General features: G+C 37.1%; 18 protein-coding genes, 4 long non-coding RNA genes and 4 pseudogenes across 40 annotated transcripts; 14 read left to right on the top strand and 12 right to left on the bottom strand.

Annotated features, from left to right (window-relative positions):
* The first annotated feature begins 7647 nt into the window (after window positions 1-7647).
* LOC147513423 (ABC transporter C family member 10-like) lies at window positions 7648-15687 on the top strand. Its single transcript, XM_086596471.1, has 12 exons — window positions 7648-7805; window positions 8206-10284; window positions 10768-11088; window positions 11170-11256; window positions 11713-12297; window positions 12389-12553; window positions 13146-13440; window positions 13698-13912; window positions 14010-14315; window positions 14684-14747; window positions 14823-15062; window positions 15240-15687. The coding sequence occupies exons 2-12, from the start codon at window positions 8236-8238 to the stop codon at window positions 15341-15343; spliced, it is 4431 nt and encodes a 1476-aa protein (XP_086452597.1). The 5' UTR covers window positions 7648-7805; window positions 8206-8235; the 3' UTR covers window positions 15344-15687.
* Window positions 15688-46730: 31043 nt separating this feature from the next.
* LOC147513422 (cell division cycle protein 48 homolog pseudogene) lies at window positions 46731-49206 on the bottom strand (annotated as a pseudogene).
* A 16482-nt stretch (window positions 49207-65688) lies between these two features.
* Window positions 65689-116710, top strand: LOC147513421 (uncharacterized). Of its 12 annotated transcripts, XR_015215454.1 has the most exons (7): window positions 109958-110296; window positions 110642-110706; window positions 111119-111233; window positions 111692-111810; window positions 112018-112081; window positions 112203-112375; window positions 112907-114103. It is a non-coding gene; the product is annotated as an uncharacterized LOC147513421 (long non-coding RNA). The 12 variants fall into 12 exon arrangements; XR_015215453.1 differs by having other exon boundaries at window positions 111692-111779; window positions 112018-112375; XR_015215452.1 differs by having other exon boundaries at window positions 111692-111786; window positions 112018-112375.
* LOC147513420 (tRNA dimethylallyltransferase) lies at window positions 112784-117056 on the bottom strand. Its single transcript, XM_086596466.1, has 2 exons — window positions 116587-117056; window positions 112784-116506 (listed from the first exon to the last, which is right to left on the bottom strand). Exons 1-2 carry the CDS (start codon window positions 117039-117041, stop codon window positions 116401-116403), a joined length of 561 nt encoding a protein of 186 aa, XP_086452592.1. The 5' UTR covers window positions 117042-117056; the 3' UTR covers window positions 112784-116400.
* A 10542-nt stretch (window positions 117057-127598) lies between these two features.
* Window positions 127599-129287, bottom strand: LOC147513419 (uncharacterized). Its single transcript, XM_086599540.1, has one exon. It carries the CDS (start codon window positions 128666-128668, stop codon window positions 127775-127777), a length of 894 nt encoding a protein of 297 aa, XP_086455666.1. The 5' UTR covers window positions 128669-129287; the 3' UTR covers window positions 127599-127774.
* A 1787-nt stretch (window positions 129288-131074) lies between these two features.
* Window positions 131075-135773, top strand: LOC147513418 (LIM domain protein). Its single transcript, XM_086596463.1, has 3 exons — window positions 131075-133367; window positions 133482-133673; window positions 134968-135773. Exons 1-3 carry the CDS (start codon window positions 131191-131193, stop codon window positions 135542-135544), a joined length of 2946 nt encoding a protein of 981 aa, XP_086452589.1. The 5' UTR covers window positions 131075-131190; the 3' UTR covers window positions 135545-135773.
* An 838-nt stretch (window positions 135774-136611) lies between these two features.
* On the top strand, window positions 136612-138773 carry LOC147513417 (CURVATURE THYLAKOID 1A-like protein). Its single transcript, XM_086596464.1, has 5 exons — window positions 136612-137052; window positions 137505-137599; window positions 137808-137915; window positions 138033-138104; window positions 138517-138773. The coding sequence occupies exons 1-5, from the start codon at window positions 136902-136904 to the stop codon at window positions 138580-138582; spliced, it is 492 nt and encodes a 163-aa protein (XP_086452590.1). The 5' UTR covers window positions 136612-136901; the 3' UTR covers window positions 138583-138773.
* A 2166-nt stretch (window positions 138774-140939) lies between these two features.
* LOC147513416 (Galactose mutarotase-like superfamily protein) lies at window positions 140940-144649 on the top strand. 2 transcript variants are annotated; one of them, XM_086596460.1, is made up of 8 exons: window positions 140940-141745; window positions 141944-142018; window positions 142716-142772; window positions 142855-143018; window positions 143230-143364; window positions 143444-143546; window positions 143735-143834; window positions 144191-144649. In XM_086596460.1, the coding sequence occupies exons 1-8, from the start codon at window positions 141635-141637 to the stop codon at window positions 144397-144399; spliced, it is 954 nt and encodes a 317-aa protein (XP_086452586.1). In that variant the 5' UTR covers window positions 140940-141634; the 3' UTR covers window positions 144400-144649. The 2 variants fall into 2 exon arrangements, with proteins under 2 accessions (XP_086452586.1, XP_086452587.1); XM_086596461.1 differs by having other exon boundaries at window positions 141111-141745; window positions 143248-143364.
* Window positions 144650-145402: 753 nt separating this feature from the next.
* Window positions 145403-148833, top strand: RRP41 (3'-5'-exoribonuclease family protein). 2 transcript variants are annotated; one of them, XM_086596458.1, is made up of 12 exons: window positions 145403-145555; window positions 145639-145685; window positions 145761-145821; window positions 145893-145931; window positions 146022-146089; window positions 146462-146540; window positions 146623-146659; window positions 147179-147295; window positions 147387-147472; window positions 147662-147751; window positions 147880-147948; window positions 148480-148833. In XM_086596458.1, exons 1-11 carry the CDS (start codon window positions 145502-145504, stop codon window positions 147925-147927), a joined length of 726 nt encoding a protein of 241 aa, XP_086452584.1. In that variant the 5' UTR covers window positions 145403-145501; the 3' UTR covers window positions 147928-147948; window positions 148480-148833. The 2 variants fall into 2 exon arrangements, with proteins under 2 accessions (XP_086452584.1, XP_086452585.1); XM_086596459.1 differs by having other exon boundaries at window positions 148428-148833.
* An 8308-nt stretch (window positions 148834-157141) lies between these two features.
* On the top strand, window positions 157142-158259 carry LOC147513414 (uncharacterized). The gene is made up of 3 exons (XR_015217382.1): window positions 157142-157847; window positions 157946-158046; window positions 158127-158259. It is a non-coding gene; the product is annotated as an uncharacterized LOC147513414 (long non-coding RNA).
* A 5751-nt stretch (window positions 158260-164010) lies between these two features.
* LOC147513413 (uncharacterized) lies at window positions 164011-165213 on the top strand. Its single transcript, XR_015215435.1, has 3 exons — window positions 164011-164095; window positions 164526-164894; window positions 164980-165213. It is a non-coding gene; the product is annotated as an uncharacterized LOC147513413 (long non-coding RNA).
* A 721-nt stretch (window positions 165214-165934) lies between these two features.
* On the bottom strand, window positions 165935-168226 carry LOC147513411 (putative NADH dehydrogenase [ubiquinone] 1 alpha subcomplex subunit 5, mitochondrial). Its single transcript, XM_086596456.1, has 2 exons — window positions 167724-168226; window positions 165935-166323 (listed from the first exon to the last, which is right to left on the bottom strand). The coding sequence occupies exons 1-2, from the start codon at window positions 168040-168042 to the stop codon at window positions 166136-166138; spliced, it is 507 nt and encodes a 168-aa protein (XP_086452582.1). The 5' UTR covers window positions 168043-168226; the 3' UTR covers window positions 165935-166135.
* LOC147513412 (uncharacterized) lies at window positions 166330-167715 on the top strand. Its single transcript, XR_015215436.1, has 2 exons — window positions 166330-167077; window positions 167220-167715. It is a non-coding gene; the product is annotated as an uncharacterized LOC147513412 (long non-coding RNA).
* An 8559-nt stretch (window positions 168227-176785) lies between the features above and the next one.
* LOC147513410 (WRKY transcription factor 22-like) lies at window positions 176786-178392 on the bottom strand. Its single transcript, XM_086596455.1, has 3 exons — window positions 177791-178392; window positions 177571-177684; window positions 176786-177472 (listed from the first exon to the last, which is right to left on the bottom strand). The coding sequence occupies exons 1-3, from the start codon at window positions 178201-178203 to the stop codon at window positions 176968-176970; spliced, it is 1032 nt and encodes a 343-aa protein (XP_086452581.1). The 5' UTR covers window positions 178204-178392; the 3' UTR covers window positions 176786-176967.
* Window positions 178393-212293: 33901 nt separating this feature from the next.
* Window positions 212294-214531, top strand: LOC147513409 (malate dehydrogenase, chloroplastic pseudogene; annotated as a pseudogene).
* Window positions 214532-222039: 7508 nt separating this feature from the next.
* On the top strand, window positions 222040-230294 carry LOC147513408 (uncharacterized protein At3g49140-like). 4 transcript variants are annotated; one of them, XM_086596449.1, is made up of 11 exons: window positions 222055-222599; window positions 222677-222779; window positions 223085-223152; window positions 223251-223400; window positions 223482-223607; window positions 224128-224478; window positions 225312-225464; window positions 226158-226253; window positions 228737-228919; window positions 229598-229929; window positions 230045-230294. In XM_086596449.1, exons 1-9 carry the CDS (start codon window positions 222246-222248, stop codon window positions 228839-228841), a joined length of 1506 nt encoding a protein of 501 aa, XP_086452575.1. In that variant the 5' UTR covers window positions 222055-222245; the 3' UTR covers window positions 228842-228919; window positions 229598-229929; window positions 230045-230294. The 4 variants fall into 4 exon arrangements, with proteins under 4 accessions (XP_086452576.1, XP_086452575.1, XP_086452577.1 ...); XM_086596450.1 differs by lacking the exon at window positions 229598-229929 and having other exon boundaries at window positions 222040-222599; XM_086596451.1 differs by lacking the exon at window positions 229598-229929 and having other exon boundaries at window positions 225312-225907.
* An 844-nt stretch (window positions 230295-231138) lies between these two features.
* Window positions 231139-233249, top strand: ABCG8 (ABC-2 type transporter family protein). Its single transcript, XM_086596453.1, is given in 2 exon segments — window positions 231139-232479; window positions 232481-233249. Coding segments are annotated over 2 exon segments (1812 nt in total). The 5' UTR covers window positions 231139-231312; the 3' UTR covers window positions 233126-233249.
* Window positions 233250-240154: 6905 nt separating this feature from the next.
* LOC147513406 (E4 SUMO-protein ligase PIAL2-like) lies at window positions 240155-249401 on the top strand. Its single transcript, XM_086596448.1, is given in 18 exon segments — window positions 240155-240469; window positions 240552-240624; window positions 240707-240772; window positions 240861-240926; window positions 241019-241101; window positions 241896-241947; window positions 242779-242847; window positions 243054-243121; window positions 243205-243253; window positions 243375-243459; window positions 243715-243816; window positions 244717-244768; window positions 245968-246019; window positions 246622-246738; window positions 246933-246957; window positions 246960-247495; window positions 247497-247775; window positions 248523-249401. Coding segments are annotated over 18 exon segments (2562 nt in total). The 5' UTR covers window positions 240155-240329; the 3' UTR covers window positions 249171-249401.
* A 966-nt stretch (window positions 249402-250367) lies between these two features.
* LOC147513405 (protein SGT1 homolog) lies at window positions 250368-255672 on the bottom strand. The gene is made up of 10 exons (XM_086596447.1): window positions 255407-255672; window positions 254825-254894; window positions 254505-254629; window positions 254194-254350; window positions 253966-254062; window positions 253783-253848; window positions 253394-253532; window positions 251206-251297; window positions 251010-251114; window positions 250368-250657 (listed from the first exon to the last, which is right to left on the bottom strand). Exons 1-10 carry the CDS (start codon window positions 255564-255566, stop codon window positions 250550-250552), a joined length of 1119 nt encoding a protein of 372 aa, XP_086452573.1. The 5' UTR covers window positions 255567-255672; the 3' UTR covers window positions 250368-250549.
* Window positions 255673-260718: 5046 nt separating this feature from the next.
* LOC147513404 (uncharacterized) lies at window positions 260719-262492 on the bottom strand. Its single transcript, XM_086598914.1, has 3 exons — window positions 261397-262492; window positions 261079-261302; window positions 260719-260808 (listed from the first exon to the last, which is right to left on the bottom strand). Exons 1-3 carry the CDS (start codon window positions 262490-262492, stop codon window positions 260719-260721), a joined length of 1410 nt encoding a protein of 469 aa, XP_086455040.1.
* Window positions 262493-265348: 2856 nt separating this feature from the next.
* On the bottom strand, window positions 265349-268695 carry LOC147513403 (protein IWS1 homolog 1 pseudogene; annotated as a pseudogene). Its single transcript, XR_015215433.1, has 2 exons — window positions 268013-268695; window positions 265349-267907 (listed from the first exon to the last, which is right to left on the bottom strand). The product of XR_015215433.1 is annotated as a protein IWS1 homolog 1 pseudogene (transcript).
* Window positions 268696-269243: 548 nt separating this feature from the next.
* Window positions 269244-274119, bottom strand: LOC147513402 (G-patch domain-containing protein 1-like). Its single transcript, XM_086596446.1, has 11 exons — window positions 273860-274119; window positions 273688-273772; window positions 273545-273621; window positions 273401-273443; window positions 273226-273319; window positions 273072-273138; window positions 272746-272857; window positions 271869-272053; window positions 270582-270809; window positions 270394-270510; window positions 269244-269645 (listed from the first exon to the last, which is right to left on the bottom strand). The coding sequence occupies exons 1-11, from the start codon at window positions 273935-273937 to the stop codon at window positions 269592-269594; spliced, it is 1140 nt and encodes a 379-aa protein (XP_086452572.1). The 5' UTR covers window positions 273938-274119; the 3' UTR covers window positions 269244-269591.
* A 1453-nt stretch (window positions 274120-275572) lies between these two features.
* LOC147513401 (G-type lectin S-receptor-like serine/threonine-protein kinase At5g24080) lies at window positions 275573-279145 on the top strand. Of its 2 annotated transcripts, none has more exons than XM_086596444.1 (5): window positions 275573-275869; window positions 276126-277477; window positions 277749-277929; window positions 278071-278533; window positions 278639-279145. In XM_086596444.1, exons 1-5 carry the CDS (start codon window positions 275628-275630, stop codon window positions 278999-279001), a joined length of 2601 nt encoding a protein of 866 aa, XP_086452570.1. In that variant the 5' UTR covers window positions 275573-275627; the 3' UTR covers window positions 279002-279145. The 2 variants fall into 2 exon arrangements, with proteins under 2 accessions (XP_086452570.1, XP_086452571.1); XM_086596445.1 differs by having other exon boundaries at window positions 275731-275869; window positions 276146-277477.
* Window positions 279146-280577: 1432 nt separating this feature from the next.
* Window positions 280578-281569, bottom strand: LOC147513400 (uncharacterized; the record flags this gene model as incomplete). The annotated part of the gene is made up of 2 exons (XM_086598913.1): window positions 280578-280932; window positions 281374-281569. Coding segments are annotated over 2 exons (285 nt in total), but the record flags the coding sequence as incomplete, so codon positions are not given.
* Window positions 281570-281704: 135 nt separating this feature from the next.
* On the bottom strand, window positions 281705-285049 carry LOC147513399 (uncharacterized). The gene is made up of 4 exons (XM_086598912.1): window positions 284989-285049; window positions 282750-282874; window positions 282322-282464; window positions 281705-281793 (listed from the first exon to the last, which is right to left on the bottom strand). Exons 1-4 carry the CDS (start codon window positions 285047-285049, stop codon window positions 281721-281723), a joined length of 402 nt encoding a protein of 133 aa, XP_086455038.1. The 3' UTR covers window positions 281705-281720.
* Window positions 285050-285452: 403 nt separating this feature from the next.
* On the bottom strand, window positions 285453-286384 carry LOC147513398 (endonuclease III homolog 1, chloroplastic pseudogene; annotated as a pseudogene).
* Between the last annotated feature and the right edge of the window lie 1974 nt (window positions 286385-288358).

Below are 288358 nucleotides of genomic sequence, written 5' to 3'. Positions count from 1 at the left end.
ATACTTACTTGGGTAAGATTCTCCACGTTAGCACTTAACTTTCATAATGTAAGAGTGTCTAAGGCTTATCTCTCTGTCATGTTTTCTTCTTATACCGGTCTCTGCTGATTTAAATCTTGTTGACCTTGACGTCCCCTTCAATTTAGTTATTTCTGTAGGTGCTGCGATTAATACATATGCCAATCTAGGAGTATTGGCTGTTGTTACCTGGCAAGTCTTGTTTGTAAGTTTGTATCCATACCAATGGTTTACATTGCCATATGCTTACAGGTAAATACTGTTCAATAGGAGCAAATTTAACATGCACTTTTCAGTTTTCACGACCCGTATCATAGACAGAAAACTGAGAGAATAATTAAACACTGGGTTTACTTTTACTATATGTTTATGGTTTTAATCATTCTACTTCTTTGGTTTGAGTTGTGGAAACAGGTCTGAAACTCTTCACTGCACATAATGTACTAAAAATTCTAGATGCCTGAAAATGAAAAATATGATTTGTAAAACCGTAAAGTATATCTTGGAGTTGTTATTATTTTTTTTTTGGTTGGAAAGTGAGGTTGTTATAGAGGTCCCCTACCCGGCCTTTTCATTAAGATAAGAATAATTATAGCTTGTTACAATCTCACATAAACTTTTTCTACTGTATCATTATATATTATTTTCTTTACATCCTCTAAAAATAAACTAGGTAACTAACTCTATATAGCTAGCTCTTGGTATATTACTTGCCAAACATCTGCAAGTTTGTTATTTTCTGTCCGTTGGATCATAAGATATACATAATTACCCTTTTCCATCTTCGAACTCCTACTTGCTCACTACCAAAGAGACTAATTGGACAAATGTATGGTACGGGAAAGGGAGAGTGTTATTTCTCCATTCTTGTTCTGGAATGGTTCAGTGTGTGTTTCGTTATCCTGCTTCTCTTTTTCTAAACGTTAAACTGTGTTTTTAATCTAACATAGATACTATTTTGCTTTTGCAAAATGATTGATGCGGATCAATGGCACAACTAACCCTATATTAGCCAACCATCTAGCTGACTCTATACCAGGAGCAATTGTTGTGCCCCCAAAAACTATGAAGCACACCAATCCAATATAACGGAAGCGAACAACCAATATCAAATGTAGTAGAAGCAGCAACCCACAAGTTTAGTGTATGAAATAAATTAAATAACTCCTAAACAAGTTGTAAACCATTCACCAATTCAAATAAACAACCAAGGGAAGAGAGGCAAATATTTATGTAGTTTAGTTTGCGCCTAATCCATATGATGTTTAAGAACACTTCTCAAATGTTCTAAGATCACATAATCTTAATGAACAGAATGAATGAATAAACAAAATAAAGGGAAAAGATGAATTGAATCTATGTTTTATTGATTTGCGATAACAGTTTACAACATCTCTCTCTTTGGCTATTTCTCTCTCCTTTTTGTAATGGTTTTTCAGATAATCAACTAATGAATCTTCTTTTGCTCTGTCAGTTTTTATATAGTATCCTGATTTAGCTTTGACCCGTCCAATCTCTGATACGTGTCCATTGTCTTCTTCCTCCTCTTTCCCGCTCAATCCCTGCAAATGTTTAAACATAACTCCGAAATATACCGAAACATGGACCCTTATGTCAATGCTTCAAATTTTGAAATATCATTTATAATATCTCTAGGCACAATATTTGCCCACTATATCGCTCTCTCTTGAAAATTTGAAATTTCACTCAACAATTTCAATTTTTCGAAAAGCGGTTATATCAATTTGGCCCAAAATATCAACCTGGTCCATATTATCAGACAAAAATTTAAAACCAACCGTTTAGCTTTTCCATAACTTCAAGCTTCTCTCATACGCTACATCTTTTCCAGAACGCGATTTTCTTTACTGCATTCTTGCCTTCAAATCCTTATAAAGAAATCTAACTCTTACAGGTATATTTGTAACCTCCTGCATTTTGTTAGTTTTGTCATACCATATCTTGCCATAACTCACACTAATATAACTCACATCCTTATAATTATCACTAGGGTTTTTTCAAGATTGTTAAAATTTGAATGCCGTAAGCTTGGGTATGTTCATATTTACACTACTGTAAACAACACTATAGAATGTTTGATACTGTTTAAAAGTGTATATCTTTACTCTTTTAAGATTTTTGACTTAGATATTCTTCATCGTACTGTTTTGCCTATTAGATATATCCATTGTCTATATCGATCGTATATTGAACTTTCCGATATAACAATATTTATATCGCGATTTCGATAATCTAATAATTGTATTACTGATAATACGATATATATATTAAATTGATTGTACTAAAAATACCTTTGTCCTCGCATCTTTGTTTATAGTCCTTCCAATGGCCAGTGAAGATATCCCTCTCGATGATAGCATTAGTAGTGAAGGAACCCCTTCTGACGATAGACTTAGGAGTCATAATCTCGCCTCTACTTCTTCGAGGCGCTATTGACCCCAGACTTCTTGGGATTTGTCTTATGTTATAGAAGGGATCCCTTGTCATCATTTTGAAACCACTGTCTCAGAATCTGAGCGCGAAACTGTTGAAGATACAAGTTAATGGAAACATGGACTTAGCCCTTTCTTCATCAAAAGACCCAATCTAATGTTAGTTTAGACTGCTTATCAAATTCCCACTTCCCTTTATCTACAACACTATGCTGGTACTCGACATTTTACCAAATGTCAAAGTGGCACGAGACGAGCGATCATTGTCACTGTTGGTCAACTCACCGTTGGATTGAGATTTCCTCTGACCAATCTCGATCGCGAAGTACTAACCATCTGAACATTTCTCCTAGTCAAGGAATGGGGAATTTCTTGAGGTTAATGTTTATCTGCAATTATTATAATAGCCACCTTTCCCCAAAAAAGCATGAAACCGATAGAATTAGATTATCCGATATCCTTAAGCATTATAAATTTAGTGAAAAACTTCCTGAATATTTTTACCTTAGAAAATACAACAAATCAACCATCAAGGGTATTATCCGTAAAAATCGTAAAAACGACAAGGAATGGACCAAGTATCCTATCATTGTTTTAGGTGGCTGGGAAAGTGCCGATCCTCCAGTAAAACCTCCTCTGAAATATCAAGTCTTCAATTCTTCAGGTATACCCTCCTTTTGACTTAACTTCGATATTTATATATATCGGAATCCCACTTTGACCCCAGCCTTTCTGTATATTTTCAGTACTCCTCCCTCATTTTGAAAAAGCTCGTGGGAACTCCGACAGAGTGCTTAAACTCTTAGAATGAATTGATGAAGAAATCGATATCAGAACTGGGGCTGATAAAGAAGGGAACCCTCGCCTTACTGTTTCTCTCCCCGACATCAAAAATTATCGAGCACCTCTTTATGTTCTTCAAATTTGGGCTCTTCACAAAATGGGTCAGTCGCTAATTCCCACTCAATCTCCTTCAACAAATCCTTTAAACGATCCTTCTTTTCTTATGTCCTCTTTCGCTTTGCATGAACTCCCTCCTAGTCTTCCCCAAAGTTTCTTCGATTACTTAGATAACAATCTTACCATGACTCCAAATCTTTTTCTTCAAATTAAAAAAAAAAAGTTCATGATTTTTATGAGTATCCGCTTTTACAAAATATATTTGACCAATATCGTTTACTGTATACAGATATAACCCCTCGATTGTCAGCGAACCCAAGTGTTAGTTGCCAATTTCCTGCTAAAGGAAAAGAGAAAGCTGCTGACACTACATCGGCCAAAGCTCCACAGGACAAGCATCCTGCTCCACCCTCAGACATTCGGACCTCTTCTTCCAAAGATAAGCATTCTGCTCCTCCTAAAGATACATCTCATACTTCCTCGCAAGATACCCATACTCAATCCAGTTCCAAGAAACGCATAAATTGGGGGGAGAGTGGGCTTGCTGAAGGACAAACACTCGAATCCATTCTTTCTGATACTCGTGAATTTTTCAAGTCTGTATTCCATCTATGTGATGGCAACAATATTCCTTTAACTGCTTCGCTCTTTGCTGATAATCCCCATGAAGATTTAGGCGTGTCCCTGTCTTCCAGCTGTGTTATTCCAAAGGATAAGCTTGCTATGCGCGATGTATCTCCTTCCCAACGCTTAATAAACTTCTGCGATACTATGGAAAAGGTATAAAGGGAGAAGATGAATTAAATCTATGTTTTATTGATTTGCGATAACAGTTTACAATATGTCTCTCTCTATTTCTCTCTCCTATTTGTAATGGTTTTTCTGATAATCAACTAATGAATCTTCTCTTGCTCTTCTAGTCTTTATATAGTATCTTGATTTAGCTTTGACCCATTCAATATCTGACACGTGTCCCTTGTCTTCTTCCTCCTCTTTCCCGCTCAATCCCTGCAAATGTTTAAACATAATTTCAAAATATATCGAAACATTGACTCTTATGTCAATGCTTCAAGTTTTGAAATATCACTTATAATATCTCTAGGCACGATATTTGCCCACTACAATCCACAAACAAATAGATAAATTTCCAATATAAAGAATATTCAAAAGTGTACAATAAGCTCTCACAGAAACTCGAACCTGCCCTATTCTTCTTCTCTTCTTCCTGTAGCCGTCAGAGAGAGTTATATTGTTGTTCTAGAGAGTAGTTTATTCTAGTGCAAAGTCAAACTACTATACACCATTGAATCCTGTGAGGAAGACGCCACTGCTGCCTTTCTGCACCACTGGAAGGGGTGAAATCTTTCCTTAAGAACAGTCTAATACGCGAATATGCTTGTCTTTGTACATTGCTCAATTGCAAACTTGGTTTTGCCAATATTCTTGTATATAAGTTGGATGTTTTCTTCCTTGCTTGATTTCTGCTGAACACAGATGTCTGTAATGCTGATAGAATCAACGTACACATTGTCCCTGTTGAGAAGTGCTCTGGCATCTGCAATGCTGAAACCTAGGATTATGGCTTTGATGAAACGTGCCCATCTTCTTAGATCACTTGTGTCCAAGGTATCAGGTTGTGTCCTCAGCTCGATCTTTCTCTCCTGAGTAAGTGAGATATTAGAACACTCAAACATAGGTACGGACGAAAACATCATTAAATTGAAATTTTAAAGATCAATTGGCAGGATTTCTACCTATGGATCCAAACCTAGGTCGATGCTTCTTTCAATGGTTAAAATAACACGTATGTGTTCCCATTCACTTAGCATGTAACGGTACCTATGCTTAGGAATACATAGAGCACAAGATATCACCTCTTCTTCTTGCACTTGGTTGGACATGCTTCTTTTTTGCAGTTAGATTCGCTGAAAGAGAATGAGACAGGGAAGTTGGTAGTGTTTCTGGCAAGTGTGAATGTGGCGTTTAATAATCCATCTAATAATAAATACATGTTGAATACGATATTATAAGTGTTATAGTTGTAGGAGTTGTAGAAGAAAACTCGTTTAGAAGGTTTTTATTCCTTATTCAGTTTGTAGTTTGAACACGATTTGCTAAAAAAAATCTGAAATTGAGCTTAGATTATTATTAATTTAACAAGTATTGATGTTTTTTTTTCCTAAAGTTTTGAAACTGTCATTCAAGATTGATAATTAACATGGTTTTTTTGGATTTTAATTATAATTATATAGGGGAGGCACATCTAATTTAATATAAGAGATAATTATATTATTTAAGTGATATTAGGGAGTTTTTTTTTTCTAAATTATTAATAAAAGATGACTTGTTCTAAATTCAGGGAGAAAAATAGATAATAATTATATAATTCAAGTTACATTAGAGGATTTTTCTAAATTATTAATAAAAGAAATTTTTAATTTTTGTGAGATTTCTACAACAACTCACACTTTTGAACCGAATTTGTGAACACACTGACGTGGCAAGCAGAGAGACCTTGATTTTCAGTACTTCTTTGACCAATACACACGCACTCCCTGCCTGATGAGTGCCACGTCAGTGTGTTCACAAATTCGGTTCAAAAGATTCGGTTGCTATAGAATTTTGGAAATGTTTATAAATTGAACCAATAAAGAGATTTCAATTTGACTACTCCTTAGAGATAGTGTAGAGATTCACGTGACAAGAGCCAAGAGAAATTGATTGTATTGTGTTGATTCTATGTGGCCTACTCCCAATAGACATCAAACCATCTTTTCCAGCGGCACAGAAACAAAAAACAAGGTAGAAAAGTTTTCAAAACAACGATTAAAAATTGATGATTTTGTCGTCAAATTCCGCACGTGTCTATAGTAATGGGGTCTCTTTTCTTGACGGATATAATTGGAGTCTTAATTTAATTGGGTCTTCGAATTCATATTGGGTACTTCACTCCTTTTGGTTGGTGCACTCATAAATCATGAATTCATGACTGGCAAAAATTTCACCACTCGATCACTCAATAAAGTGATGGGTTTGTTTTACTATCAAGAAAATAAAAAGTTATGTGTTTGTTTTTTTTTGCAAATATATAGACTTGAAGTTCAATATCTTGGAAAATCTCCAATCCATACTCTAGTAGAATTGAGTAATTGACAATGAGGATGCCTTCAAATTATTCGTTGAGTCTAACTGCCGTGTAGCACGTCGGATACTACCATAGTGGATGGCTGGATGCCTTCAGAATTAAGATGATAGTACACTCCAACAGCTGCCCATTTATTTATGGAGGACCATTTTGTGCTTTTGTGAATGACCACCTAAATGAATGACCACCTAAATAGCCATTCAAAAACAAAAGATCACTTTCTTTTAACCACTATGTTTCCCCACTAAAAGTGGTCTTCTCCAAATACACACAAAAAAACACGGTTAATCCAATTTGTTTTTTTTTTTGTCTATATTAGAAAAATTAGGAAGAGACCCTAATTTTCTAGTGGAGGAGAATTGGCTCATCTAGTCGGGGATAATACTCGTTAACCTTTTTTTTTTTTTTCCAACTATTTTGATAACAAAAGTGAACTAAATATTCTAACAATGCTTGCATTGGCTAAAATTTTTACCGTAAAATGAGAGAATAGACTAGTTTTATATGAAACAAGACAAGTTGATGCCCTATATAAATATGTCCATTGCTATTTGCTAAGAATAGGAATAAATAAGTTAACTCTTCTAATATGGAATGATAGTATGATACTCATACAATAAAGATTAGAGAATGAACGATCTTCTAACAATCACATATACAGTTTGTAGGATGCTGTATCCTAGACTCAGTATGTTTGGCTCATAAATTTTGTAAGTTGTATCCTAGACTCAGTATGTGTGGCTAATAAATTTTGTAAGTTCGTGTGGCCAGTGTGTGGGATATAGACTCATATATTTTCAAGAGATTTGTCCTAATTGTTGAGTTGTGCAAAACTGCATATCTTAATTAACGCCCGACATTGAAGTCAATGCGGTGTTAAGGGATCAGAATCGACCCAGGAGAGTTAAAACCGGAATGAGCAAGAGACAGAGAGAGGTTCTAATTTTCTAAATATATAAGTTAACCGTTCAACGCGGGTCTTTTTCATAGTTTTACTGAAAACACTCGGTGTACGTCGATTAAAATCAACGAAACTTGACCAAGTTATTTCACTTTGTATTTTTATATATTACGTGAGCCATGACGACTTCCAAATTCCATGCAGAACCACACACTAATAAATGTATTTCATTTATGATCGTTTCGGCAGCAGCAAAGAGAGTGAGGAAGAGTTTCATTTCAACTTTGCTTCTTCTTTCACAATATATATATTACCGATATTCAGAAACCGGTTTTCAGTGGCCGATATTCCTGTCAACTTAGCTGTTATTCAGTTTTCAGAACTTGAGGTACAAGATCAATCCCATTTGGCCATTCAGAGTTATTTTTGTATTATTATGTATTTTATATTCTATATTGAAAAAAATATATATTTATACATGTTTTTAGAATAGTTGATTATTGGCCTGAACCAAATTTAAAGGTGTTTGTTTAACTTAGAAGAAGAAAATTTATTTCCATTGTTTTGATATTCTATGAACTATTGCACTTGGGAGATTGGATTGTTGTTTAGATTTTTATAATGTGTGCAAATGGATGCAATAATTAGCAAATGAGTGCTTTCCCTGTTTTTGGCAAACAAAAATGTGTTAAACTCAGTTTATAGTGTAACATTTTTGACTTGTGGGGATCTAATTGTGCAGTTGAGCTAATATGAGTAGTTAAAAAGTCTTTTTCTTGTCAATGCAGAACTTGAAGGATTATTTAAAGGATAAAAACATGAAGGATGATCTCTGGGTTCTGTTTTGCGAGGAACCTAATTGTGTTGGGAAGGAATGTGGTTCAAGTTTTGTGTCAATTACCGATCCAAGTTCATGCATCAACCATGTCTCTGTCCTTTTCTTCAATATCGTGCTCTTATTCATATTCTTTTTCAGCCTACTTCGCAAGTCTTCGTCGAGAAAAATACAGATTCCTATACGTTTTAAGCGATTTTCCCATTTAGAGGGATTGTCTGCAGCCTTTAATGGCTGTTTAGGAGTGCTTTACTTAGGTTTAGGGATTTGGATGTTGCGAGAGCAGTTGAAACGATGGGGGACTGCTTTACCACTGCATTGGTGGCTAGTGGTATTGTTTCAAGGTGTTACATGGTTGTTTGTGAGTTTAACAGTGAGCCTCAAAGCAAGAAAACTCTCTAAACGCTTTCTGAGACCATGGTCGATACTAGCTTGCTTGTATGCTGGGATTCTGTGTGTTTTCTCTCTTATAAATGTCATTTCAAACAAAGAAGTATCCGTCAGGCTTGTTTTAGATGTTTTATCTCTTCCAGGTGCAGTTCTGTTGCTATTATGTGCTTTTAGGAATGAATATGAGGAAACTGGACAGACTATAAAGGGGAATGGTGTCTATACACGCTTGAATAGTGAGACTGACGGAAGTAGTATTACTGACTCTGATACGAACATATCTCCCTTTGCAAAAGCTGGATTTTTTAGTACAATGTCATTTTGGTGGTTGAACCCTTTGATGAAGATGGGTAAGGAGAAAACTCTTGAGGATGAAGATATTCCTCAGATGCGTGAAGTTGATTGTGCAAAGTCATGTTATTCATTATTTATGGAGCAACTGAACATACAAAGGCAGATTAGACCATCCACTCCACCTTCAATTTTGTGGACAATAATTGTCTACCAGTGGAAAGGAATTTTAATTTCTGGGTTCTTTGCACTGCTTAAAATACTGACTCTGTCTTGCGGTCCTCTCCTTCTTAATGCTTTTATTGAGGTTGCTGAAGGAAAACAAGCTTTTAAGCATGAGGGCTATGTTTTGGCTTTATGTCTATTCCTTGCTAAATGCTTAGAATCTTTATCACAGAGGCAGTGGTACTTCCGTAGTAGAATTGTTGGCCTCCAAGTAAGGTCTTTACTCTCGGCAGCCATATTCAAGAAGCAAATGAGACTCTCTAATGCTGCTAAGTTGAAGCATTCATCTGGGGAAATAATGAACTATGTCACAGTAGATGCTTATAGAATAGGTGAATTTCCCTACTGGTTCCACCAAACGTGGACAACAAGCCTCCAGTTGTGTATTGCATTAGGCATTCTTATTCATGCTGTTGGGCTTGCAACAATTGCAGCATTGGCTGTAATTGTTCTAACTGTTCTCTGCAATACTCCCCTGGCAAAACTACAACACAAGTTCCAGACTAAGCTCATGGAGGCACAAGACGAAAGACTGAAGGCTACAGCAGAGGCCCTTGTGAACATGAAGGTGTTGAAGCTGTATGCTTGGGAGACTCATTTCAAGAATGTTATAGAAAAGTTGAGGAAAGAGGAATACAAGTGGTTATCTGCAGTGCAGCTGCGTAAAGCATACAATGGGTTTCTCTTTTGGTCTTCGCCAGTACTGGTCTCAGCTGCTACTTTTGGAGCATGTTACTTCCTTGGAATTCCTCTTTACGCTAGTAATGTTTTCACATTTGTAGCAACTTTACGTCTTGTTCAGGATCCTATTAGATCCATACCCGACGTTATTGGAGTTGTTATTCAAGCAAAAGTAGCACTAGTCCGGATCATAAGGTTTCTCGAGGCACCAGAGCTGCAGAATGGAACTGTCAGACAGAAGCTCAATGTGAAGGAACTCAAAAATTCAGTCTTTATAAATTCTGCTGATTTTTCGTGGGAAGAAAATCATTTGAAGCCCACGCTAAGAAACGTAAACCTAGAGGTTAAACCTGGTGAAAAGGTGGCTATCTGTGGAGAGGTTGGCTCAGGCAAATCAACCCTTTTAGCTGCAATTCTTGGAGAAGTCTCAAATGCCAAGGGAAAGGTGTGTTCTTATTACATTTCATCTTTTTTCTCTCTCTCTCCATAGCTTAAATGAATTATAGTAGGGTTGTAAGAAGTCTCGTTTTAGTTTGTAATTCACAATGTCCCCTTAGTAAGTTAGTATGCAAGCATACCATCATAGGATGAATCTGAGTAGAAATTAATATATGTCATGATAATAGTACCAATATATATCCTGATAACAATACCAGAAATTTATATTCTGTTACTAGTGTGGATTGCCACAATTTTGGTTCTTGTCATTTTAAACTCTATAGTATTGTCAAACAATGAAAAAGTAACTTTACAAAGACAAAGACAATAACAAATCTTACATTACAAATCTTTAGTAACTTTGTCAAAGGTCGAGAAGCATGTCTACTTATATTCAGAATAAGTTGGGCACAGTGCTCAGATCCATTTTAAGTAAAAACCATAAACAAGTATAGATGATTGACATGGTGCCTTTTTCTTCATTTTACAGATTCAAGTATATGGGGAGATGGCTTATGTTTCTCAGACAGCATGGATTCAGACTGGAACAATTCAAGAAAATATACTATTCGGATCTAGCTTCAATAAAGAGAGGTACCAAGAAACTTTGGAGAAGTGTTCACTGGTGACAGACCTTGAGGTGCTACCATTCGGTGACCTCACTGAAATAGGCGAACGAGGAGTCAATCTCAGTGGTGGTCAAAAGCAGCGTATTCAACTCGCCCGAGCATTATACCAGGACGCAGATGTATATCTGTTGGATGATCCATTTAGCGCCGTTGATGCTCATACTGCAACAAGTTTATTTAATGTAAATTTTTTAATATAGTCCTCCTAAACTACACTATTGTGGATACTGATTTTTGGTGGAAGCTAACTTGTATTGTCACAGGAATATGTGATGGAAGCTCTGTCAGGGAAGACAGTCCTACTTGTCACTCACCAAGTTGACTTTCTCCCGACATTTGACTCAGTTTTGGTTAGTGTGCAAGCCACCTTTTACTACGTACTTAAATTTTTTTAAGACGATTTGTGTTGTAAATTTAGTTTATCTTACCTCCATTTAATTTTTTCGCTCATTGATCTATTGCATGTTGACACCAGCCAAGCTATCCCCAAGTCGGGTGAGAAGATACTAATATTTGTTCAAAGTTACCAACACATTTCAAAAACAAACATTCCTCATATCCTGTCAATGCCCACCTCCACACATTTTGGGCTTCGGAGCTCAATTTAATGTGACAGGGGTTAGGATATTGGCACATTGTACCGTAAGCATATAATTTTAACACTTAGCCTCTATCCTTTGATGGTTCTCAACCTTTCCTCTCTTATATGTCACCCTTTACATGAGAGATTTAGAAATTCAAGTAATCCGTACTTTTCCAGTTGTGGCTTCTTGGTAACTTAAACAATTATTATGTCATTTTTACAGTTGATGTCGGATGGAGAAATTCTACATGCTGCTCCTTATCATCAGTTATTGGCCACTAGTCAAGAATTTCAGGTCCTTGTGAATGCCCATAAAGAAACTGCTGGTTCTGAAAGGCTCGCCAACGTTGTATCTTCCCAGAGAACTGCAGCACCTACCAGGGAGATTAAGAAAGCACATAATGAGAAACAATTGGCAGCATCAGCAGATCAGTTGATTAAGTTAGAAGAGAGAGAATCAGGAGATGCTGGCTTAAAACCTTATTTACAGTATCTCAACCAGAACAAGGGATACTTATACTTCTCTTTTGCATGTCTCGGTCATTTTGTGTTTGTGGCTGGCCAAATATTACAGAACTCTTGGATGGCTGCGAAGGTTGAGGACCCTCACGTTAGCAAATTGCGACTGATCATAGTATACTTGATTATCGGATTCTTGTCCACATTGTTTTTGCTTCTTAGATCTATTTCTGCCGTTGCTCTTGGACTGCAGTCATCAAAGTCTTTATTCTCACAATTACTGAGCTCTCTTTTCCGTGCACCAATGTCTTTTTATGATTCAACGCCGTTGGGAAGGATACTTACTCGGGTAGGAGTCTCCAAGATAGAACTTAACATTTGTTATGTAAGGGTGTGTGAGGCACTGAGGCTTATCTCTGTTATTCTTTCTTCTTATACAGGTCTCTGCTGATTTAAGTATAGTCGACCTGGATGTCCCATTCAGTTTTATTCTTGCCGTAGGTGCCACCACTAATACATATGCCAATCTAGGAGTATTGGCTGTTGTTACTTGGCAAGTCTTGTTTGTTTCCATTCCAATGGTTGTCTTGGCAATATGCTTACAGGTAAATATTAAATCGATACAGAGATTTACTTTTGCGAAAGAGAAAGAGTGGCACCAAAATGAAATAGTTAAACATTCACTTTTCATGACCTTTGTCATGCATGAAACTGTAAGAAGCTGGTTGAACATGGGGTTGATCTTTACTCTATAGTATGCAAGTATGGTTTAAACCATCTTGCTTCTTTGGTTGAAGTTTTGGTTACAGGTCTGAAACTCTTCTTTGAACATAATGTATTGTACTGCACTTCATAGATGCCTGATTGTCCTGAAAAAGATGAGGACTAAAACTGAAATGTATATCTTGGAATGGTTTTACTCTCTCTATTGGATCATAGGGATTCGTTATCCCTCTGCCATCTTTGAACTCCTACAGTCCTACTCCCTACTTCCTCACTACCAACAGATTTGACAGATGTATGACGGGAAAAGGAGAAAGTTTTTCTCCATTATTCTTCTGAAATGTGTGAATTTCTTCTGGCAGATTGAATTTTATTTCCCTCTTGTTTTCTCTTGTTATGTTGTTGTTTTCACTCTAGTTTGTGTTATCCTGATTCTCTTTTCCTAAACTTGCAATTGTGTTTTTGAACACACAGCGATACTATTTTGCTTCGGCGAAGGAGTTGATGCGGATCAATGGCACAACTAAGTCCATGCTAGCCAACCATCTAGCTGAATCTATAGCAGGGGCAATCACAATCAGAGCTTTCCAGAAGGAAGACCGATTCTTTGCTCAGAATTTGGACCTCATCGACACAAATGCTAGTCCATTTTTCCACAACTTTGCAGCAAATGAGTGGTTGATTGAGCGTTTGGAGATCTTAAGTGCCACCGTTATTTCCTCCTCAGCACTTGCAATGGTTTTACTTCCCCCTGGAACTTTTAGCCCTGGTGAGCTAAAACTTTTCTTCTACTTTCGGCTGTTATTATCCCATCCTCGATGTTAACATACTAGATTTATTTATTTCATTTTATATTGATAATGGTCCGATGGATGAGATCTTTATCTATACTCTAGCTGTCCAATTTTTTATATATTTATTGTTGTTAGATTCATTGAATGGACTTGAACAGAAATTAGATTATGATGACCTTCTTAGTCATTGTCTGGCTAATGGGTGATTTTATTGCTAATTTTATGGTGGCAGGATTTATTGGAATGGCATTTTCATACGGTCTTTCATTGAATATGTCCCTGGTTTTCTCAATTCAAAATCAGTGCACACTAGCAAACTACATCATATCTGTCGAAAGGCTAAACCAGTACATGCACATTCCTAGCGAAGCCCCACTGGTTATTGATGAGAATCGCCCACCTCCCAACTGGCCCAGTGTTGGCAAAGTAGAAATTCAAGATTTGAAGGTAAACTTTTACGTGTATGCAACTTTGAATTTAAACGTGAATTTAGGCTTCATGGTTTATGAAGATCAATATACTAAGAAAAGTTTTCATCACACAGATCAAATACAGACCTGATACTCCACTTGTTCTACGGGGTGTCAGTTGCACAATTGAAGGTGGGCACAAGATCGGGATTGTCGGACGTACTGGCAGTGGGAAAACAACTCTTATCAGTGCCTTGTTTCGTTTGGTGGAGCCGGCAGGGGGGAAAATTGTCATAGATGGCCTTGACATTTCCACCATTGGGCTTCATGACCTTAGATCACGTTTCGGGATCATCCCTCAAGATCCTACTCTTTTCAATGGGACTGTGAGATATAATATGGACCCATTATGTCAACATACTGACCTGGGAATATGGGAGGTACTTCAGTTTCTGTTTGGCCTTTAGTATGAAGAGAGTTATACTACAACTTTGAAATGTGAATACCGTATATAACTCCTGAAAGCCCTTTTGTATCTCTATTGCACCACCAATTTGTCTTTTCCTAATGGTCCACATAGCATGGATGCAGTAAAACAGAGACATTTCAGATGATTTTAAAATCTAATTACAGTATACAATCTTAGATAACATTTAATTACCACAACAGTGCATATTTTATACTTAATTTTTCAGTTTTGATAGTTCATAGTTTGGATATAACTTTCGTAAGTGCAACCTCACTAGAAACTTTTTAGTACGTATAAGGAAAACTAGAGTAATTGGATTTTTTGTGTGCACTTCTGTAGGTACTTAGAAAATGCCAGTTGGAAGAGGCCGTGCAAGATAAGGAAGAGGGTCTGGATGCTCCCGGTAATAGTTTAAGCTTTTGGGATTCTTTTATTATGAGCGAGGAATGATTTAATAATAAGAAATTTGGTGTTGCAGTGGTAGAAGATGGATCGAACTGGAGCATGGGACAGCGGCAATTGTTTTGTTTGGGCCGTGCTCTGTTGAGGAGAAGTCGTATATTAGTGCTTGATGAAGCCACTGCATCAATTGACAATGCAACAGATACAATTCTCCAAAAAACCATAAGAACGGAATTTGCTGATTGCACTGTGATCACAGTGGCTCACAGAATACCCACTGTGATGGACTGCACAATGGTGCTTGCTATCAGTGATGGTGAGTTATATCTTTGACCCAATTAGTGAAGTAACTTCACCACACCAACCATGTCACAACTTGTCTTCATGAACCATCATGGAAGTATTAGTTGCTTGTGCTATTAGATTGGTTGTGGCCTGTGGATCATAACAGTTGGAATTGTTTCTAAAGATGGATGGTTTTATTTCTTTTCAGGGAAACTGGTGGAGTACGACGAACCGATGAAGTTGATGAATCGCGAGGGATCATTGTTTGGGCAGCTTGTCAAGGAATACTGGTCTCACAGTGAAGTTAGCTGACAGTTAACACCAATGTATATAAATGTGTTTCCAGAACGAACAAGATACGGGTTGAGAAGGGGGAATTAGCAAAGTTAGACAAGTATGGTCCTCACAAGAAAATAAGTAGTCTGAAAATATAACTTTGGATGCACTGAGAAAAGATTCAGGGAAAGGGCCAAAGGTTTTGATTCATGCCTTTGAGGCTGTACATATTTTTTGTATCGGAATTAGTATACTCCAATTGTATTTAGTATAGGAATTGAGATATTTTAGGGGTCTATTTTAGCCTGTTTTAGTGATATGATTAAAACGCCAACTACAATGAATACTTCAGATATGTTTGATGTTTCCTCTTTGCTGCTTGTCACTTTGCAGTTTATACTTCACAGTTGGTACCAACGTTCATAAAAGGTTCATACCATGGCCTTCCAGGTCACTAACGTTCACACAACTCGAATCATGGGTTTGGGATCGAGATTAAAATCTGATGAATGATTTTAAAATCTACTATTGTTGATCTGAATTTAAAATTACAATGATGGATTAAAAACTTTTTGCTTTTTGGGTTTAAAAATCAGCCAAGTAAAATAGACAATATCAACAAAAAAAGGGAATAAAGATTAGAGAATGTATGATCTTCTAACAATCACATATACAGTTTGTAGTATGTTTGGCTCATAAATTTTGTAAGTTCGTTTGTCACAACAATGAAACAAAAACGAATCGTGCAAAACTGCATATCTTAATTTGAAGTCAATGCGGTGTTAACTGTTAAGGGATCAGAATCGACCCAGGAGAGTTAAAACCGGAATGAGGCAAGAGACAGAGAGAGGTCTTTTTCATAGTTTTACTGAAAACACTTGGTGTACGTCGCTATAAAATCAACGAAACTTGACCAAGTTGTTTTCACCTTTTATTTATTATATTACGTGAGCCGTGACGACTTCCAAATTCCATGCAGAACCATACACTAATAAAATGTATTTCATTTATGATCGTTTCCGCAGCAGCAAAGAGAGTGAGGAAGAGTTTCATTTCAACTTTGCTTCTTCTTTCACTATATATATATTACAGATATTCAGAAGCCGGTTTTCAGTGGCCGATATTCCTGTCAACTTAGCTGTTATTCCAGTTTTCAGAACTTGAGGTACAAGATCAATCCCATTTGGCCATTCAGAGTTTATTTTTGTATTATTATGTATTTTATATTCTATATTGAAAAAAATATATATTTATACATGTTTTTAGAAAAGTTGATTATTGGCCTGAACCAAATTTATTTCCATTGTTTTGATATTCTATGAACTATTGCACTTGGGAGATTGGATTGTTGTTTAGATTTTTATAATGTGTGCAAAAGGATGCAATAATTAGCAAATGAGTGCTTTCCCTGTTTTTGGCAAATGAAAATGTGTTAAACTCAATTTATAGTGTATTAGTATGCATCTTTTTTGGCGTTCTTAAATGATGTATTAGATAAAAAAAAAAAAGTACTATTTGACTTGTGGGGATCTAATTGTGCAGTTGAACTAATACGAGTAGTTAAAAAGTATTTTTCTTGTCAATGCAGAACTTGAAGGATTATTTAAAGGATAAAAACATGAAGGACGATCTTTGGGTTCTGTTTTGCGAGGAACCTAATTGTGTTGGGAAGGAATGTGGTTCAAGTTTTGTGTCAATTACCGATCCAAGTTCAAGTTTTGATGTTTCCTCTTTGCTGCTTGTCACTTCACAGTTGGTACCAACGTTCATAAAAGGTTCATACCGTGATAAAAGGTTCATACCGTGGCCTTCCAGGTCACTAACGTTCACACAACTCGAATTCAAATAGAGCAATGAATCATGGGTTTGGGATCGAGATTTGGGATCGAGATTAAACGTTCACACAACTCGAATTCAAATAGAGAAATGAATCATGGGTTTGGGATAGAGATTAAAATCTGATGATGATTTTAAAATCTACTATTGTTGATCTGAATTTAAAATTACAATGATGGATTAAAAACTTTTTGCTTTTTAGAGTTTAAAAATCAGTCAAGTAAATTAGACAATATCAACAAAAAAAGGGAATCACAGTTTTTCACTTTTTCATACTTGGGATGATTGTTTTGGGCCAGCGAAATTTGATCGAGGCACTTATTGACCTGTTGTGTGTTTTGGGCTTGTGCTGATTGGACTTTGGACCTCTTTTATAGACTACCGGGCTTGGACTTTGCGTTTTAATTAAACAAGTGTAATTCTCACATGTTTACTTATTACTAGCCATTTGGCCCGGCCTATGGCCGGACTTGCTACATAGATAGCTAATGACTCAAAAACCTAAAATCCACTTGAATAAATAATATATATATATATTGATAGCTAATGATTCACTGTTTATAAATATATATATACTTTGTTTAATGGGTTTATGTTTTTCTAATTTTTTTTTGAAGTATTATTGTCCTAAATAACACAATGAAATGAAGAAAATAAAGGCCACATTTTGACATATACTTTATAGGGAATTGAAGAGATGAAGAAAACCTGGGAATTTGATTCCATAATAAGAACAAATTAAACCAAATAACAGGAGCTCTACTAATTGGAAATTGACCTCATGAGTCATGACAGAGACGTAAACCTTGGGCAACAAATCTTTAACAATTCTGATATATTTGGAAAACGTTATATAACCACCCAACAAAGTGATTGTCTTTAAAGCACAGATCTTAAGAGTTGTAAAAACGTATAATAATATATCTCTGAAGCAAAGTGATTCTCTTACCTTGAGGAAGAACTAACCATGGGGAAGAACTTTATTTGGTGGGTGGTGAGGTTGAAGATCGAATGACATTGATCGAATAGGCATTGAGAGAGTAGGTAAGGCTAAGTTCAAATTAAGCAGGTGGCACGTCCACATGACATGAAACAATAATCATACTGTTGGAATAGTTGTATTTTCTAGAAATTATAAGCTGCTCGAAAATTTTCATGGAAATTCATTTGGAAATAGAAGATTACATTTTGTTGGACAGGAGTTGCATACATCACTAAATGAAAATGAAAAACACAATCTAAGGAGGAACCTTGAATCCTGCCTGACATAAAAATATCCAAGTTCAAACTTAGTCGGGGTGCCATCCACATGACCTGAAACAGTAATTTATGTTAGAATAGCTATATTTGCCTTGGAAATGAGAAGTCGTCTGAAAATTTTACTTCAAATTCACTTGAAAATAAAAAAATTAAATAATGTTGGACAGGGGTTCCATACATTTCTAATGAGATGAAAAGCGCAATCTAAAGAGGAACCTTGAACCCCTTTATATCCTGAAATTATTAAAAAAAAAATGGGCATCATAATTTTGGTCATTGACCACTCCAAATCATCTATTGAGGCATTTAGCCACTTGGTAGGAAGATGAGATTGTCTACTGAAGTGTGCTAGGACTCTTTTCAATATGTCGTTTTCTATATATAAGCTTCATCTTATATTCATCAAGACTATCAATATAGATAAATCTCTCCACTGATATATTTATAGCTATCATATTTTATGATCTCAGGCAATACCATGTACTATTGATATAGGGAGTTGTAGTATATTCTTTTAAGATGCTAATAAATCAGTTTCACTTAAAGGATAAAAATGTCATTCTTACATCAATATGTTCATACCTTATGAGGCTGGAGAATCATATGGTAATGGGAATACTAATTAGGAACATCTAGTAGATGGCGCTCTAATTTATAATTACAAAGAACCTGATTATCAGCAATATTCAATACTCCCTCAATCCAATTAAACTAACCATTATCTGAGTATATCTCATCGTGGTTCCAGCTACACGGCTGCCATAGTTGTTTCCAGCTTTCTTTCTAAGGATTTAGGCATGGTTGAGAAGAGTAGCACTTGGTAGCGATCCATTATAAAAAAAACTGAATAAAACAATCAATCTAAATGCACTGTTATATACCCCATTTGAAGCCTCATAATATATTACAACACTAATTGCTTATTATGTAATTTTTTTACTTTTTGAAAGCCATGCTAATAATGTGGCCCATGAGTGTCAAAGAAATTAAACAATCTACTAAAACTTGAGTCCAAATACCAAAGTTTAACTATAAAAAAAAACACAATTAAAACCCCAAAAGCAAAGACCCAACTTTTAAATTGCATAGAAATAAAATTCTAAAAAGCTTCTAAGCAATAAGAACAATATGCTAAAACGTACAATACCTTCTATCTAATCAACTAATCCAACCAGAAGATTAACAATTATCTTTATCTAACACCCACATAGGCGAAGAACCAAATGAATTGTATGCGTCTTTCTTAATATTGTAGTCGTCCAAACTGCTGAAGGCTCAAGCTACATCACACCGTAGATGAGAGCTTTTGCGACCTTATATGTATTCCCTCCCGCTCTTCAATCATTTCTTGCACATTTTGAATGGTATAAGATCCATCCACTCTGCAATTAATCAATTTTTACCGAAGGCACCCTAATGAATATTTACATATGTCACTCCTCAAATTCAATGTCCGTCCTTCCGAAAATGTAAGTCTACTAAAGTCATATCATTCTCCGGCTCCACCTTGTCAAGTCGAGTTTTACGTTTGCCAATTGGGATCCCCACCATGCTTTCAATCGGGGAACTTGACATTCGGAACCATAAACCATCTTTTCACTTTAAGACTAAAAGTTCTATTTTTTTTCAAGAGTAACCGATATTATCATTGTATCTCCCAAACGAAAGACTGCATAAATTGTTGACCCTCCCTCAATGTTATAACTTGCAATCGTTCGACCATCATCAGTTCTTCTCCTAAGTAGAAAAGCTCTTGTTGGCCAACAGAGATACCCTCCTTGTTCTGTATCTTGCGTTTGATAGTAAGGACTGTGTCCCTCATATCCACATCAAGTGTTATTGGCTTCCCAGTCTGCAACATTATCTTTACATGTATTTTTGTTTGGAATCCTGAATCCAGAAAGACACTGATGATTGAGCCATTCTTTATGTCATAATCAACAACCTTTTGCTCATTCTGAAGCCAATCTCCCGCAAAAGACAAACTTGTCAGATTTACCATAGATATACCTTCCAGTTTTGAAAATTCAGTTCTCATGTTTTGGATTGTGTTAGACTTCTTCACCTCTCTCTATGCAGTTTTAACCACAATACCTTTAATAACCACGCCAGAAATCAAAATACAATAAAATCAATACTTTGCTTAAAAAGTCATCCACACAAAATTTATAGACTTGATCAAAGTTGAGGCTTGCGATCTGTAACCCCGAAAAGAGGAGTAGTTACTGAGCTACTCTTGTGAGGTATCTTAAAGATTCTGGTGTATCTTGTGATTCCCACTCCCAGCCTCATTAACGCCCTCTTTTATTTAAATTTACCCTGATCAACAACATTGATACGTTTTGCTAATAAATTCAGGAAGGACAACCCATAAACCAAAGAGAGATCCTCCATTCAAAAAATGGAAAGTTGAGCCAACTCAAGGTGTGGGCATTTGTCAGATTTTAATCTCTTGTAGAAAGTTGATATTATTGTCATGAAAGTAGATCTTCGATATATAGCTTAAATAGTTGATAATGATTGTTCCGACCCTCACAAATATGGCCCAATAAAAGCCCAATTCAATATAAAGCCCACGCTCAGAGTCCATGCTACAAAAAAACCCACGCTCAGAGTCCATGCTCAGAACTTATCTACAAAAAAGCCCAAGCTCAGAGTCCATGCTCAAAGCTTATCTACAAAAAGCCCACGCTCAAAGCCTACATACCTACACGTAAAATCAATATCAGTTGCGCACATGTTTTGCAAGTCAAACAACTTTCACCACTTCGTCCACATTCAAGATTCACTTTCATCAACTTCATATTGTATAACAGTTCTCCCGCCAGTTCTCTAACTTCATCCCATGATTGGACAGTTATTCCACAAGTTCTCCAACTTCATCCCATGATTGGACAATTCTCCGCCAGTTCTCCAACTTCATCCCAAGAGTGGACAGTTCTCCCAGTTCTCCAACTTCATCCCATGATTGGACAATTCTCCCGCTAGTTCTCCAACTTCATCTCACAAGTGGACAGTTCTCCCGCCAGTTCTCCAACTTCATCCCACGAGTGGAGAGTTCTCCCGCTAGTTCTCCAACTTCATCCCATGATTGGACAATTCTCCCGCCAGTTCTCCAACTTCATCCCACGAGTGGACAGTTCTCCTGCTAGTTCTCCAACTTCATCCCACGATTGGATAGTTCTCCCGCCAGTTCTCCAACTTTATCCCATGATTGGCCAGTTCTCCAACTTCATCCCACAATTGGAATATTGGAGAACTAGGAAGTAACTATCACCAATCCTACCTATAAAATCCAACCTTTGTCATTTTTCCAGAACTACGCATTGAGACTTGATCCCAAGCAATACATTTGGGTACGTAGGCAACTTCACTTTGAAGTCCAAATTCTCATCTTTCCCCAACAACCATCTCCTTCACCATCTCCCAAAAACATTACTTCCGACTCAACGGGTGTGTGTTTTGGCAAATCTTCTGAAAAACATATTTTGGCGTGCCTCGTGCTCCTACCCTCAACAAAAAAGTTGCGTCAATAGCTTCACAAAGAACAAACAACGGTGAAGGCTCTCCTCTTGCTGCTCAAGTTCAACACTTAACTTCTGCCGAATGAGAATTCCCTTTCCAAGTCCGATGGTTCTCAGCCATTTGCGACTGGGAGAGTGAGTATTCATATTGCAGATCCAACAACTTAAGTCGACCATCGTCTCCGAAAATTGAAGAAACAAATACATGTATAGTTGTCAGGAGAAGTAACTACAGAATCAAAGCACTTCCTCATGCACCAAAAAGAATCGTGCGATTAAAGGAAGCAAACAAAACTATAATATGAAGACGGATAGTTTCAAGTGTGATCGTGAGTGAGTTCAAAAGCTCTTTTGCTAACTTTAATGTCGACCACTCATGGAGGGGTAGACAACTCATCGAAGATATGAAGAAAAACAATGTTGGTATAGCCAATCCTAACCAAAATGCTATAAGAGATCGGCTCTCTCCTAGAAGAAATTATCTGTATGTATCACTTACCATGCTTTAGTAGTCCAACATCTTTGAAAGGTCCCTCTACAAGTCATGGTCCCAATCCTCGAGCTCATTGTCGACCAATGCATGTTTCACATTACATGGTCAGTTGACAATAATAGTTATGTAGATGGTGACTCACTTACAGAGGACCACAAAAAGAGTGATTGGATCCCAACCTTCCGTCCATATACTCCAAATGTTCACCCTAGGCGAAGAAAGAACCAATCTTCATAATTGGCTCGGTCTTTTCCATTGCCAATTTGCAATATCTAATTTTACCTACCTTAAAAAAAAAAAAAAAAAAACTTGCCGACCAAATGTTTCAGAGAATATTTTGTTGATTCAAATGATCGAAAAAAAAAAATCTATCAATTTTTTTCAATTTTGGCGCTCCAAGAATTTTATTTCGAAAAGCTCTTTCAATTTGGTCATCAAGCAAAAAGACTCAATTTGATGACTAGTACACTAGTTCAACAATTCCGATCTGTTTGCCATCAATTCATATTGACTAGCTCGCTCATCAAGATATAACTACAAGAAATTAGCATACAACAAGGACAGTAGTTGACCTCGTCATAGAACTCGCACAGTTGATAGTAGCCCAAACCTTAGGGCTCATCGACGTGGCTGATTTGTTCCATATGATGATGTCAATGGCGTTCTAATTGTAGCCTCACTGAAGAATAGATCGACATATAACAAGGAGTGGTTGACTTGTCATGGAACTTGCACAGTTGATAGTAGCCCAAACCTTAGGGCTCATCAACATGCTGATCTGTCCATATGATGGTCGATAACCCTTCTATTTGTTGCCTCACTGAAGAATGAATCGGCATATAACAAGGAGTGGTTGACTTGTCATGGGACTCGCACAGTTGATAGTAGCTCAAATCTTAGGGCTCATCAACATGCTGATCTGTCCATATGATGGTCGATAGCCCTTATATTTGTTGCCTCACTGAAGAATGGATCGGCATATAACAAGGAGTGGTTGACTTGTCATGGAACTTGCACAGTCGATAGTAGCCCAAACCTTAGGGCTCATCGACATGCTGATCCGTCCATATATATGATGATATCGATATTCTTTTGTTTATAGCCTAAATAAAGAATGGATCAGCCATACAACAAAAAGTGTTTTACCACTGCTAAAAAATGATGATACTTAAAATTCTTCTGCCTCAAAGTCATATTGATTCACTGCAAAAAATATTGCAATTTATAAGGAATGATGACATTCAAAAGTGGGACAGAGTCTCACATAGTCAAAATGAAAGACCATATATACATAGGGGCATCTTAAATATCATTTTATATTTATAATTTATCTATTATTCATACATGCATACATTTAAATTAGCATTCATATATAGCATTTCATTCAAAGTATTTTAATCATTGTACTATGGGGGCGGTGACACCCCAAAATTTTATTACGTTATCGTTACACTATGAGGGCTGCGACACCTCAAATTTCTTACGTTATCAGTACACTGTAGGGGCAGCGTCACCCCAACTTTCAATATATAATCGTTACAATCTGGGGGCTTCACTTCAAATTTCATTATCATTACAATATGGGGGCATCGACACTCCAAATTTCATTATGTTATTATTACACTATGGGGGCGGCGACACTCCAAATTTTATTTCGTTATCATTACACTTTGGGGCGACACCCCAAATTTCAATACATTATTATGGGGTGGCAACACCCCAAATTCCATAACGTTATCATTACACTATGGGGGCAGCGTCACCTCAACTTTCAATATATAATCGTTACAATCTGGGGGTCACCACAACTTTCATTATCATTACACTATGGAGGTGCGACACCCCAAATTTCATTACGTTATTACTACATTTTGGGGGCGACGACACCCCAAATTTTATTACATTATCATTACACTTTGGGGGCGGCAACACCCCAAATTTCAATACATTATTATGGGGGCAGCAACACCCCAAATTCCATAACGTTATCATTACACTTTGGGGAGGCGACACCCCAAATTTCATAATGAGAATCTATTCTGTTCGTGTTTCAGTAAACCAACAATCAAAAATCCAATTCCCTCAACTTGCTGATAAACCCAAGCTGCCGGTCAAATTCAGATCCATATTATCAGTTCAATTGCCAATCAATCACTACCATTTAATCAATTCAAAATAAAATAAAACTCTGTTTCGAAACCGATCATTGGTATCTTGCCAATCCAATGCAATTATATGCCGCTCAGTATTGTCAATACGATCTAAACTCGATCAGTTTATCAACAATTTGCCTCTCAACCTGATCCCGATTAAAAAAAAAAAACACACAGCCACGTCACGTCTTCACTATTTCAATCAATCTGTTCAAATTGAATTTGAATTCCAATTCTTTGTTTTCTACCTGATCACCTTTAGTTGGTTGCCTCTATATCTCTCGACCAAAGCGGCAGAGTCATAGAGAACTGAACTTTTCTTTTTGAGCCTTGCAATTTGTATAACTCATTTTTGCCGATCAATTAATTTTATGCCGATCCTGTTTCTCCCTTTCTTCATTGCGGAACTTTGTCTAGCAAAAAGACCAATCCTTCAATATATTTAGGCTACCAATTTTTGTATCATAAAACCCATTAGCAAAAAGCCCACTTCAAATGGGCAACCCCTCTGATTTTAACCGACCATTTCTAATATTACACCCCCTTAAATTATTTACAAAACTGTCATTAAATTTTACTCATCCAAAAAAGTTCAAAACCCACCTTTGCTCTTTAACCTGCCCAACATCTAAATTGCCGATCATTTAATCTAATATCTCAAATAGCCCTTGTCATTTCTACCAAATTACCCTTTTAAACAAATCACTACACATCAAAGACCATTAATACTGAGTAGTTGAGAATGCTCCCAGTGACCCACGTCAGCCCCCTTTTTTTCTCTCAGACTGACACATCAGATTTTACCTAAAAAAATAAATTCTACGCCCTTTTTTGGCGATTTCAATTGTTCGTAGCCCAAAATACATAAAAACCCAAAATAGATAAGTAGATAAAAACCTCTTTTTAAATCTTATCTCCATTCTTAAATCTTATCTCCGTTCTTAAACAAAAGGAAACCTGAAAAGTGAGAGCTAAGTAGTAACTAAGGAAATCCTAACTTACTGCAAGGATAGATTAAATCTGCAGACATTTGAATCTCTCTCTCTCTAGAATATATACTATTTAAATTTGGAGGATGCAGTCTAGGGGGATACTATTTATTCATGCTCAAGCTTCATAGTCTTCACGAGTAATCTAGACGGAAGAGCGACAACCCGAGTGAGTCCATGTCCTTGGGACCGAGAGAACCTGCATCAAGCAAGACATGCCAGTTGTTCTGCTGAGCCAATGCCATCCACTGGTAAGAATACTTAGCCCCGGGCCCCGGTAACCCCTGGATTGAAGGGGAACACAAAAGGCCCACTGCGGAATCCTTCTTCTTCCTCTTTTTAGTAACAATCGCTTTCTCAAATCTGTCGGCGAGTTTGTGGTTAGCCATTTGAAACAAGCCTTTGTTAGTTTTTGCACCCTTTTCTTTGGCACATTGAGCCATCCAATTTACCGACCGACTATCGTGATCAAACATGGTCAATGATATTATGGTAGTATGATTTAATTGATTTATAAATTAATATTATTTATTGAAGTATGAGTTAGGGTAATTGAAGACAGTTTCAATTCGAACCGTATTGATTGATGTATTGGCTCATCTTTGATTTTAGAGGGTATCGTATCATGTCTCAAGTTAGAGCGAGAGGAGTTTGATCACATGATGACGATGAGGAAGACATGGGTGGTAATGTCGTTGGAGATGCAACAGACGAAGAGTATTACTATGGAAGTGATGGCGAAGTGCTTTTTGATGACTATGAATCGGTATGCTTTTGATTTTGTCCTTGGAAACATATTGCATTTTCAGGCTTTTGAATTCTTGGTCCGGGTATTAGTAAATTGGTTTGATTGTGCATCTCATTTCGGTGTTTGAATCGCTGAGGGTTCTTTTGTCACAAAGTTTGGCGATTTTAGAAAAATCTCTAAAATAATTGGTTGGAAGTTTTGTTTCGTTGTTTTGTCTGATAATAATTAGAGCTTTTATTATTAAAATGTAAATCAGTTTGCTGCATTTGTAACAAAAGTTACCCCAAAATTAAAAACAACTTAAATACCCTAAAATACTAATCTTTTTTTTTAAAAAAGAAACAGTAAAAATAGCAATTAATTCGAGGATAAAATTAAGGGTAGAAGCATTAGATTGCATCAGTTATAATTTGTGCAAATTTGATCTTAGAATTTTGACCTTACGTTGTCTTAATTCTCTTTCTTATTTTCCAAGTCACATTAACAGGGATATGCACATCGGTGTCTGACACGGTGACCATTATGAAGTAAGATAGAGGGACACAACTAACAAAAACTAAAACTATCACTATTCATTAGTTATACAACTAATTCTTGGTCTCAATACCTTATAAAGTACCTCCTTACAGATAATGAACAATGAAAGTGGCATATCATGGAGTTGTAACTATATAAATAGATTATGCACGACACGGAATTTTTTGAGTGTATGAAGTGTCCATGTTAGTTAGCTTATTTTGCATCAGAAGTGGTCACTGCTATTACTTAACGATCTATTCTTTGTTATAGGCCGGAGTTGATCTTATTCCCCAAGGATGGAGTTGGAGGGGCCCAAACGTCCTGCAGGAAGGTTATGGAACTGCAGCCGTCCTTCCTGAGCAAGGAATATATCTAGCAGCATCTATATATCGACCTGTGCTCTAGGTTTTTTTTTAGTAGCATGTATATTTCTTTGGAATGGATACATGGGCATCTTTGTGTATAGGCTGTAATCATCGATAACAGCTGCTTAACCAACACAAGGAATTAATGCTGATTTTTGTGATGTTAATCCTCACAATAATTTAGTTCATTTGAGGGTTAAGCCTTTTTAACAACTTAATAAATATCTGATCATTTGTGAGGATTATCTTTATGGTGTAGAGATCATATTTACGAAAAATCAGCCTTTTGTTCCCTTTTTAGGTTCGTCAGTCAGTTCCGAGATGTACATTGAGATATAAAACGAGATGGTCATATAAATATAACATATATATTCTCATCTCCAACAAAAAAATTAATAGTGAACAAAATATTCACGAGTTTGTATTGTTGAATTGATACATCCTATGGCTATGCCGTTTGAAGGTCCAGTGACTTAATGGTTTATTTGCATCATGGATTTAAAAATATCTTTCACTTTACTTGGTTGTATACGATCAGTTTTGCCTTGCAGCTTGATTTTAGGCTGAAAATGTTGGGGTGAGCCATACATAAACCCAATTGAACCGTGACTAAAGGGACTAACTTTTTATATTTTTGGGTTTGCTTTTCTGATCTCTGATCTGGTGAAACATTTGCAGTTTACTGATAAAGTTGCAGCTTGGGTAAGCTCTATGCCTTTTGCAATCTATTGTTTGTTATGTGCATCCATGTGCAATGTAGCATGTCTCTTTGTGTGGATCACCAGACATCTGAAACTCAAGTTGTTTTTTGCTTACCACTTTTGATGATTTTAACAAACTATATCTGATGTGTTGATTTTAGTGTAAATTTTAAAACCATTTGCATTCTGAATTCTAATGTTTTTGCAGGAATGATGGGTTGCTTGCTTTTGTGGAAAATTTTCTTAAGGATCACTTCTTACCTACGATGTTTGTAGATTACCGGAAGGGCGTTCAGCAGGCTATCTCAAGCAAGCGACTATGTGTACCTGGTAATCTGGTATCATAAGTTAGCCGAGAAGGAAAACTGAACGTTTAAACCAGCTATATATCGAAGAAGGGTGGGGCAGAAGACTTTTTTTCTTAGATAGCTCTAAAAAATTTGAAATACTCTTACCATTTGGGATTAGTTTTATCACTTTTCAGCTAAAGAGATTTTATCTTTCTTGAGTCATACCGTGTAACATCCCCATCTTGCTTGGGTACCGTCTTTAAGTGAATAGAGCCAATGATCGAAGTCAAGAAGAAGCAAAAAGAAATTCTCCTACGTATCAATCCTACTGCATCCATTAATGTGTATGAAGGGCAAGTTAGGCACAATGCAATAATCACCTCATTACAGGACTTCACCAGTTTAGGCTGAAAAGGCCAACACTTTAGTCGTCATTGGTGACCAAATGCTAAGAGAAAAGAACAAACAAAACATTCAATTACATGGAAGACAAGAACTCATTATAACTGGTTGGAACCTCAAACTTCATCAACTAAAAGACCAAAAAGAAATTATTCTACAACAAGTACTTTGCCTTCTAGCACATTTAATGCACGTGTTCCAACTCGAGGAAGGATATAAGAAGACAACCTAGAGAGAGCCTCTTCAATATTCTCACAAACAAAAATGAGGACAACTCTCATTCTTTCTTGCTTACTATGGCATCTTCTCTTTATTGCAGCATTGCATCATCATAAACTAGCCTATGCAGCCGGAGGGGGCCAATGGACGCTTTTAGAACAACATTGGGATAGCAGCACTGCACATGCAGCTGCTAAACAACAACTGAGTGGTTATCTTTGATCGAACTGATTTTGGCTTGTCAAATATTTTGTTGCCCAATGGCAAGTGTCGAAATGATTCTAATGAAAAGGCAATTATCATATATCTACTTTAATTTATAACCAAATGGGATATCATATTGTGTCGTATCTGGTCTAATTGACCTTAAAGTTGGGAGCAACATTAGCCATCGCGGATTGTGTTTTCTTGGTTGTCAAGATTAATGTGATTATGTGAAAGAGATGGCTTCACTAATAAAAATAATAAGAACAGGAAGAAGAATGAAAAAGCATGTGGAATTGTGGTCGGTTTTGGTTTTCATATTTAAATCCAAGCAAATTTAAATATGAAAACAAACTAATTTGGTTGAACATGCCTTACTTTGAAGAGATGGGAATAAGTAGTCATAATGATACAGTCTCAAGTGGAGAATTCTAATGAAGAGTTGCGTGTGTTGAGCTGTCGGTTTTTGCAAAACCAGTTGCCATGGAGTTATAGAGAACAATATCTGGTTAGGGATTTTGATCATACAAGTTTTGGGAATAATCCATTATATTGTGGTGGAGGTGAGAGTGAAATTGTGGATGAGTTTGGTGAGGATAACAAGTTTGTTAAGGGTGTTTGCTTTCATTATAGATACTTGGATTTGTTTGAGTTCTCAAAGGGAGTTGCATTTGGATATTTAATTTATAACATAGTCAAGTCCTTTCAAACTAGAGTTGATGAAAGGAAGTCAACTTCATAAAAAAAAATGTTTATCGAAAAAAAATAAAAAATACTTTATATGACCCATTAAACTAGGGGATGAATATGTTGCATCTCCATTCATTTGGTAAGTTAAGGTAGTGCCAATGGTAATTTTGGAATTGGATTGTATAGTTTGTGCCAAATAGTTATTTGCCGAAGGGTGCATTGACAATCACCAAATATAATAATAGTATAGAGGCACAAACCTGTACATGAAATATTTTTAGTTGAAGTGTTAATAACAATTCACTTCTGGCATTAAGGACCTCCGACTTTATTCAATTAAATAAGGGTTAACTAGTATTACCCCCCCACTAGATGAGCCAATTAGGATTCCCCCTCTAGATGAGAAATTAGGGACTTAAATACACAAAAAAAAGTCAAAGTGGGTTGACCGAATTTTTTTGTGTGAGGGGAAATTTTTAAATGGGGGTTAATACTAGTTCACCCATTAAATAATCCTAATTAAACAATTAACTCTTTATGGACTTGATGAAACTTTGTGGAGAAATTTAGATATTGAACTAACGTCCACATCTGTGATGAAACAAAGATTAAGGTTTTCTAATACTTTGAGCTATGGAATGGAATAGGAATTACTGTGACTTGATTTGTAATGTTGTGATTGAATATAGAGTTGATAATCACACTAACATGCACACTTTTGTAGATGTGTCAGTAAATAATCATGGTTACCTTACTTTGTAATCCAACTAATTCATAGTAATTGTCTTCTGGTATGGGGACGATTACAAAGACATAGTCACAATATAGGAGATTACACTGCTTTTGTATTGAATGTTTCATTGTAAAAATGTCATTACATCATTGATTGTCGTCACAACACAAACAATTGTGTATTAACTTCTGTTTAGTTTGTTTAATGATTAAAATAGGATCTCGGTTCTTATTTATAACTATTATGATGCATTAGTATGTAGGAGTATCCGCATTACATAATTATCTTCTATTGAGTGGACCTTGGAAGAAGTCAATTTTAGATACAAGTGGTGGTTCGATATAGTTCTAAGATTGATATCCGGATTTACACTCACAAAACTTGGCAGGCAACTCATCCATACATCAATTGGGACTGGAAATCCAATTTATTTGCATATCAAACAGACTATAAAATGTGTTCCTGAAGATTGACCTCTCAAGAAATCGACTCTTTTGGCTATCGATCGGTCGGTCAACATTGTAGGAAAACACGATCCTTTCTTGGGTGGGGAGGACTTTGACAATGTCATAGTGGAGTATTTGGTGAGTGAGATCAAATGCATTCATGAGATTGATGCTACAATAGAATCGCCAAGTTAGCTGTCCAAATGCTTCGTCAAGCAGCTGAGAAAACTAAGGTAGGACTCTCATCTAGATTTGAAATTGACATTGATTTGTCTTTCGCTACTGCCGATGTATCAGCCAGAAAAGATATATGTACGCTTTACACTTACTAGATCAAGGTTTGAGAGCTTGCAATCCCCTTCAAAAAATATTAGAAAAACATAAACCTTTCAAACAAAGTATGCAATGAATTATTAGCTATCAATATACATATATTATTTATTCAAGTGGACTTTAAGTTTTTGAGTAATTAGCTATCTATGTAGCAAGTCCGGCCATAGGCCGGGCCAAATGGCTAGTAATTAACTTACCACTCAATTTGCCAATTTAAGAGTTTCTTATCCAATAACTTTTCGAACTATTAAAAAAGCTAAATAACCCCAAGTCCCAACTTATAAACAGCGGATCCACTCAATTCAATTCGAAATGACCGATCAATTAAATTTGGCCGATCCTCTTTGATATTAATCCTATCCCGATCGACTGCGCAAAGAATTTGAGTATGTTGGTCAATCCTTATATAGCCCGATCTATATAATGTCGATCCTTATGCCAATCAAACCTAAAATTCTTGCCGCTCCCGATGGTTAATCCTTTTCCATTTTAACTTCAATTACCTGCATAAAGTATTATTAAACTTTATATACAAATCAGCTTGAAACTTGGCTTTAATACAAGCTAGATTCCAAAGCTTTGAACTGCCGATCCCTTTGAACCGTTGTGCATTTAATTGCCGATGAATGAGTGCCGATACTTTGAATTGCCGCTTGAGTTGCCGCTCGCGATCCCATAAATGCCGCATTGCCGATCCCATAAATGCCAATCCAATTTTGCCGACCCTATTCAACAATAAAAGAACAAGAAAATCTATTCTAGCCTTTGAATTACCGCCGGAAATAATTGCCGCTGAATTTATTGCCAATCAAACCGATCAATCACTCAATCAAACTAAAATCGATACTTTGAATTGCCGCTCGATACTGTTTCCGATACTTGAACTGCCACATTTGAACTGCCGATCCATTTGCCATCCCTGAACTGCCGCATTTGAATTGCCGATCCCTTTGGACTGCCAATCCTTTTGCCGATCCATTAGAATTTCTCGTCGAATTCGCTTTCACCTTAGCACAATGTTACAAAGAGTCATCCTTAAATAGCTCCGGTTCACTTTCCTTGCTTTATAGATATAAAAGCATTCGCCTGATGCACCCAAACAAGAAAAGTCTTGGTTCGCCTGGTGCACCCAAACAAGAAAAGCCTTGGTTCTCTTCAAGCTAAATTCAAAGATGTTCAACTCTTGATAAAGAAGTATTGCATAGCTCTTGTGAGATCTCTATGGTAATTTCCCAACTGTCGATACTTTGAATTGCCGCTGGTGTGCTGATCCATTTTAATTGCCGCTGGGATCGAATTGCCGCTGGTTTCATAACAATCTATTTTTTTCATAACAGCCACTGGGATCGAATTGCCACTTGTTTCATAACAATCCATTAATTCAAATTGCCGTTGAATGAATTGTCGCTGCTTGATTTCCGCTGGCTATAGTAAATTGCCGCTGTGTTTTCTAACATATGAAGTATTGGCGCTATCCATAGACTGCGCAGGGAAATCAATTGGACTGGGATCAACTGATGGATAGTGTATTGGCCCTTTTTCTGCACCCTCAGTAACCGGTGGAGCTGATGGAATAGCATCTATTCCAGGAAGCTCTTGAATCATTGCGACAACAGAAGTTTTACTGTATGAGTTCTAGTGTTACTGGGACCAGGTTGAAGCACATCCCATCCACTGCTGCTACCCTTGAAAGGAGGTGCAGATCCTTCCGATGAACCCCAACCATTGTGTTTGGAGTTGTCATCTGCAGAGTTGATTGAATCATTTGTATTGCTTACTCCCGTAGTCATGTGTGCATCAGGAAGTGGTGGTCTAAGTTCCATGGCAGAATGAATTGAGGCACTAATAGCCATGGCTAATTCTATGTCTTCTGTGGCACTGGATGGTGCAGTTGCCGGAATAAGTGAAGCCACATTATTATGTGGGATGTGTGATCACTTTAAATCAGAAAATCAGAAACTTTGAGGAGATAACACTGCCAGAACTAAAAACTCTCAAAGTACTTGCTCGTTGTAGGAAGCGGAGGAAATGATTATCTATTGAATTATTTTCTGCCCTCTTTCAAAAATAAAAGCAGTGTCCAAGATTTTACTACAAATTTGACACTTACTTTGTCTACACAAATCCAGAAACTCTACTCTTTGGGAGCTCGAAAGTTTGTGTTGATATCAGTATACCCTCTTGGGTGCATTCCTTTTTGTGAAGACTACTTTCTCTGTCAGTCAAGGGTGCCTTGATCCCTTAAACCAAGCGGCTCTTCTATTCAACTCCCGTATCAAGTCCTTGGTAGATGATCTGAAACCAAATCTCCCTGGTTCCAATCTCGTTTACATTAACACTTATCAAATTATAATGGACATCATCAGGATCCCGCCACTAAAGGTTTCAATGAAACAACCAGTGGCTGTTGTGAGGTGATTCCAGTCAGAGAAGGTGGAAACGAGATATTGTGCAAAAGAAGCGGTTCTACTTGTAGTGATAGGTCTGGTCATGTGTTTTTTGATGGATTGCGTCTTACTGAGGCTGTGAACGATTTAATGGCAAAGAAGGCTTACTTCTGACCTACAGAGCGAAGTATATCCTTTTAATGTTGAACAACTAAGCAAGGCACCAAGCCGTAAGTTTAAATTGCAGAGAAAAAGGGTGTGTTTGTTATGACGGAAACACTAACACTATGGAAAGGAAAGGAAAATAAGTTGGCCCACCTTTTCTAATTTTCCATAGTTTTTAAGGTTAGTTTTACACATGGAAAGGAAATGGGCTTTTTTCCATAGTTGGAAACAAAATCGTGGAAATAGAAAATCTTTAAAATTTTTGGAAAGGAAAAAAAATGAAATAGATAGATAGGGACTTACTACTAATACAGGTTAGTTGACCCAACAATACAATTATTCATTTCCATAGCTTTTGCAAACAAACATGATTATTCCTTTGAGGTTTGTTTCCGGTTTTTACATTCCTTTCCCCAATTTACCAAACAAATACCATTTAAAATTATTTCCATTCCATTCCATTCCACAGTGGACCACCCATTTTATTTCCTTTCCTTTCCATGAGTTAAAATTTAACAAACACACCCTAAGTGTTGTAAACTGTGGTTGCGCCTATGCATTGTAATGGCAAGTAAAAGGTATTTTGAACCTGTCCTACCATTGGAGATGATTTGAATGAATCAACGAAATTTCTGACTTAAAAAATAAATAAATAAATAAATAAATAAATATATATAAATAAATAAATAAATATATATATATATATATATATATATATATATATATATATATATATATATATATACTTAATTATTTTGCCCATGTAACAAAAGAAGGCGATGTTCGACCCCCCCACAAATATGGCCCAATAAAACCTAATTCAATATAAAGCCCACGCTTAGAATCCATCTACAAAAACCCCCTTTGAGCCCATGCCGAACTTATCTAAAAAAAGCCCACTTCGATTGCCCATGCTCAAAGCTTATCTACAAAAAGCCCACGCCAAAGCCTACATACCTACACGTAAAATCAATATCGATTAAACATATTTTTTTAAAGTCAAACAACTTCCACTACTTACATTCCACATTCAAGATTCACTTCCATCAACTTCATATCTATCGTGTGACAGCGGTTCTCCGTTATTTATTCTCTAACTTCATCCCACGATTGGACAGTTCTCCTGCCAGTTCTCCAACTTCATCCCACGAGTGGATAGTTCTCCCGCCAGTTCTCCAACTTCATCCCATGATTGAACAATTCTCCCACCAGTTCTCCAACTTCATCCCACGAGTGGATAGTTCTCCCACCAGTTCTCCAACTTTATCCCACAATTGGACAGTTCTCCAGCCAGTTCTCCAACTTCATCCCATGATTGGCCAGTTCTCCCGCCAGTTCTCCAACTTCATCCCACGATTGGAATATTGGAGAACGAGGATGTAACTATCACCAATCCTACCTATAAAATCCAACTTTCGTCATTTTTCCAGAACTACGCATCGAGACTTGATCCCAAGCAATACATTTGATGCGTAGATAACTATTTATGTTGAAGTCCGTTCATCTTTCCCCAACAACCATCTCCTTCACTATCTCCAAAAACATTACTTCCGACCCTCAACTGGGTTTTGACAAATCTTGCTAAAACAATGATGTTGTTACTTACTTGATGTCTTTGCTTTTTCCCTTCTCCACCCATTGCCACCCCATCATCTTGGCTTAACAGCTACTGCGAGTCTACGTAAGTCTGTGTTTAATTAAGTCAGCGATGTCTTCAACACATACTGGAAAGGGCAGATTCTCAGTCTCACCGATACCATCTCCACCAGAGAAGTCAAGGCCTTCAGAATCTCCCTTTCGCAATTCTTCAAAGGGTCAGATAAGCGTGGAAGATGGTAATACTCCTTAAGTAAACATGAATAGGAATATGAATAGGGTTTACATGAACTGATGCATAAAAGCACGTGAGAATACTAACATCACAGTATCTCTTTTTGAAGTATGCCTGTATGTTAAATGTAAATGCACAAACCAAACTTTGGATGAAAGTTTAATCCAAGATATTATAGCACATTTACATATGATAACCATCATTTTACAATGATACAAATCAAACAATTCCAAAACGTCTAATTCATTAAAACCGCCTCCGCTAACAACATAATATTTGTTTCCCCAACCTAAAGTAGTAAAGAACTCACCGTCATCCACCCAAGCACCCTCAAAGCAACATCACGCAATAATCTCGGGCGGTAGTAACTGAGATCTTGATATACTTCAAGATATTTGGCTCATCAGCATATCTATGAAATCCATAGGACAATCAACAAAATCAGCACACCTCAAGTGGAATAGACTAATCAAATATAGCGCGAGGATAGATTAATTGCAAAGTTAGGCAGTTTCTTGTTTATTTTTTTCTTGCTAGGGGTGAGCCGAGGCTCTAGGTTTCCTAAGTTGTGTCTTGGGCCGCATTGGCACCGCCTCGGTCACACGCCTTTAAAAACAGCCTACAACTTTTTTACTAAAAAACTGCCATCTCAAATTGAGGTGGTCCCCTTGGTACCGCTGTTTGAACAAGCCCTAGACTATCACTCCCATGATAATTCTACTCAAACTTGAAAATTAGCAATTTAACTTCTAAATATCTTGAAGAAAGAGCAATCGAATAATCACTAAATAAGTAAATTAGGATCTCAATCTATATAAGTAACTCCCCCTTCGTTTTAATTTAAAGGTCATCCAATGAGCATTTGTAGTTTGCCAAGTCCACATGAATCCCACTTCTTCAAATTGGTAAGGTTATGTAATACTTTATTATGATCCTGCAATGTTGCTATCCGCAAAACAACAAAGGTTAATTTAGAAATGCATTCAAAGAGACGTTGACATAGGGTTAATGGATCAAAGCAAGGGAAACATACCCTTCTTGTAACGCCCGTATTTAAAATATGTATTTTTCTATTTATTAATTAATTAAATTATTTATTTAAAAATCGGCTGGATTGGATTTGAGATTTGTGGGTCTGGTTTCTGGGCCCGAGTCTGTGTTGGGCTTGGGTTTCAGACCGCAAGTATATAATCACATTGTTCTAGAGAATAGAGTCCGGGGAGAATAAAAATAATAAAAATGGAGGCGGCTGGTTTGCTCGAGCGTTGGAGCGCGACGTCTCAAACTATGATGAATTCGTGGAGCTTGGGATTAAGGTGAGTAGATTAGTTTTCTATTTCACGAAATATGTTAATTATTCTGGTATTAATATTCGTCCTGTCATTGGTAAAACTATCGTTATTAAAACTGATTAAAATCTGTTGAAACTCGGAAATTTGATTGGAACTGGTGGAAGCTTGAAACCAGCTGTCAATGGCGGCTAAAGCCCCTATACATTATGGATTGAACTGGTAGATAGTTGTGTTTATAGTTTGAAGTTTGGTGGGGTCTTCATTCTCTTCCGACAAGCGTTAATGGAAAAACCAAGAGATCGTTTTGGTATTTTGTTGATTGTTGTGTTGATTGTTTTTGTTAAATTGTGATTTGGATCGTGGGTGGTGCTGTTCAAGCTTGAAGGAGCGTCGAATGGGCGACTCAACGATTTAATAAAAGTTTCCATTCTTGGATCTTGAGGGTTTGGTTTTTGATTTGTGATTTTCGTTGTTTGAACTATTATTTGGTATTGTGAGTTGGGGGTTTGATGAATGGTGGTAGTGGGGTGATGGTGGACTGGAGATTGAGTGTTGTGTGAAGCTTTGAACATGTGTTAATGGCGGTCGAGATCTGAGTTTGGGGAGTGATCTCGACAGTCCATAAAAGTGCGTGGTGTGTTCATTAAAGGTTGTTGGTTTTCGATGAGGAATGAAACTGATGTGATGAGGAAGTGAGGGACGTGATTTGGTGGCTTTTGGAGTGAGGAAGATGAAAAATGAGAGATCCGGTGCTCAGGTCTCACCTAGTCTAACTTTAATTAATTTTTGGGCTTGGGCACGGGCTTTGCCTTTTGGTTTTGTTTTGGGCCGGTTTAGATTAAGTTTGTTGGGCCAAAAATGTAACGCCGGTATTTTTAAATTAATATATTTTTATTTAATTAATTATTTAATTATGTATTTTCAAAAATTGAATTTGGATTCTTTTCCGGGATACATTCCGGTTTTGGGCAGAGTACCATATTCGGCAGGTTTTTGCATATATATAAACATTTTAAATGAAAATAGGGTTCGCGGAAATAAAATAGCGAACTAGGAGGGATTAAATTGGGGTTTTAATACCGGGTGAGTAGTTAGTTTTTCTAATTCACCGGTATACAGAAATCGTTTACTGTTAGTCGGTAATGTTTTCACTAAATTTTACTTATCATTATTCGGTTATTGTTAATCGCCAGTATTTATGTTTGAACGTTTATTATTAACTGTTTTAGTTGATATGATTTTAGTCTTGTAAATGAGATCCAACTTGCGTCAGTGGGTACATCTTAGATTGTCTTTATACTCATCGAAAACCACGTGCATATTCCTTCTACACAAGTAGGTAAATTTGACATGCAAACCTGTATCAGCATCACATGTTGTTTATACATCCATATTGATGTCATTCTAATTGGGATCTCTAAGATTCTTTTTCACCTTGTGGCGTTGGTTGCCGCCTATGTAGATTGGTTTTGTTTTTTTCTGGATTGACATCATGCACTGCTTCGATGCATTTGATTTAAACAGTCTTTTTGGTCAGTGGTGTTGGATGCAAATAATTCTCTATCATGAGTTCGTTATAGGGAGACTTGAGTCGATATCTTTGTCGTGACTGTTCTATTGAGAAGTGATAGTAACGTTTGGTGCGGAGTTACTGAATTGGCCTTTATACCGTCGACATTGAAATTGGTGGTGGCTGTTGGTAGCTAGAAGATGATGAACAGTAATCCGAACTTGGATTTGGGCCGAAATGTTTTCAGTTCTTGGGCCCTAGCTTGTTTTGTTTGGGCCCGGATTCTATTATTTTGTTGGGCCGGTTTTGTTTTAAGTGGTTGGGCCATTTTTCTATATGTTTTGTTTTGGCCAGTTATTTTGGTTTGTTGGGCCGGTTTTAATTAAGTTTTTGGACTGTTTAGTTTAAAATTTTTGGACCGAACCACTTAACTGTTTTTCCGGTTTTAATATTAAATGGACCGTCCATTGGACTTAAAAACAGATCTAATTGGGTCGCCCGTAAAATAAATAAAGTGGGCGTTTAGGCGTTCGAACATTAAGGTTTGGGAATGGCCGTTGGGTTTAATTTTTAATGCATATCCGCGAGGCCTTGACCATACTATGAACCCGTGGTATTTGAAAATGAAACTGTCTTTTGAAAAATGGCGGTTTGACTTTTTGATGTAAGTTTGACTTTGACTTGGACGGTTTGACTTTGGACTAGGGCAGTTTGACTTTGACCTTTTACCATGGACGGTTGACTTTCACCTTTGACTTTGGCGATACGAACGGTTGCCTTTTGACGGTTTGACTTTGACCATCGACCGTTGACTTTGACTTTGGTTGACTTTGACCTTTGACAATGGGTCTGGTTGACCTTTGACTTTTGACGATAACAGGTTTGGCTTTGACCATGACATGTTGAGTTTGACCTTGACCATGAGGTGTTGACCTTTGACCGATTGATGTTGACTTTGACCGTTATTGCAATGAATGTTGATATTTTCAGATTTTTCATATGTTTGTTTATATGGATATATATAGTAATAAAAGGACAATTTGATATTGTATAACTTGGTTGGTAGAATTATCTAATTTAGATTTGGCGTGGATAGATTAGTGTGCAAAGATATTTTTTGCTTTTTTTTTGTATTTTTAATTGTCTTACGTTTTATGTGTATATTATATGGGCACATATAGTAATAAAATCTTATGGAAGCTTGTATATATTTGGTTGTCATTATCTAATAAAGATTTGACATTGATATTGTATTTCGACGCGTGGCGATATTGAGATGTTATGAGATATTATATCCTAATATCGTTATAATGGATGTGATACGTTGAAGCATTGTGACATGATATAATATGTTAGGATAGTTGTATTAATCAATATCTTGGGAAATGTATTTCACTCCATTATTTTATATTTGAGATCTTAATATAAGCATTTGGTGAATATCCACGGGAGTGTGGTGTAGTCAAAGTGCAATAAGATATTGTACGTGAAATTATGAAATATGGTTATGAGATATATTGAGATATTTTAGAGATTGTGGCTTAGTGCAATAAGGTAATTGACATGATATAGTAGAAATGTTTATGAGTCATGATATGTACCCACGAATAAATTATTTAAAATCCACAGACCCGACTTAATTAAACTAAATGATTTATTTAAACGGCGTTTCGGATTAAAATTTGAATGGCGCCGGTGGATTTTGCGTGTTGAATGGCTTGGCCCCTCTCGGGCAGCCGAATTTAACGATTATTCCGGAAAAATAGAGCGATGATGAATAAAATGCCGAAATATGCTTACATAGATTTGGCTTCCGTGTGAGGATTTACGGTGTGCGGCATCCCGGCTTAAGGTAGGTGATTCTGTGGCTCATTATTATGTGGATGTACATGTTTGGCGTTGGGTTGCGATTCATTGGGTATGAGGGAAAACTAGGTAATATAGATCTGACGTACTTCGGAAAGAAAGTATGAAATAATCTAATTATGGTAATATGTTGGTTAATGGCGATATCTTTATATAGATGATTGTATATGTTATTTATAGGTTATAGTTTAGTTAGAACCTAAAGCCTCGATATAATATGCCTTATTTATTATGAGTATAGTTTGTTGATTGTTGTTAGTGGGATTGTTTTTGTTAAATTCGATTTGGAGGAACTTTTTTAGTTATTGAACTTAAGGATGTTGTATTAGTCGATTTGAAAGTTAAAAACTCGATGGAGGAACTCTGAGGTATTGGATTTTGTATATATATGTATATTATATGTTGTATTTTACTATTATTTGGTATTGTGACATTTTATAATGATGAATGATTCATGTTTGCTTATCGGGTGTGTTCATTCAATGAACATAGTTGATAAGTTTTGAGAGATGTTTAGTGATGAAGAAGATGGTTCTTTGCTTGTGGTTTTCGCGTTAAAAGCATGGTGTGTTCGTGTAAAGGTTTTGTTTTCCCTTTGATGATATAGATTTTTCGGTTGAGATAATATTATTTGCATTTTTATTTGTAAATTGTTTTATAATAAGAAGATATTGTTTAAGTTAAAATTTTATTGGCTTTAAATTATATATTTTAAAATTTGTTTATGGGCTTTGGATGGAATCGTCACACCTTCGGAGATTTTGGTCGGGGGGACAAATAATGTTTTTAAATTAAATTCGGGGTGTGACAAAAAACTAACTAGTTTTCTTGGGCCAGTTTCATTTTAGTGGTTTGTGGGCCGAACCAATTAAGGTTTTGGGCCAGTTTAAGTTTCATTTTCTGTTAGCTTGGGTTGAACCCAATTAGTTTTCTTTGGGCCGGTTTCTAATTTATGTTGGCTTGTCCTTATGTCCCCAAATTGGGTCAGGTAGAATAAATGAGTTGGTTTTAAACTTCCGGGTTCTAAGGTTTGGGCTTGGCCAGTTGGGTCCGAACCATTACCATGGTCATGAGCCCATGAGCCATGCACCTTAACCTTAGCCGTGAACCATGGCTATGACCCTGAACCAGTCGAACATGGAAACGACAGTTTGACTTTGACAATGACAGTTTGACTTTGACCATGACGTGTTGACTTTAACTTTGACAATGACAGTTTGACTTTGACTTTGACCGTTGACCGTTGACTGTGGAATGTTGACTTTTTCCAGTTTTTCGCATATTTGATTTTATGGACTATTGTAATAATAAAATATTGTCGAACATTGTATAACCTTGTTTGTCATTATCTAATTAAGTTTTGATGTGAGTAGTGCAATATAATATTGACACGTAACTAGAGGGAAATTCTGATAATAAGAATTTGATATATATGTTTTTATGAGTATTAAATTATATATGGACTTAGATTTATGGACTTTAGTATTGGGATTTGATTGTGGACTGTGGACTGTTTAATTGTGCTACATTTTATGTTGTAAATTGTATGGACAAATCAAATGCTAAAATGCTGTGGAAGATTGTATAACTTTGGTTGTCATTATCTAATTAAGATTTGACGTTGATATTGTGACATTATATAATATGTTGGGATATATATATATATATATATATATTAAATGTAATAGTTTTTGAGACATAAATGTATAAGCGGCTCCATTATTTTATATGTGAGATGCTACTATGAGGTAGTATAGTACGATGTGTGGATATTTTTTTCCGGGATTGTGGTTTAGTGCAATAATATATTGTACGTGAAAGAATGAAAGTAGATTACGAGATATAATTAAGATATTTCTAAATATTGTGGCTTAGTGCAATAAGGTATTTGACCAGACGCATTGATATAGTGGAATGTTTATGAGTCATAAATGTATGACACTGAATAAATTACGTAACGAAAATCCTAGAACCTCGCTACCACAACTCATGTGATTTGCCCTGTGGGTGGTATGTGATATGATTGGCCCTTTTCCGTTTTGTTGAATCTGAATGGTGAATAATGAATGGCCTGAATCTGAATGGTAAGTAATGTGATTGGCCCTTCCGGGCGTTTTAGTGAATCTGAATGGCCGCCGGGCGAACCCGAATAGTGGCTTGATTATTCCGTTCGCAAATATTGGAGCGAGACGCGATATTTTATGCCGAATAGTGGCGGTACTTACATAATGGCTTCCGTGTGAGGGTTACGGTGTGCGGCATCCATTTCGAGGTAGTTACGCGCGAGTGGTACATTATGTAAGGGGAGGCATGTGGATGTACATGTTCGAGTTGGGAAGCGATTGTGGTAGCGGAAACTAGGTAAGACATAGATACGGACGTGAATTTTAGGGACACACAAAGAAAGCCTTAATTAATATAATTATGGTAATATGTTGGTTAATGATATATCTTTAGATAGATGATTGTATATGCTTGGCTAGTTATAGTTTAGTTAGAACCTAAGGCGCCTCGATGGAGGAACTACATGCCTTATTTATGATGCGTATAGTTTGTTGTGTGGTTAGTGGGAAGTTAAGGCGCCTCAGTGGAGGAACTACCTGCCTTAAAAATTGTACTTAAGGATGTTGTATTAGTCATTGAAAGTTAAGGTGCCTCGATGGAGGAACTAACTGTCGTATGGATTGTGTATATATATGTATAATTATATGTTGTATTTTAGAGCTACTTACACCAGCATTTTTATAATGCTGACCCGATTTGCATGTTTGCTTATCGGGTGTGTTCATTAAATGAACATAGTTGATAAGTCTTGACAAGTTAGTGTGAAAGAAGATTGGTTGCTACTCGTGGTTTGCGTTAGCGTCGCTTTTCAAGATAGGCTTTGTTTTCCTTTGAGGTGATATAGTTTTTCAGTTGAGACAAAGTTATTTGTATTTTCATTTGTTAATTTTTGTAATGAAGAGGACTTTTGTTTAAGTTAAAATTTTTATTGGTTTTTAATTATCCGCATATTTTAAACTGTTTATGGGTTTTTGGAAGTTGAGAGTGCGTCACACCTCGGAGATCGAAGAGTTGGGAACAAATAATGTTTTTCCGAATTCTGTCGAAATTCGGGGTGTAACACCTCTCTCTCTCCCTAGCAAGCTTGGCCTCGCCCTCTGGTGGTGGAGGAATGGGTTTCAATTGGCAGCATTTCTCGTTCTTTTAAGCAGCATAAGCCTTCAAAAAGTGGCGTATACCCTAGATTGATCGAGTAAGCATGGATGCATTCTTCTCATTTTCTTGATCCCAAGGTTACTGCAGAAATATTTCTGCAAATCAGATAAAACAACATTTTTTTTTTCTTTCAAGCCTAAAATGTAAAAGGGACCAAACGTAAGATCCATTTACTAATTCAACTTAACCTTTTGCCTCATCTCTTCCAGTTCTTAATCAGCACCATGTTGAGAGTTGAGATAAGAGGAATGGAGTACTGGGATGAATGATTTTCTTTATTCATGGAAAGTGGTACGATGGTTTATCTTCCCAATGTAAACACATATGATCAGCTAAAGAGGGAGCGTACCTATGGTTAATGAAAATGATATAGATTGATAATAAAGTTATATAAAATAAATTTTATTTTCTAGAATTATATATTGCACTTGTGGAAAGGTAGTGTTGAAAAGAAGTAACAACAGTAAGAATGTATTTGGATTATTATTTGTAAGGAGGGAAGGGGGAAGGAGCATACAAAATCGGGTAATTAAAGGGGGAAGGAGCATACAAAATCGGGTAATTAATTAATAAGAAAGGAAATAATAGTACTTGAAAAGGCCATCCTCCAAAACGGCCTGCTCATCGGGGAGACCACTCAACGGCCAACTCAACATCCGGATTGAGTCCGGACGCCATCATCATGGGAGCTTTCTTTCGCTTGTTCCAGCTCTAGTGGTCTGGTGGGGATTGAAATGACATGGAGTGCCGATAATGATGAAGATTCAATCTTTGGAATAGAAGAATCTCCGTCACTCTGTTGAACTCCCCCTCCTCCTCCTCCTAACCCATGATCAACTTTCCTGTTCCTGTCGTTGTTGTTGGACATATTCTTGAACCAATCAATAAATCAGAATTCGTTCATTCACTTTTAAGTCAGTCCCCTATAAAACCCATAGCCAGATAATTGATGGGTTACTTTTGTTTTTTTATTTTTGTGTTCACTGCGAATCCCAACAACAATATATCGAGTTTCTCCTCTTCTTGCGTTGAATATATACTTACGAATTTGAATGCTTTTATAGGACCTGGATAAAGCCATTGGGAATGGAGTTCCTAACTCGGCAAGGAAGATTGAGCCAATAGTCAAAAAGGTATTTAGTGGAAAGATTTTGGTTCATTTTCGAATACAGGTGAATTGGAAGAAGAGAAGAATAAGAGAGAGGGTTTGAAGAGATGATTTTTTTTTGAGAGTTGGGAGTGTTTTGTAGAATTGAAAAAAGAGTATAAAAAAAGGTTTTTATCTATTTTGGGTTACGAACAATTGAAATCGGCAAAAAAGGGCGTAGAATTCCTTTTTTTATGAAAAATTTGATGTGTCAATCTCAGAGAAAAAAGGGGGGGCTGATGGTCTTTGATTAGCGTTACTCCTAAGCAAGTACATTTTTACGCCGAGCATGTGCATTTTTTTTTTAGGGTTATTTAGCTTTTGGCCCCATTTTATATATGGATATTAGCGTTTGGCTCTCCTAAGTTGCTAAATTCGTTTTTGGCCCCAGTTCTGTTAGTTGAATAAGTCAATTTTAACTCCACCACATGTATTCTTCAAAATGGCAACTTTACCTTTCTCGCGACTTGCACATGAAACTATAACGAAATATTCTATTGTTTCATTTCGATTTGAAATTCCATTACAATTTCGATTAACACGTGGAAGGTATCTAAAACGAATAATCGACGATGTTACGTATCACGAGAAAACAAAACAAGATATCTTTCATCTCTATGATCTCTCTCTCATCTCTCCCATCTTCAAATCACAAAGGATAGGAATGTTGCTCCCCATCATCGAAGCATCAAATATATCATCACGTACCTTAATTTCTGCTCTCCATCATCACGTATCCTAATTTCTGCTCCCCATAATCAGTTGGTTTGATTGTTGTTTCTCAGTTCAAGCTCAAGTTTTAGTTAATTGGAAAGATTATTTAGCTTGCAGAAGGATATGTCTTTTTGTGTTAATACTTGCATGTAAATTATTGTTGGTTGCATGAAAAGCGATGGGTGATGAACAATATAATAAGGGTACCAATATAATAAGGAATGTGGGGACCAAACCCTAGAAATTACTAAATAATTGTTACTTATTGAAATTGGAAAATTTTGAAATTAGGGTTCATGATTTATAATTAAATTGTAATTAACCCCAATTACTTATTCAAAATTAGGGATTTTGTCCAATTAGGGTTTTCATATGCAAATTGAACATAAAAACTTAACGAAATTACACCATATAAATTGGGGCTTTTGTCAAATTAGGGTTTTAAACACCAATTTGCCCCAATTACATGTTAACAATTAGGGCTTTGGTCAAATTAGGGTTCTAATGTGCAAATTGAACACCAATTAAGCCCAATTACATGTAAAATAAATAGGGCTTTCGTCCAATTTGGTTTATAGTGTGCAAATTGAACCTAAATTGGGACAATTAATTGCAAAAAATTGGGGATTTTGTCCAGTTAAGAATCTAAAGTGCAAATTGAATATTGTGAAGTGTCTTTTCATTGTAATTCTTATATATACTTGTTATGTGTGTTTGTATGCATGTTATGTATGTTTATGTGCATGTTTTATGTGTTTATATGCCTCTGTGTGTGTATGCTTAGTGTATGTATTAAATGTATGTAATACCCTAATTGAATTATTGTAAACATGCATTTTTAGTGATATGGCTTCATCTTTAAGAAGTCAGAGAGAGTTTGTGATACACTATGATGGTTTCTGGATGCAAATAGTGCCTAGTAGAATGAAATATCTAAATTATCATGGTGGTTTCCAATTTCATCTTATGTTAGATGGGAATGAATTGAGTTATATGGGGCTCATTGAAAATATTCACATATCTGTGGGGGATGATGTTCCCATTAATGGTGTTAATTGCATTTATAGAGGGTTATTGACTACCATTTGCAATGATGATGGAGTTATGAAAATGTGGGATACTATTAAGGCAGAAAGAGATCAAACGTTTCATATTAAATAAGACAAAATAATATGATATCTCATAATTAGTAACATTTTGTAGAAAATATGTTACAAATGTTTGTTCTCCTTAGCGTTCACCACAAAATGTTGCAAAAAACAAGTTACAAAATGTCATATTTGTCGTAGTGTCCAAAGGACAGGGAAGAGGATGTTGCCATTTCTTTCATTATTGTGAGCCGTGCATGCGTGCAGTGTTTACCAGATCATTAAACGGCTGTGTTCAGTTGCTTTTGCTTAAGTAGATTCAAGGTCATTCCCGAACCCTCTTGACTGCTGTAATGTTTGTGCAAATGCCTGGTACTTCCGAATGTCTTTATCGCTCACACTCCTGCGGGCATACTTCATAGACTCTTCAAAGTGAGCAGCCTCGATCTGTGACACTTCATCATCAACGTCTACTTCCATTTGATTGTCCTTTCTCCTCCTCTCCCTTTCTATATCCTTCTCGATGTTTTCTCTAATGGCATACTTGCATGCACGTTGGCATATCTCTGTAATATCAGCCCCACTAAAGCCTCGAGTAAACTTGGCCAGGGTGCTCAAGTCCACGTCCTTTGAAACAGGTGACTTCCTGAGGCAGGACTTGAAGATCTGACGTCGTGACAGTTCATCAGGTAAAGGAATATAGATCAGCTGATCAAGACGGCCTGGCCTAAGCAATGCAGGGTCAATAATATCTGGCCTATTTGTAGCACCAATAATGAAAACTGTCTTCTTTGCGCTCATTCCATCCATCTCAGTCAGAAGTTGGTTTAGAACCCTATCAGCAGCACCACCTGCATCTCCGACGCTGTTGCCTCTCTTTGTAGCAATGGAGTCAAGCTCATCAAAGAAAAGAACACAGGGTGCAGACTGGCGAGCCTTGTCAAAAATTTCTCGAACATTGGCCTCGCTCTCACCAAACCACATTGTGAGTAGCTCAGGACCCTTGATACTAATGAAGTTTGCTTGACATTCGTTGGCAATCATCTTCGCCAACAGAGTTTTACCACAACCAGGAGGTCCATAGAAAAGCACTCCTCTTGAAGGAGACATACCAAACTTTTCGAACTTCTCAGGATGCTCCACTGGATATTGCACTGTCTCTATAAGCTCCCTTTTGACGTTCTCAAGTCCCCCTATATCCTCGCAGGATACGTTAGGTACTTCAACAACCGTCTCACGCAGAGCAGAGGGATTGCTGGTTTCAAGGGCAGTTGTAAAGTGCTGATTTGTAACAGCCATAGAATTAAGTATCTCGGCATCTATAGATTCATCCTCGAAATCAATCATGTCCATTTTTTCTCTGATGCACTGTAACGCAGCTTCGGTGGACAAAGCACCCAGATCAGCACCAACGTATCCATGAGTATCCCTCGCAACCCGCTCTAAGTCAACATCATCTGAGAGCTTCATGTTCTTCGTTTGGATGCGTAGAACTTCAAGACGTCCAACTTCATCTGGAACTCCAATCTCAATTTCCCTATCAAACCTCCCAAATCTTCTCAAAGCTGGATCAATGCTGTTGGGCCTATTAGTAGCCCCAAGAACGATGACATTAGCGCGAGATTTCATACCATCCATAAGGGTCAAGAGCTGGGAAACAATTCTTTTCTCAACCTCTCCGTTTGTCTTGTCTCGCTTTGGAGCAATCGAGTCAATCTCATCAATAAAGATAATAGCAGGGGCATTCTTTTCAGCTTCCTCAAAAGCTTTCCTAAGATTACTTTCGCTCTCGCCAGCCATTTTAGACATTATCTCCGGTCCATTAATGCAATGGAAAAAAGAACCAGTTTCATTAGCAACAGCCCTAGCTAATAGTGTCTTCCCAGAACCTGGTGGTCCATATAAAAGAATACCCTTGGGAGGTTTCACACCAATGGCTTTAAAAAGCTGAGGATGCCTAATCGGAAGCTCCATCAACTCCCTGATCTGAGCCAACTGCTTGCGCACTCCACCCACGTCGTCATAACCAACTTCATCCAGTCTATCTTCATCTTCTCTACTAATTGGCTCCCCTTCACAAAATATTTCAGTATCTGGAGCAACCACACAATACTCTGGAGGGTCAGTCTCAATTACCTTAAATTCCACACTCCTCATCCCACCTCTGGCGATGAAGTGGTCGCCTTTCCTTACTGGACGATACGCTTCATGGAAATAAGGTTTCACATACGGAACAAACAAATCCCCAGTAACACGTTCAATAGTATCATCAATAGGCAAAACATGCACTCGCTTCCCAAACTTGATATCAGAACATACGTGAACAGAAACTATATCACCTAGCCTAATCCTCAAATTTGAGCGGACAACCCTGTTGATTCTGATCTTAGGCTCCTCACAAGTTTCATCAGCAAGAACATGGCAAACAGTCTCTCTCCTTTTCTTCCCCTTGATTCGTATAGTATCACCATGGAAAAGCTCGAGTTTGTCCATTGTAGTAGGATTCATTGAAACCGCGGAACTACTATCACCAGTCGTCACAACAACTTCATCAGCAACAAGTCTGTTCACTGCCTTTTTCCTCTCCAATATTGCAGTACTGTAGTCCTTCTTCGACGTCATCTTCCTAAGATTGTTTTAGAACGATGGATGCAGAAAAGAATATAATCTGTGAGACAATGAAACTATGAAGAAGGGTTAGGCTAGTGCATGCTATATTTATAGGGAACAATTATTTTGTCCTTGTCCAAGACGAAAACAGCATATATGTTTCTATTTCGGTAATGGAAATCTAGTTCTTGTCCAAGACGGAAACAAGTCCTATGTCAAATGAATATATAACGGTCAGGGGTGGAACTTGGGTCGGGTTAGTCCAACCCCGATGGGCTAAAACCCGACTTTTGTTGGTCCTGGACCAACATTTCAGATTCGTGGTACGGACTTGGTCTTGTAAAATCAAAACCCGACTCAGTATCGGGTTGGGCTCATATTAGAATATCAAATAACCGAAAAACCCAAGCCCATCTACATATATGTACGTATATATTTCATTAATTCTATTATGTTATATTGTTTCCTTATAAAGATTTATTCTTGTAAAAAATAAAGTTGAAAATATTAATTTTAGAGAGAATAATTAAATCAATCAGAGTAGTTTTCCTTTCAAATAATCAAATCCCTTTGATTTAGTTAGAATATTGAATTTCAGTGTTATTTACCTCTTAATTTATTTATGGGTTAGTTAGACTTACCTCCCCCCCCTTAGTAGTTGCAATTAGTGTTACCTCCCGTTTTCAAAAATATTAGTGATACCCCCCCATTTGAGTAATCCAACGGTCAGATTTCTTCATCTGAAAAAAAAAAAAATCATCTCGTAACCGTTGGATCTTGCAATTGGGTATCACTAATATTTTTGAAAATGAGGGGATAACACTAATTGCAACTAGTAATGGAGGGGTAAGTCTAACTAACCCTTTATTTATTTAGCAATGAATAGGCGTTGAGTTTTTCAGTGTATAACATTGAAACCCGAGAAACATGACCAACCCGACCCAACCCACCCAACTCGAGATTGGTTTGGGCTGAAAATTTAAAGACCGACTAGGGTTTGGTCTTGGGCTCGGGTTGAAACATTTGAAACTCGGGTTGGGCTTGGGTTAGGCCTCAACCCGACCCAACCCGCCCGAGTTCCACTCCTAATAACGGTTTTAGAAAATATCGAAAAAGAATATATCCCAAATGTTAAGTCAACGGATATTTCAAAAAGTCCAAAATCTACTGCGGCATTTTGTTTAGTGATATATATTTTCGATGGGTTATTTAGCTTTTAGCCCCACTTTATATATGGATATTAGTGTTTGGCTCTCCTAAGTTGCTAAATTCGTTTTTGGCCCCAGTTCTGTTAGTTGAATTAATCAACTTTAACTCCACCGCATGTATTCCTACTCATATTTTCGTAATGGCATAAATACCCCTCACACATGACACGTACTGATTTTATTGAAAACAGATAAAATTTACACGTGTCGAAATCTTGTGGTTTCCATCCAACGGTTACTGATAATGAGCCGTTGGGCTTTGAATGTTGCTCCCAACGGCTATACTAGTTAATCTATAAGTACTGGAGTAATTGGTTGAGTTTTTTTGTTCATTTCTTACTCCAAAGTAAAGATAGAATGGGTGGTAGTCAAGTTGTTATCGTTGGTGCACCAAAGGTTTGTACTCTCTTCAAATATTATCCTAAGTAGTATCCCATTGTCCATTAATGGAGGAGGGGCCAAAAGCTTGAAAGTTTTCCACAAAGAGGGGCCAAAAACAAAGGTTTATTTAATTTAATTTTGTTTTGTTTTTTTTTGCAGGTTTGTCAATTTTGTTTTGAAGTTGGGCTGCTCCTACATGTAAGTATTTTGGGATGCATTGCCCTCGTGCTTGTTTTGTGGCTTTATGAAAGTGGTTTTTGGTTGTGTTAACAGCGGAGAACAAGGAATTCTAGAATTCAAGTATTTGAAATGCTCGTTTGAGCAATGTAGTGTTGTGGAGATTGTGTCATCTTACATGTTCATTGGATGTAGTTTGTGTTCATATATATCACTTCTAATAAAGATTCAAGATTTGGTGCTTTAATTCTTTTCTTCTGTGTTCTTTGGTTTTATCTTTCTCTGCAGTTTATTTATTGTATTAGACTATTGGGGTTAAACGATCTCCAACTTTAGAAGATTCCAGTTTAGAATAGGCAGATTTTTTGTTGTGGATTTGGATGTGAGCTATATGTAGGATTGATGCTAGTCTTGCTTCGGACATGTGATTTGAGACTTATTCATATTCCGTTGTTGGTGATTTGAGACTTATTCATTTTCCCTCTTCCGTTTGTTTCTCCTAGATTCATGTGAGATGAAATTGATAGTCAAGTGCACTACTACACCTTTATTTTTTCGTGAACTCTGACAGCCATATAAAACTCTGACAGCCAAAATTCATAACTGAAACAAGGCAAAATTGTATAAACTCAACCCAAAATTCTAACAGCCAAAATTCTGAATTGAAACAAGGCAAAAATTTGCAGAGTTCACCGAAAATGCTAGTTAAAACTCTGACAAAGTTCACCGAAAATAACTGAAACAAGGCAAAATTCTGACAGAGTTCACCGAAAATGCTAGTTAAAACTCCGACAGAGTTCACCGAAAATAACTTAAACAAGGCAAAATTTTGAGTTCACTGAAAATGCTAGTTAAAACTCAACAATTCAACCTAGTCTTACAGAGTTCACCGAAAATTAAAACTCTAACAGCCAGCCAAAATTAAAACTCTTACATATAATATCTAAAACTATGTATAAAACTCTGACAGCCACATTGTATAAAATTGAAGTGAATCAATGAATTCTCATTATGACCAATTCGTAAAGGACACATTTGATGAATTCACAGAATATTGATGACAATCTCAGGAAAAATGTTACAAAAGCAACAGTACTCATCCTAAAGGACACATTTCATTGTAAAATTCAAGAAAAACATTTCAAAAGAAATGGTACTCATCCTAGAAAATACATTTCTTTGTCGGATTCAAGTGAGTGAAAAATACAATAACTTAAATTAAAGAGTAAAGGGAAGATCTCATAAGCAATGTTCAGTTCATTGCATCATAATCATCCAGCTTCTCATGGTATTCTAGAGTCGCCTTCTTTATCTTGGATGAATCTACCCAAGTAATTAATGCAGTCTTCCATGTTTCTTGTCACTAGATAGGCACAATCAGTAACTATGTTTGGACCCACCCTAACGCACCCCTGCTCAATGTAGGTCACAACTTCTTTCAATTGTTCTACAAACTTTCTCCTCACCCGAACAGTTGATAGTCTTCGCCTGCATATACAATAATGTGCACATGTTATATTAAATCATATTATTCTTCAACTATAACATCAAACTTCAAGTCGTGCGTGTTAGCACTTCAAGAACAGCGGTGAACATCAAACTTCAAATCTTTATTTCTTGTCTTCGACAATTTTTAACTTAATTCATTTGTGTAAAGAAGCCACATCAATTAATAGCAAAAAATATACAAGTAGAAGATAAAGGAATCAGACAATAGACCTACTAGGGAAAGTATAGTAAAACAAATCCAACCCATTGCAAAACCCACCAAAGGAATGTCTCGGATGCTAAGATACTATGCAATAACATATACAACGAAAAGTACCTTACAAAAGAAGACACTGACAATTTATCACACACAAAGGCAAGCTCTTCATTTGTTGGATTACACCCATGCATGTTATACCTGTCATTGGCATAGAAAGGTTACCGAAGGATACCAATTAACCCTCACCCTTCGTCCCTCTGACTCTCTGAGAACGTCTAGCGATAGAATAAATTTGTCATTCGTCGTTACTCGTTAGGTATGTACAGAATGTCAATCTCTTTCTCTCCCTAGAAAGTACTTCGCATTCTATGTAAAATGTACTACAAGATAATTATTCTGTTTGAGCTAATGCCTTAGATTGTTAACCACATCTACATATTAGAGCATCTTTATGAGAGAAACCAAAAAAACACTAAAATTTTGAACCAAATCAAACACCAAATAAAAAAAACACCAACCATATTTAGGAGAAACATCAAATTTTCGATATCAAATGATGCGGTTTTGGATAAACCTCGCCATATAGCCCACGCGGTTTTCCCAAAACCGCGCCACTGAAGCCCATCTGATAGGCCCAAGTACACACGGTTTTGGGAAAACTGCACGACGTGTCGCACATTAACTTTCTAATTTATTTTCTTCCCAAATCTCCCAAATCTCTCACACGGTTTTGGCAAAACTGCGCCATAGAAGCCCAAGCCCATGCGGTGTTAGAAAAACCGTGCGGTTTTTCCAAAACCGCTTGAGAGATTTGATACAGCACCAAAGCTGGAACCAAATTTTGGCCGGTTTGGTGTTTGGCTTGGTGTTTTTTCAGTGTTTTTATCAACATATGACTCTCCTGAAGATGAAAAAATACCAAATTATTGGTGTTTGATGCTAGGAAAGTATCTCTCCTAAAGAGCATCTTTAGGAGAGAAACCAAACAAACACTAAAATTTTGAACCAAACCAAACACCAAATAAAAAAAACACCAACCATCTTTAGGAAAAACATCAAATTTTCGATATCAAATGACGCGGTTTTGGATAAACCGCGCCATATAGCCCACACGGTTTTCCCAAAACCGCACCACTGAAGCCCATCTGACAGGCCTAAGCACACGCGGTTTTGGGAAAACCGCACGATATGTCGCACATTAACTTTCTTATTTATTTTCTTCCCAAATCTCTCACGCGGTTTTGGCAAAACCGCGCCATAGAAGCCCGCTTAGAAACCCAAGCCCATGCAGTGTTAGAAAAATCGCATGAGAGATTTGATACATCACCAAAGCTGGAACTAAATTTTGGCCGATTTGGTGTTTGGTTTGGTGTTTTTTTGGTGTTTTCATCAACATGTGACTCTTCTGAAGATGAAATTTGGTGTTTGATGCTAGAAAAGTATCTCTCCTAACCCATTTCAATTTTTAGGTAAAGTCCGTAAACGGACGTCCGTCTAAGAGCGGTAGCCCAAATATAATCTCACGAAGGGTTTTGAAGCCGGATCCTCAAAACTCTCTCACTCGCTTCCTCCCTCCTATTCTCTCTCCAAACATAGATAGAGTGACCTGTCTCCCCCTCTGTACTCTCTCCCTCTAATAGGGTATCTCTTTTCTCTATTTCTCATCTTAAAATTCCGATTAAAAACGAGGTTGCAAATTCACGTGTGAAGAATGGTGGAGAGATTGAAGAAAAACAAAAAGAAAGTCATGTGGAGAAGGAAAAGAACAAAAGATTGTTTCATAATTTATCTCATGGTTTTTGGTTGATGTCGACGATTACTGCAGATTCATATAATTTATTCCCAAAGAATGCTCCTTCTGCAAATGAAGTAACCTCAAAAACTTTTTCTTACAACCATTTTGCCTTTTTAGAACTTATAAATGGGAGGGGTTCTAGGGACATATTTTATTTTGACACGTAAACAAACTCAAAATCGTTAGGGCATTTAGAAGTTTCGGATTAGCCTAATATTTTGTAGATATGATCTCCTAACTATTCTAAGCATTGTCACAAATAATCAAAAAAATAAAAAAAATTCAAACTTGCCAAATGTAGTTAACAATTTACAAAATTTGGCTAATTATAGACCGTTCATTTTCACCATTTTTGATACTATATTTGGTAAGTTTAGAATTTTTTGATTTTTTTTAATTATTTGTGACAATTTTTAGAATAGTTAGGAGATCATATCTACAAAATATTAGGCTAATCCGAAACTTATAAATGTCCTAACGATTTTGAGTTTGTTTACGTGTCAAGATAAAATATGTCCCTAGAACCCCTCCCTATATATATATATGGTAAGTCTGTTTTAAATAAGATTAGTAACTCTTTGATGTTGGCGGGTTCGAGCTCCATAGTATCATCACTTAAAGGTTTTACCGAATTTGCCAGTTGGCACATGCTTAATTTCGCAGTATCACTTCACACATTATCCGCCTCACGAATTTGATTTGGTTATTTCTTTACCTTATTTTCTTTTAAAAATGTCTGCCACAATCTTATTTGGTTATATTTTAAAAAGAAATAAAGTAATTCTCTATTTTGTTTGTGTTGTAAAACTCTCTTTGTGCTTGATGTTCTTTGGATTATTCCCCATGTATCTTTCTCTTTGCCTATTACATTTATTTTTGAAAAAAAATTGTTTAAAATAAAAAATCTCTTATTTATTGAGCCATTAGGTTAATATGTTTTTTTCCCCCTATTTCGATCTTTCCAAGTTTTTGGTAATACCTTTTCTTTGACTTTGCATTTAAAAAGTTCAATTTTAAAAAATACTTTGATATATATATTTTTCTCTTTTCATTATTCTTCTTTCTTAATTCTTTTTACTTTGGGGCGGTGAGGGTTTGATTCTGCAACCTATATTTGCCTTTAGATACAGTCTTTTATGTTTGTGCCTTTCATGTTATTTTGAAATTTTTATTATTCATGACACATGTTCTTTGGGGAACACTGCATATGGAGTTGAAGGAATGGTATCCATATGGTGGAGGTGATTAAGATTGATATTCACCTTTTGCTACATTAGAGATTTGAATCTCTTCTTTGGCGAAAATGCGAATTCAAAGATATTCTTTACTTACAATCTTCGTGTTCGTATAGTTGGAGTAAGGATTCGAACCAACCTAAAGTCTATGACCACTTTCAACTTGGTTTTTACTCTTTTAGGGAACTAGTGAGTAAGTTTAGCTATGATTTTGTAAATACTAAATACTTGGTTTCTTTACTACACAAAAGTTGAAAACATTAAGTTACGTAAATATGCAACTAAGACACGATAAAATTTTACTAAAACAAAAGTGGAGAGTTAATTCTCCTCATGTAAAAATTACTTTTGTTATTTGATTTTAGTAAGTGCATTAAAATCTTCCTAGAACTCATAGACAAGTCCTATTAAAAGAAAACTTGATCTCTAACAAATATGACTAATCTCTAAGCTCATACATGCTAGCATATGGAACAAAGCAATGACTTATCTCTAAGCTCATCACTTGATCCCTAACTAGACTCTACACCAACTATCATTTTGGGATAGGATGTAGGCCTAGTTGTTTTTCCTAAACACTTACTAAACCAAATAACAAGATTTTTCCCTCACATGAGTATTATTAACTCCTCACAAAGGGAAAGTTAGCTCATGATCCTTGGGAGAAAACTAAAACAAGTGTGGAATGTAAAAAGAGATAGAGAGAGAACAAAAAGAAGAAACTATCTATAAAACTCACTTGCATTTAGATTTTATTCCACTAGAAGAAAACAAAGTTTCCTCTATTAAAACTATTACAAGCTTTTTTTCAAAACTAAAAACTAAAAACTATTTAAGACTAAGGAACTAAAATAATATATGGTAAAGGAAAATAAGTCAAGGGAGTAAATGGAGTGTCCCCCCTTGTTTTGTTTTCTTCTTCATTTGAGAGAAATCTCATTTCCTCACACGTGAAACATCAAACTACATTTACTTCCTTTTTATCCACCACATTAAAACAAAGTGACACCTTGCATTTTTTTTACTATTAACACCTAATCTTATTAATTACATGCAAGGTGTCAACTTTGCACCAATAATTTGGCATTTTTGTCTTAACATGCTCCATGATTGATGACTCATCAAATCTTATGCGGGCAAAAGATAGTGGGTCCACGTCCTGTCCAGTGGCGGTCCGGTCTTTTGGGCAATTTTACAACTTCCCGCCTATGCGTAGAGTTCATCGCCCTGATTGTCTAAGCAGCTCACTTGTTGCATTCAGAATCCTGGTTCAAGAGGTAGGAGCTTCGGAAGTTTGATGCTTTTGTACGGATTTGGAAGAATTCATATATATGTCATTCTCCGTGCTTTAACGCAGGTTTAACCAATGTTTTCATGTTTACTGCGAATACCTGCAAAAGTACAAAAATATACTTATTTCATGATTATTAAACACATAATTAACCAAATTTATATGTCTCAATAGGATTTAATATTACAGTTTTGGGTGCTTATCACACTACCCCCAAACAGCACTTTGCTTGTCCTCAAGCAAAGAAGAGACATTAAAACAGATAAGTGGCAAAAATGTGTAGTCCTAACTAATTCTCGTTTCGCAGAGTGAGATTGCATTGACCATATGTAACAAGGCCTTAAACCACTTGGAATTCCCTAGTGGACGAGTTATAGCCTCGTGAGAGTTTTCCAGAGAAGATACTCACAAACTTCATTTATACTACAACGACTCAGTGACAAAAACTCGTTTCCTAAATTAATCTCAGATATCCATACATCTCCTTAGCAGGGAACGAGGATTGATTTCTTTGAAACTCAAGTTAATATGTATTCAATAATTAAAACATCTACATATGATCATGCATGCAGTGAACTTTTCATTGAAATGTACTAGCAAGGTCGTGTCTGGATCCTTTGGAGAGCGTACCTAAATGGGTTCTCACAGGTATGTGTCGAAACACAATTCCACTCAAAATTTTACCACTCAGGTTTTGTTAACTCCAGTGTGCAGTGGGCACACGTTTCCTCACATCTCAATGACAGTCAGAGGAGCCGAGGTCGATCAATCACGTCTACTACTTATTATCACACCACCCTACTCCTAATTGAGCTAAAGGTCTTTATTAGGTATTGTGGGGGCTTAGGTGATAGTGTACAAGAAAATGGAAATGGATAATCAAAATTTACGAGTATGAGAGAATAGGGTCTTTAAATATTTATACTAGAGAATTCCTTGTTTTCTTTCATTCTTCTAACTGAGTTTTCCAACCTTGTTCTTAAGCCTCTGATGGATTATTATTATTATTTTTTTTTTTAAGCTTAAGAACATGATTATATTTTTCTTTCCTGAAGCAAGTAACTGATTTTTATTTGGGACAAGTCTTACTCTTTATTTTTCCACATTTCATCCTATTTCTCATACTCATCACTTAGGTAGGTTCTTTTATTTGGTTTAATAGATGGGCAAGGAATTTTTGGTGAAAGTGAAAGGTTTGATGAAAGGTTCAATGGAGTGACTAGTGGTAAAATTTGAAACAGGTAAGAATTTTTAGCTATGTCGATCCAAAGAAGACCTAAATTCTCGCCTAGGGTTCGGGTGGTGATCAAGTAAGTAGACGCGTGATTTTCTCTAATCGGAAAAACTACACCTCTGTGTCATCACACACAAATCACTCATGTCAAGGCTTTTGGTTAGATTCTCACAGGATTTATAGTTTAAGTAACTAACCGTTGGTTCCAGAAACTTACTGCTATGTACAATTGATGATACTCAGTGCATGAATGTTCATGAAAAGATGTATAAATTATTGAATATGTATTATCTTAAGTTTCTTAAAAACAAATCCTAATTCAGATACTAATGTGAGATTTCTAGACAATTTTCATCATTGAAAAGGAAACAAGACTTTGTCACTAAGTACCATTTTTAACAAGAAAATAAAAACTATCTACAGGCTACAATTTGCCTAATTTTTGCTACAGGGTAAAAACACCCCTAAACATAATGATGTTTAGTCCTCGAAGTATCAATAAATAAAGAGAGAAAGTACCTGAGAACCGTGAGCAAAATTAGGGCTAGATTCTTTTGGAACGAGAAAAGGTTGGAGAACATAAGATATTATTCAGAAAGAAACAATAACATGTTCAATAGCACACGATACATAGCACATGAAACAATGAAAAACAATAGCACACGAAGCATAATTATTTGCTAGATATATGTACAATGACAAGCTCAAATTTACCATCCTGCGGGATGTGAAGCGTCCGCATCCTCAATAAGAAAATGCATTTCCTTAGCATCGCGCCAAAAGATAATAGTCTGCCAAATTTCTACCCATTCTTTGTCTCCGGATTTCCTCAAATGTTTCTTCATATTTTCATCATTCGGGTAACAACAAACATGCCTCAGGTACCGAGCGGGACGCTTCCATTGCCTAAACCTCAATGAACGAATGATTCTGTTTGCTGGGCACATAGAATCTACCTTGACCCAGTCATGAAAAGTAGCTGCAAATTGTGGGAAATGTGTCTTCATGATTCGGCAAGCGGTTATCGGTAAAAGTATATATTGATCCTGAAAAGTGCGAGCTCATTTCAAGTTGGAGATAACACAACCTAAGATGTTAAATAATGTATGACCTTTGACGAAAGCGAATCACGACTTGAGGCAGACCTCATTGGCAGTAGAAAAATGCCAATCTCCCATAATGTTCAGGAGTATAAACAACATCGCAGTCCCCATGTTCATGGTCATGCTTGCTAAGGGAATGGTGATGTCGCGCCATGGCACATGGCCATTTCCTTCTCGTTTAATCCCAAGACCATCACCGTAAGTTTCACGAAAGGCTTGCCACTTAAATGAACGGTAAGAATTATGATAGATGTAATGTCATGATGCAGCAGGTTCGTGATATGGAAGATCCAAAGTTAGGACAAGTTGTTGCTCAGAAAAAATATGATGTGTGTCACCAACTAGGAGTGTGAACCCATCTAAGTAGAAACCATGCGCATGGTTGAATGCTGGTGTGTCTTCCATATTAGTATAAAAGTATGCAGCCAAACTCGGAGAATAAGTTTGGTCAGGTTGAAGAATTAGGGAAGACCACCCGATGTTTGTGATGTAGTCACGGAAGAGATGGCCATAGGTATTGGAATCCATCATAGACTGAAAGGATTGCTCAGGAATGAGTTTGGGAGGTACCATGTTTGATGAAGATGCCATGGTGGATGAAGTAAAGAAATGGGTAACGATAAAGGCAAATTGGACGGATAAATGAGTATGTAAGAAAATAGACCCTCCTGTAATCACATGTTAAAATTATATTAGTCACAACGTAAATGATGACAATCCTAGTAAGCATTTCTTATAAAAGAAGACACAAAGATAAGATAAAATTCATAATATGACGAAAAATGTAATAATATATATGATTATTTATTTATTGACTTAGTAATATTAGAAAATCATGGATTATTATGTTGATTTTGGAGACGCATATCGTGCACTAGACTGTTTAGTTCTTCCATTTGTTGGCCGAGCTGCATCTGAATGTCCCCTTGGCTGGCAGAGAGTGTAGTTTGATTCTCCATAAGGAGAGCGTGATTTTGCAAGGACTGAGAATGATTTTTGAAGATTTCCTCCTATTCAACATCATGCATTGTTTGACGTTCTTGGAAATCCTTAAGAGTTGTAATGATGATATTCTGACGAGCGTGTAGTTCCCGCATGCCTTGATGAAGAAATTGAATGCCTTCCATGGGATTAAAAAAATTTAGCATGACATTTTCATCAAAGAAATGGCCAGGGTTTGAGCTTGGGTCGTTTTGTTCATCTGTCAGAGTATCAGGAGTCCAAAAACCAATGGAGTAGTCTGTTTGGAGTACACTAATATGTGCTCTTGGAAGTGGTGCTTCTGGAGAAATTACTGGATAACCCCAACGCATCATAATTTGCGTGACTAAAGTAGGTAGAGGTAGAGGTGCTGACTTTCTTGTTTTCCTAGTGATCACGTTCCAGAGGTGTTGGATTAGACAAAAATCTTCCCTTTGAGTCTGCAAAATCCAAAGTATGTGAAGTTGAGACTTTGTGACTTCGGATTGGTGAGATGTATCTATCACATTGTGTCCCAACCAGTGGAGCACAACTCGTTGATTCTGTTTCAGAGAGCGTTGAAGAACAACGTGATGTCTTTTTACCACTTCGCCATGAGATGCGGTAGCTCTTAGTAAAGTTTTGACGGAATCAAATGATGACTCTAGAAAAAGGAACTCCTAGGTATTCATTGGGATTTGAAGTATGTCGGAGATCATTTCCCTAGTCAATTCCAATCATCGTCCATAAGCATTGAAGTAGAATTTTCCATTCTCAGGTCCTATAAATTGGTAGAACATCAAAACCAATTCTCGGGAATAACCAGCTGCTGAATGATATAGAAGAGGCGTCCATCCCCAACGTACAATTTCGGTGTCAAAATAAAGAGAAAACCGGTCATCTTCAAAAACTTTTAGGTAGTCTTTCTCAGGCATTATTTTTCTTGGTTGATCCATTTGGTAGTATTACGGAGGGAAGAATAGTGAAAATTGTTTGAAATGAGAATGGCTGAAAAGAAAAGATTTATAGCCAATCAGTGCGTCTGTACCAATCTAGATTCCAAGTGTAGTTAATGACCCATGTGATTATGAACAACAACAATGGGGATCCATAGTAAGTCTTGTCATGTCAGATTTCCAAAAACAATTAATGAGATGTTTCAATGTTAGAAAATACGGAGGAAAGTTTCACAGGGTAGTTAGACTTACACGTAATTTCAGAAATGATGATCATACCTCAGTAATAGAATATGGATAGAATAATCGAGCTGCATGTGTGACAAGTGTTATGCGTACCTTATAGCGTGCGATATTCTCTGAACATCATGAGTATCGATTTAATTATTTTGGTGAGTTTTGGATGGTGTTTTCTTTGTTATGGTTTGTTTTATTTATGTTTTTATTTTTATTTTTATTTTTTTAGAGGAAAAGACAACTAATATACACAAATATTTAATACGAAACTTCTCCATTTAATACATAACTCGTACAAATGTGTGAGAATTATTTAACACACCATACTAATATACAAAACGACAGACGGAAAGAGAGATGTCGGTTACATAGATCTAGATGTTCTGGATCATGTTATGCATGAGTGACAGCAGAACAATGATAAACACTGTTATCACGAATACTATGATAGCCCATTCGCGTTGCTCCTTTTCCCATCGCTTGATTGGATTCATTATGTTCAAGAAAATGAGAATTTGTGAAGAGGAATTTATGAAGAGTGAGAGAAGGGGATGAGTGAAAGTGGAAAAGGAGAGTTGTATTTATAATTAGAATTCTGATCGTTTGGATCAGTCCGTTGGGGCATTTGACAAACTTCTTTTTGTGTGTGAGATGTGGTATATGGATGATGTAGATAGATGAAGGTCATTGAACAAATAGAAGCGTATCAAAACCTAATTATCCCTCAATAAGTAAAGGATTAGTAGGGTATCGTTCCACTTTTAAGTGTATATTTATATGAAGGACAGGACTGGAAAGGGGGTTTGAGGGATTAAAAACTATAATTATAGATATAGTAGATTCTAATGCTAAACTAAACTAAACTAACTAAACTTATACTAAAGCTAAGAATTGGAAATAGGGAGAGAATATGAGAGAGATAGATTCAAGAGATTCAAATCCACCAATGCTTTTGATTCAATGACTTTTTGCTTCATGTTGTTCTCCAAGTAGACTACAAATGGGCAATCGAAATGAAAGTGCCGATGCCTTTTTGGGTGAAACATCATTAAACAATTAACTCTACTTAAGGTTGTTCCTATGTTCATGTTACTAGTATCTTCTTTCCTTTTATGTGAGCTTGGCAGCCTATTCAATGAATCACCATCTAAGGCAAACACAAGGAATACTTCCCTTACTCTAAAACACTACACAATTAGAAGAAAAGTAGAGAATAATAGTATAATATTCAATTACAATAAATAAAACTCTATTCTAGCATTATATTCAATTGCAATAAATAAAAGCATGTTACTAGAAAATATTGAATTGCAATAAATAAAACCCTAAACTAGCATGATATTCAATTGTAATAAATAAAAACCTTAATCTATACTTCCATCCCCTGGTGTGGGCAATGGAACTAATAACTAAAAACATAAAGAACTAACCTGATTGAAGAACATCATGAACCAGAAGAATAATTAAACCTTAAGATCGGCTTCATCTCTCCTCCCTTGAAGGAGAAGATTAGCCTTCCATATAGAAGGAAGAACACGAAGAACAAGAAGAAGAAGAGTCGAAGAACATAAGACTAGAAAGACTAATTTATTAAGACTCAGCTAGTTAAAACCGATCTTTTATTATTAATCTCTCTCTGCCTCAAGTTCTGGAGACAAGTTACAACCCATGACTTATCACTACAGTATGGTACGAAGTCTAGAATAGGTGAGAGGATGCTAAAGTGAAGGACCCGACACTTCATATGTGATTGACATTCTTTCCATGAGACTACTTTTATTCAGAAGTCTGTTTTTCAAGATAGTATGTGGGATGTTCGTATGCATTATTCTTTTCCCCACATACATGAGGTAAAATAGTAGACCATCTTCTGAGAGATTTTTTTTCTGAGAGTATGACCGGTGAAGATTGAAAGTCGAGATTATCTACCTATGGTAAACTAGGGATTCCGTTTCTTGGATAGGAGAGTATAGGAGATTGACTAAGTACACACATAAACCTTGATTGACAATTTTGTCAATTTTTACTATCTCCCATCATAATCTATGAGTCTTTGGCAAAGAATGTAGTTAGCAATGGAGACTGTCTATCGAGTAAGCACTAAGTGGGTAAGGAATTTTCTCTCTGAAAAATACTATCATTCTTGAACATGCTATTGATTGATTTTGTGGGTATATCAATTGAAAACCCTCACGAGACTATAACTTCGCCCTTTTGGGGAACTTAAAGGTTTAAAGCCTTGTTGTATATGGTAAATGCAATCGCGATGCCCGGCGAAAAGTGAATTAGGATTTTATTTTTGTTATTAGGATGTGATTTTGATCACTTATCTATTTTTTATCTTATTTGCTAAGAGACTAGCAAAAGGCTAGTTGGGAGTTGTGATAAGTGCTCAAAAAGTGCAATTTAACCCTCGATTATGCCTCTTGTTTAGCCATCGTAGTGGACTAATAGTGTTTGTAAGTTATGTTTTATGATTCTACAGGAGAAAAAGTGAGTTTTGTGGAATATTAGAGAAAAAGGGATAAAATGGAGCAATTCGGAGCATTAAGGATCACATGGGAAGCCCGTGGACAATCATGGAGAAGGCCAAGGAATTGAAGCTATTAAAGATGCGACTTGGACCTATTTTAAAGCATATTTGGAAGCCCAAGGCCAAAGGACTCGTTGCTTGGACCAAAACCCGCAAAAGAGGAAAGAAAAATAGGCCAAAGGTGGAAAAATAGAGTCTCGCGTTTGAGACACAACTATCGTGCGTCCAGATGCGACCTATGTGTTTGGAATGCATGAATCGAGCGTCCAGACGCATTGATTAAGTCTGGGATGCATGAATAGTGCGTCCAGACGCATGAATCATTAATCTTATGCCAATTCCTTCTCGGTTTGGAGGCGAAGTTGGACTCTGAAAGAAGTCTATTTGTATTAGGAAACAAATGACGGTTTGGAATGCTTCTAGAGCTCATTGTAACCCCTATAAATAGAGGACCTAAGTGCCTCATGTAATTTGCCAATTCACTTATATTCTTGTCTCCAGAACTTGAGGCAGAAAGAGATTAATAATAAAAGATCGGTTTTAACTAGCTGAGTCTTAATAAATTAGTCTTTCTAGTCTTATGTTCTTCGACTCTTCTTCTTCTAAAAATAAAATAAAAATAAAATAAAAAAAAAAAAAACAAAAAAAAAAAAAACGAGATGTCCTTCAAGCTTCTCGCTTTCTTAAAAGGATGGATGATGCGGCTAAAAATTACCTCAAGATCCAAACTTCTAATCTTGAAAGAAAATGTTAAACATAAACAACTTAAAACGGCAGTGGCGCCATTTGACCTCGCCTCTTTTGTGTGTGAGATGTGGTATATGGATGATGTAGATTGATGGTGGTGGTTTAACAAAAAGAAGCGTATCAAAACCTAATTATCCCTCAATAAGTAAATGATTAGTAGGGTATCGTTATACTTTTAAGTGTATGTTTATATGAAGGACAGGACTGGAAAGGGGGTTTAAGGGATTAAAAACTATTATTATAGATATTGTAGATTATAATGCTAAACTAAACTAAACTAACTAACTAAACTTATACTAAAACTAAGAATTGGAAATAAGGAGAAAATATGAGAGAGATAGATTCAAGAGATTCAAATCCACCAATACTTTTGATTCAATGACTTTTTGCTTCATGTTGTTCTCCAAGTAGACTACAATCGGGCAATCGAGCGAGTGCCGATGCCTTTTTGGGTGAAACATCATTAAACAATTAACTCTACTTAAGGTTGTTCTTATGTTCATGTTACTAGTATCTTCTTTCCTTTTATGTGAGTTTGGGCAGCTATTCAATGAATCACCATCTAAGGCAAACACAAGGAATACTTCCCTTACTCTAAAACACTACACAATTAGAAGAAAAGTAGAGAATAATTGCAAAGACTCAAATTCTCGTTAAGGGTATTTTTGTAAATTTCATATCAAATCTAGGGTCGTTTATGTAAATTGGTCATCGGGTTTATATTTCAAACGTACGTAACTTAATGAAACTTAACTCCGACTCATAAGTCACGTTAGGTAAGAGACCCATATGCGAAAATTGGACAAAATGTCGGTTAGCGGCTTTCTGCGTTCGAAGCGGGTACGAGTTAACAACTTACACGCATGAGTGGGTCATCGTTATAGCCTGCGGTGAGATAGAATATAAGAGATTAAATTTAGCGGGATGGGCCTGAAAAATAATTACGACACGACGTCAAATAAGTTAGTGGTTAGAAGTTAATTAGGACCTTAAGCCTAATTTGGTCATATTGGGCTTGGGACTTAACACTTAAAAAAAAAAAAAAAAAAAAAAAAAAAAAAAATCTTGTATCGCACCAAACAAAAAACGCACGAAACCAAAAATTCCCTAAATAAAAAATCGCACCAAATTTCTCTCAATTTTGCCCACCTCTTAAACCCTAGGAGAGAGAAACCCAAATTCACCCAATTTCAGTGATTAAAAACCTCAATTCGAACACCTAATCCTTAACAACAGTAAACGCGAGTGTGGAGATTCAAAAATTTATTTGAATTGCATCGTGTTTTCCGCAAAAGGTGAGTAATTTTGTTTCAAACAAATAGTTTAAACTCATTTCAATGGATTTGATGTGTTACTGAAGATATTTGAATGGGGTGGTTGTATAATTCGACAGTAGCTATTTGGAGAGGTAATGGCTTAACGAAATCAGCCGAGAAGAAAGCTAAATGAAGAATTCTTACTGATTTGGTAAGAGACTTTTATATTCTCTAGTTCTATACTTTGTTTTATATACCTAGGAATTTTAAAAAGCAATGATTCTAAGTTTATATGTATTAGAGTAAATTCGCACCCATTCATTGATGAAGTTATTATGGTTGGAGAGTATTGAAATTTGGATGGGATTGTGATGTATTGAGAAAAAAAAAATTGAAATTGGTTGTTGAATGTCGGCAGTAGCTTGTTTGGAGAAGATTGAGTTGAGCGATATCGGTGGGAGCAAACTAGCTAGGAGTCGTTTTCTCGACTTGGTAAGAATTATATATATTCACTCTATTTTAGAAAAGCTTATGTTAGTTATATACTTGTTTAGGATTAGGTCGATTGATGAACGATTGATAAGGAACACCCCTGTAATTATTTCTAGATTTAAGGTGAATTGAAGAGTGGAATTTGTTTGTAGTTGGAGTTGGAAAAAATCTTAATCGTTAGTGGAATTGATAGGAGTGGTATTGACATAAAGGCCGCGGAGACTGTCAGAGTATCAGTGCCAGAAATGGCTTGTAGCGCGGTTGACCGTAGTTATAGGAAAAGATACCTGCAACCAAATTCGTAGCGACGAGATTTCTTCTCGACTTACGTTAGATAAGAAGTCCTCGTTCGTTCGATAAATTCTAATAACCTACGTGTATATGATGTTATAGGAGACAAATAAGAGTGGATTCAGTTAAGCGGGATCGATTCGGTTAAGTGGGCTTGAGGAGAACGGAGCTTGCTAAGGTAGGAACCTACATACCAATATATAGCATGCTTATTTCCATGCATGATTTGATTTGTTTAAATGGTTAAGAGATATTTTGCGTATCAACCATGCATGTATATATGGTATTCATGTTTTGCATTTGTATTTTTCCGCGATATAAACTAAATACGGATAGCTTTTGTGTGAAAAATGAGTTTGCGAAATCGAGGTAGCGGGGATTTATTTTCTTTGTTAAAAGAGCAAAACTGGTTTTGGGAAGGGTTCTCGTCTCTTGTCTCAGTAAGGAGACAGAGAGATGGATTTTGTAATGTGGGTAAGGATTACCCGGTTATTTGTAACTAGGTGTGAGGTTCTGGATTGTTCCCGGGATGGTTGTGTTATTTACGATGATTCGCCGTTTGGGAATCATCGGTTGTTATTTACTATGACTGGCCCGGTTGGGAGTCATAGGTTGCTTTTACTTGATGGTGGGAAATCCAGGAACTCACACCTACAGAATCAACAGTTTAAAAGGAAAACTAAATATGTATCTATAGTATTTGGAAATAACCGGTAATACGAGTATATATATATAGATATTACTATGCTTATCACGAGGGGATTTAGAAAAGGAATTGTGAATTCCTATAAAGAAAGAACTGTTGTCGAAATTCTGGAGACGGCAGTTCGCTCTAGGATTCCAACTGTGGTGTACACCTTTCGAGGTGGTGGGCCACCTTTAAAGGGATGCATCACAGGATGTAGTCCGGGAATTCCTTTTCTTCTTTTATAGATAACTATGTTTGTACGTGTCACGCTGTATGGTGATTAGCTTGTGTGAGGTTACATGCTACCTCGATGAGGTTTAGACGCCGAGGAGTGAGAGTTTAGTCCACTCGGATGTGTCGAGGATCCTAAGCGTCAGGCAGTCGCCGAACGGTTGACCACCGTAAGTTAGGTGACAGCCCGCATGGGGGTCGGTCTGAGTGGCTCACCCGAGCCCTAAAAGCTTTGGGATTTTGTATGTATTTAACACAACAACGGCATTTCAGCTCTCCCTGCCGGTAAAATCGGAAAACAATGATTGCATGGTTCACACCGGAAAGTACTAAACCGAGATTTGCCCGCGGATCGGGCCGAAAAGTACCACCACTTACCCTCACCATTCTAATAGGATGCAGCGGTCACAATAGTTGTATGATGATTGTGAAAACTATATTTTGAATATTAACGAAGCATGTCGAAATGATTTCTGCTAGTTAGTGATGTATGTATATAGTCACGATATTTGAATATTTTTATGGAAACCCTGCATGTTTTAAATGTTTTCTATAAGTAAACTATTTATTGGTTATGTGCGTTTCTACTGGGCATAGTTGTTGCTCATCTTACTTAACATTTCAGACGAGCTAGTTGCGGAGGAGGCTTTTCCTAACCCTAGTGATGATGGTTATGGGGATTTGGGAGGATTCCCTTATGCTTGACGAGGGACAGAGTCAAGTTCATATTTTGGGTTGTATAGGGATAGTCTAGTTTATTCTTTTGTTGTATATAGAGAGCATAGCTCTTTTCTTTTGGTTGTATAGAGAGAGACTAGTTTCTTTTGTTGTATATATAGAGAGCTAGGTCATTTTGATGTAATAATAGATGTATGTGGCAACGGTTCTCATTGTTTTGTAGATATACCGTCATATCCCTGTAGTAGCTAAAGTTAAGAGTAGTATATATGGTTGTTGGATATATATATGGTTGGAAGGATGAATTATGGGATGTCCAGGGGTTATGACAGGTTTTATGACAGGTTTTTTGTATATGAAATGTCGATTAAACAAAGGAAACTCTGCCAAAATTTCGTTAGAATTGGGGTGGTCAGCCTCGAGATTCACTCATCGTCCTCGGGATGTGTGTGTGGGGTCTCGGGGCGTGACAATAATAGTATAATATTCAATTACAATAAATAAAACTCTATTCTAGCATTATATTCAATTGCAATACTTTTAGCCATCTTAGTGGACTAATAGTGTTTGTAAGTTATGTTTTAAGATTCTACAGGTGAGAAAGAGAGTTTTGTAGAATATTAGAGAAAAAGGGATAAAATGGAGCAATACGGAGCATTAAGGATCACACGGGAAGCCCGTGGACAATCATGGAGAAGGCCAAGGAATTGAAGCTATTAAAAATGCGACTTGGACCTATTTTAAAGCCTATTTGGAATACCAAGGCAAAAGGATTTGTTTCTTGGACCAAAACCCGCAAAAGAGGAAAGAAAAATAGACCAAAGGTGGAAAAATAGAGTCTCGCATTTGAGACGCGACTATCGTGCGTCCATACGCGACCCATGCGTTTGGGACGCATGGATCGAGCGTCTAGACGCATTGATTAAGTCTGGGACGCATGAATAGTGCGTCCAAACGCATGAATCGACACTGTAGCCAATTCATTCTCAGTTTTGGAGACGAAGTTGGACTCTGAAAGAAGTCTATTTGTATTAGGAAACAAATGACGGTTTGGAATGCTTCTAGAGATCATTGTAACCCCTATAAATAGAGGACCTAAGTGCCTCATGTAATGGGCAAATTCACTTATATTCTTGTCTCCAGAACTCGAGGCAGAGAGAGATTAATAATAAAAGATCGGTTTTAACTAACTGAGTCTTAATAAATTAGTCTTTCTAGTCTTATGTTCTTCAACTCTTCTTCTTCTCGTTCTTCCTTCTTTATGGAAGGCTAATCTTCTCCTTCAAGGGAAGAGATGAAGCCGGTGCTTAAGGTTTAATGATTCTTCTGGTTCATGGTGTTCTTCAATCAGGTTAGTTCTTTATGTTTTTAGTTATTAGTTTCATTGCCCACACCAGGGGATGAAAGTATAGAATAGGGTTTATGTTTTGCAATATTAATATCATGCTAGTGTTCTTTACTTTTCTTCTAGTAGTATAGTTCTTTAGAGTTAGGGAAGTATTCTTTGTGTTGCCTTAGAAGGGGTAGCTCAGGGAGTGGCTGCCTAGGGGAAGTATTCTTTGTGTTTGCCTTAAGTGGTGATTCATTGAATGGCCGCCCTATTAGGAAGTACTCCTTGATGTTGCTCTTGGTAATACATTGAATGGCTGCCCGAGCTTACATAAAAGGAAAGAAGATATTAATAGCATAAACATAGGAACAACCTTAAGTAGAGTTAATTGTTAATGATGTTTCGTTCAAGAGGGCATCGGCACTTGCTCGATTGCCTAATTGTAGTCTACTTGTAAGAATAACCATGAAGCAGAAGGTCATAGATTAAAAGTATTGGTGGATTCTAATCTCTTGAATTTCCTCTCTTATAAATTCCCAATAATTTAGTTAATTTAGTTTAGTTTAGCATTAGAATCTAAATCTCTATAATCATAGTTTTTAATCCCTTAAACCCCCTTTCCATTCTCGCCCTTCACATGACATACACTTAAAAGTGGAACGATACCCTACTCATCCTTTAGTTATTGAGGGATAATTAGGTTTTGATACGCTTCTATTTGTTCAACGACCATCATCTATCTACATCACCCATACACCATCTACACACAAAAAAGAGGCAAATCAATGTCAAATGCCTTGTTTTTAAGTTGTTTATGTTTAACATTTTCTTTCAAGATTAGAAGTTTGGATCTTGAGGTAATTTTTAGCCGCATCATCCATCCTTTTAAGAATGAGAGAAGCTTGAAGGACATCTCGAAGACAAGATCTACCATCCAGGTTAGTCGAATCTTCATTCTTTTTATTGCTTTCTTAGTATAGTTGCATCATAGTTTAGTTTTATTGCTTTCTAGTATAATTGCATTTATGACCTTTTCAACAATTGAAGTTGTAAGCCAACACAAATTAAACATCAAACTCTAGTGTTTTTGTCGAATCTTGACAAACGGACTATCGTCTCGTAGGCAGTGGTACTTAAGCAATCCAAGTGATTCACCATAAACCTAGAAGAGATGACTTTTAGACAACGGCGAGATACTAGCTGCAAAGCCCAACCCTAGTTGAAGGAAAGTAGTTTTACATTTTAGTATAATTTAGAATAGTTGCATATTATTCAAGCATTGTAGGATAGTTTTTTCGTCATTTTCACATAGCATTTTCTAGTGTATGCCCCGTCGTCCATATCATCGTCCGGTAAGAACACAACAGTGGACAAGGTTTAACAACCGACTCACAAGAATACTAGACGAGATTGATACAATGGTCGCACGCAATGATGGAAGTGTTTTGGACAACAATAATCCCGAAGCTATCCTATCCCACCCAAGCAACAACAAGAGGAAAGAAGTTGAGCGATTTCTATTCCCCAATCATTGGAGACCCACCCAGCAGTATTGTTTTTCCAGAGACAAAAGCTAATCAGTTTGAACTTAGAGCATCAGTAATCTCTATGCTTCCAGAGTTCAATGGTTTAGATAATGTTCAACCTTATGTTCACATGAACAAATTTCTATCAGTCCTCAGAACTTTCAAGAACCAGAATATCAGGGATGAGAGTATCAAGTTAATTCTTTTTCCACTCTCCCTCGAAGGTAAAGCATCCGAATGGTTAACTGCACAGCCGATCAATTCAATCAACAACTGGGAGAAGTTGAGAACAAAGTTTATGAACAAGTTCTACCCACCCCAGAAGACAGATGTCATGCAGCAAGCCATCAGCAATTTCAAAGGGAAGGTGACTGAAGAATATCATCAAAGCTGGGAGAAATTCAATAATCTGCTAGTCTCATGTCCACATCATGGTTATGATAAGAGCACACCGCTCATTTTTCTTCGAGGACTTTCTACTATGAACAAGCGGATGATCTGATCAATGCATCAAGGTAAGTTTACATCGTTGGATGGAGAGGAAGCCTACAACTTTCTCGAGAATTTAGTGAAGACACTCAACAATGGAGTACTAGCAACGAGGACGTAGCTAGAGTGGAGGGGGTGCCGAAGAAATTTGGCAACCAAATTCAAGAAGACCCAAATCAAGCAATGCTATCAATTATGGCAAGCCTATCAACAGGACTTGAAAATCTGAACAAGAAGTTTGATCGGGTTCTCCATGAATCCTCCAAAACCAAACAATTTCCAAGCTAAACCTCGACCATCCAAACCTTGTTATACCATTTGTGAGCTATGTTTCGATGAAGGCCACACCATCAAGAGTGTTCAGATTATCTCGGATACTAATGCAGAGGCATGTAGTATCAACTCTTTAGGAAGAAATAACCAGTTCAATCAGGGACAGAATTATTGGAAGCCACAAAATACAAATTAGAGGAATTTTCCTCCAGGATTTCAGAATCAGTCAAATTAGTTCCAGAATAACCAGTATCAATTCCAAAACCGCCAGCAACCATACAGAAATCAACAGTCATACCAGAACCAACAATACTAAGCCAACACAAACAGAGAGTTAGTACCAGATCTTATGAGTGGATATATTGCCCTTATGCCTCAGTCGAGCAAAGCAGTTACCCCACATCTGGAAGATGCTATCACCACCATTGTCAATGAGCTGAAACAGACAAATCAAAGAACCCAGAAGTTGGAGAATAACTTTAGTGTCATTCAAGGCCAGATAGGGAAAATCGCTGCCGCCTTGACAGAGAGATCAAAAGGAGCATTACCAAGCTAGCCGGAGCCAAACCGAAAAGGAAGAGGTGTCCCGCAGTGGATAACCGGAGATTACTCGGTCCGAATGCCCAAGTTAATTTCATCACCACTGGAGGTCGGGCAAGAAAGTTGATAATGTGATTGTTTATGAACCAAAAGATTCATGGAGCCTAAGGTAACTTATGTCCCCACCATCCCACCCGGTTCTAACATTCCGGATATATCTAGTGTTGTGCCACCCATCAAGAAACCGTTGGTAAAAGAAGTTGAAGGAACTACCGTGGAAGTAAGTAAGAAGAAGTCATCACGAGTGACTCCACCTGTCACTCCACTATTTGTTACGAAGCCAACCGAAACCGAAAGAAGAGAACCGATATTGAAGAATCCGCCAGCACCGTTTCCTTCGAAACTAGTGAATACCAGAAAGAATGACCAGTACAAGGAGATTTGCGATGTATTTCAGAATTTGCATATTAATATCCCATTTCTGACCGTCATCAAGCAAGTTCCCTCGTATGCCAAGTTCCTGAAAGATCTAGTGAAGAAGAAGACCAACATTCCGAAAGAAGCTTTTATCGCTCAATGATGTTCATCGTACCTACAAAATCTATCGGTTGTTGAAACCGAAAGATCCCGAAGTCCAACTGCTACATTTAATTGGAGATTCTTTGGAGGAACAAGCTTTATTAGATTTGGGTGCCGGTGTGAATCTTCTACCATATTTCGCCTACGAAGTTGGGCTTGAAGGATCTAAAACCGACTAATGTTACTTTACGGTAAGCGATAGATCGCTGAAGATACCTAGAGGAATCATTGAAGACATCATAGTCAAGATCGAAGATTTCTATTATCCCAGGTTGATTTCATAGTACTTTCGACCACGTAACCTACATTTGGTAGGCAGATACCAATCATTCTAGGCAGACCATTATTGGCCACGCGAAATGCACTCATCAACCGGCCGAACCGGTAATATGGCGTTATCCTTTGGTAATATGAGAGTCGAAACCAATATCTTCCATACGCAGCAAACCACGGGGAGGTGTGTGCGTGAACCAGGTTTGTATGATTGAAGCGTTAGCACAGATTATCGACTCATTCATATCCCTGCCGACGAAGTTGTTGAAAGCTCGGATGCACTTCGCATTTGTGAGGAACTTAGTGTTGAGGCAATGCCTGATGGACCATATAAAGAGCTTAAGAAGGAGCCACCTAAGCTAGAATTGAAGCCTTTGCCGTCTACACTCAAGTATGTTTTCTTGGGAGATTTGGGAACCTACCCAGTAGTCATTTCATCATATTTGACTGAGGAGCAGGAATCCAGGTTAGTAGCACTTTTAAAGGAACACAAGTCAGCTATAGGTTGGACAATTGATGATATCAAAGGGATCAGCCCTATGATAGTTCAACATAGGATTCATCTAGAAGAGGATTCCAAGACTTCTAAGCAAGAGGTTGTCAAACTCCTTGACGCCGACATTATCTACCCTATTTCGATAATCGATGGGTTAGTCGGTTCAAGTTGTGCGAAGAAGTTGGAACCCACGAATCGAGAATGAGAACAATGAGTTGATTCCAACCGTGATTAATTTGGATGGAGAGTTTGCATCGATTACAGGGGAAGTTGAATAGCGATCGAGGAAAGATCATTTTCCATTGCCTTTCATCGATCGATATTAGAAAGATTATTTGGACAAGCTTACTACCGCTTTGATGGTTACTTTCGAGGGATACTTTCGGATCCATATTCACCCTAAGGACCAAGAGAAGACATTCACATGTCCTTTTGAGGATTGTCTCGATCATCTCCTTAGTCCTTAAACGTTGTTGCGATACCAAGTTAGTTCTAAACCTGGGAAAAGTGTCACTTCATGGTAAAGGAAGGGATATCACTGGAAGGAATTCTAGTAGATCGTTTAAAATGTCTACAGGAAGTAAGCATGTTGTCAAAAGATCAGTTTTGAGATGGAAACCTAAGTATTCCCCACCTGTTAGTTTATGGGATTTACTCCCTGTTGACCTTCAAAGGAAGATTATTTCTATGACTCGTGTAGGGTTCGGTAAAAGTCCATTTGCACATAAGAGGAGAGTGCGTAAGCTAGGTTGCTATAAGAATTGCCATTCTAAAACTTGTCCTGGATTACAGCCATTAAGAGAAAATTGTTGGTACAAGGTATACTTTTGTCAATCACATGCTGAGAGAGATCAGAAGAATTCCTACAAAGTGGAACCTAGTGGGTGGGAGTACTAGTCATGAGGATCTTACTATAAAGGACTCAAAAGTCTTGAGGATCTGACTTTAAAAGACTCACATTATGTCTTGGGGATCTGACGTAAAAAGACCTAAAATTTTGTTTCTTGAACTAATTCTGATATTCGGCATCAATGGTAATATCCTACCTTTTTCTCATCCATTTCATTTACTTCTTTATACATTGAGGTCAATGCATGCATAAGTAGGGGAGGGTGTACTTGAGAAATGAATTTCAAAAATTAGTTTTCAAAAACAAAAATATTTTTGGTTTCTATATCAAGAAGATGAGAAAAAAAATGAATTTTAATGATGAGTCCGGGATATATATTCTATACTGCTTAGTGTTGAGTTTGATAGATAGTTGATATTATTGATTTCATTACTGCTTAGACTATTTATTATGCTCGGACATAGTTCTTGTTGATAGAATCCTTTATCAAGGCACCACCATAATACTTGGTCAGTTTTGTGTACTTTTGCTAGAAGAGAGATTTAAACCCGTAGTAAACTGGAAGTAGAATTTTTAGACTTAACCCATAAGACTTGAGCTTTATACCCATTCTTTGGAGAGTTCTTACAAAAAATCCGAGTCTTAGTGTCTCAACATATTTCAGTTTTTTATGTCGTTGTAATATAGTCTCATTATTCGTTGATTTGGTTAATCACGAAGTGACATCAACTGGGAAGATAGCCATTAGGTTTTGTAGTCTATTCGAAACAGAGTATCATACTGATAAGTCAAGTAGTGAACCCATTCAGCCTTTATCCCACCTAGTAGGACCATCATGTTAAACCCTTTTGAGCCTTACAATAAGCCATTTTCTTTCATAAAACCCTTTACCCGTCACCCAATTCCAGACAAGGAGTATAGCCAAAATCTTTATCAGCCATACCCATATGTTTCTGAGAATACAAGGGGCACAAAGAGGAAGAAAGACCACAAAAGGAAGATTACAAGGAAATATCAAAGAGATACAATGAAGTCCATCATTCTGTTCAAAATGAAAGAAGCTAGTGAAAAACAAGCATATCCAGTACTAATCAAGGATATACCACTGAGCTTTAACTAAAAAAAAAAAAGTTGAACAGAATGGATGGAAAAGCTAAGAGAAAGGAAGAATTTTCTCTGCAATACAGAATTTGAAGAAATCTTCCAAAGAAAGAAGCAAAACATCAACTGGGAAGATAGCCATTAGGTTTTGTAGTCTATTCGAAACAGAGTATCATACTGATAAGTCAAGTAGTGAACCCATTCAGCCTTTATCCCACCTAGTAGGACCATCATGTTAAACCCTTTGAGCCTTACAACAATAAGCCATTTTCTTTCATAAAACCCTTTACCCGTCACCCAATTCCAGACAAGGAGTATAGCCAAAATCTTTATCAGCCATACCCATATGTTTCTGAGAATACAAGGGGCACAAAGAGGAAGAAAGACCACAAAAGGAAGATTACAAGGAAATATCAAAGAGATACAATGAAGTCCATCATTCTGTTCAAAATGAAAGAAGCTAGTGAAAAACAAGCATATCCAGTACTAATCAAGGATATACCACTGAGCTTTAACTAAAAAAAAAAAAGTTGAACAGAATGGATGGAAAAGCTAAGAGAAAGGAAGAATTTTCTCTGCAATACAGAATTTGAAGAAATCTTCCAAAGAAAGAAGCAAAACCCTTAGTGTTTTCACAAACAACCTTAGAATCCTTTTTACCTTTCCTTCATAAACCAATACCCAAGCCAAGTTACAACCCATGACTTATCACTACAATATGGTACGAAGTCTAGAATAGGTGAGAGGATGCTAAAGTGAAGGACCCGACACTTCATATGACCTGACATTCTTTCCATGAGACTACTTTTATTCAAGTCTGTTTTTCAAGGTAGTATGTGGGATGTTCATATGCATTATTCTTTTCCCCACATACATGAGGTAAAATAGTACACCATCTTCTGAGAGATTCTTTTCTGAGAGTATGACCGGTGAGGATTGAAAGTCGAGATTATCTACTTATGGTAAACTAGGGATTCCGTTTCTTGGATAGGAGAGTATAGGAGATTGACTAAGTACACACATAAGCCTTGATTGAGAATTTTGTCAATTTTTACTATCTCCCATCATAATCTATGAGTCTTTGCAGCAATGTAGTTCGCAATAGATACTATCTGTTGGAGTAAGCACTAAGTGGGTAAGGAATTTCTCTCTCTGAAAAATACTATCATTCTTGAACATGCTATTGATTGATTTTGTGGGTATATCACCTGAAAACCCTCACGAGACTATAACTCATCCTTTTTGGGGAACTTAAAGGTTTAAAGCCTTGTTGCATATGGTAAATGTAATCGCAATGCCTGCGAAAGTGAGTTAGAATTTTATTTTTGTTATTAGGATGTGATTTTGATCACTTATCTATTTTTATCTTATTTGCTAAGAGACTAGCAAAAGGCTAGTTGGGAGATGTGATAAGTGCTCAAAAAGTGCAATTTAACCCTCAATTATGCCTCTTGTTTAGCCATCTTAGTGGACTAATAGTATTTGTAAGTTATGTTTTAAGATTCTACAGGTGAGAAAGAGAGTTTTGTAGAATATTAGAGAAAAGGGGATAAAATGGAGCAATTCGGAGCATTAAGGATCACACGGGAAGCCCGTGGACAATCATGGAGAAGGCCAAGGAATTGAAGCTATTAAAGATGCAACTTAAACCTATTTTAAAGCCTATTTGGAAGCCCAAGGCAAAAGGATTCATTTCTTGGACCAAAACCCGCAAAAGAGGAAAGAAAAATAGACCAAAGGTGGAAAAATAGAGTCTCGTGTTTGAGACGCGACTATCGTGCATCTAGACGCGATCCATGCGTTTGGGACGCATGGATCGAGCGTCCAGACGCATTGATTAAGTCTGGGATGCATGAATAGTGCGTCCAGACGCATGAATCGACATTGTAGCCAATTCATTCTCAGTTTTGGAGACGAAGTTGGACTCTAAAAGAAGTCTATTTGTATTAGGAAACAAATGACGGTTTGGAATGCTTCTAGAGCTCATTGTAACCCCTATAAATAGAGAACCTAAGTGCCTCATGTAATTGGCCAATTCACTTATATTCTTGTCTCCAGAACTTGAGGCAGAGAGAGATTAATAATAAAAGATCGGTTTTAACTACCTAGGGGAAGTAATCTTAGTGTTTGCCTTAAGTGGTGATTCATTGAATGGCCGCCCTATTAGGAAGTACTCCTTGATATTGCTCTTGGTAATACATTGAATGGCTGCCCGAAGCTTACATAAAAAGGAAAGAAGATGTTAATAGCATAAACATAGGAACAACCTTAAGTAGACTTAATTGTTAACGATGTTTTCCCCGTCAAGAGGCATCGGCACTTGCGATCTTGCCGATTAATTGTAGTCTACTTGTAAGAATAACCATGAAGGAGAAGAAGTCATAGATTAAAAGTATTGGTGGATTCTAATCTCTTGAATAAATTCCCAATAGTTTAGTTAATTTAGTTTAGTTTAGCATTAGAATCTAAATCTACATAATCATAGTTTTTAATCCCTTAAACCCCTTTTCAGGTCCCGTCCTTCACATAACATACATAAAAAAGTGGAGCGATACCCACTTTCATCATTTACTTATTGAGGGGATAATTAGGTTTTGATATTTATTTGTTTCTTCTCATTATCTTCATCATATCATCATCATATAAAAAGAGGCCATTTGACACCGCCTTTTGTACCGGGCCATCCCAGTGAATACCGTAAAAGGATGACTAGTACAAAAATAGGCAGTGTCAAATGGCCTCTTTTTGTGTGTAGATGGTGTATGGGTGATGTAGATAGATGATGGTCGTTGAACAAATAAAAGCATATCAAAACCTAATTATCCCTCAATAAGTAAAGGATGAGTAGGATATCGTTCCACTTTTAAGTGTATGTTAGGTGAAGGACAGGACTGGAAAGGGGTTTAAGGGATTAAAAACTATGATTATAGAATTTTAGATTATAATGCTAAACTAAACTAAATTAACTAAACTATTGGGAATTTATTCAAGAGATTAGAATCCACCAATACTTTTAATCTATGACCTTCTGCTTCATGGTTGTTCTTACAAGTAGACTACAATTAGGCAATCGAGCAAGTGCCGATGCCCTCTTGGACGAAACATTGTTAACAATTAACTCTACTTAAGGTTGTTCCTATGTTTATGCTATTAATATCTTCTTTCCTTTTAAGTAAGCTCGGGCAGCCATTCAATGTATTACCAAGAGCAACATCAAGGAGTACTTCCTAAAAGAGCGGCCATTCAATGAATCACCCCTTAAGGCAAACACAAAGAATACTTCCCCTAGGCAGCCACTCCCTGAGCTACCCCTTCTAAGGCAACACAAAGAATATTTCCCTAACTCTAAAGAACTATACTACTAGAAGAAAAGTAAAGAACACTAGCATGATATTAATATTGCAAAACATAAACCCTATTCTATACTTCCATCCCCTGGTGTGGGCAATGAAACTAATAACTAAAAACATAAAAAAACTAACCTGATTGAAAAACACCATGAACCAGAAGAATCATTAAACCTTAAGCACCGGCTTAATCTCCTCCCTTTAAGGAGAAGATTAGCCTTCCATAAAGAAGAAAGAACACGAAGAAGAAGAAGAGTATTTATTAAGACTCAAACTAGTTAAAACCGATATTTTATTATTAATCTCTCTCGCCACCAAGTTAAGGAGACAATAAATATAAGTGAATTGGCAAATTACATGAGGCACTTAGGTCCTCTATTTATAGGGGTTACAATGAGCTCTAGAAGCATTCCAAACCGTCATTTGCTTCCTAATACAAATAGACTTCTTTCAGAGTCCAACTTCGTCTCCAAAACTGAGAAGGAATTGGCTACAGTATCAATTCATGCGTTCCAAACTTAATCAATGCGTCTGGACGCTCGATTCATGCGTTCCAAATGCATGGGTCGCGTCTGGACGCACGATAGTCGCGTCTCAAACGCGAGACTCTATTTTTCCACCTTTGGTTTATTTTTCTTTCCTCTTTTGCGGGTTTTGGTCCAAGCAACGAGTCCTTTTGCCTTGGGCTTCCAAATAGGCTTTAAAATAGGTCCAAGTTGCATCTTTAATAGCTTCAATTTCTTAGCCTTCTCCATGATTGTCCACGGGCTTCCCATGTGATCTTTAATGCTCCGAATTGCTCCATTTTATCCTTTTTTCTCTAATATTCTACAAAAATCTCTTTTTCACCTGTAGAATCTTAAAACATAACTTACAAACACTATTAGTCCACTAAGATGGCTAAAGAAGAGGCATAATCGAGGGTTAAATTGCACTTTTTGAGCATTTATCACAACTCCCAACTAGCCTTTTGCTAGTCTCTTAGCAAATAAGATAAAAATAGATAAGTGATCAAAATCACATTCTAATAACAAAAATAAAATCCTAACTTATTTTCGCAGGCATCGCGATTGCATTTACCATATGCAACAAGGCTTTAAACCTTTAAGTTCCCCAAAAAGGACGAGTTATAGTCTCGTGAGGGTTTTCAGGTGATATACCCACAAAATCAATCAATAGCATGTTCAAGAATGATAGTATTTTTCAGAGAGAGAAATTCCTTACCCACTTAGTGCTTACTCTAATAGACAGTCTCCATTGCTAACTACATTGCTGCGAAGACTCATAGATTATGATGGGAGATAGTAAAAATTGACAAAATTCTCAATCAAGGCTTATGTGTGTACTTAGTCAATCTCCTATACTCTCCTATCCAAGAAACGGAATCCCTAGTTTACCATAGGTAGATAATCTCGACTTTCAATCCTCACCGGTCATACTCTCAAAAAAAAATCTCTCAGAAGATGGTCTACTATTTTACCTCATGTATGTGGGGAAAAGAATAATGCATCTAACATCCCACATACTACCTTGAAAAAACAGACATCGAATAAAAGTAGTCTCATGGAAAGAATGTCAATCACATATGAAGTGTCGGGTCCTTCACTTTAGCATCCTCTCACCTATTCTAGACTTCGCATCTACCATACTTGTAGTGATAAGTCATGGGTTGTAACTTGGCTTGGGTATTGGTTTATGAAGGAAAGGAAAAAAAAGGATTCTAAGGTTGTTTATGAAAACACTAAGGGTTTTGCTTCTTTCTTTGGAAGATTTCTTCAAATTTCAGTATTGCGCAGAGAAAAATTCTTCCTTTGTCTTAGCTTTTCCATCCATTCTGTTCAACTTTTTTTTTTTTTGGTTAAAGCTCGGTGGTATATCCTTGATTAGTCTTTGGATATGCTTGTTTTCCACTAGCTTCTTTTTCACTTTGAAACGAATGATGGACTTCAATGTATCTCTCGATATTTCCTTGTAATCTTCTTTTTTGTGGTCTTTTCTTCCCTTTGTGCCCCTCGTGATTCTCGTAAAACATAAGGGTATGGTGATAAAGATTTTGGCTATACTCCTTGTCCGGAGTCAGTGACATGTAAAGGGTTTTATGAAAGAAAATGGCTTATTGTAAGGCTCAAAAGGGTTTAACATGATGGTCCTACTAGGTGGGATAAAGGCTGAATGGGTTCACTACTTGACTTATCAAGATGATACTGTTTCAATAGACTACAAGACCTAATGGCTATCTCCCGGTTGATGTCACTGTGATTAACCAAATCAATGAATAATGAGACTATATTACAATGACATAAAGAACTGAAAGATGTTGAGTCACTAAGACTCGGATTTTTCGTAAGAACTCTCCAAAGAATGGGTATAAAGCTCAAGTCTCACGGGCTAAGTCTAAAAATTCTACTTCTAGTTTACTAGGGGTTTAAATCTCTCTTCTAGCAAAAGTACACAAAACTGACCAAGTACTATGGTGGTGCCTTGATAAAGAATTCTATCAATAAGAACTATGTCCAAGCATAATAAATAGTCTAAGCGGTAATGAAATCAATAATATTAACTATCTATCAAACTCAACATAAAGCAGTATAGAATATATATCCCAGACTCATCATTAAAATTCATTTTTCTCATGCTACTGATATAGAAACCAAAAATATTTTTGTTTTTTGAAAACTAATTTTCGAAATTCATTTCTCAAGTACACCCTCCCCCTACTTATGCATGCATTGACCTCAATGTATAAAGAAGTAAATGAAATGGATGAGAAAAAGGTAGGATATTACCATTGATGCCGAATATCAGAATTAGTTCAAGAAACAAATTTTTAGGTCTTTTTACGTCAGATCCCCAAAACATAATGTGAGTCTTTTAAAGTCAGATCCTCAAGATTTTTTAGTCCTTTATAGTCAGATCCTCAAGACTAGTACTCCCACCCACTAGGTTCCACTTTGTAGGAATTTTTCGATCGATCTCTCTCAAAGATGTGATTGACAAAAGTATACCTTGTACCAACAATTTTCTCTTAATGGCTGTAATCCAAGACAAGTTTCAGAATGGCAATTCTTACAGCAACCTAGCTTACGCACTCTCCTCTTATGTGCAAATGGACTTTTACCGAACCCTACATGAGTCATAGAAATAATCTTCCTTTGAAAGTCAACAGGGAGTAAATCCCATAAACTAACAGGTGGGGAATACTTAGGTTTCCATCTCAAAACTGATCTTTCGACAACATGCTTACTTCCTATAGACATTTTCGCTCGATCTACTAGAATTCCTTCCAACAGTATCCCTTCCTTTACCATGAAGTGACACTTTTCCCAGTTCAGAACTAAGTTGGTATCGCAACAACATTTAAGGACTAAGGAGAGATAATGCAGACAATCCTCAAAAGGACATGTGAATGTCTTCTCTTGGTCCTCAGGGTGAATATGGATCTGAAAGTATCCTGAGTAACCCTCAAGAAAGCAGTAGTAAGCTTGTCCAGCTAATCTTTCTAATATCTGATCGATGAAAGGCAATGGAAAATGATCTTTCCTCAATGCGCTATTCAACTTCCTGTAATCGATGCAAACTCTCCATCCAGTCTGAATCTTGGTTGGAATCAACTCATTGTTCTCATTCTCGATTACTGTGGTTCCGGACTTCTTCGGCACAACTTGAACTGGACTAACCCATCGACTATCAGAAATAGGGTAGATAATGTCGGCATCAAAGAGTTTGACAACCTCTTGCTAGAAGTCTTGGAATCCTCTTCCAGATGAATCCTATGTTGAACTATCATAGGGATGATCCCCTTGATATCATCAATTGTCCAACCTATAGCTGACTTGTGTTCCTTTAAAAGTGCTACTAACACGGATTCCTCGCCTCCTCAGTCAAATCTGATGAAATGACTCTTTGGGTAGGTTCCCAAATCTCCCAAGAAAACATACTTGAGTGTAGGCGGCAAAGGCTTCAATTCTAGCTTAGCGGCTCCTTCTTAAGCTCTTTATATGGTCCATCAGGCATTGCCTCAACACTAAGTTCCTCACAGTCTAAGTCCGCCGAGCTTTCAACAACTCGTCGCCAGGATATGAATGAGTCGATAATCCTCGCGGCTAACGCTTCAATCATACAAACCGCGATTCACAAAGACACACCTCCGTGGTTCGTAACGTATGGAAGATATTGGTTTCGACTCTCATATTATCAAAGGATAACATCATATTACCGTTTTGACAGTTGATGAGTGCATTTGCAGTGGCCAAGAATGGTCTGCCTAGAATGATTGGTATCTGCCTACCAGATGTAAGTTATGTGTCGAGTACTATGAAATCAACCGGATAATAGAAATCTTCGATCTTGACTATGACGTCTTCAATGATTCCTTTAGGTATCTTTACTGATCTATCTACAAATTATAAAGTAACATCAGTTGGCTTAAGATCCTTCAAGCCTAACTTCTCGTAGACGAAATATGGTAAAATATTCACACTAGCTAGCACCCAAATCTAATAAAGCTTGCTCTTTCAAAGAATCTCCAATTCTGCATGTAACAGTTGGACTTCCAGGATCTTTCAGTTTCACAAACGCTTGATTCTGTAGGTACGATGAACATCTTTGAGCGATAAAAGCTTCTTTCGGAATGTTGGCCTTCTTCTTCACTAGATCTTTCAGGAACTTGGCATACGAGGGAACTTTCTTGATGGCGGTCAGAAATGGGATATTAATCTGTAAATTCTGAAATACATCGCAAATATCCTTGTACTGGTCATCTTTTCTGGTATTCACTAGTTTCGAAGGAAATGGTGCTGGCGGATTCTTCAATATCGGTTCTCTTCGTTCGGCTTTGGTTGGTTTGGTAACATATAGTGGAGTGACAGGTGGAGTCACTCGTGATGGCTTCTTCTTACTTACTTTCATAGTAGTTCCTTCAGCTTCTCTCTCAACAGTTACATCAGTGGGTGGCACAACACTAGATATATCTGGAATGTTAGAACTGGGTGGGATGGTGGGGACATAAGTTACCTTAGGCTCCACAGAATCTTTTCCTGGTTCATAGATAGTCTTGTTATCAACTTTCTTGCCTGACCTCAGAGTGGTGACAGCATTAACTTGTTCATGAGTAATCTCCAGGTTATCCACCTGCAGGACACCTCTTCCTTTCAGATTTGGCTCCGGCTGGCTTGGTAATGTTCCTTTCGATCTTTCCGTCAAGGCGGCAGCGATTTGCCCTATCTGGTCTTGAATGACACTAAAGTTATTCTCCAACTTCTGGGTTCTTTGATTTGTCTGTTTCAGTTCATTGACAATGGTGGTGATAGCTTCTTCCGGATGTGGGATAACCGCTGCTTTCGACCGAGGCGTAGGGGCAATATATCCACTCATAAGATCTGGTACTAACTCTCTGTTTGTGTTGGCTTGGTATTGCTGGTTCTGGTATGATTTGTTGATTTACGTATGGTTCCGGCGGTTTTGAAACCGATCATTGGTTATTCGAACCCGATTTGACCGATTCTCGAATCACGGAGGAAAAATTCCTCGATTTGTATTTTGTGGCTTCCAATTATTACGTCCCGATTGAACTGGTTATTTCTTCCTAAAGAGTTGATACTACATGCCTCTGCATTAGTATCTAGATAGTACGAACACTCTTCAGTGGTGTGGCCTTCATCAGAACATAGCCACAAATGGTATAACAAGGTTTGGATGGCTGAGGTTTAGCTTGGAAATTGTTTTGGTTTGGAGGATTCATGGAGAACTTATCAAACTTCTTGTTCAGATTTTCAAGTCCCTGTTGATAGGCTTGCCATAATTGATAGCATTGCTTGATTTGGGTCTTCTTGAATTTGGTTGCCAAATTTCTTGGCACCCTCCACTCTAGCTCGCCCTCGTTGCTAGTACTCCGTTGTTGAAGTGTCTTTAACTAAATTTCGATAAAGTTGTAGGCTTCCTCTCCATCCAATGATGTAAACTTACCTTGATCGTTGATTGTATCATCCGCTTGTTCATAGTAGAAAGTCCTCGAAAAGAAAAAATGAGCGGTGTACTCTTTATCATAACCATGATGTGGACATGAGACTAGCAGATTATTGAATTTCTCCGGCTTTGATGATATTCTTCATCCACCTTCCCTTTGAAATTGCGATGGCTTCGTTGCATGGCATCCTTTACAGGGTGGGTAGAACTTGTTCATAAACTTTGTTCTCAACTTCTCGGTTGTTGATTGAATTGATCGGCCGTCGCGCTTAACCATTCGGATGCTTTACCTTCGGAGGGAGAGTGGAAAAAGAATTAACTTGATACTCTCATCCCCGATATTCGGTTCTTGAAAGTTCCGAGGGTGATAGAAATTTGTTCATGTGAACATAAGGTTGAACATTATCTAAACCATTGAACTTTGGAAGCATAGAGATTTTGCGATGCTCTAAGTTCAAACCGATTAGCTTATGTCTCACGAAAAACAATACCTTGTTGGGTGGGTCTCCAATGATTGGGGAATAGAAATCATTTCGAACTTCTTCCCTCCTGTTGTGCTTGCATGGGTGGGATACCGGGATTATTGTTGTCCAAAACACTTCCATCATTGCGTGCGGCCATTGTATCAATCTCGTCTAGTATTCTTGTGAGTCGGTTGTTAAACCTTGTCCATTGTTGTGTTCTTACCGGACGATGATATGGACGACGGGGCATACACTAGAAAATGTTATGCGAAAATGACGAAAAACTATCCTACAATGCTTGAATAATATGCAACTATTCTAAATTATACTAAAATGTAAAACTACTTTCCTTCAAGCTGGGTTAGGCTTGCGGCTAGTATCTCGCCCGTTGTCTAAAGTCATCTCTTCTAGGGTTATGGTGAATCACTTGGATTGCTTAAGTACCTGCCCACGCAGGGCGATAGTCCGTTTGTCAAGATTCGGACAAGAAACACTAGAGTTTGATGTTTCGCTGTGTTGGCTTACAACTTCAATTGTTGAAAAGGTCCTAAATGCAATTATACTAGAAAGCAATAAAACTAAACTATGATGCAACTATACTAAGAAAGCAATAAAAAGAATGAATATTCAACTAACCTGGATGGTAGATCTTGTCTTCGAGATGTCCTTCAAGCTTCTTTCTTTCTTAAAAGGATGGATGATGTGGGTAAAATTACCTCAAGATCCAAAATTCTAATCTTGAAAGAAAACGTTAAACATAAACAACTTAAAACGGAAGCGGCGCCATTTGACACTACCTCTTTTTGTGTGTAGATGGTGTATGGGTGAGGTAGATAGATGATGGTCGTTGAACAGATAGAAGCGTATCAAAACCTAATTATCCCTCAATAAGTAAAGGATAAGTAGGGTATCGTTCCACTTTTAAGTGTATGTTAGGTGAAGGACAGGACTGGAAAGGGGTTTAAGGGATTAAAAACTATGATTATAGAGATTTAGATTATAATGCTAAACTAAACTAAATTAACTAAACTATTGGGAATTTATTCAAGAGATTAGAATCCACCAATACTTTTAATCTATGACCTTCTGCTTCATGGTTGTTCTTACAAGTAGACTACAATTAGGCAATCGAGCAAGTGTCGATGCCCTCTTGGACGAAACATCGTTAACAATTAACTCTACTTAAGGTTGTTTCTATGTTTATGCTATTAATATCTTCTTTCCTTTTATGTAAGCTCGGGCAGCCATTCAATGTATTACCAAGAGCAACATCAAGGAGTACTTCCTAATAGGGCTGCCATTCAATGAATCACCACTTAAGGCAAACACAAAGAATACTTCCCCTAGGCAGCCACTCCCTGAGCTACCCCTTCTAAGGCAACACAAAGAATACTTCCCTAACTCTAAAGAACTATACTACTAAAAGAAAAGTAAAGAACACTAGCATGATATTAATATTGCAAAACATAAACCCTATTCTATACTTCCATCCCCTGGTGTGGACAATGAAACTAATAACTAAAAACATAAAAAACTAACCTGATTGAAGAACACCATGAACCAGAAGAATCATTAAACCTTAAGCACCGGCTTCATCTCCTCCCTTGAATGAGAAGATTAGCCTTCCATAAAGAAGGAAGAACACGAAGAACGAGAAGAAGAAGAGTCGAAGAACATAAGACTAGAAAGACTAATTTATTAAGACTTAGCTAGTTAAAACCGACCTTTTATTATTAATCTCTCTCTGCCTCAAGTTCTGGAGACAAGAATATAAGTGAATTGGCAAATTACATGAGGCACTTAGGTCCTCTATTTATAGGGGTTACAATGAGCTCTAGAAGTATTAATTCCAAACCGTCATTTGTTTCCTAATACAAATAGACTTCTTTCGAGAGTCCAAACCGTCTCCAAACCGAGAAGGAATTGGCTACGATTAATCGATTCATGCGTCTAGGCGCACTATTCATGCGTTCGGACTTAATCAATGCGTCGACGGGCCTTTCGATTCATCGTTCAACGCGCGTGGGTCGCTATCTGACGCGACGATAGTCGCGTCTCAAACGCGAGACTCTATTTTTCCATCTTTGATCTATTTTTCTTTCCTCTTTTGCGGGTTTTGGTCCAAGCAACGAGTCCTTTGGCCTTGGGCTTCCAAATAGGCTTTAAAATAGGTCCAAGTTGCATCTTTAATAGCTTCAATTCCTTGGCCTTCTCCATGATTGTCCACGGGCTTCCCATGTGATCTTTAATGCTCCGAATTGCTCCATTTTATCCTTTTTTCTCTAATATTCTACAAAAATCTCTTTCTCACATGTAGAATCTTAAAACATAACTTACAAACACTATTAGTCCACTAAGATGGCTAAACAAGAGGCATAATCGAGGGTTAAATTGCACTTTTTGAGCACTTATCGTCCGTTGGGTTCTGACCATTGGGCTTTGAGAGTAGGCCCAGTGCATCAAGGAACAAACTAATATATTAGGAAGTACAATAATTGCATAACGTAAATAATTTCTCATTCAAACCGTCTGGAGATACAAAATTATGAGAAATCAAACAGTATATAATTTTTTATCACTAGAAAATTAAAAATGCAATGCATAAGGGAAATAAATGACATAGTCATTTCTAAACCAAGGGAAATAAGCGCCTCATTGGGAATCCTCCGGGTTAGCGAAGATGAACCGGGTTTTACGCCGTGGAATACCACCGATTTAACGAACTCGGGCGAGATTTGGTGACTAGTATGGAATGTGGCATATAGACTGTAGCAGTTGATCTTGGAATTGCCGTTGATTTGCCATCATCATTCTCTGGAAACGGCCTTGGCGATTACGCATTTCTTGCTGGAAGTCATTTTGGGAAGTAATCATCTCTTCCTGACGAAGAAACATCCTACGCATACTAGTGTTCATGTGTCTCAAGGCTTCTATGGGAGTGCTGATTCGGCGTATGGTATCCTCATTAAAACAGTTGGGTGGTGAAGGAGGAGGAGGAGGTACATTATCACGCTCAATATCATCTTTAGCTACTGGGTCCCAGTGGTCCATAACATAAGTCTCGAAAATTCCAAAATTCTCGAAAGACCTTGTTGGAATGAAGGAGTAGCAGACTGGAATCCTAAGTTAAGCATAAGCTGAGTAACAAGTACAGCAAGAGGAGCTAACCTGTTAGACGCAGTCGTAAGAACATGGCCCAGGAAATGGACCATACAGAAAGTGTTCTTCTTCTCCTGGAGGATCCACAGGAGGTGCAAGAATGTCTTGTTCACGTCAGTCATCGTTGAAGTTCCAATGACGTTGTAAGCCAGCCATTGAGTGACGGCTAGTTGGTTTCGTTTGAGTGAGTGCTGGTACACGCAATTCGAGCCATTATTGTACTCTCCCTCGAGAAGTATGTCAAACATTAAGTCCATCGTAGTTGGATACTCTGACAACAACAGGGTCAGACTATCTGAGTTTATCGGAATCTGTGCTGAATTCGATATTAAGTCCAGCGTGAGTTCACGTTCCAATCCATCCGCCGTAATACAAAATTCATCACCCCGGAAACCACCATTGTTGTAAAACTTTAAAACCAAATCTTCCGAGTAATTAGCCGGCACCTTGTGCAACAAATACTCCCACTCCCTATTTGCAATTTCTTCATCGAAAAAGGGATGAAACATGCCCAAATCGAATAGATTTTTGAAATTCCTCTCAACTGTGATTCGTCTTCGTGTTGCCATAAAGAGGTCTAGATGATTTTTTTAAGGGTGGAAATTGCTAGGAGTGATGGAGGAGATGGTGCTGGAGGAAGGGGGTTCGAATTGGGGGTGTTTAGCCCGCGTGCGCGGGTTCAAATCAAGTCTGTCTAGTCGCGTGCGTGAATGGGTTCTATGGGGGACCAAGATCCGGATTTTGGGGGGGGAAGAAAAGTGAGGGGCTGACACGTGGTGTGGCCCGCGGGTTGTGTTTTGTGACCGGATCCATGATTTTGGATCAGGTCTAATTTTTGGCCCAAGCCCAAATAATTTCCAGAAATTCCCCTTATGTCCTAAAATGTTCCGAAATTTCAAATGTGGAATTTCGATTCGTTTTAACTCTAAATTGAATGAACGAGATATCAAAAAGATCGACATTAAAAATGCAATCCACTGGAATATGACATAATCACATTCAAACATTATTTTTTTTTTTAAGTTTTTTATTTATTTACAAATTTTATATATAAATGTACAAGTGTCGAGAGGAACGTGTCAACAACACCAAAAATTCAAAAAACAAAACATCACAAATGCCTTTTAAATCGGGCAACTTTCATGTCGGCCTGGGCGAACCCAATCTAGCCCATCGGTGGCTTAACCTTTATGTTTTGGGGGCCTAGGGTTCAGGACGGTACCATCCCTGACCAATGTGCAATGGTCTAATAATAATATTATCCTTAGTACATATGGTATAGCCTCAAACCGCCCCGAAATGCAGTCACATAGAAAACCGATAGGGGTTGGCCTGGGTGGAATCCATTGCCCACATGAACTAGGAAATATCCGATATTGCATATCACGACTCTCTTTGGGCACCATGCTTGGTGCTAAGGGAAAAATAAAAAAATGAGTATATACATGTTGAGTCTTTTAACGTCAGATCCTCAAGACGAATGTGAGTCTTTTAACGTCAGATCCTCAAGACGAATGTGAGTCTTTTAACATCAGATCCTCAAGACTAATTGTAACGTCCGTATTTTTAAATACGTATTTTTCTATTTAATTAATTAATTTAAATTATTTATTTTAAAAATTCGTCGGACCGGACTCGGGATACGTGGGCCTGGTTTTGGGCCCGAGTCGGTGTTGGGCTTGGGTTTCGGACCCAAGTATATAAACACATTTTTCTAGAAAATAGGGTTCCTGGAGAATAGAATATTAAAAAAATGGAAGAGAGAGAAGCCGTTTTTTTGGGCGTTGGGTATGATTTAATCGGGCTAGGAGGATTCGCCGAGTCATTACGTCAAGTGAGTAGCTATTTGGCTATTTCACCGAGTTATAGTTTTCGTATATGATCTCGTTTAATGTTTCATTTTCTTCGCTTGTTCATTATATTGTTTTTTAGTGTAGTGTCGTAATAGTAGATTTAACTCGTTGAGACTTCGGAAACTTCGACATTTCAATGTCGGCGGATGGGCGTTAAAGGCGCTTAAAGCCCCATTAGAGAAATCGTTATTTTCTTTGTTTTCTATGTGTATACTCTTGTTGATTTCTTGTGGTGGTTGTGGTTGTTTTAAAAACTGTTGATTGTCGGATGATTAAGCGTAGTGGGGGTTGGAGTATTGGAGTATTGGAGTGTTGGACTGATTTGTTGGGATGGGTTGTAGGGATGGCGTCTTTGGAGAATGGACGTAGCCGGGAAGCTCCATTAACGGCTGGCTAGAAATCGCCCGATAAAAGTATGAGGACTGTGATTGTTGTGTTTTGTGTTGATTGATTGTTGGGGTTTGATGTATGGGTGTGAAATTTGGTTGAGAGGCGGTGGGAGCTTGAACCAAGCTTTAATGGAGATCGAAATCTTAGATCTAGGTTGAAGAAGAGTATTGAATCACCGATATTGGAGTTTTGTTTTCATTAAAGTGGTGTGGGTTTCTATGAGGAGTCAAACCGCTTAGGTTGAATCAGTGGTCGTCGTGTGGAGGCTTGTGGTGGCGGATTTGGTGGTGGAAGAAGATTGAAGAAGATGAACAGTAATTTTCGGGTTGGGCTTGGGCTGGGGTCAAGACCAAGTGGGTCGGTTTTGCTTAAGTCGAGTCGATGGCTTATCCCTTTAAAAGTAGTGTTAAAAGTCGATAAAGTAGAGCTAAAAGTCGATAAAGTAGCTCTAAAATAGAGGCTAAAGTCGATAAAGTAGAGCTAAAGTCGACATATTTCACTCTCTATCTCTTTTTTACTACATTATAGAAAGTAAAATAGAGAGAAAAATGCCGACTTTAGCCTACTTTTATTGACTTTGAAATTCACTTTAGCTATTTTAGAGCTACTTTATTGACTTTAGCTCTTTTTATCGACTTTAACACTACTTTTAAAGGGATAGAGAGCCATTGGACTCAACCTTTAGGCCCGATTCTAATTTCATTTGTTGGTTGGGCCCGATTTTGGTTGTTTTGTTTGGGCGATTTTTATTAAGTTTGGGACCGGTTCTAATATTAGCCTATGGTCCGTTACATTTGTATTTGTGGACCGGTTTAACTTAATGAGTGTTTGGGCCCGTTTCTAATATTCTTGGACCCGGTCCATTTGGACTTAAAATAGATCTTTTCTCGGTCTTTACATGTTTAAACTTTCGGGTTCTAAGGTTTGGGCTTGGCCAGTTGGGTCCGAACCATGACCTTGGTCACGAGCCCATGAGCCATGCACTTTGTCCTTAGCCATGAACCATGGCTATGACCTCGACTGTCGAACACTTAAAACGTTTGACTTTGACTTCGACCGTTTGACTTTGACCAGGATAGTTTGACTTTGACTAGGACAGTTTGACTTTGACCATCGACCGTTGACTTTGACGGTTGACTTTGACCTTTGACCATGGACGATTGACTTTGACCTTTGACCATGGACGGTTGACTTTCACCATGGCATGTTGAGTTTGACCTTGACCATGAGGTGTTGACCTTCGACCGTTGGCCGACTTGACCTTTATTTATTGGTATTTGTGTGGATGTTGACTTTTCCAGGTTTTCATATGTTTGTTTATATGGATATATATAGTAATAAAATCTTGTCGGATATTGTATAACTTGGTTGGTAAATTATCTAATTTAGATTTGGCGTGAGTAGTGTGTAAAAGCATATTGGGCTTTGATTGTGGTGTGGATTGTTTAATTGTACCACGTTTTATGTTGTATATTATATGGACATATGTAGTAATAAAATCTTTGTGGAAGCTTGACAACTTTGGTTGTCATTATCTAATAAAGATTTGACATTGATATTGTGTATTTTTGACACGTGGCGATATTGAGATGTTAGGAGATATTATATTCCTAATCGTTATAATGTATGTGATACGTTGAAGCATTGTGACATGATATAATATGCTAGGATAGTTGTATTAATGCAATATCTTGGAGAAATGTATATACACTCCATTATTTTATATGTGAAATGCTAACATAGCATTGGTGAATATTATATTCAGTGTGGTGTAGTAGTGCAATAAGATATTGGCACGTGAAAGTATGAAATATGGTTATGAAATATATTGAGATATTTCTAGAGATTGTGGCTTAGTGCAATAAGGTAATTGACACGCACGTGATATAATGGAATGTTTATGAGTCATTAATGTATGATTTTGAATAAATTACGAACGAAAATCCTAGAACCCGACTACCACAACTCATGAGATTTGCCTTGTGTGGGCTTATGTGATATGATTGACCCATGTGTTGGGTGTATATATAAGATGTGATTGACCCATGTGTTGGGCAATCGTTAGTTAAATAGTGGCTTGATATATTCCGTTCGCAAAATAGAACGATGATGCATAATATTTTATGCGAATAGTGGCGGTGCTTACATAGATTTGGCTTCCGTGTGAGGATTTACGGTGTCGCGGCATCATTTCGGCCGGTGGTTGGTTACCGGAGTGGCTCATTATGTAAAGGGAGGCATGTGGATGTACATGTTCGGCGTTGGGTTTGCGATTGTGGTAGCCAGGGAAACTAGGTAAGACATAGATCTGACGTGATTTTTAGGGACACACAAAGAAAGCCCGAAATAATCTAATTATGGTAATATGTTTGGTTGGTTATTTGTTTAGTTATAATCTAAAAGCCTCGATGGAGGAACTACATGCCTTATTTATTATGTGTATAGTTTGTTGTGTGGTTAGTGGGAAGTTAAAGGCCTCGAGTGGAGGAACTACTGCGCCTTTAATTATTGCGGCTTAAGGATAATATATTAGTCGTTGAAAGTTAAAGGCCTCGGTGGAGGAACTAAGCGCCTTGTGGATTATGTATATATAACGTATTATTATATGTTGTTTTAGGGCTACTCACACCAAAGCATTGTTTATAATGTCAACCCGATTTGCATGTTTGCTTATCGGGTGTGTTCATTAAATGAACATAGTTGATAAGTCTTAATGAGGTTTAGTGTTGAAGAAGGTTAGGCTGCTTTGCTTGTGGTTTTGCATTTAGCGTTACATCTCGGACACGTTTTGTTTTTCCCTTGAGGTGATATAACTTTTCAGTCTAGCCAATGTTTTTGTATTCTCATTTGTATATTTTAATTAAAGAGTTATTGAAAAGAGATTTGTAACCTAATCTTAATTGGGAATTTTTGTAATGAAGAGGACTTATGTATAATTGAAATTTTTATTGGTTTTAATTATCCATATTTTAAACTGTTTATGGGTTTTTGGAAGTGGAGAGTGCGTCACACCTCGGAGATCGAAGAGTCGGGGACAAATAATGTTTTTCCGAATTCTGTCGAAATTCGGGGCGTGACACTAATCCCAACCTGTGGGAATAACGGGGCGACGACAAAGTTTATCCTGCTGCTGCGGTGTCAGACAATAATATACCTTATACCGGCTCATCTCTGATAATAGATCAAGACGTGGACAGAAGCGTTGTTGACAATTCATACACCACCCCATCTTTGCGCACGTCGCTGTCGAGCAAAAGTACTATGATCATTACCTATTCGAGATGGGTGAGATTTACACCAAATGATGAGTTAGAGTTCGCAAGGAAGAGAATAGAAAAGGGAGGAGAATGAAGGAGTTGAAATTTTTGGTACCCATTGTTTTCCAGGAGGCACGTTTGCTCGATTATCAGAAGACATTTATACTCAGTTCTGAAGTAGAGTTTTTATGGACTAAGGTTCCGGCGCTTGCAACCACACACTCTAGGGATTTTTAGAAAAGAAAATAGAAGAGGGCTCGACTACCCTAATGGTGTACTTTTCCTGTTTAAATCACATGGAAAGAAGTACACCAGCGAATCTATTAGTCTGTGTAGACTGGATCTTTTAGAAGAGTCTCTTCGACATCTGGAGAGCGCAACTCATGATAATGTTTGAGGCGTTGGTCATTTACTTGAAATTCACTGTCATCATTTACGTTTTTCAAAGAGATAGCCCCATAAGGGGTGACAGCAGAGACAGTGAAAGGACCAGACTATCGAGTTTTTAATTTTTCTGAAAAAATGTGTAATCTTGATTCTTGAGTTGTACAACAAAACTTTTTGACCCACTTTGAAATCTTTTCTCAATATGTGCTTGTCATGCACTCTTTTTATAACACCCCGTCTTTTATTTGCTTTTCCTATAATAATATTAATAGTAATAATAATAATAATAAGGTAAACAGTTAAAACAAAAATAGGATATCCAGTAGTTCGGAAAAAAAAAGCCCGTAAGCAAGTAGATAGGTTTAAAACCCTTGTTTTACGGGGAGGTTTTAAGAAACTAGAAAATAAGGGTTTCTCACGTAGAGTTTTTAGGGAAAAACAAAAAGGAGAGAGTTTTACTAGAAAAAGTTTGGATCAAGGAAGATAATCTTTTCGCGTGACAGTAGACGTCGGGCTTTCGGGATTTCGATTTGGGGAGTTGTCGGCCGTTCGGGTTTATAACGGTGAGTAGAAGAAATTATTTTACTTTTTCATTAGCTGGCGATCATATAACTAATTAGTGCTTTCATTAGTTGATATCTCGTTAATCGCTAATAATATCCCAAATGTGCGGCTATTAGATCAAATTTTGGAAGTACTACTACAGTTGTATAAAATTCTAACAAAAATCTAAATTTCATGATTTTTATCTTTGTGATGAGGATGAGAATATGTTTTAGTAAATACCAATTTCATTGTTTAACTTGATTTGAATAGAATTCTATTACTAGGGTTTGTTTTTCGCTATTGTTGGTGCGTAGGAATTGGGTGGTTGATTGGAAGTGTTTTGTGGTAAGGGGATGAACTAGATAGGTTGTGTGGGTTCTTGAATGGCAATGGGTGATGGTGGAGGTATGTTATGAGCGGTGAGAAGCTTTGAACGACCATTAATGGTACATTCAAACAAGAACCCAAACCGCCCTAATTTTTGGTGTTGTTTGGAATGTTTGTTGTGTATGACTTTTGTTGCTGTTGTTGTTGGGTTTATGTTGATGGTTGGGGGTTGATTTGGGTGCTTGAGGGGGGTGATTGAAGCTTGAATCAACCTTTAATGGCGTCGGTCGAATTTTTCGCAAGATAACGAGAATCAAGTATTTTTTTGGTATAGGCACTGGGGTTTTCTCCCTGAACCAAACCGCTGGGGGTTTCTTTTGCCATGGATGGCGGTGGTGGCTGTTGTGGTGGTGGTGGTGGTGGAAGTTTTGTTTGAGGAAGGAGATGAACAGTGCAACACAATTTGGGCTTGGGCCAAATCGTGTGGGCTCATATGTTTTAAACTTTTGGATCTTATTTTTGGGCTTTAGTGTAGACTATGGGCCTTAGACTTTGGGTTAGAAGAGTTTGGGGATGGTTGACTTTGGTGATTGACCGTGAGTTGACCTTGACTGTTGACTAGAGTTGACTTTGACTTTGACCAGGGTTGACTTTGACCAGTTGACCCGAATTTTTGACTTTTTCCTAAAATTATGATTCGGTCTAATAGGATAAGTCTAGGACTATTAACGTGTTTGATTTTTGGCTAAGACCTTTATAAATATACTTGCAATGCGTGTATTTCTTGCTTTGTGATTTTTCAGTCTTTTGAGATACACAACGTTATGACACTTATACATCCATGAAATTAATATCGCGTAAACCAAAAATAATTGAATCAAGATATTCCTACGTTCTCTGAAATAATCTATGCAATAAAGTACAATAATGCGTAAACAAAATTTACCGCACCCTTTTAGAACTCTCCATGCCTCAAGTTTTGGAATTGAGTTTTATGACTGATGATGTCATATGTTAGGTGGGCATTTATTGAATGTGCCATAAATGGCCCGTTAGCGTTATATAAGGGTATTCATTGAATGTGCCATGAATGACCCGATTGTAGTGGACTGCCCTAAAGAGGAACTAAGGTATTAGCGCCATGGGTTAATTGTATTCCTTGAGTGTATACGGGAATGTAGGATTGGGTATTCCTTGAATGTGGCGAGGAATGACCCGGGGCATTCATTGAATGTGCCATGAATGGCCGTTAGTGATATGATAGGTATTCCTTGAATGTGGCGGGAATGACCTAAGGTATTCATTGAATGTGCCATGAATGACGAGTTTTTTTGCCCAAAGAGGCGTGAAATATGTGTATGAAAGCCCGAGATGGCTATGATATTGTGGTATTCGATTGGGAGAGAGGCACATGGGAATGTGTGATTTGGCAAATGTGTGGAGTGCAAATCGTAGAGTAGGTACTAAAGGGTGGGTGTATAATTAAAGTAATTGATTAATTTTACAAGAGAAATTGATTTGATTATGTGAGTGTGTTGGGCTTACTTTTTGAATGCATATATGATATTTACATATGTTATATATACAAGTTCTAACTTTCTTTGCGGGGAGGGTAGGACTTAATAATATTTTGTGTGGGGTTTTGGGTCCTACCCTTATCTGTGTGAGATATCGGTAAGTGGAATTCAATTATTTAGATATAAAAATGAGTTATTAGAATGAGTAGTAAGATGGAAGTTTTGCTTGGGAAGAAACTATGCCGTTTGAGATGACGGAACTACTTGTCTTCCAAGCTGAGAATGATTAGGTTATGATAGATTTAAAGTGTTAGTGGGATAAGTAAGGTTTTGAAATGTTTATATGTAGTTAGTCTACTCATACCAGCAAATTCCATTTTGCTGACCCATGTTTGCTTTATTTTGGCAACGTGGGTGTGTTCTTAGGAACATAGGTGGAAGGCGATGGAACCCGCGTGTGATTAGGATTAGGTGCTTGGGGCCGGTCCGTTAGTTTTCTTTTAGGTTTGATTTTCTTGGTTGGAAGAATGTAATAATGTAGTTTACTTTTTTCATGGCATGAGGACATGGTAGTGATGAATTTTATTTGGAGAGTTTGTTTGATGTTTTATTTGGAAGGATGTTATCTTAATAAAGAGATTGCGGATAATTGTTGGGATTATTGTTATTTAAGTTGTTTCTTTTATGACATGGCTATTAGGGTTTGTATGTGTAGTATTCTCCGTCATAGTCTGGGTTTTTAAACAAGTGAACCTAGTGATGTTTGAGATATTTATATTTCAAATATTCACTTTGTTATTGTTTAGAAATTCGGGCTGTGACACTTTTCATGTTAGCTTTATAGGATTTCGAGAGATCATAGGCATCACTCCAAATTTCCTCAAGCTCATTTAACTGCAATTTTCTCTTTGCGCCTGCCGCGTTAGTATTATAATTGAGGCTTTTGATGGCCCATAGAGCACGGTGCTCAAGTTCAACCGGTAGATGACAAGGTTTTCCAAAAATGAGGCGATAAGGAGACATCCTTATAGGTGTCTTAAAAGTCTGTTTCAGATGCCCACAAGGCATCGATAATCATAGAGACCGATCTTTTCTAGATGGATTAACAGTTTTTTCCAAAATGGATTTGATTTCTCTATTAGAGACTTCTACTTGGCCACTGGTTTGAGGATGATACGGAGTTGCCACTTTGTGCGTGACTCCATATTTTTTTACTAATGATTCAAAAAATTTATTACAGAAATGTTTTCCCCCATTACTAATTATAGCTTTTGGAACACCAAATCGAGAGAAAATATTTTCTTTTACGAACAAACGATCGTTTTATGATCATTAGCACGACATGCCAATGCCTCAATCCATTTTGACACGTAGTCAACTGCTACTAGTATGTATAGGAACCCCTGAGAATTTGGAAATGGACCCATGAAGTCGATGCCTCATACATCAAAGATTTCCACAATTAAAATGGGATTTTAAGGGCAACATATTGCGTTGAGTAATGCGTCCTAGCTGCTGGCAATGATTGCATGTTTTGCAATGCTCATATGCATCTCTAAACAGTGTTGGCCAATAAAATCCACATTGTAGGACCTTGGCCGCAGTTTTCTTACCACTAAAATGACCACCACAAGATTGTTCATGGCAGAATGATAACACGTCATTGTGTTCCCAGTCGGGAATGCAACGGCGGATTAGTTGGTCGAACAATACTTGAAGAAGGTAGGGATCATCCGAAATAAAATTTCACGGTGGATAAGAACTTTTTCGGTCATTCTGAGACCAAGATGAAGGGATTTCCTCGGTAACTAAGTAATTTACTATGTCGGTACCAAGAGGACTAAAAAAATAGAATGACGAGTGTTCATATGGAAAGGAATCAGATAGGTTCGGTATCGATTATCAACATCAGCGACAAGTCTTGATAAATGGTGCGCAACCATATTTTCGCAACCTTTTTATCTCTAATTTCTAGAGTAAACTCTTTGCAAAAGGAGAATCTATCGGATCAACCTTTGTTTTGCATCTTTTTTCGCTAATAGATAACGAAGTGCCGCATGGTCAGTGTAGACAATAGTTGAAGAACCCACTAGGTAAGGACGAAACTTATCCAAAGCATATACAACGGCGAGAAACTCTTTCTCAATGGTGGTATAGTTACGTTGAGCTTCATTAAGGGTTTTACTCGCATAGTAAATGACAACTGGCTTATCTTCTCGGCATTGCCCTAGTACAGCTCCAATAGCATAGTCACTCGCGTCACACATTAATTCAAAAGGTTTAGACCAATCAGGTGGTTGAATTATGGGAGCGGTAGTTAATGCGGTTTTTAAAGTCTCAAAAACTTGTTTGCAATTGAAAGTAAAGTAAAAAACGGCATCTTTAAGCAGAAGATTGGTTAAAGGTCGAGCAACCTTTGAGAAATCTTAAATAATCTCCTATAGAAACCCGCGTGTCCTAAGAATGCACGAATGTCGCGAACTATTTTTGGTATAGGAAATGAAGCAATTTTTTCTATCTTAGCTTTGTCGACTTCGATTCCGTCCTTTGAAACGATATGTCCTAAAACTATTCCTTTTGTAACCATGAAATGACATTTTTCCCAATTAAGAACAAGGTTTTTCTCTTCACAATGTGTAAAGACCTTTTCAAGATTTGATAGACAGCTATCGAAAGAATCTCCATATATTGAGAAGTCGTCCATGAATACTTCCATAAAACGTTCAACCATATCATTGAAAATGTGAAGCATGCAGCGTTGGAAAGTACCAAATGCATTGCAAAGGCCGAAAGACATTCGTTTATATGCAAATGTACCAAATGGACAGGTGAACGTGGTCTTTTCTTGATCAGCAGGGTCTATGACTATCTGAAAATAACCTGAATAACCATCAAGAAAGCAGTAATATGCATGACCGGCTAAGCGTTCAAGCATCTGATCGATGAATGGAAGTGGAAAGTGATCCTTATGAGTGACGGCATTAAGTTTGCGATAGTCAATGCATATTCGCCATTTCACTGGAATACGAGCGGAAATGCATTCATCTTTATCATTTCACACAACTGTAATGCCAGATTTCTTGGGAACAACGTGTACTAGACTCACCCAAACACTATCAAAGATAGGGTAAATAATACCCGCATCTAGTAATTTTAAAACTTCCTCTCGTACCACATCTTTCATGGTAGGGTTTAGTCGACTCTGCGGTTCTCGCAACGTCTTAGCATTTTCTTCAAGGTGTATGCGATGGGTGCACACAGTAGGTTCAATGCTTTTAATGTCATCGAGGGACCATCCAATAGCAGAACGATGTTGTTGAATGACATTAATTAAAAGAGCTTCCTGATCGTCAGTCAATTGTGAAGAAATGATAACTGGGTGACGACCATTTGGATCAAGCTGTACGTATTTTAATTCCGAAGGAAGAGGTTTTAAGTCAGGGGTGGGCGGAGTGGGTATTAAAGATTCATGAGGAAAGTCATCGTCCATGGAGTAAACAGATTTATGTTCATCTAAGTTACTGGACATCACAGTCGTAGGGTCAAATAATGGTATTGACTCTAATAACTCATTTACTTCTTGTGTATAATCATCGTCCTCAAACTCAGATTCGCTAAACGAAAGAAATTGGTATACTTCATCTTCTGGAAAAGAGTTTGTTAAATACTATTACGTAATGTTGTCAACCGTGTTCACCTCACCATCAATGTCAGGCTCTGGAATTTGTTTTATCAACTTGAACACATTCACCTCGACCGATAGATTTCCGAAGGACATGGTCATTGAACCATCCCTACAGTTAATAAGAGCATTAGCAGTTGCTAGGAACGAACGTCCTAAGCTGATAGGAATGGAATCACATGCAACTTTAGTATCCAAAATAACAAAGTCTACAGGATAGTAAAAGTCTTGGACTTTTACAAGTACGTTTTCCACAATTCCTTTTGGATACTTAATGGAACGATCAACTAACTGTAGAGTCATGGTGGTAGGTTTAAGCTCATGAAGACCTAGTTGTTTAAATAAGTAATATGGAAGTAAGTTCACACTAGCTCCTAGGTCAAGTAGCGCAGTAACCGTATATTTGTCACCTAAGGTGCATGGAACCGTTGGTCTACCAGGGTCCTTGTATTTGACTATACCATTGTGTTCGGTGATGGATGAAAACTGTTCGGTGAGGAATGCTTGTTGAGGAACATTATTTTTCCTTTTTGTGGTGCACATATCTTTCAAAAAATTTGCATGTTTTGGCAATAGTTTTAAGGCATCGAGAAAAGGTAAGTTGATTGTCAAATTTTGAAAAATTTCTCGAATTTCAGCAAAATTCTCATCAGGTTTATTCTTTGTCAAGCGTGCAGGAAAAGGTGCCTTAGGGCGGAATTTGGCAATAGGGTCCACTTGCTTGTTTCCTAAATTCTCAGATGTTGACTTTGTTGGATCTGGTGAATCCTCCGTAGGTTCATTATTGGAAATAGATTCATTGGATCCTTCGGATTCCTTTGGTTGATCATCTGGCATACGTATTTGATTGTCTACAGTTTTTTCAGATCGTAGAGTAGTGATTGCATGCACCTCACCTTGGTTGGGGGTGCTTGTATCAGGTGCATTGGTAAGTTCAAAGGCTGTGTTTGCTGGTTTAGGGTTTGGAATTGTTTGTCCAGGAAACACGCCTTTCTGACTCTTTTATTGCGCCAATTTTTAAAATGATTGTTGGATAGACGTTAAAATTTGGGATTGTTGGTTCATGTAAGCTAAGAAAGTCTCATTTGTCCTATCTGTAACGAGTGGCGCAGGTTGTGTAATAGGTAGTAGTTCATGATTATTGCTGAGAAGTTGTTGATTATAGTTGGGATCTGGATTGGCGGGAACAAGGCTGCAGTTGGTTTGATAGTTAGAATTGGAATTATTTTGAAATTGACCTTGTTGGTATTGTTGATTATTTCCTTGGCGGTATGGAATAAAGTTGTTGGTTGGTCGAACAGGTGGATTAGCGAAACATGGAGGAGCCCCCATCTGTTGGTTATTTTGGCGCCAAGCGAAATTCGGATGTTGCCTCCAAGGTGCATTAAGAATGTTGAATGCACATGCCTCCTCCGATTGTTGAGTAGGGGAAACATATAACAAGGGACAATCCGCATCAGGATGGTCAGGACTAAGACAAAGAACACATAGGGAGTTGTCAACGTTCATGACCTGTTTTGGTAATTGATCGTTTACTTGAACTGCAAGGGCAACTACTTTTTTAGTTAGGGATTCTATCAAATTTTTTAATTCGGGATCGGGTTTTACCTTAAAAATAGAAGTAACTTTTGTAACAGTATCCTTTGAGGACCGAGATGACTCAGTGTTACCCCAGTGTGTACCTTTTTTCGCTTGTTTTTCAAGAAAAGTATATGCTTCAGTAGCTCCTTTGTCCATGAAGCAACCGCCATTCATTATATCAAGAGTTTCTTTTTTATGATCAGAAAGACCATTAAAGAATGAACGAACAAGGACAGCTTTGTCTAGTTGGTGATGAGGACATTTTAAATGAAGATCAGTAAAACGACTCCATGCTTCCGTAAAGGATTCATGAGGATTTTGACGAAAGAATTGAATTTTCTGAAGCATTTCAGTTGTTTTCTTCTGAGTGTAAAATTGAAACATTCCATGTTTATTCCATTTCTTCTGAGCTTGAACAAGTTTATTCCATGTGTCTATGGATTGTGGCTGTTGTCCTACTAACCAAATTGACGCTTTCTCCGCTAAAGTGAATGGAAACAGCCGAAGCAAGAGTTGTTCCTTAGAGACGGCTAGATGGTGAAATGTTGTGGCCACTTGTTGAAGCCTACGAAGATGATTGTACGGTTTTTCGTGATCCAAACCATGATACATAGGTAACAAACTAAAAACGTTTGGCAGAATTCGAAAATCACCAACAATGTCCTCAAGTTTGATGCAGGAAGAAGGTCCTTCCTGTAATGCAGTATAGAAGTCCGACAGGGGCTTCTCAGCTGGTGGAGGATCGTCGGCCATAACGACAAAAGTTAATGGTGACGAAGGATCTTGATGAAGGTAATTAACAGAAGTAGAACAATTTTTAGGTGAGAACTTATGCAATTGCTTATCATATTTTCTTCGACGATAGGTATGTTCAAATTCTTTAGTGGAACCAGACCTTAATCTTATGCAAACATAAAATTAGATCTAATTGCCATAAGGAACTTATTATTACTTGAATTTTATTATTATCTTTAAGCATTAGAGTTGAACAACGTAGGCCTAAGCTGCTGCTAACGTAGCAGTGAAGCTAGGAATACGTGTGCATAAACCAACAGCTAAGACACAACAGAGATATGAGGGAGGTTTTCCGTGCAAGCACGGTTCTAATTAAGTAACCTCAATCTTTCAAGTTTCCTAGACACCGTTGGAATATGATTAAAATTTATGCAAGGTCTTTTTTTTTTTTTTTTTGTTGTTGTTGTTGTTGTTGTTGTTTTTTTTTTTTTTAAGATTTATGCAAGGGTGAAAATACAAACATGCAAATACAATCTACTCATACAATACTAGATGAAGTAGCATGTGAAGATACTCTACTCATATAGCTATACGAATAGGCAAGGTTGTGTCATCGATAAATACTTTCATACGTACAGGCAAATATACATCAGTAGTACGTATATGTACGCTAATTTGTAAATCGATATTACGTAGACGTATATCAACAGTAACAGACAAATTTGAATCACTCATACGTATCTAAATACATTAGCATGCGAATATAGTATACGTACACAGAGAAATACGACAAAACTAAACATGCAACATATTATACATAAACTAAAATACGACTCTTGTATTACATAATAATTCGATTTCGGCAATACTCATTGAGATTGCGAGTGTCATATAGAGAGCAGCTTCACCCCGTAGGGTTTAGAAACAACTTACCCAACTCAAATTTTAACCCTCGTTGGAATGTTCTCCTCTTTCTTGACAAAATCGACTTATTAAACGATACCGTGTATTTATACGTAGAGAAATACTAAACATGCAATAATAGACACTTATACATATAAATATAGATAACCATGCAAAACAGTACCATTGGTATGTATATATACATTAATATGCAATTCGTACCCACTTAATCACATATAAATATTTATAGGCGTATTAACATGATTTATGCATATTTCTAGCCTAAGACATAAATAATAATCCATAAACTAGTACATAATAACTATGTACATGACATTCATAAAAAAAACACAAAAAATTTGGAACCTGTAGCTTCCCGCTAGTCCGCCAAAGAAATGAAACAGACGTTTCAATCCGTCGACGTGATTAATCCCAGAAGATATTCGAATTTTCAACAAAGAACAGACACCAGCGGACGCGGGTTATATTACCGTGCGCGCGAATGATTTTCCCACAGAGAGCTCAAATTTTGACAGCAACCTTAGATACTTGTGTAATTTACTTTCCCGGTCCTAACTTTTTGCTCATGGAAGTATTACAAAAAATCCGTTAGTGATCAGGTCTTTTGCGAGGCAAAAATACGAAAATAAACCAAAAACGTAAGAAAGAAACGAAAAAGGAAGAAAGGAAGAGAGTGGGGGTTCCCCTTGATGCAACTTCCAATTTGTAGCACAAGTCCTTGGTCTTTAGAATGGCAGCGGTGCCATTTTGATAGTCACCTTTTGCTACGTTAGAGATTTGAATCTCTTCTTTGGCGAAAGTGCAAATTCAAAGATATTCCTTACTCACAATCTTCGTGTTCGTATAGTTGAAGTAAGGATTTGAACCAACCTAAAGTCTAGGACCACTTACAACTTGGTTTTTACTTTTTTAGGGAACTAGTGAGTAAGTTTAGCTATGATTTTGTAAATACTAAATACTTGGTTTCTTTACTACACAAAAGTTGAAAACATTAAGTTACGTAAATATGCAACTAAGACACGATAAAATTTTACTAAAACAAAAGTGGAGAGTTAATTCTCCTCATGTGAAGATTACTTTTGTTATTTGATTTTAGTAAGTGCATTAAAATCTTCTTAGAACTCATAGACAAGTCCTACTAAAAGAAAACTTGAACTCTAACAAATATGACTCATCTCTAAGCTCATACATGCTAGCATGTGGAACCAAGCAATGACTTATCTCTAAGCTCATCACTTGATCCCTAACTAGACTCTACACCAACTATCATTTTGGGATAGGATGTAGGCCTAGTTGTTCTTCCTAAACACTTACTAAACCAAATAACAAGACTTTTCCCTCACATGAGTATTAATTATTAACTCCCCACAAAGGGAAAGTTAGCTCATGATCCTTGGGAGAAAACTAAAACAAGTGTGGAATGTAAAAAGAGAGAGAGAGAGAGAAAAAACAAAAAGAAAAAACTATCTATAAAACTCACTTGCATTTAGATTTTATTTCCACTAGAAGAAAACAAAGTTTCCTCCATTAAAACTATTACAAGCTTTTTTTCAAAACTAAAAACTAAAAACTAAAAACTATCTAAGACTAAGGAACTAAAATAATACATGGTAAAGGAAAATAAGTCAAGGGAGTAAATGGAGTGTCCCCCCCTTGTTTTGTTTTCTTCTCCATTTGAGAGAAATCTCATTTTCTCACACGTGAAACATCAAACCACATTTACTTCCTTTTTATCCACCACATTAAAACAAAGTGACACCTTGCCTTTTTTCACTATTAACACCTAATCTAATTAATTACATGCAAGGTGTCAACTTTGCACCAATAATTTGGCATTTTTGTCTTGACATGCTCCATGATTGATGACTCATCAAATTTTACGGGCCCGCATAGTGGGTCCACATCTTGTCCAATGGCGGTCCGGTCTTTTGGGCAATTTTACAACTTCCTGCCTATGCCGCGAGTTCATCGCATACGATTATGCGAAGCAGCTCACTTGTCGTATTGAATCGGTTCAAGAGGTAGGAGCTTGGAAGTTTGATGCTTAAATGCGGATTGGAAGAATTCATATATCGTCGTTCCCGTGCTTTTTTAGCGGGTTTAACAAATCTTTTCATGTTTCTTTGCGAATACACCGCAAAAATCGAAAATATACTTATTTCATGATTATTAAACACATAATTAACCAAATTTATATGTCTCAATGAGATTTAATATTACAGTTTTGGGTGCTTATCAAAGATCACATACCAAATAGGATAGTTAATGAAAGGAAGGGTAAAGACCCTAATGAGAAATAGGAAATTAGTGAATTGTACCAATGATTCATTCAAGCTTCAGTGTTCTAATGTTGAGGCCACTTTTTCGGTCTTTGTGTGTCACAGCCCGAATTTCTAAACAATTACAAAGTGAATATTTGAAATATAAATATCTCAAATATCATTATGTTCAATTGTCTAAAAACCCAAGCTATAACGGGGTGGATACAACTCATGCCAAAACCGAAAACCCACATCATAAAAGAATCAACTTAACAACAAAATATCTCCAGAATTCCTCAACCATCACTTTATTAAAAGATCATCTTCCATCCCAATAAAAACATCAAACAAACTTTAAGAATAAAAATTTTCCACATCATATTCTCATGTCATTTGAATATGTGACCTACGTTATTACATCCTTCCAATAATAACAGACCTAATAAAAGAAGTAACGGATTGCTCCAGGCAAGAATCCAAATCACACGCCGTGGTTCCACTGCCTTCCACCTATGTTCCCAAGAACATACCCACGTTGCAAAACAAAGCAAACATGGATCAACAAATTGAATTTGCTGGTATGAGTAGACTAACAACATAAAAACAATTCCATACTTTAATTATCCAAACAAACACTTTATATGTACCTATATCTTAATCATTCTCAGCTTGGAAGACAAGTAGTTTCGTCATTTCAACCGGCATAGTTTCTTCCCAAGCAAGACTTCTATTCTATTAACTCATTATAATAACTCATCTTAATTACTTAATAATTGAATTAAATCTCACCGATATCCAGCCGGTATAAAGGGTGGGGCAATCTGCACAAAAGATTATTAAGTCGTCCTACCCTCCTGCAAACGGAAGTTAGAAATTTTATATAACATATGTAGATATCTTATAGGTATTCAAATGTAAACTCAAGCACACTCGCACAATCAAATTAATTTCTCTTATTAATTAATCGATTACTTTTCTTATACACCCATCATTTAGTACCTATGTACCTTAGGTCATTCCCGCCACATTCAAGGAATACCCAACCCTACATTCCCGTGCACTCAAGGAATACAACTAACCCACAAGATGAATACCTTAGTTCCTCTCTAGTAGGGGTGACTTCGGATCGGATCGGATCGGATTAACCTCTTTCGGAATTTTTCCAAATTTTTTTCGGAACCTAATATGCTAGCCAAATCCGATCCAATTTTTTTGGATTCAAAATATATTTCCAATTTGAACTTTTCGAAATTTCGGAATAACTTCGGAAATTCCGAATGCTTGGTAAATTTTCAAAGATCTCTTTACTTTCAATTATTTTTGGAATATCATCGCCAATGTTCATTGTAGGGAGAAAACCATGTCCACAACACCAATGTACCAACAACAATACGCACTTGTTTCTTGAGAAAACCCATTTTCATTCAAACAAATGATCCAGAAAAAGCGAGAAAAAGAAACTGCGACCACGATAGCAAGCATTGCATTCATTTGAGGTGCGGGTATTTGTAATGTTTCAATCTTTTTTTCGTGTGTGGAAATTGAAGCGTGAAGTGTCTGCATGAATAATGGATTACGGTCTTGGACTCGGCTTTACATAATATTCTATCTATTGGAATTTGGCTTTTGGATTGGTGCGGAAGTCATTGTATGACTTCAATGACATTTTTTCATATCATTGTTGTTATGGCGGACGGTGTAATGGCGGTAGAGTGGTCCAATTCAAGGGGAAGTAAGCGGCTAGGTTATGTTTTTGGAAGTAAAAAACTAGAAAATGAATGAGCGGTCGAGATCTAATCAAGTGGATAGTGAGAGAAGTATATATTTTGAATAAATTAGCAATAATATCGAAAATTTGAATTTTTCGGATCGGATCGGATTTTAGAATTATATCAAATCCGATCCAATTTTTTCGAATTTTTGAATCGGAAAATCGGAAAATCGGCCCATGAAAACTACACCCAAAGCCGGACCAATTTGGGTCGGTTAAAAAAATCGGAAATTCGGCAAAAAGAGACACCCCTACTCTCTAGGGTAGTCCAAACAATCTGGTCATTTATGCACATTCAATGAATATCCGGGTCATTCATGGCACAGTCAATGAATACGACTTTATAACACTAACGGGCCATTTATGGCACATTCAATAAATACCCACATAGCATATGACATCATCAATCATAAAATCTCATTTCCAAAACTTGAGGTATGGAGAGATTCAAAAAGGGGTGGTAAATTTGTTTACACATTATTGAACTTTATTGCATATATTATTCCAGAGAACGGAGGAGTATCTTGTTTCTTGTATTATTGTTTACGCGTTATTAATATATCGATGTCTAAGTGTCATAACGTTGTATATCATAAAAGACTGAAATATCACATAGTAGTTAATACACTCACTGCATTATATATAAAAGGTTTTAGTCTAAAACCAAGCATGCTAATAATACTAGACCTATCTAATAGACCAAATCATAATCCGAGTTAAAAGTCAAACTGGGTCAGTTTTGGTCAAGGTCAACCTAGTCAATGATCAAAGTCGACATGCCAAGGGTCAATGACAATCAACCGGCCGGTCAACAGCGTGATCAACCAAACCTAAACTCCCTAACCCAAAAGCCCAAAGACTAAGGCCCAAAGTCTAAAACTTAAGTCTAAAATGAAATTCCAAAAGTTAAAACACTCAAGCCTACCCACTAAGTTCGGCCCAAGTCCAACAACACAAAAACCCTCACTGTTCATCTTCTTCTTCCTCACAGCACCTCTCCTCCACCTCCAGCCACCACCGGCCATCTAACAAGACTCGTGGTTTGACCCAAACAACAATATGGCCCAATCTCAAACCTAACCAAGGTCGTCTCCCTCTTGGCGCCATCGACTCTCTCCAGCGTCGACCCGGCTCGCCCGATTACTCCCCACCTAACCGAAAATACTCCCCTTCAAAACCCCTATAACATTAACAAAAGCAAGACCTAAATTCTTAAATTCGAAATCCTTCAACCAAAACTAGATCTGGAATTTCTCACCACCATTAACGCTCCTCCGGAGCTTCAACAGCACACCCAATTTCAACCCAACAACACTCAACCACCGATTCTAAACCCGACATCCATCTCTAAACCCCCGACATCAACCAAATAAAAAAAAACAACCCACACACAACAACAGTATAACAGTTTCAACAATATACAGTACAAATGTTAGTTTGGGCCCGCGCCGCCATCAGCTCTCTCTCCAGCGCCCAATCAATCCTCAACAATCAAAATCAAACTAACAGTATAACATCACAACAAAATTCCAACAAAACAATTCATTCAACCAAAACAAAATAGGACGATTTGGTTCTTTTGGCGAAAACGCGTAGCCAATACATAAATCGACCAATTTGGTTTACAGCAGCAATGATCGATTTATTACCCTCGTTGCATCATTGCATATAGACAAGTTTTAGGAGATAGCGGTTCTTGGCGATAGTCAAGTTGTATCTGCTTGATTAACACTAAATAGTATCTGATCTTGAATAGCAGCGACATGTAAACAGTATGAACATTAAAAATCATATATTTTCTTTTTCCTCGTATCATAAAATCTACAATAAACGAGAAATCTAAAAACCGTAAAATATATCTACTCACCCGTAGCGCGCTCCGACTATCAGCTAGCTAACAAAAAAATCTTCCTTTTTTGCTGTCGGTAAAACTCTATTTTTTTTTTCTCTGTATAAAAACTCTCTGTGTTTTTCCCAAAAAATTATTATTATTATTATTATCCGTGAGCAGAGCGAACATTTTGGGAGAAGGGGGGGTTATGTGGACAAAAACCAACTTGGTTGGTTTCTGTCTGTCCGTCTCATCTCTTCCCTTTTGTTTTTTCTCTTCGTCTCTCTCACTCTCCCTTTTCCTCTCCTCCCTCAGACACTCTAAATCTCCACTCCTCCTTCTCCATCTCCACTCCTCCATCTTCCTCTCCCACTCCGCTCACCCCCACTGCTTAGCAGTATACTAGTTATATATTAGGAAAACTAAAAGAAAAAGACGGGGTGTTATATTGTGTTTGTGGCCTCATTTCTTCTTCAGATAATTTTTTATGGCTTGTGGCACCTGGAGAAGTAGGGTTACTTTCTACTCAAGCGTAGTTTGAATTCCCAAACGACGGGAGCTAGCATTTCTTCTTGGTGTCTTGCAGCCTCGCAATTATTTGGTTTGTTCTTTTATTGATTACTTTTATTTTTTCATATGGTTAACCTTTTGTGCTTTTTTTTTTCTTCCTGTCTTTGAGTTCTTACAAGTTTACATTTGCAAAAATCTATTTTTTATGTTTATATAATGCATTGCTCTTAGCTTTTATACTTATATTTTTTTTAAAAGCCCTTTTGGGATGGGTGGATAAGGACTTTTAGCCACGTTTAAAGACTTGTGTTTGTGGGCAGTACTCTGTACTATGTTTTATGAACAGTTCTTTGAAGTGAACTTATGTCTTAATTTTTATTCGCTAAAGTTAAAAAAAAAAATGCTAATCACGTTTTCTTAACTTTTTATTTTTCAGAAATAAGGTTGAGTACGAAAGAAGGCCGTGAAAATGATTTGAAATCCAGTTGCCCTCTCAAGTTGGTATTACTTTATGTTTTGTAGAATTCATTATCAGAGCCTCATTTTTTTGGTAGGATCAGAGCCTCATTGGTGTGTGATAGATCATTTTTGTCTGTCATTTCCTATAGCAATTATGATAGTATGACATTTGTCTCTTGATGGGACACATGCAATTTCTGTCTCACGTTGGTTGATTTATTTTAACTTCGTCATTAGTTGAAATTATCACTTTCTTAACTGGTGTTTCCCATCACTTTTATTCCAGTAGCATATTATTCCTATATGGCTTTATCAATATTCCTTTTTAAAATTTTCCTTTGCTTTTGATATTTCTGGAGCTACTTTTTTTGCATGTCACATTGTGGGGAAGCAGTAAAGTGGTGAATTATAGGATTTACCTAAGTTTCCTAAATTATGGTGCTTTGTGATGTAGCATCCGTGAAAAGGTTTTGGACTTTTCAGTGTTCTAAATGGTTATCGTTCTGTTACCGTTATGGGGCTCGATATTTCCTGCTGCATGCTGAGACATTAATCAAATTCGATTGAAGGTATGAATATAAGTTCTTAGCTGCATCTGAAGTTATATAAGGTATTGAAGAATGGTTCACCATAGGTCATTATAAGTATGGTATCTAAGTATGTGGTGCATTATTATAAGTATGGTCATTAAAAGTATGTTATCCAAGTATGGTCAATGATATCGACGTATAGTCATTATAGGGGTAATAACTGAAGTTCCTTTCACTAGATTCTTTGTTTTTTCTTGTTAGAACTTAAATCAGAATAGACATTGTTCTTGTATGTCAAGTTACATTCTAGATATTACGTTCGAAGGATCAAGGCATTCTAAGTCAGTTGCATTCCATGTATGGTGAACTACTTGTTTAGGGCTTTTTCTGAATGTTTATATTTATTTCTTTTGATTCTATCGAAGTAAAATTATTACAGGTCTATGAGTTTCCGTTGATCCTTATATAGGAATCCCTGTTTTGCATGTTCTTTTTAGGTTGATAATTATATAGTGACCGGGGGTTGGTGTCGGCAAGTGTACATAAGGAATTCTCAGGGTATCTCGTGTACAGTCCTGCGGTTGAGTAAGTTGTGAGCATCCTTCCTTACTAGGAGGTATCATGGACTGGTCACACACACAAAATGTATCATGTTTCGAATTTCTTTTAATCCTTAATTTGTGGGAGAGTTTATCATATTATATCTTCTGGACTTATGATTGTCAACTGGCATGTATTCCAAATCATAATATCCTCTTTGTTTTTCTCAGTACTGAAACCCTGAAAGCTTCCTGATGTGTTGCTTGGTTTCCAACAATAACAGGTATTATAAATTCTGAATAACGTTTCGGAATATATAGCTTTCTAGTAAAGAATATTTTACTCAGGTATCAGAAATTACCTATGCCTCCAAATTGCCTGTCAATACATGAGATTTCTGATGGAGTTAGCTTCATGTCTTCTGTAAGTTCTTACTTACACTGACTCTAATTTTGCAAACAATGGTAGGGTGCTTTCAGGTCTTGGTGATTTAGCGTTGTGCTCGTTTCCATTGCATTTTGAAATCTTAACCAAGTTGGAATGATGAAAAGGTCGAGATTGGGTTCTCCAAATTTCGAGTCTCATAAAGTTGAAATGAATGATTTGCAAACACAATATCTTCATCGAAGGGAACTGTTAAGGTATAACTTATATTAGAGCACTCTATCATTTCTTTTACCTTTAGCCGTTGGAACCTTCAAGCGGGTTGGTTCACCGTTCACGGTATGCAGCCATATCCTGTGTCACATCCCGTATTGAAATGTAAATGTGAAATGCAAATGGTGAAATATGAATCCTAGACCAAACTCAATAGCTCATTGCATTCTTATCCGAGTCCTAGGCATACGTTTTTGACAGATTATTACATATGATTTTAACAAATTATTGTAGTGAAAAAAGTACCACTACATAGGTTTGTATTGTGCAGCAGAGGCATCTAAACTCTAAAGGATATCGACATCAAGTAGAGTCATCTCTCCTTAAGCGTGGGGTAGTAGATGACTATGAGGACACTGTAATAAAGTCACCTGATTATAACAAGCATCTCTGGGTTTCTGGAAATAAAAGGAAATCAATCTCTTCCCTTCACATATTCCTGATCCAGAATCTCTTGTTAGCTATTATTTTTGTACGATTTTCATCTCATATATTGTTTCCTGTTATAACTTCAGGGTACTCCTCTCACAGAGATTACTGGTGATGCCTACAAATAGGTCAGTGAAATTGGTCTGCCACTAGAAATTGCCCAAAGGATTTGAAAATCCATTAACATGGAGGTCGAACAGATTGGCTTCTTCGGTATTCAACTTGCTGATTGAGGGCATGACCTCCTCTTCCTTTACAAGTTTTGCTGCTAATGGAGTTGAATCCCCTTCTGAGGCATCTGGATTGATCAAGAATTGTTTCTTTCATGGTCTGAGCAGCGGCCTGTGAGGATTTGGTACATTCTATTTATTGGGAGAAGTTCTTGTTAGTTGTTTAAAGGTTAACTGAACCGGGAACCTTATTCAAGAACTTAATGACTGTTCCTAGAGATATTGTCCTGCTCACTGATGGGACTATGAGTAATGTCTATTTATTCCGTAATCCAGTTTAAAATCTGAAGTATAGTCTGGGAGTAAGGGCCATAGATTTTGTCCTCATGGTGAGCCTGGTGGTGCTTTAGCAGCAACCACTGTATCAAATCCTTCATATAAGTAGTAAATCATCATGGGAGCTAATGAAGGTGTTCAGTCTTATTAAAATTGTTTATGCTTCTGTTTTTCTCTTTGCCTTATATATCCCTTGTTTCTATTCAATCTGGTTTCAGAAAATCCTTTTTCTGAAAAGCAATTCTATGAATGATCTCAATGACGGAGGGGTTATATTATCGTGAATGATTGGTGTTGTGTGAAGAAATATTGCAAAGAAACTGCTGCGTATCTCGTTCAGAATCGTTTGAAAAGAGGCAGTTTAAAAGATATTACAGTCAACTTATAGATCATCGTCAGATCATTCTGCTAATAAAGTTGAATCCGGCTTCTGAGGCATCTGGATTGATCAAGAGTTGTTTCTTTCATGATCTGAACACCTATGAGGATTTGGTACATTCTATGTACTCAGGAGAAGTTCTTGTTCGTTGTTTAGAGGTTTAACTGAACTGGGAACCTTATTCATGAACTTAATGACTGTTCATGGAGATGTTGTCCTGTGCTGCAATGGGACTGTGAGTAATGTCTGTATTAATTTCATAATCCAGTTTAAATACGAAGTAGAGTCTCGGAGTAATGGCCATAGATTTTTTCTTCCCGGTGAGCCTGGTGGTGCTTTAGCCGCAATTGCTGTATCAAATCCTTCATATATATAAGGTAGTTCTTAATTCATCATAAGTAGCAAAGCATCATGGGAGCTAATGAAGGTACTCAGTCTTATTAAAATTGCTTATGCTTTTGTTTTTCTCTTTGCCGTATATATCCCTTGTTTCTATTCACTCTGTTTGCAGGAAATCCTGCTTCTGAAAAACAATTCTATGAATGATCTCAATGTTCGGTGGGTTATATTATACTTTTTTTTTTATGGTTGGGGCCTGTGAGATTCTCACAGGCACCTAAATCATTCATTCGTTACTTAATAACTGGTTTAAAAACCTATTACATACCTCCTTCTCAGTTAGAAGTCTTTTACTTCCAGCCCACTTGGCCAAAGTATGAGCAGACATATTACAAATTCTTGGAGTAAACCTGAATAACATAGAATTGAAATGACATAAAAGACTGGAAATATAGAGTAACGGTGGTCTCCAGGTCCATGAAGTTGCTGCCTCAATGTTTCTACAAGCTTGTATCACCACTCTGGCATCTCCTTCCAAAATGACCTCTTTCCATTGCTTCTGAAGTGCAAACTCTACTGCCAATTCTGCTGCAAGGGCTTCTGCTTCACCAGGCGAGTTGGCTCTGACTCTACCAACTTTTCCTTCAAGAAATTCTCCTTCACTATTCCTGCCAACAGCAACAATGTTTGCATGAGCAGTCACTATGAAAACTTGCATCAAAGTTAATTTTGCACCATCCAGGTGGTGGCTTAATCCAGTTTTGGTCTGAGGAAAGAGAAGCACCCTCTCCAGTATCAGTATCCTCACTTCCAGAAGCAGGTTTAGTAAAGGCCACTATCCAGTTCTGACAAACTCTGTAAGCCTGTTGCAGTATAGAGTGCTGACTAGCAACCACCCCATTAAACCTTTTGTTATTCCTCGCCTGCCAAATAGCATCCATAATGGCACAGAACAACATAGGGGAACAAAGATTATCAATATCAGGGTGTTTCTTTAATACTTAGACACATTTGGAGCCACTCATAAACCATAAAGTCAGCTGCATCAGTCCTAATGCATATATTATACTTGAATGATAGGAGTTGTGTGAAGAAATATTGCAAAGAAACTGCTGTGTATCTTGTTCAGAATCTTTCGAAAAGAGGCATTTTAAGAGATTACAGTCGATTTATAGATCATGCGGCAGATCATTCTTGTTTTACATTGTTAATTGGTCTTCTACTAATTCTGTACATGTTGGCATGTTGCCTAATGTTACATGTCCATTAAAATTTGCCACTTGGTGGATGAAATATTTTGCAAGTACATAAACTTAACCAGCCTCTGCATGTGGCAACTTGGTGGGTTAAATTGTTTTCAGGGAAACTGGTGGAGTATGAAGAACCGATGAAGTTGATGGATTGCGAGGGATCATTGTTTGGGTAGCTTGTCAGGAAAAATCAGTAGGGACTAAAGATGCAACTTTTGATGAATTTAGAAAAGTTTCAGGGGAAGGGCCAAAGATTTTGATTCACGCCTAACTTCCCACCGTAGATATTGTTGTATACAGGCGTTTGAGGTATCTAACCAGTTTTACCAATTTTTATAAAGCAGACTGCATTGAATGGAATCTTGAATAGAATATTCATATACATTTTTCTTTGAATTTGTTGCTTTGCCGTTGGCACCCACATTCAGAAATGGTGTACCCACGAGTCTTGTGCAACGGTGCAGCCTAAAAGATAATCTTTTGAAATCTTGGAGAATGAAACCTACCTCCATTCTGCGGCTGAATTGTATAAGGGATAGTGAGATGCTGACCTGTTATTCTGTAATGCTAAGTCTACAAAAGAAAACAGTATATCAAAGTGAATGAAAGTTATGCGTAAGGAATATGGTCGGCTTGTGGTCACTAGACTGTTGTTAGGGAATAGGGGAGCACCTTGGGCTGAAATAAAAGCTCAGAACTGGCTCTCAATCGCAATCCAACTTGATATGCACTGACTGTACAGTTAAGCACCAAACGCACCAAGGCCTTCTAGAGCTGTTCTAATGCCACAAGTGAAGTTAGGCTATCTGTTTTTAATTCTTAGTTTCCATTCCTGTTACGAAGGTCTAGGTTTAGAGTGGTGGCTAAAAAAAGGTTTTAAGTAATCTGGCTGAAGAGTAAAACCATAAATTTTTTACTATTTATGGCTCTTAAACAGTACAGAGGTTCAAGTTAGAAGAAGTTGGGAAATAAACAGATGTTGCATGCATCTTTAAGTGAACTATCAAACTCAGAGTACCTCACTACCTCTCCAGTCCTATATGTTACAAAAGAAATGACCATGAAACAGCTATTCAGCATTCTAGAATCTGGATCACGACTTGTTACTATGGTCCTCCAAGTATGGCATTCTCGATATCTTCTCTACTCAGTGCATAACTGAATCTCCTCTCAACATCTTTTTCAAGAGTCCCAGGGCCACTCTTCAAATACCTGCATCTCAAATAAGACAATACAAATTCGTATCACCAGTCGAGCATATATCACAATGAGCTTTCAATATATCAACAAACCTTATATACAAATCAGTGATATCGAGAGACAGCTGGGCATGCCAATCAGGTTTCTCAATGAGCCAACGAGCTCTATCTTCTCTACATTGAAAGAATCCTAATTTCTTCAACCAAGCTTCAATACAAGGAAGACTATGAGAATACAAAGGTTTTTTCTTTTCAGGGAGTTTTTTAAGCCATTCCTGGTCTGTAATTGAGAGTTCTGTTTCAGCTGATTTTGATAAAATTAGGGTTCTTCTGTTAATGGGTTTGGGACATAATGGGAATTTTAAGATGGGGAAGGGGCAGTAAGTGGTAAATTGAAGAATATGGGAAGGAGGTGAAGATTGGGAGGAATAAGAAGAAGGATTGAAATGGAGGGCATTTTTTTTTTTTTTTTTTTTTTTTTTGACAAAAGAGTTCAGTTGGGAGACACACCCAATTAATTGGTTTATCTTGTCCTCTACAAAACACATTTTCCAATTTGTTTTTTTAGTAAATTAAAAAATATATATTATATATATGAAATAAAAATGATTAAGAAAAATTAAAATAACTAACAAAATTGAATTAATAAAAAAAAACATGCTTTGTTACTATTAATCAATTTTCGATAAAGAACTAACCCTAGATCTAAGGATTTAACACTAAATCCAACCCATAATTAATGGTTTTAAGAGAGAACCATCATAAATTGAATGAGGAGAAAAGATGATGGAATGTAGATCCGACATCATCCACAATTGATGGCACATAGAACAAAAGAAATTAGAAAGAGATAGAATTTACAAACGAGAACAAATATAAAACCATTGAATTTTTAGATCTAAAAAATCAATAATTGTTATAAAATATGGCAAGTTGGCAACCTTGCAAATTGCGAGGTTGTCTTCGATATTTCGGACAACATTTTTGTTTTTTTAGACCATCAAAGTTTTGAAGATTTTAGAATAATGAATTATACTTGCATCTAACTAAGGGAATATAGGAAAATAAATAAATAATAATAATAATAATATAAACTAATTTGTTTTATTTTGTATTATTATTGATCAAATGTTCTGTATGGTTCTTCAAAAATCATACTTTTTTGAGCAACCATATTCCAAGTGTAACTAATGTACAATTGTAATAGTTGGTCCTATGCATATTTTTTTTTATTGGCAAACTTGTTTTAAATGAGATCAGTAACTCTTTGATGTTGGCGTGATGTTGGCGAGATTTGATCCCTAGACTTCTGGTATCATCACCCAAAGATTTTACCGACTTTGCATAGTTGGACTTTGCATAGTTGTTTGACAAACAGAACTATAACTAAAGTCTAATAGTTAAGTTTTTTTTACCAAAGTCTAATAAACCAACTATCCGTATATGACCAATGTCTAGAAAACCCATTAATCAATTATTATTATTGAAATAAAATAGTGGAATTAAGATGGCAAATATATCATTAAATGAGATTGAGAGAGACCTGCTGCAACAAACAAAATAACTACAATGAAGCACAACTTAAGGGAAGCCTTCTTCATATGTTTTTTTATCGCAACAGATTGATTCTTGACTTCTTTTGTGTATGTTGAGTAGCAATGGGTGAGCTTGATTTACATGAGGAAAAGTGAGCATATTTAGTAGCAACATGAGTACTCACTTTTTTTTTTTGGCTAGGTAAGCAGAGTATATTAATAAGAATAAAGAATTATATGGTTTTGTGACCTACCCACTAGAGCACCTTGTAAGAGTATTATTTCTTGTATATTTACTGTAACCATTACATGAGTTTATATAGACTAATTGTTACAAGTAAATCCCATAATTCTAGGAGAAGAATAAGGGATTGATACCATTCTATGGGAAGTTTCCTATCACGTAATTATATGATAGGAGACTTGATATATATCCTAACACCCCTCCTCAAGGTGGTGCGTGGATGTCATTCATGCCCATCTTGATAAGAGAATCGGTAAAAGCACATTTGTTGCCCGACTTTAGTCGAGGAATATGCGCAAGTTGTTGGTGACGGACAAAGGGAAATCTGATTATGCCAGCATCAAGATTCTCTTTTATAAAATGCCTGTCTATCTCTACATGCTTGGTTCTGTCATGTTGAACAGGGTTATAAGCAATTTCTATGGCAGACGTGTTATCACAATAGAGATTCATTGCTTGTAGAGGAGGAAATCCCAATTCAGTTAGTAATATTTTCAGCCATAGTAACTCACACACTCCTAATGCCATACCGCGGTATTCAGCTTCTGCGTTGGATCTCGAGACTACCGATTGTTTCTTACTCCTCCAAGTCACAAGGTCCCCCCAACAAAAGTTAGATAGCCAAAGGTAGATCTTCGATTATCAACGGAACCTGCCCAATCGACATCTGTAAATCCATCCACATTCAAATGTCCATGTTTAGAGAATAATAGACCTTTGCCCGGAGTCGACTTTAAGTATCTCAGAATGCGCTCTATAGCATCCATATGTGGCTAGCGTGGATCATGCATAAATTGGCTTCTTGTACTTTACCGTGATAGGCAATATCAGTCGAAGTATGAGACAAATAAATCAATCGCCAACAAGTCTTTGGTAGCGTCCTTTATGCGTACTTGGATCACTCAAGCAATGGGGGAAAGTGAGTGGTCTTCGTTCAATGGGTGTATTAATTTGGTTTTGCACCAAGAAACCCTGTTTTCGGTCAAGCAGGTCTAAGATGTACTTTCTTTGAGATAGAAATATACCATCCGAAGGCGGGCAACCTCAATTTTGAGAAAATACTTGAGATTGCCAAGTTGTTTCATCTCAAATTCAGAAGTCAAATGACATTGTAGACAGGAAATTTCATCAGCATCATTACCTGTGACTATCATGTCATCCACGTATATGATCAACACAGTGAGTTTACCATTTTTATGCTTCAAGAACAAAGTGTGATCAGCATTGCTTTGTTTGTACCCAAACTTGACCATAGATTGTGTGAATCGACCAAACCATGCCCGTGGAGATTGCTTGAGTCCATACAAGGCCTTCTTGAGCTTGCATACTAATGAAGTATTCTTGAAATCCGAAATTCCCAGAGGATCCATGTACACATCTTCAGTAAGATTGCCATGTAAGAAAGCATTTTTAACGTCAAACTGTAGAAGAGGCCAGTCTTTATTAACAGCCAAGGATAAGAGAACTCGCACTGTATTGAGCTTAGCCACAGGTGCAAATGTATCTTGATAATCCACACCATAGGATTGAGTATATCATTTTGCCACCAAGCGAGCTTTAAATCTTTCAATAGTACCATTTGCTTTGTGTTTGATGGTAAATATCCATCGACAACCAACAATCTTTTTTCCATATGGTAAAGCAACAAGATCCCAAGTGCCATTTCTTTTAAGAGCATCCATTTCCTCATCCATAGCCTTTGTCCATTGAGTATCTGTCAAAGCTTCCTGCAATGTACTAGGTGTAGCGACAGATGATAATTGACACACATAAGATGCATATGAGTTCGAGAGTTTGCATGAGGAAACATGATTACCTATTGGGTATTTGATCTTGGCTTTGGGGGTCGAGTTCATATTGAATAGGTGGTATACCTCGATTAGTGCGTGGTGGAAGGGTGTAGTGAGAATTTAAAGTATGTTCAGTTGAAGGAGAAAGAGATAACTCAGGTAATGCCGAAGAGGGCGGTGGTGATGAAGTTGCATGATGGATTCGACTATCTGGTGGTAGATCAGTAGCATGGTCAACACCGGCAATACTGTCTTCTGGAGTATTCTCCCCACTAGGGCCACTCTCAATACGGCAATCTTGACCGACTTAGGAACACCTTCTAGAGTATTCTCAACACCGTTTGGGATCAAAGTTCCGAAATTCCGTGCGGTGCAGGTTTCTTTGGTGGAGTAATACAATTCGGATTCATGGAATACAACATCCATAGAGATATAAAATTTGTGAGTAATGGGATCGTAACATCTATATCCTTTCTGAGTTGTTCCATATCTAACAAAGGTACATCATTATAGCTCGTGAATCAAGTTTAGTGCGATGTTTGGAGGATAAGTGCACATAAACTACGATCCAAAATCCGTGGAGGCAAAGCGAACATGAGGTGGAAGAGTACGATTGTTACGCGGCACATCTAAAGGTCGTCTAAAAAGACGAACACTAGATAGTGTTCTATTCATCAAATACAAGCATTACTAAGGGCTTCCCCATAAGTATTTTGGAGTATTACCTCAATCAATAAGGATGCGAAATTTCGAGGAAGGTGGTGATTCTTCCGTTCTGCGATGCCGTTTTGTTGAGGAGATTCGGACATGAAGTATGATGAATGATTCCATTAGAATGCATAAAATTAGTCAATTCTTGCTTAAAGAATTCACCTCCATTATCGGTCGCGAACAACTTTGACAGATATACCAAATTGTGTGAGTATCATTTGATAAAAGCGTTGAAATATCATCTGAGACATCACTTTTTATGTTTCATCAAATATACCCAAGTCATTCTAGTGTAATCATCCACAAATGAAACAAACCATTTTAATCCGGTGGGGGTAGATCTTTGGAGATGGCCCTACACATCTGAATGTATCAATAAAAATGAGTTATACTTCTAGTTGTTGATGAAGGAAAATGATCACGATGGCTTTTAGGCGGATCACAAGTTTCACAAACCATATCCGAAATATTACGACCAATAAATAATGAAGGAAAAAGCGTCGAAGATAACCAAGTGGCGGATGACCTAATCTCTTATGCCTGACCATATTTGCTCTATATTGTCTTCCAATTTACGTGAACTTCTTTGCATGTGCCAAGCTTTTATTAACCTGGTGGAGCATCACCTTCCGGATAGTACAATCCATCCGCTAGACTTACTTTGCCAATCCTCTCCTTGGTATGGAAGTTCTGAAAAAGACAGTGAGTAGGAAAGAACAAGCCAACACAATTATAAGCTTGGATAAATTTATTTACAGAGAGCAAATTGCATGCAAGAGAAGGAACATATAGAACATGAGAGATAGGTAATGAAGTAGGTAAAATAACTGTACCGATACCAACAATTGGTACTGAAGCGCCATTGGCAGTAGTAATGGCATGTTTAGAATGAGAAGCAAATAATTGGCTAAAGTTAGATGAGTTGCATGTCATATGATCAGTAGCACCTATGTCAATTATCCAATCGCTAGACGTAGTACAAGTAGAAAAACTAATAACAGATTTGGACATACCAGTTGATGCCACCAAACCTGCAGAAGGTTCACTCGGTTGAAGGGTTGGAGGAACAGCATGTTTGAAAGTAGAACTCGTACCAGATACTTTCTTACCCTTAGGATGCCAGTCTGGGTAGCCATGGAGTTTGAAACATGTTTCAATAACGTGATTATCTCCATTACAATTGCTACATTTGCGCCCTCCTTTCTTCAAGTCGGTAGAGATAAATTTCTGCGAGCGACCATGGCGACGCTATCCACAGTGCTGCTTGCCCCATCATAGCATCATGCGGTTGGCTTCACACATATCATGGCATAAGTCGTTTGAAGATTTGGGAGAGGGTGTGGAAAGAAGCGACTGCGAACCCCATCCAAGTAAGAGTCTAAACCGGCAAAGAAAGGCATACACTCGTTGGGAATTGACTTTGGATGTATATCGCCCAATATCGATTGGGACACTCCATATCTGATCATCAATGACATCATATTCCTGCCATAATTTGCATAACTTCCCAAAATATTGAATAACAGATTGCCACTATTTTGGCGAATAGATAATACCTCACAATGCAATTGGTATGCTTTGGAAGCATCTTCAGCGGCCAAGTAGGTGAGTGAGCTTAGCGGTAAAGATTTCCTTTGCAATGGATAATCGAGAAACAAGGATCGATATCCTTAGTCATGGCATCAAGCAACCATGATTTAATCATACGGTTATCGTCCTCCCAAACCTCATATTGAGGGGAGGAAGTGTCATTTGGAAGCGACCTTAGTTCGGAGATAAATCCCGTAGCTTCGGCCTCGAAGTTTATTCGAGCTCATTTAAGGACCACTCAATGTAGTTAGGTGCCATCTAGGCGTTGAGGGGTTAACAAGGATAATATTTCACGATAACCATTACTCGTTCTCAACCGGGTACGTTTTGGTGTAGACATGGTGTGTAGGCGTGGAAAAAGAGCGAAGAAGATGGCGGCTAGGGTTTGTAGAGTGGATCGATACCTATCGCGATACCATGTAAGAGTATTATTTCTTGTATATTTCTTTGTAACCATTACATGAGTTTATATAGACTAATTATTTACAAGTAAATCCCATAATTCTAGGAGAAGAATAAGGGATTGATACCATTCTATGGGAAGTTCCCTATCACGTAATTATATGATAGGAGACTTGATATATATCCTAACACACCCTCCAGTGCAATAGATTAGAAACTATTCAAAGCAAAAGTACACAACATTTGGGTTCTCCCATTTATGCAAATATGGGTGAATGCCCTCACACATCAGTCTCTCATTCATATCTAAAGATGCAATATTGTTGCCATGGCATCAACAACAAAATTAGCTTCTCCCCAAGTGTGAAATAGAAGAAGTTGTATAAACATGAATGCCTAGAATTGGTAGAACTTTAATTTCGTAATTTTTTTTTTATTCACTCTTAAATATCTTAATTGTTTTTCTATATGTGGCAACCTAAGGTATAATACTTACCCAATTTGCTAAATTATGTTAGAAGAATTTACCAAAAAAAAAAATGTTAAAATAAATCTTAAGATTTCATTTTGGTAAGGAAATTGTTTTGGAACTCAAGTACTTACCTTTGAAATAAGACTCGTAGATCCCTTTCTCCTTTTATTTTCTACAGGGACACCATCAATTTCAAAGTTTAAAACAGCAAAAAATCGAAGTCAATGCCATCAATTGTGGACATCTTATTACAGCCCACACTACGGAGTACGGACCCAAGTAAACAGGGCGGGAGGCCTGAGCAGTTTGAAACTTGAACAAGTGGAAGTGTAGCAGTAGCAGGGGTAAGGTGAGGAAAATGGCCGCCAAAGAGGAAGGCAAAACCGGCCTATTGAGCGCAGCTAAGCTAATATGCGCCGGAGAAAGCCACATGCCGGTTTCAAAAGGTTGAGACCTCCAAACCAGGTTTGGTGCACAAAATGTTTGAGATCAGAACCAGACTGTTCCAACGAAAAAAGAAGAAGAGAACTAGACTCTTAACTGCACAGTAGCTAAGGACTGTACTTGCATGTACTCTAAACAGAAATCTGGCACTAACAAGTGCACATACTTTCATATAACTTATAACACTCCGTGTTTTTATTCTTTTATTTTTCTAATAATAATAATAATGAATAATAGGTAAAATAATATAAAATAACTATCAGCTTAGGGATAAAAGTCCCGTAAGTAATAGATAAGTGTTGTCCTTATTTTTCGGAGAGTTTTCTCACGTAGAGTTTTTGAGAGAAAAACACAGCGAGAGTTTTAGGAAAAAAAAAATAGAGAGTTTTACTGAAAAGGTTTTGAACGAGGAAGATCGTCTTTTCGTGCGACAATCGACGTCGGTCTTTCGGGGTATCACTTTTGGGAAGCTGTTCGGTTAAAAAAAAACTATGAGTAGTCTGAAGATGTTTATTTTGTTTAATTATGTGTTTCTGCTAAACATATTCAATAATACTGTTTTACATATTCGAGATATTGTAAACTCTGTAATGGTGCCGACGGATACAAAACTTTGAAATACTTCTGTAAATAAAACTATGAAGAATTTTAGCTTTTAGCTGTCGAAGCCTTGACACCTTGGCACCGGTTGTTAATGGCATCGCCAGCAAAACCGAATCGTCCCATATATTTTTGGTTGTGTTTGAATGATGAGTTTTTGTTTAATTGTGTGGTGATGTTAACTGTTTAGTTTGAATTTTGATTGATGATGGGGGTTGTGTTGGTTTTACTTGGTTGTTGGTCGTGGGATGGTGAGGAATAGATGAATTATTGGTTGTGGTTCGAGGGTAGCTGTTACAGAGCCTTAATGGCGTCGCCTGCCTTGGTTGCTTAGTTTGAACTCTTGATGTTGGGTTGTTTTAATTTGATGTGTTGAATTGAGGTAGTATTTGATGTGTGAATGGGTGCTGGAGAAGGGCGAGTGAAGCTTTAGCAGAACGTTAATGGTGTCGATTTGGGTTTTCGGGGTTTTCCACAGTATAAGGAAATCATGAATTGTTGGTATAAGTACATGGGGTTTTTCTCCATGAACTAAACCGCTGGGTTCTTATTGGATATGGATGGCCGGTGGTGGCTGCATAGGTGGTGGAGGCGCTGGTGGAGGTTTTGCGAGGAAGGAGATGAACAGTAAATTTCGATTTGGGCTTGGGCCAAATCGTGGGTGGGCTTATGGGTTTTAAACTTTTAGATTTTTATGTTTAGACTTAAGTTTAGACGTACTATGGGCCTTTGAATTTGGGCTTTTGGATTAGAGGAGTTTGGGGCTGGTTGACTTTGACTGTTGACCAGAGTTGACTTTGACTAGTTGACCAGAATTGACCTTTTAACTCGGATTATGATTCGTTCTATTAAGATATGTCTAGGGCTATTAGCATGCTTGGCTTTAGGCTAAGACCTTTCTATATACGTGTGTACGTGTATTAACTACTATGTGATATTTCAGTTTTATACACAACGTTATGACACTTAGACATCGGTATATTAATAACGCGTAACCAAAAATACATGAAACAAGATACTCCTACGTTCTCTGAAATAATATATGCAATAAAGTTTAATAATGCGTAAACAAATTTACCGCATTCTCCACGCCTCAAGTTTTGGAATTGAGTTTTATAACTGTTGATGTCATATGTTAGGTGGGCATTTATTGAATGTGCTATAAATGGCTCGCTAACGTTATTTATGGGTATTCATTGAATGTGCCATAAATGACCCGGGTATTCATTGAATGTGCTATGAATGACCAGATTCTTTTCTTTGGACCCCTACTAGAGAGGAACTAAGGTATTAAGCCTTGCTTGGAGTTAGTTGTATTCTTTGATTATGCGAGTGTTTGGGTTTACTTTTGAATACCTAATATAATATCTACATATGTTATATAGAAGTTCTAACTTTCTTTTGTAGGAGGGTAGGACTTAATAACATTTTGTGTAGGGGACAGTGGGTCCTACCCTTATCTACCGATGGATATCGGTAAGTTTTAATTCAATGATTTAGATATTAAAACGAGTTATTAGAATGAGTTAATATAATGAAAGTTTTGCTTGGGAAGAAACTATGCCGGTTGAAATGACGGAACTACCTGTCTTCCAAACTGAGAATGATTAAGTTATGGGAAAATATAACGTGATTGTTTGGATAATTAAAGTATGATAATGGTTTTATGTGGTTAGTCTACTCATACCAGCAAATTCCATTTTGCTGACCCATGTTTGCTTTGTTTTGGCAATGTGAGTGTGTTCTTGGGAACATAGGTGGAAGGCAGTAGAACCACGGCGTTTGATTTGGATTTGATCTGGAGCAGTCCGTTAGTTCTTTTATTAGGTCTGTTCTTTTTGGAAGTATATAATAACGTAGTTTCATATTCATCATGGAATGAGAATACGATGTTGATGACCTATTATTCTTAGAATGTTATATTGATGATTTTTGGATGGAAGATAGACTTTCATAAAATAATAAAGAGAATTTTTGAAGATTATTTTTGTTATTAAGATTCTTTATGATGTGGGTTTTAGGTTTTGACATGTGTTGTATCCACCCCGTCATAGCCTGGGTTTTTAGACAATTGAACTGAGTGATGTTTGATATATTTATATTTCAAATATTCATTTTTTTTAATTGTTTAGAAATTCGAGCTGTGACATAACTGGCATCGTTATTGTCTGCGTTTCATTCCATGTATTCCAAGAATAAAGATGGTCTTCGAATACTACAAAGAGTGCAATTGTGTTCTTCCTTGACAGTTCGTTGTTACATTTGCGTGATTCATTGGACTGATATGAAACCATCAGCTCGTCAGTTTCACCGCCTTCAATGGATTGAAGTCATTGTAAATTAGTTGATAATTAGAGTACAATGATGTCAAATGCATAGTTTGTTGGAAAAATGGTTTAGCACTGTAGTTTCTTGTGTTTGGAATTCATAGACATTTAAATTGTCTAAAAACCATTTAATAATGAATGAGAAATTGTCTTTAGGGTACCCATTTGAGTAGAAATAATGTGACTTATATTTTAGGCTTAGGCTTATGGTGTATAAGTAATATTTCTTTTAGAAAGTGGTTTATATAACTACCGTAATCGAATTTGGCTTTTGTGAAAATGTTGTGTCTTTTCAAAACATGTATCTTTCGAAGGGGTGCGCAACTCTTTGAAAAGGTGCATACTCTTCTATAAAACCAACTGAAATCATATTTTGAAATAATATAAGGAAAAAGTCTTTTGCATTAGTTTTTCGTATATTTTTTTTCTACAAATTTTTCGTTGTTGAAGTACAAACACAATATTGTGTTCATTGAGTCATTTGAATTGGAATACTATATTTATAGGATTGAAATCCGTTTTATCCTGAGAGACAATTATTCATCAACCTTGAACACCATAGGGAGCAAATTTGTCTTAAGGACATAGTGATCATTACTAGGTTTGAATTTAATCATTGGTAAATTAAGTTTATTTGTTAAAATAAAGATTTGTTGATGATATATTTGTATATCAATTTGAGTTTTTCTATTTACTTAACAATAAATATATTTTTGGAATAAAATTTTATACTGTGGTGTTCCAAGGACAAATTGCATTGTTTTATGTGGTTTGCCTACCTATGCATGGTTTTGGACTATTACTTGACCTCGGCTCTTAACTTTTGTGGGCAATTAAATGAAATGATAAGAAACTAGGTCACAAGTCACAACCACGATGATAATTGCAAAGTACATAAGCAGATTCTATATGACAAAAGAATTGGAAAAAGTTTCTGTTTAAGTAAGGCATAAATGACACGCTGTGGGATTAATTGCTGACAACTTGACATATAAAAGAGTGTGAACGTACTTGAAATTACATCACCAATCTAAGTTTCAAACAACTTTTTTTTGGTCTCTTTTCATTTTCACAAATATCCTGCTAGTCTTAATTCATATATGGGAATTTCTTCAAAGAGAGAAGGAAAAAAAATAAAACAAAAATTATAACTTAAACCAATTAGGCTACGGAACTTCATTATGCTCAAGTACTGGTTGTGTCCTAGTTACAGTTGCAGAAGGCATTCTACTCATACCAATCCATACATTCTCAAAACTTTCACCTTCATCTGCTTTTCTTTCCATTTCTTCATTTCTCTTCATCTTTACAAATTTATAAACTATGACCCCAACCAAACCTATCAGGACCAAAGCAGCAAATCCTAATGCAAATCCTATCACTAACCACTTCCATAGTCTTTCTTTTGATCTCTTTGCCTTCTGCTTCTCCACCTCAGGAACGACAACAGAGAAATGTCCTTGATCCCGCGTAGAGCATACATTATTCAAGGCCATGTCACTGAACTCTAGCGATGCACCTTCACCAAATCTAACACATTTTATTGATGTTGAATTTGATCCTTGTGGTAATATGAATTGCGGAAAATGAACAGAAATAGGCTCTCCCATCAGAGTAAGGTTGAGCTTCATGATGCTGTAGGCACTTACATTGGTTGCATTATAAACCATAAAGCCGATAACAGGGGTAACCATTGTATAGCCTGGTACATTGTAATAAGTAGAAGACCAGTTGCCCAAATTTTGATAGACTACACTCATTCTCTTCACAAAAGGTTGAGGTATAATTCTTGAGGGGAGTCGAAATTCACTGATATTCGCTCCCTTAGTCCAAAAACTCCCACTCCTTAGCGTCAAGGCTGAAACTTCAATCCCAGAAAAATTAGAAGGGAGTGTCACGTTGTATAGAATCCCTGTACGATGCTGCGCTAATGACTTATAAGCATATTCTTGAAGAAGAACGTCTAAAGAATCGCGAGAAGTGTTCATGCTTTGGCCAAATGAGGAGAAAATGGAATATATTAGTAAGATGATGGTGTAGCAGCTTCTTTGAAACTCCATCAAAATCAATCAACTCTTGGCGTAATAAATTTTCTTCCTCATTGTATGAGCATCGAAGAACAAATCGATCTCTAACCGTTTCAAGAATATTTCCAAACAACACTTGCAATCCTCCCTTGCATGAACTCCTCCAATGTATGTCCTTCTTTCTTCTTCCAAGAAAACAATAAAATTCTTGGTTGAACCCGCAATATCAAAATCTCAACACTCTACGATTTTGAAATAATGATACGGGCTCAACCTCGAATCAACGATTCAATGCACAAAAATTAAACCAATTAGTTCAATCCCCTCGTACAATTTTTTGCTCATAAACGTCGACGTACAAAATTATGTACCACCCACCCCACGTGGATAAATGATTGAACCTTGGACGTCAAAAGTTGTCAGGTCCAAGATTCAAAGAAGAATTGAATCACAAAGAGTGGCTTTGAAAGGTTTAATCATGGAAGAAGAACAGAGAATAATGGCCCCACAAAAAAAAGAAGGGGTCGTTATGAGTTGTTTTGTGGTGTTTTTTAATTTGTGAAAGCCAGTCAGTTGGAGTTGGTTGGATTGTAAAAAACAGAAATTTGGTTCTTATTAAACTAGGAGTTGGTCAAAAGGCATGATCATATACAAAAATTCTCCGATTCAATGGTTAGCCAATTGCCAAACATACTAAATATCGCCACGTGGGGTACAAAAATGATGTCATATAATGAGCCGGAGTAGAATGCTCAGCTGGAAGTGAGGGACAAAAAGTAGAAACGACCGACAACGATAACGCTGGCGCGCGCCGGATATAGTTATGAAAATAAAAACTATATATAGAGTATCTAATTTACTTGAGTGTGATAGATAATTATTAGGTAGTAGGTTGTAATCTGGGCCGGCATGCCCTTTATGAGTGGGGTTCTAGTTTTTAATCTCTAAAGCACGGACGCACCTATAAATGTGCGGTGTCCATGTCGGACGGCGGTCAATATGGTCAAGAGGCAGGTCAAGACGCAATCAGGACATGGTCAATATGGTTAGGACGCGGATTTTGACCCAAAAAAATAAAAAATAAATAAAAATAATATTAAAAAACTCAATTTTTTCATTTTTTTTTTTTTTTTAAGACTTATGTAAGGGTGCCAATGGGTACTCAATTACTCATAACCGAATCGAAACCGAATATTTCGGTTTTGGGTCTTAAAAAGTTATACCCATTTAAAATGGGTCATTAAAAACCGAACCGAAACTGTAGAACTGAATAGTAAAAAATCCGTAGGTACCCGAACCGAAACTGAAACCAATTATTATGATTTCGATATATAAAATTTAGTATTATATTACATTTAAGATAATCAAACTCATATATTATAATATAAAATATATTTATTTACGTGTAAAAGTCTATTAAATATATATAATATAATAGTGAATGTGTGTTGTTAAATGTATATTTTATAACTATACGTTAAACAAGTGTATCGTAGATATTAATAATAATGTCAACGTGTATATTATGAATTAACTAATATATTTTATATTTATTAACATATGCACGCGTATATATTTAAATAGGATGCACATGTTTGATATATTGTAGTACACACACTTATTATAAACCAATATATAGTGTTCATGTTAAAAATTAGTGATGAGATGTAATTGTAAGATGCATGTACTCATGTTCGATTTAAAATATGAGTTAATACACGTGTACAAATATATGTGTATGCACGTAAAATATATTAAGGTAACAAATATATGTGATTGTACGTGTACATGATCGAGTTAATATATGGAAACAAATATATGTGTATGCACGTAAAAAAAAATCAAAATTATAAAGTCAGATATTTGATTATTTTAATTTCTATATCAAAGGTTTAAATTATCATATGAATAATAAATGTTTTAACATGTATGATTGATACGTGTTCATAAATTGATGTAAATATGATTGTTGATACATCACTAATTATACATAAAATATTATTATGTAGGAAAATAAAAAAATAAAAATAAAAAAAAGTTTTAGTGTTTAAATGATTGAAAATGTTTAATAATCATAATAAATAATAAAAACCCGAATAAGAACCGAAACCGACAAAAATCCGTGGGTTTTTATGGTTTTGGGTTGGATTCTATAATTCTCATACTAAAACCGTTGAGAACCGAAACTGATAGAACTGCAAATAGTAAAACCCAAACCGAAACCGTTAAAACCCGACCTAAAACCGATCCATTAACACTCCTAGACTTATGACATGTTTTTAAAGTTTGATTAGAAAATATTAAACTTAGTTTTGTAGCTATTTATCTTTAATAGTTTTGAATTTATGAATATTAATACATTTAATTTAGTTTTTACGAGTCTGTGTCGTTGTTTGTCTAACATAGTTTTTAATCCATTTAATCATGGACACATAAATTAATTGGGCCGGGGTCTTATACTTTTCCCGCCATTTTAGTTTGTATGAAACAACAACAAAATCAGATCTGAAAACACAGAATTCACAGCCTTCACCTGAAATCTGAATTCGAGATTGATGGAGGAAAGTCTAAATTTCTCAAAAACACAACGCATAGTTTTAATTATAGATTTAAACCCACTCTTAAATCTTGAAAACCCAAAACCCTACATCAATTCAATTCTCTCCACATCAAAAACCCTTCTCACATTCCACTCCCTCTCATCATCTCTCTTCACTTTCAAATTCTTCTTCTCTTCTCTTTCCCCTTTACTCTCTTCCTCTAAACTCCATTCCATTTTCCCTAAATCTTCTCAATCCCCCTCTTTTAATTACCCTTCTCAAACCCTAATTTCACTTTCTCAATCTTTAAATTCCATTTCTACCCTTGCCCAATCTTTAGTTTCACCTCCCAAGGCTTCGTTTACCGCCAGTTCGGTCTTTCAGGTTGTGCATGATTACATTTGGGAATCTCAGGTTGAAGATGATTTTATAGGTAATAATTCTTCAATTGTTAGAAGTAATTTGATTGTTATATTATCGCCGGTTTCTAGAAATTTGAAATGTTTAGGTGATTTTGTTGATGTGGAAATTGAGGAAGGGTCTCATGTGGTTTGTGACAAGTTTGTGAATGTTTTTAACCCTGTGAGTGAAGGGTTAGTGAGTAAAGATATACATTGTTGTTGGGTTGATGTTAATTATGAGGAAGGACGCATGGAAAATGGATCTTTATCTGTTTTTGAGAAGGGGATTAAGAGGTTGGGTTGGGGATTTTGTTCAACTGATGCTATTGTTTTGGGGTCTGCTCTTGTTCCATTTGGAATGATTTATCCGAGAATTGGTTGTGATATGACGGATTTTTATGCTACTAGTTGTGGGAAGAAGAGTCGGGTGGAATTGAGACTTACAGTTAAAGATGTTGGGGGTAAGCCCTTGGAGTGTAACTGTTGTGAGCTTGAGTTGCTTGATTTGAAGCATTTGAATACGCAAGCCGGCACATGTGAATCTAGTAATTCAACCATCGTGGGTTGTACTCGAACGAAAATGTTTATGGAAAATCAAACCGTGAAGATCTCTGTGAAGTTGGTATGGAGGAACATTGAAAATTTGAAGCTCAAGGACAGTTTTCATGATTATATTCTGCTACGAGGGTCTTCGCTTGGGGAGGATCGAAAGGAGATTTCTTCAGATGGTTTCTTTGCGGATAAGGTTCTGGAAATGCTTTGCATGGAAACTAGTGACTTTACTCCAGGAAAACCGATTTGGCAGGTTTTTCTTACTTTCCTATACAAAAATAACTACTGGGCTCTGGTGTCTGTTTCAGTTGGAGGTGACCAGTCCTTAATGGGAATTCTAAAGCCATTCACTGTCCATTCCGCTCTAGTTTGTATTTTAGATAAATTTGCATTTGGAAATTATTGTGATGCAGATGGATTTTGTTCTAGCTTGGCGGAAATTGTTACTGTGAACTCAAGTGAATTGCCCAAGGGTAATGTTAACAGTTCAAGTAGTTCCCAGAAGGATTTATCTCATACGAAGTCATTGGAATTTCAGGATGGTAAAAAGAAAAATCATAGGAAGAGTTTAAAGTGTCTTCAAGAACTCTCGTGGAACTCATTCTGTGAGGCAGCTCTAAGAGACACTACAATGGATTTGGAAGACGTATACATTGGGAGGGAGAGTACTAATTCTAAGAAGATGAAATTCTTGAAATGCTGGATGAAGCAGGCAAAGAAATCTTGTTGCTCTTTTGAAATCAAACCAAATGAACCTAAGTCACATTCATTAAGCGAAGAAGAACTGAAGGTAAGACTAGTTGGGTCAGAACAAGAAAATGATCAGCCTGTCTCTTCTTCTTTCTCAACTGAAGAAGCTTCTTTTGCTGGAACCAAATTAGCTGGAGAAACCATTCCTGTTTCTTGCTCAGAAACTCCAGAAGCTTTTTTCAATTGCATTTCGCAGAAGGTACAACAAGGCATTGAATCTAAAGAAGTGGACTTGGGTGCTTTAGCAGAGAGGCTTGTTGAGTGCTCCATCAATTGGTTTTGTCTGAAGCTTGAAAAAGAGAGTGCACTATTAAACACAACTCCCGAGGAGCAAGCAGAAAATTGTACTAAAATGATTGTTGCTGAACTGGTGAAACTTTTACTAAGAGAGCCTAAGGATTTGGCTATGAAATATAAAGTCGGTGAGCCACTGCCCTCGACGTCTGAGTTGAGCTCTGCGTCGTATACTTCAGAAAATAGAATTAGAGAGTATCCTAATTGAATTATATAATTCTTTTATTTTTATTTTTTCACATTCTTTGGAAAAGTTAACGCTCTAAGCTGATGACTATTCGTAATATGTTTTTCTTAATCAACACAAAGATATGAGTTGCAGATTTTGTTTCGAATGGAGATGCTTAGATCGAAAGTTGAAGGAGACATTGAAGAGAGTGCTAAGAGGAAAATGGTGAAACATATTTGTTTGCTCTTAGATGACATTCAATATCACTTTGAAGGGGGCTGTTTCGGTGATGTTAGCCTTGACAAGTACGTTGGGAGGACCATTAAAAGCAGGTACACTCATACCTATAGATCAGAATTAATGTCAGTCTTTTAACTCCTTACCTACATGTTTCCATCCAAGTCGATGATAAATTCCTCAATAGCATTTCGAGTGAAGAGTTGTTGTGTAATCTTTAGTATTTGATCATTTTGTGAGGTGAACTCATTTACTTATTTGACAGTATCTATTTTCTTTCTTGTGAAAGGATTAAAATATAAATTTCTTTTTTACAAGCTCCATATTAGGAGATACCAAAGATGAGGAGAATAACATTGTCTGGTTTATCTTGGTATTTCATTGAGAAAAATGTTGGACTCTAATCATATCTTATATATACGCTCATGTAGTCACGTGCTCCTGGGGATTTTCCCTGGTGCTGAAGTGTAAGTGTGTGTTTGATTTCTGGTAAAGTTTCTTCTAGGAAATTAACTCAACCAGCAGAGTGTTATTATATCTATGACACTATATGGCATGTTCCAGAAAAGTTTTTCACAGCAGTATCTTTTGTTGGAGAATTTATCATCTTCTGTTTCTTCTCTTGATTATTGTACGAATTTACACAATACTATTCCATGAGTCCTCTTTAGGACGCAATAATATTTGTGGCTATCAGTCCGTAGTCAGGATTAACCCCGATTTTGTTATTTGTTGCAACTTGAAAGTCGTCTAGTCTGCATAGTCAAACTGTAGGTTAGTTTATATTCCAGATATTTTCAATCTTGTCAAAAGTTGTTCGTTCTGATTTTCAATATTTACTGTAGTATACTATTGTAGGAATAAGATGTGAATTTACACAGAGACTTCCATTGTTTTCTTTGATTGGCAAACTACCAGAGATTTACTAACAATACTATGCTAAAATGCAAAAATGAAACCAAATGCCACTATGCCAGGGTAACCCAAATTTCCTTTCTCATCTCAATTTTCTTTTCTTAAGAAATTGTCTGTGAGAACAATGCTAATACTTGCACTATTGCGTTCCCGAATTAAACTTACCTTCCAGTTTCTATTTTCACTTATGTGTGTTATACTGTTATAGCTATTCTGGCCATATGTTATCGTTCAATAATAAGTTCCCTGACTCTTGTGTCTGTTAATTTGTAATCAAGTTACACTAGATGCTGCTACCCCTAGTAGATTTTATCGTTTTAAGGATATATTTCAATTTGTCTAGTTATAAATATCTGTTACCTTTTTAATTCTTACAAGTAGCAACTCATATTTCTCAAGACAGGGTGGACTAGATGGTCCTCATGCATAGAACGAACTTATATGAAATCAGTTTCTATTGATCTTATTTGGCAGGTTTTCTCACTGTCTAGGAGACGTGGTTGACAGAATCTACACCAAGATGGATCTACTGCTCTATTATGATGATGATCGGCCATCTGGCTCTCAAATAAATAGTGAAGATGGTGATGAAGCCCAACGGCAGGTTATTTTTGAGAATGAGATAGGTGAAAGTGCCAGTGGTAGTGCATCCACCTCTGGCAGCATGCCTATTGAACTAAAGGAGTATTATTGTGCAAGCCCAATAGAACTCAGAGAAAAGGAACATCAGTGCTGCTTAATGGAAGCTCAGGAGAAGAGAGAGAGGGCTAGTAGGTTCTCATCTTTCACAGGAAGAGGCCAGTATTTGCAAAGGGTGTGGGCGCCAAAAAATCTGAAGGCAGTGAGAGGAAAGACCGACTCTCGTCATAAACTTCCTAAGAGAAAGGACGGGAGGGGAACATGCTCCGATGTGGTGTGTGAGACCCCAATGACAGGGATGAAACGTTCGTGCATACGAGAGAGCAACGAGGCTAAAAAGCAGATAGGTTCTGAGATAAGGCCGTGTGGGTCTGTTTCAAAGGCACTATTTCAGGATGGTAATGATGCTTAGACCAGTAACATTGCTTTATATTGATGAACATCACGAAAGTATTGCAAGTGCTTGACAGAGTGCAGTCACACCTTGAGTGTAAGGGTTTAAATTAGTTAACATGGGGTTGATAAAAGGATACTTGATCAAAATGATTCTAATTTTCATCTTGTTAGGCACTCTCTCCTTGTAAAAAAATAACACAATTTCTGTTATATTAAATGCTTCATCTAATTTTCGAATTGTTAAATGTAAGTCTACACTGTTTATTTGACTGAAACAATGCGTGAAGCTGTGATTTTTTTTTTATTATTTATTATTTTTAATTATTTTAGTTTATTTTAACAGATGTGAAGCTGTGAATTAATGTAAGTCTATTTCTTCTACGACCCTGACCCTAACTATTTTGACTGATAATGATCTGTATTCAGATAGAAGGATTTAGAAGCATTTTCAATAGTTGTATTGACACAGGTGGATCCACTTTTACCATTCCTGCAGTCCCCAATTGCTGAGATTTTCTCAAATTGTGCTGGCAGCTGTATTTGAATGGTGGAGAACAGAAGTATAGACTGGGATGTTTAACCTGGAGCCAGTCTCTGACCACTGCTTTAGTTGAGAATATCATAAACCATCAGAAATTCAGAAGGTACTCACTTGGTCCATGACCATACTCCAGTTTCTCCTCTTATGGTTTTATATCCAGAGACCATTTCGTTGGAGCATTAGATGGTCGGAAAAGGATTATTCCTCATATCATATATGGGGTCTATACGATGTTCCAGACTCCATGCCTCAGCGTTATGTGTGACAGTGTGACTGTTTACAGTGTGATTTCATCAACTGAAGTATATTATGTATAACATTCTTGATTCTTGAGCTACCTCTTGGGTTATAATTATTAATTTGTCATTAAACTGATACACAATGTCAGGCTCCTGGGTGAGTGTATTTCATTTTAACAAACAGTGAAAGCGTTTTCTCTGGTGAGAACCGAGAATGTGAGATAATTACCCTATCACACATCACACATCACACTTGTGTTTAGGCAACATGTTATAAATAGAAAAGGAAAAATGTGATTGGTTAATCATTGAGATTTAGAAAGTCAATGGAATCAAAAATACAGGAGTACAAGGGATACTCGGATTCTTGATAGGAGAACAGCCAATTAGGAGCAGAATATATGCCACGTGTAATGAAACTAGAACCTTGTTTGGAAGAGAGATAAATAGAAAATGTGGATAGGAAAAAAATGGATGGATGAAAGATTACTTGGAAAAGTGTGTAGTTTGGTTTTGTTAAGCAACTAAAAAAAAGGGTACTATCAGATAGAGAAAAAGAGGCCAACACTCAACACAGAGAGAAGAGTAGTGCCATGGCGACGACTTATGCAACTTCGATGGCAGTTTTGAGTTCTCGTCTACCAACTACTACGACTACCAGCTCTCGGCGTTCTGCCGTACCATTCCTACCTTCTCGCCCATCCACCCCTTCTTCTTTCACTACTAACATCAAACACTTCTCAGGTACTAATTTCACTACTCATTCCACCTCTATTTTTCTGTTTTGCTGTATTGGTTTTTGTAGTCAGTAGTGAATTTGCTAATTTTTCATTTTGGAAAAAAAAAGACCAAATCTTTTTTGTTTGTGACATTGTTTGACCTCAACTGAACTTGGGTGTGTTAGAAAATGACTAATTATTGACCAATTATAGTCTTTTCAAGCAATTAGTGATGAGGGAGAATGAATTGTATGTTGGTAAACAGAACTTTGGTGTGTTAGAAAATGCTTAATGTATTGTCTGGGAAATAGTTTTTGTTTGCTATTGGAATAAGGCCACTAAGCTGAAACATACATCGTTTGATTAGTGAGAAAAAAGAGCTTCTTGTTTATGTATTTTGTTGTGGTATTGGAACAAGTTTCTTTTTGCTATTTTTTTCATTGGATAACATCTACTTGGTTTCTTTGGTTGATACAGACTCCCGTAGGTTTTCACCACTCCAGATTAGAGCCTCAGAAGAGACATCGGGTTCTGTTGAAGTTGGAGAGTTGTTCTCGGACATAAAGGAGAAGGTAAATGCCACCTTATTCGACTGATTTTATATCTTTCAGTATGGAAGAATAGTAGAATAATAACGTTTGTAGTTCACCATGGGGGACTTGGTCACTCATTGATCAATTATTCATCCCTCTATTTTTAAATGTGTATCTAAATCTTTTCACCAATATTAGTTTCAGCTTTTTACCAACTCTAAACTAACCTTTCTACAATCATTAATAGTGGGAGGCAGTTGAAAACAAATCCACAGTACTTGTCTATGGAGGTGGGGCTGTAGTTGCAATTTGGCTGTCTTCTATTGTTGTTGGTGCCATCAACTCGGTCCCTCTGGTATGCGATATAATTTTTGGCCAGCGTTATGTTTATTTGTTTTTAGCAATTTATTTCATTTTTTTGGTACATAGGTTTGTTGTAACTACTCTGAATTGGGTTCTCTTATTGTACCAGCTTCCAAAGATCATGGAATTAGTAGGGCTTGGATACACTGGGTGGTTTGTGTATCGGTACCTTCTCTTCAAGGTAAATTTGCACTGGTATAATCATTTCGCTTATGTGGATCTTCATGTTTCAGTAGTAAAATGTTCAATGTGCGAAAACTGATGGATCCCTGTGATCATTTAGGAGACCCAATTTGACAAAACAGAAATTGGTCATTGGTTAAAAAACTGTAAAAAGTAGTAACAGAAAGAATAATTGCAAACTTCTTCAAAAATATATATTTATATATCTATTACTATATATGGCAATACAACTGCAGTTGGTCAAATTGCAATGCTGACGCCCAGCCCAAATTTACGTCTCTTCATACTTTTATTTTTTTCATTAATTTCATACAATGTTGTGCTCAAGATAGAATGCTTTGGGAATATCTTATCTGCCAAGTGTTAAACACTTGCTTTATGTTTATATGCCCCCTTTTTCTTTCTCTCAGTCAAGCAGAAAAGAACTAGCCACAGATATTGAGTCCTTGAAGAAGAAGATTGCAGGAACTGAATAGAGCTGCAGGCAGGTTGAACTGCAGATGTATAATGCATTAGTCGAGATCGTTGATTTGGAATGGTCCGTTTTGGATAATCTGTATAAGAGGCAATTGAATCCTTCTATTGTAAGGACGGTTAGTTATATTTAATCTACTTTGTAACATTAGCTTTGCCCATTGGAATGAAAATGCAAAAATTGTTTTTCTCACGAGATTTTTACTTTTTATTTTTGAAACAACCAACTTAACTGCCCTCAGAAGTGCCAAACTTTTTAATAGCATAATGTTCTTGCATAGGGATTGTACTATATGTACTGGTTGTCTGGAGATACGTACACAACATAGTCTTCACCTGAAAGTGTACCGGTTAAACAGTTAAACTGATTTACTTTCATCCTGATATCACTGCTGTCGTTGTTAGGTCGATACTGTAATTTTAGTGGCACACATAACACGTGCAAGAGCAGAAACAATCCTTGAGACCAGAGAAACTGAATTGTCACTTTTTCTGGCATAAATGTAAAAAAAAAAATGATGTTGGAACAATATTACCTCCTCCTTTCTAGTTCTGGAATCACATCTTGAAATAACTATAGTGCTAATGTGCTATACAACGTAATAACGAGAGAAGTAGTGATAGTTTATAAGTAGATTTCTGGCCTGGCCGGATTGCCAATTATGTAGGTATTCTACTCCTTTAAAATTGAAATTGATTAGATTTTCAATACTAGGATTCAAGACATGTAAATATTGAGCTTCCTAAGTTCCATCTCTCTTTCATTTGCTTGGGAATCAAAACAGGATGAGGGCCATGTGCACAGCCCAGAAGTTTGTTTGTCTTTGTAGAAAATCCCGACCCAGAATGAAACGGGGTTTTCCAAGTGTCTCAACTTATCTTCAATCTATTTACGACTGCTACCCATAAGTCGTGGTGCCCCCACAGGCCACAGCCCCACCGTTAAACAAACAAGATTCCACATCTTTGATTTTTTTGAAAAAGAAATATAGATGTTGGGAGTGCTTATCCATGGCACTGTTTCATAGTGAAGGAACTGCAACTTTTGCTTGTTTCTTGGTCAGAGTATCCTCCTTGAATCACTATTCACAACGCCATCTAAAATACTTATAATCAGTGTATGTGCACAATTAGGTGGAACTCTTATCTAAATTTGAACTATCTATTTTATCCCTTGTTCCCAAAATTTAAAACGACTATCTATTTTGAAATAATATAATAGTGCTCGACTACTTCTGCACTTACTAACTTTTCTGACCTCTCTTTGACGCATCTACGTCGCAAAAAAGCTATGAAAGTCAATAAAAAATACGGAGAAACCACGCAACAAATATTCTTTTGAAATGTCTACGAGATTTCGGGGAAATATTTACGGCACATATGTAGGGAACCTCGCATTGCAATAAATTCAAGAATGGCGCTGCTTTTCGGTATTTATTATATATTTAATAATTAACAAGTCCAGATTAAATTGGTTGGCTTTCAACCACGTTGAATTCAGTGAGAATCCGATCTGCCCCAGGTACACCGTACCATGATTTATGATCCCAACATTCCATTTATTTCTGTGTACGGATCTCAAATATGAATTCCTGCCTTCTCGGCATGAAGAACGCTAAAATAAGCTGTGATGCCTTTAATCATACGTGCATTTACCGACTATATATGTTCACTATGCAACTCTTTACTCCATGCAACATAAAAAAAGTAGATATTTTGCCCGTACCATATAGGCATAGACACGGATTCTGTGAAAAGGGTTCTAAATTCTGACTAACGATTGTAAAAGTATGGAAAATGACATTTTAGAATCAAGACCGACATGAACATATATGCTCTTGGTGGGCATTTCTTTATGGAATTGCTAATCTACCGCTTGTGTGTGTGGAGTGGGGTAATATTGTGCGATTTAAAGTTTTTGAGTCTTTGCTTTGGGAGATCCAACATGACATTTGATTGAGTAAAATTGTAGTTAAATTGGATAAAGTGGTGGTGGGTTTCCAATGTGGATTTGCTGTTAGTGTTAGAAGTTCGGTGGAGTTTGGTTCAAAATTTTATAGATGTTCAATACTTGTTGTGGTTCTCTTGTATTATTTTCATCTATTTTTTTTTTTTTTGTTTCTAGATGTATGTAATCCATCTTTTGATTTACAATTAGGTTATTCACCGGAAAAAAAAAAACATATATGCACATAAAATGAGTGTCCGAGTGTCTTGTCACTTTTTACTGACTGATGCGGAAACGAGTGCCAGATGACCTTGTGCAACTCTTATGAATCGGTTGCTTAGAAGCAATTTCTCTGTCAGGTAATCTGTCGATGAAGAAAATATTACCATTTTGATTAGGCAGTTTGTATTTGAATTTTGACCGTTTGGAAACAGTGTATGTACATGGAACAACTAACACTTCACTTGTATCCATGTTTTTGCATTAGAAAGAAGAAACCGTTGTCCATTTTTTTTAATAAATAATCAATCTTGTCTGCTCTTCTGCCTTCTTTTATCCTTTTTTCTTTTAGTCTCTTCGCTCAACGTGTAAGCTTTCTATTACATATATCATGCTGCATGTGTTGAGTTTTGAATTCTCTTCTCTTACTCTTGGATCTCCAAATGTCCACTGAAGTGTTTTCTTCAACTGTGGTGTCTTTGGAATTGAGTTTGAACTAGTTTGGAGTGCAGTCTGGGTGAAACTCTGAGAATTTGGGTTCTGTTTTTGATGATTGTTTTGCATTGGTTAATGTTCATTTGAAGCATATGAGATCGATCTGAGAGACTTTAAGGAGAAACTTGCTATTGTTAACAAGTGTTGGTGTTTTTGTTTGAGGATCATTGGTAAAGTTATAAGGGGGCAGTTGGGATTTTGCTTCTGGTTCACGAGATGGTTGGTTTGTCACAAGAAATATTGTGCTGGGGCAGTTTGAATTCTAACTTTAAACGTGAGTGTACACTTCTTTAATTGATTACATTTCAGCTTTCTTCAAATTCTTGTTGAAGAAGTTGTTAGGAGAGAAAAGAGTTGAATTAGAGTCACGGTGGTGTTGTCTTTTGAAAGACATGGGCCATTCTGTCGCGGTTTGGGACCAACAAGTAGCAATGGAGATCACCAAGGATTGGAATGGAATTGATCAAGTCACTCTTCGTTCGCCTCGAGGCGCTTCTACTCGGGTTAGTTCTTGACATACTATTTGGAATTTGTCTGTTAGAATTGCAAATTTTGTTGAAATGTTTGGATCTTGTTGTAGACTTTGAAATTAGTAGTCTTTGCTTTCAAGATTTTTATATATATATATATTTTTTTATATATTTGTTCAAAAGTGTATTTAATGCTGAGATGGATGCTTTTCTTGTTTATTTACAATCCAGGTTAGCTTGTATGGTGGACAGGTTATATCTTGGAGGAATGATCGAGGAGAAGAGCTTTTATTCACTAGTAATAAGGTGTAGTTCATTGGTTCTCCCTATTTTAGAATATTCAGCCGTAGTACTTATTTTATTCAGAATCTCAATTAAGTTGACTGATTCAAGATATCAAGATACCACCAACAAGTATCTATTGTGAAAGTTGATAATAATGAAATCGTTTTTATACGTCAAAAACGAATCTTGGTCTAACTGAATCCTGTGCAAAGCCTGTGAATGTGGTTCGTAGAGATGATTTTCATTTTATGTTCATGCCAACTTGTTTTTGTTTGCATAGAGATCAATTCTGATGTCTTGATTGCATCTTAAACGCCTGGGTCTTAATTTTATGAGGACCACAGAGATCGATTAAATTTCATAATGCTAATGGCTAAATTATCCTATATACAATATCCTAAAAGTACATAGCATTTTACTAGAGACTGACAGAACGAAATAGCGCTAAAAGCATGTTATGCTATATCATTTACCACTAAGAATCATTTTTTGCTTCAAAATCTTGGCCCTAGAATGTGTGAATTTTAAACAAAAAAGTTGCAATAATTTTTTGTTAATTATCTGTGCAAGTTGAGACATAGATGTTTCAAGAAGTATCAATTGCAATTCCGGTATTGCACATTAAGACTGTTAGAATTTCTCTGAAAAATAATGAGATTGATTTGTTTTATGTAATATTCTGGTGTTGATATGTTTTATGTTCATTTATTCACCATAGGCAATCTTTAAGCCGCCAAAAGCAATGCGAGGAGGAATCCCTCTTTGTTTCCCGCAGGTATTTTTCAGCCTTGCTAATTGATATTGATCCATATACTTTGTTTTTAACATCAATAACTGGTTTAGTGATGTCTATGAAGTTTGGAAACGGTGGATGCTTGGAACAACATGGGTTTGCTAGGAACAAGATTTGGACCATTGATGATAATCCACCGCCTCTTCATCAGAGCGATTCAAATGGAAAAGCTTTTGTTGACTTGCTACTCAAATCTTCGGAAGAAGATTTCAAGTGCTGGCCACACAGGTACAAGCTCAGATTTTTCAGAATAACCTCTTTTTTTCTCACCAGACACCAGATTTCTATGATGTACCAGTGGGGTTTAAAAATTTGCCATCGCATATGAACTTGTTATAGATAATGGAGCATTTTTTTTCGTACTAGGTGAAACTTGAGAATGTCTGCATTTTAGATTGTATTAGTGGAATGTGTTATAATAATGATGTGTTGGCTTCAGTTTTGAGTTTCGCCTTAGGGTGTCCCTTGCAGCCAATGGGGATCTGAACTTGATTTCACGCATCAGGAACATCAACGGAAAGCCATTCAGTTTCTCATTTGCCTATCACACATATCTCTGTGTTTCTGACATCAGGTTCAGTGTATTTCTAGTTCTTCATTCAGTTATGATTGATATGGGTTGCGATTTACATGAAACTTGCTTGTATTCACAGTGAAGTGAGAATAGAAGGACTGGAAACACTTGATTATCTGGATAACCTTTGTCAAAGAGAACGCTTTACAGAGCAAGGAGATGCAATTACTTTTGAAACCGAGGTAAACATGAGTTTCTGTATTTTTGCACTCAGATCCGACAAGTTATGAGAAACTGTTGGGTTCTCATAATCTGACCAATAAATTACGGGGGAGCCAAAAACAACAATATATAATAAATTGTTGGTTTCGCTCCGTACTTTTCTTGTTTTTATGGAAAATAGACCTATTATGGTTTCTTTGATAAGCAGGTGGACCGAGTTTATCTTACTTCTCCAAATGTCATCGCTGTCCTTGACCATGAAAAGAAGCAGACTGTTGTTATCAGAAAGGATGGACTTCCGGATGTTGGTAAGATAGATTTTCCTTTTAACAACAGTAATTTATAGGCTTTCTCTTAACGGACATGTTTCATAGTGTCTTGCACAACTTATATAGCATCGTCCGTTAAACAAATTAATAAGTGTAAATTAAAAAACTGTTCAAGACACTATATAAGCTTCCCACGGACATGTCCGTTTAAGAGAAAGCTTGCAGTAATTTATATGTAGGATAGTGAAACCTTGTATTAAAGGTGAACCACGTCCCATGGAAATTGCTGATAGCAGAGTGATTGATTATAGTTCTCTTCTAAAACAAGAAAGAGCGGCGTAATTTCTTAAATGTGTAAACTAGATATCAAGTAATTGAGTGATTTGTCGCTGCAGTGGTCTGGAATCCATGGGAAAAGAAATCCAAAGCTATGATAGATATTGGTGATGACGAGTATAAACAGATGCTTTGTGTTGATGGTGCGGCGATTGAGAGGCCTATTACCTTGAAGCCAGGTGAGGAATGGACAGGCAGGCTAGAACTTTCCATTGTACCTTCCAGTTATTGCAGCGAGCACCTTGATCATCATTTCAGAGGTCTGTGATGGTCACATTAGATTCTGCTAGTAATGCGGCTGTCGCGAGTTTGTCATAGTTATGTACTTTTTACGTTTTAGCATGGAAATAGTTGAAACATAATTTTTAATGTTTCTGCAGCCATGCTTGTGAAGATCCTTTAAATTCCGTGTTTCTAGTATTTTATTTACATTGTAAGATAATGAAGTCTCAACTTACATGGAAGATGAAAAGAATGAACAATTCGGTGTTTGTAATCTACTTCTTGCTTGCTGTTGTTATTCCATCTTCAGCTAGTGAGACTAAATAAATCGTGTCAATAGGTATCCGATAACACTGAACTCTGTGTAAGGATGTAAAATCCTTGAAGTACCAACAAGCTGACAGTAAGCGACAAAAAAATAGAAATAAAAAATCTCATACCGATATAACGTAGCGCCATTAATGTTGCCCCATAGGCCATAGCACTGAACGGTGACAAATTGGCAATACTTTGATAAATTAGAAAATCAGGGCATCTCTATTTGGTACAGTGGTAGTATCATCTCTCAAAATCTTCAAATTTGAATTTTTTTTTTGGAATTTTCTAGAATTCCAACTCTAGGTGGTAGTATATTCGGTCGCATCACCTGTCCGTTCGCATTCTTGTTCGCAAATTTGGCAATTTGGATGCGGATGTGGATGCAGAGCGATGTTGATAATGTCGCGCGCCATTGCAAATTTCGTCGATTTTTTTTTTTTTTTGACTTTGACCAACACCACTACTAATATCGCGCGAGTTATTTTTCTAACTTTTTCAATTTTGTACAACAGTGGAAATGTCGCGTGAGTTTTTTTTTTCAACTTAGGACGCGTGTAATAGGTTCTACAATTGCATTTGCAACCAGTTTCTCCAAATTTCAATTTTGAAGAGTATACTGCCACCATCTAGAGAGAGCTATCAGTATTGGAAAAATCAGAAAAATCAAATATCAGACCAGTATGGGCTAATCCAAAGTATCAATACCGTGGGCCTTGCTTTAAATTAGGGCACCCAGGAAACTCCAAGCCCAAAACCTTTTGTTCTCTTTTTTCTTCAAATCAGAAACCTCTACAGAGAAAACAGGTTTGGGCAGCAGCATAGAAAGTGAAATGGAGTTCGTGAGTCCTGAAGGTCTTCGCTTGGACGGACGTCGTCCCATGGAGGTCACTTCACTCTTCTATTTTTTTTTTTCTCTTCATAATTATTATAGACTCATTTTTTTACTTTTTATATTTTTCAAAATCAGATGAGGCAAATTCGTGGCGAAGTAGGTGCTGTCTCTAAAGCAGACGGGTACGGAAAAAAAATATATAACATCCTTTTCTTATACCCGAAATTAATAAGCATTAATTGTATATTTCATCTCAGGTCAGCTGTTTTCGAAATGGGTAACACTAAAGTCATTGCTGCTGTTTATGGTCCTAGAGAGGTTCCACTTTTTAACACATTTTGTTTTTTTAACTTGTTTTTGAAAACTGACGGTTTAATTATGTTGTGCAGGTTCAAAATAGGAGCCAACAGATGAGTGACAAGGCACTGGTAATATTTTGGCCTTTTAAAGTTAACCTCTACTTATATTATATCCATGTTTTTTCGCGTTCCAATTTATATTATAATTTCATATTCCAGGTGCGCTGCGAGTATAGCATGGCTAATTTTAGCACTGGAGACCGTATGAGAAAGCCAAAGGGTGACAGGTATATTATCTTCTCTTCTTTTGCTATATGATTTATGCTGTTAATATAGTTTAGCATACCTTTGAAATCCTAAATATAAAGAATTACCTAGACAGAACGAAAAATTCCAGCCAGTTAATAAGTAGGCATAAGATAAAATAAAAGAAAGATATATATCAGCCAGATGAACAGAATGTTCCACTGTTTACATTTTTGTGCTAATTTGTGTCACACAAACACGAGCATCTTAAGGACTTTTGCTGGACTATTCATGACTCGGTTCATTTTTCGTATTGGGATTTTGGGCATATATATGATTTGTATATCATGACCAAACTGAGCTATATTTGTTTGTTAAGTTTTCTAATGTCAGTCAGCTCGTATGATTTGCAGACGATCCATAGAAATATCACTAGTTATTCGTCAAACCATGGAAGCTTGCATAATGACACATCTAATGCCTCGTTCTCAGGTTTTATTGAAACTGTATCTTCCTTAACATCTTGTTTATCTGCACGAACCTTTCTTAAAGCTCCCTTTTCATGTATATGCAGATTGACATATTTGTTCAAGTTCTTCAAGCTGATGGAGGTAAGCAGGAAGTTTTTGGCAAAGCACTTGGTTCATTTTCAAATGATCCTCACGAATTCACTCTTCTGTTTTCCACCACCTTCTCCTTTCTTTTCTGTCTTGGAATGTAGGACGACCGAAATTTAAATAAAACGAGCTGTAAGTTCATAAGCATCAATGTTATGTGGTAGTATACGGGAATGACCTGAAATGTAACTGTATAGTAACAATAAGCCCTTAGCCCAAATTTGTCATCAATAACTCTGACTGATCCATGGATATCTGAAGAGTGTGTAAGATTTGTGGGAATACTTCCCTTGCGAAACTTCCATTTTAATAAGCTTTATGGACCAATTTATTTGTTTGTGGGAACTTTTCACAACTCGTTAATTTGTGAGAACCTTTTAACAAGTAGTTGAAGTAGAATAGTTTAGGTGAGATTAGAGTTTTTAAGCCTATAAATGAGTGTGGGAATTATTACCAGTAATGGAACTCACCCTTAAATTTGAGAACTGAAGCCATTACCATCTTTCTCTGCAGGAACAAGATCTGCATGCATTAATGCTGCAACCTTGGCACTAGCAGATGCTGGGATCCCAATGCGTGATATTGTTACTTCCTGCAGTGCTGGATTTCTTAACAGCACTCCTTTGTTGGGTATATATGTAATTTGCACTTTTAAAAAAAAACTCACTATTTAGAAGGATAAGGCTTGTTTTCTCATTAGAGTTAAAAAATTTATATGCAGATCTGAACTATATAGAGGATAGCGCTGGAGGCCCTGATGTTACTGTAGGAATGCTATCAAAGTTAGAGAAAGTCACACTGCTTCAGGTCGGTCCCATATAAGTAATTTATCTCTAGATATTTGGATTATTCAATAAATGTAATGGGCACACCTTACTTGGTTATATGCATGTAGTATTTCCTATATTAAGTATCTCTACTAGTCTACTGTACATACATAATTTGAATTTGCACTTTTTCAAGTAAATAAAGAAAGCTTTTCTTGTTTTAATACAGATGGATGCAAAACTACCAATGGAAACCTTTGAAACTGTGATGCAACTTGCTATGGAAGGGTGCAAGGCAGTTGCAAATTACATTCGAGAAGTAAAAAATCTCATTATTCAATATCCCCTATTATGTTTCAAGTACATTCCAAGCAGTGAAAGCACTATTTTCATATGTACCAAAAATTGTGTGGTTTTTTTTACCTATTTAACTGGTTAAATTGACAGGTACTACTAGAGAATACCAAGCAACTGGAATTTCGCTGTGGTGTATAGCTGTTCATCAGGGTAACAAACGTACGTTTTTCTTTAACTACTATATTTCTTTTTGATATGAGTGGAAAATTTGTCTTGGTAATATTCTCATGGTAATACTGGATGACTGGTCACTGGATCCACGGTCTCTTTTGGTGTGCATGTAACATACTCATAGGGGGGCTTTGCCAACAAATACTGTAAAAACATACATGTGCTTGAACCGTGCAGTAGTATGTGTTAAAGTTTGCTTATATGAGTGAATTTGATGAACTTTTGTGGGCGATGAAACTGATCTGACCCAGCCTGGACCTGTCCTGTCCTGGTAAGTGAAGGCACTTTTGGGACTCCAAGAGTTAATTTAAGGTTTAAAGATGGTTTCGAGTTCCAACATGAAACTTTAGCCTCCGCTCTTGGTACTGGTTTCAGTAGGTAGATTAGTTCTTGGTACAGCATGTGAGTGCATCATGCTGTGTTGTAATACATTTTTCTTATCGTTTACTCTGAACTGTATCGAGCAGGTGTTCTAGGTGATTGTGTCATCATAATTAACACTATTATGGTTCTGTTCAGATGAGCCTCGTGCACTAGGCAGTTACGAAGATTGGGAATTTTGATGCAACCTTGATCTTACAAAGACCAAAACTAAGCCCACACAAATACCCAAGCTTCTTGGAAAAGATATGTCAGTCGCCAATCTCCAAGAGTAGAAAAGTCATGAGAAGGTGGGCCAGATTGTAGAAAATGCCATGCAAAAATCACGCTTTGATTCTTCTTATGAATTTGTGAAAGACACTTAAAGAAACCTTTTGGTTTGCTTGATTTTTGTATTGGTACCTTGGAAGATGGTTCTCTTTCTTGTTAAATTTAGGTTTTGCAGGCTATCCCAGTAATTCATATGATATGTGATTGATTTGTCGTTGACAACCCTTATTGCAGCTGTCACAAAAAAATTTGTTCATAATTTCATATACAATTTGTTGGTGTTGAGGGCTGCCCTCGGCTCAACAGTATTGTTTGAATGTTTGGTCCACCTACTTGCTAGCCCCTTTGACCAGTGCCGTATTACTAATGCGTGGATTGAGTGACCTAAGATTGGTCACACAGTAAGAGCATACAAGGAGGCAGCAGAAAGTTGGGAAGACAAACCAGAATCAAACTCATGTAGATACAGAAATTAGCATTAACAAACCAGAACTCAAGACTCTAAACATATAATTCAGTTAATTATCACACTTATCATGGTTCAGTGGTTCACGTTAACTTGACACAATCCACTTCAAGTTTTTGTTGTTGGCTTGCAAAAAGAAAATAAAAGAAATTACCAGATTTCATGTCGACACGCCCACGGCTAACCTTTGACGAAATTGAAGAAAGAGACGATATCTACAAAAGTATCGAAATATTATGAGAATCGAAACAAGTGAAAAATAATAAGAAAATTTCAACTTAAAAGATAATAAAGATAGATGATGATTACCTTTTGTCGAGGCAAATCAACGGAGAAGAACTGCTGAAGGTGATGTGAGGTTTGGCTACTGTTTTATCTGTTTGGCGTAATGGTAACGCTATACGGTTTTGTACGAGATTGCTACAAGGTTTGTACACGGTAGAAAATACGAAGTACGTGCAAGAAGAAAGCGCCGCTTAAAATTTTGTTACCGTCTACGTAAGTAAAGTGCCACGTGTAGGAATTAGTTGCTTAGGATTAACGCTAACTAACTAACTAAGTAACAGCACGGTAAATAAGTGTCACGTGTTTGCTTAGGACTTAGCATTCCCAATGCAGCCTAATTTCCTTTCTTTTCTACTGTTGTGGTGAAAAATAAGGTGAGGATGTCCAATGTAAAGGTGAATATTAATCAAACATTCCGTCAGAAAAAAAAAAAACCCATTTTTAAAAAAAACACACATACGGAATCCAACATCCCGTCCGAAATTTACAACTCAGCCGCTATCTCGGTTGAAAGTTTTCACTTTCGTTTTAACTTGGAAAAATAGTCACCACCATATTCATCTTTGCATTGGACAAAAAATTTGAACCAAAAAGAGGCTAATAAAGTCACAAACCCACCATATCCACTGCATTGGAAATGCTCTTAGGAATAAAGCTAATAAACTAACCGTGCGAAATTTAGACTAGCTTAAGAAAAACGCCGAGTCCATAAAAAGCCCGGTGGGTCTATAAAAAGAAGACCCAAAGCCCAACACACCATAAACTCAATTCTTCTCGAAAGTAGTGTGGTTTTTACATCGACGGTCGCGATGGCCTCGATCAGATTAATATTTCTTTCCCTCCAATCTCCACGGTCCTAGTTTCAGTGCTGATGTGTTTGAAAGGAGCCATTCAATCAATGATGATGAAGAAAGCCAACCAATGACTCTCTTGTAAGTCCTTTGCCTTGCTCTCTATTTCTGATTCAAACTCTAATTTTGCTTTTGTAAATTTTTTGTCCTTCCTTTGGAGAAGTTATGTGTTTTCGTTGAACATAGAAGGGCAGGTTAATAAAGTAGAGAAGATTAAAGTGTCATCAATTTTTGTGGAATGATAAGACTGGTATTTTTTTTTGTTTTTGCAGGCAAAATGTGAATATTATATATAATAATAAGGTTACAAAATACGGGTTGAATCCAAAATAAAATATTCCATGAAAGTGATAAACCTTTCATTCTAAATTCTAAACCCTGTGTGTTTCCAGTAAGAGTAATTCATTTATATCTTCCTGATATGTTTCTAGCCCTGGGTGGACGAGGAGTCAGATCGACAACTTTCCCCGTTGGCTTACTTCCTCTCCTCCTCTGAGTTTGCCATGGTTCATCACCATCCTCTGAGTTATCTTTGTCATTAGCAAGATCTGCCCAATTGACCAATCTCAGTATGGATTTGGTTTCATTTAAGACTCTATTGGTTGCTTCTGAAGAGGCACTAGAGGACTCTTCTCCCGTTGTTGATGAAGAATAGGAGTCTAAAACTCTACTAATCATAGCTTATACCGCTGTCACCTCCTTCTCTACTTGCTCGTTCAAGTTCATGCTCACTGGCTTTGAGCATAGAGGTTCCATTTCTTTTTCTTGTCGCGTATCCACTTGAAGCGATGTGGCACCCATCGCCGTGGGTGATGCACACACACGCGGTAGGTTAGTATCATCCACACTAGGTGAGTCTGTCTCCACTCGGACCTTTTGTTGGAATCTCTAATGAGTATTTCAAAATACTTGTGTGTTGTTTAGTCCCACATTGGTGAACCACCACTAGCAAGTGAGGTATATGAGGTGATCCTCTAGCATAAGGGCGTGCCCTTAGGGTACAAAGGCTTTTGTGTTAGGAGGGAGGACTCACCCAAAGCCACACGCGCGCGCGCCCGCGTCGTGTCGGGCTTGGGCTGATTGTCTAGTGGGTAGTGGATTACCAATTGCTGCCTAAACTTGTTTTTCTTTTTTGAACAAGTTTTGGCCGAGTCGCAGATCTTGAAGTTGGACTCGTCTCATAGCTATTTTGGGAGACCGACTTTGAGGAGTCATTCTCGAGGTTTGGTTACCGATCGAAACCTCTATATAAAACACAGAAAGTGTGTGTCTATAGAATAGCATCCATTTAGAGAGTAAGAGGCGGAGTCGTCGCCGCCGCCTCCATACACCAAATAAACGAGAACTCGTGGATACCGTCCCTTCATCCCTACACCTAATCGAGAAACAGATAAGTCTTTATTCTTCTTCTCTTCTCTTCTTCCACCGCCAGAGAAGTTATATTGTTGTTCTAGAGTGTAGTCCGTTTCTAGTGCAAAGTCAGTCTTTGTTAACCATTGAATCTGTGGAGGAAGACGCTTTTTGTTGCCTTTTCGCACCATTGGAAGGGGCTTAAATCTTTCTTAGGGACGACCTAATCCGCTACTTTGGTTATTACCTTTTATTACGTCCTTGTCTTCTATTGTTTTCTTTTATCTGCATACAACAATCTTAAGGAAAGATTAAGATGTCTACACCTGTTGACACCACGCCGATCAAAGAAACCAATTCTGGAGTCATGGAAGTTACTTCGTCTATGAGAGATGCTGCACCTCTACTGAATGCTTGCAACTTACCTAATGTGTCTAAGATTGAATCCTTCAACGGTTCACACTTCAAGAGATGGAGAGAAAGGGTGTTCACAGCCCTAGATGTACTCAACTATGCAAAGTATCTCACTGATATAGCACCCATGGAGGGTTCTAATGATTTCGAAAGAAATCAAGCTGCTTGGCTCAATGGGAATAAGGTATGTCGTCATGCTATTTTGAGTACCTTGTCCAATGAAATTTTTGATATTTATTGTTCAAATAAGAATGCACATGATATATGGGAGAGTTTGAACAAGAAATACATAATAGAGGATGCTGGTACTCAAAAATATGCTATTGGGACTTTTTTAAAGTTCCATATGAGAGAGGATAGAGATGTAACGCCTCAAATCCATGATTTTCGTGTTTGATTAATGATTTGAAAACCGAGGGTATTAATTTAATTCAAACCTTTGTTCTTTGGATGTTTGATTGAGAAACTCCCCGAAGTCTTGGAAACACTATAAAAATAGTATGAAGCATAAAGCGTATGATGACTCTTGAGGATGTGATCATTCACATTCACATAGAGGAAAAGAACAAGACTTCGGGATGAGGTGTTGTCTAAGGAATTCCATTCTAAAGCCAATATCATTGAAGGTAATCCCAAAGAAATCTTACAAAACCTCTAAGAAGCGAAGTCCAACAAAAAAATAAGAATTTCAAGGTCAAAGGCACTTCTTTTAAAAAAGGGTATGCGGGCAATGGAAATTGTTATGTTTGTGGTAAACTGGACATAGGACTTTTCGGTCGCACACAAGAAAGACACTGATGATCCTCCGAATGCTAATCTAGTTGAGGGAGATGATATTGTTGCAGCTGTGGTGTCACAAGTGTTCATAGCCACTGGGAAGAGGAACTGGGTACTAGATTCTGGTGCCACCTGCCACGTCTGTGGTGATGTTGAAGCCTTCTCAGACTACATACTAGTGAAAGATAAAAAGGTCTATATGGGTGACTTTAGGTCTGTTCCTGTTGAGGGAACAGGCAAGGTTCTTATGAAGTTAACTTCAGGGAAAACTCTTTCACTTAGTAATGTTCTTCATGTTCCTGAGATTCGTCAGAATCTGATTTTTCGTGTCCCTACTTGGAAAAAAAGGCCAAGGTGACTTTTGAGAGTGACAAGTTTGTTCGACAAAGAATGAGGGTTTTGTTGGTAAAGGTTATTTAATAATAAAGTGGTCTTTTCATGTTGAATGTACTTGACAACATTATTATTAATAAGAATGAATGCATACGCTTACTTGCTTTGACTCTTTTAATATATGGCATGGTAAACTAGGACATGTGAATGTTCAATATATGAAAAGGATGAAAGCATGTGGTTTATTGTCTAATATTTCTGATTTTTCTAATGATAAATGTGAGATATGTCTTTGAGATTAAAGCCACGAAGAAACCCCTTGAAGCGTGTCTAGAGATAAAACTGGATTACTAACTCTTATTCATACGGTTTGGGTGAATTCGAAGTACCATGTCTAGAGGGGGAAGTTTTATTATATTACATTCATAGATGACTTCTCTAGGTACACCATGGTATATTTACTTAGACACAAGCATGAGGCGGTGAGATGTTTCTCAAGTACAAAGTGAAGTTGAAAACCAAATTTTAACTGTAAGATTAAGAGACTTGGTCCGATAGGGGTGGAGAATATGAGTCTAACCCCTTCCGGGACTTTTGTGACAAGAGTGACATTATTCATGAGACTACTCCACCATACTCTCACGAAGTCTAATGGAGTAGCCGAATAGAAAAAAAGTAACACTAAAAGAGATGATGAATGCTATGCTTGTAAGTTCCGGAGCTTCCTAAACTTGTGGGGAAGCAATCCTATCTGCTTGCCATATCTGAGAATAGGATACCCAACAAGAAAACAGGGAATAAGACACCATATGAGTTATGGAAAGGTCATGTACCTAACGACATATTTAAAAATGTGGGGGTGTCTTGCTAAGGTTCTTGTGAGCGAACCTAAAAAAGAAAATTGGGACCTAGAACTGTTGATTGTATGTTCATTGGTTATGCTCATAATAGTCGCATATAGATTTTTAGTAGTAAAATCGATAATAACCTTGTCGATGCTAACATTATTATAGAGAGTAAAAATGCTGATTTCTTTGAGAATTTGTTTCCTTTGAAAATTGGCATTGAGAGGTTGGTTGCTCTAGTGAACAACAATCAATGAGATCCTGAAATTCTGAACAAGAAATTAGGAAGAGTAAAAAGAGACGAAATCCACCAATTTTGGTGATGACTTTTACACATTTCTTCTTGATGATGATCTGTGGCGTATAATGAGGCAATCGGTTCTCGAGATGCTCCTTTACGGAAGGATGCTATACACTCGAGAACTAGATTCGATTATAGCTAATCACACATGGGAGATAGTTGATCTACCTCCGGGCTGAAACCTATCGTTACAAGTGGATCTTCAAAAAGAAATTGAAACTAGATGGTTCCATTGAGAAATACAAGGCTAGACTTGTAGTCAAGGGATTCTCGAGAAAAAGGCATTGACTATTTTGATACTTATGCCCTCGTAACTAGGATTTCTTCTATAAGAGTTCTAATGGCTCTAGCTGCTATTCATAATTTATTTATTCATCAAATGGATGTAAAACCTGCATTTTGAATGGTGATCTTGATGAAGAAATATATATGATGCGACCGAGGGTACTGATAGTACCGGGGAATGAGCATAAGGTATGCAAGTTAGTTAAGTCATTATATGGGTTGAAACAAAAGCCAAAACAATGGCATGAAAAGTTTGTGATGTCATGATGTCTAATGGATATCACATAAATGATCTTTGATAAATGTATTTACTTTAAATCTTTTAATGTGAATACATATGTGATTATCTGTCTATATGTGGATGACATGTTAATCATGAGTCCTAGCCTTGATGTTGTGAGAAACACCAAGATGTTTTATCCTCCCAATTTGAAATGAAGGATTTGGGAGAAGGCGATGTGATTCTTGGAATCAAAATCATCGAAAACTTGATGATGACTATATCGCTTTCACAAGAACATTATGTTGAGAAGTTTTTGAAGAAGTTTAACTTTTATGATAGTAGCCTATGTCAACACCTTATGAGGCAAATAGTGAACTTGAGAAAAATGCTCAACATGGTGTACTCGGTCTAGATATGCCCAAATTATTGGTAGTCTCATGTACTTGATGAATTGCACTAGACGACATTGCTTATGCAGTTAGCGGGCTAAACAGATACACTCATTGTCCTAGCCAAGAACATTGGAGTGCCTTAGAGACTAGCCAAGTACTTGAGAGGAACAATGAATTACGGCATAAGGTTTAGACAAACTCCACCGTGATAGAGGGTTATTGTGATGCAAACCGGATATCGATTCTCATGATATCAAGTCCACTAGTGGTTATATTTTCACCCTAGGTGGAGGTGCGATCGCTTGGAAATCTTCTAAGCGGACCTTGATAGCTCGTTCAACCATGGAGTCCGAGCTTATTGCTTTAGATAAAGCAAGTCTTTGAGGGCCGAGTGGCTTAGAAACCTCTTGGCAGATCTTCCTATTGGTACAAAACCGCCTCCATTTGTACTATGCATTGTGGATCGGGTATGAATAGCAAAGGCAAAAGAGCAAATTGTATAATGGGAAAAGCGGGCATATTAAATGCGAGACTACGATCTATAAAGTAGCTCTTGGAATCTGGAGTTGTGGCTCTAGATTATGTGAGGTAAGAGTTAAATTTGGTTGATCCTCGACAAAACCACTTAACAGGGAGACAAGTGGTTGATCGTCGAGGGGATTGGACTTTGCCTTAGATGAGAGGCGACAATCGACGGCAACCCCACCTATGTGATTGGAGATCCCATGAAGTAGGTTCAAAAGAAAAACAAGTCACCTCATTAAGCTCACGGTATGCTATTGTCTTTCTTTGACGCCCGTCCTTTATGACTAGATAGCATTATTGTATACTTTGTATAACTTGAATAGCAATGAGAAAAGGATGAGTTATTTTACTCTTAATGGAATCCATAGTCCATTATTTTTATGAGATAGTGTATTTTAACTGCTATGTACACTTGATGGATATCCACCTACGTGAATGTAGAACTGGGTGGGGTTCTTATGAGTATTCGAGGAGCAAATACTCTAGAGCATTCACATAACACAGGCAACGCAAGGGCCAAAAAGCGCAACACCGCAGAACAGGCATATAATGAAAGAGCAATGTGGGTGCATGTCCTCTATTTTACTACAAGGGAATGTTGGTTCAAAGATTTTTTAATCCACCACTTTCACATATTATAAGACATGTTACCCTATGACTGGTTCAAGCCCGAAAAACACCAGTATCTTATGCATTGTTTTTTCGATTCTCTCTGGCATTTCGTTAACCCATTTCTTTTGTAATATCCTATTCCAAAATAGTGAGGGACTATTAGTATTTTGAAATAGTGGGGGATTGTTGGAATCTCTAATGAGTATTTCAAAATACTTGTGTGTTGTTTAGTCCCACATTGGTGAACCACCACTAGCAAGTGAGGTATATGAGGTGATCCTCTAGCATAAGGGCGTGCCCTTAGGGTACAAAGGCTTTTGTGTTAGGAGGGAGGACTCATCCAAAGCCACACACGCGCACGCCCGCCCGAGTCGCGTCGGGCTTGGGCTTGGGCTGATTGTCTAGTGGGTAGTGGATTACCAATTGCTGCCTAAACTTGTTTTTCTTTTTTGAACAAGTTTTGGCTGGAGTCGCAGTGCGAGTTGGACTCTGTCTCATAGCTGTTTTGGGAGACCGACTTTGAGGAGTCATTCTCAGGTTTGGTTACCGACTGAAACCTCTATATAAACACAGCAGTGTGTGTCTATAGAATAGCATCCATTACAGAGAGTAAGAGACGGGAGTCGTGCTGCTGCTGCCTCCATACACCAGCGAAACAGAACTCGTGGATACTGTCCCTTCATCCCACCCTACACGAATCAGAGAAACAGATAAGTCTTTATTCTTCTTCTCTTCTCTCTTCTTCTGTCGGCCGCCCGAGAGAGAGTTATATTCTTTGTTCTAGAGGGGTAGTCCGTTCTAGTGCAAAGTCGATCTGCTGTTAACCATTGAATCTGTGAGGAAGACGCACTGTTGACTTTCTGCACCATTGGAAGGGGCGAAATCTTTCCTTAAGGATAGCCTAATCCGCGCCTTGGTTATTACCTTTTATTCTGTCCTTGTCTTCTATTGTTTTCTTTTATCTGCATACAACACCTTTGTCTCAATATTCAGCACTTCTACTATCTCGTTTCCGTGTGTATCCTCTTCAATCTCTGCCAGAGCCGCAAATTGGTTACTCGTGCCTGCGTCCTTAGTGGCACTAACCTCATTGTTATCTCCATCTTTCTTATTTGCGTCCTCATTGTTAGCTCCATCTTTCTTATTTGTGTCTGCTCTCACCCATTCCTGATAAGACTGGTATTATTTATTTCTCCAATTGCAAAAGGAAACGCACTATTTCCATGACTGTATTAAAAAGTCGTAATAATGGAAGTTAGTAAGGACTTTTTTTTTGTAGTTTCAACCTTGATAAATGTAGAACACTCTGGTATATATGTTCTAGAATTGTAGCTAGTTAGCGCAAAAATATTTTTGTATTCAGTAAGCGTTTTGTACTTGAAGTGCTGTATAAATGGTGACTATGACCAAGTGTTCAAACTTATGGAGTTAAAGGTGCATGTGCTAACTGGGCCGGGGAGCCGAGGGGCTAGGTGATGGCTGAGGCTGGAGGTGCTATGGGTGAGCCTAGAGCCTTGGCGATGGTCCTAAGGAAGCCTTTGACTGCATAGGTTCAAACTAGGTTGTATAAGATCCATGTAAGTAATATGAACAATTGATTTTCTGATCTATTTTTCCACTGTGTAAGTTGGTTCTTTGTTGTATAACAAAATTATGTTACCTTCTGATAAAATAGGTATCCTGGAAAGACTTTCTAAGAAGTTGATAGCGCATGGCCTTTCTGTTGCGGTAATTGCAACTGCAAAGCGTGCTTACTCAAGGAATTTTACGTACATGGTACAGTAACTTGCTTGTTTTTCCGTACTTTTTGTTTTTGAATCTTCTTAGACCACAATTTACCTTTTGGAATTTTGCAGGCCAAGAATTGGAGCCGGTGGCAATCTCAAACTGCAACGTCTACTTTATTTGCTTCATCAAGTTTTGCTTCTTTTCAGACAACTTTACTTGGAGCAAAATTTTGTGAAGTAGGAAGGCTAAGGATACAGGGTAGGCTAACTGTTGGAATCTCTTGTGTATTTCTAAATACTAGTGTGTGTGTGCAAAGTGGAGGAGATGAACAAATGGTATTCTCGCCACTTTAGTGCATAGTAGATAGTCCCACATTGGTTATCCACCACATCGGGTGGGGTTGAGGGCTGGGCTTGGGCTTCTTGTTGTGGGTAGTGGTTTGACCAATAGCCTAAACTTGTTTTGCCTTTTCTTGAAGCAAACAAGTTTCGGTGTTCTATTAGGAGTTGGTCTCTCTTTCTCCTAACCTCTATAAATAGGATTTGTGAGTCCATAGAGAAAATAGACTTGATCGAAACTCAACTCTCGGTAAACGTAAAACTCAAACCCGGTCCTTTTCTTCTTCTCTTCTTCCCCACACCGTATGAGAGAGAGTTATATTTTGATTCAGAGGGTAGTGCGTTTCTAGTGCAAAGTCGGTCTGTTAACCATTGAATCTGTGAGGAAGACGCCATTTGTTGCCTTTTCGCACCATTGGAAGGGGAAATCTTTCCTTAAGGACAACCTAAATCCGCCTTGGTTATTCCCGATTTCTTTTTTGTCCTTGTTTCTTCATTCTTCTCTTGTTCCTTACGTTTCTACTTTGGATTCTTTGTGTTCATACAACTATTCTAACAATCTTAAGGAAAGAGTTTTGTAGTAGAACAAAGGAGAGTGCTTTAATACGACAATCAAAAGATAAGTATTTTACTTTGAGTTATTGTTTGTGTTATTGGGTTATGACTTTAGAAATTTTCTAATAATTTCGTTTTTGATAGGGAAACCAATTAAAGATTGAATATTTATTGATCTTTTGTGGTTTATCAAACCCTATATGGTTGTAGACTTTTCTCCTACGTTTGTGGGAGTCAAATATGAGATTTCTATCAAGAAAAACGTCAAAATTCGTCTTTTTGACAGCTTGCGTCACTTTCGTTACGAAACTGCTATAACTTTCAGCTCAGAGCTCGGTTTTGCAATCCGCTTCTTGTGTTGGATAGCTGATTCAAAGAGCTTTCCAGTGGTATAAGGCTTGATACCCAATTCGTCCTAAGCTGGTTCAGAATTACAGTTCTTTTGAACTGTTTTTTCTAGAAGGAGGAAAATATGGTAATCCGATTTTTCAATCGGTTAGGTATCGTATTCTTTCACTCATTGCAATTCTTTTGGTTTGATTATATGGTGATATTCTTGCCTTGAGTTGCATGCTAGATTTTCTTAGTAGGAAAATCCCTAAGCTTAAACTTCTTTAATAACCTAGTCAACAAATTATACGTGTTTATCACTAAGATATTAATTGGTTTGACTAGAAGTAGTTTGATATTATTTTCTTTGTACATATGTAGATGTATGTAGATGGTCTAAGAGTGACCTTAAGATAGCTAATATCAACCACTCTCAAATCTTGGATAGTAATTATAATGTATTCAATGCATAAATTGCTTACCTTTATTGAGTGAACGTGTTGTTAGACGATGGGTATAATTGTACTGTTGTGAAAATACATGTTAGATGAAGTAACTTGTAGCATATATCCAATATAGCATATGTTAAAGTTGTGTAGCATGCTAGTTTTGGATATTAATCATCGTGGATGGATTTACTTTAAACTTGATAATAGTTTATTGGTAAATTTTTCTAGTTGAAGACATTAATGGGTTGAGCCATTAGATGTTGTGGTAGTACTTGAGGTCTTGTTAATAGGGTATCCTATCTTGCTTGAGCTCATGTAAAAAGAGGAGGTGAAGTCCTCAGTTGTTTTGCATATTCAGTGGCTAGATTTGCTTAAATATCGTATACTTTTTGTTGTGAGGGGTACAATTAAAGTTTACTTTTCCTGAACCTATGATATGATATTTACCATGTTTGGCATGAATGCATTATTTAACATTGACATGAAGTTTAACCATGTCATATATTATTAAGTAATGAGTATCGTTGTCTACGAGAGGAAACAATATGGGAAACAATCATATCCTCCTAAACCTAATTTAGTCAAGGAGATGTGAGGTTATGGATTGTCTTCTTAGACAATATCCTCTAGTGACTATTTTAGACAAAGAGATGTAACGCTTGTGTATTGTCTTATTAGGCATTATCCTCCTATGACTATGGATAAATAGCTAAGGTGATGTACAAGTGCGTGGATTGTCTCCCTATGATAGTTGGAATGTTGAATGATGAAAAGAAGGATGATAATGATATTATCTCGGGTAAAACCCTTTTCATCTGATTCTTCTATTCTTTAAGATTCATTAGAATCTTTTGTGGATTTCCTTTCATATAGATAACATGAACATAATATGACTATATTTATATGATCCAGAATCATAGACTTGAGTAAAATATATTCTTGTCATAAGAGTGCATTTTATTGTTGTTGTTTCTTTTAGTGTTTGTAGCGGTATAATGTGTTTTGCATGTAAGTTTGATTAGGTTGAGTAACTATTGAACTGTGGGGGTGGTGACCCATATGCATAACTTGTTTTACCATAGTTCATCTCACAAGATAATTGGAAAGACAATTGAACTACAAAGTATGGAAAGGTCTTGGGCCTATCCAAAAATGCTTCAAAATGTGGGGGGTGTCTTGCCAAGGCTATTGTGAATGAATCTAAAAGAAGTCTTTTTGAGACCTAGAATTATCTAGTAGATATTCATTGGTGAAACTCATAATAGTGATGTTTGTTTTCAGTTGTCATGAGTGATAACATTTTGTAGATATCACACTATTATTGAATGTCTTATATGCTAATTTTATTTGAGGTTGTGCTTTTTGAGAAATTGGCATAGAGTGGTTGAATGTTCATAATGAACTACATAAGATAATCCCATTATTTCTGCACAAGAAATTTGGAAGACTATCAATGAGTATTTCCACCATTCACGGTGATGATGTTTATATGTTTCTTGAGGAAGATTCATTAACCTATAAGGAAGTTGTAAATACATGAGAAGTGTCCTTTTTGAAGGATACAACTCCTCTAAATTTGGACTCTTGATTTATTGAGGGGGATCTATAGGTTGAATTGGATCTTCAAAAGAAAACTAAAACGTGATAGTTGTATTGCAAAATACAATGCTAATAATAATAGCCAAGGGTTTCAATCGGAGACAAGATTTATACTATTTTGAAACCTTGCTCATATAACTAGAATTTCTTCTACGAATTCTAAAGACTCTAGTTGAGTAGTTAAAGCGGAACTACAATACCAAGTAGTACCGGATGATGAAATTTGAAGGTATACAATTTAGTTAAATCTTTGTATGAGTTGATTGGCCTATAAATGGCATGAGCAATTCAACAACATATTAGTGTCATATGGATGTCAAAGCACCGTTGTTGATAAAAAAAAATGTGTACTTTCTTTAGAGCAAAGCAAGACATATGTGTTAATCTCTCTTTGTTTAGATGATTTAATATCATGAGTGCTAGCATTGAGAATGTGTATGAGACAGAGAAATCCTATTTGAAATACATCATAAACCGCCATCATGAAAATGATAGTTTATTATGTTGTTAAACTCATTTCTCAGAATCGCTATATTAGGTTGTCAAGATGTTGGACGTTTGAATATGGTTGAAAGCCACAACCAGTACCTTAAACCGGACGGCCGGATGGTATAGGGAATTTCGAGCACTTCTAATTGAATGGACCGGTGAATATAGGAATTAAAACTCATGTTGGTCTCATTATATTGTTATAGCACTTAGTAGAAATATTTTTCATTGAAAAGTATGGATATTATGATAGTAAGCATGTGTTAACACCTTTTGTGGCAAATATCCATCTTATGAAAAATAATCTCATTGTGTTTTCTCATACTAAATAAGTCAATATCATTGGTAGCCAATTGTACTTGATGGATAATGTATGTGAGACATGACATTGCCTACATTAATGGCATCTTGGTGATAACCCATTGTGTCCTTATAAGGAACTTTGATGTATATTGTCGATTATCCAAGTACTTATAGCAGAGCCATTGATTATGGGTGATATTTAGTAGATTTCCATCATTGTTAGAAGGGTAATATGTTATAAACTGGATCCAGTAATGTTTATGTGTTTACCTTTGGTGGAAATTGAGTGTCTTGGATATCATCCAAGCTAATCGCCTTAGAAAAGGCATGTGATGATGCTGAGTGGGTTAGCAACCTCTTGGCAAATCTTCTCATTGGCTCTTGACCTCGATGTGTATATGCTTTGCAATTTGTCTCATTGCAATAGCTAAGACATGTTAACTTATGTGATGGGAAAAGAATACATGTAAGTTGAGATATAACTTAATCAAGTACCGCTAGAGATTATGTTAGGTTGGACTCGGTTTGGCCACATGTCTAACCGCACCACTTCTTTGGAGGCAAGTGGTTATCGTCGAGGGGATGGGACTTTTGCCTTAGATAGAGGGCTTATTAATCGACGGACAACCCCACCTATGTGATTGGAGATCCCATGAAGTAGGTTCAAAGGAAAAACAAGTCACCTCGCCGCTCCGGTATGCTATTGTCTTTCTTTGAGGCGCCCCACCCTATGACTAGATAGCATTATTGTATACTTTGTATAACTTGAATAGCAATGAGAAAAGGATGAGTTATTTTACTCTTAATGGAATCCATAGTCCATTATTTTTATGAGATAGTGTATTTTAAGCGCTACGTACACTTGATGGATATCCACCTACGTGAATGTAGAAGCTGGGTCGGTTCTTATGAGTATTCGAGGCAAGTACTCTAGAGCATTCACATAACACGCAGCGTATGAGGGCCAAAAAGCGCAACACCTTGAAACAGGGCATATAATGAAAGAGCAATGTGGGTGCATGTCCTCTATTTTACTACAAGGGAATGTTGGTTCAAAGATTTTTAATCCACCACTTTCACGTATTATAAGACATGTTACCCTATGGTGGGTTCAAGCCCGTAAAAGCACCGATATCTTATGTATTGTTTTTTCGATTCTCTCGGCATTTCGTTAACCCATTTCTTTTTGTAATTCCAAAATAGTGGGGACTATTAGTATTTTGAAATAGTGGGGATTGTTGGAATCTCTTGTGTATTTCTAAATACTAGTGTGTGTGCAAAGTGGAGGAGATGAACAAATGGTATTCTCGCCACTTTAGTGCATAGTAGATAGTCCCACATTGGTTATCCACCACATCGGGTAGGGTTCTGGGCTTGGGCTTTTGTTGTTGGGTAGTGGTTTGACCAATAGCCTAAACTTGTTTTGCCTTTTTCTTGAAGCAAACAAGTTTCAGTGTTCTATTAGGAGTTGGTCTCTCTTTCTCCTAACCTCTATAAATAGGGGTGAGTCCATAGAAAATAGACTTGATCGAACTCAACTTGGAGAAAGCGAAAAACTCAAACCGGTCCTTTTTCTTCTTCTCTTCTTCTTCGGCCACCGTAGGAGAGAGAGTTATATTCTTTGTTCTAGAGGGTAGTCGTTCTAGTGCAAAGTCGGCTGTTAACCATTGAATCTGTGAGGAAAGCGCCCTTTGTTGCCTTTCGCACCATTGGAAGGGGCGAAATCTTTCCTTAAGGACAGACCTAATCCGCCTTGGTTATTCCGATTCTTCTTTGTCCTCCTTGTTTCTTCATTACTCTTTCCTTCTACGATTTCTACTTTAGTTCTTTGTGTTCATACAACTATTCTAACACTAACATGATACGAAAATGAGTGGAAGTTGTTTTTTTCTTTTGGCTAAAGGGTTTGCTGTGTAATTAATTAACCCGGGAATAGTTCTATACCTGTTCTTGTTGTTATTATAGGTACTCAACGAACTGACAGAATTTGACATGGAAACATGTAAACTTGATGAGAAATGGCCGCTTGTACTGGTATATTCTCACCGTCTTACATTTCTGAATCTCTTTCTCTTTTGGCGGTGCATCAAACCTCCTCGTTGCACTATGCAATTGATTCAGTTTTCGTCTTTTGGAATCCGCACTGTGGTATGAACAGGTTCACCTTATGCACCTTCACCTCACCCACTTGTCAACCCACCTCATATAAAACACGACTGAGATATAAGATTAAGTCTCTAGAGATTAGCATTTTGAACATGCAGAAATCTGACCAACTCCTACTCATTTTATCTGTATTGATGTTGCTGTTATTATTAAACATGAAAATGTCTGTACACTTAGTGCAGAGACATCATAAATATGTGATAATTTTACCAACCAAAGCAATCCTCATGTGAATGTTTTCTTTGCGTTAGCTGATTCTGTTTGTTGCTTTGAACGTGTTGTTATGATTTATGTTTAGGTAAATGTGCTGACAGACAGCTGAGATCTTCGGCAACACAGTAGCCTAAGGAATATGCAGAAGGTAGATGCCAAAGAACTGTTTACTTGTATAGAAAGTAGGGTGAATAGTGATGCAGATTTACAATTTCCTGGAGAGATGGATTCACATGCTCGCATTCATGAGCAACAAGATAGTTATTTGGAAAGATCCAGTTCTTTGAGATGTGGAGACATTCATGAAACTAATTCATTACCGGAAAGGGATGACAGTGGGAATTTAGTTGAATAAAGAAAAGCTGGAGAGTAGAGAAAACGTTTCACTATGGTTGGTGACATTCTGGTTAAGTTGTTGCTTTCTAAATATGGTTATCAGATGGACCAAACACAGGTATGTTAGTATGTATATATTGGCGAGACGTCCCAGATACTTTGCATTTTTTAATCCATGACCTGAACATTTATTCATTTTACAGGTGAAGATGATGGCCTTAAATGGTGCTAATTCCCTTGTTAGACACGCCAGAGTTCTAAATTCCGAGATGAAGTTCATGCAGTTGCCTTTCGAGTTTTCTTCCTCAAACTCTCATTACATAACTCCTTTTGTTGCCATTTTATGCCTAAATATTGGATTGCCATTCTTGATGCTATACAAATCTGTGAGTTTTCCTTTATCTGCCCTTAGTTAGAGAATACAACCTTTGCTCTTACTGTTTTAGGTCTAGAAGGTCTGTGGTATATCTTATATTATGTTTTTATGGTTTATTCTTTTTAGAATGGTAAAGGATACCTTTCATAGTACAATTATATACTCCATTAATTAAATCTTGCACACTGAATGTCTTACACAAAATACTTCTCCACCTGGTCGGAGGTCTCATTGTTATAAGCTTTTCGTGTCCGGGTGCCAGCCATATAATGGAACTTAGAATAAGAACATCGGTCTTTTCACCCAACATAGCCTGTCAGAGTAGACCATCTTATGAATCACGGTGCTTAATAGCTTCCCGAATTTTGGTATGGGTTTCTTATTGAGAGGGGAGCTGCCCCTCTACCTAGTTACAATCATCTTCAACTTCTTCGAAATGATTTCCTTTCTTCTAACAGATTGCATAACCAAATCAAATTTAAACTCTGGACCAGCTTTGTCTTCAGGAGCTGTCAGAAGTCCAGTCATATCCCTCGTCTTTTCTGTCTTTTCTACAGTAGGAGCAAGGACTTAAAAACTCACAGTAGTAAGGACATTTGTTTCATCACAGTAACGACTTGAATTAGGATTCCAATGAACCATTTTATGTGATCCTCTGATTTTGGTAATTGTTCAGGTTCTCAACCTGGCCAGAAACAGTGCAATGCTTCCAGGTTCAGAAATCACCCAATGTTTACTTCAAATTTCAACCATGAAGCCCATGTGCAAACTAAAAGACATCATTTCAGAACAACTTCCTACAATTGCAGTAGCAAAAAAAATTCAACTGAACAAATCTTAAAAAACAAAGAAACAAGGCTGCTTTAGGTAATTGTTCAAGCTCTGGTCATAAACAAAGCTCTCTTGTGCAAATCATCCATACAGTCTCAAAAAGAAAAAGCAAGACAAGATGACTTTCAACATAGGAAATCGGAAGACTTTAATTAATCCTTTATTTGAGGCTCTCCAGATGTGACTTTTGGCTCTGGGCTAGATGTGACAGCCTCCAAGGTCTTGTAAAATTCCTCTGGCAGTGGACCTGGTCGATGCTGAGGAACATGCTTAGGAATTGGAGCATCATTCTCAATCACTTCACATTCATAGTCTTCGGGAACGCCCCAAGGTGCCCACTCTACACCAAATTATTGCAAAAAGCAGAGGTAAAGGCATTTGACATCTTTCAATAGGATAGAGATGAAAGTTTAAACTTGAAAGCATTGAGAGAGACTAAAGAAAAGCATCGAGAATGATATGTGATCGTCTAAAGGCAAAAAGATTAAACAAATAAAGATGGTAGGTCAAAGCTCCCCACAATAGATACACACACCCTGAATCACACAAAGTAAAAGAAAGCATAAAACTAACAACAACTCATCGGTCTCATCCTAACCATAGTACGCAAAAAAATACAAAATTACTCCCACTTGGAAAACATAATTGACTCTTGCCAGAGGACTGATTGATTGAAAGCAGTCGAAACAAGTTATTTCTCACCTTCACCCAAACAGAGAACTCCTACTATTGATTGAAAATTACTACCTTAATAGAAGTTAATCCTCCCAAGACACAATCCCTAATGGGTCATGCTCCACACAACTAAAAATAAAGTAATAAATAAGTGGGAATGCCCTCTCGAGAACGCCAAAATGCAAACATAAACCTGCCTTTTTATATATCTTGATCGTTGAGAAAACACTGCAACTGGAGTGAGGCTAAAACAATAGATCAAAATTTCCAAAAATGAGACATGGATCAAGATACTGCATATATCCAAAATCGCGATACTAGCTGTATCGCGCCCAAGGTCAACCTCCCACCACTCTCTAGATCTCTATAAATCGCGAATTGCCACCGAGAGAGGTTTCCCTTTGGATCAAGACAGTAAGGTCGTGACACTAGCAGGTGACGACTAGCAAAGTCGGTAAAACCTTTGGGTGATGATACCAGAGGCCTGGGGCTCGAACCCCGCCAGCATCAAAGAGTTACTGATCTCATTTAAAACAGGCTTGCCAATCAAAAAAAAAAAAGGTCGTGACACTATGCAAACCAAAGAACAACTTAAAAACATCTATCCAACAAGTGCAATTTATAGGGATATTTCTGTGTATCCCCCCTTTTCCTTCTGAAACTTATAGAGACTTAAATACCATCCCTCTAGTAATACAAGTTATAATAGCCTCCCAAACATGATCAACCAAAGTTGTCACAGACAACTGCTGACAAAACCTAATAGAACTTCGCTTGTAAAAGACCATCAATTTAAGGGTGAGCACAAACTTTAACTTGTGAGGGTGCTTACAATGCACTTGATGGCAAAAGGTAACATTGCCTCGTCTTCCCTAACCCAAAAGGTATCTACTTACCACCAAAACACCTGCATTCACTTATATACTGAAATTCGACAATCGTCACAATTAACCCATCTACAACCCTAATAAACCTTGTTTAATCCCAAACAAATATCGTAATAACCAAATTACTCCCCACAATGAGACATTTTCCTATAAATTAAGGCAAAAAATGTTACCGTACCGATCATTTTGCCAATGAGAGTGAGTTCATCTTTAGCTTCCTCAAGAACTTCTTCAATTTGACCACACCCAAGTTTGTTCTCAATCTGTTCCCAATCTTCTTCTTCTTGACAAACCTTCAATCGATGTTTAGTAAAACTCTCAACAGCTTTTCTATAACCTTCATCTTCAGGTACAGATTTGATTTCATTTAGGGTTTTGGAGTAGAGTGAAATCAATTGTTCTCTTGCATTTGGTACCACATCTAATCCTACTATTCCTGTTGTTTCTTTCACTCTTGCCAGTAATGGGAAACTCAATCTGCGTAGGAACATACTCATTTTTTTTTCTATGATCTCGATTTGTTTTAGTTAGGGCAATAACAATGTATGTGTGAGCTTGACTGAGTTTAGTAAAGGTCAAATTTTGTAATTACAAACTTATGCCCTTGGGTCTTTCATTACTATTTTTTTGTTTTTATGGAACAAAAAAGTTTGTTAATCTATTATTGCCTTGGTTAATACTACACTGACAATGTTGCAGTGGTGAAAATAAAAGTAAAAAATCTTTATTCTCTTTCAATTATAATTTTTTCATTTTTATTTTGCCATTCTCATTTTTTCTTCATAGCAAACTATCAATTCTATTGATTTTTCATTGTGCAACATTGATATTACAGTGATTTTCATTGTGCAATATTTATGTTGAAGTGATATTTCTCTATGTAACATTAACGTTGTAGTGGTTTTCATAATGCAACATTGAAGTTTTAGCAAAAAAAATAAAAAACTAGTGGGGGAAGAAGGGCATTTGTGAGAACATGGAAGAGAAAAACAAAAGAACATACGTTACCGTGCACCAAGCAAAATGTCTACTTTTTTTTCCTGTCCCAATAGGCAAGAGACATCCCTACGATTAGTCGGTTTATTTTTCAAAATAAGGCCATCTTAGAACAAACTAGCATCATGCACGTGCGTTACACGTCTTAACAATACATCACTCGACCAGAAAATTTCCAAAGAAAAAAAAAAGTCCTATACTCCTTTTCTCATCTCACAATCAAAATCATCGAATGAGAGACCCAGAAATAATTCAACCCTGGAATTTTAAATTGGATATATGACATAACCAAGTGAAGACAAGAAGCCAACAAAGGACACACATGAACAATAGGCATACAAACGTCAAAAATTCAATTTTTACATTGACAGAAGAAACCATAGTTGTTCGCAACATCAAGAAGACATTACCCATTCGAACTTAAAAAATTAAGAGGGAACAAAAATAAATTACACATGAAGCTCTAAACTACAGTTCCACGCCTAGGAGTCTGGGACCTTGCAAACAAAACAATGTAAATGTCAGAGCAAATTTCACAGGTAAATAATAAAGCAATGTATATTTTTAATACAAAAGTTTACATAATTTATAATCGATCTCCTTTCTACACTATACTTGAACCTTAATAAGGCTTGAAAAAAAGTGTCACGGTGTGTATTTCATTCTTAATGCATCCAGCAAAAATAGAAATACCAATAACCACCCGTAAACTCTCAAGTATCAAATTAAATTAATCCAATGCACTAAATCTTTCTGGTTTCCTAATCCCTAATAGCAATCCATATGAAACATGGATAATCAAATGTGGCAGGTAATGTTATCAAACCAATTATAGCCGCCAAAACATTTATATAAATGGTATCTTAACTGCTACAAAACATGTCAAACATCCAAATACTATTCAGAATCCAGCACAATTGAAAATTGAGCATGGTTTATTCTTATTACATGTGTATGCATAATCCAAGTTGTCGGGTATTGGTATATAATATATATGGAATCTGGATTGGTTGTGACTCACCACATATAGCTTGTGGAATGGCTGAAGCGATCGAGGAAGCACAATGCAAGTCTTTAATTTGTATAGGTTCGAACTTGTGAAATGGAGATGGATCGAATGGGTCTGTTTAGGGCAACGACTAACCATGTTTCACACCTGTCAGCAAAAAAAGGAAGAAAAAAAAGTAGAAAAAGTTTGTTAGGTATTGAGTAGACGTACTAAGTAATGTAATGGATAATTGATAAATAAGATGAAAAATAGTAAGATATGAATTCTTAATTTGGAAAGAATATGTTCATAAACTTTTTAATAGTAAGACATGAATACTACGAAAAAGAATGATAGAATTACGAATACAAAAAGGATTCTATTCCAACTAAGAAAAAATAGAGATGGATGGATGTATTAACTGCATTAAATAATCACAACCTTAAAAGGTGCAATTCCAAAACTTTAGGATGAATTGCAGTACATTCATTTTGATTTATCACAGTTTTAAAGTATATATCATTTGAATAAGAAATAAAAACCTTGAAAGCTTTCAATCCAACAGGATGCTTGCAATACCTCCTCCAAAAGCATTCTCTTTTTATCCGTAATTTTTTTGGCTTCTCAGGTTATGCTTAGCTATGTATTGTGACTCTAAGCTTCTTATTACATCCTTTTTTCAAGCCAAAGCTTACTAAACCCTTCCTCAAGCATTAAACAATAAACACTGATCTCAACATCCATATCAAGAACCAAAAAAAAAAAACTTACAAAACATAAAATACTAAATTTTATGATCGAATAAAGAGTGTATAGTGTCAGGAAAAATTAACAATGGGAGCTAAGCGAAGAAACAAACCAAAGGGAATGAGATACATTTTATGCACTTGTTTACTCTGTTCCATAAGACTATAACCATGAACAACTTATATTATATGGAATAAGTAAACATACATTTTAACATCTATCTATGATAAATGAAATTTATAAACACGACTAAGTGAATTACAAAATAATGATATGCCAACTTGAATGTGTTGAAAATTTCTGACGAAAACTGAAAACTCCATATACCCGATGTTTGGATCAATAGCAAAAGGCATTAAGCTCCGATCCACTAAATTCGATTAAAGTAACTGTCAAAAGTATGTAAGCGACACGAATAGATATGAAATTGAAATCTAAAGGGTTACAAACAAATACCTAGACACCTAGTGCAAGAGTAGTAAGAGCTTTTGAGCATCTAGCATCTTCAGCTGTCTTACTCCATGGAAACCTTATTCTGTACGTCTTAAAACAATCCGTTAAGAAAAAAGAGAAAATAAAAACCACAGTTAACCCAATTTTGTAATAAAATATTTTGTTTGTAAAAGATGTAGTATAACTTACAGTAGTACTCAAGCTTATATGATATTGAGTCACTAACCAGCAGTAGTCTAAGCGAAGAAACTACATTCTCAAGCTATGGATACCGGAGGACTAATAGTGGATAGTATCCATGTAACTCGAGCAAATAGAACTGACACCCATCCATTAGCTTGAAGCCCTCAGCTATGGATATCTAAATATTAAACAAATGATTTCTTATTCCAGTAATAATAGCAGCTCCACCTTTATCATAGATACAACATGTCCACCTACCACATCTTCCACTTGACTTAATGAAAACTTCTCACTCCATATCCAATAGAACCAGGTAATCGTCCGGTTAACCTTTCAATCGACTAACACAACATACAAAATAAAACCACATTTCAATTAACAATTATATGTAAAGCGAAGGGAATACTTGACTCTGAAGTCAGATGACATTGTGTATGTACTTAATCAAATCTCAGAACACACAAAAATTATGCATGGGCATTGCTTATAAGCGCATTATGAGTCACCACATCCTTTTTTAAGTTAGCTCGCTCCATCATTTTGCAAATACCCATAGCTTCTTGAAACCTTCCAAAGCACAAATGCATAATATATTGGGTACATAATATTTGTAGCTAGTAATTAGTATAAACAAATATATATTGACTTTCAAAGTGGTGTGCTATAGAAAGATGTGCCCAAGTCCCATGGTTCTTCGGCTAATAAAGTAGCACGGGCCACATTTTTTAGTATGGGTGGATAGAGTGGCTCCAAAAGCAATTTCTTTTCATTATGCATGAATGTATGAGTATTGGACTCACCATCAGGAATACTCTTGTGGTTGAATTGCCACGGTCAACCTAATAAGAGGTGACAGAAAAGCTCTATGGATTTAACCAACTAGTTAACCTTAGTACGTTAGTGTGTCATCCAAATGTCTACAGGACTATATCTTGATAAATGCTGAGCTTAATTAACTGCCTACATACAAACTCTACTACAATATATAGCATGCTCAGAAAATGTTAGGATATGTGAGGATCAACTGTGTTAGAATCTTAGAAACGCAAGTAAAACCACTTTCTTAGATACATTAAGTTCTCCTGAGACATAGAAAACATTGATTTTGTTTAAGCACACATTTGACATAGAACTGGAAAGGTTAAAATAGATGTAAAATTGTAGTGCAGTAATAGGAGAAGTTGTTGAGTGCACCTTTAGACTTTCAAGAGCTGCATCTTTGAGGAAAATGCAATGGCAATCCAGTCTAGTTGGAGCACCGACCCCTGCGGTTGGTTAATTTCCGAGTCGGGCAGAGTAGGCCAACATGGGATCAATCCCATTGGGACCAGCAACAGTTGACAACTCCCAAATGAGTGTCCGGGCATCATCACCAGCAAATTAAACAGATATGGCGAGGACTCTGGGGAGCCCAAGCAATAGCATTAACGCAATGCGGTGCCTATCCAACTCGGGACACACATTGTGGGAGACCGAATGTCTACTATCCATCAAAATGGTAGCCATGTACCTCAAATCCTGTTTGTTCGGTATCGGGATGAGGACTCTAGATAATAATGGCGAAGTGTTATTTGTCCCTCAAATCATATACACAAATATTTCTCATAAAAATCTCCACAACTCTACTAAAATCCACACCCCTTTATCAAAAACATCAATGACAACATTATAAGTAAGCAAATTAGGCTTCAAACCAGAATTTTTTCATCGAATCAAAACCATAAGCGAGATTTAGAAGACAGAACGGGGGGAGACGAAGTGAGAGAGACTGAGCGGAGAGAGGAAAAAATCGAGAAGTGTCGAGATAATATTTTTAGACAGTGAAAAGACCAAAATACCCCCACAATAGAAAGCGAATGGATAAAATTACCCTTGTAAAAAAACTGTTCATCGACCCCATATTTTTCTAACAAGCAACACTCAAAATCCTAGTTATGCTTCTCACCTTCCACTTGTGCTTTTCAAATAATATTAGCAAGAACTATTTCTTATAGCACATGTGCTTGCATCCTAGTTATTCATTACCGACTCCCTTCACACGTATTAAACACCAAAATGGTAAAAGAAAGTCGCATTCCACAACAAAACAACATTTTTAAGAGTTGGGTGTTTCTTAAAACACAATTCTAAGCCATAAAAAAAAACACGACTTCATCTTAAAGAAAAACAAACAATGCTTATAAAATATGAAAATGCATAGCAAAATCTTGAGTTGTTGTTTTTTTCTAACCTGGCACAGACGAAGAGCAAGGGAAGCAGCTTTCTTGGCTCATAAACCATTGTAAGTTACTAGCATGTGTCCTGTGCTATGCATCAGTTCGCCAAATTGTAAATAACTAAAATGAAAATTGTTAAAAAACTAAAGAGAAACAATTTTTGTGAATCTCTCACCAAGAAAAAGATAAACAATTTTCTAAAAATGGAAAAAGATATACAATTTCTATACATAAATTTTAGCTTTTAAATTAAAGAAGACTATCATAAAATTATGAAAAAGGAGGTGGTTCAATTTTAATAGAGATCGAGGGAGCCAATTGTAATTAATAAAAGGAGAGATGTAATTTAAATAAACATAGGAGGTGGTTTTAAAATCTTAAAATTGAGAGATTAGAAATACACTGTTGGGTTGAAAAGTGTAGTTCCTACAAACCCGGCCTATCATATACTGTAGAGATATAGTAAGATTAGGCTATTTGAAAGAACAAACCCGGCCTATCATATAGTGTAGAGATATAGTAAGATTAGGCTATTTGAAAGTTTTGACTTAGTCCGAGAGTGTTAAAAGCCAGTATTGAGTGTGGACTCTAGACTCGGCCTTGTTATTCTTTTTGGCCCCAAAAGCTAATGACAGAAAAAGTCAAAAAGCTACTAAGGGAAATGAAAGCACACTCAAATAATTGATATAAAAGTCGGCAATTAGCCCCAGGATATTCTAGATGTTGCTCAATCACTCTCTTAAAAGCCTGCTTGTGAAAAATTCTCCAAATGATTCTAACAGCATTTTGGTAAAATTATTTTTCTAATTCTTCTTTTACCAGTACCCCCACCTATTCACCAAGATGGCAACCAACTAAACCTCTGCAACACTGAAACTCGAAGTTCGTATTGCAACATTGTTGGACAAGTTGCACAATAAGTGATCAGCATGTTTTTTTTGCTAATAATTCTTCTTTTATAAAGGAAAAATCACCAACCGTACACACCAGTGTCGAATGGGTTCTTCCAGCCCAGATGTCGAACAATGACCATTATTTAGGGAAGGCCACTAATTAAATTTCTTATCCCTTGTACTGAGATGTAATCGTGCCCAAATTTTTGGTCGGGCTGATGCTGACTCCCGATTACGTGAGGGCATATGTCCAACTCATGCGTGGAGTTGCTTTGGGACTGAGAGCCGTTTTGACACTCACACAAGTCACACTCCTAACAACTGTCAAATCCACGCTTAAACGAATGTCATATATTCAAAATTGAAATTAATGTGCAGGCGAAATTAATTATACGAAAACATGATAAACATCCACATTAGAGGTATTGGTCCTACTTGATTATAATGTCACATTATACGAAAATAGGGTGGTATTGGTCCTACTTGATTGATAATATGAAATTAGACATTGACGACAAAAAAATAATGTGTAATTAGAAATTGGTCCTACTTTCGTCTAATGTCCAGTTTGAACGTGAGGAGAATAATGTGTAATTAGGAATTGGTCCTACTTTCGTCTAATGTCCAGTTTGAACGTGAGGAGTTTACTTATATTTTTCAAATTCCCATGATACCCTTAAGCATGCGATGGCAAGTGAGGCAGTGGGAAATGGGAATTAGTAATTGGTTCTACACGTGTCCTGTTTAGCGTTCTAATCTCACGCTGTTAATCTTTAAATGAAACACATCTCGAGGAACCCAACATAAACAGAAAAGTTGATTAGATTTCAACACATCTTTCGAATCACTACTCCTTTTCCATCACTTTGTCTGGACACTAACTCCCCAACCTCAAACAAGGTTGTTAGTCACAATTTGGTGGGGAAGATAATGGCTTAAAGCCTAATGGTATGGGTTTAGATTGGCTTTTCAAAGTTCAATGAAGAAGATGACCCATAACCATGGGATGATATATCAAGATTGTTACATGTGTCATTTTTTTACTTTTTATTTTTTGTAAAATATATCTAGATAATTATAACTAAGGTTAATTTGTCTAAACCCCCTACATTTGTAAACATCATGGTTTACCCCTCACATCGTTTGACTTCCATCCCTTTTCCATTAGTATTCTATCTAATATTAAAATTACTCCTAAACCAATGGGATAGCGGGTATTTTACAACAAGAGAGGGGTTCGGGGAACATATAAAAATGACACTTAGTTTCATCAAGATACCAACCACAAGATGGGTTTAAAATCAATGACTAAGAATTAGCCAGCTTGGCAAGTCTGTACTGGCTTTTCCTTAAGCCCAAGTCGAATAAGCCAAGTCCATTATGTTCACCTTTTTCAGTTCAGTCTTCTTCTTCCTCCTCCTTACTCTCTCACATTTTTTTTCTTTCAATTCCTCACTTAATAAATAATACATTCTTACTAACCAATCAACATATATTACCATATTTTACAACAATTGATATCAAACTAATAAAAATCCAACTACCAATTTTATTGATTTTCAATATATTTTAATTTTTATTGATTTTTGTGAACCAATGTTTATGTCAATCTATAGAAACATAATCCAACATTAAAACCTAACTGAAACTCAAAAGAATGATTTCATATTTCGGGAAAATAGATGTCCCATCAACCAAATAAACTTAAAAATAACAAAAGTGGATGTGGTTTTTGGTTTTGGTTTCGAGAAACAACAAAATGCAATTTGATTTCACCAAACGGGGCTTGGATTGGATTTTAAGGATTCTGGAATTTGTGGGATGTAAGACACAAAAAGAAAAACAAATTCAAATGAGAGGAAACGAATTTGAAAGAGGTTGTTCATTTTTAGTGAAAGAAATTCGATAATAGACGAATCGGATTATGTTGGTATGATTTTCAAATCATTTCTTGATAAACAGAATCGGCATCCTCACAACTCGTCTCAAAAAATGGGGAAAAAACAAAGTGATAGAAGTCGAGAGGAAGAAGAATAAGACAGTACGGCTAGCTTGGCTTGGGCTGAAGGGAAAAAAAAACAAAATGATTTTGACTTGCCACGTGGCTAATCGTAGTCCTTGATTTTAAACCCATCTTAGGGTCAACAACTTGAGTGAAACTAAGTATCACCTATTTATGTCCCTTGATCCCCTCCCATAAGAAAAAGGCAAAATGTAATAACGATTCTTTTTAAAGGATAATTTTAGAATACTAATGGAATTGGGATAAAAGTCAGACGGAGTGGAGGGTAAATCATGACGTTTACAAATGTGGAGGGTTTATTATAAACTAGTGACAAATATAAGGGGTTTAGACAAATTAACTCTTATAACTAAATATGTGTTTGCCATGTGATGGGTATTTCCGTCAGTACATTAAGTTTCTAAAAAAAATTGAGTCGGTCTAATTTTCTATTATCAAGTAGGACCAATACCTAAATCACCCTAGAATATTAGACGCCAATTTGACCTATTAAAAAATCAACTTCTAAACTAGTAGTTCATATGAAAATCACAAGCAACCCATGGACAAGTGACAACCATATATGTGTAGTTAATTTATCGAAAGAAAAAAAAAAAAACCATATATGTAGATTCCTTTGGTACAAATTTCAGTTAAAAAATGTATTAAACGTTGACTAATTTCGTTAATTAACGGAGAGAACATAAACTAAACTACAAAAAGATAGTGAGACAAATAACAATGTTGATAAAGTCAAAGATAAGTGAGGTAACAAAGCTATGTTAATAGAGTATAGAATATGAAACATGGAATTAAACTAAAAACAACCTCTTCTTATTGTCATCTTCATCTAACATTTTTGGGTAAATGTGACGTTTTAATTACAACTAAAAACTGTTCTACTTTGCCGGGCAAAAAGAAAGTTTCTAAGAAACTTGTCGCTATCAAACGCTACCGGCGGCGGTGGCGGAGAACCAATGGGGTGAAGTGAAACAGTCATCGAAACCAATCGGGATGGTGTCTGTAGAATTTGGTCCGGCAAATTGTTCCAACTCCATGAACAAGTCATCAGTCATTAGTCCTTGAAATTCAGAGATTCCAAGATCATCATCATTTTCTTCTTCTTCTTTGCTTTGTTGTAACATAAGCTCATCATCCTCTTCTTCCATTGATGTTGTTAATGGTGTGGTTGGTGATAAACCAGTTGGTGAGGAAGAAGAACAAGATGGGGGTTTGTCCATATTGTTGGTAATGGTGTTTGGGGTGGGAGGGGTTTGAGGGGTGGTCAGTTTATGGCGAGTACTTCCAGCTAATGAGTTTCTATGAGTTGGAATTGGGTGGTTATGTTCTGCTGTGTATGTTATAACGAACATCCCTGGATCCGAACGGCTTCTTTCAACTTGTTTTCTTGCTAAACATCCCTTGGAACTGCTACATCTATAATAACCCCTGTTTCAAAAAACAGAACATAATCAGAACCCCCTGTTCATTTCATAGAAAGCAATTAAATTGATTCATTTTAAAGAAAGTTATTTTGGGAAATTTACCTTGGGTATGGAGACCCTTTGATGGGTTTTTGTCCATATTTACGCCAAGCCCACATATCTGAAGATAAACCTTCAGCAGGCACTTGACAGACCACCTTCTTTTGTTGATTCTTTCTGTAATTAATGAAAACCAACAAATAAATTACATGCTTATTAATTAGATTGAATTTAATTCAGCAAGATCAGTAAGAATTAACTCATAATCAATTAACTAACAAACCTTCTTTTTTGCCTGGGAGTACTAATGGTAGTAGAAGCAGCAATAGTCCTTCTAGGCTGCTGCTGCTCTTGTTTCATTCGTACTGAAACTCGATGCTGCTGCTGCTGAAGTAGTAGTTGTTGTTGTTGAAAAGAAATGGGGTTGGGATTGTTTAAAGGGGAGGGAGGAGAAAGGGGTGGTTGAAACTTGGGAAGAAATGGCTTGTAAAGCTGTTCAAATTCGTCTAAAACAGTTTTAGCCTCAAACAAATCGGGAAAAGAGAAAAAATTCTCATTTTCTGGAAAACCCAAAGATGGAAAACAAGCAAAAGAATCTTCCACAGGTAATACCGAAGCAGTTGCAGTAGAGTTGCTATTGTTGCTGCTGCTACAACACCCTCTTACCACTGCTTGGAGATCCCAATCTTCTTCCATTAAAGCATCCAGCAAAAGCAAAAGAGAGAAAAGAGAGAAAAATAGTGGGCGCTGACTTTTGGAGAGAAAAGAGAGAAAGGTGAGGAGGCACTTATAGATCTAGTGTTAAAACCTGCTCTTGAAAATGTCAACAAGTGGTATTGTGGTTTACCATTGACTTTGGACAAATGTCAAAAGCAGTTTTGTAAGGTGAGGACTAAGTAAAAGAGGTCATGTATTATCTAATGGTAGCAATCACACTCCGAGTGTAGAAAAAGTCCACACACTCAGCTCACCGTCGGTCGAGCCGACTTGACTTTTTTTTGGAGTTGAGATTGGAGACAAAATGGACAGCGAGAGAGCTGGTGTAGTGGGGGGGAGTTTTTACATTGAAGCGAACAATCCGGTTGAAGCCACGAGTGAGAAGCTTCATGCGCCTCGATATACACGAGGCTTGTATTAAATTCATCATCATCAATAGCCGTGCATTTTTTTGTTTTTCTTAGAATCTTTCCCCCCCCCCCCCCCCTTTTTTGGCTTCAATAAAATCAGTTATCTTCCACAATAAACTATAATTTTCAAAATTTACATAATTTCAAAAAGTTGAAAATCTGAAATTTCTTCCCAAATACGAGGCTAAGAGGTGTAAATGTTGTATTTCGTTAACCTTAGTGATATAGGTACTCTTTAGGGAGAAAGATGCTTGAGGGATTGAATTGACCGAGTTCGTATGGACGAACTGCATACGTATCAAGTTCTCTCTGTTGATGGAAGACTTGAATCAGGTCAGATGTAGTTCCTCATCCTCTTTATATAGGCAAGATGTCCGCGTCAGATTAGATCCAGGTATTTAGATCACTCCTCAACCTTGATTGCGAGTTATGGACATTTATCATAAAGCGTGCCTGAAGCTCTGGCCTTGATGGCTGTAATAAAGACATACGTTACGAGCCGTTGTGGAACGAGAAGAGTGAGCGCTACGTAGGTCGCTTATGGTTGAGATCGTCCATTCGTCTCAAGTCACTTTGAAGCGAGCTCGCAAGACGAAAGTGTGAGATATTGATTGGTGGTGAGGTCGCTCTAGACATGAGTTGAATATGTTGCTTGTCTGAAGCGAGCTCTGAGGACGAGAATACGAGATTGGTTGGTAGTTTTATATGTGCTTGACACGTGTCTAGTATCCATCAGTTGTGGATATTATTCCCTTACACAGCCCTATCTCAGTAGGTCGCTATAGATGAAATAGCGATCTACTGAGAGAGAACGTACGGTGGCACTTGTATGGCACATGTGAGGGTGTGGGCATTTTTGAAACTGGATCTGAACCGCTTCATCTTCGGGTGGGTGAAATTATCACGTACTTGAAAAGACCACGCATATGAAGACATGTCAGTCTAGGTTTAGGTGCAATGATGATTTGCGTTGGAAACTGAACAGACGGCTTAGCTTGTATAAGACATTTTTTGGGAACTGAAGGGGTAGTTTTATCCATTTTTTCCAGCTTTGTGAGAACGTAGACTACTCAGGTTAGTTTTTCTTGCATTTATGTTTTCGCTTTTCTTCTTTCAGTAGGTTTATATCGGAGTTCCGTCAAGTAAAAAGGTTTAAAAAAGTTTGATTCTGACGACACTCGGTCGGACGAGTTGATAGAGAGATCGCTAGGGTCCGATAATATGGTAGAGGAAGAGGTTTTTGGATCTATTATTGCCATTTCAAGTGGTGACCTTGTGGAGGATGGTTCTTCTTCTAGTAGTTTACCAGCCAGTGTTGTAAATAGGAGTGCCATCACGAATTTTGCAGATATTAGGTCAAGATTCGACATTAACATCCCCAACCTGGAGATTCACGGCCTGAGTAATGTAGATAACATGTTTAGTAGTAGTTTTATACTGATAAATCGAGGGGTTGTTGTGTGTATAGGGTAATTGAGAGCGGGGCTGGGTTTGCCGTTCTCGAAATTGACTTGTGATATTCTGAACTTCTGTGAGAAGGCTCCATGTCAGTTCATTGGGAACAGTTAGAGGTTGTTAAGGGTATTCGGCTTGTTGAACGAGTCAGGAGAGTACGATATAAGACTTGATGATGTGTTAGAGTACTTCGAACAATTTTAGTTTTCAGACTATAACTGGTAAATCTTTTGTTCTGGATGGGGTAAGCAATGAGTCTTGGGAACAAAGACCATTGTTGTTAAGGGGTGACTACTGTGTCGTTGGAAGTAGATTGAGGTGTAGGAGTTATAACTTTAATGGTACATTTGTACTGTTGTTTGCTTTTGTAATGTTTTCTTGTTTCCTTTCTCTTGGTAATACTGACTTTGGTTGTTGTTTGTGTCTGCAGACGTTGTTATTTCAAACCGGGGTTTCGTGGGGAGATCGAGAGGTTTGCGAGACTTCAGTGATCTGAGAAAAGGGATTTTCTTGCAGTTGTCTCGGGCTATTTCACTAAGCACGGGGGTGAAGGTGTCAGGTCGAGGAGAAGGCAACAAAAAGGAAGAGCGCGAGTTGCTGGTGTTATAAGTTTAGAGGTTGAATCGAGAATGGAGAGAGAGATGAGTGACTTGGTGACTCGTGAAGATCACCACATAAGTCAAAATGGGCCAGTGAAGGTGGGAGGTAACGATGGTAGTTCAGGTGGCGGGGCTGGTGTGAGCAGGCGAACTGGACCGCACATTGTGGGGGGCTCAGAGGTTGCTGATAGGGAGCCTAGGAGGCAGCAAAGGAAGAGCTCCCCATTGGTGATGGATGACATGGTTGTCGCGGTTTGTGAGTCTTAGCTGAAGAGGAAGGCTTGCCCTTCTAAGGTTAGGCCTGGGAAACATGCCTTTCTGAGGTTAGGCCTGGGAAGCATGCCCAAACTGAGGTTGGCCGCGACCTGTTCATGGAGTATAGCGAACAGGGGGGGTCCTAGGTCTTTTCATAGGTCAAGGGTTGCGCCTGATGTGAGCGGCCTGGACCTAGAGGCTTTTAAGGCCAGTCAGACTCAAGCTGTTACTTCTGGGGGACGTAGTTCTATTGTGAAGGTGAAGGTACCAAGTAAGGTAAGTGGAAAGGCAATGATGGGGCACGATAACCTTGACCACAACCTTATGTATGTCGACGACCATGGTGAGAAGCAGACCATACAACGTTCTAACTGTAGCTATAAGTCAGCTCCTGTAGCGGGTTGTCTGCTTTAGAGTATCGCTCTGGATGGTGACCGGAGTGACCTCAATATCAAGAGTTTGAAAGAAAATATGAGGTTAATGGATCTGTCTTAATGCTTGGTAAGTGTTGTAAGGATTTGTTTTTTCTTATTTTGTGTTATTGAATCGTTTGAATTGTGATGGTGATCACTCTCACTTTGTATAGATGATCAGTGGGTATCGTAAGCTTAAAGAGATTGCCCAAATCGCTGAATCAGATAATGCTGTGATTGAGGGGCTTAGGGAGGAGTTGAAAAACGTCCAACTTGTTCAGGCATCTGAGAAGAAAGAGTATGATATATATACTGAAGGTGAAGTACCAGGACGCTTGCTTAGACAAGGTTATGCTGGGTAATGAACTTGCTCAAGTGGGTGTTGAACTTGCTCAAGTGAAAGCGGAGCTTGTGACAGTCACGAACTATGCAAAACATTGTAAGGAGGTCGCCCAAGAAGCGAATGATGTTTACAACTCTCTGGATTTTGACTTTATGGAGCTAGAGAAAGCGTATTCAGCTTTGAAGGAGGAACATGAACATGGGGCTCCGGGTACACCAGTGCTAGACGTACCTGGATATGCATGTGATGTTTCTCCTTTGGGCCCTTCTTCTTTAGTGATCGTGGATAGCCCGCTTGATTGAACCATTGTTGGTAGTCTGGTACTTCTTCTGAACCTACTGCTGGAGCCATTGTGGAAAGTGCACTTGATCCCTTGGCCGTTGAAAATTTGGAAAATGTGTCTTAATCGTGTCAGCCTTGCATGATTGTTTCTCTATGTTCCTTATGTTTCCTGATGTAAGTGATATTTATACAATAGAGCTGGTCTCCTAGGCTTGCCTGGGCAGTTCACCTTTTATATTTGTTGTGGCATGGGATAGATACATTAAGAGTTGATAACTTGGGGCGACCTAAGCAGTTCGCCTTTCGTATTCGCTTTAATTTTGGTATTTGGACGAGCTGGCTTCCACATAAGTGGCAGTTCGGTAGTTTTAAAGAACTGGTTTCCTGAGTATGTTCAAGTAGTTTGTATTTTGCACGTATGAAATGTATGTTTGCTTTGAAGTATTAGCTTACTTTTGTCTGAATGTTTGTTGTATATTGTTTTGACATCTCAGTAGGAATTTGACCTAGAGATGTAAGTCCTGCTGTCTAGGAAGACTTAGGATGTCATGAAGCATTTGAACTCGATTGAGCACATTGCTTAGGAGAGCATTTTGACTGTTACAGAAAATGCTCTGCAGTACATTGATCCTAGAATTGTAGGTCTTCAATGAGTGAGAAGTGTTGTATTTTAGTAGACTTTGAGCTCGATTGAGCATTTTATCATAGATAATGTTTGAGCTCTAGAGAGCGTTTAAGTTCGTTTGAATGCTTTGCTCTTAGAGAGCGTTCTACACTTAGTTGACCCTAGAAGTATAGGTCTCCAACTAGCAAGAAGAGTTCAGGCTAAGTAGCTTGTGAGCTATGTAGCCCTGAGCTCGAGTGAGCATTTTAATGTGGAGAACATTTAAGCCCTGTAGAGCGTTTTAGTTCGAGTGAGTGTCCTGCTCTTAGAGAGCGAGCTGTGCGTCGACTTGACAATATTGAGAGATTGCAGTGCATTGATGCACAATAAAACTATGTGTATGAATGCTAAGAATAAGAACTTATGGAAATGGAATTTTTTATTGATAAAATTTCTTTAACAAGAAAGTATTCCAAAGACGTGGAAGTGCCTGTCCATCTTAGGTTTTGATCCAATATGCTCCATTGCCAACGATTCGTTTCACTATATAAGGGCCTTCCCATGTTGGTACCAGTTTCGAGTCATCCTTAGTCTTTTTCAAGACTAGGTTGCCAGGTTAGAAACTTCGAGGGTTAACTCGCTTGTTGTATGTCTTCCTTAGGGTTTGGTGGTAGGATTCCACTCGAATTGTTGCTAGATCACGTCGTTCTTCAAGTAAGTCGACCTCTCGTGCAAGAATGGAATCGTTCTTACCAGACTCGACAATCTCAGATCGAGTCATTGTAATAGTCAACTCAGTAGGAATGACGACCTCAGTATCGTAACATAGTGAGAACGGTGACTCTCCCGTACTAGAATGAGTTGTCATTCTATGAACCCATATAGGATGTTTTTTAGTTGCATTGGTCATTGACTCTTTTTCTTTTCAATCTTCTTCTTTAAGTTCTCTAGGATACCTTGTTGCTCACTTCTGCTTGACCGTTGCTTTGAGCGTACTGGGGGGTTGAGAACACATGAACGATCTTCCATTTAGCCAAAAGTTCTTTGACTATTTTTCCCTTGAAATGGGAGCCATTATCCATCACCAATGTGTGGGGTAAGCCAAATCTGGTGATGATGTTGGTCCAGATGAAGTTTCTGACATTAGATTCTTTGACATGAGCCAAGAGAATCGCTTTCACCCACTTGGTGAAGTAATCTGTTGCAGCTAGAACAAATCGGAAGCCTGTGCTTTTCTGTGGAATGAATGGGCCCATGATGTCCAAACCCCACATGTGAAATGGGCAAGGGCTAGCAATGTTAATGAGTTCGCGAGCTGGCTAGATGATATTGTGGCCAAATATTTGGCACTTAATGCATTTCAGTACATACTTCTTTGCATTGATCTGCATTCTTGGCCAGAAGTATCCGTGTTAGATCACTTTGTGAGCTAGCGAGTGACCTCCTACGTGGTTTCCGTATTCTCCCTCATGGATTTCTACGAAAATCATCTAATCTTGTTATGGGCTTATGTACCTCAAATGGGGTCCTCCGACGAATTTTTTGAAAAGTTTGTCGTTTACTAGGCAGTAGCGACCTGACTGATATTGAACCTGTCTGGCCCTGGTGTGATCTGCTGGTGATTTGCCGAGCTGGATATAATCTATAATAAGTTGCATCCATGTTTGACTCATTTGAGTGTCAAAGAATGGGCATAGGTCGGTAACTTCTAGGACGTACTCATTTTGGTAAACAGGTCGATCGACTACTTCGATGAGTAGTTTCCTAGGGTCACAGTTCGGTGTTTGGGTCGCGAGATACGCTAAGTTGTCAGCGTGGCAATTCTCTTCCCGTAGGAAATGTTGTATGGTGACTTTCTTGAAAGAAGGCAGTAATTGATCTACAAACTTGAAGGTACTTAGAAAGGTTACCTTCATTGGTGGTATACTCATGGGCGACCTGGCGAACGACCAGTTGTGAATCGGTAAACACTTTGAGATCTTGAACTTTGAGCTCTAATGCCATACGGAGTCCCATGACCAAAGCTTCGTACTCAACTTTATTGTTGGATGTCGCAAAATCAATACGAACTGACTTTTCCACCATGAAGCCATCTGGTGACACTAGGACTACTTTGATTCTGCTGCCACCTGGATTACTGGCTCCATCCACAAAGAGTGACCATATCGCCGAGTTGTGTTGTTTAGAGGTCGGGGTGTTATCTTCTGGTTCTCAGTTTAGGTCGTCAACTAGGAAATCTGCTAAGAAATCATCAACAACCTGATCCTTCTGAGAGGTTCTTGGGGTGAACTCAATGTGGTGTTCACCGAGTTCTTCTATCCATACTGCCATGCAAGTTGTCTTGTTAGATTTAAGAAGGATCTTCTTAAATGGCAGGTCGGTGAGCACTCTGATTGGATGTGCTTGGAAGTAGGGCTTGAACTTTTTGCAGAATAAAGTACTGCCAGTACTACCTTTTCAATGTGGGAGTAGTTTTTTTCAACTGGTAGCAGTGTCTTCCTTGTGAAGTAGATTGGTTTCTCTGTGTTCTGCTCCTCTTTGAAGAGAATTGAACTGATAGTGAAGTCAGACACAGCTAAGTACAGCCCCAGTATTTCGCCATCAATGGGTTTTGCCAGCACAGGTGATGTTGTCAAATAGTCCTTGAGAGTAGAGAACGCTTGGTGGCATTGCTCATTCCATGAGAATTATTCACCTTTCTTGAGAATTTGTAAGAAAGATCGGTATTTGTGTGATGCTCTCAATATAAATCAGTTTAGAGCTACCACCATTGCTGAGAGTTTCTGTATCAACTTATTTTGGGTCGGCATTTGTTTTTAGGTCGGGCATGTCCAAGAACGCTTGAATCTGATCAGGGTTTGCTTCTATCCCACGTTGTGAGACCTGATACCCCATAACTTTGCTGGACGATGCTCCAAAGAGGCATTTCTCAGGGTTAAGCTTCATCTGAGTTCGCCAAAATCTAGAGAATGCTTGTGTGAGGTGATCTAAGTGATCTCCAGCTTTCTTGCTTTTGACGGCCATGCCATCTATGTAGACTTCCATGGTGTCACCTAACATGTCTTGGAACATATCGGTGACGAGTCGCTCCAGCGTTCTTGAGGCCGAACGGTAGGACGTTATAACAGTAAATTCCTTGCTCTGTTACGAATGAAGTTTTCTCTTGGTTTTCTTCTGCTAGTGAGATTTGGTTGTAGCCACTGTAGGCATCTATGAATGACAAGAGCTCGTGTCCACAGGTTTGGTCCACAAGTCGGTCGATTCTTGATAAGGGGAAGCTATCCTTAGGAGTTTCCTGATTTAGGTTGGTAAAGTTCGCGCAAAGGCGAACTGTGTCGTTCCTTTTTGGGACTGCTACTATGTTAGCGACCCATTCGGGGTAATTGACCTTCCTAATGAAACCAACTTTTTTTAGATTTTTGACCTCTTCATTGATTGCGTTTTGGAATCTAAAGGATAATTTTCGAGGCCGTTAACGAACTGGTTTAACATTGAGGTTAATATTTAACTTATGACATGCGATATTGGGATCAATTCCAGGCATATCGATATACGACAAAACAAAAACATCTTTATTTAATGATAAAAATCTTATAAGTTGTGCCTTGAGAGTAGGATCAAGGTTAGCTCCTACATAAACGAACTTGGTGTCATCCTCAGTTCCTAGGTTGACCTTTTCCTTCAGCTCAGTCTGAGCAGTTGCCTTAGTAGGCTGAGCGACCTCTGGGGTCCTGGTCTCTTGCGGTGTCTCTTTGATCTGAAGGGGTGGGGCGACCTCTGGGGTCTGGACTTCTGGTGGGACATTTTTGACTGAGCCCCCAGTGTTCTCCTTTGCAAGTTTCCTGCGGGGGGTCTTGGTCAAGGTTTTGACCTCAGAGATGAAGTCTTCTACCAGCTTGGTTTTGGTGATCTCTCCCTTGCTTTTGAGTGAAGCCCCAGCAGACTTGTTAACTGATAGGATCTGATTGCGCGCATCGAGCTGGTTGCTTATGAGCCCCATCATGCCTCTGGGGCCAGGGAAGCGCAAAACCTGATGGAGTGTTGATGGCACTACTTGCATCTTATAGATCCAATGACATCCTAAGATAGCAGTATAGGACGAGTTGACATCCAGAATGCTGAAGCGTGTATTGATGTTGACTTTATCTTCGTGCGACCCAACTGAGACAGGTAGAATGATGTCTCCTATTGGGTCGGCTCGTGATCCATTGAAGCCATAGAGGGGGGCTATTGGATCAATCATGACTGACCTAGGCATGTTCATCTCCTTAAGGGTGCGGTAGAATAGGATGTCGCACGAACTACCTGGGTCGATTAGGACGCGCTTGACAGTTCAGTCGCTGATTTTGACGTGGACCACCAAGGTGTCATTGTGTGGGAGACACACTTTGTTGAGGTTGGCCTCAGTGAAGGTGATGTCTCCTGAGTTGCAGCCATTTGTGTATGGGATGGGGGCCACTTGCGAGGAGAACTGGTAGACTTTCTGGAGGGAGCCTATTTGTCTCCTTTTTTCCCTAGAAGACGTGACAGAGTCGTCCTGGAAGGTAATCATGTTGATGGTTATGTTGTTGTCTCTGTCAGACGAGTGTTGGTGACGCTCATGACGAGATCGCTCATCGGAGCGTCCTCTAGCATGAGAGCGAGCTCTGCTATTGTTATGGGGTGGAGTTCGGCTACATTCTTTGCGAGCCATGAGTTTGTGGCGCAGGTCGCCATCGACTATATCAGTATAATGTTTGATATGCCTTGCTTCGACGAGGTCTTGTAGGTAGTGTTTGAGCCCGCGACATTCGTTGGTCTCATGACACTTTACTTTATGGAAAGCGCAGTACAACTTCCCTAGTGTGTCTTCTGGCCGCTTTACCTCAGGTCGGTAATAGGCAGCATTTTTTATTTTCTCCAGTATGTAACCAAGAGATCTTGTAAGCACCGCGAACTCTCTTTTGATTTGGGTTCGGGTGCTGGTCTATTGACCCTGTTGCCTGAGTTGCTTCTTAGAAGATAGGTTGCTATCTGAGATCGCAGCGACCTCACCTGCTGCCTTCAGTTTTTCTTTTTTGAGGCCTTCTGCAAACTTGATGTACTTCTCTACACGTGCGTACAGTTCGGCCAATGTTCAGGGTGTTCTTTCATGAGTGACCTGGACAAATCAGTGTTCTTCCTGATCGCGTTGGTGAAGGCCATTGTGGCAAACGACTCCTTGAGGCCGCTCTCCAAGGACAGTAGCTCTGTCTTGAAACGTCTCAGGAAGGTGCGAATTAGTTCGTCACTCTTCTGAGACAACTGGAAGAGTGAATTGAGATCGGTCGGTCGACATCGCATCGGGGCCGAACCGGTTGGTTAGTTTTCGAAAGTCAATCCAATTGAGTTAGGTCCCGAAAGTAGAACCAATCGAGAGCTCCATCTTTTAAGCTTACTGGGAACAAGCGGCACTGTAGGTGGTCGAACTCCTGCGCACTATAGAGTGCGATGCTCTGAATGTAGCGAGCTACATGCTAACCAGGGCACGTGCTACCATCATACATTGCGAACTGAGGCTGAATGAAATCTTTGAGGGAGGGTTTATTGAGTACCTCGATTGTGAAGGGTGATGCACGGTATGTCTTCAACATCTTTTGGACGACCTGAGTGGCGTCCTTCTTGCCGGTGCTCTATTCAATCCGCTAGGAGAGGCTGTTGATATACTGGTTGACCTCATTGATCCCGTCCTCAGTGGTAACTCCGTTCGGGTTCTGGGACTCAACCTGGGTTTTGAGAGCTACATTCTCCTGTCGGAGCTGGGTGATGTTGTTGTCCATCGTGCCCAGTTGGTTGACCAGGTCCTTGACTTGTGCTTGGAGGCTTTCCATGTTTCATGGGCTTGAGGTTTGTTGGTTTGAAGATTTGTGAACTCAAGAATTCGAACCACAGACGACGCCAATGTAAAGATTGTATTTCGTTAATTAACCTTACTGATATAGGTAATCTTTTGGGAGAAAGGTGCTTGAGGATTGAATTGACCGAGTTCGTATGGACGAACTGCCTACGTATCAAGTTCTCTCTGCCGGGGGAGACTTGAATCAGGTCAGACATAATTCCTCATCCTCTTTATATAGGCAAGGTGTTTGCGCCTCTCGTATTCCCGCGTCAGGTCAGATCTAGGTCTTCAGGTCACTCCCCAGCTGTTTATCATGAAGTGTGCTTGAAGCTCCGGCCTTGATGGCTGTAATAAAAACATACGTTACGAGCTGTTGTGGAACGAGAAGAGTGAGCGTTACGTAGGTCGCTTCTGGTTGAGATCATCCATTCGTCTCGAGTCACTTTGAAGTGAGCTCGCAGGACGAAAGTGTGAGATCGATTGGTGGTGAGGTTGCTCTTGACGTGAGTTAAATATGTTGCTTGTCTGATTCGTGTCACTATGAAACGAGCTCTGAAGACGAAGATACAAAATCGGTTGGTAGTTCTGTATGTGTTGTACACGTGTCTATTATCCATTGGTTGTGGATATTATTCCCTCACAAGAGGCTTTTTGCAATTTCACATAAGTAAAAAATAAAATTGTATCATAAACATTTTGAGTTTTCCGATGGATTTTTCTTTCTATCTCAGCTGAATAGTCATAACGCTCTCTGTAAATGAAATGCATGCAAGTAATTGGAGTCTGTCGGATACAACGTGTGCGTGGTTTTTAAGATTCTTTGCATATATTTCTCACACGTGGAGAAAAATCTCGTAAATATGTGTTGTCCCCTCTGTCAGGACAAGCATAATCTCTACACGACTAGTAGTTGCACAAATGTTGTAAGTAATTTTCGGTGAAGTTGTTAGTTTATCAAATTGGAGCGCACTTACGTATATAGTAACTTTTTGACAATGGTACTTCTCGAATATACTTGTGTACACATGAATTGAATAAACTAATGAGGACACGTGAATGGAATAAACGCAGGAGTTAGTTAGTGACAACAAACGTCACTCGTGGAGTTTTATCTGAAACCCTAACCCACCAGGTGAAACCGAATAGAGCATGCCATTTCATCCCAAACTTTAAGGAGCAACCCAAAGATATGATTATTCATAGACCAAAAATCTCGTTAATCTTTGGAATTTGGCCCTTCGGTCGGGGGGCAAGCATGATCCTTGTAAGATTATAAGTTGCACTGCATCCCATATGCCAACATTTATATATGCTAAGTTAGTAAGTTATGAGAATAATGAAGGTTTCAGTTTAATTTATTTGAGGTACTTTTCGAATTCGTGTTCTAAATGATATGTTTTAAAAGAGACACGTAAAATACCACTGGGTGGATCCGTGTAGATTCCCACCCATTTCAAGGGACGCCACCTTGAAGATATGATTGCTTGACCAATAAACCGGAGACATGATTTATAACTTAAGACCTAGCTAATTATTTGACCTTGGTTGTTATTGTGTCCTCCTTAAATGGAAAATACATATGTTGTTTTTTTTGTTAAAATAAATAAATTATTTATATATATTTTTCATACGTGGATAAAAATCTCGTAAACCTGTTTTATTATTTTTTTTGTCTCATCAACCGAACAAGCATAACCGTGCTTACATTACCCCCAGTGTTAACGCATATACCATGTTCGGGATATAATTGTTATTGGTAATTCTGATCCCTGAAGTTGTAAATTATTGTATTGTTTACAGGTGGAGCAAAGATTTTTTTTTTTGGTACTGCCCATTATTATTGCGGAATCTAGAAATTGGGGTCTAGACATTTTTTTAGTGTGTTTTTTTGTCTAGAGAAAGATTAATATTATATTTTGATTCTATTCCAATTTTAACAACACGTCACTTTTTGGGTGTATTAACTGTTTTTAAAATTTCTTATTTCTCCTTTTTATCTTTTCATTTGTAACTGCCAATTTCTTCTACAAATAAATAATACTAAAATCTAATGTGTCCAGACTGTAGATGTGTGTGTCAATCGAGGCCACTCATCAGGCAAGAGTGCGTGTGTATTGCTCCAAGATGTCTTTCGCAATCAAATAATACAATTGTCTTATAAAAAAAATCATTTGTCCTTTCACAATTTCACAATTTGAATTACATCAAATAAAGCTTAAACATATTATTCAAAATTATCAGAGATGCATTTTAAATTGTTAAAGTTGTACTGAAATTAGTTGTAATCAACATACATTTTTTCCGTTTTTGAAGTTGATGTTTTCTACATTGTTTTGGTCTCTCCAGAAATTCATCTCACTTTTAATTGAAATTTTATAGATTTCGAATGAATTTTAGTTATTTTGATTAACCCACTACTCTTTTGGTAACTGATTTAGTTCTTAGCTTTTTTTTTTTGTTGGTAGTTGGCTTATAGTTGACTTATTTAGTTGGGACTAATAAAAGAGGTCAAAATTGTAAAAGTCAGTCTGACATTTGAGACAGATGTCAAATTTCAATTTTTTATGGAGGAAAAACAAAAAAAAAGTTTGTTATTTTATCTAAACTTAAGAAATTTGCGTATGTGTATCTATACCCAATTTTCTGATTGCGGAATTAAACATTCTGTACAAGAAACAGTCAAATCATACCAAAGTAGATTACATACAAAGTTTGGCAGTTTCAACCACCAAAATAAAAAAACATCGTCTAGTAATTCCAATAATACTGTTAGAACATTGACTTTCACACCAATTAGAGTTAATAACCAAGAGACATCCTCAGCACGATCAGATACAGAGTTAGCGAAAGCATCTCCCATAAAGTTAGTTTCCCTGTAATTCCATATTAGTTTAGTATGTTCCAGTGAGCTAAGTAACAGTGAACACTCTTGAATCACATGAATCACCTCCCAAGGAATATCAACTGATGATTGCGTAATGCAATGACTACTGAACTTCGAATCAGTCTCCACTAGAACACGAACACCATTTAGATGTAGAAAAGTTAAGATCTTCAGACCAAAGTATAGTGCTCTAGCTTCAGCCATAATAGTGGATGCATGGATAATTGGTACTACCAAACCAAAGATAAATCTATCTTTCCAATCTCTGAGTACACATCTAGCTCCTGCGGCACCCGTGTTCCCTGTAGACGATCCATCAATATTCAATTTTAACACACCAACAGGTGGGGGTATCCAGCTGATAGACACCCACATCATACATTTTTCCCCTAAAGAAGCAGTCGATATTACTTCACCGTTTCCCTCTCTCTACATATTTTCCATTAATTTTTTGGCCCGCATCATATAATGAAGAGGTGATACCGTGGAGCAAAGATATGATTGTCGTTATTAAGCAACGACTTCCTTAATTGTGGTATACTTTTCAAATATATATATATATAGTTTACGCGTTATATTGAGAACATAAATGAACAACTAGTTTTGAGTTAATAATGCGATAAACTTTGAGTTTCATCTGAAACCTAACCCACCCGATGGAACCACAAAGATACTCACATGAATTTTATTTTTTCCACATTCTCTATAAGATGTTGTCTACAGTTCCCCAACACCATTATTTGGCATGTCATTTTCTCTCATTAATCACATATTCACATGGTATTTGTCCACAGTTTTTTATATTTCAAACTCAATACCTAAGCAAAATTAAATAATACATTTCCCCTTACCAAAACTTACTGGTATCAAATGGCATAAAAATTAAAGTTAAGAGTCCTATTTTGTTCAATCAAACATCGAACTGATATCTTAATTTTCCAACTCAATAAAATAAAAGGAGAAAAAAATATACATTGTAAGTACTCTCCGTTTTCAAACATATCACTACAGCACACGTGTCTACACACTAGGTCATATTTTCACATCTCGTATCACGCCACCAGGACGTGACAACAAATCCAACATCAGGTTGTAGACACAAAATCCACACCTCTACATTGGCGTCGTCTGCTGGTTCGTTTCTTTGAGAAAACACCCACACTATTTTCTCAAGCCCACAAAACTAGTTAGAAAATCACCATAGAAGCACAACTACAAGCCTTAGTAGATTAAGTCAAGTTCCTCTACGAGTCATTCACCACGCTCCAGTAAGAGAACCAAGCTATGCGCGAGCAAACCACTTCCAACACCAACAACGTGACTCCAGACGCCATCGACAACAATGCGGTCACAGCCCGCCCTCACAACAACCACTAATCAATGCTTCGATGACCTCACCCAACGACTAGACAAAACAAGCGAAAAAGCCAGCACAACCCAGATCGTTCAGAAGATGCTCCAGTCATACAAGGCGTCACCATTCACCACAGAAGTCAGGGACAAGCAGCCTCCCACTGATTTTATCCAACCAAAGTTATCGTTGTACAACAGTAGCTCATGTCCAGGCCAACACATAGCTCATTTCAACCAAATCCTAGTGCTTTATAGCGCTCCGGACTATGACTACCTAAAGTGCATGCAAACTCTTTCAAGCTAGCTTGAAGGATGGAGCATTAGACTGGTTCTACGCGCCACAGCCGATTCAATCAACAACCGACAAAGGCGGCGAGGCGTTTAAAGCGAGTTTCGTCTACAATGAGAAAAGAAACAAGCCGACCTAGACTCTTTGTTCCAGCTGAAGCAATCACACAATGAAATTATCCGCGCTTTCCTAGGATGGTTAAAAAAGGAATTCTTATCAATGGAGCCAGGCCTCAAGGACAGCTTTGCAACTTGTGCATTCACCAACGCCCTCCTAGACGACTTTGACCTAACAGGGTCTCTCATGCGCAACAAGCCAAAATGCCTAGATGACCTGTACCACAGAGTCGACAAGTACATGAAGTACGAAGAATAGATAGCCCAGCGCAAAGGCAAAGAAGTCATCGCAGTAAGCGACAAGCGGGGACCCAAAGAAAGCAGCCAGTACTCGGGCAACAACAACAAGGGCAGCAACTCCCACAAGCCCTCGTACACTAAAAGAAAATTCTCCAACTTCTCCAGGACGCCAAGCCATATCCTGAAGAAGATATATACAACACCTTACTTCAAGCCAAACATTAACAATGTGATAGCAATACCAAGACGTCCATACTGCCACTTCCACAAACTCTACCACCATGATACCGATAAATGTTGGAGCCTCAAGTACTACCTCCAAGACTTAGTCGAAAAGGGAAAACCGAAAGAGTTCTTGCCAAAAGAGGACCTCAGGCATAAGCTGAATGCCAACCGCAACAGAAGTAGGAGCCATAGCCATGAACGACTTGCTCACAGAAGGAGTAGAAGCAGGACATTCCGACGATCTAAATCTCCAGGTCGGTCGAGGCACAACAGGAGACAACACTCCTCCGATCACAACGAGAAAAATGTAATCCACATGATTACTGACACCTCCAACAACGAGACCTCAGGTTGTGAAAAGTGCAGGCGAGTAGGAGCACTGTAAGAAATCTACCACCTCTCCCACAAAGTTGAAGTGATCACTCCTACTAGCTTTCAAGCTACAACCGCCATAACATTCATCGAGGAAGATCTTGACAAGGTGTGCCTACCCCATAATGATTCTCTGGAAGTGCAAGTCAAGATCAACGGATGGACAGTCAAACGGGTCCTAATCGATCTAGGCAGCTCCTGCAACATTCTCTTCTACCAAACCTACAAGGATATGCACCTGCCAAACTTGGTGATGATAAAGTCAAATGCACTACTCTACGGGTTCAATGGAGACTGCACAGATGCCATTGGAGACGTCATCTTACCAGTTTCTATTGGAGAAAAAGAGGACATGGTCAAGACCTCAACACGCTTCAGTGTGATTTATGTCAAGTCATCATACACTGCCATCTTAGGACGCAAGTGGATTCACAAGATCCAAGCAGTTTTATCAATCTTACACCAAGTCTATAACACCCCGTGTTTTAATTTTACTTTTCCTATAATAATAATAATAATAATAATAAGAATAATAAGAATAATAAGAATAATGATAATAGGTTAAACTAAATATAGGATAACTATCAGCTTAGGGATAAAAGTCTCGTAAGTAAAAATAGATAAGTTTCAACCCTTGTTTTCAGGAAGGTTTAAAAAAAAAAAAAAAAAAAGTTTCTCACGTAGAGTTTTTGGGAGAAAAAAAACACAGCGAGAGTTTTAGAAAAAAAAATGGAGTTTTACTGATAGAAGAAAAGGTTTTGAACGAGGAAGATCGTCCTTTCGCGCAACAGTCGACTTCGGTCTTTCGGGATTTTTCCCGCTTTTGGAAAGCTGTTTAGTTTATAAACAGTGAGTAGTCTGAAGATGTTTATATATTTTATATTTGTTTTATGCTAATTATATCCGAATTACTGGTTTCTTGTTTTGGATTATCTGGTAACTCTGTTAATGGTGCCGGCTGTTAGATACCCTTTTTAAATATTGTTGTAAATAAAACTATGACGAATTTAGCATTGAGCTATCGAAGCCTTGACACCGGTTGTTAATGGCGTCAACCTCAGAACCCAACACGTCCTATTTTCTTGTGTATTGGAATGATTGTTTTGTTGGAACTTTGTGGTGATGTTGTACTGTTTGGTTTGAATTTTGATTGATGATGGAGGTTGTCAGATGGGCTGTTGAAGCTTGGAAAAAGCTTGAACAGGTGTTAATGGTGGCGGCTCGCACAAACATCATCCTGAAAAAATATTGTGAACTGTTATTATGTTGATTGTGTTAGTTGCTTACTGATTGGTGGTGGTGGAATTGTTATATGAGAGCTGCGAAGCTTTGAACCGCCATTAATGGCGTTCAAGCAAGAACCAAACCGTCTGGATTTTTGTGTTGTTTAATTGATTGTTTGTCTGATTTTTGTTGTGAGATTATGTTGTTGGGTTGAGGTGGATTGTTGGTGGTTGTTTTGGTGCTGGAGAGAGGGCGATTGAAGCTTGAATAAACCATTAATGGCGGGTCGATCGCGACTGGTACAGTATAATGGAATTGAAGTTTGTTGGTATAGGTAAGTTGGGTTTTTCGTGGGGATGAAAACCGATGGGTTTAATAGGGGTGTCGATTGGTGGTTGTGGTGGTTGCATTGGTGGTGGAGACGCTGGAGAGTGGGAGAGAAAAAGGTGAACAGTACGTGAGGTTTGATTTCGGCTGGGCTTGGGCTTGGGCCAGCATGTGGGTTGAGATGTTTTAAACTTTAGAATTTCATATTTGGATTTTAGTTTTAGACTTTGGGCCTTTGATTTTGGGCTTTTGGGTTATAGGAGTTTGGGGCTGGTTGACTGTTGTTGACTTTTGGCAGGTTGACTTTGACTGTTGATCAGGGTTGACTTTGACTAGTTGACCCAATTTGACCTTTTAACTTGGATTATGATTTGAGCTATTAGGATAGGTCTAGGGCTATTAGCATGCTTGACTTTAGGCTAAGACCTTTATATATACGTGTGTACGTGTATTAACTACTATGTGATATTTCAGTTTTTATATCTGATTTATGACACTTAGACATCGATATATTAATAAGCGTAAACAATAATACAAGAAACAAGATACTCCTCCTTTATCTGAAATAATATATACAATAAAGTTCAATAGTGTTCTCAACAATTTACCGCACCCTTTTAAAACTCTCCACGCCTCAAGTTTTGAAAATGAAACTTATGACTGAAGATGTCATGTGATAGGTGGACATTTATTGAATGTGTCATAAATGACCCGTTAGCGTTATAATTGGGTATTCATTGACTGTGCCATGAATGACCCGGGTATCCAGTGAACGTGTCATGAATGACTAGATTGTTTGGACTGCCCTAGAAAGGAACTAATGTATTCGCCTTGCGGGTTAGTTGTATTCATTGATTGTACGGGTGTGCTTGGACTTACATTTGCATACCTATAGGATATGTACATATGCTATATAAAATTATTAACTTTCTTTTGCAGGAGGGTAGGACTTAATAATCTTTTGTGCAGGGACGCGGTCCTACCCTTATCCAGAAGTGGATATCGGTAAGTTTTAATTCAGTTACCTAGTTATTAAAACGAGTTATGATAATGAGTTAATAGAATGGAAGTCTTGTTTGGGAAGAAACTATGCCGGTTGAAATGACGGAACTACCTGTCTTTCAAGCTGAAAAAGATAAGTTATGGGAAAATATAAAGTGATTGTTTGAATAATTGAAGTATGATAATGTTTATATGTGGTTAGTCTACTCATACCAGCAAATTCCATTTTGCTGACCCATGTTTGCTTTGTTTTGGCAACGTGGGTGTGTTCTTGGGAACATAGGTGGAAGGCAGTGGAACCGCGGCGTTTGATTTGGATTTGTTTATGGAGCAGTCCAGGAGTTTATTTTAATAGGCCTAATCTTTTTGGAAGTATGTAATAACGTAGTTGCATATTCATATGACATGAGAATACGATGTTGAAGACCTATTATTCTTAGAGTTTTATATTGATGATTTTTTAACGGAAGATAGTCTTTTAATAAAGTGATGGTTGAGAAATTTTGGAGATATTTTGTTGTTAAGTTGATTCTTTATGATGTGGGTTTTAGGTTGTGACATGTGTTGTATCTACCCCGTCATAGCCTGGGTTTTTAGACAATTGAACCGAGTGATGTTTGAGATATTTATATTTCAAATATTCACTTTGTAATTGTTTAGAAATTCGGGCTGTGACAAAGTCCAGCAGTTCCCCGGACCCCGAGGCATCATGAAGCTCAGAAGCAACCAACTAGAAGCTCATCGATGCAATTAAGTCAGTGCAACAACCAAGGAGAAAGCTCATGTCGTACAGACAAAAGACATCCCAAAACTGCAAGATCCTCAAGCTTTCAGCCCTCCAGCATCAGCAACAGACAAGCTCATGGAAAAACAAGCACAAATCGAACCTAGAGAGAAAGTTAATTTGGGTACAAATGATGACTCAAAATATGTTTATGTAAGGGCTGATTTAGACCCCAAGCTCAAGAAGCAACTTGTCAATTTTTTATCTCTTAATAAAGATGTTTTTGTTTGGTCGTATATCGATATGCCAGGAATCCTCAGGTCGCTTGCCATAACTTAAATATAGATCCAACTATAAAGCCTATCAAACAACAACCTAGGAAACTATTACTCACATTTCAAAAAGCCATCAATGAAGAGATAGGAAAGCTCAAAAATATTGGATTCATCAGAGAGGTCGAATACCCGACCTGGTTAGCTAATATTTCCTAAGAAAAATGGCTAGGTACGACTCTGCATAGACTTCACCAACGTCAACAAGCATTGCCCAAAGGACAGCTTCCCCTTATCCAGGATTGACATACTGGTAGATAGGGCAGGGAACGGGTCGGGTTCAGGTCAGATATGGCTATATCCGAATCCGAATCTGAACCCAAATAGTTTGACAATATCCGAACCCGAACTCAACTAAAACCAAAATCTTATATCCGAATCCGACCCGAACCCGATCGGATAACACTAAGAATGCAAAAAAAAGACCAAAAAATATATCCGAAACCCGAACTTGAATCCGACATACTCAAATCCGAACCCGACTTGAATAAATAAACGAATATGAAAATTGACCCGAACCCAAACTATTCGGATTCGGGTCAAACCCGACCCAATTCCTTGTCCTACTGGTAGATCAAACTTGCGGACATGAACTTCCATAATTTATGGACGCATATAACGGATATAATCAGATAGCACTTGCAGAAGAAGACCAGGAAAAAACGTCCTTCATAACCGAACAAGGAACGTTCTGCTACAACGTCCTACCATTCGGCTTGAAGAATGCTTGTGCGACCTACCAGAGACTTGTTACCAAAATGTTCAAAGACTTGCTGGGCGACATCATGGAAGTCTACATAGATAACATGGTAGTCAAAACTACAAAGGCTGGAGATCATATTTCTCACCTGCAAGAAGCCTTCGAAAGATTGTGCTAAAACAAGATGAAGCTCAACCCAACAAAGTGTGTATTTAGGGGCGATTGGGAAATTCTTGAGATACCTCATTTCACAAAGACGCATTGAAGCAAATCCAAAACAAATACGAGCTCTCCTTGAAATACTAGAATCAACTTCTAAATAACAAATTCACGAGCTATCTAGCATGGTTTCAGTCCTCAACATATTCATCTCACGTGCATCTGACAAATACAAACCGTTCCTGCAAATACTAAAGAAGGGCGCAACATTCACACGGACAGACGAATTCCACAAAGCTTTCAACGACCTTAAGGCTTACCTATCAACTCCGTCCGTTATGTCCAAACCAAATGAAGGAGAAACACTAGGGCTTTATCTTGCGACTGCCAACTTTGCCATCAGCTCAGTTCTCTTTCGCGAAAGCGAGAGAATCGAAAAACCAGTCTATTTCACCAGCAAGACATTGGCAGATTCAGAAAAGTATTACTCTCCAATTGAAAAAATAATGTTATCTTTGTTATACTCTGCTCGTAAGTTTCGACCTTACTTCCAGTCTCACAACATCAAGGTCATAACAGATGTACCCATTAAGCAAGTTTTGAGTTCTAACAACAAAACAACCTGTATGGCCAAATGGGCTGAAGAACTCAGAGAACATCACATCGAATTTTTTCCCATAACGTCTCGCAAAGGTCAAGTCGTTGCTGACTTCCTTGCTGACTTTCTCGTTGAAGATGTCAACTGGGAACCCGAGTCCATTACTTCACTCCATCAACCAACCACCCCAGACACATAACACCTCTACGTAGATGGAGCATGCAACCGTGGTAGTGGACTGGGGGCTGTGTTAACTTCACCAGAATGAACCCAGCTACAAAAGTCAATCAAGATCGATTTCGCAACATCCAACAACGAAGCGGAGTATGAAACAGTAATTACAGGCCTCCACATAACACAACAACTATAAGTCCAAAAGCTCAAAACTTACAGTGACTCACAACTAATCGTCAAACAGATCACCAAAGAGTATGTGACAAACGGAGCAAACTTAGCTAACTACTCTCAGGTCGTCAATGATATCATCAACTCGTTCACAACATTCTCTTTGAAACACATTCCCCGAAAGGATAACATATATGCAGACAGCCTGGCTTTCTTAGCCTCGAAAACCCAAGATGCATGTCCTAGCACAGTCTACATTGACATCCTAGAGAGACCCGCCTACTAACAAGAAAACGTTAACAGTCTCACGGACTTCCAGCCCTCATCCGAAGAACAGATCACTCAATTTTGGATAGGCCCATTCTTAAAATTTATCTTACATGACGAGCTCCCAGCAAAATGAGAAATGCTCGCGTCATGTAATTTCGAGCCCTCAGATACACCGTGATCAAATGTGGTTTTACCCCAATGTAGTAAAATGCAGGGAACTTTGCAATATCTCCTTTCCTCATAAACAATCAGAATATTTAGTTTACATTGACGAAAAGAAAAGATAGAGCTGAAAAACGATTCAGTATCTTCCATTAATAGAGATTACCACATCTAATTTAAAGAAAGATCTTATACATGTAAAATCTCATAAATAGGTGAAATCTCATTATACATGTGACCATTTATGGTTTCACAAAAAAATCCTCTTGATTATGGATTTCTAATAATAAACATGATGTCGAAGCTCTTAAGTTGCGACCGGATGCTAAAAAATGTAAAAATTTCAAGACAAAGTGTTTTAATGAGTGGCCTCCTTCACCGTTCCTCAGATCATGTAATCGCATCTACTTCGCTCTCGTCACTTCGTTAGTCCTGACTCCTGACTCCTGACTCCTGACTAGTTATCATGGTTGTTTAAGTATAAACAAAGATTTTGTCGGGCAGATTTTAGTTGTAGAAACGTTTGGTGGGATTGGTTTTGTTTAGCTTGCGGTCTGACACTCTCACCAAATACTATATTAATTATGGGCGCGACTGTCACACATAGTCCGGCACAAAAAAAGGTTTTAGAAATCAGCTGTGATTAGCTGGTGAGGAGAGATAAGAGAGAATTTAACTCATTATTTTAATGCAACACACTAATTAGAATTGATTTTGGAGGTTTTTTTTGTCGGGTCATGTGGGTTAGTTCTATGACTTCTATCCTATATAACAGTTCTAAAATACGCCTGTTGCACCGGTAAATATGAATCTGGGTCTTTGTACAGTATTTTGTGATGATACACACATTTTTTTGCTGTGATGAATGGCCTCGATTGCCTACACCACTCTCTCTCCTGTGCACAATAGATTTTCTCTATTAATTAAATTTGATGATTAAGCCAAGTACAACTTTACTGTTATTTTGGTGCTATACAAAAACTCAACCGGATTTTGCCTCCTTGACACGGGCGGAATGAAATGAGATCGAGGTGCACGAGTAAGAAATGACCAACACCCAAAACACCTTGAAACCAAATATTTAACGTAAATTTGCTCCACAATCTTATGCTTTTTGACCAAACACAACCTTTTTCGTCAAACATATAATCACGATTATTCATCAAAGTCCAATACAGAGATAGAGAGCTGGGGAAAGAGCTCCAACTTGGCAGCACTTTTTAGTGGGGGAGAAGGGAAGGTGCCACAATGAGAATGGAATGTTAGAGCACCCCACACTATGACACTAGTTCCACCACAACGATCACAATCACATGTCTGCATCAACTGGTAACTTTTTTCATCCCATCCCATTTGTTATCCATGAATCAGAACATAACCCTGCAACATTTTGGACCTTAAGTTGTGCTTCTTCCATTATTGTGTGGCTTATAGCTAGTTTGATTTGGACCGAGAAGGAAAAAAAAAGTAACATCACGATGGAATTAAAATTTGTAGACAACGTTACTACGATAAGTTTTCCAACTACATCTCAATTACGTACATTCTGGAGTCCTATGCACTCTCTCCATGTGACCGATCAAAGTTCCATTATGAGGGTGTTAGTGGCCATAACAGATAAAATTGGTCTCCTAATAATAGTAGCACAAAAAGAATAAGATTGTATGAAATATGCACTTTTGGTGACACAAGAAATAGATTGTATATTTGTATTGGCACCAGAAACAACTGCAAATAATAAAATTACAAAGATTGCATAAGATTGTCTTACGATTAACATATGTATGGCATAGTGGTTATGTTCATAGCAAACAATTGTAATTGCTGTAGAGAATAGACTTCCATAAATTTTGTTCACTAAGAACTGTTGGAAATGTGAATGAATTTGTGTCCTCATGGGTTTGAACCCATGACCTTTTGTATCTACTACACTCTAATGTGGGGGGCTTTAGTCCCACATTGGTTACTAAACTTAAGACTCTTAAGTTTATATTGGTTGTGTCCTTATGGAGGGATAGTGTAGAGAGATATAAGGAGATGCTTTCAGCAGCACAAGGCCTCCTTGGTTTGGGAGCTCCAGAAAACCTTAGTGCGCGTGTGCCCACACACGTCGCGCGCAAAATTGACCATCAATAATAAAGTTTTACTATGCCTTCATTTTCTTTAGTAACTAATATTACTATAGAGCTGCTTCAAATATTCAACAAAAATGAACTACAATGTTTAATTCATGAACTTACTGTTCAAGTTAGAAATTTTCCAAAGTCCTTGTCAGATATAATATACTTGACCTATGACTTGCAACCCTAAAAATTCAAAATTAACAATACCACAGTCACTCAACCAACACCAATGTAAAAACCCCATCAAATCACCTAAAATTGGAGTAGAGGTCTTGGCTGGTACACCATTTTCGTTGCAAGAGTGAATGGAAGAAATGAAACCTTTTCATCCCAAAAAAAGAGGCACCATGAGAAGAAGTCGGATAGCAAATTGTACGCAGTGACCTAAAAACACAATCCAACATACACTTACTGTCACGCCCCGAGACCCAACACACATCCCGAGGACGTTGAATGAATCTCGAGGCAGACACCTATCCCGATTCTACCGAAATTTCGGCAGAGTTTCCTTTGTTTGATCGACGTTCGTAAACCCTAAAAACCTGTCATAACCTGTCATAAACCCTGGACATCTTATAATTAATTCCTCCAACCATACATACATCCAACAACCATATATACTACACTTAACTCTAACTACTACGAGGATATGACGATATAACAAAAACAAGGAGAACCGATTTGCCAAATCACGATTATTACATCAAAATGACCTAGCTCTCTATATATACAACAAAAGAAACTAGTCTCTTTCTATACAACCAAAGGAAAAGAGCTAGGCTCATTATATCTGACAAAAGAATAACCTAGGTCATCTCTATGATCAAAAATATAAACTTGACTCGCCTCGTCAAGCATGGGAAATCCTCCCAAATCACCATACCTGGCCATCACTAGGGTTAGGGAAACCCTCCTCCGCAAGAACCGCTCGCCCTCGAAATGTTAAGTAGGATGAGCAAACAACTATGCCGGTAGAAGCGCATACATAGCTAATAAATAGTTTACTTATAGAAAATATTTAAAACATGCGGGGTTTCTATAATAGTATTCAAATATTGTGACTAGGTATATATACATCACTAACTAGCGAAATCCTCTTGACATGCTTCATTAATATATAAAATAGAGTTTTCACAATCATCATACAACTATTGTGGCATTTGTGATCCTATTAGAATGGTGAGGGTGCGACCGGGGAAAACCCGATCCACAGCAATCTCGGTTCAAGACTTCCCGGTGTGAACCATGCACCGTTGTTTTCCCGATTTTACCGGGAGAGGAGAAATGCCGTTGTTGTGTTCAGACATAATAACAAAATCCCCAAAGCTTTTAGGGCTCGGGTGGGCCCTGCGGACTACGACCCCCATACTGTACGTCACCTAACTTACGGTGGTCAACCGTTCGACGATCGTAGACCGCTTCGGGGATCTTGACACATCCATCGAGTGGACTAAACTCTCCTCTCCGGCGCCTAAACCTCATCGAGGTAACATGTAACCCCACTCAAGCTAATCACCATACAAGCGTGACACTACAAGCATGGTTATCTAGAAAAGTAGAAAAGGAATTCGGACTACATCCGGTGATGCATCCCTTTAAAGGTGGCCCACCACCTCGAAAGGTGTACACCACGGTTGGAATCCTAGAAGCTTAACCGCCTCCGAAATGCGATAACAGTTCCTTCTTTATAGGAATTCACAGTTCCTTTTCTAAATCTCCTCGTGATAAACATAGTAATATCTATATATATATACTTCAGATTACCGATTATTTTCAAATACTCTAGTTACATATCTAGTTTTTCCTTTAAAACTGTTGATTATATAGGTGTGAGTTCCCGGATTTCGAAATCGGCGTAACAACCTATGACTCCCAAACGGGCGATCATAGTAAATAACAACCGATGATTCCTAAACGGCTGAATCATCGTAAATAACACGACCATCCGGGACCAATCGGAACCTCGCACCTAGTTACAAACAACGGGTAATCCTTACCCGCATTACAAAATCCATCATCTCGTCTCCTTACCAGACAAGAGGCGAACCTTTCCCCAAAACCAGTTTTTCACTTTTAACCGGAAAACAATCCTCGCTTTCCCCGATTTTACAGAAAACCATTTCGCGAAAGCTATCCATATACTTAATTCATATCGAGGAAAACTACAATGCAAAAACATGAATATCATATATACATGCATGGTTGATAATAAACTATTTCTTAACATTTTAAACAACTCAAATCATGCATGAAAATAAGCAGACTATATATTGGTATGTAGGTTCCTACCTTAGCAAGCTCCGTTCTCCTCAAGCCCACTTAACCGAATCGAGCCCGCTTAACCGAATCCCTCGTGATTTACTCCTACACATCATATATATATACGTCGACCATTAGAAGTTATCAAAAGAACGAGAATTCTTATATAACGTAAGTCGAGAAGAATCTCGACACTACGAATTTGGTTTCGGGTAAATTTTTTTTTCTAACTACCGTTAACTGAGCTACAAGCCATTTTCTAGCATTACATTCGACGGTCTCTACGGCTATTTCGACCCACGCAGGCCCAATACACGACAACGCCAATTATATCAAGCGTCCAATAACAATTAAGATTTTTCTCAACTCAAAACAACAACAACAATTCCACTATTCCATTCACATTAAATTTCGCAATATTTATCTGTTGTCTTCCTTATCGATCGTTCATTACTTAATCTACTCTTAAACAATTATAAACTGGCATGAACTCGCCAAAATCGAAAGTGAATAGCCAAGATTCTACCGAATAAGCAAAGCAAAAATCGTTCCTAGTTCATTTTGCTTCCACCAAAATCGCGACTCTCCTTCTCCAAACCGACTCATGCCGACATTAACCAACAAATTCCAATTATTATTATCATTTTTCTTTCCAATACCACTAATGAACTCGAAATCGAAGTTTATACTATCGATTTGTGTTTAAATTCACTAACCTTTCGCGAAAACCCGACGACTCAAAATTTTCGGCTCCACTTGTTTGTTTCCTCCACTTTAACTCCTCCAGATCGCCATGCCGACCTTCAAACACCCCTAACACAATCAAATTCAGCATTACAATCTCAAGAAATCGAAATTGAAGCTAACTATTTATTTGAAACGAATTCAAACTCACCTCATGAAATCGCCGCCAATTCCAAACGTTTTTGAATCCCCACACTTGCTTTGGGTGTTGTTAGGGGTTAGTTGTTCGAATTCTTGGGTTGAATCGGTTGGAGAGGAATTCCCTCACCTGTCGCCGCGATTTGGCTTCGAGATGCTCAATTTTCAAGAGATTTCGAATTCTCTCATTTGGGTTTAAGGTTTCTAAGGTTTGAGGGTGAAGAATTGTTGGTTTGGAGTGATGGAATTTGATGAATTCGAATTTCTCTCTCCTAGGGTTTCAGTAGGTGCGAAAATTGGGGAAGAAGGTGCGATACTGTTTTCGCGATTTTTGGTTTTTTTGGGCCTATTTCGCGATTTTCGTTTTTTTTCTCTAGTTGGGCCGATTTTTGGTTATTAAGGCCCAAGCCCAATATGCCCAATTAGACTTAAAGTCTTAATTCACTCTTAACCGCTAAGTCATTTGACTTCGCGTCGTGATTATTTTTCTCCGGCCCATCCCGCTAAATTTAATCTCCTATATTCTATCTCACCATAGGCTATAACAATAACCCACTCAAGCGTGTAAGCTGTTAACTCGTGCCAGCTTCGACGCAAAAAACCGCTAACCGGCATTTTGTCAAATTTTCGCCTATGGTCGCTTACCTAACGTGACTTATGAGTCGGAGTCAAGTTTCTGTAAGTTACGTACCTTTGAAATATAAACCCGACGACCAAATTATATAACAACCCTGGATTTGATATGAAATTTACAAAAATACCTTTAATAATAATTCAGGACTTTACATCTACCTTTGCTTTTAAAGTGTTATTTTCAATAGTACAATAGGAATTCCAGTGCGGACTTTGACCACCAAGTCCATACAGTCTTTCACAACACTCTATGCAAGTATGACTTGCGCCTTGAATCTAGAACATCGTATCATTAGTGATCAGTGTTCACTAAACCAAAACAGCTTTTTTGTAACGCCAAAATGGCGTCACAAATAATTTTAGTGACACCATTTTAGCGTCACAAATTTGGCATCAATTATTTTTGTGACGCCAAAATGGCATCACAAAAGGTTAGGCGTCACAAATTTTGTGACATCATTTTGGCGTCACAAAATATATTTTAGAAAAAAATAATAATAATTGGTTGCTATACATCCACTATATAGCAACCAATTATTATTATTATTATTATTCAAGATACAACTAGCCCTAGCCTTATACACCCACCAGTTGCTATATGAACTAGCCAAGATACAACTTTTTTAAAAAATAGTCCATTCCATAAAATACACAATCACACCGTCAATCCCATTCAAGAATAAAACATTAATTCCATCACTCAAAATTATCAAGTCACTTGTAAACACCAAATACTTCAATTTTCCAAGCGAAAAGTAAAATACAAATCACTTGTAAACACCAAGTATTTCAATTTTCCAAGCAAAAAAGTATATTACATTATGCTTACAACTTGCTCGAAAGAAAGTCTTGTTATTAGAAAGTGTCCAAGTGGCAATATCGACCACCTCAATCCTTCAAGGTCGGCAACAAACAAATGTCACATGCATTACCTGTTTCATTTAACAAAAGAGTTTAAATAGACTTCTACCTTAAAATGTAACGAGAGATATATACAACAATAGGTTCACTTATATTAATTAAAACTAAGTGACATAGTTTCTAGTATACCAAATTAGTAACATAGCAAGAAGGTAATCATGCCACTAGGATATCAAAGAAGTTATAGGCCATTACTATTTGACAACACAACACTAATACACAGTAAAGCACCTATGAGAGCCTTTTTAGCCCTAGAAGCTATATGAACAACAAGGTGACATATATACAGCTAAACGGGTACTACCTCTACCTTCTAGTATATAGCCTGGTGTCATATGGCATGGAAACTGGCTTACATTATAACAGATTAGACTGACATAAGTTCCAACTTCCAACCTTGGTTAAAGTATCAACATAGAAAACGAAATGAAGAAATAAAGCAAAACCTTGAGATTCAACTCAATAAAAGAATGCACTAACAAACCATCGACACTACTAACAGTAAAACAATCCTAAACCACTTTTTTTTTTTTTTTTTTTCTATTCTTCTATTATCCAAAATATAGAATTACACAGTTAACCACCACATCAGTTTTCCTCTATCAAATTCAAAGACAACTAACAAAGATTAAATAATGTTGACTTGTAAAGTGTATTGTATCAGAAAATTGTTTGTTAGTGTTCCTTTGTGTGTGCGTGGTGGTGACTGGTAGGTTAAGGTGCGGGCGCTTGGGGGGTGGGAGTGGGAGTGGGAGTGGAAGAGAAAAGATGGGACAGTTCCTGTTGTTGCAAGTAAAGACGATGTCAAATCAAGTCAAAGAATTTGGAAAGAGGTTCCTAAGGTAGTGCCGAAGAGCTGTTAAAGAGGGTTGCACTAAGAAAGGCAAAGAATCCAGAGCATGATATGCTGATAATGGGGTATGCTTGGTGGGTTAAGAGGGCCTTCCTTCTAAATCATATCACTCAAAACGTATTTAGGGGAAGGAACATCACTTAAAAAATTAAGAGTGTCTTGAGGAAAGAGTGTTTTGAGTCCTTGGTATGGTGGAACTTGAATGACAATTAAAACAAAATCTCACCATCTAAGCTCTTTGCTTCTTTGAATGCATACTACCTTCTTTAAAATAGTGATGATAAAAATGTATATCAATTAGGAAGAGGATGATTTCAACTCTCACAATTAGTTAAAAGCAAAATGATCTGGAAAGCTACTTACTTTCCCATTTCGTCTAGCGTCTACATAAGGAAGGTTACCCACAACAACTATTTGCCACAAACCAGCCATCTTTATGTCATCCAAAGTGTTGGAATTCTTCAAATATGCTTGTGCTTCTTCATCCACAAACATATAGAAACAGTGAAACACACATTTTTCTTTGCAGCTTCGCTAATGTTTCTTGCCTGTTGGATAATATCATAGTTTCCTGGTCAACAATACAGCCATGAGAAACAATAATCCATCAGCTTAAACTTGGGAAAATAATAAAAAGTTCAGTACCAAATATGGCTGTTGCAACAACAATTCCCTGGCACTGCTCCATCTCAAGAAGATCCACATCATCAATATCAAACCCCGATTGTATACCAGGTTTAATTCCTCTAACAAATCTGATATGCAAAAGAAGAGGCTGGAATCAGACACTAGTGACTACAAGATTAAAGAAAAAAATTAATTTTTCACTCGAGACAAAATCATCACCATACAAAACCAAATGTCAACCTAAACATTCCCACAGTGAACATTCATTGACTCTTTTACATCAAAAGAATCATTTCTCTGCTTTAGAGAAGGATATCCACCAAAATCAGAACCTCCAAATGGCTCCGTTCTAACTGGGTTTTCATCATGTACATAAGTTAAATTCCTAAGTATAGGAGATGGCGACGAGATACTAGGCATACGAGTTATGGCTTGCGTAACAGGAATGTAACATACTGGACATGCTGAAGAAAAAATCAAACAGAAAATTAGTAATAGTACGTAGTAATATGCATCCAATTGAGTGCTTCTGGACATAACAATTTAACAAATAACTTACGTCGTGGACCAATTCGCTTCCTATTGGAGGGAGGTGGAGGGAGGCAAAGTTTTCACATGGATGCTCGGGAGGAAAATTGTTTCCAACTTCTCGAAGAGATCTGGTTTGATTTTCCTGTTCACCACGTATTGGCAATATTATTTGACAATGAAGAATCACTAGCACTCTTACTATCTTTATCTCCACTATTAAGGGGATGTACAGGATATTATGATGGGATGCAGACATTGACTGTATTATTTTGGACATGTAAAACAGTATTATGATGTGAGACAGGGCTTTCTGGAGCATCTTCATCTGGAACACGCCAAAAAAAAAAGCCAAATCGTTTCTAAAAACAAATACAATGATACTAGCAACAACAAATATCCAAAACTAATTACTGTAATAATTGGCTTGTTAAAAATTAGAAAATTTGCATCTCAGACGTGCATTACCTAATCAATAGCTTAAGATAACGGAAATAGGGAGCAATGTACATATGTATGTTACATTAGGACCAACCATTTGTGGCTATACATTCTGATGATGGTAACAACCCAACAAAAAATCAATCTTTCTTATTCCCAGGGAAAAAAAAGTCGATATAGAAAGTCTAGATGTTATGATGTTATGCAGTTAACAGGTTTGTGGGTCACATTGTCATATAAGATAACTAAAGTAATGCTCGTGAAATGGTGGTCACATTTCAATCATTCTCAAAATTCGATAGTAATGATGCTATCTGGCTCAGAGTAGTGTAGAGCTATGGGTATTGATGACTTATCCAGTGATCCGTGAATCCATGATAACCTTAGACACCTTGACATAAACAAGTAATAAGTAACTAGTTAATTATGATTCGCTAGAGAAGAAAATTCCAAGACGACTGATCACATGAAAGCTAGCTTATAAATGAAAAGAGTTAATTATGATTCACTAGATCGAAGAGAAAATTTTAAAACGATCAGTAGCATGAAAGCTAGCTTATACACATTGCCTTAAGTCATACCTTAAAGAGCAGACAAAGAGCAACTTAAGAAGATAATGAGAGATAAAAAGATGCACCTTTACTAACTGCGGACAAAAGCGACATGAGAACTACAACAGAAACGACAAACGGGAGAAGCATTCCAACCCTACTTCGCCAAAGACAAATTTACCGATCGTGGAAGAATTTTTCCTTCTCTCTTGCATTAGATAAAAGCATCTTTGGCGGTTTGGCGCAACAACAGTGTATTATAGATTGGCAAAACAACACTATTATTCGGCAAATGTTGCAATGATCCATAACTCGAAGCACGCTGACCCAATGACCCTCCAGTCATTGCTCATCAAAACGCACACAAGGTTTCTCTTTCATTTCCCCTTTTCCTCCAAAATCAAAACTCAATCACAACAACACCCTTTAACTATTCAAAAATTAAACTAAACTGCCCCTTAAATCACATCGCAAACTAAAACCCACTTCTCAATTTCAATCCAACTCAATCTTAACAACTTACTTCAATCCCACTAACTCTTTTGATTGAAGTGTATCTCCCCTCGATTCCAACCAATGCAGAAAGGAGATCATCGATCATTAAGAGCTCCTACACAGCAAGTAAAATTTCATTCTGAATGTCCAAAATCGTGAGTACAATCGACATTATGAAAATGAGGATTAACAACTTACTTGAGCGAAGCATTGTAACATCCAATGGGACTTTTCGAACCGGATTTGTTATAATAAATGGAAATGTATAAGTACATAAATTTTTTACATAATATTATGAGATGATAAAATGAGTTAAACCTGTAGACTGAATGTCTCATTTCGAATAGCCTTTATAGTGTGTGTGTGTTGAGAAGAAGGTTTTATTTCCTGAAACAAATTCTTGTGAGCATCAAGATGATTTTTTTTTTTATTTTTTTGATGCAAGATAAAATTCAACCTGGTGAAAACGACTAGTGAGAAATGGTCGTTCTATGTTCCATCGAGGAGTTGAAGGGCACGAAGCAGAATTTTCCATGTGCAAATAAAGATGCTGAACAGCAGTAAATTCGATATAAAACTCAGTACTGCCACCGTGTTAAAAAAACATAAATAAATGGTAATTACGCTAAATTAAATGTTGCAGCGTACACTCAACATTCACTGAAAGAGAGAAAGTGAGGGAAAGCACTTAACCACTATGGGAAAGATGGTACCTTTGTCTAAGATGAACAAATTGAAATGAACAAACTGCTTCCTTTAGTTCAATTTCATCGAAATTTGGGGAAGATGAACAAAAATGAGGTGGAGTTCGAATAGATAAAAAAAACACGAAGAAAATATCAGGCGGAGTTAGGAGGGTAGGGTTTCTCTTTGTTGTGTTCTTGAGTTGAGGTTGAGAAGAAATCCAATTCTTTGCAAACAGTTCCGAGTTTACGCCTCATCTTGTTGCACATGCCCATCACGTGTGTTATTATCTCACGCCTCCTTGTCGTCACTATGTTTTCTAAATATTTCTAAAAATAAACAAATTAATTATTTGATTTATTGTGACGACAAAACCCAAATAGTGACGCTATTATGGCGTCACAAATTTTCTAACGTCTATTTGGCGTCACAAAACAGAAAAAAGCCCCTGTCACAAAAACGCTGTTATGGTGTAGTGCGTTTGACATGTTTGGTTGTATATGTATAAATAAAAAGGGCTACAGGGATTTTTTTTTTTTGATAAGTAGGCAGCTTGATGAAAATAGGAGTGCCTAAGAATAGGAAATTCCCCTATAAAGGCAAAAAATAAAAATTGATAAGTACATAGCTCGATGAAATTAGGAGTGTCGAAGAATAGGAAATTCCCTTATAGTGCCAAAAAATTAGGAGTGTCGAAGAAATCCAACGAAAAAAAGACATAAAAATAAAAAATAAAAATAATAAACAATACATTTTGCGAATAACTATGTTGGAAATTTACAAATAAAAAATATCGGAATAGACCATCAATAATAATATTCCTAAAGTTTCACCATGCCTTCACTTTCTTTGGTAACTAATATTATTACAGGGCTGCTTCACCAAACAAATATTCAACAAAAATGAACTACAATGTTTAATGTATGAACTTATTGTTCAAGTTAGAAATTGTTCAAAGTCTTTATCAGATATAATATACTCGAGCTATGACCTGCAACCCTAAAAATTCAAAACTAACAATACCACAGTCACTCAACCAACACCAATGTAAAAATCCCATCAAATCACCTAGAATTGGAGTAGAGGTCTTGGCTGGTACACTCTTTTCGTTGGAAGAGTGAATGGAAGAAATGAAACCTTTTCACCCCAAAAAAAGAGGCACCATAAGAAGAAGTCCGAGAGCAAATTGTACGTAGTGACCTGAAAACACAATCCAATGTACACTTACCATTTGCTTTCAAAGTGTTATTTTCAATAGTACAATAGGAATTCCAGTGAGGACTTTTACCACCAAGTCCATACAGTCTTTCACAACACTCTATGCAAGTGATCAGTGTTTGACATGTTTGGTTGTATATGTATAAATTAAAAGGCCTACAACTAAATCAGAACAAAGAAAAACCAATTGAATGCACATAAACTCGGGAGGTTGAGGGGTCTAGATCACCAACGTCATATTCACTAAAGCAGTCGATATTGCATATATATGCCACAAAAGCTATCCACCAAGTGCATATTTCATTTCAAAAGCTATGCAGGTTGGCATTAGTACTACCTTTAGTGAACTTGAAGCACCAAAAAACTTAACTTATACCATCTTGCAACATGAAATAAGATTATGCAAAGTTTCCATCAAACATAAAAAGTGTATAACACTTTTTTTAAAACACAAACTCAAAAGTCAAAATAATGACCAATACAATATCAACAAATACAATTTTAATTTAATGCAACAAAAAAAGTACATTTAGTTCAGGTAATGCTAGCTTTGGAAAATATTGAGTATCTTATTAGAAAGTCATGTATACGTAACAAAATCTAATAATGTTGCTATTATTCATATGGATTAAGAGAACATCGATCAAGATAAAAATTTAACTATAGACTGTACCTAGACATTTAATTTACTCCTTTAGAAACTAAAAAATATATACTTAACGTGGATGCTTAAGTTTGAAAAGCAAAAGTGTCACTTTCCGGTGACTCAAATACACATATATAGGCCGTAAGAATAAATTGATTCAAAATCATTGTTTTCTGTACTACTAAGTCAGTAATTTTGTGTGTGTGTGTATTCAAGTGAGTATTTTTCACTCTAAGATTGAAGAAACACATTCGTCTCCCCATTAAAACAAAACTAATGCATTCGTATCCTCATTAAAATAGAGCACTTGATCAACTTAAAAGGCTCCCTTGGAGCATCTATGGAGCTCTTAGAATATGAAAAAACTTTGACATACCGAATGTAAATAATGTTCATCTTTTTCCGCTTAAAGTCTAAGCCTTAAAGTTATCCGGCTTGACAAAAAGAAGATTTGAGGTGTAGAGGCGACAAACAATTGTAAGTAACTATCTATAATCTATTTCCTAAAGATGTTGCGGAACCAAAACATCCTAAACCATTAGGTAATGTGGTAATCTAAACATCTTGAGTGCAACATTCCATCAAGTTTTATTCCACAGTAAGAAACTTGATGGAACCAAATTAACAAAAAATATATTTAGAGATAAACTGTAAAAATTGAAATATAAATAAGGGTTATTTAGCTTTTGGGCCCAATTATAATTGGATAATTTGCGTTTGGTCACCAATTGATCGTTTATTAGACATTGGGCCAAAATTGACGGTGATCCGTCCATACTTTTTAAAATGGCTAATTTACCCTTACACGTGTACTATAAATGATTCAAATGAACGGGCAGAGATCAACGGCCAGCACTACCTTATATCTTGTCCGTTTAGTTGTAACACGTGTCGTAATCTCTCACTACCTATCCTATTAGCGGGAAAAACACTCAGTTAACCGCTCTCTCACCAATTAATAAAGTCGTTTCCTGTTGTCTTTTACGTTCAAATTATCAGATAGCAAGATGGCAAGAATAAAGAAGTGACTACTTTTTCAATTGCTTCATTATTTATAGTGAACTCAAGGATCAAAAGCAAAGTCCTTTGGTGTGAGATTCAACTCAGGAAACTCTCTTAAAGAGTTTCAAATTGGTCCGGCGCGTAATCATCGGTAAGATGCGAATCTGAAACTTCTTTCTTTGGCAAAGGAAAGCAACACGACTTCGAGCCTCATTCGCCCCAAGTCTTTGAAAAGCAAGCCCGAATTTTTTTGAGAACCGTCTCCAACCTCAGGCTTCAACTTTCAAAGTTGCTATTCTCGGAGCTGCTGGTGGGATTGGACAACCTCTTGCCAACATTGTGAAGATCCTGGTTGAGGCTGTTGCGGACAACTATCCAGATGTTTTTATCCACATCATCAGCAACCCAGTCAACTCCACAATACCAATTGCTGCGGAAATACTCAAGCAAAAGGGTGTGTACAATCCAAAGAAGCTATTTGGTGTTACAACTCTAGATGTTGTTAGGGCTTAACACTTTTGTTGCACACAAAAAGAACACGAGGCTCATTGATGTAGATGTCCCGGTTGTGGGAGGACATCTTTGGAATTACTATTCTACCTTTGTTGTCGAAGACAAGACCGGCCGCAAACTTTACAAGTCAAGAAATTAAAGAGCTAACAAGAAGGATCCGAACTTTACAAGTCTATGAGTGCTCATTCGTCGGTCGGACCTTATCGAGCTACCATTCTTTGCATATAAGATTAAGCTCGGTAAAATGGGGTGGAAGTCGTGATATCTTCGGATGTCCAAGGGTTGATGAATATGAGACAAATGCTCTGGAAGCTTTCAAGCCGAGCTTAAGTCAAGCATTGAGAAGGGTGTGGTGACGGCGTTGAAGCAAAGCTGCCCCAAAGATCGATGAAGAGTTAAATAATAGACTACCATACAAGCAGTAATGACCTAGCTAATGGGTTTTCGTGAAAGAATAAGAAGAAGTTCAAACAATTTTTGCATCCACCATTGATTGAAAAAAACTTCGGATATTTAATTGAAAAAAGACTTCTAGCGATATTTAATTGGGACTGTTGGATCAAATCTCAGATCTCACCGTTATTTTGATGATATTTGAAAAGTCTCGTGTAAAAACGTGCAAGGGTGTTTTAGGCATTACACAAAAGCTATTTTTGGGCCCAACGGTAAAGCCACAGAAAACACAAAGTCAATGCAGTCAACCGTTAATTTTGGCCCAATATCTAATAAACGATTAATTGGTGACCAAACATAAATTATCCGATTATAATTGGGCTCAAAAGCTAAATAACCCTATAAATAATCCCCATAAAAATATTTATCTGATGAGTATTAATCATATAATATCAATTATCTATTTAGTCCGATGAACTTTTCAATTGAGAAATTAATAAAATTGAGGAATAAAACCAATAAACATTTTCTTGAAAGCAGAAAGCACGCATTTTACAATGAATCAGTAGTAATACGTTTTTCTTATTCAAGATTAAAGAACCTTCAAAGAAATGCAGCATACTTAAGGAAATTAGCGCAACAATGCAACTCTTAAGAATCGATTGATCAAAGCAGCACTTACATGATCTTATACTTTTCTTTTTACAACATTTACTTAAACGTGATTTTAGAATCAACGCTACTAATATTTTAAAGATACTAAGAGCATCTTTAGGAGTGAAACCAAAAAAATACCAAAATTTTGAACCAAACCAAACACCAAACTAAAAAAACACCAACCATCTTTAGGAGCAACATCAAATTTTTGACATTAAATGACGCGGTTTTGGATAAACTGTGACATATAGCTCACGCGGTTTTCCCAAAACCGCGCCACTAAAGCCCATCTTCACAGGCCCAAGCCCATGCGGTTTTCCAAAAACTGCGTGCTATAACCATTTAACCCTCTTAATCCTACGAGGTTCTCTTCATTTTTCATGTTCCCTCTAATCCTAAACTCATCTCCTTAAGCAAAAAAAAAAAAAAATACTAAAACTTTTGACGATTTTTCAATGGATCATTCATCTTTTTATGATTCTTCATCGAGCTCGAGCTCGAGCTATTCAAATGATAACACTGCAATTAAAACTCGTAAATTAGTGGATATTGCTTTACCTTTGGTTCGACATCATTTGAGTTTATTACGTCAGCAAGAAGCGGAGTCTTCTTATAAACCACATGGTGGTTCGAAGAAAGGAAGAAAATGCAAGAATCGTCACTACGAGGCAACAACTGGCTCATGTAAATGCTAACTACTTCTGCGCAAATCCTATATTTTGTGACCACGACTTTCGACCCCGATTTCGTATGGGCCAATCATTATTTACTCGTATTTTCAATCATCTTAACCATAATGTACCATATTTTCAACAAAAAGTTAATAGTGAGGGTAAGTTTGGGATTAACCCAAAAATCAAAGTAATTGCTGCTAGGGGTGGGCAATGGGCCGGGTCGGGCTAGCCCGGCCCTAAACATTTAAAGCCCTTCGGATATTAGAATTCGGCCCTACCCTAAAGTCAACATAGGGTCGGCGGGTCACAAGTCTAAATCTCAAGCTTCGACCACGACCCTAGCCCTCTTTAAGGGCTTTAGAATTCGGCTTTAGGGCGGGCCTATATTTTTTTTTTTTTACTACATCAGTTTTAAAACTCATTTATATTACAAAATGTACAATAATCTACAAACTCAAAGTCCAACCAATCTAGTAATAATCCCTGTATAAGTCCAAAAATTTAAAATGCACATCCACAATCTAATGAACTGAAGTACATGAGAGTTCGAATTTGTTCTTCCTTGTACTTTCGAACCTCACTAAAATTACATTTAACATTGAAATACATAGACAAATAATTATATTATCATTTTAAAGGAAGAAGTAATAGATATAAAGAAGAAACATAATAGTTTTGGTTAAGGGTCATGGAAGTTGTTAAACTATTTGTAATATCATAAATTATTTCTATAATAGATTGAAACAAATATAATATTACCTTTCTTCTAATTTAAAAGTGATTCAAGCTTTGTATATGGAAATGAAAATATTGGCTTTTGAACAAGTGATGGAGAAAGGTTTGAGATTATAAATGTCATTTTTCTGACAAAGGGTGTTTTTTGGTTTCTATGTTACAAATGTCTGTTCTGTATTTTGCTTTAATGGTGTGGAAGGAAACCTTTAGTTTTAGACTTGGCTTGGATGTAAATAAAAATATAATTTATAAGAAATAAGTGAGAAAAGAAATTGAGAATAATAAGTTATGGACTTTGACTTGATGATCAAAGGAATAAAGTCTTATTTTTATTAGGCTAGTGCTCATTGTTCTTCATGGTCGCTAAGTTGACAAGTTTTTGTTATATAAAACAAGTTATTGGAAGTACCCTTGGGTGTAAGTGATAAATTACAAAGGACAATGTTATTTTAATTGAAAATATTTAACAAAGAGTTGGACAATTATGGTATGTGTATTTATAGTGAAAGTATGAAACAAGGGGGCGGTTAGGGCTTGGTTAGGGCTTGGTTAGGGTCGGGCCTATGTTTTAGAATCTTAGCCCCTAGCCCTGCCTAAAGCATTAGGGTACGCCCGCCCCAAACTCTATGAGGGCTTTAGTTGTGAGGGCTTTATAGGGCTTAGGGTCGGGTCGGTCAGGGCCGGGTTAGGGTCGTTAGGGCCAAATTCCCACCCCTAATTGCTGCTATACGAATGCTTGCTTATGGGTCTTCTGCTGATCTAGTAGATGACATATTACATGTTGCTGAGCTAACTGTTCATGAATGCATGCGCTATTTATGTGATGGAATTATTAGAATTTTTGGAGGTGAATACTTGCGCAAACCAAATGCTGCAGATATTTAACGTTTGCTTGAAGAGTCTGAAGAACGCGGATGGCCTGGAATACTATGAAGCATTGATTGCATGCACTGGCAATGGAAGAATTGCCCATCCGCGTGGCAAGGGTCTCACACTGGCCATGTGCATAAACCAATAGTGAGTTTGGAGGCGGTTGCTTCTCATGACGACACGTGGATTCGACATGCTTTTTTTGGCATGGCAGGTTCTCACAATGATCTTAATGTGCTTGACCGCTCACCAATATTTGATGATATAGTTAATGATGAAGCTATTTCGTGTAACTACACTGTGAATGGCCATAATTATGATATGGGATATTACTTGGCTGACGGTATTTATCCTAATTATGTCACATTGATTCAAACGATTGCTAAACCGACTGTTGCACAAGACAAATATTTTGCAAAGAAGCAAGGAGCTGCTAGAAAATACATAGAGCGGGTGTTTGGTATATTGAAGTTGCGTTGGGCTATTTTAGTGAATCCGTGTAGGTTATGGTATTTGGAGACCATGGCTACTATTATGAGGGCTTGCATCATTTTACACAATATGATTGTGGAAGATGAACGCAAAACGGATATCCCGCAGTATATTTCTAAGTATGAAGTGTTATGTAGAGAAGGTGCATTTGAAGATCAACGCCACTTTCGTTCTATCTCATTGGGCATCTAGCATTGAGAGAGTTCGTTCAAAAGTTGTTCATGATAGATTGAAGAATGACTTGGTCGAGCATTTGTGGAGTAGGCGTGGGCGGCGTGGTCAGACTTGATTTCTATTTCTATTTGCACTTCATTTGGACTTTGTGTTTATCTATCGTTTCAATTTCTATGTATTTGTGTTACAAGTTTATTTCTATATATTTGTGGTTTTATGAAAGGATTTGTGTATATGAGAATTTTGAAAATACAAAGTAGATTCTGCTGAATTTTTTTTAGAATGATAAAAAGTATCAACTTTAAATTAAGGTAACTTAACTCAAATTAAAAGAAAATATTCAATTAAAGCACATTCTAATTAAAATCAAAATACAAACTCAAATTAAAGTACGTCATAAATTAAAGTACATAAATTAAAAGACAAATTAAAATACTCAAATTAAAAAACATACAAACTTAAATTTATATTATGTACTACTTTGACTACTATCAGTGATATTGCCAAGTCGATTCTTCATTTTTTGTAAAATTTATGCCCTTTTGAGTTGCCAAATTTCGCGCTCGTCTTCGGGTAATCCTTCTAATTTCATTCATAGTATTTTTGCATCATTTTCATCTTCTCGAACTCGTAGCACATCTTTCTTCAATTGAAGTTTTTCTTTTTGGATTTGGAGCTTCCAATCCAACGTACTTTTCTTCAATTGAAGTTTTTCGGATTCCATCTCATCTTTCTTCAATTGCCTTTGAGCTTCCAAGTTATAGCTTTCTTTGGTGGTTTTAGAAAGTTCTGCTAGAAAATCATCAAGTTTCTTAGCGGATTCCTCCACTTTAGAATCACTTTCTTCTTTCTCTTTCTGCCTTCTTCTCTTTTCTTCTTTCTTTCCAACAGGCATATCCTCAAGCCCAACAACTTGGTGTGGATCATAATCCATTGGTTGAGTTGTCGCATTGATATTGGAACTAATGAACCTCGTTCCCCATTGTTTGACTTCGACTTTTTGGTGGGTCGCAAATCATTTCTCAACTGTAGCCTCTTCCATTTGGGTGAGTCTTTCACCACATTATAGCATTGCATCCACTTCCAAACCCCATTATGTAGCCCATATACATTTATTGCTTCCTCAACCTACCAATTAAGAAAAAACTAAATTAGAATTGAAAGATGTTTTTGTGAATCAAAATAGCAAATAAAAGGTAAATACTTACAATCATATTATCATTATAGCCACTTGGAGGAGATACTTGAATCTTAGAAAGAATAACATGGAACTTGTTGATATTAGCTTGAATGAGAGTCCAACAGTGTTTCATCCCCGTCAAGTTGCGTTCAGTCATTCTTCCTATATTTGCATGAAATGCATTTAGAATCCTACTCCAAAAATCGTTTGACTTTTGCTCATTTCCTACTACACCATCTTGACTAACTTGTAGCCAACTATTGGTGAGAGCAACATTTTATTCTAGCTTGTATCCATGAAGCCCCTCTAGATTTTGCTTTTGGTTATTCATTAGCCATTGTTGTTTTAAGAGTAGAGAGTAGAGAGTAGATAAAATAAGTGAGTGTAAAACTATTGTGTGAGTATTTCAATTTATAGTGTTAGAAAGATATAGCCATTTTTTGCCCGTTTCTTCATTGAGAGCATGCGGTTTTGGAAAAACCGCGCGGTGTTGGCAACACCGCATCATAGAAGCTCACTTAGCAGCCCAAGCCCATGCGGTGTTAGAAAAACCGTACGGTTTTTCCAAAATCGTGTGAGTGATTTGATACAACACCAGCACGGTTTTTCCAAAACCGCGTGAGTGATTTGATATAACACCAAAGCTGGAACAAAATTTTGCCCCATTTGGTGTTTAGTTTGGTATTTTTTTGGTGTTTTCATCAACATGTAACTCTCTTAAAGATGAAAAAACACCAAATTGTTGAAAATTTGGTGTTTGATGCTAGGAAAGTGTCTCTCCTAAAGATGCTCTAAAGAACAAATTTTTGCTTCACTTCTTATATTGACTATGATAACTTGTCGACCCAATCACCAAAACTGACGCCTCCGATGCAATTAGGAAACTGCATTCAAAATAAATATAGATGAGTGTGTGTATATTTGATAGAACCATCATTGAATAGTTGAATGATTTAGACGAAATTAAATCATCCGTGATGAATGTCGGGTTCACTGTCTTTGTCGTGACGTTCATTGCTCCCATTAGTTCCCTATCAACCTTGTAACCATTCCAATATAGAAGTCAAGAAAATTTCAGAAATCAGTAGTTTGAAGAGATACAAAAACAGTCAAAATAATAAGAAGACTAATAATTAATTTGCTAAGAAAAATACTTGCATGAGTTTGTGGAAAACCTTTGATGGTCAAAAACAGTATAAATGAGGCATTTGGGTTTAAAAACTCATCGTCTGTCTGTTTTATGAGAGAGAAGAAAATGGTTGCGCCTGTTCATATTTTCATGAGTCTTGGGCAGATAAGAACTGATGAAGAGTTACTCTTAATTGCAAAAAGAGAGTACTAAATTACAAATAAAGAGGGGGTTAACGTAAGCGCATGCCTTGGTCCTTCAATAAAATTTTACCAGTCTAGCATTTGGACGTATAAAAGAAATTTAAATCGGCACACGTAAAAATTTAATTGTATTTAAAGTTTGCAATTAGTCATTTATAGAGAAAACATAGAGTTTTTTTTTTGTTTAATTTCACAATTAAGAATCCAATTAATTTTTAATCCAGCTCATGGGCTGTCATAGTGGTTAAATCGGTACACGTAAAAATTTGATTGTGTTTAAAATTTGCAATTAATCATTTCTAGAGAAAACAAAGGTTTTTTTTTTTGTTTAATTTCACAATTAAGAATCTAATTAATTTCTAATCCAACTCATGGGCTATCATCGTGGCACTCGTCTTGACCCTTGATTTATACCTCCTTAAATTGAATCTCAGTCGTTGGCTATCAAGACCGCCCTGTTTTGTTAAGTAGATCAGTTTTCTAGCTTTACCCCTCATAACTTAGGCCAATTAGTTTTACCCCCAAGTTCTTTCATCTAGAGGTTTACCCGCTCCCCCCCTCTCTCCCAATACCACACCATATCCAAGTCAATTATGTTTGACTGTTATCTTTTTGGTCAATGTATGTAAAAAGACTTCATTGCCCTTTGTCATTTTAATATTTTTCTAGTTTTACCCCTCCAGAACTTAGGCCAATTAGCTTTATCCTCCTAGTTCTTTCATCTAGAGATTTATCCCCCTTAACTTCGCCAATTAGCTTTAGCCCCCTCCCTCCTCCCTCCAGGTTCTTCGTTCTTTCATCTAGAGGTTTACCTCCCCAAGACCAAAACACATCCAAATCAACTGAGTTTGACCGTGATGTTTTTAGTCAAGACAAATGAAAAAACTCTAATGCTCTTTTCTAGGTATAACTACATAAATACTTTGTGACTTTGGCAAAGACAAAATTCAAATTCAAATCATTTAGGACACATGTCATGATCTTGTGAACTCTATTCGACGGCTGCCACCAATCCTTATCAAATGACATCCACACCCTTAACATTATGAAATTATATATTATGCCAAATATAGTTAACAATTTACAAAATTTGACTAATTGTAGACTGTTCATTTTCACCATTTTTGATACTATATTTGGTAAGTTTAGAATAGTTAGAAAATTATATCTACAAAATATTAACTTAATCCAAAACTTATAAATGCCTAACAATTTTGAGTTTATTTAATATAAAATATGTCCCTAGAACCCCTCTCTTATTTTTTTAAATACTGTGATTGTTGAAAGAGATGAAATATATAACTGAAGTGAGAAGACAAAGGTAAAAGAACGTTGAGTAGCATTTGCAAGTAGGACCAAAGCATATCCCATTTCCCCTGTTTTCTCCACACCACTCGACCAACGATCAGTGTTGGCACGAGTGTACAGCTAAAAAAAAAAAAAAAAAAACTCCAAACGCGTTTGCCTTGTTAAAAAATTAGCAGTATACCAATCAGTGAAGTACGCATGTGATGTGGATAGAGATTTAACTCCGCACTCTCTCATCAACTTGGAGCACCCAACACGTTCACTCCCACCACTGTCTAAATCCTCCCATCATGATGATCCTAGAATCAGCACTAGCCGTTAGATTCCGCAACAAAACCACCACCACATCAACAACAACTAGTCTTTATCCCCGTCCTTGGTTCAACCACGATGAAGTGGCTCCACCTTCAGTTCATTTCACCCCAGGGCTCAATTCCTCTATATTATGCTTATTACCAACAAGAAGAAGAAAAAGAATAAACTGGGCTTTACGGGCTGGGGATGGCCCAGCGGAGCATTCTTCGGATTCGGATCCTCCATCTTCTTATCATCCGTTTGAAGATATAGGTGAACCCTCTTCCACGTCATTGGATTCTGGAGATGCCCGACCCACACCTGCTGAAATTACCAGAACATTAATTGAGGTGCTTTCTTTTTCTTTATTCATTCATTCATTCGTTCATTGCATTTATAGTATTGTTAACAGTATTGAAATTTACAGGTGAACAGCAAAGCCACACTCATGTTTTCGGGATTGATTGATGATCAACTTCCTGACACTGTTTTCTGGCCAGATTTACCTTATTTAACGGATGAACATGGAAGTAAGCCTGGCTTTATAATAATATGTATTTTCATTTTTGCCCGTTCGCAGTATTTAGAATTTAGAAACAATGTTGTGTGAGAAAAGAAACTGACTTTTGTTTTTTTAATTCATATTGAATGCATTGTGTTGTTAGACCTCAATGGAATACACACACCAGTAGTGCATTGAGGTTTGAGATTGCGTTACATAAAATAGCCTTTGGCATTGTAACAAAATTCATGATTGGGAAGTTGGAAAAAAAATTATTGCCTTTTATTGTTCTTTTTTGTTTGCTATATTCTAAATTGTGCCGTATCTCTTCAGATGTTTATTTTGAAGTAAAGGACGATGAAGACATTCTACAAACTTTAACTACTGAGAACAACTACGTGGTAAAATATTTTTTTTTGTTCTCTATTATCGTTATTGTTACTTAAGGTCTAAAATGTTGTCAGTATTCATACACTGATTATGATACTTTATAATGCAGCAAGTTGTAGTGGGTCTTGATACGGTTGAAATACTCAACGAGATGGAATTAGGACCATCTGATATTGATTTTGGATTTGAAGATATTATGGAAGAAGCTAGTGACGATGAGGACAATGAAGGCGATGATGCCAATGATGATTATGAGAATGTGTATATTCTTTATTAGTTTATCCTTTTATGGTTGTGTTTGGGTTGTGATGAAAGTATTTGACAAAAGCTTTGCTTGTAGGACTGGGTTGACGTTCTTGATGACGAGGAAGATGATATGGATTCTGACGAGACACTTGGGGATTGGGCGAAATTGGGGACAATGCGCTCTTCCCATCCTATGTACTTTGCTAAGAAGATGTCCGAGGTAAATGGTTGGAGGATAGATATAGTCTTTCACAAGCACCATTAAGTTCATCCTTGTTGTCTTAAATTTTGTGTAATGGAGTAACCTTCATTACTCGCACACATCATGCCAATTATGGCTTTGAGGCTTGGTTGGATGGTAGGGCTGACATTTTCTGTTTTGGTGGTGTATGCTCATCCTATAATGGTGAGTTTCTAGTGCTGCTAGAACGATGTTTGTTTTGCATTAAATGATTGGTATCACACTATGACATCACAAAATGACAAAACGTACTCTAGGGCTGCTGTACAAGATAAAAGATCTTAGGTGGGTGCCATCCTTACAATCGATTTTTCACGTTTAAGTGTAATAGGTTATAAAAAGTTGTGAATTTAAGCGCATAATTGGTTGCGTTTATGGGTATTCTTATGAAGATCAATTTGAACCTAATCTAAGTGGGTCATAGCATCTGTTTCTAGTTTAATATGAGTACCTTGGAATATTGCTGTTACTGGGTTGAACTCTTAGTTCTCTTTTCCAGGCTGCATCAGATAATCCAATGATGGATTGCATGTATCAACCTCCATCAGGCCTTTGTATCCAAGGTCTTTTGCAACCTGCCTTCATTGAAGAAAGTTCTGTTATAAGAAAACATATGTCGGATCGTCAATCTCATAATGATGAGACAAATAAAGTTGAGAAGCTTGTGGAGGACAGTCTAGATGTCCCTGGCATAAATGGTCATGATCATAATTCAGACTTAAAATCCTCATCTCAAAATGGTTCAATCTGGGCAGAAGAAGAGGAGAAAGATAAAAACTTGAGAACTGGTTCTTCATTTTACAAGCTAGAGATGGTCAAAATTCAGTTGATTTCTCCACATGGAAATCAGGCATGTTGATAGTTTCTCCTTCTTCTGCTTCTTTTTTATTTTATTTTATTTTATTTATTTTATGTTTACTTTACTTTTTTATTTTTTCCACTAGGTAATATTTACTGTTAAATCCTTTAGGAATTGGAGCATCTTATCTTCAAAGTCTTAACGTAAGTAGGAAACTTAGGATTGTATGCTGTTCTCTAGCTATAGTTTACAAACAGTCCTTGCTTTACTTAAGCACATGATTTATTTTTATTTTTATTTTTTCCCTTTTTGATTGGTTTACTTGAATTCCTCATCTTACACTTTTATTATGAATTTGTTCCACTTGAAAGCAAAATTAATTCCCTCATAAACAAATGTTTAGTGACACACTGATGCTCTAATGCTATTTGTTCATTGAATCAGATGGAAAAGTTGTCTTCAAAAAGACTTTTCTTGTTTTTGCCTTTCGCTGTTTTCACTTGAAATTGTCATGAGGAGAGCTCATCTAGATTGTTGACAATAACATTTGTAAAACAGGAACTGATTAATTGATGTTGTCATCATCGTTTGCTCATCCCAACAATTAGGAAGATTGCACATACATGCATAATAATCTTTTCATGCAGTGTCTTGATCAATCGATTAAGAATATTGCACCTTAGATTGGTCAGATTTGAATATTTGGAGCACCCCATCCATGTATTTGCTAAAGCAATTAGCCAGATCTTTTTCCTTAGTGCCACACTTTTTCTTACTTTGTGTTCATCTTATGCTGTTATAATTTTGTTTATAGTGATCATCTTATGCGTTGTGTTTACCTTTATGGCTTTATCTGATGCGTTACATATACCACTTATTTGCAGACTTTTGTTGAATTAAATGACTTTCAAAAAGCTCAACCAGATGCTATTGCACATTCAGCTCCTAAAATTATTTCTCGCCTCAAAGCTGGAGGGGATAAAACTATACAAGCTCTCAAGTCTCTTTGCTGGAGAGTCAAGAGTATTCAAGTAGAAGTAAGATACTACAGCACTTGTCAATAAACTTCTGTACATCAAGAAATGATCATGTGTGGAATTCATGGGAAACAGAAAATTAATTCACCTTACAATTTTTTGATCTCGGAGTTGAACTAGTTCTAATGAGCAATTTGTATACAGTGTCTGTCACTCAGTCTCTTGATCTTGTTCTTTGGTTTGTTTGCGCTCCGTGTGAGTTTGCTATGCTCAAATGAGCAGTTGTGGTGCAGTTGGTGTTCTTTGTTTGAAAGCCTTTTGCACAAGAGTCTTGTACGCTGTTACATAATTGTGAATATGAACCAACTCTGGGGGCACTGTTTTGTTGTATCGAAGACTACTTGGAAATGCATTTGAAGGTCAACTGATAGAACTGTTGTGTAGATCATTGCCACATGTTTGTGCTGCCTTAGCATTGTTTGTTTTTGGAAAAAGTTGACTTAGTGAGTAATCTTACGCATCAAGTTGAACTTTATCTTTGTAATAAAATTAAACTCAGCAGCTTGCCTTCACATTTTAAATTTTTTTCAAGAATATGCCCTCTGTTGTGTACCATGGTACTTGAGCTTTTGTCATAGTAACTTTGACATGCGAAGGATTTTTGGTCTTTTGGGATTTAGTAATCCCATTTAGGTATTTGAGGGTTAACCTCTATGATGTCGAATGTTTGTTGATAATATCATTTTGCTGCAGGAGGCTATACTAATTGGGGTAGACACCCTTGGTTTTGACTTGAGAGTTTGCTCTGGAAAACAAGTTCAAAATTTGCGGTTTGCATTCATTGCAAAGGTATGTTATGTGGTTTGCATTTATTTATTTATTTTTTTTTTTGCAAGCTCTTTCGTCTTTGATCCTATGTTGTCAGGAGCAAGGCAAGACCTGAGTGGTTAACTTTCCTCCTTATGAACGACCTACATCTATTATCGCTAAAAATTACTGCCTTGTCTGCTGAGTCACTTTGGGCGGCCTTTGACATTATAGAATTTACATCAACGTTGTTATTATATATATATACAATACAAATTTAAGAAATAGTTGGACAACCCAAAATGAAATTTGCTTCTTAAAATCTAGTTGTGCATGTAGGGCTTGTGCAGAGAGAGCTCCAAAATGTACTTTAGGATAGCTTTTGGCACAATATGATGTAGGATTACTAGCTCCTCTTTCTTACCATAATTCCTTATACTTGTGCTAAGATTATTATTTTCAAATTAGAATTATTATTTATTAGGAATTTGGAATATTTAGTATTTTCTATTTAGAGTTTAATTAGATTTAGAAGTCTAGGTTAGATTTAGAAGTCTAGTTTCCTTGTTAATCAAGTATGGCTTATCTATATAAAGATGTCATTGTAGTTTAGTTCATTCATTTAATTATTAATTATCAAGTTATCAAATCTCCAAAACCTATTATACTTTTCTCCCTCAATTTTTACAATTCTTTTATTCAATCTTCTTCCTCCTTAAATCTATTCCCCCTTTTGAAGATCTGTTCATTTTTTCTTCTAAATCTCTTTTTAATTCCGCATCAATTGGTATCAAGAGCCTCATTTTTTAGATTCTCATATAGAAAGCGATCCACCACCACCACTTCCGCAAACCCCCCATTTTTTTTTCCTCTCAATGGCTAAATTTGTTACAAAGGAAGAATTCAACAAGTTCGAATTAAACCTTGATTCAAAGTTTGAAGCTTTTGATGCAAAACTTGAAGTTTTGGAGACGAGACTCATGATTATGTTCAAAGAAGTATTCCCTAACTCTAGCGCTTTTGCAAAACTCAACCCTAGCACCATCACAAACCCTAACACCACCACTTTCACAAATACTAAAGCCACTTTTGTAACTTCCACCACAACTTATACAAGCCATAACATCTCCGCAAGCCATGAGATCGTCGATCCTAAATCTACAGCAAAAGATTTCCTCCCAAGCCCAATATTAAGCTTTTTATCATCTACACCACCTCCCAAAATTTTCAACTTGGAAACCCCAATTACACGTCCAACCCAACTTCCACCAATACCTACCTATAATCCTCAAGAAATTGAAATTGTGAGAGAAAAAGATGTTGTTTCGTATGTTAATTTTCCATTACAGGTTACCAAAAATGCTCCACATATTATGTATAAAGATCCCAACTTTCGAAGTTTACAGCTTGAACAAAAAAGTGAGATTTTTCAAAAGATAGAGTTTTTTTTATTGAAGGGGAGTACCCACCAACTTTTATCTTTGAAGATCCGTTTGCATTGTTCCCTTCCCCAATGGTTACATGTTATTCGAAAAAACGCAAGAAATATCATAAGAAGTGCCGTTGAAAGTTCGTTTGAAGCTTCTTTTGGATATGTATTTACTTCAAATAAAAGACTATGAAAATTTCACTCAAGAAGTTGAAAGAAGCGTTGAAAGATTAGAAAATGTTGTTTTGACAAAACAAGGTTATTTTTTTTTCTTATCATCAACTCGAAGTGAAGTTTTTTCAAAAGAAGGGAAAAATGATGTAGGATTACTAGCTCCTCTTTCTTACCATAATTCCTTATGCTTGTGCTAAGATTATTATTTTCAAATTAGAATTATTATTTATTAGGAATTTGGAGTATTTAGTATTTTCTATTTAGAGTTTAATTAGCTTTAAAAGTTTAGGTTAGATTTAGAAGTCTAGTTTCATTGTTAATCAAGTATGGCTTGTCTATATAAAGAGACCATTATAGTTTAGTTCATTCATTCAATTATCAATTATCAAATTATCAAATCTCCAAAATCTATTATATTTTTCTCCCTCAACTTCTACAATTCTTCTATTCAATCTTCTTCCTCCTTAAATCTATCCTCCTTTTGAAGATCTCTGCATCTTTTCTTCTAAATTTCTTTTAATTCCGCATCACAATACCTAATATAGCCATGTGCAGTTCATTTAACCATTGACAGTAGTATGTCCTCTAATTGAGCTCAATAGCCGCTATATGATTTGTGAGTTGGAACACTGATGTATGATTCCGTAGTACTTCAAGGAATATCTTCAATGCCAATGACCCATTTTTGGTTAAAATACCAACTGTTGAGTGTTTTATAAACTTGAATGAATGATTTCCTTGGTTATATATCCACAGTGGTTCTTGTAACTCTGATTTGGTACTTTTGTCTTTGATTTTTATGAATTGTGCTTTTGGTGATTTAGAACTTCCGTTCTTAGGAACAAAAACATCTAAACTAAACAGGAGTTTAAATGTGAACTCCTTCACATCTGTTTTCATTTTTTCCCATATGCTTGTACAGGCCAACTCTGAGTACAGTGCTGAGAGGCAACTTCACGATCTAATATTCCCAAGGATCCATCACAAGCCGCAAAAGAGGCAAGAAGCTCATTCAAAAGAAAGCTGACAGTACTTATCTCTGCACCAGGTTTCTTATTTGGTGGTTCTGATATTCTCTCAAGTGCTGACAACCAAATTTTAGCAGGTAAGAAGTTCGCTATATATATATATATATAATTTGTGTAAAAAAAATGTTATTATTTATGTAAAATCGGCCTTTTTGTTTTCTGGCCCATGCATTCTAGAATTATGTCTATTTGTTTGCCGGGTGATTTGACCAGTTTTGAAGTTTTAAAATTGTACTTAAGAGTCCTGAAGCAGAAATTTGTATAGAAGAGGGAATAATGAGTTTGGTCAAATGATTGGTTAAAACCTCGATGAGCAATGTTTCGAGGAGGCTCAGCATATAGGTTTTCTGCTACATATGACCGTGCTGGTTGTCTGTACTCTGTTCTGTAGTTCTTTTGTGTTTGAGAACCTTGAATAGGTATTTGAATAAGGTCGGTATGGGTATAACTTAGGATAAAATAAATAGTAAACAAATAGTGAAGGTTATCTTTTGACGAAGTTCTTTTGTGTTTGAGAACCTTGAATAGGTATTTGAATAAGGTCGGTATGGGTATAACTTAGGATAAAATAAATAGTAAACAAATAGTGAAGGTTTATCTTTTGACGAAAGATCATCATTTCTGAACAAATTCCTATATTTATATATAAGCACCTCCATATAATCAGATTGAGACATGAAGGCTAATGCCTATATTTGTTTTGGTACATGTGCAAAACAAATAAGAATCTGAATTGAGTGAAATTTTGTGTGAAGATGAACAGAGAGGGGAGATCATTGTCAGGTAAAGTGGGTCAATTTGCTTGAAAATTATGACCCTGATGTACTATAAGAAACCAAATAGAAATGTCAAGCCACATTTATCCCAGATGTGTGATATATGAAGCTCTTGATAAAGTGAAAGAGGTGCTGAAAGTGAGGTGTTCATCCAAGAGTTACATCTGAATGAAGTGCACGTGAATTATGGCAAATGCCCTGGCAAACTATCAAATTTAACAGCAAACCGAAAAGTTGAAAAATGAAACAAGGGAAAAGTTGAATATGTAACTGCAAAGGAAATGGAGGGAGTTCGGAAAATCGAGTAAGAGGTATGAATGAGGTGTAGTGGGAGATCAAGATCCAAGATCCAATTATATTTATAGCCGGGTAGATAATACCTGATTCCTACATTTGCTTTAAGCAGTCGAGCCTTTTTATTTGCAGGTACCACACGATGACCTTTGTTGGAAGAATTAACTGTCCAAGTATCAACAGGAAGGGACTCACCAAGCCATACAAGATTACTTGCTTTTCCCAAAGGATGCTCAGTAGTTGTTGGCGGTCTGAAAATACCATGATGGTCATATTTGTGATTGCATGTCATTGCATTATGTCTCCTGTGCACCAGATAGTATATTTCTCTTTAATTTTATTATTATTTTCTGGTGTTAATTGCAATGGAAATTATTCCTTATATTGTTTGTGTCAGTTAATTGATTTCACATTCTTTACCCTGCTGAGGAAGAATGGCCAAGAGTGACACCCTGCGCATTTGCAGTATGCAATAATAATATGATAAAGTTCTACAACGATCGTCCTAATTGAAGATGACATTTTTTGCTCCTAGAGTCGACTAAATAGTTATGCCTGTACTGTAAAGTGTCAGATACCCTTTGATGCTAAATACCCCTTTACAGTCTACACACAATATTCCCCCTCTGCCTCTAGTTATCATAATACTTTCCTTTTAGCCTTCTTACCACTGTTTTTCTTTTGGATTCTTAGTGTATTTGAAAAATTAGAAATTACTAATCAAGCTGACATATGTTAAAAGTACAATAATTGGCAGAGTTAGATGGGATAAAATATCATTGTAATTTTTTAACTTGATACATTTATTTACTTGATTGAACTCAATGATTTGCAAGTGAGACTGAAAAAGTTAAAAAGATGCAAACTGGGCGAGAAATCTAATAGGCTCTGTGTATCAATTAAACAATTTGAGCTCTGACATTGTAAATATACTTAGCAAGGAGAGTTGCAAGTTGCAACTCCGTGGTTCTATTTTTCGGTCTGATCTTCAATCTTCGGGATACAATTCCCAGTCATCCAATGCTGAGTGTACTCACCTTTAATGGGCTGAACAGCAACCCAACCTCAGCAGTCGTGCAGGTATTCATTCTTCATAAGTTCATAGTTTAATAAGATTTCTTTTTTCCTTTTCCACATAAGAGTGAACAGAATAGATTATACAGTTAGACTCCACTAGAAAGTTTTTAATAATTTCCAAGGGCCAACCTGGATTTGATTATCTATAACTGTTCTGGTATATACACAAGTCCTTTTTAAAAAAAATTTATACTTTCGAATCTTATCCTCCAAAACGTTACATCCGAAGTCATGAAACTCAACAAGAATACATCCCTCATTATCACTCTCTCTTCACTCAATATAATCTTCTTCCATCTATCAGAAATACCACCACAACCTCCATGGAAGATCATTCATCGTCTCCATCATCAGTATCTTCTCCAACACCACCACCACATCACAAAACCTACACGTTAACAACTTCTTCAATATCTTACACCAAGTTCACTACCACAACCAATGCAGCCAGCTTTCTCTTCCGACCTTGTACTGCATCCCCACCAACTTACATTTTAAGGGATATCTCCTTCACTGCACATCCCTCTCAAGTTCTTGCCATTGTTGGTCCTAGTGGTGCAGGCAAATCAACTCTCCTTGACATACTAGCTGCACGTATCTCACCTACTTATGGAACCCTTCTCCTCAACTCTTCACCTCTCAACCCTTCGTCATTCAGAAAACTCTCAGCTTATGTGCCTCAACATGATGCATCCCTCCCATTACTCACTGTCTCCGAAACGTTCATCTTCGCTGCACGTCTTCTTATCCCCAACACATCCCAAATTCCATTGATTGTGAACTCTCTCCTTGCTGATCTTCACTTGTCTCACCTAGCTAACACCCGTCTTGCAAGCAGTCTATCAGGCGGTGAGCGTAGACGCATTTCAATTGGTCTCAGTCTCCTTCACGACCCTTCTATATTACTACTAGATGAGCCTACATCAGGGCTTGATAGTGCATCAGCCTTCAATGTAATGCAGACTCTTCAATCCGTGGCAACATCTCGCAATCGGACTATAATCCTCTCCATCCACCAGCCTAGCTTCAAGATTCTTTCCACAATTGATAGTATTCTCTTACTATCAAAAGGAACAATTGTACACCATGGAACACTCTCTTCCCTTCAATCCTTCTTACTAACTAGTGGCTTTACAGTCCCTCCACAACTCAATGTGCTTGAATATGCCATGGAGATACTAAACCAACTTTGTGAGGATAAATCATTTGCACCACTATCACTTGTTCCTCCTCCCTCTACCACAACATGTCTCCCAAATGAAGATGCAAGAGAGATCATAAGATATAAGAGTTCAAGAATTCATGAAATCTTCACTCTTTATGGCAGGTTTTGGAAAATTATTTACAGAACAAGACAGCTTCTATTGACAAACACATTAGAAGCACTTGTTGTGGGTACTGTGTTGGGCAGCATCTACATTAATGTGGGATTTGATAAACAAAGCATAGAAAAGAGGTTTGGACTCTTTGCATTCACTCTCACTTTTCTTTCTCTCTTCCACAACTGAAACTCTACCAATTTTCATTAATGAGAGACCAATTATATTGAGAGAAACTTCAAGTGGAGTTTATAGGCTCTCATCTCATCTCATTGCTAATACACTAGTCTTCTTGCCTTACTTGCTAGTAATTGCAATACTTTACTCGGCTTCTGTTTATTTCTTAGTTGGTCTTTGTGCTACTTGGCAAGCTTTCTCCTACTTTGTATTGGTTATATGGATTGTAGTTCTAATGGCTAACTCCTTTGTCCTCTTCTTGAGCTCTCTTGCACCAAACTATGTCGCCGGGACGTCGCTTGTCACTATATTTCTTGGTGCTTTCTTTCTCTTCTCAGGCTATTTCATCTCATGTAAAGGTTTACCAAAGTATTGGCTCTTCATGCATTACATCTCAATGTACAAATATGCCCTTGATGCTCTTCTCATTAATGAGTATTCATGCCTTGTGTCAAGGTGTTTGGTATGGTTTGAAGATAGCAAACAGTGCATGGTGACTGGTAATGATGTTTTAGTGAATAAAGGACTTCATGAGAGGCAAAGGTGGACTAACATATACATCTTGATTGGTTTCTTTGTGTTGTATCGTGTTCTTTGTTTAGTTGTTCTGAGCAGAAGAGCTTCAAGATCAAAGAAATGAAGGCATAGGTGACCTTCAACGTTATTTGTTTTACTTTATTTTGTTGTATTGTTTGATTAAGCTTCAAGCAGCTGTGTAATGAATGTATAAGCTTCATCTAATTTACCAAGCCAATTATTATTTATCTCTCTCTCACGTACTATTTATGTTTCTTTTGTTATTGTATTCCTATTATATTTGAAATTAAAGCAATCATCACTTCAAAGAATTGCGCTGTGAAAACACAAATGAACAAGGCTTCGTACTAGGTGATCAAAAAATCAAACCAAATGATTCTAATATATACCAACTTAGCTTTCATTATGTGTCCTGTCAACTTGTTGTATTGTGTGGTTATAAACAAGTAAATGTTGAGAATCACGGTGAGTAGAATTCCCTCTCTGCATAGTTAATAGTTGAAAATGGACATATATGATAGATGGTAGGGTGTTATGTTTTGAAGAAAGGTTGTTCACTTCTTCCACGTACTGGCCAAAACTAAACTATAAGAGGCACATACATCATGCATGGACTTTGATTCACGGGCTTCGCCATTATTTTGTTCTGAGGGGTTGTCAGCTATTGCTTGTTTTTTTGTTAGTTTTGTTTGATTAAAATCAAGTAGTGCATGTTCACGGGCTATTCTACTATTGTATTTGTACTTTTGTACTAGCATGTGACTTGGTTGACAATTGGGCGTTGCGAAAAATGAAGATGAATTTGAACGTTTTCAAAGTCACAAGCAACGATCACTACCACTGCGGATAGAAAATGAGGAATTTCATTGCTGCACACAGCACACTATAAGGCAGAAGCAATGTTATTAACCCAAAGTCCCAAACAGCCTTTTGGAATTTGGAGTGTTGGGCCCAATTAATTACACATACTTATTTTTTGAACTAGGAATTACAGCCCAAGGACAAAGCCTAATAATAATTTCACCCAAGTCCAGCCTAAATTTAATTACGGATTTAAAAACGTCAGCAATCTTCATTAATAATTTTAAGTTTAGGACAAATCTTAATTAATAATTTTGGCTCAAAGACAAACTGGGCTGACATCATCCTATGTAAGGCATATAAAATTACACACACAGTATTTATATATGACAAAAAAATCTAAACAATATAAAATATAAAGTTTAGATTTTTTTATATGTAGGAGTTTAAATTTACACAATATTTTGTTGCAATTGAAGAAGTCTGTAAAATTATATTTACATAGTTGTCTTGATTATTGTGTAAATATAAATGGGTTCTATTATTGCCGGACCCCAATTTGTGTTGGGGATTTCATTAAAAACTATTATTAAAGAAGTATTCGTTGGTTTGAAAATCTAAAAAATTATTACAATTATGTCATTGGTCAAAAATTGAATTGAACCCCAAACTTAAACCACCGGTTAGGTCGTTTGAACTAAATCCCTAACGACTTGGCGCGTTTGGGACTTAGTTAAACGATTCGCCGAAGTCGTTTGATCTAAGTTCCCAAACGACTTGGCCACACCGTTTGGGACTTATTCCAACGACCCGCCACATCATCGGTCAAGAGCATAAAAACGTAACTTTGAATTTTTCAAAGTTTAAATCCCAAACGCATGGCGCCACATCATTTCAACTAAGTCCAAACGGCGTGACCATATCGTTGGAGACTTAACCCAAAACGATGGCCATATCGTTGGAGATTTTCTAAGTCCAACAAGTGTGACCATTTTTTATAAGTCAAATCCCAAAGCATACATGGCCACATCATTTTGGACTCAAACCCGCATTGTGTGGCCACGTCGTTTGGGATTTGAACTGAAAAAAAAAAATTCAAAGTTACGTTTTCGGGCTCTTGGACCGGTGTGGGTCGAATTCGTTTGGACTAAGTCCTTAAACGGTGAGGCCAAGTCGTTTGGAACTTAGTCCAAACGACCGGGTTGTTTGGACTAAGTCATTAAACGGTGTAAAAATCGTTGGGGATTTCTAAATTCAAAACGACTGGCCAACGGGTCGCTTTAAGTTTGGGGTTTCAAATTCAATTTTTTGGAAATCAATGGCATACTTGTAATAATTGTTTTTTTTTTGGATTTTTTGAAATCAATGACACACTTGTAATAATCGTTTTTTTTGTGGGAGTCCGCCCAACACAAATTGGGGTCTGGCAGTAACAAATACCATATAAATTTACATTGTTGATGTCACGGGTCAGTTTGTGTTTTTTTTTCTTTAAATCCGTAATTAAAATTCAGGATGGAGTTTTCAGCGCAAATCCATGTTTTTGAAGACCCAATTACTTGTTGGGGAGTGTTTTGGTTGTGAGTTGTGAGTTATGCACAATCTTTCGGTGATTCGGGACTCACAACCTCTCATGCAAGATGAATGTTTCATTGAACATCACGACGGGCGATGTTGCTGGGTTACATGATCAAATCAGGTAAGGGAGAAATGTTTCAAGTTTGCCACAAAATGGGCGTGGATGGATCGGATTTGGACCCTACCAAATTGGTTACCTACCTTTAGTAATTGGGCCAGGAACCCTTTTCACCTGTTTGCTAGCCCAATAAGCTAAATTGTTTTGACTTTTGAGAGACATGTCCGCTGACAAGAAAAGGATCATGTCTGGCTCTTTGTTTCCGAGCAAAGGAACACTGAAATGGCTATCTATTAACAGAAAGCGTTACGTCTGTAAACTTGCAAGCATACCACATGGTTTGAAAAAGACCTCCTAGACCAACAATTTGTGAATGAATAGATTGAAATTTTTTGCATAATAGACGAAGCAAAAATCTAGACATATAAGTGGCAGTAGGATTTTATCTCGGCAATAATGGTACTAAGTGGATTTAGTTTTTTTAAGTGTTAAAGAGGGTGTTTTGCATGTGTTTGGTGTATTTTGAGGCTTCGTTTATGCACAATGTCGATATGATTTTATGATTGGGTCTCTACTCTCTACGATGAATTATTCCATTCTATATTCAACTATGCATATTAATTGTGGGGAGGGGTTTTAGGGAAGATAGCACGTAAACAAACTCAAAATCGTTAGAGCATTTATAAGTTTCGGATTAGACTAATATTTTTATAGATATGATCTCATAACTATTCTAAACATTGTCACAAATAATAAAAAAAATAAAAAATTTCTAAACTTGCCAAATATAGTATAAAAAATGGTGAAAATGAACGGTCTACAATTAGCTAAAATTTGTAAATTGTTAACTACATTTTGCAAATTTGAATTTTTTGATTTTTTTTTTTATTATTTGTGACAATATTTAGAATAATTAGAACATCATATAAAAAAAAAAAAAATAATAATTTAATCCGAAACTTATAAATGTAAAAATAAAATACAGAGAATGGGCTTGAAGCCCAGTGTTTCAATTTAATTACGGAAAAAAGACACAGCTTTTTCTAATTATATCAAAAGCCCATCCAGTCCATTTGTTGGCAATATTACACAATTGTCCCTTAAAGAGAAATCAAACTAGACAAATATGCAACATTCATGTTGCAGTCAACAACATATGCAAATTTCAAAACCCTAATTCCCCAAATTAAACCTAAATTTTGAAACTCTAATCCTACTTCCCCAAATTAAACCCAAATTTTGAAACCCAAGTTCCCCAAATTAAACCCTAGTTTCCTCAAATTAAACCCAAATTTAAAATGAAGAACCCTAATGAAAAAAAAAGAAAAGATTCAAACGATAATGTGCAAGCAAACACAAGATCTACTACAAAAAAAATAGAACAAGATGGCAAAAGGTTAGATACCAAATTTCATTGATAGTTTCACAATTTTGATATATTAGGATTTTCATTTTATGAAAAATTGGTTAAAGTGTGTTGAATGTATTCAATATGCAACATGAGTGTTGCATCGAATATACTTAGATTTTCATTTGCAATCGGTCACTTACCATCGCAATATGGATGTTGCACTATCAAATCCAATGCAACATGGATGTTGCAAAGTGTCAAATCCCACTTTAACATGAGTATTTTTGGGTCGAATGCAACATGAGTGTTGTTTGAGGTTTAAATTGGTGATGTTTGTTTGAGTTTTTGAGGCATGTTTTCCATCAAAACATCCATGTTGTAGTAAAAAGCACTAATCAAACATTCATGCTGCGGTCGAATTGGTTGCAACAAGCTACTAATTCATTATTTTTCTTTTCAGTTACATGAACAAGGGAAGGCCGCTAAATCTAAACTGAGCCTTCCGAAACAAACTAAAGATGCAACTACCTCAACGAGCAAAAACCCAAAAACTAAAGGCAAAGAAAAGATAGAAGAGAAAGGTAAAGAAAATTTGGTGAAAAGCGAGTTGTTGAATTATAGGTCCAGTTTAAAGTCAATGATTGATATTATGGATTTGATTAGAGCTGATATAACGGAAGTGCATAAGGAAAAAATGATAGATACACCATTTGCAAATCTTTTTAGTGTCTTTATTGAAAATAGGGTGAATGTTAATACCACAATAAAAGCAAATATTGATGTTTGGTCAGTTTTGAAGGCATACAAAATTCCTTATTAGTGCTATCAGTTTGATACCTCATCAATTTCATTAATGATATCTTTGAGAAGCTGGCTCAGGAATCTTCAAGGCTTGCAAGGTACAACAAGAAGCCCACCATCACTTCTCGGGAGATTCGGACTCATCGCTCGTCTTGTTCTTCTTATTGAATTGGCTAAGCATGCCGTTTCTGAAGGCACCAAGGCGGTTACCAAATTTACTAGTTCTTGAAAATGTTTGTTTAGGGTTTGTTTCAATGTTTCAATGTTTATGTCTTTAGTATTTAGTATTAGAATGTTTCAATGTATATGTCTTTAGTATTTAGTATTAGAATGTTTCAATGTTAGTGGTGTCGATGTAATATATAGTTGATTTAGAACCTATGAATCAGAGTTAGATATTTTGTGAATGAAATTAGGGTTTCTGGTGTTCTCTATTTTGGTTGATTTCTTCATTCGTTTTACCTAGTTCAGATCTGAGATGGTTTGATTACAATGCCAATCTGGTGTTATTGGCGTAAATTTCTGTAACCAGTTATAATTGATGATGGTTATGGATCTTGAATTGGAATGATGGCGTTTTTAAGAAAATGTTAGCATAATTGTAAAGTTTGGTTACTTTTTTATGCCTAAATTGATGAAAGGTTGTGGTACTGAGGCTTCTGTTTCGTCATTTCTTGAAAATTTGGTACTTCATAAATCCCATTTTGTGCTTAGGTTTATTCTTGTGAATTGTGATTGTTGTTATGAATGGTATCCTTGTCCAATAGGGGTTGCAATGTTTTGTTGTGTTGGTGGGCATCATAGTGAATGTGTAGTAAAGTTCAGACCCTATATAGGATGATCTACAATCCCTGCAATTTGTATCAGTAGACGTTGAATGCCTCATCAGCCAGTTGCTTCCTAAATTCCAAGTTTCTAATAAATGGGGCTAGCTTTGTCTACATTATGAGTACATGATTCCAAAGACAAAAACACCAAGTTTAAAAGGAAGCATCAAACTATGTAGTTGCAAAGACATAGCATGGCATCGTAGAAATGGAGAAGTCTCCTTTAAAAGAGATGGGTTCGAGAAGTCGCGACGATTATTTAATCGCATGCAATATGAATGTTTCACTCTCAATTACAAACCGCAACATGAATGTCAGACTCTCACCACTGACTACAATAGATCGCAACATGAATGTTGCACTCTCAATTACAACCGCAACATGAATGTTTCACTCTCAATCACGACAATGAATGTGCATCGCAACATGAATGGTGCACTATCAATTACAACCGCAACAAGAATGTTATACTTTCAATTACGATCGCGAACATGGATGTTGCAGACTATCAATTATAACCGCAACATGAATGTTGCACTATTAATTACGATCGCAATTGATCGCAACATGAATGTTGCATTGTCAATCACGCCGCAACATGAATAATTTTACAGCTATAAATTTCATTATAACAAATGAAAAATAAAACAAACCGACTAGCTTAATAATCTCAAATGAGTATCAACATTCCATAAAAGTATACAATGAATATCAATTTTCATTAATAAATGTCAAAAGACCAAACTTAAAAATCTCAATTAAGACAACTAAAACATATGGTTTGCCGAGAACATCAAAACCGATCATAGACTAACGAATCACACCGGTGCTTTAATTCTTTTCTTCTTGGGTCTACCGGGACCAATCTTCGGACTACACGGATAAACCGCAGGAGAATCGGGCATCGTCTTGGCATAAAACCATTGAACCGGCTTGATAGAATGTGAGTAGCATTGCCCTCAAACGCGATCACCGTATATCCTTCATCAATGTAGCCATAAAAGGAATCACCCTTACTACCAATACAGCAATAACATGTATGCAAGGGAAATTACCGAAATCTCATTTTTGACATCGATAATTGAAGAAGGCGGACCAATACGACTCATGAGAGTTAAATTTTGAAGGATATAACTCCAAGAACATTAAAATCTATCCTACAACACAAAATTGAAATGAAACTAAAAATTACAACAATTCCATTATCTTAAAAGAGTGCAAAGTTATATTATTCATGAAAAAAAATGATCAAATACGAGATGACGATAAGTTAAATTATCGAAGAGTCAATTTCCATCTTTTTTGCCCTAGATAACATAATAATAGAAGTGTAGGTGTAAATAAATGTACCTTAGTGGTGACATTCCGAAAGTCCAAAGAAAAGGAGAACAAAGAAGAAAAAAGAGAAAAGATCGGCCTCAATTTCAGGTCAAAATCACGATATGAGAAATCACCATTGCCAATTGAGGAAGAAAAAATTAAGAACAACTTTCATATAAAAGGGTATGTAAGGTATTTTGAAAAAACAATAAAGGTGCGGTTGGTTTTTTCTCACAAACTCACCGAAAACGAAACCTTTATTTCGCACTTTTACAAACCGGGTGGGCTTTAGACATAATTCAAAAAGTCAACGGGTTTTAGGCTAATAAAGACCGGAATCAGGGTTTTGAACCTAGTTTTATGAATAAAATATGCCCCACCTAATTCTGAACTTCTGAAGTCGTGCTCCCACCTAATAAATACAAAAATTAGTCGAAACTTTTTGAAAAAGGCTTCATTTAAAATTAGTAACAGTATAAATATATAAACACACGTGGCAGACAGAGATAAAGAAAAAGCGGGAGTAGGGATGATGACTCAGCGGCGAGCGATGATGAATGGTTCGACTCAGATGGCTTTGCCATCTGTAAATGTTGGTCAGGTGAACTCGTTGAGAATAGCAGCAGTTGCAGACCGGTTATTAAACAATGTTAGACCCGGTATTCGTTTTGAACCTGCCGAGTTTTTCCATCTCTGTATCTCCTTAGCCAGGTACTCTTTTTTTCTTTTCAACTCTTTTACATTTTTTTTTTTTAATTTCAAACCCTAGTTGTGTTTCTTTGACGAAATGCAGGGGTATCGATTTTGCTATTGCCAACGACGAAATTCCAGCGAAATCTCAGGAGTTACCTTCACTCTTGAAAATGGCAAGTCTCATATTTGCATCATTCATTTATACTTTACTTGTATGTTGTATGTTATGACATTGTGAATTTGTGATGATGCCAGGTATACCAGCGCAAGAATGACGACCACCTTCGAGTCGCTGTTATGGTGCTAATGATTTCTGTAAAGGTCATTTTTTTATCCTATGCTTACATTTAGTTGTAAAACAAACATTTTCGTACACACGAATTTACTCATGTTCTATTTACTTTGGTAGAATGCTTGTAAGAATGGATGGTTTGTGGTTCAAGATGCTGATGAACTTCTTACCCTAGCTAATGAGGTTTTGCTTAATATTTTCTCTTCATCTTAAGTCACTCATTCTGTTTAATCATCTTTTCTCGATAAATAGTTCAATATTTTCTGGATGTCCAGATAGGGAGGAGCTTCTGTAATCCAGCAGATATCAACATTGAACCCAGTAGTCTTCCTCACATTATCTCTAATGTTATGTCAAGGTTTGAGATGTCATGCTTTTCTTCGTTCTTTGCTTTGTCCGTTATGTTACTGAATTTTCCTTTTACATCTTGACGCATTCTTCAACTAGTTGAGTCTTGTCTTTCTAGCTTTCAAGTTATATTTATAAGTGGATTGTTTTTATGTGTGTGGAAAAAAGATCGAGCTTCTACCACCTAAAGAGAGGCTCTGATCTATTCTTAGTTCTTCGCTATTTGTTGAGCCCACGTTGATATGATGTCATGGTCAAGTAAAATGTAAGGTAGCAAACTTAGGTGCTCGGTTGCAAGAAATTAGGAGCTGCTACCGAAGCGTAATACTAGGCAAACCACTTGGAATCTGAGCCAGTTCCACGGTTTGATTCTATTCCTTTTGATGGTTCAAAGTTGGAAGTATTCAGGAGAAAATCCAAAAGTCTTACTAACAAAGTAGAATGTTCCATGTACGTTTCCTTTCAATAAAAGATAAAAGCTTGTATCAAATTCGAAAAAATGGAAATTTGTGGTCATCGCTAAAACAGAGAAGTATTGCAACTTTCCATAAAGAGATTCAACAACTTAATTTAATTCAACAAAATAAGGTGAAACAGTGAAACCTAAGGAAGACGAGAGTATTGCCACAAAAATTCCTGACTGAAAAGGAGAAACTGAACTTCATGTTTTGTCTTTAGTCTATTCTTAGGTTTTCTATAGCATGTATCAATATAAATGGAAGTTCCTATTCTGGTCCAAGTAGTTAGTCACTGTATTAGGTCATTGTTAGTTTACATTTAATTGTTCACTTTGTTATACTGCAGATTCTTTCCCCGAATGAAGATTGGCAACGTACTTGCCTCTCTTGAAGTCAAGGTTAGTTTGTATATGATTTTGTAACCTTGGTTGAACTTCTTTATTTAGGTTCTGTTTCTATTGTGAATGTTTATTAGATTTTGTCATGTAATCAAATTTCTCCATTTGAATTCCCAGTGCATCAATTTAATTATAGGGTTATAGCACCTTTGGCTCTAAACATATATTATGGTGTTCTCCATTTCTTGGAGCCAGTTGTAAAGTAAATTAGGAATTTGGTTAATAAGTCTTGACTTTGCCGTGTTTTGTGGTAGACATGCTGTTAGAGAATGCAAAATCATGAGCGTACAAGTCAACAAACAATTGGTTAATATTTACAATTACAAGACATGACTAACATGGGACTATGCGTACAAGACACGAGACGTACGTCTTGCTCCATATGCAGTGAAGGAATTGGGTCAATCACGAGGAGTTAATATATTTTTCAGACTGGATGGGCGAAAAATCCCATTCTTAAATTCTATTTCTGCACCATTGGGAATCATTAAGACGGAACTTTTATGAGTTAACTTAGCTTTCTTAGATTATACTGTTAGTGATGTGTGTAGTAATAATTGGACTGTCTTAGATACTGCCTAGATTGGCAGCCTTGTTGTATTGTATAATGCTTTAGATGAAGCTGGAGTCCCTGATCCTGTTACTGGTATATAGAAAATAATGTCACTACTTTCTGTTCTGTTGTTGGAGCATACGTCAAAACAAATGTTCTTATTCTTATGTATGTAAATTTCTTCGATAAGTAATACAGATAGATGTTCTTTATGGTATCCAAGGGCTGCTAAATTTGGAAAATTGGATGTGTCGGTTAACATTTTTCTTGTTTCATAGCCTGGCTTTGGAGCTTTTGTGGTAGATTTCCACATCTCAAAGAAGGCCTCCACGGCAGAAGAGAAAATAGTAAGCAGATTCTGATTTTCATTTTTGTAAAGAATCAACTTTTCATAGCTAGTTAACTCTAGGAGGAAAAAGATAGATCTTGGTTATTCATGTAGTCATCTTCTGTGCTAGATCCCTTACAAACTGTACTATTTTGTAGTGGTTGCTTCCTTACTGCAAAATTAAGCCAAGTTTGTAACGCCTACCTCTTCTTTCATGTCCTGCAGCGGCTGTTTGTTGTTCAAACGGATAGTATTTCAACCTCAGCTTGTCTTATTAGCCCACCAAAAGTGAAGTACGGCACTGTCTTCCTTAGATGCTCTGAGATAATTGTTATTTAGATTTATTGCAAAAATAATTTTTCACATGATATTGTAGTTTCTTGTTAAATGGGAAGGGTGTAGACAGAAGGATCGACATTACTATGGTTTGTGCGGCTCCTCAATATTGTTGGTTAAATAATCTTTATTTATCCTCCTGCCTCTCAGTGTGAGGGAAGTACCAGAAACTTTATTTACATTTGTTTGTATGTCCCATTCTCTTTCCAGGATACTGGACCCCAACTTCCAACAAATGTGACTGCAATGCTCAAATATGGGACTAATCTTCTGCAAGCTATTGGGCAATTCAACGGTATGCTTGAGACTAGTTTATCATCTACCGTCCTAACTTTATTGTTTAACACCAAATCGTTTGTCAATTTATAGCATGTAGAAACTTTCAGACACGCCCTGACCTTTCTAAACCTGATACTAAATTCCATTAACTTTTATGGATGTGTACTTAAATTTGTGTCACCACACTGTTTTTGACATCATAATTTTGCAGATGATGAACCATCCTTGAAATGAATTGCTTCAGCTCTGATGTGTTGGTATTGTTTTACAGGTCATTATATCATAGCTATGGCCTTCATGAGTACGATACTAACTACTGATGTGCCAGTTTTACAAGATTATGTTCAACCGGTTACCGCTGCCCCGGAATCAGGTAAGGTGAAAACCTAAAGGTCCATGGCTATTGGTTACCTTCAGTTGTCTCTTTCAGTACTTAGGAAAGAAATTAACAACACATTTGTTGTATGAAGCAAGCAGTGAGACGTAATCAGTTGATAGTTTTATGTTTGGACTGCGAACATCTTGCTTTATTGCGGAGAATGTGATGCTAATTGTATTTATATAAATAATCCTAAGTGGTTTTGCTAGTGCGATTATATAACAAGCAAACAGGGTTGCATCTAGAACAGAATTTAAAGAGCACTTTCACAAGAAAAGGAAAAATAAGAAAGAACAAAGAAATTCGGTGAAACCCAATCTAGGCCAACCCTAAGTATTATTATTTATTATTTATATATAGGATTACTGTGCGGTTTATAATCAAATGGGGGAAACAGTTACCATTTAATATTTAAAAGGATTAGTAGAACAATCATTTCTTACAAATAGTCAAATTGAACTGATTCATGAATCAAAATCTGATAATTTATATGGTATACATTTATCTGTTGCTCACGCGTTTCATGTCTCACTTTTCTCGTCTGAGTTAAGTTAGTTAAATTTGGATTTGGAAGTGTGCTAAAATCATTAGATTCACATCTAAATTGAAATTGGCGTCTAATGGTTGTCAGCTGTCGCACACAGAAATTTAATCTTCTGCTCTGCATGTGGCTGAAAATTTTGAAATTTAGAATTTGGATTACTTTCGTAATAGAAACTTGATGAAATTTCATTGTTGCTTTGAGTTTCAACTTATTGGTGTATGGTTAACAAATCAATTTGTGTTACTGATTTGATTTTGCCACTATATGTATATTTCAACTTAATGTTTTATTGAAATATAGTAGTGCTGGTGCACAACCTAACAGAACTTATGGGTTTCCTTTGACACTAGATTCTGAGATAACTGAAGGTTCATCCCGTATGTCGCTTAACTGTCCAATAAGGTTTGTTCAACATCCTTTGTTGGCAATATTCTTTTTTCGTATCCTGAAAATTTGCATTAACTTTCATATTGTTTTGTTGTTTCCTTGAAATGCACCTTGTAAAGCACTGTCTAAGACAACTGACAAAATTATTATTTTGCTTTGTCCTTTATGCTCTTTGGATTTACAAGTATCCTTCACAAATCATAACCCTATATCTTGTTCATAGTGATCTCCAAAGAAGACCTCGACAACCCTCTTACTTTTCTTTTTCTTCTCAAACATCATGTTAATATGTTTCTCATCTTTGAAGTTTCATTCAACTTCATAAGACAGTATGGTGTCTGAAACTTCTTTTTTGTTTGACTTATTGGGAACTTGAAATGATTCAAACACATGGATTGTAAAGTACAATTCTGAATAATTATAATTTAACTTTTATGTTATTTCATTTTAAGAATTGAGACTTAAAGACTAATAGTTACTCGAGTAGTTGAGACTTGAGGCTTGTTCTGTGTTTCTATGTTCTCGTTGTTATAGTTGTGTCATTGTGCAGCTTAATATTGGATGTTGCTGATCATCATCATTCACTAGCCTAAGTCTAGTACGAACTTTATACTTCAAACATCAACTCAATGTATATCAACATAAAAGTGATGTAAAACCATGTACAAAGTGGTGGCGATGGATTTATTTTAATTAGGTATTTTCAGGTGAGATTGCATACTGAGAAAAGTAGATCTCAATGTGCTAGATGTGTCCTTGGACCTAAGGCCCAACCTATTGAGCCTAGCGCTTTTAACAACATAGATATAGTTTGAGCCATCAAGTCTTTTTCCGTTATCAACGATATATATATAGATTTCTTCAGCAGTAAATATACATATACAACCTATATGCATGGGTCCTTCTCTCTGTAATATTTATGTGTTAGAATGTAGAACTTGTTGACATTTATAGTCCCACTTCAGGCAGTTAAAGCATTTCATCATGAAACAAAAAGATCCTGGGGCCACTCCCCTCATGGTCAATTGGCAGATGCTCCAAATCTAAGAGTGTTGGCTTCTTCTTCTGAGGCTGACTAAGCTTGTAGATCTTTCACAGTCTCCTTCTCTCTGTTTTTTTACTGTTATTATTATGAGCATTAGACTTTTCTTCTTGTGGACACATCCTGTTCGGTTGATCTATTAAATATGTATTAAGCAATTTCTTCTTTACAGCTTCACGCGTATGAAAACTCCAGTTAAAGGACAACTCTGCAAACACCATCAGGTAAGTTTCTGGTCCAACCATGCTATTGAGTGAATAAGAACCTGCCAGGTAGAAACTTTGGGATGGTTTAGCAATATCAGAAATATTTGGAAAAAAAAAAAAAAAAAAGAAGGAAAGATTGAAAGAAAAGAATTGAAGTGAGTCGTGAAATCAGAGTCTAGATTCGTCTAAGTTTTCTGGACATTTATGGAAAAAACTATATGTCAACCCAAGTGACTAGGTGTTTAGGAATTAAACTTGAGCATGTCGTTGTGAAGGCTATTATCACCTGACCCAAAAGCTATTATCACCAACCCTAAAGGACTTAATTAATAACACGTTAAAAACTCCCCAGATGACCCTAGTGAGTTTCGAACTCGAAACCTCCCCCATGGGAGGAGGGGTGCACTACCAGTTGAGCTGCAAGCTCATGTGCCATTAATGCTTCTATTATAGTGCTTCTCAAAAATAAAAAAATAAAAAATAAAATCCTTGGTAGGTCAATTCAGGCCTCTGAATGTTATCCCTCAGATGGAGATCTTTTGTAATTCTTTGTACATATGGTTATTAGAAGTATTTGATAGCACAACATACCTTTGAAAACTTCTGTAATTCTTGTGTAGTGTTTTGACTTTGAAAACTACATTGAGATCAACTCAAGAAGACCATCTTGGCGTTGTCCTCACTGCAACCAGTCTGTCTGTTACATGGACATACGTATCGATCAATATATGGTTAAGGTGAGTTTGTCTGGACTACTTATGCTTAGGGTCATTGGTGTTGAATACTTTTACATCCATCAGCCATCAATATTAAATTGGCTACTGAAAGGAGTTTGGAGGGCAATCTGCACATCCTTCTCCACTCAATTATATCTACATACAAGGTGTCTCTCGATTCAAATTTTTCTAAAAGTTGATACTCTGTTACTCAGGTATTGAGAGAGGTTGCAGGAAACGAATTGATGTAATTGTTTCAGCTGATGGATCCTGGAGGCCTGTAATGGAAAGTACTGGTCAAACAAACGTACAAAGTGACAGTACCCTCGGGCACGATGGGTCGGAGCAGTGTGAATCTACAAGATTGTCAAACACAATTACTAATGTTGTGGACCTTACTGTGGAAGGTGCTGAGGAGAATGATGTCAACAATACTTATGAAACTGAAGATCGCAAACCTTTGAAGGATGTGCTTCCTGGTAGTTCTGTTGCTATGGTTCCTTTGGCATCAGATATCATGAATACCTCTGAGATTACTCCAAACCACTTTCCTCCAATTGAGGATGATTTCTGGTCAGGAATATCCTTTACACGTTCTTCTACCTTTAATGGATCAGCAGCACCAACTGTTTCAGAATCCCCTGCCACGAATTGCATGAGGACTCCTTTGGTAGGTGATCCTGTATCTCTTCCACTTAATCGAGAAGTTGTAGATGTGTGCGTGGGGCAAGGGACACGACATCCTTGGTACACCAAACCCAATTTTTGTCTCCGGTAACATACAGTTGCAGCATTCACAGGAATATTGTGATTCCCGGCAGTGGTTGAGGAATGTCAGCAGAACTCCAGTAGCAGTTCAGGCTCTTCCAGCTCAGAGTCAAGTACCTGCCACACATATTAGGGCAAGACCAAATTTTATTTCCATTAGTGGTGCTTATCAGACTCCTGGTTTGCCACCTACAGATGTTAATGGTGAATCTGAAAGACAGCAACAATTTCCCCAATCTCGTCTTAACTCCCCTTCTGCTCCTGACATGGGTTCTTATTCTGTGCCGCAGGTTGGTTTCTTCATATTACGTCACTCACTTGGGGCACATGCCTGGTTACTATAGCATGAAGGCAGGGGTTTAAGCTAACTTAAAATGTTCTAGGGCAAATAAAAGATATAAACTGCAATTTCTATTTGAATATTTTCCAACAATAGCAACAGTTATAGACTTATAGGTTTGTCATGAAATGGTGCGGCCATACATTCCAGCACCTCGGTAAGGAGATGTTCCACATGGGAACTTGCATAATGCTGATAACTGTGGGTTTTGCTAACATGACAAGTTGTTGAATATTTATTTTTACTTTAATTCTTATTTAGAACAAGATATGAATTTGAGAACTGTAGGAAGTATGCAAGTTTAACAACTCATATGGTAATGGAGCTTAACTTGAGTTTAAGTTCATATGCTTTTTTATTTGGCTTAATATTTGGTTAGTTCTACTTTAATTCATGTTAGAAATAAGTAACTGGTTGTGCTTCTCTTTACGATGTGTGATATGCTTATGTCTTGCATTAATAAGGTAGGATTACTTTAGTTACAGGGTTACACCCACATTTAGAACCTCGCAACATTAGAGCACATCTTTTCACATTTGATACATGTACTGACAATACGTTTTAAAAGAGTCAAATCTGGTGGACCAATTTAACTTTTTTTGTCCTAAATCTTATGCTTTCATCCGTTAATAAAGTTACTGGTTCTGTATATCTTTTCCGAACGCTTCTCTGCTCAGTTTACCTATGTTCCTGGCAGAATTGGGATCATCAAGGCCGCCCATACATTCCAAGTCCATTGCAACAGGTTGTTGGGCTTCCAGCAACAAGTCAAGTTCCAGGTTCCTACAGAGGTTCTTCTGGGCTTCCGCCACCAGCAGCAGTACAAACATCTTCTCATTATCATCCCCTGCAAGTTCAGCAAGGAGGACCACTAGGTGCTGGTGGTCAGGAAGTGGGAGGTGCAAGTAACTTGCATAATCGTCTTAGAGCCGCAGCTAACCGTTCTGTCCAGGTTGCAAGATCACCACCCGCCGTACCTGTTCAACTCCAAGCACCTGGATCATCTTTTCCAATGATTGTCGACGGGCATAGGGGGATAAATACAGCACATGTTGCAAGATCTAATGTCTTGAACGAATTGCCATCAGATCAGAACTGGAGGCCTGCTGGTCGAATGAGAGGAGCTCTATCTGGTCAGGCTTATTCTGCTGCTCTTAGCCAGTATATGGTTCAGCCAACTCAATCGGTTCAAGCTGCATCACCACCACCACATACAGCGCCGCCTTATAGTGTTTCTCAGCAACTCCAGATACTCATCTCCAACAACATTAATTCCCATGGACCTTCACAGCAGGCTCAAACAAGGACTGGAGGTGCTGCAGCTGGACAGGGGCATCATCCCTAGTCATCCTCTAGCTGTAGTCCTTTGTATGGATGTGCAAATTTTGTCAGCTGTAGATTGTAGGGTCAATTCAGTTAACAGCTTGTAAAGTTTTTGGATTTGGAGGAGTGATTAGTCTAGTGGTAGATTTGATGTATATACAGTTGCAACATTTCATACCGACGTAGTTTCCACTTTCGTCATCTGCTTCATGTTTTTATGTTACTTGAAATAGGAAATGCTTTACTTGAAGAATGAGTTGTTAGCACAGTATTGAAAGAGATTAGTATACTTAAAGAATGAGTTCTCAGCAGAGGATTGACTTATACTTGAAGAGTTCAGAGATTAATGTGCTTTAGTTTGGTAAGGCTTGTGTAAGTGGAAATTATTTGCGAGGCAATTGTTCACTGTTCGGCAGAAACAAGAGAGAGAGGGCCACAAAATTTGGCTGTGGTTGGCCAAGTAAAAGTTTTCACGTGAATTTGCAGGGCTGTGCTAGGAATTGGTAGGTGTCTGGGTGTTTCAAAGATTCTACCTGGGAGCTCCTGAAAATTGCGAGAACATGTGAAATTGAAATGGGAAGTACTGAAGAAGTGCTCACCATAATTTTTATCGACTTTTTAATGGTGGAAATAGCTACTATGTACTCAGATTCTCGTAAGCACCCTACTTTAGCCCAAAACTACTCTGTTTTAACTCTTCCGTATCCACGGAAATCATAAAAAGCAAGGCAGATAGATATATATAAGCACATTTTTTTAATCACAACCTCCGTTGGTGAAGATTTAAACGTTCACCATTTGGAGTTGCACACTCGCACCCCACACTTGATACGATAGAGAAAACACTTACTGTCCTACGTGTATAAATACGGACATGAGAATTCCCAACAATGGAAGAAATTTTCAGACCCCGTAAAAACAATTACCATGTTGTATCGTACTTTGATCGAAGTAAGGATTTACCAACAAAAAAATATGAACTCGAAAAACCTATATCAAATTTTGACATAGATTTGAATCAATGCGACCTATTAAAAGAGTAACCCAAGAATCGGTGTAACCACAGCTAATATTTAGACCCATTAAATTATTTCTGTGGCTTCAGTTGTCACCGAACTTCACAAGATCTACCAGGAACTTCTTGCAAGGAAGCATAGTCTACCCATTATTTAAATAAACAAAGGTCTGACAATATTATAACCTATATAACGACTAGTACTAGTATAAATGTGTCTTTGTTAAACTCATTCTGCAATCTTAACATAAAACCAGCCTCGCAGTCAAACAGGAGGGACAACTAGTTCAGCCAAAAAATAAACAGAATAACCAAGCTACTAAATTGGACTGATTACAAAAACCAAAACACAAGTAGAGAAAGATGTAGAATGGCCAAAGCAGTTTTCAGTACTCCCATTTCTTCATCTCCATACCATCAGGAGGAGACCCCTCCACTTTCTTTGCTCCCACCTCCTTCCAATTAGTTGAAAGAACTGTTCCATTTGATTCAACCTAAAATGAGGAAGAAGAAAAAATGCAACAAAACCTGAGACCATTACTCGAACAAATACTCAATGACATCTTAGTAACTTAATTTATACAGCAAGCCAACGGATAATGCAATATAGTCATAATAAGGGATTTTGGACGAGAAGACCATTCCAGTGACAAGGTATCTACAATTCACTAAAGCGAATCAACAACCAGGGTTTCAACTGCAGCATTATACAATCAGTACTTATTGGTGGATTTGCAAGTGCACTCTACAGGTCCATAATTTGATTAAGGAAATTGCAGAAACACGGATAAAACTTGCAAAAGAAGAAAATGTGCACACACTAATTAATAATTTTGAGCAACTTACAAATGATTTGCTCATTGCTCGCCGTATATCGTCATCAGAACCTTGGTATATGTCACGGAAAAATTTATTCAAAGCCGCGTCACCATCTAGCTTCTCTTCTTTTTCCTAAAGTTAGATCACCACAGAAGATGTATCACTAAAATGGTACACAACTGCTAAACCGTTAAGGTATTGCAATAACTCAAGCTGACGGTACCTCTTTCTTTACTTGCGCTTCTATCTTATCCCAATTAACACCTCTAGATTTAGATTTTGAAGACGGATATGTAGGTCTCCCGGCTTCACCAGCTGCCAAGTGCGGAAAGCATTAAAACATTTATTAATTTTTGTTAACGAATTATAAAATCACTGTTAAGAAAAATAAACAAGCTCACACAGGAACATGACGCATAAGAAAACACAACCCTGTATGTCATACATGGCGGGCCAAGAGTGGGCATGTGTTATTTTGATCATAAATGTTATTTTTGTTAATTTATTAATTTTTGTTAATGAATTCTAAATTCATTGTTTAAGAAAAATAAACACGCTCACACAGGAACATGACGCATAAGAAAACACAACCCTGTGTGTCATACATGCGGGCCAAGAGTGGGCATGTGTTATTTTGATCATAAATGTTATTTTTCTTTCGACTTTAATTGTTACAATGAAATAACATTAGTATATTACTATATTAGTATATTACAGTGAGGTCAAGTATCTTTCAGCTTCTTTTTCAGATGAAAGATATGAGCCTATGCTTGAATGCCCGCATGTGTGTGAAAATGTGCATATTTGCTTGGATGTGAATGTGTGCGACATCCACATGTCCACACGCAGAGGAGTGTGCGAGCCAGCCAGTATGAGCTAACAATAAGATTCTTTATAGTTCAAATCAAGTGCGACATCAATTGGGAACTTGAGGTATGGGATAGATCTTCATATGCAAGTACAAGTATAATTGTTTGTGATCTGTGAGTACAATCAAAATCATAAAAAAAAAATGATCATATGGGTGCAAGTACGAATGCACACAAACTACGTGACACTATTATAAAATCCACCAATGTGAGGGTGCACGTCCATAAATTGACAGTATGAGGCAGTTTTAAAATCACAAGGTTTAAATTACATAGACCATGAGAACTATATCAGAGGTCCGTACTTTTAAAAGCATACAGACGGAGTACGTGTCTGTACGAGCACCACCATAAATGCTTCTCTGACATTACAGATGGCGTGCATTTATTCCTTACAGATGGTGTATATTTGCAATATGGTAGCACAGCTTCACGTTTTTTAAAGCAATTAGACAGTTTGAGTCTGAGCACTGATATTAATTTAAATATATATATATATATATAGGGGATGGTTATATGAACTCTACTTTATAGTGACTCCAAAGTTGCTCCACTCCTAAAAGTGGACTTGCAAGATGAATTGAGGACTAAATTTTTGTGGAGATATACATCACATGATGAAGAACACCCCCACAAAAAATCAGCTCAATTGAATATATATATGTTGTCAAAAGTTGTACCGAAATTTAAAAAATATGGGCCATTGGATAATCTCATAACATTATAAATGATTTTTGACGAGGTTGTACATTTTCAAATGAGCTGATTTTTTGCTAGGATGATCTCTATTGGGTGGAGAACATCTCCACCAAAAATCAACTTCTAATTCATTGTATTTAGTGGTGGAGTTTTTTTGGAGTCACTTGAAGTGGAGTTCATATAACCATCCCCACATATATATATATATAGGCAATTACTTTTATAGGTAGTAAATTTGCACATATGGTGAAACATGAATCAACTGCACTTCATTTTACTGATTTACCTATGAGCTTCCGCTCCAACTACTGACAGACAGCTCAGCCGGAGGACACTTTTTTTATCTATGTTAGAGGTTTCCAAATGAACTGAAATTTTGGGAAGATAATCATTATGGTGAGTGCTTCATAACCACAAAAAATTAGGTTTGAATTCATTTTGTAGGTGAAGTTTTACGTATGTACTTATTTTAAGTTAACTTAAGTAGCTACTTTTAGAGAAGAATTATATATATATATATATATATATATATATATATATATATATATATATATATATATATATAGTAAATTTGCACATATGGTGAAACATGAATCAACTGCACTTCATTTACTGATTTACCTATGAGCTTTCGGCTCCACCTAGTGACAGACAGCTCAGCCAGAGGACACTTTTAGCATATAAAACTAAAATCATGACAATTAAATTTACCATAAGCTATAAAACATGCGGATTTTAACAAAAATGTATACCAACAAACTGAGATTGCACATTCCAAATGCGTGCATCACAAAATTGGCAAGTTAACTTCTAAGAAAATGAGCAAACAAACATGATACTAACCTGAAGATGTATTTAACTTTTGTGATACTACTTGTTCCTTTGTGAACTCCAAAGATGTCCAGTTGATTGCTTCAGCTTTAGCAAGACGGACTTCAATTTTTGTTGACAAAACTTGATATCTGCAGTTTTCAGGCTTTATCTGCTTGCCATAAAGCCGAACATGAAAAGGGGTGTTATATAGCAATACAGGATACTGCAGAGCAGGTGGTGCAAATATTTGCCAAAAGATGCCAGAGGGGAAAATACCAATGAAGAATATAGATTTCATTGTGTTATAAATAGCAAAAGTTGCCTGAGTCAACTTAAATCCATAACAAGGGGAAATCACTTCCTATGTTACAAGACAGCAACAAAAAGAGTTGACACTAAATCAGCAAACAAAGAGATACCTTTCCAAATAAGCGTGGCTGAAAATGGTACACATCTTCACCAGGGATATCAATTGTAACACTTAGCTGCATTACAAAGGAGGTGGAATTATTTTAAGATCTTTTCCTTGAAATAGGGATGACCTAACAAACGAATGAGCATGATATACATGCACAAAACATAGTTTTTGAATGAAAACGTACAATCTGTTCACCGAAGTCGACAACCACATATTTTGCTGGTACACCCTTCGCAAATACAGTCACAACTACTTCCTCTGGCTTCTGGTAAAATTCATGCCTGCATAACCATATCATTAAGATCAAAATTTTCATATAAGTTCAGAACCATAAAAAGTTCTCTATATTATATAGCCTATAGATAAAACTACACAAGGACAATGATTACGGTAAAATGGGACTATTAAGTACCTAAATTTTGGTTTAGCAGGAGTTGTGACTGTCGCCTGATGGGACAAAGTACTGTTTTCATCACTTTTTCCATCAGCAGAATTGGCTGATACTGAAGGAGATGCAGCAACTGGTGCCACATTGCCCACTGGGTGCTTTGTCAGATCACCAAGTTCCTCTGATTAATCATAAGTTGCAAATTAATCATAAAGATCGATAAAGTGTACATTGAAAAATGAAACATACTAATTATACTCATATGCTGGACAATTAGATTCTTCACCACTATTTAGGTAGAAGGGTAGATAAATAAGATTCCATTCTATAAGTACCTGCAATGCGTTGATCACATTCCTTGATTAAATTGGAGAACCGTGCATCACCAGGTGCCAAGGAAGCACCTGCTTCAAGGGCTGCCTTGGCAGTTTGAAACTCCTCCAGCTTTAAACAGGCAGTCCTTAAAAAAGAAACAAAATCCTTGTAAGATGGAAGTTGTAAACAGGAAAGGTATAAAAGGCAACAATTGAACAATAATATAATAATTAAGAAATCCATATAAGTTTCCAACCATTTGCAAAGTCGCTAATACTTCGTATCTACACAGCATATAGCACATTTATGTTTAAGATGATAAAAGTAAATGTCCTCTCACCCTTTACGTAGGTATGCTTTGGCCATGGAAGTATCCAGCTCAATTGCTCTGTTTGCATCAGAAACTGCCTCTGTTCACATTTACACATGCATTATCAACTAAGAGCATCCCCCCAATCCACAAGAAAAAAATAAAAGGAAATACTTCTGAACAAATAAAAGGAAAAAAACCCAATGCAACAGATACTCACAGTAATAACGTAGGAATTATTTAAACAACGCCCTATGACGGTAAGACCGTAAAACACTATTATATGGCAACTTCTCAATAGAGTATTCTTTTAAATTTCCTAATTAACACAAAAATAAATAAGTTTCTACTGCTTCTAACTGTGCTTTCAATAACAAATTGCAAACCCTAACACAATGAAGTCAGAAATAAAGTCAAGAACACAATGCAAATCATTCTTGATTCCTCTTATTACAACAATACAAAGTGAGAAACATGACATAATTAGGGTTTTTCCCCAAAACAAAACCCTAACTAGTGATAATAATAATAATAAGTTAAAATTTTCCTTGAATAAATTCAAACATCATTAATAAAGAAAACAGATTAGTGATATTAAACCCTAAAAAATACCAGTGAAGTTGGAGAGTTTGATATTGGCTTGAGCACGATCAGCAAATAGATCAGCGTTGTTCCCATCCATATCGATTGCTTGAGAATAAAGGTCAACTGCTAGTTCCAAGTTATCATCCACGAAAGCTTCTTTAGCTTTCTTCTCCATCTCACTCGCCATTTTTGGATTTTTTCTTTTTCTTTTTCTTTTTTAGGAATGACCTCTTTTCTTTGATTGCGGTTAGAGCAAACAGATATTTCTGCTTCTATTTATTTGACCTTTCATCATCTTGACTTCTAGACACTTCTATTATACAGACATACTTGCCTTCGCGCTTCATCCATGTTGGGCTTTTTCTTGGGCCTTCATCCTTTCACCATATCGGACTTTTTCTTGGGCCTTCACCATGTCGGGCTATCCTTTCACATGTCCTTGTCACGCGCGTAAGCACTTTTGTTAGAGTTTAAATCCTATCGACAGGTTCTTCCTTTATTTCTACTAACAAAAGGACAAAGATAAATTGCATGTATTGTTTCGTTCTAAAACGGCTATGCAACAAGACTGTAAATAACCCTTATACAAGCTGTAGCACAGGCTACACCTCTTTTTGGTATGGCCACCTATAAACTACTTCGATCTACTTGTCAAAAGATTGACAAAGTTTGTAGAAATTTCTGGTGGCATGGGCAGGAAGAAAGCAAAAGTATTCACACTATAGGGTGAGATAGTATATGCAAACCTAAGACCTTGAAAGGCCTAGGACTGAGAAAAGCTGGGGACATGAATAAGGCTATGCTTGCAAAGCTGGCCTGAAAAGCTCTTATTGATAACACATCTATATGGGAACAAACCTTCCTAGCTGCCTATGGAAAATCTTGGTTTGATGTTAAAGCTAAACCCCCACCTTGGGCCTCTTGGTTTTGGAAGAGAGTCCATAGGACTGTTAGGGATATCCTACTATGGGTGGTTTAGAGCATTGGCAAAGGGGACAAAATCAATGTCATGAAACAACCTTGGATCCAGCTCAATGAGAAACCCATCAAATTGGTAGAGATGTTACCTAACAGACCAGACCTTGAGAGCCTAAAGGTGGAGGATTTGATGCTTAGGGATGACTCTAGATGGGACAACCATAAGATTGCCAGTTTGTTCCCATCTGAGATAGCTACTCTAATCAACCAAGTGGTTATAAGACCCTCTACTTTGGCAAGTGACTCAGCCAAATGGGGGGGAACCAGAAATAGTAGACTCTCTGTGAAGTCTGCATATTACTTCTTGACTAACTCTGGATGGCAAGGAGGCACATCCTCCTTTAACACCAAAAGCATTAAGACTCTCTGGAAAACTAAAACCGTCGCCTAGTTTCACCGTTCTTATGGAAATCAGATATGGACATTCTCCCAACAGGGATGTATTGACCGTGCATAACCTAAAGGGAGACTATGTATGTCTTCTTTCTTTGGACTAATCAAGAGGACCCAAATCATTTGTTTTTCCAATGTGAATGGATAAAAGTGGTTTGGTTTGCCTCCTCGATTTAGGAGCAAGAGTAGATGAGAGGGTATTCAACACGAGATTGGATGGACGAAGTTTCTAGAGTGGATTAAGAACAAAGAGACAGGATGGCTGAAAGGGTGCGCTTGCTTGTATTCTCCTACAAGAAATATGGGAGATGAGAAATAAAGCAAAGTTTGAGGGTAAAACACCCAATAGAGATGGTCTGCTGCGAAGAGCCCATGCTAAAAGGAGTAGATATAGCAAAGCATTTACAAATGCTCAGGGAGTGAACACACATTCTTTTAACTCTTTCAATTATGTCATAATGAAGACTATATTTCTAATTTCCCCAAATAGAAGAAAATACATTGGTAATTAGATTTGATGTTGCATATTGCAAGTCTACATAAAAAGGTCAGCTGCAGGGATTTGGCTTGAGATAGGGAAGGCAAGCTGGTGAACGCAGCTACACGTAGATTTGAGGCTGGTAGTGCTGAGGAGGCTGAGATGGTGGCAATGGAAGTGGCAGCAAAACTAGCAAGGATCACAGGCAAAACCTCGTTCCTTTTGAAAGAGATCAGTAGGCAAGTTGTTGTACGAGTCTAGAACTCTTGTAACTTAGACGCCTCAAACTGGAAATTAGACTCTATTCGAGTATGATCATGGGCTTATCGACCTTTCACCTTTTGTAAGTTTAACTGGATTAGCGGATGCTCCAATGTTGAAGCTCACTTGGCTAAGTGGGCATCAAACAATCTAATGAGAGCCTACTTGCTCAACATATGTTGCAATGTAGCACTATACTTTTGATGCTATAATATGACATGTTTCTGAAACAAAAAAAAAAAACAACAACAACTGTAAATAATCGAATCATGTTTCTGTTTTAAAACTACAAATAAAGCTCACTTGTTCAAATAGGAAAACACTACTACTCCAGTATGGCTTTTTCTTGGGCCTTCACCATGTCGGGCTATCCTTTCACATGTCCTTGTCAAGCGCGTAAGCACTTTTATTAGAGTTTAAATCCTATCGACAGGTTCTTCTTTTATTTCTACTAACAAAAGGACAAAGATAAAACGGCTATGCAACAAGACTGTAAATAACCCTCCTCATACAAGCTGTAGCATAGGCTACACCTCTTTTTGGTATGGCCACCTACAAACTACTTCGATCTACTTGTCAAAAGATTGACAAAGTTTGTAGAAATTTCTGATGGCATGGGCAGGAAGAAAGCAAAAGTATCCACACCATAGAGTGAGATAGTATATGCAAACCTAAAGCCTTGGGAGGCCTTAGTCTGAGAAAAACTGGAGACATGAATAGGGCTATGCTTGCAAAGTTTGTCTGGAAAGCTCTTATTGATAACACATCTATATGGGCACAAACCTTCCTAACTGCCTATGGGAAATCTTGGTTTAATGTTAAAGCTAAACCCCCACCTTGGGCCTCTTGGTTCTGGAAGGGAGTCCATAGGACTGCTAGGGATATCCTACCAGGGGTGGTTTGGAGCATTGGCAAAGGGGACAAGGTCAATGTTATGAAGCAACCTTGGATCGAGTTCAATGAGAAACCCATCAAACTAGTAGAGATGTTACCTGACAGATCAAACCTTAAGAGCCTAAAAGTGAGGGATTTGATGCTTAGGGATGACTCTAGATGGGACAACCATAAAATTGCCAGTTTATTCCCATCTGATATAGCTACTCTAATCAACCAAGTGGTGATAAGACCCTCTACTTTGGCAAGTGACTCAGCCAAATGGGGGGAACCAGAAATGGTAGACTCTCTGTGAAGTCTGCATATTACTTCTTGACTAACTCTGGATGGCAAGGAGGCACATCCTCCTTTAACATCAACAGCATCAAGACTCTCTAGAAAACTAAACTACTAACTAGTACTCAACTGTTCTTATGGAAGCTGTATATGGACATTCTCCCAACAGGGATATACTGACCAGGCATAACCTAAAGGGAGACTATGTATGTCCTCTTTGCTGGACTGTCTGTTTTTCAAATGTGAATGGATAAAAGTGGTTTGGTTTGCCTCTAATTTGGGAGCAAGAGTGGATGAGAGGGTTGCTCTGAACACCAGAGATTGGATGAACGAGTTTCTAGAGTTGACTAAGAACAAGGACCCTGGGATGGCTGAAAAGGGTCTGCTTGCTTGTATTCTCCTACAATAAATATGGGAGATGAGAAATAAAGCAAAGTTTGAAGGTAAAACACCCAATAGAGATGGTCTTCTGCGAAGGGCCTATGCTAAGAGGAGTAGATACAGCAAAACATTTACAGATGCTCAGGGAGTGAACACACATCTTTTTAACTCTTCTGAATTATGTCATAATGAGGACTAGATTTCTAATTTCCCCCAAATAGAAGAAAACACATTGGTAATTAAATTTGATGTTACATACTGCAAGTCTACGCGAAAGGCTGCTGCAAGGGCTTTGGCTTGGGATAGAGAAGGCAAGCTGGTGGAGGCATCTACACGTAGATTTGAGGCTGGTAGTGCTGAGGAGGCTGAGATGGTGGCAATGGAAGTGGCAGCAAAACTAGCAAGGATCACAGGCAAAACCTCGTTCCTTTTTGAAGGAGACTGTAGGCAAGTTGTACAAAGTCTACAGAACTCCTGTAACTTAGACGCTTTCAACTGGAAATTAGACTCTATTCGGTGTACAATCATGGGTTTATATCAGCCTTTCACTTTTTGTAAGTTTAACTGGATTAGCAGAGACTCCAATGTTGAAACTCACGACTTGGCTAAGTGGGCATCCTGCTGCTTGAACACATGTTGCAATGTAGCACTATACCTTTGATGTTATAACTAGCCATTAAGCCCGACCTATGGTCGGGCCTGCTACCTTGATAGATGAATATATGGTTGAATAAATTTTTTAAATATGTATGTATTTTATGAAATTCATTAAGAACTTTTAGTTCAAAACGTTAAGTTGTGATGGAAGAAGAATCAATAAATTAGAACGATTTATCAATATGGTTGAATAAATTTTCTAAATATGTATGTATTTTATGAAAGGCCTTAAGAACTTTTAGTTCAAAACGTTAAGTTGTGATGGAAGAAGAATCAACGAATTACAACGATTTTTTTATTATTAATTGAACTATTATTTATCTACTATTTACGTGTATCAAATTGAAGTTGTAAAGCATGAAGAAAAAATGTGATTTCATCTTTGCAAGTGTTTGGTCAGAGTATTATTTATTAATAAGTTTTTGTTCATGTATAAACTTGCACTGGAGTTTCTAGTAATAATTGACAGTTGTCCCGGTGCAATTTGCCACCACTCCAATAATTGCGCAATTTCTTTGTTCAACGGAATTTCACTCCCGCAATTTAATTGTAAGTGCCACTATAGTACTTAAAGAATCACAACCATAAAATTAACAATGCCGGAACTGTTGGGCATTTACGGCACAAAACACCCAATAATATTTTCTTCGAACAAATTGCCATTCATGATAAAGTTCAGTGATTTATCTCTCCGTTTTGGATGGGAAGAAAGGGTTATTTTATGCGACGAATTGTTTATGCATTTATACTTTTGAAGAGTCGCAAGTTTTCCAAGGTGTTTTCCAACGTTAGCAAGTGAGCATTCTTTTCATCATCTACACGCAATATGGTTGGAAAGATTTCAAAATAGTTAGTTTGCATATACGCTCTTTAAAACCAAAGATAATACAACTACCACCTTCCCTTTCTTTGGAATAAGTAGCACAACGTTTTGACCATTAGTATAGCTCCCAGTCATAGAAAACTTTTCAACATCTTTTTGAATTTTAGATTGAATCTCAATAATCAGAACATAGACAATTCAATCTCCAGCACTTCGTTCAGATGCAACAATATCATTTACAATTTTACCTTCAAAATAGTAACAGTTAGTATGTGTGTTCTCCCCTGTCTAAATATAGGATGTTAAAACACATAAATTTACATTTTACAGTTAATAGCAAACATGAATTCCACATTTATGAATAAATTATTAACTATTGTTTCACATTTTGTAGGTTTTTCCTCTACGTCAATTTATAGTCTTACTGGACATTATCTATTCTATAAAAAAAAAAAAAAAAGGTATGTGATTATAACCTGCAATGACTCTGCTGAAATGATTTCCATAATGCAATCTTTTCATAATGCACTCCAACTTCATTTTGAATACTCGACACACAACGTCAGGAACATCATTAGGCAATAGTCCAGGGTCTTTTTGTAGATAACTAAGAATTTCATTCCAATTTGGATTGCAAGTCACAGTAATAAAAAGATCAGGTGGTCCTGCCCATCTACATATGGCAATAGCATCTTGGTAGGTCTGTATCATGTATCTAGGGCCTCCTGTAAATGTTGATGGAAGGATCAAACGTTTACCAATTGATGCTGCTGTAGTATCACCTGTGTTTATTTTAAAACGGGTTATTGATAGATTAAAACAAATTATAAGCTAATGGAAATAAAATTTAAAAATTAAATAATATTACTTATATACCTGCGACCACTGCATCCATCACATTGCTGTATAAATCAGCCCTAATTTCTTCTTGGTGTGTCCGATACCAACACATTCTTTGATCTTCTATACATGTATAACCATCAACAATGACTGTTTGACGTAAACGTCCACCTATCCAGAGTAGGCGACTTTCTAGTGTCCTTCTTTGCAGTCTAAAAGCCCAATATTGTCTCATACTAACCGTATCTCTTTTATGATCATCTATATTAAAAACTCTTTCATTTTCCTCACTATTAGGAAATCTTCTATAAGGAATCCTAGGTCTATAACCATCTTCACCACGGGGAAACATTAAAGGATATTGCAAAGCCATGAATTTAGGATGCAATTCATTTATTCTCTCCAAACCTCCTCTAGTTTCAACAATTATGTCCCTAAAATCATTAACATTAAACCCATCCCCTTCAATTAAAGCTGCAACTTCATTGCTAGTTGGCAGATTGTATTGTCTTCCATCACTCTGCCGAGAATTAATAAGTCTTAGGCGGACATCAATCATTTCATCTTCTTTAAAAGACTGTACAACTTTATTGTATTGATCAAACATTTTGATCAATCCATCAACAATTGCAGGATCAGGAAGTTCATTATATTCATTGAATATTTGCATCCTATTATTCAATTCATTTTGAGTATCGTATACATATAACTGGGCAAATTGAGGAGGCTTATTTTCGAATGGAAGAAGAGACCCAATTTTATGATGATTTTGCCCACTTATTCTGAAATCAAAAGGACCTCCTCCATCATTGATAGTCTTATCTATCTTCCTCCCCTCTGAAGTAAATTGAAACATGGAGTTGTATGTCCGTATATATCTTCTAAATTTAGTAGATCTTATTCCTCCTTGCAAGTCTAAGAGTTTATTAAGAAACTCAGGAGCAGTCTCAAATAGTGGAAGTTGAACTTTTCCTTCTCCACAACATATAGAGAATGTTGGAACAGATGATTTTCCTTTGTTATTTCTTTCTTCTTCCCAAAGAATTGCTCCACAGTACATACACTCTTCAGTTGGTGGTCCAAAGTCATGAACTCCTAAAATATAAAAAGTAGTTGTGAATTTGGCAAACATTTTGAATAAAATATCAAAATTGAAGAAGAAAACACATACCATCATTGTTAGTATACTTGCTTAGATCACAATGAATTTTTTTTTGCTTTTGCAAATGTTTATTCCTTTCACTGATATTTGTGATTTGAGATATTGAAGTCATTATACGGCGCATAGCATCTGTAAGATTCAAAGTACCTATTTGGCCTGTGTAATAAAAAATATGAAATTTCAAAAACTCTAATTAATCCTCAACGGAATATAAAATACAATTTTACCTTTATTTGAATGCAAGTTGTTTTCCTTGGATGCCAACAAACGATTACGTTTCTTTAAAGCCAACAAACGACTTCGATTAAGGCGAGCTATTTTAGCAGTCTGTTCCTTTGTAGATTCAACATTGACTGTTTGAGAATTTTACCAAAAAAGGGTCAACTTTAGCCATTTCTTGTGGAAAGGAGATTAAAATTGTTGTGTCATTATAAAATCAGTAAGTTCATACCAGTACTATTGCTTAAATGATTGCTCTGTTGCTCATTTAATTCCTGTCTGTGTATCAATTCCTCTGTAATAAAGGCATAAAGAAAAATATAGATATCAGTTACTTACATCTATACAATATCTTAAAATCAAATGAGAGTATAAAACGGTATTTTTTTATTTCTCAAGTTACATACCAGTGTGACTTTGATATTCCATTAGCTGTGGATGTTTTCTTCTATGCTCTTTTAACACTTTTTCTCTATGGTTGCTCTTTGTATTTGCAGACATCATAATTCTTCTATGACGCATAAGGTTAGAACCTTCAATATATTCGCATAAGGTTAGACCCTTCAATATATTATTTTGTTAGAATATTTATCAAGTGTGTAAAATAAAAATTAACACTTCGTACCATTATTCTTTTTCAGTGCAAGAATACATCGTCTATTGTACCGAGCGATTCTGGAGGTATATATTTTTTCGTCATCCATAAGGTAAACCTGAACAACTCTTCCTCTCTTTGGCTAAAGCTTTAACTCTTCTTATAGCTGCTGCTCTTATTCACTGCAGCTAATAATGATTTAGAAATTGTCTTCTTGGATAGCACTCCTTTGGGCCGTATAGGAAGTGCATTTGCATCGGAGTTGGGAACAATGTAGGTTTTGGAGCAGACTGATACATTGAGAGTTCTTGGTACTGACCCAGTAGATTACTTTGTTATGCCGAGAGTGATTGCTTGTTGTGTTGCTTTGCCGATTTTGACGCTGATTTGTTTTAAGTTTGGGTTGGCTTCCAGTGCCCTTCTTCCAGTGCCCTTCTTGCTGATTTTATGGTGTTAGTATAAATATTATATTGGAAGCCTTAGGATATAATCAGTGCTATGATTAAGTTGCAGGTGTTTGGGGGAATTATTTATATTGACAGCTGTGCTTGGGGTGTTAAAACTCTTGGAGGTGCTAAGGGCGTTGGGGAGTTTACTACTTCGGCAGGCAATTTGTTTACCGTAAGATATGTGACACTGAAGAGGATCTTGAGCGGCAGAAAAAACAGTTTGCTTACAGATTTTGTTAGTGTTGTGTTACCTTTAAACTTTTAATTGTATAGGATTTGCAATTGTGTAAGAACTGAGTTAGCTTTAGAGTTTTAATTGTATAAGACTTCTTAAATTTATCCTTGGACATTTGAGTTGTAGTAATTTATTAGGTTATTTACTTATTTGAATAAAGAGTGTGAAACAAAATCAAATTCCTAGTTTCATCAAGATAAAACATGATCCTATTCTTAGATCCTATATAATAGCTCTGTTCATGTTTGTGCTAGCTCGTGTTAAGATTTCACTGCAAAATGAAATCTTAACACGATATAGGTGCAATTTTGTACGTCACCGAAGATTGAACATCAAAACCTAATTGTGTTCAATCCACACCACCTTTTTTTTTGTATGTTCACTGTATGAGTGTCTAATACTCCAACAGAAGGAATCTGAGGAGTTGTAGAAATATAAAACACTCAGAGCTACACTTGAAAAAAAAAATCAATAGTGAAGTCAAGGAAGGGCACAATTTTGCTGAAGGTTGTTTACAGCTGAGGTAAAGGAGTAAATCGAAATTGATATGCACGAAATAGGGTTAGATTCTCGAAGAAAAAAGTGTGATCTTAAAACTTTGTGGTTGTGCTCACTTTCGCCACTCCCATAGACTGCAGATACGTAGTGTGCGGTTGAGACCTTACTACCATAATCTAAAATACGAATATACATGCCAGAGCCATGCTGAAGTGACATACTCATGTGCATATGGTGCAGGGTGTGCTGAAGCTGCACCAATGTTTGTTGCAAAATGTTTCTATGGGTAAAGACTGAGAGCAATATAGGGTGGGATCCGGAAAAGAAAACAGTTGACCTCTTGTATATGAGTTCACCTTTTTGTGTGCTATATGATGTGTATGAGACTTCATTTCTGATTTTTAATGTCTAAATGAAAATTTTAAGTAGTTCGCTGCTGCAGAAAACCTCTGAGTTTACTTTAATAGGTAACTGTTGAAAGCAGACTTCAGTATTGATAGACAGTTTTAGGTTTGTTTGTTGCTAGTAAATATTATCTAGCTGCCGTGTATCTGGACATTCACTGTCTGTAAGCTGAAGGTCATATGTGTCTCATCTTGCTTCTCCAGGTCTTGTCCCCAGAAATGAGCTTAGCCACAGTTCGAGCTTATATATGGAAGAAACCCGATGATTTGGTTCTCAGTTACAGAGTGGTACAGAGCAGATAATACTTTGGAGGACTGTGGAGGTATGCACCACTTCGCTGATCCTATTAGATATATATATATCTAAATCAGTTCTAGTGTTGATCTGAACCTGTTCAAAGATATTAAATATATATAAAACTTGGCTGAAGACAAATTTAAGTTGATAAAACATAACTGTATATAAATTGATCCAATGAAGGTTGCTTACAACATTTTTTCCCAGCATGATCAAAAAGTACAGATTTCCTAAATTGCCTAATTAGATGCAAAGCAAGCTGTGCCGACCTTCAACGCTGAGATTCATAGCTTGGAGCGGCCTTTTGTTTTTAGCTTTCAAATTCTGCAGCTTCTTACCCACTCTGAGGCGCATCTAGTCATGGACCATTTGTGCTGCCCTTGCTCAAAATTCTGCTGGGTTTATCTTGGATTCAGGACGCTCAACAAAGTCCAGTGGCAATGCTTCTGGCCTCACAACGCATTGCGTTGAGGAAGGTTGGCTAGATTTTCGCCTTTGCTGGAAATTAGCCAAGCCAAAATCATCATCTTTGTATTCCAATCTAGCAGGTCCGGTTGCTGGTCTTTTCGCTGGCTTCTTGTAGAGTAGTCTTTCCTCATTATCATCATGTATCGTGTCATCATACCGTGTACTATTACAGAATATGAACCGACTCCACTTGTAAACCAGATTCCGCGCAAGCATTTTGTTTCCAGTACTCTCTTCGTTATACTTGGAGAGAAACATAATAACCTTGCCAATACCACTTTTCCTCAGTTCCTCCCTTTTATGGGATTCCTCTAGACCTATTGGATAATCAGATAATATCTCCAGTATCGCAGTTCAGATGGCGATGTTGGGTAGACTTCCATCGGGTAAGGGTTCAAGCCAATATTTTAGAAGCGCCAACACTCCATGACCTAAGAACTCAAGTTGGTACTGTTTCTTTGAAAGAACTTGCTTTAGTAGTGGTAGCTTCATAAGTTTATTCACAGCAAGCATCGACTTTCTGTTCAATTCTCCATCTTCTTCGACTGTAAGTTCAAGCTCGGCCATCACTTTCTCCACCCACAAAGCTATCTCCCCAGCCGTCTTCTCAACTTTTTTTTTGTTTCTTACCCATGTTAAATAGATCCTTTATTTCTTCATCCTCTTCTTTACCTCTTTTTCTATGATCAATGGAACCCCCTTCACAGCCTTTTCCCTTGTTTGACGACGGTTTCACACGCTCATAAACATCCTTAACCGAACCATTTTCTTCTTGAGGATTACCATTGTTCACACTCTTCTTCCCAAGTTTTAATCTCACTATAAGCCGTTTGGTGGTGGAAGTTGGAGTTGTCTCACCCATTTGCAAACCCCCCAAAGTTTTTGCTTCTGCGTATTCCACGTTTACAACTGCAAATACCTACTTACTCTTCCTGTTTAAGGATTCATGCTGGACACCTATTATATATATATTAGCTACATTGCTAAACACAAAAGTGGCGTGTGTGTGTATAACATAAACAGATAAAACTCCACTCACCATAACTCCTTCAGCAGCATCAACAACCAAAACCGCACCATCAGCAAGTCGTAAAGCAGCAGTCATCTCATCCGAGAAATTAACATGACCAGGAGTATCCATAACATTACACAAATAAGACTTAGCATTACTATCTTCCAAAAGCAAAGACACAGGCACAACCTTAATGGAAATTCTCCTCTCTTGTTCATCAATCCTAGTATCAGTATACCTCATATGTTTCTCACTATTCGAATCAAACGTAGATATATATATGATGTGTCTGTTCAACTAACATATCCATAAACAAATTCGTCCCATGTTGTAAATGACCCACTAAAGCCACATTCCTAACTAAAGTAGGATTCTCCATTAAACCAAACAAAAACTATGTGGAAACATACGTGGAAACATCTTTAACCCCAACTTCAAACTTAACATTTCTAACGGGTTTAATAATTGGTACTTCTAATGGTAATTCATCTCCATCCATAACTAATGTTTCGACATCCTCACCATATACTTCTGCAGCTGTTGGGTAATATTTTTTGTCCTCAGCTAGTACTATCTGGTTATCCATATCCACTTCATTTGACGCCATAATCCACCCGTTCTAAGCGGGCTCTTCGTCGTCATGGTCTGTCGCTTCGGTGGACTTTGGGGAAATGTCGTTGTCTTCATCATCATTGTCCACATCATCACTTTCTTGATCTGATTCTATTTCTGGTCCTATGTAGTTACCAAACTCATCATACAAACTATCATCCATGTCCTCAAATCTGAAGAAACAAACAAAAAATAACAGTTAAATGAAGTGAATGTAAAAAAAGGGATTTGTTTTTTAGACAATGTTGTAGTGTGCTGACCTCGATGAAATAAAACGCGGAAAGAGATGAAAAGATTACCTGTTGACTGCGAGAGAGTGAGCGAGACAGAGAAGAATGTTTTAACCTTTTAAGGAGCTCATCCCTCGGGTCCCTATCCGAACGGCACCCTCACATGTGCGTGTTTGAGACAGAGAGATGGATCATGGAAATAAATAAATATAAACATAATAGCATTGCAAAGCAAAATTATCTCATCAAGTGAAAGTGGAATTTCTATGGGTATAAAGATAAAGACAAACCAAAATCTGTGGACACCATGCCACTTTTAATATCTTTCCACAGTATTCTTCTTTACATCCTCCCACGATCCATCTCTAAGCAATGAATAATGTTAGGTACCATCTTTCTAGTATATGCCAAGTATAAACTTCTTCAGATAACTTAAATTGACAGAATTATAGCAAAATTGTACTAAATACCAAATATAGCTCAAATCCGAAGAAGCTGAAAGAAGGTAAATCAAGGAAACACTTCGAGCCTTGGTTCAAAGCAAAAGCCGGTGAATAGCTGAAGGGGAAACTTCTTGCTAACAGGGCACTTCTGTGACCATTTCCACTGCACCCACCATTACCAGCTTATCCTTGAGGTTCATTAGACGACCGCAGGTAAGAGAGAAAGGCACAGGAATATAAGTGCGCATCAATGAATCAGGGCAATACCAGTTATAAGGCACATGAACTTTTTTCACCTTCAATAATGCTTTCATACTTTCGCCAAGAGTAGTAGAAGGAAGCTTCTTCAAAAGTGCTCGCTGTTGGACTTGCAGTTCCTAAAAGCATGCTTCAAAGTCTTCAACTTTTTTCACCTTCAATAATGCTTTCATACTTCAAAAGTGCTCGCTGTTGGACTTGCAGTTCCTAAAAAGCATGCTTCAAAGTCATTAAGAACACTTCAGAGGAGGATATTCTGAGAAAGGCGTCATCTTGAGAGAGTTTGAATTAATGTTTCTAGTGTTTCTGGACTTGAAGATGAAGATGAGCTGCTTTACCGACATATTCACCCGTAGATGATTCTGCTTTATAGACTTTATATTGATGAAGATCAACGACACTCCAAGACTGATTTCTTCGTCGAGTAACTACTTAAAAGTCGCATTCTTCTTCGTCGCATTCTTCTTCATCGCTTGATCTTTGTATTTGTGGTAGCAAAAATTTGAAGGAAATTGATGCTGAAAGAGTTTTGCTTTAGAGGTATTTGCGTCGTCTTGAGAGAATTTGAAGAGATGTTTTTTTTCATTTTTTGAGAGTTCAATTATTTTGGAAGAAGAATAAGAGAGAGAGTTTGAAAGTATAGAGATAGATTTTTAACTATTTTGGACTATGAACAATTGAAATAGGGCGTAGAATTCATTTTTTTATATAAAATCTGATGTGTCAGTATGAGAGAAAAAAAAAGGGCTGACGTGGGTCACTGGGAGCATTCTCAACTACTCAGTATTAATGGTCTTTGATATGGTATGTTTCTACCGAAAACAAAAAAACAAAAAAAAACAAGACTGTAAATAATCGAATCATGTTTCTGTTTTAAAACTACAAATAAAGCTCACTTGTTCAAATAGAAAAAAACTACTACTCCAGTATCAAACTGCACTGTGGGCAAAACACTACTGCTGTGGCGCCATATCTTAGACTGAGTGGTCGGGCCTTCAAATTGATGCAATTACCTTAAATCCATTATTTTCCTTCAAAGATGAACCATGCAATGATATTTGTTCATAGCACAAAATACTCAACCAGGTAAGTAAATTTCAAATATAACTAATATAGGACTGCATACACGCTCGTGCAGAAACACTGAGAGATTACACTCCAAATCATGAATCTAGTTCACCAACTTTAGATAATATAGACCAAGCAATTATACGATTAAATATGAATCTCCATGGTGATGTACAAGCCGCCGTTGAGACTTCCTGCATGTCCCAAATAATCTTTAGAATATCTTCTATGTTGAAACCTCTTTCCTATAGGCTCCTACAAAATTTTTGGTCCGCTTCAATTAGGACAAACTGACCATCTTCCCCTCCACTTTGAACGTCTTGCTGCCTCCTAGCTGCACAGATAGAACAAGCAAAACATGTGAGAAGAATCACTTTTTCGTAGTGCTAACGACCTATTCAACCATTGCTGGGCCCAGTCATACACAAATTTAGAAAATTAAAATTAGGTGTGAACGTTGGATTGTATAAATTGGTCATGAACTATAAGTTTCAATAGTTACCTGTCATCTGTACATATAATTAGTTTTTATCAAACATTCCTTCTATAAGGTTCAAAATAAGGATAACATTACATGAATAACCTGTAGACTCAGAGTAGATCATTACTGTAAAAACCTATATAGTACACTACAAGTATGTAAAGTTCTAGTGATCCACCAAACTTTTGAACTGTTCTTTTACCCACATGTTATCACCAATAACGAAGAAAATCCTAAAAATCCCTCCCCCAAACTTTCAATCTCAACTGTATCGTACCTTTCTCTTTCTCTCCAACCTTTCAGTTTCCCCGACAATACTGACCTAATATTTATTAATACTTATGCATGTATGAGGGTTCAGCATATGTTCCCAATAGAAAGGCAGGCTTCATTAAAGGAAAGAAGGACAGCAGTGTAAAACACATAGCAATAAGAAAAATAAAATAAAATTGTGGAGACGTTTGTACACAAAATTTATTGAGATCAAGCAAGTGAAGCAACTGAAGAGAGAAACGAAGGAAAGAATTGCTACATATGAACTTCAAAATGATAGATATAAACTCCAGCATTTCTTCCAAATATTCATTAAATCCTACAATACCTTGTGCTTCAAGTATGAAAGTGAATCCCGTTTCGAAGAGAAGTTGGAAAACAAAGACGGTGAATGTTCCTCAATAAGTTCTTTAAGTTGCTTCAGCATCAGTGATTTGTTAGGAACCTGTCCATTAAGCAGTAAGTGGTTAAAAGCCATTTCCAACACTCAAAGCAGTCTCAAGTTTAGAGAACTACCTGTCGAAGAAGCTGCTTGCATAGCCTTTTAAACTTCAATCTCGATTTGTCTGTTTTCTCCATATATTGAACCTCACTGCACTTACTTTTAGGAGAGGGCTCAACAACTGCAGAACCATCATCTTCACTGTCACTGAAAGAGGTTTTCTTTCCCTTCCAGTCGCACCCAGCTATTTTTTTGGGCTTATTCCTGATGCCTAGTCCTTGCTTACCAGTTGTGGCCTTATCCTGGATTATTACATAAAAAGCATTATCAACAACAACTATAAATCTTCTGTATCCGAGTTGATTAACTTGTTTTATATTTTATACTTGATGTTTGATTTACAACTTTATTTCCACAATCATATTATATTGATAAGAGACAAAGGTTTTCCTTCGTACCATCTTCTTTTACTATTCTTGAAAAAAATTCATTGATAAATCTCGTATAAAAACCTTCCAGATAATATTGGGCATAACTGCATAACGACTGTCGATCAAGATCATCTTGGTTTACGCAAACTCCTACCATACTCCACACCATCTTTTTGAACACTGACTCAAACAATAGACTAAATAAGGATATTACAACAATATAGCCCTTGTGTGGAGTAAATGGATCAGCTGCACATGGTATCCCATAACACATGACTAACATCTATATGTTCCGTTCAAATTATTACAGCCCATATATCATGACACGAATATATTAAGCGGGTTCCAAGGTCTCTCGTTCTTATGACCTTATTTATTGCATGGAGGAGTCAGCATACAATCGCCAGAAGAAGTCTTTCCATGCCAATCAAATTATTGCACCCAAGGAGTAGGATATCGAAGTGGGAAAGGGAGTGACACAAGGATCATAAAATCCCCAGGCAGAACAAACTTATTGAAGACGTGTGCAGATTCAAATGATACTTATTAGTTAATCTAATATGTAGATTAGACACAATCCTTTTATCTATGAGTTTATTTGGACCCAATAACATTCCAAGTTTTCAATTATTTGTTATAACTTTATCAAAATTTATATACACTATAACTCTTTCTAGTTTCAAACCAGCTCCTCGGCGTCGTACACTCAACCCCTCCTCCAGAAACTCCACTTCACTCATCTTTCTCTGTACAATTTCTGTGAGCATGCTTCAGGCTTAAATTACATACAAACAAATCCCTTTCCAAAGATCAAGGTACCAAAAAATGAACTCTCTACCAGATCAGCCATGGTAAATTCTCTAGTACATAGCATTCAAAAGATTGTAAAGGTCCACATATCATATTATTTTCTACAGAAGGACCGCATACCTGGACAAGATTGTAAAGGTCCTCTTGATCTTTTTCGAAAAATGCAGTCCTCTTGTCAGATTGGTCTGCTGCTTCAGAACTTTGCAGAAGCTTCTTTGCAGCAGATTGTGCTCCGAGAAAACCACCAGAGACAAAGCCATATTTATGACCCCACCATTGAACCAAGTCATCATTAGCTGTATTTCCTGCGGTAGAGGACAGAAGTTTCAATAAAAAAAAAATCTTTAGTTTCTAGGGAGCAACTTGTGAGCACCAGTGGCAGAACAGATAATATGGATAGAAGATATGTTAAATGGATATTTAAGGAGAGTTAGATTGCTTGAAACAATGGCTCGCTAAGTATGAACAAAAAATTTCTGACACAACTGGCAACTCAGTTTTTATTAGTATAATTATATGCTTATTGGTAGAACTAAACCCTTGAATCCACTAATCAATGACCTTGGCTCCGACCCCCAAAGCCTTGACCAATGAAGAAACTCACTCTATAGCGCCTTTTCTTTTTTCTTTTTATCTTTTTTTTTAAGTATTGTATAATAGAATACCATAATATCATATGAATATGCTGTGTTGAAGAGAGAAGATCAAAACTGTTATGCAAAAGTCCCAATGTAGTAGTTGATCACCTTTTCTCTTTTTTTCAGCATGAAAACCAAATTATTAGTTAATACATAAGCAATAACAAACAGTAGATCGAGGAGATATGGGGCCTTACGTAGAAATCCAAAGAAGAAAACCAATTAATAATGGCGATGAAAAACAAACAACTCAAGGGCATCGTGTCTAACAATATCTCTTTGTCAATCAAGCAAACCCAAAAGAGAACAATAAAGATTCCATACTAACAGTTTCTTTCCCAAATGTAAATAACAGTTACCTTCAGCAGAGGAGTTAAGAGACTCAGTAGCAAGAGTCTCAAGTATGGTTGTTGATTCCAATTCTTCAGCTTGATCAATACCTGTGTCCATATCTTCCTTAACTTTTGTGACCTGAAATTTCCATAAATTCCAATATATAACTAAAAGTTATATGAACCCCTTTGTAAGGTTAATGACCAATATTATTATGAGCTTTGAAAAGATAATCATAATTCTCCAATATCAGTTCAACATTAACAAACAAAATCCAATCATTTATACTTTATCAATAGCACGGATTGACCATGATTTTGCAAGAAAACACTTGAGAAGATTACAAACTTACGAGAATTCCCTCAAGATCCTTTGAAGAATACCCAGTGACAAGCTTCCCTCTCTCTCTTTTTTGGTATCTGATAAGAAAAACAACACGGAAATAAAAAACATACTCCATTAAGATATGAAGCAAAGTAACACAAGTACGAAGAAATAATTCATACCTCCCCCTTGCTCGAGTGACTTTAACTTCTTTTTCCTGAATTTGTACACTTGTATCATTTTCTACTTTTACTTCAGAATCATCTTTCTTAACAACTATATCAATACAAAACACAATTTTCCATCAGAATTTTTTTTTATTGTATAAACTAATTTTAAGTAGTTTATCACATTTACCTTTGTCGTCATTGTCTTCGTCATCATCACGGTCAGCTACTTGCTACCAATTTCAATAAGCAACATATTAGTGACAATGTATAAATATAAGGTTTTATAACTTAAAAGTATCATTTTAAGCTAAATGAAATGAGAAAAAATTACCACTTTCAATCGTTTGAGAATGTTATCGAATTGGGATGTATCAAATGCCCAATTATTAACCTTTTCCAAACCAACACCTGAAATATTAAACAACAAGCATTAAAAAAAGGAGGGCGATATTGAATGAGGAAGGAAAAGAGTACCGGTGGTGTCTTGTTTGTGTTTCACACGAAGATGGCCTTTGATTCCTTGTTTGTCTTTGCCCAGACCCTCACCTTCTTCCCAACCCTATTATAATAATAATAATAATAATAATAATTAAATTAATTAATTTACACATAAAAAGTCACAAAGAAGTAAGGAAGTGAGTCAGACCATTTGTTTCATCAGACGGAACGCGGCTGAGCCTCTAGCGACACCGACATAGCAGAGTGGAGCTTCTGGTGCTGCCATCACTTCTTCTTCAACAATCACTCTCTCTTTTTAGTAAATTTGATTGCGCAGACACTGTCTTTTTTTTTTTTAGTAAATTTGATTGACAAGAGAGTCGAGGGTTTAGAGAGGGTACAGCTCTTTTTCATTTTGTGTGCTGTTTAATGGAGAAGAGAGAATGAAAATTTGCAAATATTTCGTGAAATTTTAATATATCGAGAATAGTCAAAATAATTTTATTTTTTCTTTCCGTTAAAACACTACTTGTCAAAAACGCTAGTTCAGAACTTCAGATACTCAGATACATGATAATATCCATTCTACCAAAAAAAACTGGTGAAATCAGTGATTACTTAAAAAATCATAAAATTCTGGCAACATGTAATTACAAAATTCTCTAATAAATCCATTTGCAACCTCTTTTGTTACTCTAAATGATTTTGATAACAATTTAGCCAGTATCTCATATCTCATTCATTGCTGACATGTATATTAATTTTGTTCTCCTCCAATATCTTAACAAAAGCCAATTAATTGATCATGAATAACTTAGACATTTATAGTGTAAACCCAAAATAAATTTTGATTGGGTAATCCCAAATTTTATAGGAAGGTCTATTAATTAACTAATGTACAACTGCATCTGTAAAAAAAAAAACACACACACACAACAACTACTGGATCATAAATGATATGTGAATCACTGAACATGTCAAATTTCATAAAAAAAATTTGTTAACGCATACAATATGAACCTGTCATGCAATGTTTGTTTGAGTAAAATTGGCTGACCATGAATGGTACACAATAATTAGTCATAAGAACCTTTGAAACGCATTCTATTTGTTGCGTTGGCGTGGTTGATGTATTTTGAAGAGAGAAGGAGAAGTTAGGCTTAAGGGTTAAGCCTAGAGTTTGCCTTGCGTTAAGGAGTTGGGCTTAAATAAACCAAAAGAAATTTACAAGTCTGTACAAGCTGAAACATAAAGTCACTTGTTGAAGAATGCTTAACAATAATCTCGTTAAATATATAGAGATAATAGTGTTGCTGAGCCTACAGATTACAGTAGGAGGTGCTTCCCGTTTTTTGAGCAATTGACTCTCAGAACGAAGAACCTGAAGCTAAGTGTAGTAGCTCCATTAGTACCATTTTCTAAGCATTTTGGGAGCGTGAATTCTTGGTTTAGGATATTCATAGCTAACTACTAGAACCATAATGCCATAAATGGTGTTTCTTGGGGGTGTCGTCGTTACACACCCTGGTTCCATGTTAGCATATCATCAAACATAACGGCATAACTTCACTTGATAACCAACTTAGTTTGAGTGTGAAAGCTTTTTGGACCAAAACCAAACTTTTTCAATGGACTTTCTGCTTTAGTTGATTTAGACGCGCTACATTTTCAACTCATTGAAAATCCATGTGTAAGTAACACCAAAAATAAGCAAACACGTGCCACGACATCAACATCAAATGATCTTGTGGCAAGCCGACCACTATGGTATTGGATGGTTTTTCAACAATTAGTTCACCCACCTTTAGACACTTGTGCTCACCCATATATGTGACACACTTAATTCCACCCCACCCAATATATACATTGGTTTTTCTGAAGCTTGGTGTATATAAATATGTAACTATATATCATATCTCAATGTTTTGGTCTAACAATTTCACCACACATTAAAGTACTTCAATTCGGTTCCATGCATGGCTTCTTACTCATTTTTTTTCTCTTTCTTTCTGCTCTCACTGTTTCTTCTGGTGATGAGTTGCTTGGCTCAGATTAAGTTGGGGACAAGATTGGTTGCTGGTGATAACCAAGCATGGGTTTCGGCTAACCAAACATTTGCATTTGGGTTTACGCCATTCAATTCAAAAGACCAATTTAAGTTGGCCATTTGGTATGCACAGCTTCCAGGCGATCGAGTCATAGTTTGGTCTGCAAACAGGTATGATCATAAAGCAGATAACATAATTATATCCACACACAAACAGCGTATCTAATTATTAATTAGTTATTAGTTATTACTTTGAAGATTCCAATTCGAAGTTTTTAAATGTACCAAGCTTACCACAATCGGTTGTGATATTTTGGGCATAGGGACTGGTAGATAGATATTAGATATTTCATCTCGTTACAAAGACTTCTGCGGGTCCTAGGACTTACTTGCCACCGGTTTCATTTTCTCTCACTCGTCTAATTAGAAACTCTCCTGTTGGAAAAGATGCAACCTTGGAGCTTGACACAAGCGGAAACCTTGTCCTCATTGATCAGACAAAAGTTGTATGGGCATCAAATACATCAGATGAAGGCGTTGGGACGGCTGCAATGTCAGAATCCGGCAACTTGGTTCTCTACAACAGCACTCTTCATCCTGTGTGGCAAAGCTTCTCACACCCATTAGACACACTACTCCCTGGCCAGGCTTTATCAGTTTCCTTGGAGCTAACATCATCAAAGTTACCTTCACATGGAGGATATTACACACTCAAATTGCTACAACAAGCCACATCATTAAGCCTTGGACTCACTTATAACTCACCAGATTCTTACAACGATTCGCCAGAATTTTACAGTAACTACTCGTACTGGTCAGGACCTGAAGTTTCAAATGTTACAGGAAATGTAACAGCACTTTTGGATGACAACGGAAATTTCGGTATAGTCTATGGTTCATCGTCAGAAGGTATAGTTTATGTCCACAAGAACGACGTGGGCAATGGGGGATCATCAACAGGAAACAAGCCTATCAGTAGTTCAGCCCTTCGTAGGTTAACAATTGAAGCGAATGGGAACTTACGTCTATATCGGTGGGACAATGATGTCAATGGCTCCCAGCAGTGGGTACCAGAGTGGGCTGCTGTTTCCAATCCATGTGATATTGCAGGCACTTGTGGCAATGGAATATGTAATTTGGATGCAACCAAGACAAATGCTACTTGCACTTGCTTGCCAGGGACTTCTCAGGTGCCACCTGGCATCCAATGTTCAGAGAACTCACTGGTGACAGCTAATTGTGATCCATCACATGGAAACTCGACATCCCAATACAAAATCACGACAGTGCTCCAAACCAACTACTACTATAGTGACCTAGCAGTTATTGCAAACTATAGTGACATCTCGACAAGCTCAAGATGCGGTGATGCTTGTCTATCAGATTGCGAATGTGCTGCTTCTGTGTATGGACTCCAGGAAGAGACAACATACTGTTGGATTTTGAGTAGTTTAAAGTTCGGAGGTTTCCAAGACCCTGGATCGACCTTGTTTGTTAAGGTTGGGAAAAATTACTCATCACCAACTGATACCAGCAGGTCCAGAAAGTCACCAAAAGAATCTCGCAGTACCCGCAACAAGGTTCTGGTTCTTCCAATTGTCCTCTGCATGTCTGTCCTTATCGGTTTGCTCTGCTTCTTGTTATATTATAGCTTTTACCGGCGACGGTCCATTGTGAAAGCCATTAAAGGAGCTTTGACAGTGTCAGGTGCTCCTTTGAATTTCAAGTACCGGGATCTTCAGAGCGCTACAACTAATTTTACTCAGTTGCTTGGAACAGGTAACAAAAATACTGTCATTTGGCATTTAAAGTTTGAATGACTAACCTTGTAAAGATTTCATTTATTTATTTACTTCAATGCACTATATATGATTTCCTTTTTGACCGTTGCAAAAAAATACATGCACTGAAAACAAAAGGTGATGCTGCTCTACACTATAGATTAATAATGAGTACTTCGCCAGACAACTGTTCTCATGAGTTTCAGGCAGATTCCTCACCAGCGTAGTAAGCAGTAACTTCACCTTTATTCTTCCTTTTATTGCCACAGGCGGTTTTGGAAGCGTTTTCAAGGGAACCCTGGCGGATGGTACATTGGTTGCAGTGAAAAAACTAGAGAGGTTTTTGCCTCATGGAGAGAAGGAATTTATAACAGAAGTGAACACCATTGGGTCGATGCATCACATGAACTTAGTTCGCCTGTGCGGATTCTGCTCTGAGGGGTCACACCGGTATGGAACTCCACTAATTTTGTTTTCCATTTTTGCTGGCCATCACTTCACTTGATAATTGGAATTGTAGAATTTGCATTCTAAATGTTCATGAAATCAATGCAAAACAGCTGAACCGATTTTATTTATGTTTCCAAAAAGGCTTCTGGTTTACGAGTTCATGAAAAACGGATCACTGGATAGATGGATATTTCCTTCTTACGGTACCAAAGACGGCCACAAAAGGCTACTAGACTGGTATACCCGCTTCCATATAGCCATTGCTACTGCACAAGGAATTGCATATTTCCACGAACAATGTCGAAATAGGATCATACACTGTGACATCAAACCTGAGAACATTCTCTTAGATGAAAATTTCTGTCCAAAAGTTTCAGATTTTGGGCTTGCAAAGTTGATGGCAAGGGAGCACTCTCATGTTGTTACAATGGTTAGAGGAACGAGAGGCTACTTGGCTCCAGAATGGATAAGCAATCGCCCCATCACTGTCAAGGCGGATGTTTATAGCTACGGAATGCTTCTGCTAGAGATCATTGGTGGCAGGAGAAACTTCGACATGTCCTTGGACGCAGTTGACTTCTTCTATCCCGGATGGGCATTTAAGGTAAAAGAAACAAATAGATACACCGTTTATGCTTGTGTACGAACTCGTGTGTTTTCACTTTTTCCATAACTAGGTTACTAAACATGGTAATGTGGTTCCCTGTAGGAGATGACACAGGGAACACCCATACACGTTGTAGACAAACGACTACTGGGTGTCTTGGATGAAGATCAGTTGGTGAGGGCCATGCAGGTAGCCTTTTGGTGCATCCAGGATGAGGTCTGGATGAGGCCATCAATGGGGGAGGTGGTGATGATGTTGGATGGATCTGTTGAAATCAATCCACCACCAATGCCTCCGACAGTATTGGAGTTGGTTGAGGAAGGATTAGAACATGTCTACAAAGCAATGAAGAGGGAGTATACTCATTCCCACCCAGCAGCATCCCATATTAGTTACAGTTACTCCATTGCTACTCATCCATCGTCTCAAGCCACTTGTAGTTACTCTACAATGTCACCAAGATAATATATTTCTCCTAGTCTATGCTTCATTGTGTATAAGCACGCCAATACTCCAAACGATGGGTTCCAACAAGAGATTCACCAGAAAATGTTTCATCTATGTAATCAGAAATTTTCATCCAACACTAATAACATCAATTCAGTTCAATGAGACTCATTGTTTCCCTGTCTCAGTAGGGTAGATTGTTCGGCTCTTAACTTTCTTTCATATACACACTAGGGCTTTTTGGGCTTAACCCCCCTTGAAAACCCCCCATTTTCAAAATCATTAGTGATTACCCACCCCCCTCCCCTCTCATCTGGTATTTTGGTACCCAATTTTGCATAATGACAATTTTACCTTTAATAGGGTTAAATATGCACTTTGTAAAAACCCTGTATCTTTAACATACCTCTTTGACGTTTAACCAACCTTATGAGCATCGGTCAAACAAAAAAGTTGAAGGGTATGACGAAGAGGAATTAGACATGAAATAAGGACCAACCTTTTGAGAACCAAATCCACCACCAATGAAACAAAAAAAGTTTGATTTGGAGAAGAATCGAGTTGAGAGTCAGACTTTGGTCTTCGTTTGGACTACGTTTGGTCTTAAATAATTGGTCATTATTTCATGTCTAATTCCTCTTCATCATACCCTTCATCTCCTTTGTTTCACTGATGTTCATAAAATTGGTTAAAAATAGAGGGTTTGTGCATATTTAGGGGTAAAATTGCCATTATGCAAAATATCAACTTTGGGTGGTAACAGATGAAAGAGAGGGAGGGTAATCACTAATGATTTTGAAAATGGGGGATTTTTACAAAGGGGTAGAAGGGTTAGGTCAAAAAAGCCCTGCACACTAATTGATTCCATCAATCATCTTCTTAACATTGCCTCTCATAGCACAGGATACTTCTCTTTGTAAGGTGGACATCACCCAGGTAATTTAAGATCCTATGCTACTACTATGCTTCGAAGTGATGTACCAAAGATGTAAAGGCAATTAGGGAATGAAATAAATAACAAAAATAATTATGCATTCGTTGAAATGCGTTAGGTTACTCCCCTATGGATACTTGTTCTCGCTAGTTGTTTTTGGCAAAGACCGTGTAGTTGTTGCCTCTAAATAAAAAGATATAATCTTCAGTTCAGTTGCCAAGGGATATTTAAAGGGCCACGGTATTGGCACCCCATAAAACGGGACTGGATAATATATGACATATATCATCCAAATGGGGGTGCTAGTCCCATTTATCAATACCACGGCCTTATTTAAAAGATCAGAAGACACAATGGTTGCATATCAAACACCTAACAAGTGATGTGGCTTAATCGCACTGCAGCTCTCGAGTATAACAATCAGCAAGATATGTGCCTTAGTGCCTTACCACTAAAGTCTTGGATCATAAAAAATGGAAGGGTAACAGAAAAAAGGACTTTATATTGGGAAACAATTAAACCAATCACATAAAGAATGGGGCTACGCAGACGAGCGCTTAGCATAAATTAAAACACTAACAAACACTAACGAAAAGAGCTCATACAAAAACTCAGACACGCTGAGTTATATAATTCTCCAATGTAACAAACATAGGAATATTTCAGATCAAGAGAAAATTGTATAACACAATAATAAACATAAAAAAGTAGAGCATGCCAACCAGCATAGGTAATTGACCTTAAAAACAATAAGGAAACAAAATAATTTATAAATCCCAAGTTCTACAAACACTCAGATGGAACTCCAAATTTGGAAGGACATTTTGGGCCGTAGGATACATTCGTCTTAGGATCCTCGTCAACAGAAAAAGTGATGGCAAAGAAAAAATGATGGGTAAAGAACAAGGTTAAATTTTTGTAAAATCTCACATAAAATCATAATCGTCAAGCGCTTCGTAACCACTAGCAGCCAAGTCGTCATCTGGCTTATCAACAAGAACCTGCTTCTTTTTGGCTGCAGAGAAGAGCCAGAGAGCATTTTAGAAACATCAGTTATTCTGAAATCAGAAGTAAAAATGAAACGGTAAACCAAGAGGCATCCTATCCCATTGACCACTAGAGTTGTTCACAGTTGTTAATCGATCCATGTCTGGCTGGAGATCTGTTGAAGAGATCTCCAAACATATCAACACCACATGTAGACTATCTTAGTATCTTTATTGCAAACTTCCAGCCCATCCAAAATGAAAAAAAAAGGTAGCATCGCTCTCTAAGTCTACAAATTAAAGTTGGATAAGATAATTTTATTGGGCCAACAGTCAGCTCGGTGTAGGTCTGTAGGAGTATCTGTTATATGAAGAAAATATGTCTAGGGTGTCTGAAGACTTTGAAGATTAACTCAATTGGAATATTGGCATTATCTTTAAAATACAAAATATTATCTTGGATTGCTTACCTGGTTTCTTTTTACCAGCGGTGGCTTCTTTCTCTGCCTTGATCTTCTCATTCACAATTGCTGTAATGGAAGAAGCAACCTCTTTTGCTTCTGCCCCTTTCAGAGCGTCATTGACAATCTCATTGTGGCCTTCAGTAGATTTATGTAATGGAAACTTTTCTGAAATAAAAGTAATATACAGCTCAGTAAGCTTAATCTAGGAAAGGGAAGAATCAATGTTGTTTGCTCAGAATTAGCTTGCACCTTAATATTAACAAAACAAGTTCAACGACCTCATATGGCGGAGTTTGTGAGCTACAAGCTCAGCATACTCTAAAAAATCATTTTCTGACTTGGGAATGAAAGTATCAAAGAGACTTCTCATCACCTTTTCTAGCAAATAATTCTGTGGTTGACTTATAATCAGCTTCCTCTACAAGTCTACATCAGACAATAAAGAAATGATGTGACCACTTAGCAAGAAAAAGAAAAGGAATTGATGAGGTCAGATAGGTTTTCTAGAAAAAGCAAACTTGTGTAATTCCATCCTTTAAACAAGGGTGTAACATAGAAAACCTCCAATCAAGCTGACTGATAGATGATGGGGAGTGAATATGCATGTGTGAAGAAAGAAAAACTGTTTCTTTATTACTTCCAAAACCACAAGTGCTATCTTGTTATACCAATTTTTAAAGATTCAAGGCACACCACCATGTGTCAATTGGATTATATGAGTGAACTCTATGTAATATGAGTGAGCTCTATGATAGTATGATAGATTGACAATGGGCTACAGCAAGTGGTTAAAGCTTTAAAGGGTTTATGAGCATTAATTAAGCATGGGCAAGTTCTACAATGCAGCATGCTAATCAAACAACACAACAATCTAAAAAGATAATATCAACCATAAACAAACAAGCAAAAGAAAATGAATCGACCCAGATAAGTAATAAATGAAACAACCATTACCTTTGCTGGCGAAGCTTCTCTGCTACAGGATCCAGAACCTCTTCCTTTTCTTCTACAACAGCCTTTCCTTTACTCTCAGTAGATTTTGCCCCAGCTTTCTTGATGCTCTTTGGTGCAGATGGTTCCGGTTCAAGTAAAGGTTCCTGATCACAACAAAAAAACAAACAAATTAAAAATTACGCATCCAAAGATTCGGTGGAGATACCTGACCACATTATTTATGGGTTATAAATGATATAAACAAAATTCTTAAGAAAGTTACTTTGAAATTTATTGAGGGTTATGATGTGTCACATTAAAATCACATGGGGGACTTGAACAATAATAACCATAGCATAAATGAATGGTCAATTTCTGTGAATGCATGGTCAATTCCAAAATTATTTGATATATTTTTCTTCTATAATCAAGAAAAAACAGGGACTTACAGGAATAGATTCTTCATCTTCCCAGGATTCCTTAATACCATCGTCCTCAGCATCTTCATCATCCCAGTTAGTTTCGATTAGTGCCTTCTTTGGAACAGGTGAAACTGGCTCATCCTCTGCATAAGTTCAGAAATGTACATTAGCAATATCCTCACAACACTCCATATCTAAACTCTTAAACACTCTTTTCTGTGTGACAATTACAAAGTTTCACTTTTTTTTCAGATAACTGTTGAACTGGCCAAGCTAAAGCAATAGATGCAAGTCAAACCCAAAATACTCCCAATGTTACAGTCTACTTACCCCTTTCATAGTCCATAAATGCAAGTATAGATGATAAAATTACATGTGGCAATTCCATTGGAGGAAAAAAAAAATAAGAGCATAAATAAATGGATTGAGAACAGATAATATTACCCCCAGTCCGACATTTTCCTGAAATTGAATTCTACAGTAATAGGTTCTGCATACTGAAGCAAGTAAATAATAGCAAAATAAAAAGTAATAGGTAAAAGCTAACCAAACAAAGGGATAGGGTCCTGCATATTCAGCAAAAATCATGGAGGTTACAAGTAAATAATATGAAACAAAATAATTATAGAGTTACAGATCACGTGTCTAAAGTAAACCAATCTACTATCGTTGAGAAAAGATCATCTCAACAAAAAACTTTATTTTCTTCTAACCAATGTTGAAGTTCCATAAAGGAAAAATAATAATAATAATAATATATATATATATATATATATATAGTGTGTGAGATAATACCAAGTTACAAACTACAAAGTTTGGAAGTTCAATATGCATAATGCAGTAAAATTCATTGGACCTCGAACTGTCAGAAAACTTTTAAGAAACTGGATTGAGTTTGACCACAGGAAAATATGTTTCAATGAAAGTCAGTTCAAAATACCATCAATCAGTTCAAAAGAAAAGTGACAAAACAAGAATTTATAAACATACAAAAATTAGAAAAATTTTCATTCATGGTTAAGCTAAACACAAAGTAGATAAAAATAAATAGCTTCAGACAGATACTCAAACCTCTTCCTCACTAAAAAAAATCTAGGGTCCCTCATTAATTATTATACCAAGAGCTTATATCCACAAGACACTTTTAAATTTTAAAAAGTTCCAAGACAATTAATTCCACTTACTGACAGTTGCAAAATATCGGCGGAAAGAAACAAACTTGCTAGCACCAAAAACCGATGTCGGGTGTTTAACTGAATTGCACACATAGTAATTGTTGTATATATATAGCCGGTTGTTAACTGAATACCCAAACCCTAAATTTTGACAAAAAAAAAAAAAAACGGGAAGGAGTGATAGAGAAAAACATACCTTGATGCGGCGTAAGAGATTTGGCGCGAGAGAGAGAGAGAGATTGGAAGTGTTAAACCCTTTTTAATATTTGTGATTGAAAAGGCCACTCGAAATTGGATTAGTAGATTGACCAATCGTCGCCGCCGCTTGTAAGGCGTTACTAGTAAATTTATAGGGTGGAGAGAGAAAGTTCGACTGAAACAAGGATTTTGGGTTGAGATTTGATGACTATTTATTCCCCCACTTTGACACCAGTCTAATTGTTGGGTTCTATTTCTGGAAATTTTGCTCGAAAAACAAAGGCCTTGATTGTGGGCTTATGGCCCTGCCCAGTTTGTATCCGAAAACATACACACCACAATCAAGATGCTTAATTGCCGTTTAGAGCATTCCCAATGCAGTCCACTATTATTCACCTCTACGTAGGCAGGCAGTATTTTTCCTCTTTTTCACCGTTTTGGTGAAAAATATAAGACTGTCAAATGCAAAAATGAATATTAATCTCAGACAGAATGTTAGATTCTATCTCGACGTAAAAATCGGTGGGGAAAAAACTCTGAAACATTCATCCGAAATTTTAAAAAATACCCAAAAAATCGAAAAATCATGTCGCGGCCGGAATGAAGCCCAAAAAAACACACACCTGCGAGGGCGAAATCCAACATCCCGTCCGGTTCACAACTCAGCCACTATTTTGGTTGAAGATTTCACTTTCGTTTTATATAGTCACCACCATATTCACATTTGCATTGGGCAAAAGGTTTGAACAAAAAAGAGGTGAATAAAGTCACAAACCCACCCAATACAGGTTGGGAATGCTCTTATACAAAATCTTCAATCATCAATTCTTGCCAAATCTAGCATGAGATTTGAAGCAAAGCACATGAGATTAAAATTTAAGATATAGACATACATAGAAAGCCAGTAAAATCTTCAGATTTCAAAATGAAGAGGTGACCATCCAACATAGCCATTATCTGTCAACAATCACCAAGCAAAAGCGGTACAAAATCACCATCGCTCATCTTCCATCAAGACTCTGTCTTTCCACCACTAAATGGCAGGATCGTTGACGTGGAAAGTGGAAACAAGCATGCACTCAAAAACTCCTTTGATCCACCACAAGTCTTACTGTAGTTCCACATTATGAGAAGTCCAAAACGGAATGGTGACCAACTAGCCTTGGTTGTAACTTCTAACCATTCAAAATTCTAGTCAGTAAATTAGTAAACGCGACAGTAGAAGTTTAATTGCATTTACAGATAATCTTCATAAGTTCTTGCCAAATTTGAAGTACAAACTACAAAACATTGTAATGTAGGCATGTAAGTCAATCTGTAGCAAAGAACAGAAACTACACATACATAGAAAGCATCCTCAAGTTTCAAAATGATGAGATCTTCCAACATATCCATTTAACTTTTCAACAATCACTAAAACAAAATGCAGAACAAGCCAATACAAAACCCACCATCCCTCATCTTCCTTCAAGACTCTGTCTTTCTGATCAGGCCAGATTTCTTTGTTTTTTCTACTAGATGAGGCAGATTTGGTTGTAGTCTCTTTAAAAGCAGAAGGACAAAGATGATTTATTCCACACATCCCACAACGAGGTCTAAGAGGAGTACAAACAGTTTGTCCAAAACCAACCAACAATGGATTTATAGGAACCCATTCTTCTTTAGGTAACCATAACTCCAAACCCACTCTAGTTCCTTCAGGAGAAGAAGTAGAACACACCCATTTCAACCTATTACAAATTCTATGCACATGAGTGTCTACACATATACCTTGAACATTATCCCACCCCACATTCATAACTAAATGAGCCATCTTTGGGACCAATTCCTGGTAACAAAAGTAACTCTTCCAATGTACTTGGAATATCACCTTCATATTTATCAAACAAACGCGATTTTCTTCAAGTTTGTAGCTTTCCTTGTGTAAAACCCAACAGGGTAAATCAATTTCTTGATTGTTTCTTCATCAACATTAACAATAGCTTCAGCAACAAGTAGCCCATTTCCAAGTAAACGTTGAATTGCACCATGATTGACTTCATCTTTAGTTTGGCTTTGATAAAAGTGGGGATACCAATACCGCAAATCGCCGTTCTTTCGGTGAAGTAATACTGTTTCCAGCTTTCTCACACCCCATTGAATCCACTGGAGCATTTTTCAGATGATCTCATTTTCCTAATTCCTTCAAAGAACTTCAGCCCGGCAATTTTCGGGTGCTTCTGCTTCTACTTTTGCAACCAGTTTTGAAGGTGTTTTACTCGATTCTGAACAACCCTTTTGTTTTACCATAAGCAAAGTCTTCAATGTCAATCAAGTTTTATGCTTTCTTCTTTTTGATTCGACAACTTCTAGTTTAACTTCTTCTGCTTGGGTTTCATTTTCACTCTACGTTTTCTGACCGAAAACACAGAAGTTCTGCCTTTGTTTCTGGAATTGGGGGCTGGGGTTTTGATGGAAAATATTTGGAATATGATTTGGATAGTTGCAGAGAGGGGATCTCACATCATGACACTTGCTAATTTCATCTTGCCACTGTTTATTCCTCCATCTCTTTCACCCTCCTGGACTGGGTGGAAAATGTGGAGTGTCTAAGGGCCAAAATGGAAGAAGATTCATTGGTCAATTGTTGGGCTCAAAACTCCAAGACCCTATTTCATTTCATCATTACATATTTACATGATCCAACTATTACTATGGCGAGCGTGGACGTTTATTTGGTATTTTGATTATTCGTATCAATGACCTGACTAATCATTCATGATTGGTTAAAGAAAAAAATATATATTTCAATCATAGTTGAGAATGCTCCCAATAATCTACGTCAGTCATCTTTTTTTTCAAGACTGACACATTATATTTTATAATAATCTCGCATAAAAGCAAATCTACTTTTCACAATCGAGAAAAAAAAAAACAAAACCTCTTTCCATAATCTCTTTTTAATTGTATGGCAAAACATTCCCCAACTCTCTCTCGCTAAAAAGTCATTTTTCAAACCCTCTTTCTTATTCTTCTTCCAAAATTAAACTAAGATTGTCCTTCAAGCCCTCCATTCATCAAGTAAATCAAATTATTGCAATAACCTTACCAACATTATCGTTTCAAGTCTCTCACACACCAAAAGTTAATAATAAAAGAGACTCTTCAAATCGGAGATCATTAAAACGAAATCAGGTTATTGGATTGATGATTACAACTTCACACAATCAAGTTTTAGACAATTGGATCAAAATTGCCAATCTTACGGTGGTAGGTAGTTGAGTCGTTGGGAACCTTTTGCCAATGCCATTGCAAATGTCATCAACCCCAATGATCTTATTCAGTGAATATTGAGTCATCTTTTCTCTCTTGCTTTTATTTGTTTTGAAGGAAATAATGGCGATGGGCTGATTTGGGTCTTAAACGCAACGATAATTGATCAACCTCCATCCTTTTATACCACCCAGCCCGCCATGCGCATTCCACCACCACCACCTCCTCATCCTCCTTCATATTACAAAGGCTCAACCACCACCACCTTTTTCTTTGTCCGATTGCACATACTCCCTTTGATTGTCGAACCGGATATCGTTGAGTTCTTTAGTGGTCTTGACATAGTTGACATTCCGTTGGTCAACAAGGATCGGAGGTTCGCAGGAGGCGCTTTGTGTTCGGGGTATCCCGCTTCATGTTTGACGTGGGGAATGAATAGCAGATCTCACACACACCCGTGCATTTAGCATGTAAGCATATTATTTACAACCCCGAGAGCTTAGTATTTCAAGATATGTATCTTATGATATAAAAGTATCTTAATGGACCTGTACCTATCGATAGATAAAACTCTAACACTAATTGAGTTGTATTTGTTAATGACTTATATATAAATAGTTAATCCAAATTTAAAGAGCAACCAATTTTGGTGATGACTTTTACACATTTCTTCTTGATGATGATCCCGTGGATTATAATGAGGCAATCAGTTCTCGAGATGCTCCTTTTCTCGGAAGGATGCTATACACTCGAACTAGATTCGATTATAGCTAATCACACATGGGAGATAGTTGATCTACCTCCTCCCAGCTTAAACCTATATCGCTACAAGTGGATCTTCAAAAAGAATTGAAACTAGATGGTTCCATTGAGAAATACAAGGCTAGACTTGTAGTCAAGGGATTCTCCCAGAAAAAAGGCATTGACTATTTTGATACTTATGCTCCTGTAACTAGGATTTCTTCTATAAGACTTCTAATGGCTCTAGTCTGCTATTCATAATTTATTTAT

This window comes from Coptis chinensis, chromosome 3 (genome assembly GCF_015680905.1).
Source record: "Coptis chinensis isolate HL-2020 chromosome 3, ASM1568090v1, whole genome shotgun sequence".
Taxonomy (NCBI): Eukaryota; Viridiplantae; Streptophyta; class Magnoliopsida; order Ranunculales; family Ranunculaceae; genus Coptis; species Coptis chinensis.
This window is presented reverse-complemented; position numbering and strand designations above follow the sequence as displayed.

Coding starts and splice junctions, on each gene's coding strand:
- LOC147513418 (XM_086596463.1), top strand. CDS start 131,191: ATGGAGGAAAGTCTAAATTTCTCAAAAACACAACGCATAGTTTTAATT. Junction 133,368..133,481: donor TCAGAAAATAGAATTAGAGA/GTATCCTAATTG, acceptor ATCAACACAAAG/ATATGAGTTGCAGATTTTGT. Junction 133,674..134,967: donor GGGAGGACCATTAAAAGCAG/GTACACTCATAC, acceptor CTTATTTGGCAG/GTTTTCTCACTGTCTAGGAG.
- LOC147513419 (XM_086599540.1), bottom strand. CDS start 128,668: ATGGAGTTTCAAAGAAGCTGCTACACCATCATCTTACTAATATATTCC.
- LOC147513405 (XM_086596447.1), bottom strand. CDS start 255,566: ATGGCGAGTGAGATGGAGAAGAAAGCTAAAGAAGCTTTCGTGGATGAT. Junction 253,849..253,965: donor TCGACTTCGGTGAACAGATT/GTACGTTTTCAT, acceptor TTTGTAATGCAG/CTAAGTGTTACAATTGATAT. Junction 250,658..251,009: donor GAGCAATGAGCAAATCATTT/GTAAGTTGCTCA, acceptor TCCTCATTTTAG/GTTGAATCAAATGGAACAGT.
- LOC147513420 (XM_086596466.1), bottom strand. CDS start 117,041: ATGTGTTTTGTAGAGGACAAGATAAACCAATTAATTGGGTGTGTCTCC. Junction 116,507..116,586: donor ATCACTGATTTGTATATAAG/GTTTGTTGATAT, acceptor TTTGAGATGCAG/GTATTTGAAGAGTGGCCCTG.
- LOC147513401 (XM_086596444.1), top strand. CDS start 275,628: ATGGCTTCTTACTCATTTTTTTTCTCTTTCTTTCTGCTCTCACTGTTT. Junction 277,930..278,070: donor TGCTCTGAGGGGTCACACCG/GTATGGAACTCC, acceptor GTTTCCAAAAAG/GCTTCTGGTTTACGAGTTCA. Junction 278,534..278,638: donor ATCCCGGATGGGCATTTAAG/GTAAAAGAAACA, acceptor GGTTCCCTGTAG/GAGATGACACAGGGAACACC.
- LOC147513423 (XM_086596471.1), top strand. CDS start 8,236: ATGAAGGATGATCTCTGGGTTCTGTTTTGCGAGGAACCTAATTGTGTT. Junction 13,913..14,009: donor TAGAAATTCAAGATTTGAAG/GTAAACTTTTAC, acceptor TTCATCACACAG/ATCAAATACAGACCTGATAC. Junction 15,063..15,239: donor GGTGCTTGCTATCAGTGATG/GTGAGTTATATC, acceptor ATTTCTTTTCAG/GGAAACTGGTGGAGTACGAC.
- LOC147513402 (XM_086596446.1), bottom strand. CDS start 273,937: ATGGCAGCACCAGAAGCTCCACTCTGCTATGTCGGTGTCGCTAGAGGC. Junction 273,139..273,225: donor GTCACTCGAGCAAGGGGGAG/GTATGAATTATT, acceptor TTTTCTTATCAG/ATACCAAAAAAGAGAGAGAG. Junction 272,054..272,745: donor TCTTAACTCCTCTGCTGAAG/GTAACTGTTATT, acceptor CCTCTACCGCAG/GAAATACAGCTAATGATGAC.
- LOC147513404 (XM_086598914.1), bottom strand. CDS start 262,492: ATGTTTGCCAAATTCACAACTACTTTTTATATTTTAGGAGTTCATGAC. Junction 261,303..261,396: donor GATGGATGCAGTGGTCGCAG/GTATATAAGTAA, acceptor AAATAAACACAG/GTGATACTACAGCAGCATCA. Junction 260,809..261,078: donor CTAATGATGTTCCTGACGTT/GTGTGTCGAGTA, acceptor TCCTATATTTAG/ACAGGGGAGAACACACATAC.
- RRP41 (XM_086596458.1), top strand. CDS start 145,502: ATGGAGTTCGTGAGTCCTGAAGGTCTTCGCTTGGACGGACGTCGTCCC. Junction 146,541..146,622: donor ATCTAATGCCTCGTTCTCAG/GTTTTATTGAAA, acceptor ATGTATATGCAG/ATTGACATATTTGTTCAAGT. Junction 146,660..147,178: donor AGTTCTTCAAGCTGATGGAG/GTAAGCAGGAAG, acceptor CTTTCTCTGCAG/GAACAAGATCTGCATGCATT.
- LOC147513411 (XM_086596456.1), bottom strand. CDS start 168,042: ATGAGTATGTTCCTACGCAGATTGAGTTTCCCATTACTGGCAAGAGTG. Junction 166,324..167,723: donor TCTCATTGGCAAAATGATCG/GTACGGTAACAT, acceptor AATTTGGTGTAG/AGTGGGCACCTTGGGGCGTT.
- LOC147513410 (XM_086596455.1), bottom strand. CDS start 178,203: ATGGAAGAAGATTGGGATCTCCAAGCAGTGGTAAGAGGGTGTTGTAGC. Junction 177,685..177,790: donor ACTCCCAGGCAAAAAAGAAG/GTTTGTTAGTTA, acceptor CATTAATTACAG/AAAGAATCAACAAAAGAAGG. Junction 177,473..177,570: donor AAAGGGTCTCCATACCCAAG/GTAAATTTCCCA, acceptor TTTTTGAAACAG/GGGTTATTATAGATGTAGCA.
- LOC147513416 (XM_086596460.1), top strand. CDS start 141,635: ATGGGCCATTCTGTCGCGGTTTGGGACCAACAAGTAGCAATGGAGATC. Junction 142,019..142,715: donor TTTTATTCACTAGTAATAAG/GTGTAGTTCATT, acceptor TATTCACCATAG/GCAATCTTTAAGCCGCCAAA. Junction 143,019..143,229: donor TTCAAGTGCTGGCCACACAG/GTACAAGCTCAG, acceptor TGTTGGCTTCAG/TTTTGAGTTTCGCCTTAGGG.
- LOC147513399 (XM_086598912.1), bottom strand. CDS start 285,049: ATGGCTATGTTGGATGGTCACCTCTTCATTTTGAAATCTGAAGATTTT. Junction 282,465..282,749: donor AAGATGAAGAATCTATTCCT/GTAAGTCCCTGT, acceptor TGTTGTGATCAG/GAACCTTTACTTGAACCGGA. Junction 281,794..282,321: donor GAGAAGCTTCGCCAGCAAAG/GTAATGGTTGTT, acceptor TGTCTGATGTAG/ACTTGTAGAGGAAGCTGATT.
- LOC147513417 (XM_086596464.1), top strand. CDS start 136,902: ATGGCGACGACTTATGCAACTTCGATGGCAGTTTTGAGTTCTCGTCTA. Junction 137,053..137,504: donor TAACATCAAACACTTCTCAG/GTACTAATTTCA, acceptor TGGTTGATACAG/ACTCCCGTAGGTTTTCACCA. Junction 137,600..137,807: donor TCTCGGACATAAAGGAGAAG/GTAAATGCCACC, acceptor AATCATTAATAG/TGGGAGGCAGTTGAAAACAA.
- LOC147513408 (XM_086596450.1), top strand. CDS start 222,246: ATGATGATCCTAGAATCAGCACTAGCCGTTAGATTCCGCAACAAAACC. Junction 223,153..223,250: donor CTACTGAGAACAACTACGTG/GTAAAATATTTT, acceptor TTTATAATGCAG/CAAGTTGTAGTGGGTCTTGA. Junction 223,401..223,481: donor CCAATGATGATTATGAGAAT/GTGTATATTCTT, acceptor CTTTGCTTGTAG/GACTGGGTTGACGTTCTTGA.